The 288,358-nt window shown below is 37.0% G+C and overlaps 1 non-coding gene across 1 annotated transcript; it reads left to right on the forward strand.

The window, feature by feature from the left end:
- Window positions 1-195,698: 195,698 nt before the first annotated feature.
- On the forward strand, window positions 195,699-195,805 carry LOC141709620 (small nucleolar RNA R71). The gene has a single exon (XR_012570185.1). It is a non-coding gene; the product is annotated as a small nucleolar RNA R71 (small nucleolar RNA).
- The last annotated feature ends 92,553 nt before the right edge of the window (window positions 195,806-288,358 follow it).

Here is a 288,358-nt window from a genome sequence, read left to right on the forward strand (position 1 = left end):
GCTACAAGGAGATGTTGAGAAAGTGTCCATATCATGGTATGTCTGACTGGATGGTGATCACTGGTTTTTATAATGGTTTGGGGGCCCAATCTCGGCCAATGCTCGATGCAGCAGCTGGAGGCGCCTTGTGGGCCAAAAGCTATACTGAGGCTTATAATTTTATTGAAACTATGGCTGCAAATGAGCATCAAAACCCAACTCAAAGGATGATGCCTGGGAAGGTAGCAGGTATTCTGGAAGTTGATGCAGCTACAGCTATTGCAGCGCAGCTCTAAGCGCTGTCTTTGAAGGTCGATTCTTTAGCCACCTATGGAGTCAATCAGATAGCTATGGTCTGTGAGCTTTGTGCAGGTTCTCATGCTACAGAGCGGTGTTCTCTTGTTAATGAATCTGTTCAGTATGTGAACAATTATCAGCGACCGCGGCAGCCTGTACCAGCAACTTATCATCCTAACAACAGAAATCATCCCAATTTTAGCTGGAAAAATACTCAAAATGCTATTCAGCAACCATATCAGTAAGGCGTAAGTAAACAATTTAATCCACCTGGATTCCAGCAACCACATCATTATGCTCAAAGGAAATCATATCCTCAACAAGGAGGTGCTGCTCCACCTTCTAGTGCTGATTTCGAGGAACTCAAGCTATTGTGCAAAAGTCAGGCTGTTTCTATCAAGATCTTGGAAAATCAAATCGGTCAAATAGCCAATGCAGTGCTCAATCGTCAACCTGGCACACTTCCCTGTGATACTAAAGTGCCAGGAAGGAAGGAAGCTAAAGAGTAAGTCAAAGCTATTACCTTAAGGTCTGAAAAAGTTGCTGATGCTGAAAAACAAAAGACGGAGAAGCTGAAGTTGTTGATGGAGAAGAGAAGCAAAAGGAGAAAGCGGCGGAACCAAGGAAGACTACTGTTGAACACACTTTGCCTGAGGGTAATACATGGGAGAAACAACTCTATCCTCCACCACCTTTCCCTAAGAGATTGCAACAACAAAAGTTGGATAAGCAGTTCGATAAGTTTCTGGAGGTGTTCAAGAAACTTCACATCAACATACCTTTCGCCGAGGCTCTGGAACAAATGCCTAGTTATGCGAAATTCATGAAGAGTATTCTTTCAAGGAAGGTGAAACTGGATGACCTTGAGACCGTTGCTCTAACGGAAGAGTGCAGTGCTGTGCTGTAACAAAAATTACCTCCAAAGCTTAAAGATCCAGGTAGCTTCACCATTCCTTGTACCATTGGCAAGTTGTCTTTTGACAAATGCCTGTGCGATTTAGGAGCAAGCATCAATCTGATGCCATTTTCTATCTTCAAAAAGTTGAATTTTCCTGTTCCAAAGCCCACCTACATGTCTCTACAATTGGCTGATCATTCTAATACATATCCACGAGGCATAGTGGAGGACGTGTTAGTAAAGGTGGATAAGCTCTTCTTCCCTGCAGACTTTGTCATTTTGGATTTCAAGGAAGATAAGAAGATCCCCATAATCTTGGGAAGCCCTTTCTTGGCTATAGGCCGCACCTTGATAGATGTGTAGAAAGGTGAACTTACTATTAGGGTGCAGGATTAGGATGTGACATTCAATGTATTCAAGGTGATGAAATTCCCTACAGAAGACAGGGAGTGCTTAAAAGTGGATTTGATTGATTCTGCGGTAACTTCAGAACTTGATCATATGCTAATGTCTGATGTATTAGAGAAAGCCTTAGTGGGGGAGTTTGATAGTGATGATGAGGATGGCAATGAGCAACTACAATATCTAAATGCTTCTCCTTGGAGGCGAAAGCTAGACATGCCATTTGAATCTCTTGGTACTGCTGATCTCAAGAATGTTGAAGGAAAGCTCAAACCATCTATTGAGGAATCACCTACTTTGGAGCTTAAACCATTTCCTAAACACTTGAGGTGTGCCATTTTAGGTGATGCATCTACTTTTCCTGTTATTATTGCATCTGACCTTTCAGGTAGTGAGGAGGACAAGCTCTTGAGGATCTTGAGAGAATTCAAATCGACAATCGGATGGACTATAGCAGATATCAAAGGGATCAGCCCTTCGTACTGCATGCATAAAATTCTACTAGAGGAAGGTAGTAAGCCAACTTTTGAGCAACATCGACGACTTAATCCTATCATGAAAGAAGTTGTGAAGAAAGAAATTCTGAAGTGGCTAGATGCAGGAATCATATATCCTATTTTTGACAGTTCTTGGGTGAGCCCGTGCAATGTGTACCTAAGAAAGGAGGTATAACTGTGGTAGCAAATGAGAAGAACGAGCTCATCCCCACTCGAACAATCACAAGATGGAGGGTATGCATGGATTACAGAAAGTTGAACAAGGCCACGAGAAAGGATCACTTCCCTCTTCCATTTATTGATCAGATGCTTGACAGGTTGGCCGGTCATGAGTATTATTGTCTTCTGGATGGCTATTCGGGGTATAATCAGATTTGCATTGCACCAGAGGATCAAGAAAAGACTACCTTTACTTGTCCATTTGGTACATTTACTTTTCACAGAGTTTTGTTTGGCTTATGTGGCGCACCTGCCACTTTTCAGAGATGTATAATGGCTATATTCTCTGATATGATTGGAAATAATGTCGAAGTGTACATGGACGACTTCTCCGTCTTTGGACATTCATTTGATGAATGTTTGAATAATCTTCGTACGATGCTCAAAAGGTGTGTGAAAACTAATTTGGTGCTCAATTGGGAAAAATGTCACTTTATGGTGCGTGAAGGCATTATTCTCGGGCATAAAGTCTCTAGCAAGGGTCTTGAGGTGGACAAAGCCAAGGTGGGAGTCATTGAAAATCTCCCACCACCTATTTCTATGAAAGGAATCCATAGTTTTCTTGGTCATGCGGGTTTTTATCGGTGTTTTATTAAGGACTTCTTGAAGATATCTAAGCCGTTGTGCAACTTGCTCGAGAAGGATGTGCCTTTCAAATTTGATGATGAATGTTTGGCGGCATTCGAGACTCTCAAGAAGAGTTTGATAACTGCACCAGTTATTACGGCACCTGATTGGACAGAGCCTTTTGAGATGATGTGTGATGCGAGTGATTATGCGGTGGGAGCAGTTCTTGGGCAGCGCAAGAATAATCTTTTTCATGTGGTCTACTATGCCAGTAAGACTCTAAATGGAGCTCAAATGAACTACACCACTACTGAGAAGGAGCTCTTGGCTATAGTCTTTGGTTTCGAATTTTTTTGATCTTATCTGTTTGGGACAAAGGTGACAATATTCACTGATCATGCTACCATTCACTATTTGGTCTCAAAGAAGGATTCGTAGCCTAGACTTATTCATTGGGTGCTCTTGCTACAGGAATTTGAGTTAGAGATCAAGGATCGAAAATGTACTGAGAATCAAGTAGCTAACCATCTCTCTAGATTGGAGAATCCCATTCTACTTCACATGATAAGACATTGATCAACGAATCTTTTTTGGATGAGCAGTTGTTCGCAGTTTAGGAGGAAGAGCCATGGTTCGCAGATATTGTGAACTATCTTGTCAGCAAGATAATGCCTCCTAATATGAATGCAGCTCAAAAGAAGAAATTTCTGCATGAGGTGAAGTGGTACATGTGGGATGAACCTTATTTGTTTAGACAAGGAGCTTACCAGATCATCAGGAGATGTATCCCATTTTGTGAGACGGAGGGGATATTACGAGACTGCCATTCCATAGTTTATGGTGGACATTATGGTGGTAAAAAGAAAGCAGCTCGTATTCTGCAAGCAGGTTTTTTCTGGCCTACTTTGTTTAAGGATGCACATCAGTTCGTATTAAGGTGTGATCGTTGCCAACGAGTGGGGAATCTTACGAGGAAGGATGAGATGTCGTTAAATGTGATGCTTGAAGTCGAGGTCTTTGATGTTTGGGGAATCGATTTCATGGGACCATTTGTCTCATCCTGTAACAATCAGTACATCTTGCTGGCAGTCGATTATGTCTCAAAATGGGTAGAAGTCAAGGCTCTACCGACGAATGATGCAAAGGTAGTGTTGAATTTTCTTCATAAGCAGATTTTCACAAGGTTTGGAACACCACGAGTAATCATAAGCGATGAGGGGTCACATTTCTGCAACCGTAAGTTCACTTCTATGATGCAGCGCTACAATGTGAATCATCGTGTTGCTACTGCCTATCATCCGCAAATGAATGGTCAAGCTGAAGTGTCTAATAGAGAGATCAAGCGTATTCTAGAGAAAGTTGTTTGTCCGTCAAGGAAGGATTGGTCTTTAAAGCTCGATGAAGCTGTGTGGGCTTATAGAACAGCATACAAGACTCCACTTGGGATGTCCCCATTTCAACTTGTTTATGGTAAGGGATGTCATTTACCTGCGGAGCTTGAGCATAAGGCTTATTGGGCGTTGAAGAAGTTGAACCTTGATCTAGATGCAGCTGGGAAGAAGCGAATGCTACAGTTAAATGAACCTGATGAATTTCGACTCTGAGCGTACGAGAACAACAAAATGTACAAGGAAAAAGTGAAAAGGTGGCACGACAGGAAGCTATATCCTAAGTCATTTGTGTCGGGTCAGCAAGTTCTTTTATCCAACTCTCGACTCCGACTTTTTCCTAAAAAGTTGAAATCAAGATGGTCTGGACCTTTTATTGTCAAAACTGTGTTTCCACATGGAGCGGTGGAGATTTTTGAGAATGATCCGGGCCAAGCATTTAAGGTTAATGGTCAGCGATTGAAGCATTACTATAGGGACACGACAAACCGGGAAGTGGTTAGTGCCATTTTATTGCCAACTTGAGCAAGGTACCGTACGTCAAGCTAATGATGTAAAAGAAGCGCTTCTTGGGAGGCAACCCAAGATTTATTATTATAGGAACCCTTAGAAGTCAGTAACCTATTCAAAAATACAAAAAAATCAGAAAATTGGGCAAGAATTTTTTGTTTCCCAGACACCCTCTGGGCGCCCCGCTTAGCTCTGCTAGGCGACCGCTCAGGATGCTGGGCGCCCGCGCAGCTTTGCTGAGCGGCCGCTCAGCCCCCGACTGTCTGAATTTTTTTTAGCCTTATAAAAATCCAAAAAAATCAGCAAAATAAAAAAATAAAAACACAAACCCACGAATTCTTTTTCCATTAACCCATGTTTTCTCCCTCAAACCCCACTCCTAATCAATTTCTAACCCTAATCCCTACCCTATATATACATACAACTCCTCCATATACTCTCCCATATACTTTCAACCTTAAAACTCTCTCCCATTTTTAAAAACACAACTCTTAAACACTTTTTCTCAGTTTCAATGGCACCCAAGAGATCACGAACTATTGACAGCAGCAGCACCGTTCCTACTGCTGATTCTTCGAGGGGAACTGCCGCGAGACCTTGTTTGTTTGATAGGGCTGCTGAGGAGGAGTACACTAGGCTTCTGGCGAAGCCGATTCTGAAGGAGAGGGGATTCTTACCATCGGGGAGAGATGGTGAGTTGTTGCCGATGATTGCTGAAAATGGGTGGATTTCTTTTTGTGAGTCGCCGGAGGCGGTTCCGATGAGCGTGGTTCGCGAGTTTTATGCGAACGCAAAGGCTGAAAAGAATGGGTTTACTGTTGTTCGTGGGCTTACTATAGATTATCATCCTAAGGCGATTCGCCGTGTGATTGGGCAGCGACAGCGGAAGCCCACGGAGGAGAATTGGAATAAAAAGCCCTCTGAGGAGTTTGATTTGGATTTAATTTGTGCTACTCTCTATCAGACGGGCACGGTTTGGAAGTTCAAGACTGGAACTAACGAGTATCGTTCTTTTCCGGTGATTGCGATGAATAAGTATGACTGTGCATGGAATGCCTTTATTTGTGCTAATATTCTGACTACTTCACATGCACATGAGGTTACAGTTGAGCGAGCAAGGTTGTTATGGGGTATTTTGAATGAGGAGTATTATGTGGACCTAGGTGAGTTCATCTACCAAGGGATTCTGAAGTTTTTGAGGGGAGCGAAGCACATTAACATCCCTTATGCATCTACTGTCACGAAGCTATGCCGAGTAGTGAGAGTTCATTGGCCTTCTCACGAGCAGTTGCAGATGTCGGCCGCTCCTATTGATTCAGCGGCTCTGAATGCGATGCAGGAGTGGACGGGTGGAGAGCCCGATGAGCATGGGTTGGGTTATCGTCTTCCAGGAGGACGTCAAGCAGCTGGTGCTACCATGGCTAGGCCGGGTCGTGATGAGGTAGGCTCTTCTAGAGCTTAGGAGGGTGCTGGGATGGCTGATGCCCAGTATAGGAGGCTGTCGAGGAGGATGGATGCGATGTATGAGTCGTAGAGTAGGTTCGCTCAAGAGCTCACCCTTGCACTTGGGACTGCTTTCAGAGGCCTTGGAGCTGATATTCAGTGGCCCGTTTTTGGTGAGGACTCTGCTTATCCGCCTCCTGATACTCCACCCTCTGAGGGTGATGATGATGATTTCTCCGAGTAGGTATACCCTGTGTTCCTTTCTACTACCTTCACTGGGGACAGTGAAGATTTTAAGTTTGGGGGTGGTAGTTAAGGAATATTTTTGTGTGTGTGTCATGTAGTTGCATATTCATGATAGTTTAGTTCATATAGTTGCATATTTTTGCCATATAGTTTATTTTATTTTATTTTATAGCTTTATTTGTCATGTCATTTAGCTCATGCATATACCATGATCCCTTTTGCGTTGCTTTACCAATTGATTTGTGATATGGATGCAAGTGTAGTGATAGCGTTGATGTTGAATCTTGTAGGATGATATGCATACTAGAAACACTTGTAATTTCACTAAGTCTTAGAGTATGCTTAAGGACTAGATTGTTATCATGGTTTGATGGTTTTTGAGGTTAATCTATTGATTATGCTTAGAATTTATAATAGGTTCTTAATAATAAAAGGCATGAAAAGAAAAAAAAAATTGGAGTAAAAATTGGAATTCATTGCTAATTGTGGCTAGGCATCAAATGGCTAGTAGCCGGCTCGTATTTTTATGCGAGTAGTCTAGGGTTGAGCAAGATGGAGCGAAACGCACTTGCTCAAAAATTTGGAAAAAAGAGAAAAAGAAGAAAAAAAAAGAAAAAAAAAGAGAAAAAAAAGAATAAATAGTTAATGCATAATTGATCACGAGTGGGCTCTTTGGTATTCGAGTTATTAAGTTCTTAGGGGACTTTGTGCCTAGTGACCTAAGGCTTTTATAGTCTGGGATCTGCTAACCTAACGCTCGCTAAATGGATGCCATTGTATAAGTCTTTTATGGACCTCACTCATTGCACGGTCAAATAAGCATTTGTTGTTATGTTGAATAAAGGCATGATTCCGTAATAAGCTCCAGTAATCTTGAAGTGTTATAAGTCATTTTGTGCCTAGAATTTATTCTTCGTATAATCATGTGATTGCCTTGAGGATAGTCGAGTTATGATAATTGATCTAGTTTCGAAGCATATCTGTTAAGCACCCGCACACACCACGTTTCTGGTTGTATGTTAGTTTACATGATTTGATTGATCTTTATTCGCATAATTGCATTTGTGGAGGTGTTATGAGCTGGTTGGTTTAGTCGTTGTAAGGGGGATCGTAGCATTTCATATAGATTGCATTCATGCATGTTTTTGTTTTGTTTTTGAGTCTGTGACGCTTGAGGACAAACATCAATTTAAGTTTGGGGGTGTGATAAGTGGAATTTTATACCACTTAGAACGTCTTATAATGGCTTGAATTGATGTCTTGAAATCAAGTATTCTGTGTATTTGATGCGTTTTTCTAGTGTTTGTGCATTTCAGGGTATTACTTGTGTTTGAGGAGAGATTTCATCAGGAATAAGCCTAAGTATGTGCTTGGCATTGAAAGTGGGAAGTTAGGAGCAGAATCCAACAGAAAACGAGAGCAAATTAATAATTTTTCCAGTGAGGTGCTGGGCGCCCACTCAGCCTGGCTGGGCGGCCGCTCAGGAAGCTGGGCGCCCGCTCAGGTTTGCTGGGCGGCCGCTCAGGGTCATGAATTAAAATTCTGATTTTTAGACTCCTGGTTCTGTTGGACTTCCGACTTCTGAATAGCTAGGACTTGAGGGGCTTCTATATAAGTAGTTTTCAGAGACATTTCACGTGTGTTAAATCATGGTATCAATCAAGGAGCAAGGAGAGAAGGAAGAAGACCGTTTTATCACATCGCAACGAAGAAGATGAAGCATAGTTTTCTTGTGATTCTTTTATTCGTTGTATCAGTGGATGCTAGTTTTCTTTACTTTGAACCTTATTACCCTTGTGACGTACTCTGGTTTTAATAAGTATTTTTATTAGTTATTCTTGTGTGTTATTATCATGTTTTCATATGAACCTATGGTGACGATGAGTTCAATCATGTGCTAATCGTGATCATGGGGTAATAACGGATTTACTATGGAATTCTTTATTTAGTTGTTTAATACCTTAGTGTGTGATGATTGTATGATATCTAGTATTGGTTGTGTTTATTCGTCTTATATGCGTCGCGAACATATATGATAGGGTGTTAATCTCTTTGTGAAGTGACAGTGGATCTTGAGGTTTAGAACTTGCCATGCTAGCATAGGTTCATGTATGTGTATGCATGATTAGTAGGTAACTCTAACCGTTTTACTTGTCCTGTGTAATCATAAGGATTAACTTGTGCTTAAATCGTTATGTTGTCAAATTCTGTAGATATATAGGGTCTCAACATAATTGATGCCTATTCAACTTCTATCTTAATTGTGGATGTTTGGTAGAATGGTATTAGTACAACAAAAGTTGGCTTTTATCAGTTTCATGCTGTTTGATTAATATCATCACTGTTACATGCTAAGGGTAATAACAATAAGTATTGAAGGAAGTAGTAATGAAGTTATGATCTCATGTGTGTTTAATATTGTTAATTTAAGAGTCAATTAAGTGTCTAATTCTCGTAGTTAATTATAGTTAATAATTAGTTAATCAATTTTACGTGTTATTGTCTTGACATTGAGAAGTAATCATACATTGGTGAGTGAGTGTTAATTGAACATAATTAGTCCGAGTCTCTGTGGGAACGAACTAGAAATTATTCTATATTACTTGTGAACGTGTATACTTGCGTGAATTATTAGCGCGCGTTTTGTGCCTAACATCTCTCACTGATATCTTTAGTATATTTCAAAAGCTACTAAATGCTCTAAAGCTGCATGAAAGAGTCTACCAAACCAAAGACTCTAATCTCAAAATTTTGAGATCCCTACCAGAAGAATGGAAACCAATGATAGTCTCCTTGAGAAACTCACAAGAATACAAGGAGTTTACACTAGAGAGACTGTATGGCATTCTAAAGACTATGAGCTTGAAATAGAGCAAGATGAAAGAATGGAGAAAGGGAGAAAGAAAGGAGGGTCCATTGCACTGGTTGCTGAGTTAGAGAAAGAGAAAGAAGTGAAGATAGAAGCTATTGAGTCTACTTCAAAGGTCTGTAAAAACAAGGGCAAGGGGCTGGTAGCAGAAAGTGAAGATTCTTTGAGCCAAGATGATATGGAGGATATTGATGAACATCTTGCATTTCTTTCCAGAAGATTTTCCAAGCTCAAGTTCAAGAAGAACTTTGAAGCAGCTAAGCCAAATAGAAACATGGTGGATAAATCAAAATTCAAATGTTTCAAATGTGGCTTAGTAGGGCACTTTGTCAGTGAGTGTAGAAAGTCATATTCCAGCAAAAAGAAGTTTGAGCCTATGGATAATAAACAGAAATACTTTGAGTTGCTCAAACAAAAGGAAAAGGCTTTCATTACACAAGAAAATGACTGGGCAGCAGATGGTCTGGATGAGGATGAGGATGTTAGCTATGTCAATCTAGCCCTAATGGCCAAGTCTGATGAAATAGAGACAAGTTCTTCAAGTAATCAGGTAATCACCACTAACCTTGCACATTTATCTAAAGCTGAGTGTAATGATGTAATAAATGACGTGTCTACAAAATTATATCATTTGCGTGTTACACTTAAGTCTCTTACTAAGGAAAATGCTAAAATAAAAAAAATTGTTTTTAAGTGAGAGGAATAATGTGCTAGAGTCTCAGTTCATTGAATTTGAAAAATTAAGAATTGAGTGTAAAATTGCTAAGGATGAATTAACTGAGTCCTTGAAGAAAGAAGAGATCTTGAAGAAGCAGCTTGAACGAGAACAGGAGGTGATTAAGGCATGGAAAACATCAAGAGATGTTCATGCTCAAATCACCAAAGTTCAAGGTATTGAGTCCTTTTGTGATGCAGCCTGGAAGAAGAATAAGGAGAAGCTGGAATCCAATTTAGTTGAAGGATTTCTAACAGATGTAGACTCGAGGGATGATGAGGGTCATCCGTCGGATAACAAAAAGGGTTATCTGTCGAGTGATATAAATCCTCATCTGTCGACTGTGAGCAAACCTGTGGGTAAAGCCAAACTTACCAAGTTAAATGAGAAATATGGATCAGTTTCCAAGAATTTTGTTCCAGGAGAATCCAGTCAAGTGAAGAAGGAGAAAAAGGCTAATGTTGGTCATATGAGTGTCAAGCAATTGAGTGACAGACTGGAAAAGATTGAGGTTAAAATAGAGGCTAAAAAGAAAAATAATAGAAATGGTAAAGTAGGAATTAACAAGCATAACAACTACACACCTGATAAATATACCCCTAGAGAAATCTGTGTCAAGTGTGGTAGTGTAAACCATTTGTCTGTTAATTGCAAAACTACCATGCCTACTTCCATATATGTGCCACCTTATTTTCCCAACATAAATGACATGCCTTCTATGCCTATGAATGCTATGTCTACACAGAATATGAATGCACAGTTTGCTAATATGCCATTTGCACCTAATCCTTATTATGCTGTATTTAGTATGCCACAAATGCCATTTAGCATGCCTTACTGGAATAACATATTTACTAGTAGTGTGCCATTTTCTGTTAATCAAAATATACATGATAATTCTGCTGTAATGAATGGTTTCAAAGGTCCAACTCAAATGAGTAAGGATGAATCTGATATCCCCAAGTCAAATGAGATCAAACCTAAGAAACAAAAAAAGAAAGCTAACAAGGCAGGACCCAAGGAAACTTGGGTACCAAAATCAACTTCATTTGATTTTGATGTGTGCATGGAAACAGAAAGAATCTATGGTACTTGGATAGTGGTTGTTCAAGACACATGACTAGTGATTCTACCCTACTCACAGAGTTCAAGGAGAGAGCTGGCCCAAGTATTACTTTTGGAGATAACAGCAAGGGTTATACTGTGGGATATGGCTTGATTTCAAAAGACAATGTCATCATTGAGGAGATTGCCTTAGTGGATGGTCTCAAGCACAATTTGTTGAGTATCATCCAACTATGTGATAAAGGCAATTCAGTAAACTTCAACTCTGAAGCCTGTGTTGTGACAAATAATAGGAGCAACAAAGTGGTTCTCACTGGAGTGAGAAAAGGAAATATGTACCTAGCTGACTTCAACAAAGCAAGTCAGGATAAAAGTTGGTTATGGCACAAGAAGCTATCCCATTTAAACTTCAAGACCATGAATGAACTTCTAAAGAAAGAACTGGTTAGAGGTATTCCTCAAGTAGAGTTTTCTAAGGATGGATTGTGTGATGCCTGCCAAAAAGGAAAGCAGTTTAAAACATCATTCAGAATGAAGCTTGATTTAACAATTAAAGAACCTTTGCAACTGCTACACATGGATTTGTTTGGACCAGTCAATGTGTTGTCCATTTGAAGGAAAAGATTTTGGCTAGTAATTGTAGATGATTTCTCAAAGTTCTCTTGGACATATTTCCTAAAGTCTAAAGATGAGGCTAGTGAAATCATCATCAATCACATAAGGCAAGTCAATAATCATCCTGATTTCAAAGTTAGAAGAATCAGGAGTGACAATGGAACTGAGTTCAAGAATTATGTCATGAGAGCATTTTGTGAAGAAAATGGGATTTTGCATGAGTTTTCAGCAGCAAGAACTCCACAACAAAATGGAGTAGTAGAAAGGAAGAACATATCACTTATTGAAGCTGCAAGGATAATGTTTGAAGAGTCTAAGTTACCAACATATTTCTGGGCTGAAGCTGTAAATACTGCATGCTACACTCAGAATATTTCTCTGGTTAATCAAGCAAAATGCATGACTCCCTATCAATTGTTCAAGAACAAGAAGCCAACTCTAAATTTTCTTCATGTCTTTGGCTGCAAATGTTATATCTTGAGAAATCAAAATGATCAGAATGGGAAGTTTGATGCTAAAACAGATGAAGGAATTTTTGTTGGATATGCTATTGGTAAAGCATATAGAGTCTACAATCTAAAAACCAAGATTATTGTGGAATCAATACATGTTGTGTTTGATGATAAAAATATTGAACGACTGTAAGATGAAGATTACCATGAGAGCCTCAAATTTGACAATGTGGAGATGGTTAGTGATGACAGTGATGATGAAAGTGATCAAGAAACAGTATCGAATGATAATGCAGAAAAATCCACTACCAATGAAGCAAAAAATTCAACATCTATCGAGTTGCATAATGCTTCATCCGTCGGGAGATAATCTGCTTTATCCGTCGGCAGGCAATTAGCTTCATCCATCGGTACTCAAAATCCAACATCCGTCGGGTCATGAAAAGAAGCTGGAGGTCAGAATAGATCACTTACAGAACGTTCCCCTTTCTCAAATCAAAGATCCATTAACTCAGGGGGAGTTTCTAATAATCTAAACTCAATCACACATCAAAGAAACAATGAGGCCTCTTCATCTAGAACTAATCTACCTCTACAAAGGAAATGGACAAATGATCGTCCCTTTGAGCTCATCATTGGTGATGTATCTTCTAGAGTTTAAACAAGGAGAGCAACTCAAGAAGAATGTCTATACAACAGCTTTCTTTCTAAGGAAAAACCAAATAAGGTAGAAGAAGCTTTGTTAGATCCTGGTTAGATTTTGGCTATGCAGGAGGAGCTAAACCAATCTGAGAGAAAGAAGGTATGGAAGCTGGTGCCCAAGCCTAAAGGAAAGAATCCAATAGACACCAAATGGGTATTCATAAACAAGATGGATGAAAATGGCATAGTAGTCAGGAACAAAGCTAGATTGGTTGCTAAGGGCTATTGTCAACAAGAAGGAATAGATTTTAATGAAATAGTTGCTCCTGTTGCAAGACTTGAAGCCATCAGAATCTTCTTAGCCTATGCAGCCCATGCCAATTTCAAAGTCTATCAAATGGATGTCAAAAGTGCCTTTCTGAATGGAGATTTGGAGGAGGAAGTTTATGTCAGTCAGCCTCTTGGTTTTGAAGATCCAAATTTTCCAGAATATGTTTACTATCTTTTGAAAGCACTTTATGGACTAAAGCAAGCACCTAGAGCCTGGTATGACACTTTGTCAAAGTTTCTTTTAGGGAATCACTTCACTAGAGGTACTGTAGAAAAAACTCTTTTCCTTAGAAATGTTAATGGCTCTAGTATACTTGTTCAAATTTATGTAGATGACATTATTTTTGGCTCTACAGATGAAAAACTTTGCAAAAAGTTTGCCAAATTGATGCAAAGTAAGTATGAAATGAGTATGATGGGAGAACTAACTTACTTTCTTGGTTTGCAAGTTAAGCAAGTTAGTGATGTAATATTCATTAGTCAAACTAAATATATTTATGATCTTTTAAAGAAGTTTGATCTAATGGATTGCGCATCTGCAAAAACTCCTATGGCCACTGCAACTAAGATTGAATTAAACACTACTGAAAAGTCTATGGATATTTCAAGTTATAGGGGCATGGTTGGCTCACTTCTGTACTTAACAACTAGTAGGCCATATATAATATTTGCTACATGTTTGCGTGCTAGATTTCAGGCTGATCCTAGAGAATCTCACTTAGTAGCTATTAAAAGAATTTTCAGATATCTCAAGGGAACACCAAAACTTGGCATTTGGTACCCTAGAGATTCTGGTTTTGACCTAACTGGTTATTCAGATGCAGATTATGCAGGTTGTAGAATTGATAGAAAAAGTACAACGGGAACCTGTCAATTTCTAGGAAACAAGCTTTTGTCCTGGTCCAGTAAAAAGCAAAATTCAGTTTCTACTTCTACAGCTGAAGCTGAATAGATTGATGCTGGCAGTTGCTGTGCACAGATTTTGTGGATGAAAAACCAATTGCTAGACTATGGTTTGCAAGTTGAAAGGATTACCATTTTCTGTGATAACACAAGTGCAATTGCCATCACCGAAAATCCAGTACTGTATTCAAGGAAAAAGCACATAGACATCAAGTACCACTTCATAAGGGAACATGTAATGAATGGTACTGTGGAACTAAATTTTGTTCCAAGTGAAAAGCAGCTTGCAGATATATTTACCAAGCCACTGGATGAATCCACCTTTTCAAGGTTGGTAAGTGAGTTAGGTATGCTAAATTACTTTTGAATTTTTATAGATTATTTTCAAGTTGTAATGCAGCCAGAAATTTAATTGATTTTTCAGTCATGGATGAAATTTTGGCTAAGTCAAAATTTACATCTCGACGGATGATCACTATCCATCGAGTTTGATCATTCGTCGGTATACTATTTGTTAATAAAATCAATTACTTTTCTGGAATATTTTATGACTCGACGGATAACTGATTTATCCTCATCCATCGAATTGTCTTATTCTTACCCGTTGATTTTCTGAACATTATCCATCGAGTATACTTATAGTTTGTAAGCATAACACGACGGATAATTGATGGAATTTTTACAGTTTATTTTTAAACGGCTATTTTGTGTTAATAGTGATATTGTTAAAGCATGTTTCAAAATTCCTGATAATACTGTAACTTCACCACACACAGACACTGAATGGTAACATGCTTAACTCCATGGGCTATGCACTCTCTACTTCTAAGTAAAGTGAAATTAGGAGGTTGGGTCTTAGGAAGGAATGGAGTTATCTATGTGATGTAGTTACTAAGGTATTCTCTGGTAAAATTAGTAATTTTGATTCCGTCAATATCTCTATGCTTAACATGCTTTACATGCTATTTACTGATAAGTTTTTTAATGTTAGTGATCTTGTTTTGTTTGAGTTGGGTTTAAGTTAGGGGAGTTAAATAAAAGGGGTAAAATGTTTATTATGCTAGATTTTTAATGATGATTGCTAACCACCTCTCTGAGGATATTGTGCTTGAGAACCCAACCAACAAATTAGATTGTTGGGTTCAAGAGAGAAGGATTATTGCAGATTTGAACAGGGAAAACCATCACAAAGAGGTGCCACTCTTCTATTTTCCTGTTATGGAGGCACCTCAGGTAAGTGAGGTAAGTTCAGCTGTCCCCACTCTTCCAGCCTCACAAATTTCTTTGCCTTATAGTGTAGCTCTGGAAACTGTATCAATGACCTAACAATTGCCTACCCAAGCTACCAAACCATCAAAAATTTCTAAATCCAAGTCAAAGAAAGCCCCCTCTGGTATCTCTCAAAAGATGCCAGTTGCAAAATCCACCAAACCAAAAGAGGGGAGTGTGAAGGTGGGTAAGAAAGGTGAGGGAAAGGGTGAACATCAAAGAAATCCTAAGGATAAGGTTGGAGAGGTGAGTGTTTCCCAGCCTAGCCACACTGCAGTTTCCCAACAAACTGCAGTGCTTAATAAGGACATTAGCTCATTGCTAGTTGCATCCTCCCAAAAGGATGTGACTATTGAACAATGCTCTCAGCCAAGAGCACAGGCCAAAAGGGTAAGGGACATAAGCTCACCACAAACCTATACTAGAAAAAAGAAACCAAAAACCCTTGAGGATGCACAGGGTTCACACACTGTGTAAACTGGTGTTGAAGACACAGTCACTACACATTTTCAAAGTCAGTTTGATGTGGCTCCAATAGATGTGGAGTCACAACCAAAATCTTTAGTTATAGAAGCACCTCAAACACCAAATTCTCCCACAAATGCTCTGGATGTGGATATGATCAACACATCAATTCATGATTCCCCTTCTTTAACTCTATTGGGGAAGCCAAAATCTCGTGCAAGTGAGCATCATCTTTTGGATGATTTGTTGGCTCACATGCCAATTCTTTCAGGGACTGTTGAGACATCTGTGCCAAAACTCTCATCAATCTGCACAGAGTCCACAATAGTCTCCACTACAAACTCATTGATTTCTACTCTCTCGATGGATATTGTTCATCCGTCGAGTAGTGATTATATCCCGATGGATAAGCTTAACAGCAGTTATCCGTCGGATAGTCAAATTGTTAACCCGACGGATATCCCTTATCTGTCGAATTGCTCTGCACAGCTTCAAATTTCATCAATTATCACAAGTGCATAAGACTTAGTGGTAGTACAATCACTCCTAGGATTGAGGGAAGGGAGTGAACTGAGTGAGAATCTGGGTTGCTCCCAGGAAAAAGGAGAGGAAAAGAGTGAAACTATGCAGTCCATTTCTTCAGGACTGGCAAAAAAAAGTGTGAGGAGTCCCACCTTAGATGGTGAAGGTGAGGGTGTGAGGATGGGGATCCAAGGTGAGACCTTGATGCAACAAAAGAGAGATAATGAGAGAAATGCAGGTACATGAGATATAAGGGTGGATATCATTGTAAGTGAGTTAATGAATGTCCAGGATGCAGATAGGGAGGGACTATCTCAGCAACCTCAAGCTGTTATAGATTCTACCTTCCTTGATGCTGAGAAATTTACTCACCCTGTTTCAGCACATCAACTTCTCGCTGAACAGGGCAATGACTATGTAGAAAGGATGCTCAACTTGGTGCACACCACACAGTCAATGCTAAGAGCTAAGGATGCCATCACAGCTTGTCCCTCTACAGCTGGTGATGTTGATTATGAGACTGGTGGTTCAGAAGATTTCTTTGAAGGTGAGGATGCAGAAAGTGGAGAAGAGCTATTGAACTTAAGGGGAGAAGCTGGCCCTAGTTCAAGGTGAAGCATGCCATCATGGGCCTTCTCCAAGAAATATGATGAACATCACTTCAAATCTACTCTCATCCAGCTAATCAGTCAAACACAGTATGCACTTCAATCATCCACAAATGCTAGCACTAAGAAGCTTCTGCAAGCACATCTTGCTTCTCTCCAACTACATCAAATTCAAGGCTATCAACAAACTCTCAATGTCTCCACTCTCAAACGGGAAATTGGTAAACTCAAGAAAGACTTTTCTGAGAGATTGGAAGCTAGACTTCCAGGGACAACAATTACAGACATCAAGAGACAGCTCAAGAAAAATTCAGATCTCGCCACCAAAGTTGATGCCTTGGATAAAAGAATGTTTGCTATGGAAGCATCTCTTACAACAATTCATCTACACCAAGCTCAACAAACAGACTTGCTTCAGAAACTGGTGGCTGCACAAACCTCCTACTCTACTCAGCTTGATGATAACAAAAAGGGGGAGAAAGAGAGTTCTAGGAGTAAGGGGGAGCAAAAAGTGCTCAATATTCAAATTAGCAAAGTAATTGTGCCTACAATTACTATCTCAAAGCCACCAGCTAAGGATAATATTGATCTGATAAAGGAAGCAGCAGCTACTTTGAAAGCAGCTGAAAAGGAGCAGTTGAATCCAATCAACTGGGAGAAAATTGATGAGGATATTCAAAAGAAGTTTGGGCTAGCAAAGAAGCCAGAAAAGTCATCCATTCATCACTCTCAAGTCAGGCAAATCTCTGTGAATGAAATGAGCATGAACTATCTTGAAAGATGACAACCATCCTGCATCAAATCTCCAATGGCTGAAGTACTTTTGAAGTCAAGGGTGAACTATCCAAAATTATCACTAAAGAACCCTTTGGATACAGTGTATGAGACACCAAAGCCTGATGAGAAGAAACTGTTGTCAAGATCCATTGCCTTCTACAAGGATCCAGCTAATTCACCTTTGAAAAGGAGAATTGCTAAAGTTTTCAAGAATGGTAAAGAAATTTGTATGGTGGCTGAACATCCTCAATTTGCTGAAGCACGGAGAGAAGAAAAGGCAAGATTGAAGTAAGAAAAGAAGCAAGCTGCTCTAGATGCTAAAAAGGTTAAACAAAAGAAAGAGCAAGCTGCTATCTTGGCCAAGCTACAAGCTGTAAAACCAACACAACAAATTCCTGCTCAGCCATCTGAAATCACTGAATCTCAAGATCCAAAGAAGCAAGTTGAACTACAATAGAAGAAATCTCACAGATACAAGGAATTGGCCAAAAGAACCAAAAGGAAATTGAACTTTATTGGTAAGGAATTGGAGGATCAGTTTCCCAAGGAATCCATTCCAACTACAACTCAAGCATCAAAACTCTCAGTGGTATTTGAAGACATTAAGGTGGTGCATCCTTATAGGAACATTCATGGTGAACCTATTGTTCCTAAGGATGAACCAATAGACTGGGAAAGTCTACTAATTCCTGACTTCAATTTGCCAATCCTTAACAAGCCAAAGAGAACAAAATCAAGAGCTAATCAAGAAAGTGAAGTTGTCACCTCTCAAATCCAAATCTCTAACCAAAGCTCAATCCAAAGTCAACAAGGGAGATTACATGTACTTATGTGACATCAAGGAATTCTCTGATCTAAACCTCTATCTAGATGAACTGGAAGAAGTTAGAGGTATTGATGCCTACAGGAATGTAACACCCCCAGATCCGGGGTCGGGGATCCGGGTCGTCACGGTCTTTCTTTCCACAATATCACTTCACTTAATTAATAATAATAAGCTTATGCTGTGACCCCACACTAACACACACCACAACCCGTTATAGTCTCAGAGATGAAATTTAAATAAGTACAAGTCTTTGAATCCACAATTTAAAAGTTATTACAACCCAAAATGATTACTTGATAAATTTACAGTTAATTGCCATTATCTGCCACAAGTTATAATTATACATAATTTGATTCTCAAAAATCAAATGCCTGATCTACCAATAGATCTACCTCTGCAGCTATAGCAGCCACAACATCATCGGGAAGACGCGGGACGCTTCCCACGCGCTTGCGCTGGGTCTGCTGGAGTCTGGCCATCTTTCCTAACTGTTGTTGTGTGATGAAGAAATTAAGCAAGAGTGAGCCTTACAGCTCGCAAGATAATATATAGTGATAACAATAATATAAGTATCTAAATGGATACTTACTAGAATCTTTTATCATGAGTAAGATAATTACTTACTAGATATAAGTAAAAACAAGGGATGCAGTTACCAAATACTTCACTATACTTATATCATTTATAAAGCTACTTGAACTACCACTGTTCAAAGTATAATGAGCTTTCAACAGTTCATCACATAGATGAGACTACCAGACAAGATTTGAATAGATTAAATCTTTGAAATATTATTAAAGGAAATGAAGTTATGATATACTTCATTTAGTTCTGATATATATATATATATCCACATATACATCTTCTTTATACATTTCCTGAAAACCTCTATCATGTAAAGTATGAACAGAATTGCAATATCCAATAAATTTGGAAAGGAAAAGAATTTGGCATAAACCAGATATCTTGCTGATCAGGCAAAGATACCCATAAGTAACCTTTTCTACTAGTATATGGACGAATTCCCCACTGGTCATCACCCTGGTCGCAATAGGACCTTATGCTGGACTGCCACTCAGCCACTTATGCATTTGATGGACTCCCACTGAGCCACTTACACTATCATGGACGCCCACTGAGCCCATATTGCTTATGCCGACTCAATAGATGGACTTACTTCCCGAACATTGGGTAAGTAATCAATTCATTTACCAAAACTGCAACCTTGTTGCGAATATAAAATACACCATAGAGCCGGATCCCTCAGGTTTTGAGCGAGTATTTAAATCCCCTTAAAAAGGAAGATCTTAAATATAAAAATAAGTTTTGGGATCCGCTCTAACTTTTAAAAATCATTTTGAAGACTCGAAAACACTTTATAGAGTGTTTGGAGTAAAGCTGATTTAATGAAGTAAATCAGTCCCCAGAATATTTAGAAAATGACTGAATATTATTATTTAAATAATATTCCCATAAAGAATAATCTTTATAAAAATAATTGAAGTAGAAGTATTAAAACTTATACTTGAAACGAGTATTAAATAACCAAAGATATACTTATATTAAAGTACTATCTTTATTTGAATAATCGAAAATAAGTTTGATAATTGACACGTTATTCTTTAATAAAATAAAGAATATACCTCAGCAAATAATCGGAGTCATAGATCCTCAAATGAATATTCAAATAATATTCATTAAATAATATAAACTGAGTCATAAGCCCTCGAATGAATATTCAAATAATATTCAATAAATAATATAAAAGAGTCATAAGCCCTCGAATGAATATTCAAATAATATTCAGATAAATAAATAAAAGGGTCATAAGCCCTCGAATGAATATTCAAATAATATTCAGATAAATAAATAAAAGGAGTCATAAGTCCCCGAATGAATATTCAAAATAATATTCAATAAATAATATAAAAGAGTCATAAGCCCTCAAATGAATATTCAAATAATATTCAGATAAATAAATAAAAGGAGTCATAAGTCCCCGAATGAATATTCAAAATAATATTCATTAATAAATAAAAGGAGTCATAAGTCCTCGAATGAATATTCAAAATAATATTCATTTAATATAAAGGAGTCATACGCCTTCGAATAATATTCGAAATAATATTCAATAATAAAATAAAGTTAAAGTTATCGAATAAACCTTATTCGATTAATAGTTTTGAAAACTATGACCATATATATATATAAGTATATATATATATATTTATATCCATATATACAAAATCTACTCGGGATCCTCGACTCCCGGTTTTAGAAAATATTTTCACCTTTGGGTCCCTGTACTAAGGGTATAGGCAAATTACCGCTATCCTCTAGCATAGGTATTATCAACTGAATCAACACATATATATGGAAAGAATGCGAAACAAGCATGCATATATATATACCATAGCAGCATGCTTCAATATATTGCATCATTTGCTAATTAACCAACATGCATCTATCGCAAGATAATGCAAATACATATATTCATCACAACAACAGTTATAACGGGTAGAAAACTTGCCTGAGCGACTTGGGGTGATAAAAGGTTCGGGACGAGTCTGGTAACCTATAAACAATAAGTAAGTTGGAATTAAACCAAAGTCACTTGTAAATCTATACTTTAACTAACTTAGACTCTAACGCTTGTTTTGCGCTTATTGATTCTCTTAAGTCACTCGAGTACCCTCGGCTCCACCATTTTTAATAAATTAACCATTACGAGTTTTAAAGCGATTCCTTCGCGAGTGTCTTACCAACTGCCTAACACTCTTACCATAATTGTTTCATACATTAATTAACCCTTTTTGGTCTTTAACCTATGTTTCAAAGTAAGGCGAGGGGAAATGATTCGTTCGCAAAACGCCGTTACTTGAAACGGTCGTTTCTCCTAAACCGTACATCGGAATCAAACGAACTACATATCAAAACGAAGTTCGTAACATGAACTATCTAAACATGGCAATGGTCATAATCTAGCAAGGAGTTCTCAGGTCCAAATGTTATGAACAAGAGCAGTCTAAAGTAAATCGGACATTACGACGGCTATGTTTACGCGATTACCAATGTTTAAACTACTCCAATTAACCACCAACCAACTCATAACCATCAATACAACAAAACTTCACCGAAACCATACCACATCAGTCCATAATCTCCAAGGTTTTCAACTCAAACAACCACAATCAAGACCTATGAACTATAATCAAGCTTCAATTACCAAATACTTCCAAATCAAACCAAACTACTAATAATCACAATCCATACTTCTCATTTCACAAAACCAACCATTAAACTTACTAACAAATAAAGTAAAGGCTAGGGTTTGAAGTTTATACCTTCCTTGGGAGGTGTTAAGTTGCTAGGAAGCCTTAGGGAGCCTCCTACAAACTTGATCTTTCCAAAGAAATCAAGAACACAAAGTTAGGCTTTGAAGTTTCTAAAAGTCCGATTTAAAGAACTGTAAAACTGAGGGTCTTACCATGATTATTTGGACGAGACTTGTGAACAAGAGTTGTAGGTCATCTCAATACCTTTCCAATGAGCTATAGAACACAATATTTGAGTGAGAAATGAAGGAGATACACCAGTTTTAGTGTGCTGGTTCTGTTTTGGCCGAGAGCATGAAGAACAATGCCTTGGTTTCTTTTTGATTTTGATGAAAAATGATTTGCTTGGCTTGGTTGGTTTGATTTTTGTGTTTGTTTTAGTAAATTACCTAGTTGCCCTTGATTTTGTGTGGTTAAAAAGCCACCACATCTCCTTCCTTCCCTTGTCATGCTTGTGTCATCCTCATGATGTCATCATCCCCTCCTTGTCCTCTTCTCATTGGTTGGGTGACATCATCCTCTCTAATCCCTTTGATTAACTTCCTAATTGTTTGCCTAATGACTGCTGATCTGTTATACTGTTCGCTTAACTTTCGTTTTCGTTTATCGTTTGAGGGATCATACTCGGGATCTTATTACTTAGGTTCCCTTAACCTTTCTCAATACATTATATTCCTTTTTATGATCCTCTATTATAATCCTTTAATTTAAATCCTTTTATCCTGTTACCTTATACTCAATTCTTTCCGTATCTATTGGATTTCCGGGAAAAATCAAAGTGTTCGGATTTGGATTCTGACGATCTTTACATACACTTATATCCCATATAAAGTACTAATAAAATCTCAGAATATCCATATCAAAACCCCTATATAGTGTGGCATGAAAAGTTTTCTCATTCAGCAAAAACACTATTCATAAGGGTTTCAAAATTTCCCAAAAATTGGGGTTATTACAGTCTCCCCTCCTTAAAAGGATTCCGTCCCGGAATCAGATAGAAAATGAATTGGGATACTTTCTTAGCATTACACTTTCTAACTCTCAAATAAATTTTCCCACATTGTGGTTCTTCCATCAAACTCTGAATAGTTTGATAACCCTTCTCCTAGCACTTGTTCCCTTTTCACTCTACAACCCTTCCTGGTTGCTCCATATAGGTTACGTCGGGTTGCATATCTATGCGCTCATATGCCCCTATTTATCTGGCATCTGAATTACACTTCCTTAACACTGATACGTGAGACACGTTATGACCTGCTACATGTTCGGGGTTAGGGCTAGCTCCTATGCTATCCTCCCAATACGTCTTAATATATCCAAGGGTCCAACAATTCGTGGACTTAGCTTTCATTTCTTTCCGAACCTCATCCTTCCTTTCCAAGGAAATACCTATAACAACACTAGGTCCCCTATTTCATACTCTTTTTCCTTTCGTGTCAAATCAACATACTTATCATGTCCATCTTGGGCTACTACCAGCCGTCCTCTGATTAGATCTATCATATCCTTGGTCCTTTGGACTACTGCGGGTCCGAGCATCTTGCGCTCTATAAATTCATCCTAACATAAGGGAGATCGACATTGTCTTCCCTCAAGGATCTCATAAGGTGATACCTCAATACTGACATATGATCTATTGTCGTAAGAAAACTCAACCCGTGTTAAGTGATCATTCCAATTTCTTTCAAGTCTATTGCACAGACTCTCATTATAGCTTTTAGCATTAGAGCTTTTGCTTCTCACTACCCATCCTTTTTCCCAGTTCGTAGTCGCTACTATCTTCCGTTCCTAATATTATACTAGTTATACTTTTGCTCGTTAGCGTTCTATAACCTTTTAATAACCACGTCAACCTTAGTATCACGAATGTGTTTCCATTCCGAATACTACCACAACTTTATTACTCCTTTTTCAGCTGTTTCTATTTCCCAAAGTTTGATCAATCATATAGAAGTAAAGGAATTTGTTGAGAGATCACTATGATCATGAACACTTGTTATCTCGCATAGTTAGTACAGAAGGTGGCCAGCCTTTAGTACTTGACAAACAATTAAACAATAGTTGGTATCCTACTAGGCTTCTATCACACAGATAGACAGTCATTCGGCAATACCTCCCCTTCTGGAAGGGTTGTTCTTCTCAACTTACATGAAATGAAAAGAAGAGAAAAGAACGAACTGAAGAGAATTGTATATATAAAAAAAATATACTGCCACAAAATATCTGGCTTGGAACCTACCTCTGAACTATAGAGGTTTGTCATAGGAGAACAAAACATATATGTATTTATATCAACATCAAGTATTATAGCATCCTATTTCACATGCCTAAATATTTTTGCTATTCAGTCCATCATTCTATGGACCCATGCTCTTCCTCGAGCTTATACACAATCACCTTTGAAACTCCCTCGACATCGAAAATCGAATCTGGGATCTCATTCTATACATCATCGTTACTAGAATTCTATGCTTGCACCGCAACCTTCCTCGTATAATAATACGACTCTCTATTGATAAGAAAGAATAATAATTCACTAGGTAGATACTCTACTTAATTAGTCTATCAATGATAACTTATACACTACCACGACCCGATTAGTGGTACTCAATCTCAACACCCATTCCAATACAACTCTCACGGTTGTAATCAGCTCATTACTCGCAGAATCATTGCTGCCTTACTATGGTCCACCACTGACCTACTGTAGTCATTCATTTTCCATGAAGTCTTAATAGCTAACCATACGGAGTCCATACATCTCGTATCTAATTCTCCTAAGGAGTTAACATAACCACCAATCACAATTCATGAAGAACACTCCAAACTCTGACGTACTTTCATGACATGAAGTAGATAAAATTGCAGAAGAGTTTCAATCAAAGCAACGATAGCAGGTTAATACCATTCTTAATCATATGCCTTAAATAGAAGACTTAACTCAAAGGTTCGTCTAGTCCTTTTTGAAACATGGTCCTGGCTTATCTCAAGATAGGACCTCCTAAGATAGTTAGCCCGCTCATGGCGATTACACGAATTAAACCTTTACCAACTACTATTACGGTTGGGTATTGCACAGTCATCAGAAGGAATGTCAATCTTCCAAACCATAATACAACCTTCACAGTTTTAACCATCCTCACTGTATTATTTTGGCACAAGCGCCTATAATTATCCTCTTACCTTTAAAGTGTCGGCCACCTCTTTGGCCTTTCCTGATAGTAAAATTTCCTTACAGTCAATTTCATTTTAACCACTTTCATAAATTTTCTACCCTATTTCCGATCACTGCTTGAGTGAAGATATTTTCCTTAAAATCTGATAAGTAAAAAAAAAATCACCATTTTTCCATAAGTTATTGCCTCAGTCTTTAGAGGTTAATCACTGTCATGACTGACTCTCAATCATAATTAGAACATCTTTTATCTTAAGTCCTAATTGCCCTGAATAATTTCGACCATTACTGGTTCGATCCATACTTTCTCGTGGTTTAACAAGTGCCCCACTTGGCAACACTATAATTACGTCATATTTCCTTTATCCACATTTCTATTCTTGAGAATTTTGAATATTACCTTTCTCCTTGTAAAACCTCTAAGGTTATCCTTGAATCGTTCCTCCTGTATTCCCTAGATACAGGGCATATCAAAATACCATATACTAATACTAGAATCATTGTCTATATACTTTTGAAAAAAAAATTCTCCACTATCCCTATCAAATAGGGCATATCAAAAGGTTGTTATTACCTTAATCCTTTCCAATTCATACTGTCAAATTTCATACTATCCCTATTAAGGGTGAAATGTCAACCTTTATGCATTCCCCTAGGATTCATTTTAAGTTACCGATGTTCTATCCTTAATTCCACCTTTGAAAAGGTACATGCATCCATCCATGGATAAACCAAGTCATATATCCTTGATAAATTATCTTCTTCATCATTCCCACCTCGATAGTCTATACCTAACTTCATAATAGCATCCTTATTCAAATTGAGGTCAATCCATATGGCCTCCAAAAGATAACAATGGTCATCCGCTTTTCTTTCCTAATTTGGTAATGATAACATGGATGTTCTGGAAGATATTGGTCATGTTCAACGTGAACTTCTTCTTAATAATTCCTTATTTACTTTTGTTGTTTATCTCAACAGTCACCTCAATGTTGGGATACCTCTCATACCTGGCGTCTCCCTTTCTGAGTATCGAGCCACCGGTCTTACATTTCACATTATTGAAGGTCACTTCCTTCATCCAATTTTCCTACTTTCTTACTTTCTTGTCTCCTTAGTCTATCCGCGTCTTATTATTTATCCTTCAAACTATCTAAAGGTTTCCTTGAATCCTCCCAACTTAAAGGGGATAAAATGTACATAACTCGTATGCCTTCAACCATCAACTTTAACTCATGGTGAATCACCCTCATCCTGACGATTACATACTTTTCTATGTCTATTGCTACGAGTCTTTAGGGTTTCCTCATACCCAACTCCCTTATCATACCTCAAACTCTATTGCCTTTATATTCCTTTCCACTTCAGTTTCTTTTTATTTTCCTTTCTCTTATCATTATTTCATGAACTAACACAACATAAGTATTGATTCCAAACATCCCGTCATTCTGGATTCGTGTCCTCAGAACGAATCTTGATAACTTTTACAACTTAGATTCATAATTCATCATACTCATCCACTTTTGTTCTAGCTCCAAAGCTTTTACACTATCTCCTTATCTTTGGGAATTACTTTCCCGAAAACAATTGACTGAACTTAAATCAGTTTATTCTAACCTCTGGCTCCGTGCCTTTCTTGGTCTTTCACCAGCGGGTGGTCTCTCTCTTAGGAGGGTAAGTGACAAAAACAGTCTTTTGTGGTTCGTTAATTATTCAGAATCTCAAATGATTCCTCTATTTCCTTTAGCCAGGCTCTTGCCTCGACTAGGTCAACCTGTTCCTTGGAACTATGAGAGCTTAGAGACTTAAAGGTCCTGAAAGAATTTCCTATCGCATTGTTTCCTCAAGGTGGTGGTTGGGGATAATAGTCTAAGTTCTGTCTAGACAGGTCCATGAATTGCCGTATAGGAGTACCGTCTCGGGTCTCCTTTCCTTACTCGACTTTCTGTTTCCTTAGTATGAAATGTTTCATCCTACTCCCCATAATTGGGGTCATCTTTTAATTTAAAATCCTCATTTTCCACTCCATTATGTCATGGGTTCCTTCTATCTTGATTGCGACCTCCCTGACTATCACGTTCAGGGTTTGCTCTAAATCTTATTCCTCAAACTATGGCTCCCATCTAAGTTCTCATCCTTACGCTCTTGAACTTTCGGAACCCAAATTCTATAGGAATACCTCATTATTCCCTTATCATCTTTCCCTGGCACCGTATGCTCTTTTTCAATAATTCGGTCTCTATTGCAATCTCAAACAGCTTTTCGGTACCGGCTCCGGTTACCTTCACTACTATTTCCAAAATCTCTTATAAACTCTCCCAAAGACATTATCATCTTGAGTCTCTCCTTTTTACTAAGGGCATCAGCCACCACATTGGCTTTCCCCGAATGATAAAGAATCTCCCAATCATTATTCTTGATTAGCTCTAACTGCCTCCTCTGGCATATGTTGAGCTCTTTCTACGTGAAAATGTACTAGAGCACTTATGGCTTAGGTAATTCTCGCACTTCTCTCCATACAAGTAGTGCCTCCAATCTTTAGGGTAAAACTATTGCCACGAGCCTAAGCTCATGGGCGGGGATATCGAATTTCATATTACCTTAATTGTCTTGACATGTACGCGATTACCTTACCGTGCTGCATAAGCACGCACCCTAAGCCCTTGTGCGAAGCGTCACTACACTTCACAAAATCTCCTTTTCCATCCGGCAATGCCAGCATAGGGGCCATCACCAACCTCTGCTTCAGTTCTTGAAAGCTGTTCTCACATTTCTCTGTCCATTCGAACTTCTCAGTCTTACGAGTAAGCCGCGTTAAAGGGGTTACTATCTTTACAAACTTGAACGAACCTCCGGTAGTGACCGGCCAATCCTACCTCTGGTAGTCGACCTAACCATGGTCATCAATTCATCAGTGGTCCTTTATCCAATCTTGTCAGGATCCTCCATGGGATCCTCCTCAACAACTATCCCTTCTAGGATAACATCCTCAACCGCTACATCCTCAATATCAACATCATCCGGTCCTGCATTAGGACACTCTATCGGATCCACAATCCGATCTCCAATTAGTAATAAAACATCATCGCGCTGTTGCTCCTCAACCTCAGGGTTCGGAGTCCCGCTACCATATACGATAACGGACTACGCTCCTATCATGATATTTATAAGGGTTCCCATAAGGGTTTTAACTGTCAGTACTACGTTAGGTAGCCCGACTATGAACTTGGCAAGAGTTCTTATTATCTTTGTGAACTTATTATCTTAACGTCACATCATCTCTGAGGTTTATAACGCTTAGCTCTGATACCACTTCTGTAACACCCCCAGATACGGGGTCGGGGATCCGGGTCGTCACGGTCTTTCTTTCCACAATATCACTTCACGTAATTAATAATAATAACCTTATGCTGTGACCCCACACTAACACACACCACAACCCGTTATAGTCTCAGAGATGAAATTTAAATAAGTACAAGTCTTTGAATCCACAATTTAAAAGTTATTACAACCCAAAATGATTACTTGATAAATTTACAGTTAATTGCCATTATCTGCCACAAGTTATAATTATACATAATTTGATTCTCAAAAATAGAATGCCTGATCTACCAATAGATCTACCTCTGCAGCTATAGCAGCCACAACATCATCGGGAAGACGCGGGACGCTTCCCACGCGCTTGCGCTGGGTCTGCTGGAGTATGGCCATCTTTCCTAACTGTTGTTGTGTGATGAAGAAATAAAGCAAGAGTGAGCCTTACAGCTCGCAAGATAATATATAGTGATAACAATAATATAAGTATCTAAATGGATACTTACTAGAATCTTTTATCATGAGTAAGATAATTACTTACTAGATATAAGTAAAAACAAGGGATGAAGTTACCAAATACTTCACTATACTTATATCATTTAATGAAGTAAATCAGTCCCCAGAATATTTAGAAAATGACTGAATATTATTATTTAAATAATATTCCCATAAAGAATAATCTTTATAAAAATAATTGAAGTAGAAGTATTAAAACTTATACTTGAAACGAGTATTAAATAACCAAAGATATACTTATATGAAAGTACTATCTTTATTTGAATAATCGAAAATAAGTTTGATTATTGACACCTTATTCTTTAATAAAATAAAGAATATACCTCAGCAAATAATCGGAGTCATAGATCCTCAAATGAATATTCAAATAATATTCATTAAATAATATAAACTGAGTCATAAGCCCTCGAATGAATATTCAAATAATATTCAATAAATAATATAAAAGAGTCATAAGCCCTCGAATGAATATTCAAATAATATTCAGATAAATAAATAAAAGGGTCATAAGCCCTCGAATGAATATTCAAATAATATTCAGATAAATAAATAAAAGGAGTCATAAGTCCCCGAATGAATATTCAAAATAATATTCAATAAATAATATAAAAGAGTCATAAGCCCTCGAATGAATATTCAAATAATATTCAGATAAATAAATAAAAGGAGTCATAAGTCCCCGAATGAATATTCAAAATAGTATTCATTAATAAAATAAAAGGAGTCATAAGTCCTCAAATGAATATTCCAAATAATATTCATTTAATATAAAGGAGTCATACGCCTTCGAATAATATTCGAAATAATATTCAATAATAAAATAAAGTTAAAGTTATCGAATAAACCTTATTCGATTAATAGTTTTGAAAACTATGACCATATATATATATATATAAGTATATATATATATTTATATCCATATATACAAAATCTACTTGGGATCCTCGACTCCCGATTTTAGAAAATATTTTCACCTTTGGGTCCCTGTACTAAGGGTATATGCAAATTACCGCTATCCTCTAGCATAGGTATTATCAACTGAATCAACAGATATATATGGAAAGAATGCGAAACAGGCATGCATATATATATATATACCATAGCAGCATGCTTCAATATATTGCATCATTTGCTAATTAACCAACATGCATCTATCGCAAGATAATGCAAATACATAAATTCATCACAACAACAGTTATAACGGGTAGAAAACTTGCCTGAGCGACTTGGGGTGATAAAAGGCTCGGGACGAGTCTGGTAACCTATAAACAATAAGTAAGTTGGAATTAAACCAAAGTCATTTGTAAATCTATACTTTAACTAACTTAGACTCTAACGCTTGTTTTGCGCTTATTGATTCTCTTAAGTCACTCGAGTACCCTCGGCTCCACCATTTTTAATAAATTAACCATTACGAGTTTTAAAGCGATTCCTTCGCGAGTGTCTTACCAACTGCCTAACACTCTTACCATAATTGTTTCATATATTAATTAACCCTTTTTGGTCTTTAAACTATGTTTCAAAGTAAGGCGAGGGGAAATGATTCGTTCGCGAAACGCCGTTACTTGAAACGGTCGTTTCTCCTAAACCGTACATCGGAATCAAACGAACTACATATCAAAACGAAGCTCGTAACATGAACTATCTAAACATGGCAATGGTCATAATCTAGCAGGGAGTTCTCGGGTCCAAATGTTATGAACAAAAGCAGTCTAAAGTAAATCGGACATTACGACGGCTATGTTTACGCGATTACCAATGTTTAAACTACTCCAATTAACCACCAACCAACTCATAACCATCAATACAACAAAACTTCACCGAAACCATACCACATCAGTCCATAATCTCCAAGGTTTTCAACTCAAACAACCACAATCAAGACCTATGAACTATAATCAAGCTTCAATTACCAAAATACTTCCAAATCAAACCAAACTACTAATAATCACAATCCATGCTTCTCATTTCACAAAACCAACCATTAAACTTACTAACAAATAAAGTAAAGGCTAGGGTTTGAAGTTTATACCTTCCTTGGGAGGTGTTAAGTTGCTAGGAAGCCTTAGGGAGCCTCCTACAAGCTTGATCTTTCCAAAGAAATCAAGAACACAAAGTTAGGCTTTGAAGTTTCTAAAAGTCCGATTTAAAGAACTGTAAAAATGAGGGTCTTACCATGATTATTTGGACAAGACTTGAGAACAAGAGTTGTAGGTCATCTCAATACCTTTCCAATGAGCTATAGAACACAATATTTGAGTGAGAAATGAAGGAGATACAGCAGTTTTAGTGTGCTGGTTCTGTTTTGGCCGAGAGCATGAAGAACAATGCCTTGGTTTCTTTTTGATTTTGATGAAAAATGATTTGCTTGGCTTGGTTGGTTTGATTTTTGTGTTTGTTTTAGTAAATTACCTAGTTGCCCTTGATTTTGTGTGGTTAAAAAGCCACCACATCTCCTTCCTTCCCTTGTCATGCTTGTGTCATCCTCATGATGTCATCATCCCCTCCTTGTCCTCTTCTCATTGGTTGGGTGACATCATCCTCTCTAATCCCTTTGATTAACTTCCTAATTGTTTGCCTAATGACTGCTGATCTGTTATACTGTTCGCTTAACTTTCGTTTTCGTTTATCGTTTGAGGGATCATACTCGGGATCTTATTACTTAGGTTCCCTTAACCTTTCTCAATACATTATATTCCTTTTTATGATCCTCTATTATAATCCTTTAATTTAAATCCTTTTATCCTGTTACCTTATACTCAATTCTTTCCGTATCTATTGGATTTCCGGGAAAAATCAAAGTGTTCGGATTTGGATTCTGACGATCTTTACATACACTTATATCCCATATAAAGTACTAATAAAATCTCAGAATATCCATATCAGAACCCCTATATAGTGTGGCATGAAAAGTTTTCTCATTCAACAAAAACACTATTCATAAGGGTTTCAAAATTTCCCAAAAATTGGGGTTATTACAAGGAATCTACCTGAAAGGTTAGTTTTCAAGTACAAGGGAGGAAATAAGATTCAATGGCCACTTCACAGGATCCTTCAAAAAGCCAATTTGTGCTGATAAAGGTTTATTCATCATTCAAGAAGAACTTTGGATTCAATGTAACTGCAAGAAAACTTGTTCTAAAGAAGATTGAAGAATTGAGGAGTATTAGAGCTAAAGATGCACTCCCAAAGACTCTAACTATTCCTTACACAGGGAGTAGAGTGCATCTAAGGCCCTACTGGCTGATGAAGTTCATGGATGATAAAGGAGTTAGAAGATTTTTCAGATTAGAAGACCAATTGAGCATCTCTAGCAATGCGACTCTTTTGGAAATGCAAGAAAAGCTAAATCTCTCAGAATCTGATGAACTGGAATTCCACAGACTTCTCCAAAATCAGATAGAAGAAAACAACAGAAATCTTGGAAAGAGATCCAGATCTTCAAGGAATTAGATTAATCTGCTCAAGCTAGAGGAGCACCTTGAAAATGACTGTGAGCTAATCTTTGTGCATTTTGTTAATTGAAGCACTTTACAGTTTTATCTACTTACTTTTGAAGTTGTATTTTTAGGGTGTTTTGGTATCATCAAGTTTCTTTTAATTTATGGCTACAATTCTAGTAGACATAAATTGGGGGATATTGTTGTGAATATGTTGTGAACTTGATGATTTCATTAACAAAACACCTTAGTAGATTTTACTTAGTGAAAAATGTAGCACTCGACGGATAAGGAATATAGTCCCGACGGATGACTCAATATAGTCCCGACGGATGATGATTAATTATCCATCGAGTGAGTAGCTTGTGTAATAATGAGTCTGTAACACATTTCTGCATACACCTTGTTTAGATTCTGTAGTAGCACTCAAGTCATGTTGTCTTTAATTAGATATACAGAATAGGTTGATTAACTGTACATAGATGATTTCTTGTAATTCTGCATAAATGAAATGAAGTTAAGTGCTAGATAGTTACCCGACGGATAAACAATAATGCCACTCGACAGATGATCAACAAGGCAACCCGACGGCTGATCATGTACCCGACGGATAAACAATTCAAACATCTGTTGATAGTGACAACACAGTCACATGTGTCGAATGTATGTAAAAGGAATGTGGAAGCCTATCAGCTGGGTTTTAGAGAACAAAGAAGCATTGCCATTTCCATGCTATTATGAAGATATTCAAAGATGCAGGAATATAGTAATGAAGAAGCATAGAATTAGACTTGATAAGTTTTATTTTATTATCTTGTCTTATTACTTTGTAATCTTGGTGATATATAAACCAAGAGGTAGCAAATAGAACAACAAGAACACTAAGCAAGTAAATTCTAAGAGAAACATTTGTAAGCTGTATTATTAGCATTTCTCTATAAACTTAGTTGTTCATATTTGTAAGCAGCTGTGAGCTAATCTTGCTACACAGAATTCTCTTGATATAATATATATCTCTGGTGGATACATTCAAATCCACCAGAAAGTTTTTAAAGACTTGTATTTTTAATTACTTGTGTTTTGATTTTACTAACTTCTCACTCCGCACTTTGCAAATCAAACACTTATATATTATTAAGATAGAACATTTTATATTTGTTTTTGAAAAAGGTTCAAGAATTCCATTCAACCCCCCTTCTGTAATTCTTGTTGCATTGTTAGGGACTAACAAGTCTCGCAACATCTATCACTAACTTGAATTTCGAATATCTCAAATAAAATTCGAAATTAATAAAAAAATTATATAATATTCTAGAATATGCCCGTGCCTCACACGGGCTAATCATAATTGATCACGCGACATTAACCCTAATCAAATTTGTTAAACAAAGGTTCTGAAAAACAAATTGGACTTAGTCATGTACAACAAAGATGATCATAATTAATACTGTAATATAAAAATATTAACTTTAAATTAAAATGAATGACTTTGATAAAAATTTTAGTTAAATAAATCTATTTTTTAGTTGTAAAATTGAAGTAGCATTGTAAGAGCTATTTTAACACCCAAAATCAATTTCCGATGTTAAATTATAGTAATGGTATGGCCATTTTAGATTTAATACTGGACTTACTCTAACCAAAATATTGGAATGATTAAAATTTACGTATTATATTCTTTTAATGATTTTTGTTCCTTTTACCCCTATGTGACCGATCCGTAATAATTTTACGTGTAGTGGAAGATTACAAATAAGTGAATTGATTAAGTTTTTTATAAAAAATTATTTATTATATATTGAATTACAAAATGTAAAAAATTGTGCATGTTGTGAATAATATGATGGAGAAATATGAAAATGTCATTTTTGGGATTAAGAAATCTTGTAAGAATTATATTGTTGTAAGAAGCCAAAACACGAAGGTGGCGGGAGGTTTCCAATCTGAATCTGGTAGTCAGAAAAGTTTTGGTTTTGTAATGGCACCACGATTTTAAATACAAGGGCCTATTCATGTGTGGCCTTTTCCCGTGTATCATAATATTCTCACCGTCCCAACTATCCGTGTACAAATGATTAATGAATGAAGTGAGTGTAGCAGGAGATAATAGTGGATGTAGATGAATTTTATATTATTAAACTTTTACTATTTTGAGTAAGTGTTGAAATGTGCAGATTGAATGAGACATCTCAAAAAGAATAGTGTATAGAAATCAATGAGACAGAGAGAGTAGCACGTAAACAACATGCAATTTTCTTTTATATTATTATAAAAGATTTATGCTTTCTCATTGATGAAGTCCTTATTTGGTGGTGTCGCTATCACTATCACGTGCGATTTATGTTTTTCAGGACAAATAAAATTCAGCTAATTTTAGACTCGAGATCAAGACTTAATTCAATTTTCGAAAAAAAATCGCAATTTAATCTGGGTTGTCATATATGGTATGAGGCCGACTCTTGAAAAAAATCATAATTTTCCCAATCAACACTTAACTCAATTTTCGGAAAAAAATCATAATTTGATAGAGATTTGAAGATAGAGACACGAAGTTGGCCATTATTGTACCGACAATAACTAGAGAAGCACAATATGTGTTGTATGAACAATTAGTTTGTACCGAGTTAAATGATGTTTCGGTCACTCAATCGACTACAAGTTTGCAAGTGGGTCATCAAACTGTAGACCTTTCAGTAAAACTATCGTACTCTTAAACATTTTTGTTTAGGTCACTGCGTTACATTCCGTTAAAAATATATTGGAAAGCTGATTAAGAATGTGTGAGTTGGTTTATATAAATCTACCGACTACCGTAACATGTATAGTCACCTGAAACGGCATTTTGGTCACTCAACTGAATATAAACTTACAAATGGGTCATTAAACTAAATTTTTTTTTATTCAGGTCATTGGCCATTATCCATTAAAAACTAAAAAATATGAGACTAAAGCTGTCATACAACAGCATCAATAGCTCTCGTGCAACACCTTTCTTCTCTCCTAATTTTTTTTGAACATATAAACAAATACACACACGTTAACATCAATGGTTTTGCTTAGAAAAAAATTAATCCTTGTTAATCTCTTATCATTTTATACATCTTTAGGCCATTTTAAAAGTTCCATTAAATTTTAATCAGAAATATGATGGACTTTTCCAAAATTGTCTAAAGATATACTCCATCAGTCCCTTACAATTGTTTACATTTCTGAGAAATTATATGACACACATTTTAAGGTGCATACAAAATATAGTTATATAACTTACTTTTACAATTTTTTTTTCTGAAAAAAGTTGAATGTTTTAATTTTTATTCAGAAAAACAATTTTTTTACAGGACTATACTTTATATGCACCTTAAAATGCGTGTTGGATACTCTCTCAAAAATGTAAATAATCGAAAGGGAAGGAGTGAGTATAAAATGACAAGAAATTAATGAGGATGGTTTTTTTATGAGTGAAATCATATATGAGTGTATTATAAAAGAGCGTGAAAGATTGTCGTAGAGAGCTTTTGTTCCGATTTCTTTCCAGCTTTTAACATGTATAACAGTCAGTGATCTAAATATAAATATCTAGGTTTGATGACTCAATTTCAAGCTTCTAGCTAGTTGAGTGATCAAAATGGTATTTCAGCTGACTTTACATGTCATGGTGAATTTATTTAAGCCAACTCACCAAACTTATTCAGCTCTTCGTTAAGTATTTAATGGAATATAAACTTATTCAGCTCTTCGTCAAGTATTTAACGGAATGTAATGACTAGTGTCTAGAATGAAAATTTTAAAGAGTACAATGATCTGACTTAAAGCTATTTTAGTTTGATGAACCACATGTACTTTCTAGTCAGTTGAGTAATTAAAAAGTTATTAAACCTATGTTCAGGCTTGATGATGATGTTAGTAGTTTAAGTGAGAGAGTTTGTAACTCTCAGTCACATATTGAGTATATTTGGGAGTTTAGTTCAATTTATAAGCCAAAGCATTAACAAATCATGATAATTTTGGGGCCTTTGATGGGGTTGTGGACCATTCAAGTTAGCTGGATTTGGACTAGATGGTTTCGACTAATTTTGGACTCGTAATAGGGACTTGACTGGTTTCGAAAAAAAATTGAGGTTTGACACTGACTGCCACAGTTACAATGACTGGTGGTACCTTACTTGACTTGTAATCCTGAATTTCTTGCTCCTTGTTCATAAAACAGCGTGCCAACATGTTATCATTAAATGAAATTTCAAATTACTATAAATTATCATCTTTGCATATAAAACATGAGTAAAGTTCTATGAACTGCACCTTTTTATTAGAGTACTCGGAGTCCATCTATGTTATGAAAATAAAATATCTTGTAAAACGTGTTATCTTGCAAAACATGTTTAACAAATATCATTAATTCAATAAAGTCATGCAAATCTAATATATTTACAAGTCAGTATGTATGTTCTGCAACATGAACTTTTATGTTATGCAAAATTAGTATATTTTGTAGAATAATATATTTTGCAATACTTTACTTGTAAAATATATGCAATCTACAAGATTTTTAATAAAACAGTGATGTTTGTAGAACATCATTAAAAAACTATGTTTTGCAATATTTTTAGCTATATTTGCAGAACATATATGGACTCCAAGGACTCCAATAAAATAGTGAACTCCATAGAACTTAACTCTATAAAATATATTGCATTTACACATATTTTCTCAATTTTTTAAATATTTGAGATTAGATATTGTGAATATCTAGATACGAGGAAAAGTATAAAACATCCACACATTTCATATTACATGCCACTGAAGTCTCAATATATAGATTAACATGTGACCACCACGTTATGTACCCATAATGAAATCGTATGCTGAAATGTAATGTTCTCAAAAGAGCTGTAAATTGTAATGTCTTGTTGTGTTCCACAATACATATTACCTAATTTACTTTTTATTATTATAATTATTAGATGAAGGTGATAGATCTTCTCTTTCGAAAATAGAAATTTTGCTAGCGTATCTCTTACATATTTTGGACCATCTAAAGTCATCTTATCAATTGTATTATTAACCTCATTAGATGTTATAACTTGTTGTGTTTGTATTTCAACTTGTTATTTTCAGATTTCAGTTTTTTCATAAGATTTCAAAAATTAATTTTTTATGCCAACGAGAAATGTTGTCTTATTTAGTGATTCTCCTTCTACATAGCGTGTGTCATAAGATCTGTACTATCCTATTACAAAAATATTAGTAGTACATCATAACTCCTTTTCTTCCCCCAGGCGCTTCTTCTTTTCCTATCCAGAGTCGGCTTCCATTTGTACAAAAATGTGGATATGAAGGGTTAAGTTATTGGTTGGGTTCCTAAAAAACAGAACCGAAGGGGGTTAACGTCCCCGCGGCACCTCTGACGTGAGGATGAGAAAAGGGTTTTGTGAAGAAAAATGGTTGATTAGGAATTATTTGAATATATGTGATGTGTGTATATATGTGGAAGAAAGTAGAAGAAGTAACCCCTAAAACCCCTTTCTTGGGGCCTTTGATAGGCTCCCCAGTCACCTTTTCATCTTAGTCGTTGGTGATTCTTGGAAGGTGACACTTGGACGTTCTTGATGCGGAGTTGGGCCCAGCTGTCCCCTGGTTGTTGGGATAGCCTGAGGTCTTGACATATGGATTCATGAGATGTTGCCATGCTATTTTGGGCATTATGAGACCGTTACTATCCTGAGCGGGTGCCACATGTCTGGGGACCACTCCAGTTGGGCATGGGGTATTCTTCTATTGGGCTTTTATGGTACTTTTTGGGCTTAAATTATATTATGGCATATCATTTTCCTCCCATTCCCTTACGCGGTTTTCCAGGATAGAGGAGTAGTGTTGTAGTTTAAACAATTTTTTTTGTATTTTTCTTTGATTTGTTACCCCTAACTTAGGGGTGTTATTGGTTATACGGCTCCAAAGTTATTTTTTTGGTAGGCTCCTTGATTTGTGTGATGTAAGAAAATTTTTGTATCTTTCTTTGATTTGTTGCCCCCAACTCCGGAGTGTTATTGATTACGAGGTCTCAGAGTTGTGTTTGGGTAGGCTCTTCGTTTTGTGTGAGGTAAGAATTTTTTTTTATTTTCTTTGATTTATCCCCTAACTCCAGTGTGTTGTTGGTTGCAAGGTCGCGGAGTTTTTTTTGGGTAGGCTCTTTGATTGGTGTGATGTAATTTTTTTTGCATTTTCTTTGATTTGTAGCCCCTTACTCTGGGGTGTTTTTGGTTACAAGGCCCCAGAGTTGTGTTTGGGTAGGCACTTTGATTTGTGTGATGTAAGAATATTTTTTTATTTTTCTTTGATTTGTTGCCCCTAACTCCGGGTTGTTGTTGTTTATAAGGTCCCGGAGTTGGGTTTGGCTAGGCTCTTTGATTTGTGTGATGTAATTTTTTTATATATTTTTCTTTGATTTGTTGCCCCTAACTCCAGGCTGTTGTTGGTTACAAAGTCTCACAGTTGTGTTTAGGTAGGCTCTTTGATTTGTGTGATGTAAGAAAAAAATTGTTTTTTTCTTTGATTTATTGCCCCTAACTCCGGGGTGTTGTTGGTTACAAAGTCCTAGAGTTGTATTTGGGTAGCCTCTTTGATTTGTTTGATGTGAGAAAATGTTTGTAATTTTCTTTAATTTGTTTCCCCTAACGTTGGGGTGTTGTTGATTATAAGGTCCCGGAGTTGTGTTTGGGTAGGCTCTTTGACTTTGTGATGTAAGAAATTTTTTGTATTTTTCTTTGATTTGTTGCCCCTAACTCCAGGGTGTTGTTGGTTATAAGTTCCCGAAGTTGTGTTTGGGTAGACTATTTGATTTAAGTGATGTAAGAAAAAATTTGTATTTTTCTTTAATTTGTCCCAGAGTTTTATTTGGGTAGGCTCTTTGATTTGTGTGATATAAGAATTTTTTTTATTTTTCTTTGATTTGTTTCCCCTAACTCCTGGGTGTTGTTGGTTACAAGGTCCCGGAGTTGGGTTTGGCTAGGCTCTTTGATTTGTGTGATGTAAGAAATTTTTTATATTTTTCTTTGATTTGTTGCCCGTAACTCCGGGGTGTTGTTGGTTACAAGGTCCCAGAGTTGTGTTTGGGTAGGCTCTTTGATTTGTGTGATGTAAGAATTGTTTTTGTTTGATTTGTTGCCCCTAACTCCGAGGTATTGCTGGTTACAAGGTCCCAGAGTTGTGTTTGGGTAGGCTCTTTGATTTGTGTGATGTGAGAATTTTTTTGTATTTTTCTTTGATTTGTTGCCCCTAACTCTAGAGTGTTGTTGATTACAAGGTCCGAGAGTTGTGTTTGGTAGGCTCTTTGATTTTGTGATGTAAGAATTTTTTTATATTTTTCTTTGATTTATTGCCCTAACTCCAGGGTGTTGTTGGTTACAAGTTCCCGGAGTTGTGTATGGGTAGGCTCTTTGATTTGAGTTATGTAAGAAAAAAATTATATTTTTCTTTGATATATCCCGGAGTTGTGTTTAGGTAGGCTCTTTGATTTGTGTGATGTAAGAAATTTTTTGTATTTTTCTTTGATTTTTTGCCCCTAACTCCGGGGTGTTGTTGGTTACAAGGTCCCGTAGTTGTATTTAGGTAGGCTCTTTGATTTGAGAGGATAAGCTGGAGATGTCCTCGACGTGACTGGATTGTGCAGCTTTTGGCACTTTTTTTGGGATGTCAGGTGACGGTTGAATTTCCGTGTAGTACTTTTATGTTTATATATAATACATGGGAGTTACAGTTTTTCCCACTTTTTGTTCTCCTCAAAAGACATGCCACTTAAATAATTATAGCACATAATTATTTGTTTAACAACAGGCGTAATAACTGCAGCGGTTATTTAACAAAGGGCCATGATGTTGCCACGTGTTCCACTTGATTGGCCACGATTGCACGTTATTTGGCTTCTTTTAACCCCTCTGTTTCTTCTATTAATATCCCTTCTTATATTTCTTTCTTTTCTTTACGCAAAGTTAAACTTTCACCGAACACTCTCCAGTTTCTTCAAGAGCCCTTTGAAGCTTTTCCTCTTCAATTTTCTTCGTGAAGCCATATTCCATCTCCTGCTACTCTGTAAGTTCTTGATCTCTTCTTTGCTTTTCATTTATATACTTGCTTTTGATTTGTAGAACTTCGTTGCTCAGTTTCGCGGATGCATGTAAATCATTATAGTCGAAGTGTAGCTTTTAATGTATTATTCTTGTTTTTGATTTTTTATATGAAACTGGGCTTGTTTGCTAGTTTTTGTATTCGTGTTTTTTAATTTTTGGGGGTTTGTGGAAGTCTGGGTTTTTGCTTGTTGTTCATCATGTTTTTGTTAGAATATATGTGTATGTATAGGTTGTATGGGCTATATTGGTTGCTTTGATTATGTTGTTGGTGTTTCTGATTGTATGTTTGGCTTTTGTTTTGTGTCTATATCCAAATTATGACATAAACTCCGGGGAGGTGTATGTTTTGTAGAAGGATTAAACAACTTGCTAACCTTAATCGTCACCCCAAACATCCCGAGTGTATAGGTTTGCTAGAACTTTCCTCTAGTGATTCTTCAGTTGAACTTGATATAATACCTCCCCATGCCCTGAGATCTGTAGTCACTGGTCCCCAATCTATTTGTTGCACCCCATACAGACTTTAGCGCGAAGAGACGGGTCTTGGGTAGATATTAACCGGTATTTTGTTTAGTCTTGAGAGAATTCTCCTCATTTGGACTACTATTTTCGAGATATTTCTAGCATTTATCAATCCTTGGTTAGGAAGTGTTATGACCAGGCCCGACTGATCTCTTTTCTTTAATGCCACGGGTACGGGATATTCTTGTTCCCCGGTTCATCCTGATTTCTGTAGGAATTCTGACAGACAGGTAGATGATATTTTAAAAGCTGTTTTTCATTTTTGGGATGAGTTAGAGTGTAGGGGGCCCAACATAATGAGCGTGTCTCCCATAGACCAGAGGGGGGTACGTTGGGATTTCCTTGGAGCATCTTCATAGTGTAAGGCCCAATTTTCATCAGTTCAGCAAGTCGCTTTGTCGGGATGTGTATGACATCCCCTTCACTCAACTGGCCCTGCATTTCGTGAAGTGGATTTCATGGTTTGTAGATTATTGTCATGTGAATGAGTATTTACCTACCTTCAAACTCTTTCACCATACGTTTAAGATCAATAAATCCACTAGCTTCCCTCTTTATGAGTTTACTTTCAATATAAACGAGTGTGGGTTCCCTGCTGATGCTAAGACGTCCCCGGTCTTTATACTAAACTCTCTCCGGGATGGCAACAAGAATTTATTTTTTGTCCAGGGAGACCTAGAGTTTATGCCATTGTAAAAGGATGCACTTAAAATGGACAGGTTCCCTACCCAGCGGCTTGGGGGTGATGCTCTTGCGAAGATGTATGACATCTGTGGGGCCCTCGGTCAGCAGTGGACCCGGGATAATTTTTGTGTAACACCACTTTGTACAATACAGGTTGTAAGTTTTACTATCTTGAATAGATTTTTTGTTTGCTTATTTGTATATTTTTTTTCTTTACATTGGCCGAACTATTTTTTGATGTGTCCCACTGTGCAGGTATTCCCGTGTTGAATCCATTTCATCAAAAAACATGGAACCAATTTAAGGATCTGGCTGGGAGGTTCAAGAAAATCGGGGGAACACAACAATTGGATTCGGGGAAGGGTAGGAGGAGGACATTCACCGGGACCGACTCCAATCTCAGGGATACGGGTTTGTCTGGTACTGTGGTGCATCAAGTTCCTCAGCGTGTTAGTCCTCCTATTGTTGTTGTTGATGTTGTGGATGGAGATGCTGGTGGTGAAGAAGTAGGTGGGCTGAATGCCCGGAAGAGGAAGGCTGCTGACGATGGAAGGAGTGGGTCCGGAACTCCGTTAAGGAAAATTCCAGTTGTTGATTCCGTGGAGGAGGAAAGTAGGATCCTTCTGGAGACGGATGCCTTGAAGAATCTGTTGGCTAAGCTCACTATTGATGATCATCGACCATAAATATTTGACAACTATGCTGCTACGGAAGACTTTGAATAGTATTTCAAAGATGATCTGGAAACCTTCATCGATGGGTTGGTTCCGGATGTTACAATGGTATGTAGTGAAATATTTGCTGCCTTTGATAAATTTGTACCTGTGTTTATTTTATGCTATTTTGTTTCAGGCTAAATCTAGGATCTCGGGGTGTACAACTATCTTGAGTAACTACAAAGAGATATGTGATGCCACGAAGGATACTATTAAAGATCTGAAGAAGGTGCGTATTGAACATAAGGCCCTGAAGGATGCCAAGGAGAAGGAGGCTGCAGATCATAAGAAGGCTTATGTGAATGTGGTGAAAGCCCGAGACGAGGCTATTCGGGAGCTAGGTGTTCTCCGTGAGCAGAATGTCAACTTGAAGAAGGAGCTTGAGTCGCTGTCCCAAGAAAAAATTATTCTCAACCATGGTACACCTGCCTATTATGAGGAGCTTAATAGCAAGATCTTTGACAATATGACCATGTGTTGGCAAATAGCCTTTGCATATATGACTGAGAACCTGGGAGGTGACATGGACAAGTTCGTTGAGTTGTACTTGGCGGAAGAGCTGCGCCTTGAGAATGCTAAGGCCGCCAAAACAGGAATTCTTATGCCTCCCGGTTCCGGGGAACAACAGCCTACTTCTCATGATCAACCTAATCCTCCTAAGCATGAACGTGAAAAGACTCCTCCTCCTCCCCTAGAACCCGAATCAGAATTAATAGTGAATGGCTTTGTGCCTTGTAATTTTATTTTCAGTACCTTATCATTTCTGAACTGAACCTATTGGCTTGTATTGTTTTACTTGTTTCGTGACTTATCTCGGGGTTGGTTTGCCCCGAACATTTGCTTAGTACTTTGTTTTCATTCCATATTTTGTGTTGCATATTTTTTTTTGGTTAAAACTTTAACTGGAACCTGGGTTGGGGTATAGACTTTGAATTGAGAAATTTTTTTAAGTAGACATGGGTTGTGCTTAATTGAGCCTGGGTTGGGTTATAAATTTGAAATTCGGAAAATTTTCCAAGTACATATGGAGTGTGTTTGATTGACCCCGGGTTGGGGTTAAAAAGTTTTAAATTGAGAAAAGTTTCTAAGTACACATGGGTTCTGTTTATTTGACCCCGGGTTGAGGTAAAAAAATTGTAAATTGAGAAAATTTTCTAAGTGCACTTGGGCTGTGCTTAATTGACCCTAGGTTGGGGTTTATAAATTTGAAATTAAAAAAATTTCTAAGCATGTAGTGTGTTTAATTGACACCGGTTTGGGGGTTAAAAATTTTAAATTGAGAAAATTTTCTAAGTACACATGGGCTGTGCTTAATTGACCCCGGGTTGGGGTTAGAAATTTGAAATTGGGAAAATTTTCTAAGTACACATGGGATGTGCTTAATTGTCCCCGGGTTCGGGTTAAAAAAATTTAAATTGATAAACTTTTCTAAGTATGCATGGGCTATGCTAATTGACCCCGGGTTAGGGTTATAAATTTGAAATTGAGAAAATTTTCTAAGTACACATGGGCTGTGCTTAATTGACCCCTGGTTGGGGTTATAAATATGAAATTGGAAAAATTTTCTAAGTATACATGGAGTGTTTTTAATTGACCCCAGGTTGGGGTTAAAAATTTTAAATTGAGAAACTTTTATAAGTACATATGGGCTGTGCTTAATCAAGCATAAAGAAATAGACGCATATGAGGTCAAAATAGAGCATTTCACTACAATGAATTTTAATAGTAGCTACATTCTGGAGCGTAATTTTAAAATAGGAACAAAGTACATCTTTGAAGTTTTTATTTGCTGAGGAGATTGCTTCGGGATGTAGCTTCCCTGCTTACTGGTAGTATTTCCTTAGTTGAGCCCCGTTCCAAGTGTTTGGGACCTCTAATACATGGAAACTAACTCCTACAAGGAAGGATCTAGAAGCCCTTGCCTTATAGGAGTCCTAATTACCATCTAAGTTGGAGACTTGTCCACCAAGTCTCCCAATACCAGTCTAACCCTAGACTCACCTCTATATAAAGGGCTCTACCCCTCAATCAAGAACTACATTTTTGGCTTGATTTTATACAACACAGAGATACTTAGGCATCTTGCGAGGACAACCAGTCCCCACCGTGAGAACATATATTAAAGCTCGAAGATCACAAATCCTAGCATTAAATACTAACGAACCCTAGTTTTATTCCATAATACTTGGCACCGTCTGTGAGAAGATAACAACAACCATGCTACTTACACGGAGTAGAAACAACAGTGGAACTGACGATCCCGTCCTATCACAAACAATCTCGTCAATAGTGGAGATACCCCCACACTGAACCTATGCCTCCACCCAAGGAGAAACCCCTGTGGGGGCATCTGAGGCTTAACCTCAAGGGATGAATCCCCCGATCCAAGATCCGCCACTAGCGACGAATCCCTTGGCTCCTCAAAGGACGAATCCCCAATTTGAGCAACTACAGGAAACAATAAACCCTCAACCCATTGGGTATGAGTACTCAACAATTGTGATTCCAGGGACTACCAAACCCCTTACGGGATCCCTCTATATCCCGAGGTTAGAGGAAGTGGACACTCTAATCGAAGTGAATGACAAGGGTGGATGCCCCAATAAGTTCGTGGCTTAGATCCCGTCCCTAATAATTGAGAGTTCTCTTGACCCTACTCCGCTAAAGACTCCGACTCGTCGAATGATAAAGTCACTCCAAGGAGGAGACGTGCTGGTACAGAGCCGATGCCTAGTGGTTATCAACAACACAGGAGCACTCAAGGGATGATTTCCTAAGATGTACTAGATAGGATCAGGGCTCATAAAGCTAAGATCCAAAGGCTGAAGCGTGATATGGAGATGCACTAGACGCCAAGGGCCCAACAGATAGCAAGACAAAGAGATTTTCCTTCTATCATAGACCTGGAAGGTCCAATACTAAGATGGGGGGCTCCAACCCCAAGGGCTTATCCAAGTGATCTGATGCCTCTAGAAGATCCTGATGATCCAACCCACCATTCACCGAAGAGATAATGGATGCCCACTTCTCAAGAAAGTTTAAGATGCCAACCATTAAAGTATATGATGGAACTGGTGACCTAGCTAATCATGTCAGGATGTTCTCTAACACCCTGTTACTACAACCCATGAATGATGCTATCAAGTGTCAGGGCCTTTTCTAAAACCCTGTCGAGTATGACTCAAAGAAGGTATAGCCGCCTACCCCCAACTCGATTGGTTCTTTCAAAGATTTGAGCCAAGCTTTCATCAATCAATTCATTAGTGGCAGAGTACATGAGAAGAGTTCTTCAAGATGTCCCTGGCCAAACGCCCTCTTGAAAGCATGAAGCAGCTCCAGGATAGAGCCGAAAAGTATATCAAGCTAGAGGAAAGTATGAAGAATACAATGGTGAATAATGAGCCCGAAGGCAACAAGAAGCGAAAGATGGATCAGGAGTATGACTCCATGGACATGTATCCTCGAACTGGAAAAAGCTCTGACTCCTATTCTAAGAAGAATCAACCACCAAGTGAATATGCAAGGTTGAATGCTTTAAGGAGCCAAATCCTAATGGAAATTGAGAAGGATAAAGAGTTTAGATGGTCGAAGCCACTAATGGGAGACCCAAAAAAAAGAGACAAGGGTCGATAATATAGGTTTCATAAAGATATTGATCATGATACTGATGACTGTAGGAAACTTAAGGATGAGATTGAGTATTTGATCCGAAGAGGAAATTTCGAATGCTTTACCAAGGGTGAAGAGGCCGGAGGTCAAAAAAGAGATAATGATCGAAGAAATGATGATCGAAGGAGTATCGAAAGGGATCGTAATCCACAGCCCCGAGGGCCAGTAATCAACATGATCTCAGGAGGCCCGACAATGACTGGGGCTACGAGGAACTCTCGAAAAGCTTATGCAAGAGAAGTAATGAGTATATTCGGAGAGACGCCTAAGTGTTCTATGTCAGTAATGATGCTTGAGTTCGGGGATCCCGACCTTGAAGGTTTGAAATTTCCTCAGGATGACCCTCTAGTTATCACTCCGATAATTAGAAATTATCCTATTATGAGGGTCCTAGTGAAAAATGGAGCTTCCGTGGATATTCTATTCCATGACACATTCCTAAGAATGAGGTACAATGACTCCCAGTTAAATCTGTCTGACGCACCCATCTACGGGTTTAACCAAGTGGAATGCCAAGTCGAAGGAGTAATACAACTTTTCGTGATTATTAGGGAAGAGCCTTGAGAGGCCACATAGATGTTAAACTTTCAGGTTGTTAAGGAAGCCTCTACTTACAATGTTATCATGGGAAGAACATGGATCCATGCGTTCAAGGCTGTGCCTTCAACCTACCACATGGTATAAAGTTCCCGACTATGAACGGTGTCGGTAAGGCAAAAGGAGATCAGAAAATGGCCCACAGTTGCTATATTGTAGCACTTAGGCCCGATGGAACTGGGGGCAGGTTCTCCCCATAAAAGATATGGATGTCCCTGAGAATGAAGAACTTCGGGGGAAGCCAGCAGAGGACTTAGTCCCAATTCCTCCAGACTTCTTAGAATCAGAGAAGGTCGCATACATTGGAGCATCTTTGAACAAGCCCCTGAAGGGCCAATTTATAACTTTCTTACAAGAATACAGTGACATGTTTGTTTGGACGACATATGCCTGGGATTGACACCAACCTTATAACTCATAAGTTGAATGTCGATCCAACTCGAAAGGTCGTGAAGCAGAAGAAGAGAACGTATGCCCCTGACAGGCTGGAAGCCATTAAATAGGAGGTCGAAAAGCTCCTAAAAGCTAGATTCATAGAGGAAGTACAATTCCCTAAGTAGTTGGACAACCCTGTAATGATCAAGAAGGCCAATGGGAAGTGGAGAATGTGCATCGACTTCACTGACTTGAATGATGCATGTCTTAAAGACTGCTACCCCCTACCAAGGATTGATACCCTGATCGATACCACTGCTGGACACGAGATGCTTAGTTTCATGGATGGCTTTAGCGGTTATAATCAGATCAAAATGCACAAAGATGACACCCCCAGGGTATCTTTCATAACTAACTTTGGTGTCTTTTGAAATCTTGTTATGGATTTTGTTCTTAAGAATGCCTGAGCTACCTACTAGAGATTGGTAAATAAGATATTTGCCCATCAAATTGGAAGGACCATTTAGATCTATATTGATGTCATGTTAGTCAAAAGCCTAGCCAAGGACGATCATATCAATCACCTCAAAGAGGCATTCAAAGTGTCGAGGCACCACAGGATGATGTTAAACCCCGCCAAGTGTGCTTTTGGTGTTGGTTCTGGAAATTTTTTGGGTCATATAGTCACGAAAAGGGGAATCAAGGCCAACCCCGACAAGATCAAATCCATCCTAGACATGGAGCCACCACACTCTATCAAGGATGTTTAGAAGCTAACCGGAAGAATCGCAGATCTAGGGAGGTTCATCTTCAAGTCTGGAGACAAATGCCTGCCCTTTTTCAAAACCCTTAAGAAGGTGAAGAATTTTGAGTGGACATCTGAGAGCCAAGAGGCCTTCGAACAGCTGAAGAAGTACATGACTAGGGCCCCGTTGTTGGTCAAACCTAGTTCATAGGACATCCTTTACTTATACCTCGTTGTCTCTGAACAAGCCGTGAGTGCAGTCCTGATAAAGGAAGAACAGAAACTCCAAAAGCCTATCTACTATGTGAGCAAGGTACTCCACGGATCAGAGTCGAACTATTCCACCACTGAGAAGTTTGCACTTGCCCCCATCACAGTCTCGAGGAAGTTAAGACCATACTTCCAGGCCCACAAGATCGAAATCCTGACGGACCAACCTTTGAGGAACATTCTTCACAGCCCGAAGGTACGTGCCCGACTCATAAAATGGGAAATTGAGTTGAGTGAATTTAACATTAAATACAAGCCTCAAACAGCCATTAAGGCTCAAGCCTTAGCAGACTTCATAGTCGAATGCATTATTGATGATCAAAAAGTTGGGGGGCAAGAGACAGGAATCCTAAAAGGAGAAGAGAATGATGAAGATGAAGGTGTGACTCTAAAAGAGTATTGGGTTCTCCTTTGAAGGAGTAGCTTATGTTGATAAGTATGTAGCACATGTTGTATACTATGATAGCTGGGGGATTTGGTAGTTTTACTAGTTTCTAAGTCACGTTGACTACTAGCAAGATATACAAAATAGGTGGGTTAAGTGTAAATATAAAATGTCTAGTAATTTTGTATAAGTGAAAGAGTATCAACTGCTAAGGAAACATCTTCAACTGCTAAACTACAAGCTTTAACGGATGACTCCACAAGCTTCAATGGATAACTCAATATGCCTTCAACAGATAAGCCAGTCAAGAGGCCTTTAACGGATATTAGATAAAGCTATCAACGGATTTTATCAAGAAAGTTTCAACGGATGACACTAATATAGTATCAACGCATAACATCTATGAAGCCTCAACGGATAATTAACAAGATAGCAGTTGATAGTGACTTGACAGAAGCTAACAGAGTCATATGAGTTGATAGTGCACAAAAGGAATGTGGTAGCTTGATTGCAAGTTTTAGAAGAAAATAAAGCATTTCCATTTCCATGCAAGACAAGCTCGTTCAAAGATGTTGTATCTTACTTGGATTGCATTGGACAGAGAAATGAAGAAGCATGTACCTAGACCTAACTGATAGGAATATTATTCTTGTCTTATTGCACATGTAAACTTGGTGAATATATAAACCAAGTGTAGCAAGTATTTTACAATAAGTAGAACAACAAGTAGAAAAAGCACGCTATATCTTTAAAAACACTATCAAGTTCTAAGGTATAAGATATACTTGTAAGCAGCTGTGTGCAATTTACATCACGAAGATTCTTCAAATATACATCTCTGGTGGAAAGACAAGTCCACCAGAAAGTTTTTAAACTTGTGTTTATTTACTTTGTGTTAGTAGAATACTTTAAAAGCTTTATCTGCATTCATGCATATTCACAAACACAGTTGTATATTTCAGAAAGAGTTTTTTAGAAAATCAAAAAGTAACCAGAATTCCATTGAACCCTCATTCTGTAATTTTATTGTTACATTGTTGGGAAATAACAATTGGTATCAGAGCAAGATCTTAACATACAAAAAGTTTAAAGATCAATGGAATCAAACAACATGAGCAGGAAGGATGTTGGAGTGAAGATTCCAATTCTGGACAAAGATAACTATCATCATTGGAAAGTGAAGATGCACCTTCATCTACTCTTTCAAGATATTGTTCAATGGTATTGATCAAGACATGTTTGAAAATGTCATAAATTTCAAAACTGCTTAGGATGTTTGGGATATAGTTCAAGTACTATGTGAGGGAACTGAGCAAGTCAGAGAAAATAAAATACAACTTCTCATACAATAATATGAGCACTTCTATATTGAAGATGGTGAGTCCCTGAATGATACTTTCAGTAGATTTCAGAAGCTGTTAAATGGACTAAAGTTGTATGGGAGAGTCTAAACAAAGGATTCCAACCTAAAATTCCTAAGGTCTTTACCAAAGGAATGGAAGCCAATGATAGTCTCTCTCAGAAATTCACAAGAGTACAAGGATTTTACTCTTGAGAGATTGTATGGAATTTTAAAGATCTATGAGCTTGAAATGGAACAAGATGAGATGATAGAGAAAAGGAAGAAAGAAAGGTGGATCTGTGGCATTGGTAGCTGAGCAAGAAAAAGTGATAAAAATGAAGGTTGAAGTTGTTAAAACTGCACCAAACATTAATATTTTGTGAAGGCAGGTCTGAGATGAGCAAGGGAAATGGGTTGATGGTTGAAGATGAAAATTGTCTAAGCCATGATGACATGGATAAATTTGATGAGCATCTAGCCTTTCTGTCTAGAATATTTGCAAAGCTCAAATTCAAGAAAAATTATGGAGCTGTGAGGCCCAACAAAAACCTGGTTGACAAAACCCAATTCAAATGTTTCAAGTGTGGGCTGAGTGATCATTTTGCAAATGAGTGTAGAAAGCCAAATTCAAAGAAAAGGTTTGAGCCTGTAGACTATAAAAAGAAATATTTTGAGTTGTTCAAACAGAAAGAGAAGGCTTTCAAAAATTAAGAAAATGACCGAGCAACTGATGGAGATGATGTAGATGAAGACATAAACTATATCAACCTTGCCCTCATGGCCAAGTAAGATGAAATAGAGGTTAGCTCATCTAGAAATCGGGTAATCACTACTAATCTTTCAAATATTTCTAAAGATTAATGCAATGATGTTATTAATGATATGTCTACCGAATTGTATCATATGCATGGCACACTTAAATCACTCACAAAAGAGAACACTAGGATTAAAGAGAATAATTTATTTTTGAGTGATAGAAATGCTGCATTAGAAACTCAATTTATTAAGTTTGAGAAATTTAAAATTCAGTGTAAAATTGCTAAAGATGAGTTAACAGAGTCTTTGAAGAAAGAAGAAATTCTGAGAAAACAGCTTGAACTAGAACAAGAAGTCACTAAAGCCTGGAAATCTTCTAGGGATTTTAGTGCACAAATTGCTAAAGTTCAAGGGATTGAATCATTTTGTGAAGAATCCTGGAAGAAAGACAAGAAAATTCTGAACCCAGATTTAGTTGATGGTCTGTCAACGGATGTTGAATCGACGGATGATGAAGCTCATTCGTTGAAAGATGAGGCTCATCTGTTGAAGGAAGAAAAGACCATCATTCAAGGAAAGCTAGAAAAGATAAATGAGAAATATGGTGCGGTAACAAAGAATTTTATCTTAGGAGGATCAAGCAAAACCAAAAATGCATGTAAAGTGAATGTAGGGCATCTGTCAATTAAGCAATTGAATGACATGTTAGAAAAGATTGAGGTTAAAAAATAGTGTAAAAGGAAAACTAATAGGAATGGGAAAATAGGGATTAACAAACACAACAACTACACTCTTGATAAGTATGCACCTAGAAAGACATGTGTAAAGTGTTGTACTACTAATCATCTGTCTACTAATTGCAAGTCTATTGAGAATGTACCCATATCTGTACCTCCTTCTTTGCCTAACATGCCTATGTCACTTATCCATGACATACTTGTTATGCCTCCACAAAATTCACATGCACATTTTTCTAACATGTCATTTGCACATAATACTTACCATGTTGCATTTAATATGCCACAAATGCCATATAACATGCCTTTCTGGAATAACACATACTAGCCTATAACCCGTGTGATGCACGGATTGCTTTTAACAGTCGAATAATTTTTTAATATATTTTATCTTAATGTTATTAATATATTAATATAGAGTTTCAATAGTTGAAAGATAAATTGAAGAACATAATAAGTTATAATAATATATATTTTATGATAATTTGAGACATGACTGAAAATAAATAATATAATATATAATAAGTTGTTCACGGGACTCGAACCTTGAACTTAAAAATAAAGAATATAAAAGTTTAAATATAATATGTTGTTGATGGGATTCAAACCCTGAACCTATGAGAGCAGTTTAAATATTAATATAATATTATTTTATTATTACATCCAACGGTTTCCATCTATCTGTCTTTAGATCTGACAGTTGTTATTTACCATACCGAATAACCGACCAACTATCAAATAGAGGGTGTTATGCTTATAATAGTATTAGGGCCGAGCAAAAAACTGAATTAAAATTGAAACCGAAATCGGGATAAACCGAAGAAAACTGATCCTAATAAAACAGATCTGAAACCGAAACCGGAAGATAAAAAATCGAACCAGTTTAAATGGCTGGATTTCGGTTATACGTCTCAACCGAACCGATAAAACCGAACCGAACCAATTGTTCAAATAATAATTAAATGATAAATATTGTATATATGTGTATATTAAATAATCAATATAAAATATAAAATTTAATAAATATATTCAATTTTGAAGAACACGTAAACTGTCACTTTTAAATATAAATAGAAATTGGGCCTTGAAGTTCGTTTACAAATGGACCAAACAGAGTCATTGAAGTCCAATAAATAAAGAGAGATGATCATGTTGTACAAGACATACCTGTATAATAACAAGACTAAGTCACATTGATAACCCTAAGATTTAGTTGTTTGGTAATCAATTTTATATTCTGTTATGTATTTCTTGAGCCTATAAAATAGATAGAATATTAGACTAGAGTATTTTTCTGTGAACATATTCAAGCTAAGGAATAAAATCTAAAAGAAGATCAAGCCATGATCATGCCTCAGAGAAAAGTGTAGAAGCTTGGAGTTGAATAAAACTGTTCCATAAAAATGTTCCAAGTCAAGATATCGACAAGTCACAGATCAAGCAATATCGAGAAGTCATTCGAGAAGTCCAGAATGACTTATCGAGAAGTCTAAAATGACTTATAGAGAAGTCTCACATATATCGATAAGTCAAATAAAGATGTAGAGAACTGGGGATATCGACAAGCCATTTTTGCATATGGAGAACTCATAGATATCGACAAGTCAAATGAAGATGTGAAGAATTGGAGATATCGACAAGTCAATTTCTCATTAGAGATCTAAGAGATATCGATATGTCAAAATGTGTATGTAGATATCTCAGTGATATCGACAAGTCATTTCTATATGTAGAGATCTCAGACATATCGACAAGTCATTTCACCTGCAAAGATCAAGAGACACCCGACAAGTCAAATATAACTATGGAGAACTCATAGATCTCGATAAGTCAATATACTTATCGAGATGTCACTTCTCTATAGAACAAACTGGAGATCTCGATATGCCTTTCAAATACAGAATGTAGACAAATTTAAGGTTCAAGATTATCAGTCAACAAACAATCTATTCACTAGACTGAAAAGTCTACAAAGTAGCTGGGAGAATACAAGATAAAGGGCCAAGATTAACTGGACAAAGGATGGTTACAGACCTGCAAGATTCTGCACAGATTGCTAAGCTAGAAATGGAAATGAAAAAGGTTGCTTTAGAAAGTAGTTTAGTACATTTTAGTTCAAGTCTTGTAAACTCGTGCTGCTAGTGTATAAAACATGCACTGGTACTTAGTTTCGGAGTAACAAACATATTCATATTTTCATGTATTCTCTCAAGAAAGAAGCTGAGTTCTTATATTATTAAGAACACATAATTTGTAGCAAGACAAACTTAATTAAAACAAATTAAGTGAGTTTGAAATACTGTGCTTATTAATTTATTTTTCTAACACAATATATCTGCAAATATAAACTGCTTTGTTCACACAATATCCAAAGAAGTTCAAAGTTCAAAATGCTAAAAATCCAAGAAACACATTCACCCCCTCTCTGTGTTGCATTCAATATCTAACAAGTGGTAGCAGAGCAAAATCTGAAAGTATACAGATAATGATCTTGTAAGTATGAATGCACAAAAGATAAGCAATATCAAGATACCATCCTTTGATAAAATCAACTATACACTTTGGAAGAAAAAGATGATGATGTTCATTAGGATGGCCAACCCAATATACATCCAGATTCTCAAGAATGACCCTTTTATTCCTGTGGAAAAGATTGATGAATCTACTTATGGAGACATGGTCATTCCAGCTCACTTTTCCCCTAAAGACCCCTCAAAATACACTGAACCTGAAAAAGAGAAAGTCTCTCTGGATAGTGGCCTGCAACTGTTAGTCCCTAACAATGCAACAAGAATTACAGAATGGGGGTTGAATGTAATTCTAGTAAACTTTTTATAAATTACAAAATGTTCTAACTCAAACTATATATATAACTGTTTTGATTTGCAAGGTGCGGAATCCCAAGTTAAATAAATCAAAAACACAAAGTAATTAAAAAACACAAGTCTTTAAAAACTTTCTGGTGGATTTGAAAGTATCCACCATATATATATATATATATATATCAATTTAAGAACTCTGTGAAGAACAATTGTCTCACATCTGCTTTACAAGTGAACAAACAAACTACAGAGAAATTCTTAACAGTTACAGCTTTTTCTATTTCTCTTCTAAAAGTGTTTGCTTAGTTATTTATTCTACTAGCTATACTTGGTTTATATACCACCAAGTTTACATGGTAATAAGATAGGATAATAAAACAAAACTATCAAGTCAAACTCCATGCTGATTCACTACTTTATTCCAGCACCTTTGAAAATCTTCTTAACTTGCATGGAAATGGTAATAATTCTTTGTTCTTCATTTCCTGTTAAATAGGCTGCCACATTTCTTTTGCAAACACCCAACGCATGTGACTGTGTTGTCACTGTCAACAGACATTTGAATTGATGATCCGTCGGGTACATGCATGTCATCCGTCGGGTAGCTTTGTTGATCATCCGTCGGGTAGCTTTGTTGATCATCCGTCGGGTAGCTATTTGACACTTGACTTCATTTCCCTTATGCAGAATTACAAGACATCTTATATTTATAATTAGTCAACCTATTCTGCATATCTAATGAGAGTCAACATGACTCGTATACTACTACAGAATCTATACAAAGTTGTTTGCAGAAATGAGTTACAATACTTACTATTACATAAGCTACTCACTCGATGGATGTCAAATCATCATCCCTCAGGACTATATTTGAGTCATCCATCGGGACTATATTTGATTATCCGTCGAGTGCTACATTTTTCACTAAGTTTAATCTACTAAGGTGTTTTGTTAATGTAATCATCAAGTTCACAACCTTTTACCAATCTCCCCCAATTTATGCCTACTAGAATTGTAGCCATAAATTAAGAGAAACTTGATGATAACAAAACACCCTAAAAATAAAGATTTTAAAGGTAGTAAATAAAACAAAAAGGTGCTGCAAAATTTACAGAAGAATTTATAAGACAAAGTGTACAAAGATTTACTCACAGTCATTTTCAAGGTGCTTCTCTAGTCTGAACAGATTGATCTATTTTCTTGAAGGTCTGGATTTCTTTCCAAGCTTCCTGTTGTTTTTTTCTATCTGATTTTGGAGCTGTATGTGGAATTCAAGTTCATTAGCTTCTGACAGATCTAGCATTTCTTGCATTTCCTGTAGAGTCTCATTGCTAGAGATGCTCAGCTGGTCCTCTAGTCTGAAGAATCTTCTAACTCCCTTATTATCCAAGAATTCCATCAACTAGTAGGGCCTTAGATGCACTCTACTTCCTGTGTAAGGAATAGTTAAAGTCTTTGGGAGTGCATCTTTGTCTCTAATACTCCTCAGTTCTTCAATCTTCTTTAGAACTAGTCTTTTAGCTGTCACATTAAATCCAAAGTTCTTCTTGAAATATGAATAGAATTTTATCAGTATAGATTGGCTCTCTTCAAGAATCCTGTGAAGTGGCCATGTCATCTCTTTTCCTCCCTTGTACTTGAATATTAGCCTTTCAGGTAGATTCCTGTAAGCATCAATCCCTTTAACTTCTTCTAGTTCATTTAGATAGAGGTTTAGATCAAAGAATTCCTTGATGTCACGGATGTACATGATATATCCCTTGTTGACCTTGGTTTGATCTTTGGTTAGGGACTTGGATCTGAGAGTTGAGGGCTTCACTTTCTTGACTGCTCTGGTCTTTGTTTTCTTTGGCTTCATAAAATGAGGCAGATTGAGAACAGAAATTGGTAGACTATCCCAGTCTATTGGCTCATCCTTTGGAATGATAGGTTCATCATGGAAATTATTGGATAGATCTATCTTGAATTCTTCATGTGCCACAGAGGGCATGGATGTTTGAGTTGTTGTAGAAGTAGACTCTTTGGGAATGTAGTCTTCCATCTCCTCATCACTGAAATCCAATTTTCTCTTGATTATTTGCTTGTACCTTGGTTTCTTTGTCCGTGGGGGTTCATCTTGCACTACTTGATCTTGAGATTCAGCAATTACAGATGGTTGTGCAGAAATTTGTTGTGTGGGTTTCACAGCTTGCGACTTGGCCAAGAAAGCAGCTTGCTCCTTCTTTTGTTTGAGATTTTTAGCATCTAGGGCAGCTTTCTTCTTTTCTTGCTTCAATCTTGCCTTTTTCCCTTTTTGCTTCAACAAATTGAGGGTGTCCAACCACCATACAAATTTCCTTACCATTTCTAAAAATTTTGGCAATTCTCCTTTTTAGAGCTGAATTTGCAGGATCTTTGTAGAATGCTATAGACCTGGCCAATAGCTTCTTTTCATTAGGCTTTGGTGTCTCATACACTGTGTCCAAAGGGTTCTTGAGTGAAGACTTTGGGCAGTTCACCTTTGGCTTCATGATTAGATCTGCCTTTGGGGATTTGATGCAGGATGCCTAGCCTCTCTCCAGATAGTTCATGCTCATATCATTCACAGAAATTTGCCTGACTTGAGAGTGATGAATGGCTGATTTTTTTGGCTTCTTTGCTAGACCAAATTTCTTTTGAATATCCTCATCAATTTTCTCCCAGTTAATTGGACTAAACTGTTTCTTCTTAGCTGCTCTCAAAATGGCTGCTGCTTCATTTATCAGATCAATGTTATCCTTAGCTGGTGGCTTTATGAAAGCAAATGTTGGCACAATTGCGTTACTCACTTGAATGTTAATCACTTTTTGCTCCCCCTACCTTCTAGAACTCTCTTTCTCCCCCTTTTTGTTATCAGCAAGTTGAGTAGAGGAGGAGGTCAATGCAGCCACCAGCTTCTGAAGCAAGTCTGTTTATTGAGCTTGGTGTAGGTGGATTGTTGTAAGAGAAGCTTCCATAACAACCATTATTTTGTCCAAGGAATCCACCTTGGTTGCAAGATCAGAGTTTTTCCTGAGCTGTCTTTTGATGTCTATCATTGTTGTCTCTGGAAGTCTAGTTTCCAACTTGTCAGAGATGTCTTTCTTAAGTTGATCAACTTTATTTTTGATGAGGGAGACATTTTGATTTTGTTGGTAGCCTGAGATTTGCTGTAGTTGGAGAGAAGCAAGATGTGCTTGCAGAAGCTTCTTAGTACTAGCATTTGTGGATGATTGAAGTGTAGACTTTGTTTGGCTAATAAGTTGGATGAGTGTGGTTTTGAAATGGTGATCATCACATTTCTTGGAGAAGGCCCATGATGGCATGCTTGATCTGGAACTAGGGCCTACTTCTCCCCTATGTCCAATGGCTCTTCTTCACTATCTCCACCCCCACCTCCAAAGAATTCTTCTGAACCACCAGTCTCATAATCAACATCACCATCTATTGAGGGAAAAGCTGTGCCGACATCCTTAGCTCTTTGTATGGACTGTGTGGAGTACACCAAATTGAGCATTCTTTCTGCATTGTCATTGCCCTGTCCAGCTAGAAGTTGATAGGCTGGAACATGGTGAGTAAATGTCTCAGCATCCAAGGAGGTAGAATCTATAACAGCTTGAGTTTGCTGAGATAGTCCCTCTCTGTGTGCATCCTGGACATTCATTAACTCACTTACAATGACATCCACACTTATATCTCCACTACCTACATTTCTCTCATTTTCTCTTTTTTTTTGCATCAAGGTCTCACCTTGGTTCCCCACCCTCACACCCTCACCTTCACCATCTAAGGTGGGAATTCTCACACTCACTTTTGCCAGTCCTGAAGAAATGGACTGCATTGGATCACTCTTTTCCTCTCCTTTTTCCTGGGAGCAACCCAGACTCTCATTTAAGTCACTACCTTCCCTCAACCCTAATAGTGATTGCATAATTACTAAGTCATCTGCACTTATAACTATAGTTGAACTTTGGAGTTGTGTAGAGACACCCGACGGATGAGAAATATCCATCGAGTTAGTAATTTGACTATCCGACGGATGACTGTTGTTAGGCACATCCGTTAAGATACAATCACTACTCGACAGATGAACAATATCCATTGAGTGAGTAGAAATAAATGAGTTTGGAGTGGAGACTATTGTAGACTCTGTGTAGATTGATAAAAATTTTGGCACAGATATGTCAACAGTCTCAGAAAGAAATGGCAAGTGAGCCAACAAATCATCTAGAAGATGATGCTCACTTGCATGGATTTTTGGCTTCTCCAACATAGTTAAAGATGGAGAATATGATTGTGATGTTTGAATCATGTTAACATCCAAAGAGTGTGTGGGAGAATTTGGTGTTTGAGGTGTTCCAATTTGTACAGATTTTGGTTGTGACTCCATATTTGTTGGAGCCACATCAATTTGACTTTGAGATGGTGCAGTGACTGGGTCTTTGGGTCCAGTTTGCACTGTGTGTGTACCCTGTGCATCCCCAAGGGTTTTAGTTTTCTTCTTTCATGTGTAAGTTTGTGGTGAACTTGTGTCCCTACCCCTTTTGTTCTGTGCTCCTAGTTGAGAGCTTGTTTCAATAGTTACATCCTTTTGGGAGGATGAAACCATAATTGAGCTTTTGTCCATATTAACAACCACAGTTTGTTGAGAAACTGTGGTGTGGCTTGGTTTGGGTACACTATGCTCACCATCCTTATTCTTAGGGCTTCTTTAATTTTCACCGTGTCCCTCACCTGTCTTTCCAACCTTCAAACTCCCCTCTTTGTGTTTAGTGGATTTTACAACTGGCATATTTTAAGAGACACCAGAGGGGGCTTTCTTTGTCTTTATTTTTGAAACTTTGGTTTTGGTAGCTTGGGTAGGCATCTGTCTGGTCATTGACACAGATGCCACTGCTACACTAGAAGGTAAAGAAATGTTTGAGGTTGGAAGAGTAGAGACAGTTGAAATTACCTCACTTACCTGAGGTGCCTCTATTACTGGAAAGTAAAAGAGTGGCACCTCTTTGTGGTGATCTGCTCTATTGAGATCTACAATAATTCTTCTTTCTTGAACCCGACAATTTAACTTGTTGGTTGGGTTCTCAATCACAATGTCCTCAAAGAGGTGGTTAGCAAACATCATGAAAAATCTAGCATAATAAACACTCTTACCCCTCTTATTAAGCTCCCCTAACTTAAACCCCAACTCAAACAAGCCTAGATCACTAAAATTGAAGTATTTATCAATTACTAGCATGTAAAGCATGTTGAGCATGGAGATATTATCAGAACTTATCCTTTTACCGGCAGCAGAACTTATTCTTTTCCCAGTATCAGAACTTGTCCTGTGACTAGCTTGTCTTGACGTAAACCTTCTACCTTGACTATGACCGCTACCCATTCCAGAATATCCTTGATCATCATTTCCATCATCCTTTCCTTGCAGTGTCTTGTTAGTGTTGCATTTGGACTTAATTACCTTCTCCCACTTTTTGGCATCAGCAGGTAGTAAAAGAGAGATAAGTAATTCCACTGAGGATTGGATTTCAGTAAGTTGCGATTGCTGAGAAGCTTGATTTGTCAGAATGTCATCAATATGAGCTTGTTGTTTCTCTTGAGTTTGCTCAATATAAGCAATCCTGTCAATGGTAGGTTGAAAGAACTTTTTCTTATCAATTTTCTAAACTTGTTCTTGTTTGATAAAGTTCTCCTGAATCTTGTGTAGCTCTGCATGAGTAGTTGAATGAAGACCTTGTAGATGTTTAATACTCAATGCAGTGACTCTAAGCTGGGTTTTTAAATCATCAGAATTTAACATTTCATCAGCTTTAGTCAAGTGCTCAGCAAGATGTATTGCAGTTGGAACACATGAAACTGAGTTCCATTCCTTAGTCCACTCCTGACCTGCAGGAGTTTCACTCCAAGGTACTGGTGCATCCCCGATAACAAACTCCTTTACCAGTTCAGACTTAGGAAGAGTCTGTTGAGGAGTATGTCCTGAAGGACCTGCTTCATCAGCATCTACAGTTGGAGCAGCTTCACCAGTATCTCCAGCATTTGCAGCATCAGAACTTAAAGAATCAGTATCTTCTGATAAGACAACAGTGTGAGTAGCAATGGAGGCTTCAGCATCCTCTAATTGCTGATCTGATACTAAGTTCTGATCAACAGCCATATCCTGATGCTCACCTAAAGTCTGATCATCAGCATCTTGATGCAGAGAAGGTGTTGTTGATAACTCTGGAGTTTGAACAACATCAGTAACAGGTGTTGTGGAAGGATTATTTGCTGTTGGAGCTTCTAAGAGAAATACTTCAGACACAACCAAGTGTTGAACATCAATATCAGCACTTGTGCCTGGATCAACAAGAGACACAGATGGTGAGTTAGCCTTGTCAGATATAGCTTCCTGAGATGGAGTTGATGGAGAAGAAGTGACTGGAGCAAATTCCTTGTCTTGTGAGATCAGAGATTCCTGATCCCCTTCCTTAGCTGCTTCCTCTTCATCATCTGAAACTGGCCTTTGTGCCCTCTGTTTCTTGTACTTCCTTGTTGATTTGGATTCCTTGGGAGTTTCAGGAACTATCATTCGTCTAAGCCTCTTGAGAAGCCTAGAACCCCCAATTTCAGAATCCTTCTGAGAAACCTCTTTCTCAGCTTCAGTAACAGCAGGTTCTTTAGCAGGAACCTGTTCCTCAGAATCAGATTCATCTCTCAATACAATCCTCCTTCTCTTTTGAGATGTTTGAGGAGCATTCTTTGTCCTCTTTGGCTTGGAATATGAAGGCTTCACAGTAGGTGCTGAAGATGAAGGTTGAGCAGTCTGTGAAGTTGAGAGATAGGATTTGAGATATGTTCTGAGGGTAGGTTGAGTAGAATGAGAGGTAGGTACTGAGGTTGATGGATTTTAGGTGTTTAGAGTTGGTTGGACATCAGAGTAAACAGATCTATAAGTATCAGGATCAGCATTTACCAGGATCTGTTTTACAGACTTAGGAATCTATAATGGTCTAACCACTTTTTTCTTAGTATCAGCATTTATCAGGTCATTAAAGTATCGTTTTGCAACCTTAAATGGTAGGGTTTGAGTGCTGACTAAATGAGGTTCATCAGTACAATAAGTGTAAATAAGTTGACAGAATCTAGCAAAATAAATAACATCTCGATCCTCTGTCATCCTATTCCCAATAAAACCAATTAAAGCAGTTGCAAAATCAAAATGAGTTTGATGAATAAGAGCATACCCTATGTGTTGACTCAGAATTGGGATAGCATCAAAATTTGAACATTTGCTCCCAAAAGCTTTGGTGATGCAATCAAAGAAGAAACTCCATTCTCTTCTGATATTAGCCCGTTTCAACTGTCCAAGTTTCGTCAGACTCTTTTCATATCCCAATTCAGCCATTAACTCCCGAAGGGCTGAGTCCTCTGGAATTGAGAAAGTACAATCTTCTGGAAGATGTAAAGCCCTGCGTACTATACCAGGAGTGACTACAAATAATGAATCACCCACTTGGAAGATAATACTGGGAGTTCCACGTTGACCACCATTATCAAAAATTCCAGTCCTCCAAAACCTCAGAACTTGTTGACTTGAAAAGAATTCAGGCTGTGTTAATGCATACCCAACCTCACTATGTGCAAGAAGATCTTGCACAAAGTGCAATTCAGATGGAGCTTCAGTGTGATCAAGAACTGCAGCATAGTTGTTGGGGACAAACTTAGCTCCATCAATGATTAAATCCCAGTTGCCTAGTTTCAAGGAAAAACCGTTCCATTTATCAAGAGAAACAGTTTTAATTCAAAATTTAAACTGTTAGCACTGATTGAATTATTTTTCACTGCATCATTGATATTCTGAAAATACATCACATGAAAATGACCAAGATAAATTAGATAAGTAAGTGCTGAAAATGAATCAGAACTTAATATAAAACAAAATTTATATGGTCAGCAGAATATCAATCAGGATTTATCAACACAAGATAAAATAACTCAGAGACAAAATCTTGAAGTAAAAACAACTTTCATTAATATATCAAGACAATACATTTATGAAATGGAAATTACATCAAAACTTATACAAGATTTTCCCTAAGCTTCTAATCCTAACATCAACAGCCTTAGTCCTAGCTAAAAAGCCTGACACTGATGATGAAGAAAAACAGGAAGAAGACGAGATTAAGTCATCTTCTTCTTCCTACTCTCGACAAAAAAAATGGCGAGTCGGATGATTCGCTCTTGCTGGCGGAAACGATGAAGATGAAGTTCTCTTCGAACGGCCACCAGATCACGTTTGATAACCTCTGGAAATTGAATCCAGAGATTGTGAGGAATGTTGGTGATTGGGTATGGAGTTGGAATTCCATTCAAAAAGACATGAACAGTCTCATCACCATAATTGTAGAACCAGCCAAATTCAGCCATTTGTGATGATAAGTGAAAAACGAGAGTGAGTTTGTGATAAAAGTGTGATGGGAAGGCTGATGTGAAATGGTTGCTTATATAGGCAAGAGAATGCCAGGAGACGTAAAGAAATTGAATGCTGACAGGTAGAATTAATTCTACCTTGTCTCCCTAGACTTTGAAAAAGAATAACATTCATTGGAAAGAGGAATCATGGTTTAAAACACACAAGAAACAAGAAACAGTGGACTGTTCAAGGACGAATACCATTAATCCTAATCATAGTGACTATTAATCTTCCACTTCAACATATTCTAGTTCGATCTGAGACTGTTATCAAATTTTATTCACAGATAAGCCAAGTAAAGGATTAGACTGAGAAATCAGAACTTAGACCTATACCAGAACTTAACAGTCATCAGAACATAATTTCTTAACTCGAAAAAGGAATGCCCATCTTAGTAAATCCTCATACAAGTTCTGAGTTATAGACTTCAGAACTTAATCATCAGAACGTGTAACTAGAACTTGTCCTCAGAATTTGTGCAATAATGACACAATGACTGTTTATCTAAAATAACATAGACCACCACAGAAATTTTCATCATTCAGATGGAGTGATTAGTGTGTGCATTAAGCTAAATAACAGACAAAGAGTAAAGTCTGATTCACTTCAGTACATCTTAGAAATAAGGCATAACTAAAATTTTGCTAAAGAACTGTCACTGTCCTGAAACCTACTGATGAATGAGTTCATGCTTGAGTCCACCTCAATTGTTTTGTGCTAATTTTATGCATCTTTTGAAATTCTATTTTATAGTGGCTTCTCAGTGTAAGTGAGTCACGACTGTGTATCAGAATTTATGCTATTATCAGAGTATTTCTCCAGTAATCATAGAGTGTGAAAAGTCACCAAGAAAATATTTTGCTTTTCTAATGCATATTTACTTAATACCAGCAATGCACTTGGGTCGTCCATTCCACATTTTTACTCTAGATCTCAAAGGAGTACCTGATTTTATTCTTTGATCTTTTTGCTTTTTCTTTTGATAAGTGAGGTTTATCAGCACTTAGTACATTCAGCAGTTTTACTAGTATCAGAACTTAACATATGAGTAGCATTATTCTAATTTGTGACTTAGTAATAAGATATACAAAGTAAACTTAACTAAGCTCAATTATCAGAATTTGCTAGTGTCATAAGATTTCCACCGAAATAATTACTTCTTACATGGAATCATTTGTTTATTAAAGACTATTAGGTCAGTTATCTAGCACAGTTATCCTGATAGGATTGAATAGGTACTAGAACAAACATATCACTTATCAGAGTTTAGAAACATATATCAGACAACAGTCAGTACTTAAAGACATTTATCAATAAAGCACAGAATACACAATGAGATTAATTCTGTAAATACTGAGCATAAAGTCTGATAACATAGAACAAGACTAAGCAGGTTTAGAGAAAGAACCTGAAACCATTCCAAGTTCATTTACCAATCTTGTAAAAGTAGCTTCACACAGTGGTTTTGTGAAGATATCTGCTAGTTGTTGATCTGTGGGAACAAAATGCAATTCCACTGTACCTTCATCCACATGTTCCCTGATGAAGTGGTACCTGATGCTGATGTGCTTTGTCATAGAGTGTTGAACTGGATTACCTGTCACAACAATAGTACTTTGATTATCACAGTAAATAGGGATTTTGAAATATGTTAATCCATAATCCAGTAACTGATTCTTCATCCAAAGAATCTGTGCACAACAGCTTCCTGCAGCAATATACTCTGCTTCTGCAGTTGATGTGGAAATTGACTTTTATTTCTTGCTGTACCAAGAAACCAATCTGCGTCCAAGAAATTGGCAGCTTCCACTTGTGCTTTTCCTGTCAATTTTGCAACCTGCAAAATCTGCATCTGAGTAACCTATTAGTTTAAAATCTGATTCTCTAGGATACCATAATCCCAGAGCAGCTGTTCCTTTAAGATACTTAAAGATTCTTTTTATAGCTGTTAAGTGAGGTTCTCTTGGATCTGCTTGAAATCTTGTACAAAGACAGGTAGCATACATGATATCAGGTCTACTAGCAGTTAGATAGAGTAGAGAGCCAATCATACCTCTGTAGTCAGTAATATCTACTGATTTACCGGTATCCTTATCCAGTTTTGTCGCAGTGGCCATTGGAGTGGATGCACTTGAACAATCTTGCATTCCAAATTTCTTCAGCAAGTTTCTGGTGTACTTGGTTTGACAAATAAAAGTGCCTTCCTCATTCTGCTTGACTTGAAGGCCCAGAAAATAGCTAAGTTCCCCCATCATACTCATCTGATATCTTGACTGCATTAGCTTGGCAAACTTTTTGCTAAGTTTGTCATTTGTAGATCCAAAAATGATATCATCAACATAAATCTGGAGCAGAAGTAAGTCCTTTCCATGGTTGAGGTAGAACAGTGTTTTGTCTATTGTCCCTCTGTTGAATCCACTTTCTAGAAGAAACTGAGCTAAAGTCTCATACCATGCTCTAGGAGCTTGCTTAACTCCATAAAGTGCTTTATCAAGCCTGTAGAGATAATCTGGATGTTTGGTATCTACAAAACCTGGAGGTTGTTCAACATATACCTCCTCCTCCAATTCTCCATTGAGAAAAGCACTTTTCACATCCATTTGAAATACAGTAAACTTTTTGTGAGCAGCATAAGCCAAGAATATCCTTATGGCTTCTAACCTAGCAACTGGTGCAAATGTTTCATCATAATCAATTTCCTCCTGTTGAGAATATCCTTTTGCAACCAGCCTTGCCTTATTTCTTGTAATTATGCCATCATTGTCAGTTTTGTTTCTGAATACCCACTTTGTACCAACAACAGATCTATTCTTTGGTCTTGGCACTAGGGTCCAGACTTTGTTTCTTTCAAATTCGTTCAACTCTTCCTGCATTGCTTGCACCCAATCAGCATCTTGAAGAGCTTCTTCCACTTTCTTTGGCTCAGTCTAAGAGAGAAAAGAATTGTAGAGACATTCATTTGAAGTACCTGTTCTAGTTCTGACACCTGCATCAGGATTTCCAATTATCAAATCAGGTGTATGTGATTTTGTCCACTTCCTTGCAGATGGAAGGTTTTCTCTAGAACTGGATGCTCCCCCATGATCCATGCTATCTTCATTTTCTGATGCTCCCCCTGAAACTGTGCTCTCTGAGTTGGATTCTTCAGTATTTAGATTTTCAGCACTATCAGAACTTGGCTTATCAGAACTTGACGAATCAGAACTTGAAGAGCCAGATGTATGTTCTGATATTTCTTGAGCTGTGGTAGGATCTTGAGTATGCTCCCCCTGCATAGGTGCATCTTCTCTTGGCGTAGCCACCACAGTTTCAATAACATCAGAGTTTATTCCATCAGAGTTTACAGTATCAGGACTTAGACTGTCAGGAGTTTCAGTATCAGAATTTGAGTCTTCATTTTCAAATCTCAGCTGATCATGGTCAATGAAATCTTCAAGACCTTTTTGTCATCAAAAGAGACATTGATAGATTCCATGACCACTTTTGTTCTCAAATTATAGACTCTGAAGGCTTTTGTGGAAAGTGGATATCCAACAAAGATTCCTTCATCAGCTTTTAGATCAAACTTTGATAGCTGTTCAGGATGAGTCTTGAGAACAAAACACTTGCATCCAAATACATGAAAATATTTCAGATTTGGCTTCTTTTTCTTCACCATCTCATATGGTGTTTTTCCATGCTTGTTAATAAGTGTTGCATTTTGAGTAAAACAAGCAGTCTGCACAGCTTCAGCCCAGAAATAGGTTGGAAGCTTTGCTTCTTCAAGCATTGTACGTGCAGCTTCAACGAGAGTTCTATTCTTCCTTTCAACAACTCCATTTTGCTTTGGAGTTCCAGGAGCAGAAAATTCATGCTTTATTCCATGGCTTTTGCAGAACTCTTCCATTATCAAATTCTTGAACTCAGTGCCATTATCACTCCTTAAAATTTTCACAGAATCTTTGACCATTTTATCTAGCTGTTTGACATGATCAATCAAGATAGATGCAGTTTCACTTTTTGTGTGCAAGAAATACACCCAAGTGTATCTGGTGAACTCATCCACTATGACCAACGCATACTTCTTCTTTGCAATAGACATGACATTTACTGGACCAAATAGATCAACATGTAGTAGATGATAAGGCTCAAGAATTGATGATTCAGTCTTGCTCTTGAATGAAGATTTTCTTTGTTTGGCCTTCTGACAGGAATCACAAAGACCATCAGGAGCAAATACTGACTTTGGCAGTCCTCTCACAAGATGTTTCTTGACCAGTTCATTTATATTGTTGAAATTTAAATGAGAGAGTTTCTTATGCCAATTCCAGCTTTCTTCAATTGATGCTCTACTCATCAAACAGATTGCAGAACCATCAGTACTTGTTGAAAGCTTAGCTTCATAAATGTTACCACGCCTGTATCCTTTCAGAACAACTTTGCCTTTAGATTTACTCACAATTTCACAGTGTTCTTCAAAGAAATCAACATGATAACCTCTGTCACAGATTTGACTTATACTCAGTAGGTTGTGTTTAAGTCCTGAGACTAGAGCTACTTGTTTAATTATGACATTTCCAAGATTGATATTGCCATATCCCAATGTTTTTTCAATGTTGCCATCTCCATAAGAAACACTTGGGCCAGCTTTCTCCACAAAGTCTGATAACAGGGCCTTATTTCCAGTCATATGTCCTGAACATCCACTGTCCAGAACTAGAATATTTTTCCTGTTGCCCTGCAATCACAAAGACCACTAATTATTAGTTTTAAGGACCCAGACTTGCTTGGATCCTTTGGCCTTATTAAGTTTGTTAACATTTGCAGCGCATTTAGCATCAGAGTTTATGTTAACATTTTTCTTATCAGAACTTACACTATCAGACTTTGAATTAGAATTTACACTAGAAGGAACAATGGAAACTTTCTTCAAAGAAGGTTTTATTTGATAATAATCATAGTACAAACTATGATATTCCTTACAAGTATAAATGGAATGCCATAAACTACCACAATGAAAACAAGGATTTTGTGGTTTGTATCTAACAGACTGACTCTTAACTCCTGATTTTGAAGGTAAGGAGTTAATATTCTTATTCTTCCTGCAAAAAGAAGCCAGATGGTTAGAACTTCCACAGTTATGACATGTTTTCCTAGGAGCATCAGGAACAGGTTTATAATCATTGCTTTTATTCACACCTTCCTTTCCATTCCTATTTTTCCTAGGTGATTTTACCTTGTTTGCATTCTTGACATCTTTCAGCTTATGCTTAAGCTGCTTCTTTGTCATTAAGCCTATGTTCACTTCAGCTGTCTTTTCCTGTTTTAGTTTGTCAGAAGTTGATTCCTTTGTAACTTCTGATTTTTCATTTTCAGACTTTACAGTTACAAACTTAACAGGTTTTAACTTTGGCTTTTGCTTATCAACAAACTTAATTTCTTCAGTTCCTTTATCTTTCTTATCTTCTCCATAACCTAAACCCTCTTTCCAGTTTCCACTACTTAGCAAATTTTGAGTTATTTTGCCAGAGTTAGTCCAAGTCCTGATAATCTTTCTTTCCTTTTCTAACTCAGTTTTTAGAGATTCATTTAATTTTAGCACTTCATTCCTAACATAAAAAGCATCATCTCTATCCTTCTGAGTTTGATGGAAAATGACTAACTCTTTTTCTAAGAAATCATTTCTTTTCTTAAATGCAAGATTTTCAGAAGTTAATCTTTCACATGTTAAAGTTTGATCTCTATAGCTAACAAACATGGTTTTAAGATATCTTCTCAACTCATTAATATCATCAGTATGAAAAGCATAAGTAGTCTGAGGTACCTTTGTTTCAGCAGCTTCAGAACTGCTCTCAGTACTTTCTTTATCAGCATTTGCCATCAATGCATAGTTTTCCTCACTTTCAGAGTCTGAGGTGTCTGTCCAGCTTTTATGCTTTGTGACAAGAGCCTTGCCTTTGCCACCCTTTACCTTCTTGCAGTAAGGAGATATGTGGCATTTCTCACCACAGTTATAGCATTTAACATTGGTGTAATCTCCTATGTCAGACTTTCCTCCTCTGCCTTCAGATCTTCTGAAATTCTTCTTATTAGAACTTATGCCTTTCCTGGAAAACTTCTTTCCCTTCCTGAACTTCCTGTATGCAATCTTTGTGATTCCTTTCACCATAAGAGCAAACAACTTCATCATCTCCTCATCAGCATCAGCCTCAGGCAAGCTTTCAGAATCTGAGTCATCATCATTCTCAGAATTTGATGACTCAGTATCAGACTTTATGAAAAGAGCTTTACCCTTGTCTTTCTTTGAGGAAGCTGCTTTGGGGAATTTTTCTTCAGCCTTAAGAGCAACTGTCCTTGACTTTCCTCCTTTCCTCTTGCTTCTTTGTTCCATCTCCAGCTCATGAGTCTTGAGCATTCCATAGATTTCGTCAAGAGTTGTTTCATCAAGATTGTAGTTGTCTCTTATTGTCGTTGCCTTCAAATCCCAGCATTCAGGAAGAGCTAACAGGAACTTAAGGTTTGAATCTTCAATATCATACTCTTTATCAACCAATGACAAATCATTCAAAAGTTTGACAAATCTATCATATAAATCATTCAATGACTCATTAGTCTTTGAGTCAAAGTGTTCATACTCTTGAGTGAGTATTGTCTTCCTGTTCTTCTTAATTGTGTCAGTTCCCTGACACCTTGTTTCCAGAGCATCCCATATCTCCTTAGCAGTCTTGCAGTTGATTACCCTGTTTGACATTACATTATCAATGGCACTATGCAGTAAGTGTCGTACCTTAGCATCCTTAGCAATTGATGGTATGTCTTCAGTAGTATAATCACTCTTCTCCTTTGGTACGGTCTTTGCTGCTTCACCTGCAACTGCAATAGCGAGTTTGGTTGGTTTGTGAGGGCCTTCCTTGATTCTATCAAGGTATTCTGGATCTGTTGCTTCCAGGAACATGGTCATCCTTACCTTCCATATGGGATATTCAGATGGTCTCAGTATGGGAACTCTGATGGTCTCATACCGACTCTAAATTTGTGTCTTTGGTGGTTCCTCAGTTTTGGTAGGCTTAGTTGGAGTTTCTGTGTCCGACATGATTGTGTTTGGATCTTTAACTGTATGTATGTTAACAGATAGGCTCTGATACCAATTGTTAGGTCACACACACACTGTAGAGGGGGTGAATATAGTGTATAGTACACTCAAATCGAACTTTAAGAACTTAAGTAACAGAAAACAAACTTTATTGAAACAATAAACTCTGTTACAGTATGGAACTGTTACCTCTCAGTGATGAACAAATATCACGAGAGCTGCTAGGGTTACAATGAATAATCTTCTCTAATAATGATAACACTTATAGTGTAAATCCTATATCTGTGTTTATATACTACACAGTTACAAGATAATCGCTAATTGATATGGAATATAATTCTGCTTCCTAAAATATATCAATCAGATATCTTTTCTTCCAAGTATTCCATTCTTCACGGAATTCCTTCTTCATGCATATCTCTTCTTATGTTTATCTTGATCTTCTTTCCTTTAATCAGCTACTGTCCTTATCTGATCGTCCTTCAGCACTTAAGTTCTGATATCTATCTTCTGATGATTATCTCCTGATAACATAAGTACTGATATCCTTAAGTCCTGACTTCCAGTATAAGTACTGATCAACAGTTAAGTACTGATTTATCCTGTTCAAATAAGATCTGAAAGCTAAACATAAAACATATTAGCCATGACATTATCAAATATATCTAACAATAACCCATGGAGTTTAACATGTTAACAATATCAGTGTTTGTGTGTGGAGTACTGACAGTATTATCAGGAATCCTAATGCATGCTTTAACAATGTCGCTATTAACACAAAATTACTTACCTTTAACAGTGAAAGTGATGGTCTTGTCAGTTGAGTTATACACTGCAGTTGTCCATATCTCGTCCACAACCTCAGAGTAGATAGTGGGAGACTCTAGCATGGCATAGTTGAGCTTACAGCCTTGCACAAAATCCATCATTTTGTGGTAGTCTCCAAAGTGTTGAATCCCCTTATTCACTAGAGCTGTGAAAATGTTCTTCTCATAGATAAAGCCAGTTTGAGACATGATTTTGACGACCGGTGCCGTTGTTAGAGATTAAAAAGTACAGAGAGAGAGGGTAATTGCTTTTGAGAAAGAAAGAAGTTAGGGCAGATGAATTGAGAATGATAAAAGAAATGAATAAAAATGAAATTGCTTTTATACTATCTCAGAAAATATCTGTCAAAAATAATAAAGTAAAATAAAGTACCCAATAAAAATTGCCCAAAATAGCCATTTAAAAAATAAACTGTAAAAATTATGTCACTTATCCGTCGTGTTATTCTTACAAACTGTAAGTATACTCGATGGATAATGTTCAGAGAATTAACCGCTAGGATTGAGATAATTTGACGAATAAGGATAAGTCAGTTATCGGCCGAGTTATAAAATATTCCAGAAAAATAATTGATTTTATTAACAAATTGTATTCCGACGGATGATCGAACGCGATGGATATTGATCATCCGCCGGGATGTAAATTTTGACTTAGCCAAAATTCCATCCAAGACTGAAAAATCAATTAAATTTCTGCCTGTATTACAACTTACAAAATATCTGAAAAGATTCAAGAATAATTAAGCATACCTAACTCACTTACCAACCTTGAGAAGGTGGATTCATCCATTGGCTTGGTAAATATGTCTGCAAGCAGTTTTTCACTTGGAACAAAATGCAGTTCCACAGTACCATTCATCACATGTTCCCTTATGAAGTGGTACTTGATGTCTATGTGCTTTGTTCTTGAATACTGTACTAGATTTACAGTGATGGCAATTAGACTTGTGTTATCACAGAAAATAGGAATCCTATCCACTTGTAGAACATAGTCCAATAATTGGTTTTTCATCCATAGAATTTGTGCATAGCAACTACCAGCAACAAAATATTTAGCTTCAGTTGTAGAAGTAGAAACTGAATTTTGCTTTTTATTAAACCAGGACACAAGCTTGTTTCCCAGAAACTGACAGGTTCCTGTTGTACTTTTTCTGTCTATTTTACAACCTGCATAATCTGCATCTGAATAACCAGTTAGATCAAAACCAGAATCTCTAGGGTACCAAATGCCAAGTTTTGGTGTTCCCATGAGATATCTGAAAATTCTCTTAATAGCTACTAAATGAGATTCTATAAGATCAGCCTGAAATCTAGCACAAAGACAAGTAGCAAACATTATATCTGACCTACTAGCTGTTAAGTACAAAAGTGAACCAACCATGCCCCTATAACTTGAAATATCCACAGACTTTTCAGTAGTCTTTAATTCAAGCTTAGTTGCAGTGGCCATGGGAGTTTTTGCAGATGTGCAATCCATTAGATCAAACTTCTTTAAAATATCATGAATGTATTTAGTTTGACTAATGAATATTCCATCACTAACTTGCTTAAATTGTAAACCAAGAAAGTAAGTTTGTTATCCCATCATGCTCATTTCATACTTATTTTGCATCAATTTGGCAAACTTTTTACAAAGTTTTTCATCTGTAGAGTCAAATATAATATCATCCACATAGATTTGAACAAGTATACCATAGCCATTAACATTTCTAAAGAATAAAGTTTTATCCACAGTACCTCTTGTGAAGTGATTTTCCAAAAGGAACTTTAATAAAGTGTCATACCAGGCTCTAGGTGCTTGCTTCAGTCCATAGAGTGCTTTTAAAAGATAGTAGACATGATTTGGGAAATTTGGGTCTTCAAAACCAGGAGGTTGACCGACATAGACTTCCTCCTCCAAATCTCCATTTAGAAAAGCACTCCTGACATCCATTTGATAGACCTTGAAATTGGCATGGGCTGCATGGGCTAAGAAGATTCTGATGGCTTCAATTCTTACAACAGGAGCAAAGGTTTCATCAAAATCTATTCCTTCTTGTTGACAATTGCCCTTAGCAACCAATCTAGCTTTGTTCCTGACTACTATGCCATTTTCATCCATCTTATTTCTGAATATACAGTTGGTGTCTATTGGATTCTTTCCTTTAGGCTTGGGTACCAGCTTCCATACTTTATTCCTTTTAAATTGGTTTATCTCCTCCTGCATAGCTGAAATCCAATCAGGATCCAACAGAGATTCTTCTACCTTCTTTGGTTCTTCCTTAGATAAGAAGCTGCTATATAGACATTCTTCTTGAGTTGCTTTCCTTGTCTGAACTCTAGAACATGCATCACCAATAATTAGCTCATAGGGGTGATCTCTTGTCCATTTTCTCTGTTGTGGTAGATTTGCTCTAGATGAAGAGGCCTCATTGTTGTCTTGATATGTGACTGAGTTTTGATTATGAGAAACTCCCCCTGAGTTAGTGAGTCTTTGATTTGAGAGAGGGGAGCTTTCTGTGAGTGATCTACCTTGACTTTCAGCTTCTCTCAATGACCCGACGGATGAAACACTTTGAGTTCCGACGGATGAGGCTGACTGTCTCCCGATGGATGATGCAGATTGTCTCCCGACGGATGAAGCATTTTGTAACTCGATGGATGATGAGTTATTAGCTTCATTAGTTGTAGATTTTTCTGCACTATCCTTAGTTATAATTTCTTGATCACTTTCATCATCACTATCATCACTAACCATCTCCACATTGTCAAATTTGAGGCACTCATGGAAATCTCCATCTTGCAGTCCTTCAATCTTTTTATCATCAAACAAAACATGTATTGATTCCACAACAATGTTGGTTCTTAGATTATAGACTCTATATGCATTTCCCACAACATATCCAACAAAAAATCCTTCATCTGCTTTAGCATCAAACTTCGCATGTTGATCAGTTTGATTCTTCAAGGTATAATCTTTGCAGCCAAAGTCATGAAGAAAATTTAGAGTTGGTTTCCTGTTCTTGAACAATTGGTAGGGAGTCATGCATTTTGCTTGATTCACCAAAGAGATATTTTGAGTGTAGCAGTGTTCATAGCTTCAGCCCAAAAGTATGTTGGTAACTTTGATTCTTCAAGCATTGTCCTTGCATCTTCAATAAGAGATATGTTCTTTCTTTCTACCACTCACTTTGTTGTGGAGTCCTTGCTGCAGAAAATTCATGCATAATCATAGTTTCTGCACAAAATGATCTCATCACAGAATTCTTGAACTCAGTTCCATTGTCACTCCTGATTCTTCTTACTTTAAAATCAGGATGATTGTTGACTTGCCTTATATGATTGATGATGATTTCACTAGCTTCATCTTTAGACTTTAGGAAATATGTCCAAGAGAACTTTGAGAAATCATCCACAATTACTAGGCAAAATCTTTTCCTTGAGATGGATAACACATTGACTGGTCCAAACAAATCCATGTGTAGCAATTATAAAGGTTCTTCAATTGTTGAATCAAGTTTCTTTCTGAATGATTCTTTGATTTACTTTCCCTTTTGGCAAGCATCACACAGTCCATCTTTTGTAAACTTCACTTGAGGAATTCCTCTAACCAGTTCTTTCTTGAGAAGCTCATTCATGGTCTTGAAGTTTAGATGGGACAACTTCTTGTGCCATAGCCAACTTTCATCTTGACTTGCTTTGCTGAGAAGGCAAGTGACAAATTTTGCATTTGATGAGTTGAAGTCAGCTAGATACACATTTCCTTTTCTCACTCCAGTAAGAACCACTTTGTTGCTCCTTTTGTTTGTCACAACACAGGCTTCTGAATTGAAGGTTACTGAATTGCCCTTGTCACAAAGCTGGCTGATACTCAGCAAATTATGCTTGAGACCATCCACTAGGGCAACCTCCTCAATGATGACATTGTCTTTAGAATTCAAGCCATATCATACAGTATAACCCTTGTTGTCATCTCCAAAAGTAATACTTGGGTCAGCTCTTTCCTTGAACTCTGTGAGCAGGGTAGAATCTCCAGTCATGTGTCTTAAACAACCACTATCCAAGTACCACAGATTCTTTCTGTTTCCCTGATTACTTGAAGAACTTGTCTCTGTTTCATCAGACTTGGCCATTAGGGCTAGATTGACATAGATGATATCTTCATCCTCATCCAGACCATCTGCTTCCCAGTCATTTTCTTGTGTAATAAAAGCCATTTCCTTTTGTTTGAGTAACTCAAAATACTTCTATTTATAATCCACAGGCTCAAACTTCTTCTTGCTGGAATATGACTTTCTACACTCACTGGCAAAGTGCCTTGCCAAGCCACATTTGAAACACTTGAATTTTGATTTATCCACCATGTTTCTATTTGGCTTAGCTGCTCCAAAGTTCTTCTTGAACTTGAGCTTGGAAAATCTTCTGGAAAGAAATGCAAGATGTTCATCAATATCATCCATATCATCTTGGCTTAAAGAATCTTCATTTTCTGCTACCATCCCCTTGCTCTTATTTTCACAGACCTTTGAAGTAGACTCAACAACTTCTATCTTCATCTCCTTCTCTTTCTCTGACTCAGCAACCAGTACAATGGACCCTCCTTTCTTCCTCCCTTTCTTCATTCTTTCATCTTGCTCTATTTCAAGCTCATAAGTCTTTACAATGCCATACAGTCTCTCTAGTGTAAACTCCTTATATTCTTGTAAATTTCTCAAGGAGACTGTCATTGGTTTCCATTCTTTTGGAAGGGATCTCAGGAATTTGAGGTTAGAATCTTTGGTTTGGTAGACTCTTCCATGCAGCTTCAGAGGATATAGTAGCTTTTGAAATCTACTAAAGATATCAGTGAGAGTTTCACCTTCTTCATAGTGGAAATGCTTATATTGCTGAATTATGAACTGTATTTTGTTTTCTCTTACTTCTTTAGTTCCATCACAGATTATTTGAATGGTAACCCAAACTTCTTTGGCTGTCTTGCAGTTCATGATGTTATCAAACATGTCACCATCAACTCCATTGAACAGAATATTCATGGCCTTCTTGTCTTTCCTGACTTGTTCAATATCAGGATCTGACCATTCATGCCTTGGCTTGGGAACTGATGGCTCATTTCTAGTTGCAGCTCTCATTGGTACATGAGGACCTCTCTCAATCAACATAGGCCTCATCTTGAGGAAGTAAACGAAGATGCATCTTTACCTTCCACTGATGGTAATTATCTTTATCCAGAAAAGGAATCTTGACTCCAACATCCTTCTTGTTCATCTTGCTGTTTGTTGTGATCTTTAAACTCTTTGTGCTTCAAGAGCTTGCTCTGATACCAATTGTTAGTCCCTAACAATGCAACAAGAATTACAGAAGGGGGTTGATTGTAATTCTAGTAAACTTTTTATGAATTACAAAATGTTCTAACTCAAACTATATATATAAGTGTTTTGATTTGCAAGGTGCGGAATCATAAGTTAAATAAATCAAAAACACAAAGTAATTAAAAAACACAAGTCTTTAAAAACTTTCTGGTGGATTTGAAAGTATCCACCAGATATATATATATATACATATATATCAATGTAAGAACTCTGTGAAGAACAATTATCTCACAGCTGCTTTACAAGTGAACAAACAAACTATAGAGAAATTTTTAACAGTTACAGCTTTTTCTATTTCTATTCTAAAAGTGTTTGCTTAGTTATTTGTTCTACTAGATACACTTGGTTTATATACCACCAAGTTTACATGGTAATAAGACAGGATAATAAAACAAAATTATCAAGTCAAACTCCATGCTGATTCACTACTCTATTCCAGCACCTTTGAAAATCTTCTTAACTTGCATGGAAATGGTAATGCTTATTTGTTCTTTATTTCCTGTTAAACAGGCTGCCACATTCCTTTTGCAAACACCCAACACATGTGACAGTGTTGTCACTGTCAACAGACATTTGAATTGATGATCCGTCGGGTACATGCTTGTCATCCGTCGGGTAGCTTTGTTGATCATCCGTCGGGTAGCTATTTGACACTTGACTTCATTTCACTTATGCAGAATTACCAGACATCTTATATTTATAATTAATCAACCTATTCTGCATATCTAATGAGAGTCAACATGATTCATATGCTACTACAGAATCTATACAAAGTTGTTTATAGAAATGAGTTATAATACTTATTATTATATAAGCTACTCACTCGATGGATGTCAAATCATCATCCGTCGGGACTATATTTGAGTCATCCGTCGAGACTATATTTGATTATCCGTCGAGTGCTACATTTTTCACTAAGTTAAATATACTAAGGTGTTTTGTTAATGTAATCATCAAGTTCACAACATATTCCCAACAACAACTAATTCTGATAGAGACACTTGATAATGTCATGAAAAGCAATATTGTCAACTGTGACACAGCCAAATAGATCTGGGAGAAGATTGAAATCTTGTGTGAGGGTACAGAGGAAGTAAGGTCTAATCAAAGGAGAATATTGGTGTCTCAATATGAGGGTTTCATGGCAAAGCCTAAAGAAGGAATTACTGAAGTTTTTAAAAGGTTCAACAAACTGATAATTGACTTGCAACTTCATGATAAATATTATGAAGCCGAAGAGGTTAACCTAAAGTTTTTTCTAGATCTTCCTGACCACCTTGAATATTAAATATCAGCTATTAGAGAAGGAAGAGACTTGGGCAGAATGACACTGGAAGTCTTATATGGAGTCTTAAAGACATATGAACTTGAGATATTGCAAATAAAGTCATTAAAGGTAAAATAAGTACATGTAGTGGATGGATCCAGTGCCTTGGTGGTCAATCACGGTGAAGCAAGTGAAGATGAACAAGATGCTCAAGCTCCAGCCATTCAAGTTGTGGAGAAAAAGAACAAACGACCTTAGAAACAAGTTGTTTTGGAGCTAGAGAAAGATGAATTCTACACCCTTGATGAGCTAGATGAGTTGGATCAATCTATGGTTTACCTAGCTAGAAAATTTTCTAACATAAGGGTCAAAAGCCAAGGTTTTTCAAGAATAAGGGACAATCCTCAAATGGAAACAATTGGAAACCAAAAACTCAGTATAACTCAGCTAGCAAAGGTGGCTACAAGACTGGATCTGTTGAAAAATCAAAGATAAGGTGCTTCAACTGTGATGAGTTGGGTCACTTAGTGACCCAAAGAAGCTGAAGAAAGTGAAGAAGGATAAAGCCTATCTGAAATTAGAAGCAAAGTGTAAAGCTCTCTTGAAGAAAGAATAGGGAAATGCTTACATAGCTGAAGGCAAGAGTTGGGATGATACCAATGAAGAAGATGAGAATGAAGAGTTTGGAAATTATGCACTTATGGCTCTTGAGCAAGGAGGATCATCCTCATCAAAATAAGAGGTACCAACTCTAACTAACATTGATTTAAATACAAGACAATATAAAGAAAATGTTGAAAAGAGGAGTGTATAGATGTTTCATATCCATACAAGCATGGTGGCAGCTACTCGGGATGTTAATAGACTGTTAAAAACAAATCAGAAGCTTGAGATTGAGAAACAAGAATTGGAACTGCAGATTGTTGAGCTTGAAACTGTCAAACAAAAAAATGAATATTTGAAAAACAAGCTCAAGTGTGCAAGTGAAATTGAAGTTGTGTTGAGGTAAAAGTTGGAGAAGAATGAGGTGAAACTGAAGTCTTTCAGAAATGCATCTCAGTTGGTTGGACAGTACCATGAGAAAAACAAAACATGTGCTAATATAGCTATTGGTTTGGACTATGATTCCTTGAACAAAAATAAGAAAAATGAAGGTGACAAAGGTAAAGCAATTATAAATCAAGATGTCCCAATTATGCTGAGAAAAATTGATGCACCTTTGTTCAAGGTATGTGAAGTCAATTTTAGTGAAGTTGAGTTGGTCATCAAGCAAGAACTTGCAGATGAAGACAATGAGAAGAAAAATGAAGACACCACTCATAGTGCTGAAATTAAGAAGAAGCCCATGGTCAACCAAGTTTCTAAGACACCAATCAAAGAAATCAAGACTAACAATGCAGGAAAGAAAAAGAAGAACAAAAATGGGAAAATTGGAGTAAACAAGAGCAATAACTTTGCATTCACAGATGCTCCCAGGAAACAATGTCAGAAGTGTGGCTCAACCAATCACCTAATTCACCTTTGTAAAAAGACTATTAGTGAGCAAAAAGTGGGAGCATGCATATACAATGAATCAAAGACTAAAAATCCCTATTTCTTCTATGATAAATTTGATTGCATTCCTTGAAATATGAAAGTAATGACAAGCTGTCATAAATTGAGCGTAGATCTCAAGGAAGTTAAAATTGGATCTACAACTAAGAAGGAAAATGCACATTAGTCAGTAAACACTGTTCTTTATGAGTCATAAAATTCTACTTTCACAAATTCTGTTAAAATGAAGTAAGTACCCAACACCGCTTGGGTAGCTAAACACATTTAATCCTCATTGTGTGCAGGGAAAAATAAAGAGAGTCATATGGATCATTGAAAGTGGATGCTACAGACATATGACAGGTGATATGGCCCTGCTATCACAATTTGAGGAGATGGCTGGCCCATTGGTGACTATTGGAAACAACAACAAAGGATTCACGATGGGATATGGCAAGTTAGTTTCTGGAAATGTTGTCATTGAAGATGTAGCACTAGTAGCTGGTCTTGAGATAAATATCTTGAGTGTTAGTCAATTCACAGATAGAGGATTCAAGGTTTCATTTGACAAAGGAGACTGCTCAATTATCAGCAAAAAGACTGGTGAAGTTGCTTTAAAAGGAGCAAGAAAAGGAAGCCTATTTATTGCAGATTTATACTCAGCAAATAAGGATGGCATATGTTGCTTCTACACCAAGGCATATGTTGACCAAAGAAAGCTAGGGCAAAAAAAACTCCCTCAACTGAATTATAAAGCAATTAATACATTTGTGAAAAATGAATTAGTGAAAGACATGCTAAACTTAGAATTTGCTCAAGATGAAGTTTGTGAGGCTTGTAAAAAAGAAAAAATGAAAAGTTCTAGTCACAAAAGCAAAGCTGTAAATTCCATAAGTGCACCTCTGTAACTTATTCACATTGACTTGTTTGGACCAACTAATGTCTTATTTATTTTTTAAAAGAAATATGCACTTGTGATGGTGGATGACTACTCAAGGTACACATGGGTAGAGTTTATGCATTCAAAGGATGATACTCCACACATCATTATTGAACACATCAAGAAAATTAAGAAGCAGGCTGAAGATCAAAATTATGTAAAGAGATTGAGGAGTGATAATGGCACATAATTCAGAAATGCAACTTTAACTGAATTCTGCAAAGATGACCTCAGCAAAATGGGGTAGTTGAAAGAAGAATAAAACTCTAGTTGAGGCTGCTAGAACAATGCTGCCAGATGTCAATTTGCCAACAAGTTTTTGGGAATAAGCAGTCAACATTGCATGCTACACTCAAAATAGATATCTCATCAACAAAAATCTTGGCAAGTCACCCTACTCAATTTTATCAAAAAGGAAGCCTATTGTGAAGCATCTGCATGTATTTGGAAGCAAGTGTTTTGTTCTAAAAGACAACTCTGAATATGTGGGAAAATTTGACTCTAAAGTTTTTGAAGCAATTTTTCTTAGATATTCATTGGAAAGAACTGCCTACAAAGTTTATGTGCTTGAACAAAAGAAAATTATGGAAAGCACATATGTGACTTTTAATGATGACAAGTGTCCAGGCTTGGAATGTCGTGATGAGAATAAAGCTGAAGCCCTTAAGTTTGAAAATCTCAACATTGATAGTGATTCTGAAGATGGAGCAGAGATCAACACAAGCATCAGAATGAATGAAGAGTTAGCTGAGCAAGTGAATCATGAGAATTGAAACTCATCTCATACACCTGAATTTGATAGCACAAACTCAGCAGGATAAAGAGGACAAAGTTATGCAAGTCATGCCAATGGTGAAGAAAAAGCAGAAAATTCAAGTCAACAAAATCACACTAGAAAATGGGATATGAGTCACACAAGAGATGCAATTATTGGTGATCCAAATAATAGAGTAAGGACTAGAAGTACAACTATAAATGAATGTCTACATGCATGCTTTATGTCACAAATTGAACCCAAAAAAACTGAGAAAGCTCTCCTTGATCCTGACTGGATATCTGCTATGCAAGAAGAGCTAAATCAATTTGAAAGACACAAGGTTTAAAAATTGGTTCCTGCACCAAAGAACAGAATCATAATTGGAACAAATTGGTGTACATGAACAAAATGGATAAAAATGGAATTGTAACAAGAAACAAAGCAAGGTTAGTTGTAAAAGGCTACTCATAGGAAGAAGGAATTGATTATGATGAAATTTTTGCTCCAGTTGCAAGACTTGAATCAATAAGGATCTTTTTTGCATTTGCTGCATGCTCAAATTTCAAGGGTCTCAAATGGATGTAAATAGTGCATTCCTTAATGGTGAGTTGAAAGAAGAAGTTTATATGCAATAACCACCTGGTTTTGAAGATCCTGAATTTCTAGATTTTGTTTATCAACTTCTAAAGGCTCTCTATGGACTAAAGCAAGCACCTAGAGCTTGGTATGATGCATTGTCAGAATTTCTACTAAAATATGGATTCACTGGAGGAACAATTGACAAGGCTCTATTCTACAAGTAGCATGGTGGTGATATGATCCTAGTTCAAATCTATATGGATGATATCATATTTGGTTCTACTAATGAAAAATTATGTCAAAGATTCTCAAGACTCATGCAGAGTGAATATGAAATGAGCATGATGGGAAAATTAAGTTACTTTCTTGGACTCTAAGTCAGTAAAAGAAGTGATGGAATCTTTATCAGCTAAACCAAGTATGTTAAGATTTATTGAATAAATTTGGAATGGTTGATTGTTCACCTGCATCAATACCTAGGTATAACGACTCGTATATTTTTTATATTGTTTAAATGTGTAATTATTAAATAATTATATAAATAAAATATGTGTATGGGTTCAGTCAGCTGGATATTATATTTGTTAATATTTTAATTAATTATGTGTGATTGTGGTGTTCGTGTATTAATTGTGTAATTCGTTGTGAAGCCGTGTTGTGTTACTTTTGTATTTAAAGGTGATTTTATTCAGGATTTATTTCCATAAATACTAGAGTTGTCTCAAAAATCATTTTTATCGCTTCATAATTTTATTAATTATTTTTAGGAATTTTTTTAAAATTGAGAAATCAATATTTCATCAATTATTTAGCCATATATGATTTTCTGATTTCAATTATTTGTTAAATCCGTATTTAATTCCGGGATTCTTTAAAAATTACGAAATTTATATTTTATTAAGTTTGAAATATTCCGAGAATTTTAAAATTCTTTTCAGAATTTTTGGAATTAATTTTACCCGCGCGTCGATTCGTTAAATTGGTAATGACGGGTATAAATTGCGTTTTAGGAATTGGTTTAAAATTTCGAAATTTATTTTTTAGTAACTTTGGGATATTTACAACATTTTAAAAGTTAATTTGGTAGCTTTATGGTCAGTTTTTAACCGTAAGTTCATTCGTATTTTAATTTGGTAGCTTTATGGTAAGTTTTTAAAATTTTATCGCCGTCGGCGATGAGCCTCGGCGAGCCGACGGTGGACGGTGATGACGTTGTTCTGAGTCCTACAATTTAAAATACGAATTGCGAATAAAACTGTGAAATGCGATTAAAATTATAAAACAGGACTGATAATTAATAATTGTATTTAAATGGTATTGGTGAATTTGTGAATTGTTGTTGTTGACTGAAGTTGGCGGTTGGAATTTGGATTGGGTTGGGTTGTTGTTGTGGTCAATTTGGCGTCGGGATGTTCGACGGGTTAGCCGATAATCAAAGGAGGTGCTGCCCGATTTCCAAAAAAAAAAATTAAATTACGGGAATATGAGGCCGTACCCAATGACTATCGGAACGTTGATCAGTTATATTAATGTACCTTATACAAAATCTGATTATGTGTTGTGATGAAATACTTTACGAAAATCGATAGCCCTAGTTTCATAAAAGGATAAATATACCTATTTTCTGAAAATGAACACCGAACCGACTTTCGAAGACGTGAACCCTAATTGATACGTGTATATATGAAGTATGTTACGAGTCGGGTTTTGTCAACGTTCGGGTAGATTGTTAGTAAAGATATGTCAAGCATAATCGAAGGTCTAAGTTAGGGTGTTTCGACTTTGTAGGTGCTAGTCGGAAAGCCCAAGAGTTGGAGTTGGATAGCCTAGTGGACAGTCGACGAGCTCAGTAAGGTTCCAATCGAAGGACCTGAGTGTTGAAGTCGAATCCAGGGTAATCTAGTGGTCAGACGTTAAAGCCTGAGCGTTCGTGTCGGCTCAAGGTCAATCAATAATATTTATAAAGCTCTGCAAGGCAAGTACCCCTGACCATATCTTTATGGTTAACATATATGAATATAATGTTGTTTTATTCTCGTAGTGGAACAGAACGATTTAAGTTACGTATCCCCTAGGTTCAAATTGTTTTGTTAACTTGTGTTTTGGGGGAAAATTAACTTCTGAAAATGCCTATCTCTAAGTTCTGAATAAAATGAAAATGTTTTGGGAAAATGTGTTGTGTTATAATTGTTTTGACAAGAGATAGGTAAGTGATTTGGAAAACTGGATAAAAATGATCAGATAATTGGATGAGTGTGCGCAGAAGGCCCGTAACGGCCTGGAAGTTAGCGTAAGAGGCGAAGTGGTTGCGCACCCTGTTATAACCACCAGCCCAGCGTGACAGAGACTTAGCTAGTCTCTGAGTTCCGGAACAAGTTTCATAGGATAGCCTGATCAGCTGTCTCACCAGGGATCATCCAATACTTTTCTATGGGACAAGTTTTATAGGTCCTGTGATGGGACAAGTTTTATAGGTCCTGTGATGAGACAAGTTTTATAGGTCCTGTGATGGGACAAGTTTTATAGGTCCTGTGATGGGATAAGTTTTATGGTTCCCGTAACGGAACAAATGATTTTGGGTCCCCGTAACGGGACAAATGGTTTTATGGGTCCTGTGATGGGACGGAAGATTTGAAAATGAAAGAAGCATGCTAAAATTGAAATTGATATTTATGCACGGCACACAACTAATGATTTGGTTTTTACAGAGCATGCTAGTTTTGATATCGAGTTCACACATGTTTTACTTGTTTTCTAGCAAGTTATGATTTCTATTTCTATAATTGTTTATCATAAACTGTCTTTGATTATTACTCATATAGTGGTACTGCTGAGCAATTGATTGCTCACCCTTGCAAAATGTTTTATATATGTATTGCAGATACCTAGGAGATTCTTCAGTGGTAGTCGGGGCAGAGTTCCAGTTCCTTCCGTGTCAGGCTCCTCTGAGGTAGTTGTGTTGGACCCAAGCGGGTCTGTAGAGTTGCTGAATAAAGATAGTATTGTTTGAATTGTCCTTACTAAATTGGTTTTGTGATGGTTGTAACCTAAGTCATACTTAAACCTGGAAAAGGTCTTGGTAAAGGGGTCGAAATTATGTATAAGTAATAATTTGGGTTATATTGTTTATTAGTATTGTTGTTAGTGACGTCAACTCCTGACCCCGGGGTTGAGGCCGTCACACTAGGTCTACAGCTACAAAGTTGGATGAAGATAAGTAAGGAAAAAGTATAGATATTTCAGGTTATAGAGGAATGATTTGATCTTTGCTGTATTTGACTGCTAGTAGACCAGACATTATGTTTGCAACATGTTCGTGTGCAAGATTTCAAGCCAATCCAAAGGAATCACATTTGATGGGTGTGAAGAGAATTTTCGGATACTTAAAGAGAACACCAAACTTGGGATTGTGGTATCCTAAGGGAACCGGATTTGAAGCTGTTGGATACACAGAGACAGATTTTGTTGGATGCAGGGTTGACAGGAAGAGCACTAGTGGAAGCTGTCAATTTCTTGGTCAAAAACTTGTATCTTGGTATAGTAAGAAAGAACAATCTGTGTCAACTTCCACAGCTGAGTCTGAATGCATAGCTGCTGGAAGTTGTTGTGCTCAAGTGCTTTGGATTAGAAATCAACTAATGGATTATGGCCTAGTGTTACACAAAATTCCAATTATGTGTGACAATACTAGTGCTATTTCGATTGTTGCTAATCCAATTAATCATTTTAGAATAAAGCACATTGATTTAAGGTACCATTTTATTAGAGGTCATGCTGTAAATGGTACTATTAAGCTCATTTTTGTACCAACTGAAAAATAATTAGCTGACATTTTCACTAAACCTTTGGATGAAGCAACTTTCACTAGACTTGTTGGTGAAATTGGAATGTTAAATTCTTCATCCTAAAGGCAAGAACTCAGCTAATATGTTGCAGCAGATTAATTTCTAATAAATCAAAATTTATTTGATTTAATTAGAATTAACTGGAATATGAATGATGAATATTTCAGAATCATCTGCATTTTATTTTTAAAAATTCAAAATTCAGCTCGGAATTTTTCAAATTCTAAGATAACCTGTCTAAATGTTAATTTATATTTTAATATGTGAACTTAATATAAGACATAACCAAAAAGAATAAAAGTATATAGAGAACTGATTTCTCGATAAGTCTAATTGACTTCTCGAAAAGTCATTTTGAGACTTCTCGATAGAGTTCTCTATAAGTCTTTTTTCAGACTTCTCGACAAACCTCATTATGACTTCTAGATAAGTCTTGTAGAGATCTCAACATATGTTGATTCATTGCGTTCTCTACAAGTATACATTTTAGACTTCTCGATAACTTTAGACCTGAAATAATTTAATTTAATAAATTATTCTAGTAAAATACTTTTCTATAAAATCATTCTAATTTTATTTTGATTTATTCAAATAAAAATTGGAAAGTTCAATCCATTCAGGACAAACTGGGTATTTATTTGACATATTGATAAGTCACTATCTAGTTCTCGATAAGAGTCAGGAAACTGACATATCGATATGTATCTATTCTCTCACGTGACTTCTCGATAAGCAAATTCCAAAATTTTATTCCTACTTCTCGATAAGTCATTTACCTTTTTTTATAAATACCCAGACATCTCGACATAACCCCTCTTTAAGCTTTCGAGATCTCAAGTGACCTAGCTTTTGCAAATCTTAACCGTTCTCTCTCATTTTAAACTCTTTATCTTTCAAATCTCTTACCCACTATAATTAAAACAATATCAATGGCAGCTAACAATGCTAGATCTATAATCCCCAAGGATGGCACCAACTACTTGGCCTTTACCGACACTAATCAAGCTCCTGACAACTTTAAATGTTTTGTCAAGTTTCTAGATGAATCCTACCTTGCAGGAGCTTTGACTGTGTTATGGATTAAAAACTAATATATATAATTGCTGTATTTAATACTAAGGAATGTGAGCTTCAAAGCTCGATTTTGATTGCTCTTGTGTTTCGTGACTCAATCTGTCTTAACAAGATGCCTACGTACCTTGCTGATTGCCAAGGATCAAGTCAAAAAATGTAGTTCAGATCTGTGGGGTGAGGCCCCTTATATAGATGTTGGGAGTCCTTGAATTGGACTTGGTATAGGAGACTTGGTGGGCAAGTCTCATAATTAGAATGGACTTTGGAGTCCTAGATAGTAGGAAACTGATTCCTTATCCTTTTAGGTCCCCTTGAGGCCAATCTACAAGGATTTATATCCCCACTAGGACTTATCTTAATAGCTGTTTTTCTCCCTTATTTATTAATTACGAAATTAATAAATAATCAGGGTTTTTGGGCTTTTTTTGTCCCATCAGGCCTGATCTGGTCCATCAGGCATGATCAACATGTTAAACTTTCTGGTCTGAATGTCATACATCTTCTTATTGGACCTTGCAACCCAAACTGTAATAACTAATTATGTAATCGGGATTTATTTATCCCTATCATTTGCCGCCCAACTTTTGAGAAACCGTATAAGATTTCGCGAAAGTTAAGTTCACTTATTCCCTTACTGGGTATCGTTTTGCGTAAAGTGTGGAGCGACCTACACGTTTACAACGATTTACTTTTATTCCCTTTATTCAGGAATTATCTTAATTTCCAGGAATTTTTCCCTTGACTCCGGGATTTTTTCTTAATTTTCTGGATTTTTCCCTTAATTTCTGGAATTTATCCTTATTTTTCTGGGATTTTTCAGATTTTCAGCCCTTTTTCGACCAGGATCCTAGTCGAAATTTCGACCTGGATCCTAGTCGAAATATGGGTCAGCCTTGCAATCCTGGTCGAAGGAGTTCGACTAGGATCCACGACCTGGAATTCGACCAGGATCCTAGTCGAACTTTCAACCTGGATCTACGTCAAAAACTTACCCTTTTTTCAATTCCTGGTCTTGAACTTTTCGACTAGGATTTCGACCAGGATTTTAGTCGATGTTTCAACCTGAATCCTGTTCAAAAATTCTCTGTTTCTCATGCTTCCTGGTCGAAGGATTTCGACTGGGATTCACGACCTGGTTTTCGACCAGGATCCTAGTCGATTTTCGACCTGGGTTTTAGTCTAGGTTTTAAACCCCATTCTTGAAAAATGCTTGGTTCATTTCGACCTCATTCCTGGTCGAAGCTTCGACCTCAATCCAGTCCTGTTATTCCCGTTGCTTTCGTGTGTCTGGTCGAAAAATTTCGGGCAGGATTCACGACCTGGAATTCGACCTGAATCCTGGTCTTTTTTACCCGTTATTTTTGGGTGCCTGCTCGAAAGATTTCGGGCAGGATTCTTGACCTGGAGTTCGACCTGAATTCTGGACTTTTTACCCGTTATTTTCCGGTGCCTGCTCGAAAGATTTCGGGCAGGATTCATGACCTGGAGTTCGACCTGAATTCTGGTCTTCCACTAGCTAACTTCATTGGGCCTTACAACTTTTAGGGCTACAATTTAGGTTATTGCATTTTCCAAATCCTAATTGGATTTGGGCCTAGCCTTCTTTATTGGGCCTTATTTTACTGGGCCTCTTTATTGGGCCTTTAATCTTTTTGGGCCTCTTTATTGGGCCTTAAATCTTATTGGGCCTCTTTATTAGGCCTTAAATCTTACTGGGCCTCTTTATTGATTTGGAATTCTCTAGAATTCCTTGGAATATTCTGGAATATTCTTTTTCTGGGCTTTTTTTCTTTGGGCCTCTATCCTTAATAGGCTTTTGTCCCTTCAATTTCCCTTTTCCTCTTATATAAAGGAGTGAGGAGAGGCTACTACTGCTCACTTTCTCATTTCTAAGTTTTTCTTCCTTCTCCTCCTGCTAAGATTCTCAGAGCAATAACAGCAAGTCGGAGCTCAAAGCCTTTTTTAGGAGCGCTTCTTCAGGTAAAATCCCTCTATTTACTTCTTGTGTCTATTTTTCCATTGTGTGCCCTTTTAAGATAACCTGTCTATGTGCCTTTTTTCAGATGGCTGACAAGAAAATGACTCGCTTGGCCAAGATGAACGTGGCTAGAAAGTCCAATGAATTTCCTATTCGATCGAGGTACACTTCCTTAATTGACATGATCAACACTCGAGGGGACGAGTACCCGTCTGATGCGCATCTGGACGCGCACGACCATATTAGTGCTTTGCGGGATCCCAAGGAGCTGGAAAAGTTGAGCAGCTGCTTCAAAATCAAGGAACCTTTCAAGCTGGTTCTTGCAGGTCCGGCCGATAGGGCCTGCCAGTGGAAGAAGGACGCATTATGCGTCTATAGGGATACTCTAAGGGCAGGTATCAGACTCCCTTTTCATCCGTTCATTCCTCTTTTACTGGCTGATGTGGGCATCAGCCCTTGCCAACTCCCCCCTAATTCTTGGAGGCTTATTCTGTGCTATCTGTCACAATGTGCCAAGCACAATGTCCCCACTTCCGTTGCCATTTTCAGAAAGATTTTCCAGTTCAAAAACAGCCCTGATAAAAGTCCGGGTTGGGTTTCTCTAAACCAGCGCCCTACTATTCCCCACATTGTGAACGGGAAGTCCATCCCTGACAACAACTTGGGGTGGAAGAAAGATTTTTTGTTCATCATTTGGGAGGGCGGAGATTGGGGCACCCTATTTCGATCGTCCTTTGGGCTTGCCGTCGATGGGAGCCCAAATGATATAACTTTGTCTGAGGAGGAGGCTAGAGCTTTCAACCTCCTTACGCAAGATAATGGGACTTCCCATTCTTGGGACCTTATCCGGGAGACCGTTCTGGTAGAACGAGGCCTCTCTCCCGTCCCTAAGAAAAGTAAGTTTCCTTCCCTATATCTTTTTTTTATTTCCTTCATTTTCTATTCCGCTAATTCTTCAACTTACTTATCTCACTTGTTGCAGTGGCTGAGAAGATTGAGGAGGCTACCAAGCCTAAAGACCTGGAGACAACCAGGATGAAGCAGGCTGGAAAGGTCTTTAAAGACCCGCGCCTTGGTGATCGCTTCCCTGAGTTCCTCCTCCAAGCAATGGAACCAGGCGAGGAAGGCCCCAACCAAGTTTTGCGTACCAAGCAGAGGCCAGGGGCCTATTTTCAACCTGCTTGGGGGATCCGGGGCAAGGATTCAATCGTTGGCAGCACGGCGCTTGCCAAGGAATGGTCTAAGCATTCCATCTCCCCGGTGGACTATCAAGACTTTGTCCTTCAACAGGACTTAGAGGGGAACGAGCTTTTCGGAGCCCAGGCTTTAGCGACGGTACGTCCTTTTCCTATGCCCTTCATACTTGCCTTTTTACGTTTCTTTTCTCATACTTTTGCTGCTTCTCTTGCAGGCTAACGCCCACTTCCAAGGGGTGATTCACCAAGCCAAGGCTTGGAAGGTTGGCCTGGAGGATGCTAACAAGAAGTTGGAGGAGGCCAACCAGAGAATAGAGGCCCTTGAAGCTCAACTTGCCTCTTCCACTTCTGACCTGGAAACGGCCCGGCTGAAAATGTTATCCTGAAGGCTCAGAAGGATAAAGCCTTTGACGGCTGGATGGACACTCAGGAGTTCAAGGACTTGATGGTGGAGCACGATGCCCTCCTACACCCAGTTAGCTATAAAGAAGGCTGGGATGCTGCTGTGGAGACCATCCAAGATGAATTTCCAGAAGTCCTCGAGCAGTCCTCCTTTCCTTGCCCTGTGCGAGTTTCAGAGCTTGGGGGCGTTACTGACAAGCTCGCTGATCTGATCAAAGACGGCCCTTCAGGGAGCCAAGGCCACAAGAGGAAAGAACTCGGGTCCAGCTCTGGGGAGGAGGAGACTTCTTCCGAAGAAGATTCTGAGCCTGTTGTGAAGAAGGTCAGGGTGGAAGAGCCTCCAAGGGCTGCACCTCAGAATCTAGTGTCTCCCGCATCATCCAAAACATCCGAAGGCAGTTTTGATGGAACCTCTATGGGGACTTCTGAGGGGACGACTGGGACGTCCGAGGAGACTTCGGATAGTGGTTCCGAAGAATCCCAGCCTTCCGAGGCCTAAGTTTTTTTTATGTATATCTTCTTTTTAGACAATATGTGAACTTTGTTAATGTTAGAACTTGTTACCCTTCGGGGTTATCTCATATGCTGCTTTCCTTACTTGCCTCTTTCTACTTTATCTTTCCAATACTTAATATGCATTTGAACTTTAAACATCCTTAGGTTGAAATAATTTCAAACTCTTTAATATGAAGTCTGGTTTTCCAAAACCTTACATAGAATGGGTTCGACCCTAATCAATAATAACTAGACAATGTAAATTCTACTGGAATATAAAATCCTACGCAAGCAAAGCTTCAAGGTGCTTTTAAACCTACTTGTCATAATGACAAGTGAGAATCGTACTTCGACTATCTTACATATAGTAAACCTTCAGGTTTTGTGCATTCCAGGTTCTCGGGACTTCAAAACCATCCATAGTCTCCAGCTTGTAGGTTCCTCTACCCTGAACGCTCTTGACTCTGTACGGCCCTTCCCAATTTGGGGCAAATTTCCCTTTCTGTCCTACACCAGAAGCTTCCACTTTCCTTAACACTAAATCTCCTTGCTTGAAGAATCTTTCTTTAACCCTTAGGTTGTAATAAAATGAAGCTTTTTTCTGGTATTCCACTATCTTTGCATGTGCCTCATCTCGTACTTCATCGATTAGATCCAGGGCTAACCTCTGCCCTTCTTCATTTTCTTCTGTATTGAAAGCCTGAATCCTTGGAGAGGAATGTGATATCTCCACGGGAACTACTGCTTCTGCCCCATATGCCAACATGAAGGGAGTTGCTCCTGTCGTGACTCTATAGGTAGTCCTATAGGCCCATAATATGGGAAGTATCTCATCCACCCAATTATTTCTTGACTTCTCGATCCTCTTTTTTAGTCCATCCAGGATTATTCGATTTGCTACTTCCGCTTGCCCATTAGCTTGTGGGTGAGCCACAGAGGTGAACAGTAACCCAATTTCATTTTCTTCACAATACTTCTTGAATTCCTCATTGTTGAATTGTGTTCCATTGTCAGTGACGAGGATACGGGGAATTCCATATCGGCACATAATGTTTTCCCACAGGAATTGTGCAACCTGCTTAGTTGTGATCTTGGCCAAGGGTTTGGCTTCAATCCATTTGGTGAAATAATCAATGGCTACAATCAGAAACTTTCTTTGTGCCGTGGCCATAGGGAAAGGCCCTAGAATATCCATCCCCCACATAACAAAGGGAATGGGCGAGTTGATAGAGGTCAGCATCTTGGGGGGTTGTCTAACAACTGGTGCATGCTTCTGACAGTGATCACACTTCTTCACATATTCTTTGGCATCAGCCATCATTTCTGGCCAATAGAAGCCTAAACGGGTTATCTTATGAGCCAAGGCCCTGCCCCCCAAGTGTTGTCCACAAATACCTTCATGCACTTCTTCAAGAGCCAAGCGTGCCTCATCGGGCCTGAGACACCTCAAGTAGGGAACCACGAAAGATCTTTTGTACAAAATCCCATCGATCAAAGAGTACCTTAGTGCCCGAACAACTAACTTACGTGCTTCGGTTGCATCGCTTGGCAACCAACCGGTTTGAATGTGAGCCTTAATAGGATCAATCCATGACGACTCCAGGCCTATAGGAGCCACAAGCTTAACATCTATGCTTCTTGTCTTCAAAACACGGAAGTACACACTTCCTGAACTTTCTTCTATCTCAGATGAAACAAACTTTGATAACGCATCTGCCTTAGCATTTTCTTCCCTTGGAATGTGCTCAACATGGAATTCATTAAATTGGGTCATCACAGCCCTTACTAGGCGGACATACTTAGCCATCGTATCATCCGTTGCCTCAAATTCTCCCTTTACCTGGGATATTATCAGCTTCGAATCCCCACGAACCTTTAAGTCTTTGACTCTAAGTGTTCCCGCTAGGCCAAAGCCAGCTATTAGGGCTTCATATTCTGCCTCATTGTTTGTGGTTAGGAAGTATAGCTTCATAGCATACTCAATTAAGAACCCATCAGGGCTTTGCAAAACCAATCCTGCTCCACTGGAGTTTGTTTTTGACGCTCCATCAAAATAGAGAACCCAATATTCTTTCTCCTTGTCGTCCTTCTCTTTGTCCCCATTATCGACTCTCTTATCTTGTGGAGTGGTATCTCCTTGCCCCCCGACTTCTTGGTTGGGTATGGTACACTCCACCACGAAGTCAGCTAGCGCCTGACCTTTTATTGTCGTTCGCGGCTTATACTTGAGATCGAACTCTCCCAGCTCTATTGCCCACTTAATCAATCTCCCACTTGCCTTGGGACTGTGAATGATATTTCTCAGTGGCTGATTTGTTAGCACCTCAATCTGATGAGCCTGAAAGTAAGGACGCAGCTTTCTCGAAGCCATTACCAATGCTAGAGCAAATTTCTCAATAGTTGAATAATTCAATTCAGCACCATGCAAAATTTTGCTGATATAGTATACGGGTTTCTGGACTTTCAGTTCCTCCTTAACCAACACTGCGCTCAAGGCACTCTCTGAAACAGCCAAGTACAAGAATAAAACTTCACTCAAAATTGGCTTGGCCAATAACGGGGCCTGCGCCATATATTGCTTCAATTCTTCGAGAGCCTTCTGGTTTTTTTCGCTCCATACAAAGTCCTTAATATTTTTTAATGACTTAAAGAATGATAGGCACTTGTCTCCTGACTTGGAGATGAATCGTCCCAGCGCAGCAACCCTTCTTGTGAGCTTCTGAACATCCTTAACAGTTTTTGGTGGTTCCATGTCCAGGATTGCCTTTATTTTATCGGGGTTAGCCTCAATTCCTCTCTTTGAGACCATCAATCCCAAGAATTTTCCAGATCCTACTCCGAAAGCACACTTCGTAGGATTCAACATCATCTTGTGGTACCTCAGGACCTCAAAAGCTTCCCTCAAATGGGTTATATGATCAGTCTTTACTAGACTCTTGACTAACATGTCATCAACATAGACTTCCATAGTCTTACCAATATGATCCTTAAAAATTTTATTTACCAACCTTTGATAGGTGGCTCCTGCATTCTTAAGACCGAATGCCATAACAAGATAACAATAAACACCAAAGTCAGTGATAAATGATACCTTTGGAATGTCATCCTTGTGCATCTTAATCTCATTATATCCGTTAAATCCATCCATGAAACTCAGCATCTCATGCCCAGCAGTGGCATCAATCAAAGTAACAATCCTTGGAAATGGAAAACAGTCTTTAGGGCATGTATCATTCAGGTCAGTGAAGTCTATACACATCCTCCATTTCCCATTAGCCTTCTTCACCATTACAGGGTTTTCTAACCATTCCGGAAATTGAATCTCCTCAATGAAACCAATGGAACCATTACAGGCTCTAAGAGCTTTTCTACTTCCTATCTTATAGCCTCTTGTCTTTCGGGGGCAAAATTTCTTTTCTTTTGTTTCACTGTCTTCCTGCTTGGATCCACGTTTAACTTATGAGTAATCAGCTCCGGGTCTATGCCTGGCATATCAGCTACTGACCATGCAAACACATCACTATTTTCTTGCAAAAATTTCACCAACTTCCCTCTAAGGGGCTCCTCTAATGTGGCTCCAATGAAAGTCATCCTCTCAGGATTCTCGGGGTCTAAAGGAATCGAAACCAAGTCTTCTGCTAGTTTTCCTCTCTTCTTATCATTTTCTCGGACATCCATATCTTCAATAGGAAGAACCTGCCCCCCGACTCCATCTGCCCTCAAAGAGGCCACATAACAGCTTCTTGCCATTTTTTGATCTCCTCTTTCTTCTCCAATCCCATCTCGAGTCGGAAATTTCATAACTGAATGATAAGAGGAAGGAACTGCCTTGAAGGCATGTATCCCTGTTCTTCCCATGATAGTGTTGTAGGTCGAACTAGCCTTCACCACCACAAAGTCCAACATCTGAGTTGCTTGCCTTGGTTTCTGTCCTATGGTTGTGGGTAACTTGATTATTCCTTCTACGGGGCATTCCACTCCTGCGAATCCATATATCGGCATGTCGGTTGGGGTCAATTGGGAGTCATTATACCCCATCCTTAAAAAGGTATCTTGGAGCAAAATGTCCACTGAAGCTCCATTATCCACAAGGACCCTTCTCACCGGGTTGTTCCCTATTATCGGGGTTATGACCAACGGGTCGTCATGGGGAAACTTTACACCCTCCAGATCAGAATCATCAAAAGACATTGTTACTCCTGTCCTAGCCCTCTTCGGGGCTTCCCCAACAATATGCATAACTTCTCGAGCATACGCTTTCCTGGAGTTCTTGGATAACCCTGCAGCAGTTGGTCCTCCAAAAATTGTGTTGATCACAGGCCCTTGTGGACGTTGTCCTCAGAAAATTGAATTTATCACTGGTCCCCTAGGTTGGGGATTTCGCCCCTGATCTTCTTGATCTCTCCTTTGGTCATCGAAGTTCCTTCTCACGTTGTTATTTCTATCCCCTCCTTCTCCAGTATACTTGTTCAATCTTCCTTTTCAAATCAGAAACTCAATTTCGTCTTTCAATTGCCTACACTCATCGGTGTCATGGCTAACATCTTTGTGAAATCTGCAATACTTGCTCTTATCTAGCTTGGCGGGATCAGCCTTCAAGGGCTTAGGCCAACGAATATCTCTATCTTTCTCGATCTCCATCAAAATCTGGCTTCTAGGAGCATTCAGCTTAGCATATTCAGTGAATTTTTGCCCAGGTCCTCCCTTCTTGGGGGTTGAATCAGAATTTTGTTCGGTTCTAGGATACTTGTCCTTAGCAATATACTCCAATTCAGTTTTCTGCTTCTTGCCTCCAGTGGGCTCATTACTTACTACGGTCTTCCTCATGCTCTCTTCAACCTTGATATACTTCCCTGCCCTCTCCTGGAGCTGCAACATGTTTTCAGGGGGACGTTTGGCCAAGGACATCTTGAAAAACTCATCCCTAGTTCCTTGTTGCAGTGCTATCATGGCTACCTTATCATCAAGATCTGGGACTTTTAAAGCCTCCTTTGTGAAACGATTCAGGTAATCTCTCAAGGATTCCTTTGCTCCCTGTACAATACTCATAAGAGATGCTGAACTTTTCTCATGGACTCTCCCACTGATGAACTGCTTAATAAAAGTCTGACTTAACTCTCTGAACGACCCAATGGAGTTTGGGGGCAAGCGACTATACCACCTTTGAGCCATACCCGATAGGGTTTGAGGGAAAGCCCGACACTTAATAGCGTCATTCACGGGTTATAGCAGCAGTGCATTAGAGAATGTCCTAACATGATTAGCGGGATCTCCCGTGCCATCATAGGATTTGATAGTTGGCATCTTAAACTTCCTTGAGATATGGGCATTCATTATCTCTTCAGTGAAGGGCGGAGTAGGATCATCATGATCTCCAAGGGGAAGGAGATTGCTTGGATCAGTTCTTGGGACAACAGCCCTTCTCCGTATCGGACCATCCAGGTCTATAACAAGAGGAGGAATTCTCCACCTAGGAGATATCTGGGGTCTGGTGGCCTGATGAGCTTCCAAGTCGCGCCTCAGCCTTTAGATCTCAGCCTCATGAGCCCTGATCCTTTCCTGCACTTCTTGGGGATTCGCCCCTTGGGTACTTTGAGGGCGTTGTCTTCCATCGGCCATCGGCTTTTTGCCAGGACGCCTCCTTCTTGGGGCCACTTCATCATCCGAAGATTCAGAGTCTCTCTCAGTGTAAGGACCAGAAAATTCCCGATCCTCGGGGATAGGAGCCAAACCTCGTATATAGGGGGGCGATTGCCCTCGTGCTTCACTTCGCCCAGCATGTCCACTTCCTCCAATCTCAGGGTAAAGGGGCATCCCATAAGGGGGGTTAGTAGTAACAACAGTTGAATATTCATACCCGACAGGTCTAGAATTCACAGGTACATGTACTTATTGAACTTGAGGATTCGTACCTTGAATAGTCGGGGGAGTCGTCCCTTGTGGCTGAGATTGAGTTGCCCCTATCTGGGCTTCCGCTTGAGTAGATGCATAAGTTGAGTGGGGAGGAATCTCCACGGTTGACGAAATCACCTGGGTTGTCCCTGATGGTGTTCCTTCCTCCAGAGCTCTAATTGTTCTCCGTGTTTTCACCATGGTTGTTGCTGTTGATTCCCACGAACGGTGCCAAATGTTATGGATTAAAAACTAATATATATAATTGCTGTATTTAATACTAAGGAATGTGAGCTTCAAGGCTCGATTTTGACTGCTCTTGTGTTTCGTGACTCAATCTGTCTTAACAAGATGCCTACGTACCTTGCTGATTGCCAAGGATCAAGTCAAAAATGTAGTTCTGATTTGTGGGGTGAGGCCCCTTATATAGATGTTGGGAGTCCTTGAATTGGACTTGGTATAGGAGACTTGGTGGGCAAGTCTCATAATTAGAATGGACTTTGGAGTCCTAGATAGTAGGAAACTGATTCCTTATCCTTTTAGGTCCCTTTGAGACCAATCTACAAGGATTTATATCCCCACTAGAACTTATCTTAATAGCTGTTTTTCTCCCTTATTTATTAATTACGAAATTAATAAATAATCAGGGTTTCTGGGCCTTCTTTGTCTCATCAGGCCTGATCTAGTCCATCAGGCCTGATCAACATGTTAACCTTTCTGGTCTGAATGTCATACACTTCTTATTGGGCCTTCCAGCCCAAACTGTAATAACTAATTATGTAATCAAGATTTATTTATCCCTATCAGACTGCCAATCATATTCTCTACTTGGATATGCTTAATAACTTTTGGAACTCATCTGTAATGGATACAGTTGTGCATGAAAACCAGGAAGCTTCTTTGGTGGTTAGGTTCTCAATTCAAGGGAAGCAGGTGGAGTTTGGTGCAAGTGATGTCAACAATACACTAGGTATTCCTACACAAGGCTTACTGGATGCACCAACAACACATGAGTTAGCTGAGTTCATGGACTTCATAAACTACAGTGAAAAGATTGACCTGGCCAGACTGAACAAGAAACATCTAAGGAGGGAGTAGTCATTTCTTTTTGACTTCATTGTGAGGTCATTCACATATAGGAAGACAGGATATGATAATATATCCAGTGTATTATAGAAGCTAGTGTTCTTCGCATACAACAAGCCACTCAATGTTGGAGAATTGATAGTGGAAGAACTTAGCACCATACTCACTATGCCATTGGTAAGTAGAGGTAAGGAAATCTTCTTTCCTAGATTTATTATGTCTACTTTAATTCATTAAGTAACAGACATACATATGCTTGAAGGTATTGACAGAACCAAATTAGGCAATTGTAAATAACTGTCCAAAATATTATTTGGTTCACTAATTACAAAAAATAAGGTGGAGGTATCACTAAATATTACTGACTTCACGTTCGAAAGATTTAGGACCTACCCCAACCTTATGCCTGACATGAGGTCCAGTGCAGTAACTAATACAATTATGGCTCCTATGCTTGTGGAAGTACAAACACAAGAACACCAACAGGAGCCTTCCAATATTGAGACCCCTTCTTCTTTACCATTAGAAGCTACAAAACCAACCACTTCATCCTGTCAACGGGGTGGAGTGAGTAAAAATAAGAGAAAAAGGCACCTTTAACTGTTGTGAATGAGAGTGGTGATGACCAAATCTAACTAGAGTCTAAGCTGGTCAAGAAACCAAAGAAGGTAAAGAAAGCTGAGTTGACCACTCAATTAGCTACCTCTGCATCTTCCCAACAAGATGTAGTTGTAATAAAGGGAATTAAATAGACTCTAGAGGCATCCTCTCAACAGGGTGTCTCTATTGAAGAACGCACTCTCCCTAGTGCACAATATAAATAGTCTGCACCCCAACTTGAGCATACTCAAGTTTATAAAAGAAAAAATAAGGATGGAACACACATTGAGAGCACATCATTTGAAGCTTCCTCATCTATTCAAGGGGAGCTGCCAACACTCAATGCTCAAATCTCTAATCTCATATTTCAAATTTATTCTACTTATAATGAAACACTTGAATCTACTTCTCAAGTGTTGCCAACATCAAGTGACACAGTTCAAGAAACTTTGATCACCACCTAGGAACCATACTTAGTTGGTGAGAGGCTACATGCTGGGGTAGACCTTGATGACACCAACAAAAACACAGGAGTTTCATCAGTTTTTACTGAAGACCCTGTGATGGTACCAAATGCACCATTATGTGCAAATTAATCTTCATAGATTGAAAGTTTTAAGGGTAGTACTCCTCAGGGAGAGCTATCTAAATCCTCTCCAATTCAATTAGAGGTTCCTCAGGAAGGGACAACTCCCCTCAAAACCCTAGTTGAAATTGCATTGTCAATAAAAACTGGGAGTCAAATTGCCAATGATCCAACTGGTGGGGAGGCAAATATAGCACATTCAAGTGTCAGTTCTTTACAAGAAGAATAAGGGTTTGAGGCCATGGTACATGACAGTAACCTAGTCAAATCCCCTCCAATTCAAATGGAGGTTCCCACAATTGGTGAACAACATACTGTGAAAACCACAGTTCAAACTGTGAGTTCAACTGTGACTCCAGTAACAGGGTTACCTTCTACTACCATACCCTCCACCTCAAACCAAACAGACATTTCATCCACATCAAACACTACATTCCAACCTTCACACCTACTTCTCAATGGCTGCAAGATGCTCAAGCCCAACCAACAACTATAGATGATCATTTGGTTGAGCAGCTTGCAGGCTTAGCCAACATTTCCCAACAACTCCTTAAAAAAATATGTCAAACCAAGAATATGAAGCTATACTACTTTCATACAAGGAGGATGTTGAGGATCAACAAGAAAAGATTGCAGATGAAGTAGATGGTAATGTGGATGTATGGCTCTTAAAACACTTCACAACAACCATGGAGGAGGCCTTAGCAAAGTTCTGGGAGGAGTATGTCACAATTCTAAGTAGTAATGCTAAGGTTCTCACTCCTTAGAAGGTGTATGATATTGTGACAGAGGTGTACAAAGCTCAACTAAAGGCCTTTCACCATGTTGGAAGAGCCATGGAAAGCACCCTGGTCAAGCATTAAAAAGAAGTAAAAAAGTTGGTAAATGACATGATTGATGAACTGATGCCAACCTTTCAGAAAATTAAGTCCAAGTTCAACAAATTCAAATACAGACTCCAAGCTCTCTCTTTCACTCCTCTAGAAGAAAATATGTCCAAGATAAGGGAATCTTTCAGAGCTCTACATGAAGTGATCCAGAATCAAATTACTCAACACAATGACACCAAGGTCAAAGTGGATCAACTTTACAAGGCTAGATTTGAACCTTCAGCCTTGGTCATAGAGGAGGTGAAGAATGTTGTCCATAATTTTGTTGGTCCTTTGGCAGTATCAAGCTCAGCTCAACCCTTTTCTGCATCAACACCCCTACAAATCAAAAGTCTACAAGATCAAATCTCATCCCTCCAATCTTTAAATGCTTCTCTGACAGCTCAAGTTTCCTAACTAACAACCTTGGTGCAGAGTCAACAACAGGACATAAAGACCCTAGTAGACTCTCACAGACATCTTCAAATACAAAATTCTATCTCTTTTGGTGCAATTATGGGTGCTCTGAACATTCCTCTCCCTGCCCTTCCAGAAGCTGTTAGGCCAAAAATTCCCACTCCTCTACTCCTGCCTGCTACCAAGACTAAGAGGGAGATAGAAGCTAGAATTCAACAATCAAAAGAAGCTGGAAAATCAACATCACACTATGGCCAATGCTCTACACAAGTTTAAATTTCTCAAGATGTTAGTAAAGACAGACTCCAAAAAGCTGCAGAAGGAACCTGTCAAGACAAGGAGTTTAATGAGCTACTAACTATACTAAGAGTCTCTATTCACAATAACTACATCACCTATAAAAGAGCTTTGGTCAACAACATCAACTTTCTGCGAGTGGTGATTGTAAAGGATGGAAAATTCTTGGAGAAAAGAATACTGGCCAATGTCAATGATTGTGGTTTAGACATGTGTCTAAGGTGTCTCTTTCAAATGTTCAATCTAAGAGAGCATCTGAGCTGGATGTCATCATTGATAGAGTAAATCTAGTTATTCCATAGGACACTCAATTGCTTGATAAACTCAAAAAGGCTCATATAACTTCTTTTCCTGAAACCTATCTTCATCCAAGCAAGGGGATGGCCTACATCTGTCCTTAAACCAGAAAGTGCAAATACTTCTCAATCCCCAAAAACTGTGTTAGGGGTAATATCAGACTAATCATGACATTGGAAACTGATCTAAAAACAAAGAAGAAAAAGATAAAGGAAGATGAGGAAGTGATAAGGATTTTGGGAAGATATTTGTAGAATGCTGAAATCATGTTGTCAAATAATCAATTCAACACCAAAGATGACTTGGATGATCATGAGTAGAAGAATGATGAGCAAAAACCTTCTGGCTCAAATCCAAGTCAATCTACCAATGCAACTAGGAATACGGTAGATGAGAAGAAGGATGGGAAGAAGAAGGATGATAGAAAGAAGGGAGATGAAAGAAGGAGGAAGAAAAAGGGAGGAGAAGAAGGTACCAAGAAAAATGTCCAACAAATCCAAATCTCACAAACTCAAACCTCCAAACCTAGCCAAACACCATCTCAACCAATCCTACCTCAAAAGCCAAAATTCTTGTATAAACAACCTGAAAACACCTTATTCAAAATACCAATCAAATCCAACCATGTCACACTAAAAAAATCACAAACCTACCTTCATTCAAGCCTCCAATTAAAACTTACTTCAAGACTGTGGGAAAAAAACCAAGGAAAATGCAAGCTGATGCTGGTGTCATAGATGACTTTCTATCTCTAAACATAAGCATAATCGATGATGATCAATTTTAACAATTATCTGAAGAAATTGTCAAAGTCTGTGTTATCTCTTTAGCAGAAGTCAGGATCTACTATTTAGATGGCTCCTTCATTCTGCTTAACAGGGAGGTAATGGAAACATTTTTAATCACAGAATTGAAGAGGGTAATTAGCTTAAATAAGGACAAGAATACAAGCACAAAGATGTGGAAGGATGTGTTATCTGAGAGGTTGAGAGAAAGAAATGAAAGACATGAAAGATTACAAGCTGAAAAGGAAGAAAGGGATAGGAAGTATGCCAAGGAGATAGAGATGTTTGAAAAGAGGTCAAATGAACTCAAGGCAAGGGGTTGAGTAGAATATCAAAAGATGGACATTTCCTGAACATTCAAGATGATAGATTTTCAAGATTCAGAGTTATTTATCTCAATGGTTACTCATTGGATGAATGACTCAAGCTGGTAGAAGCCTTAAAAGGGACAAAAATAATTGAAGAACTTCAAGTACTAGTATATCTCAAGGACCTCGTTAAGAAAGAACCAGGCTATGAGAAATTCACTTGATGGCTGTAATTGTTGAACTTATGTAACCATCAAATGTATAAAAGTTAGTATTTGTCAATTTGTCAGTTTTTATGTAATTAATTTTAGCTTGGGGTTAGTCTTGTTATCAGACATGAATTTGTGATAAGCAGTCTTCTCACAAATTGGGGGAGATTGTTGTGCAAGAAATGCATGTATAATAACAAGACTAAGTCACATTGACAACCCTAAGATTTAGTTGTTTGATAATCAATTTTGTATTCTATATTGTATTTCTAAAGACTGTAAAAAGGATAGAAGATTAGACTGGAGTATTTTTCTGTGAATAGATTTAAGCTAAGGAATAAACTCTGGAAGAAGATCAAGCCATGATCATTCCTTAGAGAAAAATGTAGAAGCTTGGAGTTGAATAAAACTGTTCTATGAAAAATGTTCTAAGTCAAGATATTGACAAGTGACAAATCAAGCAATATCGAGAAACCATTTGAGAAGTCCAGAATGACTTATCGAGAAGTCCCAAATGACTTATAGAGAAGTCTCAGAGATATCGATAAGTCAAATGAAGATGTAGAGAACTGGAGATATCAACAAGTTATTTCTGCATATAGAGAACTCAGAGATATCGACAAGTCAAATGAAGATGTGAAGAATTTGATATATCGACAAGTCAATTTCTCATTAGAGATCTCAGAGATATCGACAAGTCAAAATATGTATGTAGAGATCTCAGAGATATCGACAAGTCATTTCTACATGTAGAGATCTCAGACATATCAGCAACTCATTTCACATGCAAAGATCAAGAGACCTCCACAAGTCAAATATACCTATAGAGAACTCAGAGATCTCGATAAGTCATTATACCTATCGAGATTTCACTTCTCTATAGAATAAATTGGAGATCTCGATATGCTTCTCAAATACATAATGCAGCCAAGTTTAAGATTCAAGATTATCAGTCAACAAATGATCTATTCACTAGATTGAAAAGTCTACAAAGTAGTTGGGAGAATACAAGATCAAGGATCAAGATTAACTGGACAAAGGATGGTCATATACCAGCAAGATTCTGCACAGATTTGCTAAGGTAGAAATGGAAATAGAAAAAGGTTGCTTTAGAAAGTAGTTTAGTACATTTTAGTGCAAGTCTTGTAAACCCGTGCTGCTAGTGTATAAAGCATGCACTGGTCCTTAGTTTCGGAGTAACAAATAAATTCATATTTTCTTGTATTCTCTCAAGGAAGAAGCTGAGTTCTTATATTGTTAAGAATATAGAATTTGTAGTGAAACAAACTTAATTAATACAAAATAAGTGAATTTTGAAATACTGTGCTTGTTGATTTATTTCTCTAACATAATATCTATGCAAATATAAACTGCTTTGTTTAGACAATATCCAAACAAGTTTAAAAGGGCTAAAAATCCAAAGACACACATTCACCCCCCCTGTGTTGTACTCAATATCTAACAGATCAGGTATAGGTAAACTATTCAGGGTATGCTGTACTACCCACTTACACAGAGTAACACAACATTAAAAACTTGTTATTTGTGTTAAACTCCACTCTTGTATTAATTATTATTTACTGATCGTGTGTATCAATTTGTCTCGTTTATATATTATTTTTAATTTTTATATTTATCGGTTCTATAACTGAAATCGAGCCGATTATAATCGAACCAGGGTTTTTTAAACTGAAATCGAATCTGAACCGGCGGTTATGGTTATTGATTTTAGAAACCCAAAATATATGGTTGCGGTTCCAGTTTTATCCGGAAACTGAGTCGAACCGGCCAATGCTCTACCCTAAATAGTATAGTATAGAAAATTGTTAGAAATAAAGAATATAAAAGTTTAAATATATTACGTTATTGACGAGATTCGAACCTTGAACCTATGAGAGCAGTTTAAATATTAATATAATATTATTTTATTATTATATTCAATGATTCCCATCTATCTGTCTTTAGATCTAACGGTTGTTATTTACCGTACCAAACAACTTTACCGAACAATCGACCAACTACCAAATAGAGGGTGTTCTGCTTATATTAATAAAACCTATTATTTGTGTTAAACTCCACTCTTGTATTAATTATTATTTACGGAGCGTGTGTATCAATTGCCTCATTTATATATTAGTTTTAATTTTTATATTTATCGGCTTTATAACCGAAACAAAGCCGATTATAACCGAACCGAGGTTTTTTAAACCGAAACCAAAACCAGATCCAAACCGGCGGTTATGGTTGTTGAATTTAGAAACCAAAAATATATGGCTACGGTTCCAGTTTTATCTAGAAACCGAGCTGAACCGGCCCATGCTCTACCCTAAATAGTTTAGTATAGAAAATTGTAAAAAATAAAGAATATAAAGGTTTAAATATAATATGCTATTGACGAGATTCGAACCCTAAACCTATGAGAGAATTTTAAATACTAATATATTATTATTTTATTATTATATACAACAATGCCCATATATCTGTCTTTAGATCTGACGTTTATTATTTACCGTACCAAATAACTGTACCGAACAACCGATCAACTACCAAATAGAGGGTGTTCTGCTTATAATAATATAATATAGATGCACAAACTATGCCATATCATGATAATCATAATGTGCTTGATGAATCTCAAACTAATCATGGATTTCAAAGGCCTACTCCCAAGATAAAGGTTGATCTTGAATCACATAAGTCTAGTGGTGGAAAGTCTAAGAAACTTAAGAAGAAAGCTAACAAGGAAGGACCCAAGGAAACTTGGGTACCAAATTCAACTTGATTTGGTTTTGATGTGTGCAGGAAAAAAGAATCTATGGTATTTGGACAGTTGATGCTCAAGGCACATGACTAAGGATTATACCCTGCTTATAGAATTTAAGAAAAGAGTTGGCCCTAGCATTACCTTTGGAGATGACAACAAATGATATACTATGAGATATGGATTGATTTCAAAAGGGAATGTCATAAACTATCCAAGCATGGTAATGGTCGATTCATGGCAGTGAGTGTTCGGGTGCAAACGTTATCCACAAAACAGTTAAGTAAAATCGGGCATTACGACAGCTACAAACTCATGATTTCCAAATTTAAACAACACCGATTCATTATCAATCTAAGCAATCCAACCAAACCAATTAACCATTCATTCACCAATAACATACCATAACCTAATCAACCAATTTCTAAATCAAAATATTCAAGATCCACCACTTTAACATTAAACATAATCATAAGATCAATACATGCTACTAAATCCAAACTACTCCTCCAAAACACATCATTTAGCATATCATTCATTCCTAATCTAAAATCACACAAGTACATAACTTAAATCAAAGGGTGGAAGCTTTATTATACCTTCTTGGAGCTTGTTAACATAATAAAAGAGCTTGTAATTCCTAGGAGAACCTTGATCTAAGCTTAAACAACCTTGAACTTCCAAAAGAAATCAAGAAATCAAAGTTAGTTAAAGTTACTATTCATCACTATTCATCATCATCTTTGATGAATTGTTTAAGCTACCTAGGAATGAAATTTGGAGTTTAAACTTCTAGGATAACTAAGTTATAATACCAAGAAGCTATAGGAATTACCTTGAGAATTATGAATGAGCCAAGCTTGAGCTTTGAAATCCCATTTCTCCATTTTCATGTAAAAATAGAAGTGAACAATGGTGATGAAGTTTGCTTGGTTTATTTTGATATTTGCGATGCATGGGTTGGTTAAATCTTAACCTTGGGTAACCAAGTGGTTAAAATACTTAGATGAGAATGAATCTTGCAAAAATATCTTATTAACTCGCTTACATCTTCATGCTTACTTCATTCCCTTGCCACTTTTCATTATCTTATGGTTTGATGATGTCACCTTGTATCTAATTCCTTGATTCTTGTATAAGCTTGATTCTTGGTCGCTTATTTATTTTACGGTTCGCTTAACTCTCGTTCTCGTTGTTCGTTTGAGGGATCATATTCAGCATCTTATTAATTGGGCTTCCCTAATCCTTTATTAATATCTTATATTCCTTTAATTATCCTTTGTTATAATCCTTGAATTTAACTCCTTTTAATCATGTTGCCTTATACTCAATTCTTTCAGTATCTGGTAGAATTTTGGGAAAAAGTCAAAGTGTCCGAATTCGAATTCTGACGACCTTTATATACACTCATATACCTTATAGAGTACTAATAAGATCTCAGAATATCAATAAAAGAACTCCTACATAGCATGCTCTGACAATTTTCCTTAATCTGCACAATCAGCAAAAAGTTGCTATTCATCTGGTTTCAAAAATTCCAAAAACTAGGGTTATTATAGTCTCCCTTCCTTAAAAGGATTTCATCCCATAATCAGATAGAAAGAAGTTGGGGATACTTTCTAGCATTGCACTTTCTAACTCTATAGTCAATTTTCCCCATTGTGGTTCAACCATAAAATTCTTACTAGTTTGATAACCCTGTTCCTAAGCACTTGCTCCTTTTAATCCATAACCCTTCTTGATTGCTCCATATAGGTTAATTCTGGTTGCATGTCTATACGCTCGTATGCCCCTATTTGTCTGGCATCCGGATTACACTTCCTTAACATTGATACGTGGAACATGTTATAAACTTGTTGTAGGTTCGGGGGTAGGGCTAGCTCATATGCTAACTTCCCAATACGTTTTAATATCTCCAAGGGTTCAATAAATCGTGGGTTAGGTTTTCCTTTCTTTCCGAAACTCATCGATCCTTTCCAAGGGGATACCTTTAACAGTACTAGGTTCCCTAGTTCATATTCCTTGCCCCTTTCGGGCCAAACTATCATACTTCTTAAGTCAATTTTGGACCGCTACCAGCCGTCTTTTGATTAAATCCACTATACCCTTGGTTCTTTGGACCATTTCGGGCCCAATCATCTTGCTCTCTCCAACTTCATCCCAATACAAGGGAGATCGGCATTTTCTTCCCTAAAGGGTCTAATAAGGCGTCATCTTGATACTGAAACAAGATCTATTATTGTAAGAAAAATCGATCCGTGTTATGATCATTCTGAATTCCTTTCAAGTCTATCACACAGATTCTCTTCATAGCTTCTAGCGCTATTGCTTTTACTTCTCAATATCCACTCTTTTCCAGTTCGTAATCGTTACTAGATTTCGTTCATAATAACACTCGGGCTATACTATTACTCGCGAGCATTCTATAACCTTTTAATAATTTCGTCGACCTTAATACTAGGAACACGTTTTGATTTCGGAGACAAACGTACTTATAGTACTTCTTTTCTAGTTGCTTCTATCTTTGAAAACTTGATCCATCGTATAGAAGTAAAAGAATTTATTGAGAGATCACTATAATCATGAACACTTGTTACATTGCATAGTTAGTATAGAAGGTGTCCAACCTTTAGTACTTGACAAGCAATTAAACAACATGTGGTATCGTACCAGGCTTCTATCACATAGATAGATAGTCATTCGGCAATACCTCCCCTTCTGGAAGGATTGTTCTTCTCAGTTTACATGAAATGAAAAGGAGAGAAAAGAACAATTTTAACAAAAAATATGGTAAAAAAATATCTATTTTGGAATCTACCTCTGAACTATAGAGGTTAATCAGAGGAGAACGAAACATATATGTATATATATCAACATCAAGTATTATAGCATCATATTTCACATGCCTAAATATTTTTGCTATTCCGTTCATCATTCTATGGACCCATGCTCTTCCTCGAACTTATAAACAATCACCTTTGAAACTCCCTCGACATCGAAAATCGAATCTGGGATTTTATTCTGCACATCATCGTTACTAGAATTCTACGCTTGCACCACAACATTCCTCGTATAGTATTACGACTATCTATCAATAAGAATGAATAAATATTAAATAGGTAGATAATCAACATAATTAGTCTATCAATGATAACTTGTACATCACCACGACCCGATTAGTGGTACTTAATCTTAACATCCATTACAATACAACTCTCATGATTGTTATCGTCCCATTATTCAAAAAATCGTTGATGCATTACTATAGTCCACCGCGGACCTACGGTAGTCATTCATTTTCCTTGGAATCTTAATAGCTAACCATAAAGAGTCCATACCTGTCATATCAAATTCTTCTAAGGACGTAACATAATCACCATTCGTGATTCATGAAGAACACTGCTGAACTTGACGTACATATGACATGAAGCAAATAAAATTGCAGAGGAGTTTCAATCAAAGCAATGATGACAACTTAATACCATTATTAATCATATGTCTTTATTAGGAGACATGAAGCTCAAAGTTTCATTTAGTCCTTTCGTAACATGGTCCTGGCTTATCTCAAGATAGGACCTTCTAAGATAGGTAGACCGCTCATGGCGATAACATGAATTAAATCTTTACCAAACTACTATTACGGTTGAATATCGTATAATCATCAGAAGGAATGTCAATCTTTCACACCATATAAAATCTTCACGGCTTTAACCATCATTATTGTATTCCTCTAGCACGAGTTCCTATAATTGCTCTCTTACACTTAGAGTGTCGGCCACCTCATTGGCCTTTCCTGATAGTAATAGTTCCTTAAGAACGATCTTCAACTAAAATTTTCTTTTACCTCATTTCCAATCATTGCTTGTGTGAAAATGCAACTCTTAAGTCCTGGTGAGTAAAAAACAATATCACCATTTTTCCATAAGTTATTACCTTAGTCTTTAAATCTGAACATCATCACGACTGACTTTCGATCCTACTTAGGACATCTTTTATCTTGGGTCCTTCTTGTTTTCACCAATCTTGACCTTCATTGGGTCGATCTATACTTTCTTATGGTTCAACACGTGCCCCACCTGGCATTATTATAATTATATCATATTTCCTTTATCAAAATTTCTATTTTGAGAACTTTGTATATTACCTTTCTCCTTGTAAAACCTCTAAGGTTATCCCTAGATCCTTTATCCTGTACTCCTTAGGTACAGGGCATATCAAGATACCATTTACTAATACTAGAACCATTGTCTATATAGTTCTGAAAACTTTCTCCACTGATCTTTATGTCCCTATTAAGGGTAAAATGCCAACCTTTATGCATTTCCACCATGGTTCATCTCAAGTTATCGAGGTTCTATCCTCAATTCCACCTTTAAAGAGGCACTTGCATCCTTTCATGGATAAATCAAGTCATATATCCTTGATAAGGGTATCTTATTCAATTATTCCCACCTCGATAGTCTATACCTAATTTCACAATAGCATCCTTATTTAAACTGAGGTCAATCCATATGGCCTCCAAAAGATAACAATGGTTATCCGCTTTTCTTGCCTGATTTGGTAATGATAACAAGGATGTTCCGGAAGACATTGGTCATGTTCAATGTGAACTTCTTCTTACTAAATTCTCATTTACCTTTGTTGTTTATCTCAATAGTCACCTTAATATTGGGATATCTTCTATACTTGGTGTCTCCCTTTTGGGTATCAAATCATCGGTGTTACATACACTTCATATTTTTGAAGGTTACTTCTTTCATCTAATCCATCCGTGTTCCCTTATTAATCCATCGACCTATCTCGGAGTTTCATCGAATACTCCCAACTTAATGGGGATTAGTTATATGTATCGCTTATGCCTTCAAACTTCGACTTTATCTCATGATCAGTCACCATCGTCCTGATGATGACACACTTCTCTATCTTTACTGCTAGCGTTTTCTCGGGTTTCACATACCTAACTCCCTTATCACTTCTCAACTCTATTTGTTGGTGAGACTGTGTAGCTGTATGAACAGTTACGTGATAAATCAACACGAGAATAACACTAGAACATGACAGGTTAATAATAATACGTCTACACAAGAAATCAGAAGAAATAAAGACAAGATAAATACAAAGAATCAAAAGATTAGAAGAAAGCTTGAAGTCTATTTACATGTCACTAAAAGAAGTTCATTAATATGTTCATGCCTCAGTGAAAAATAAAGGTTAAAGACTTTCAGGGTTTCAGAAATGATGAAGATTCAGTGTATAAGTGCTACCAGAATATTTCAGTGTATTGGCATTGATTGAAGATAGACAGTGTTTGAAGTATAGGAATCTGAAGAATTGAAGACATGGTATAGACAGAGGTTCACGAAGACAACTGCAGTCTTGAAGTTATACTCACTGACAGGATTTCATTTATATGTTCAGTCGGTGAAGAACAGTGAATGAAGTATTCAAGATTGTAGTAGCAATGAAGATGTTATCTAAAGTACCATAAAGGATTCCAGTGAAAGTACATTTGCTTATTGATAGTCAGTGTCCGAAGCGATAAAGTTGTTACAAGCTTAACAATATAAACAAGCCCATAATACGAAGACCTGAATCGGAGTTAGTCGTCTGTGAACTAGACCAGTTGCACTAGGCATCAACAACTCATGAAAGGAATGTGGGTATTATTTTTAGAAGAATTGTTAAGTTGAGGAATGTACTTGGATTGAACGTTTATCTGTTAAAGTACGAGAAGAGGTGCGCAGGGTATACAGCTAAACAGTTAGAGGGATTGGCCCAAGTTCAAAGTTTAATTGTTAAATTAAATAAATTTATTTAATGGCCTTTAATATAACTTATTTAATAAACTTAAAATGATCTATTCTATAAACTTTAAAGAAGTTTATTTTATAAATCTAAATTAGTTTATTTATATAAGTTATATTTAAGTATATTTTATAAATTAATTTAGTTACAATTTAAACTTAAATAAAAAGAAAAAGAAAAAAAAGGAAAAAGAAAAGAAAAGAAAAAGAAAACAAAACAAAAATAAAAACAAAAAAAAAGATGAAAGGGGGGGGCAACCAAATGGTCGCAGGTTAACCAAGGAAAAGAAACCAGGTGACTTAATTTTGAGGTTGCAGGTCGGTTTACTACTATTATTCGCAGGTTAACATCCTCCTCCTGTGGTCGCAGCTTACAAGGCCGCATGTTATATTTTGTTGAATAAAAACTAGGTACAATTTGTACTCTTTCCCTCCTTGGTCGCACGTTATAAATGAATACCCTTTATTCGCCACATACTCCTCAGCCACAAGTTTGTTGAACATTCAATTAAATATTGTGGTTCAGTTTTAGCCACATATTTTGAATTGATATATAGACTACACTAAGTAGCAGATGCAATTCACTTGTGTTGTTCATCTTCTTCCCCAAAACGAGAGCTGATGAAAAACAAGCAGCAAAGAAAATATAGAGAAGCTCAAGAAAATTGTATATCCATTTAACTTCTCACCTGGGTAACGTTATAATGTTGGGTTTAACTCTTGTATATTATTAGGGAAATTATAAACATTACCCGGTAATTAAATCCTTAGACAAACAAAAGCTGAATCATTGTATAGGATTTAATTTATTGATCTTTGTAGAAGCTAGGAACTTTATTGTTTTTAGATTGTACCCAATTAATTTATTTACCGGAATGTAGCAACACCCTCGCGGATTTATATACGAGTATATATTTCCGAATATCTTGTGTTCCTCATTTTATTGTTCCAAACACTATTAACCTCAAGAACACGGAACCACTAACTGAACACTAAATTTTATATCCGCAAAAGATTCAAAAGAATTTTTTAATTTAGTGAGTATCGTATTCAACCCCCCCTTCTACGATACTTCGGGACCTAACACTATTTCCTTTATATCCCTTTATATTCCTTCCCCTTTCAATTTTTTATTTTCGTTTCTATTACAACCATTTCATGAACCAACACAACATAAGCATTGATTTCAAACATCCCGTCATTCTGGATTCGTGTCCTTTAGACGAACCTTGACGACTTTCACAACCTAGATTCATGATTCATCATACTTGTCCGCCTCTGGTCTGGTTCTAAAACTTCTACACTATATCTCTATCTTCCTTAGCCTTCCACCAGCAGGTGGCCTCTCTTTTAGGAAGGTAAGTGGCAAAAATAGTCTTTTGAACTTTGTCAATAATTTGGGATCTAAAAATTATTCCTCTATTTCCTTTAGCCAGTTTCTTGCCTTGGCTGGGTCAGCTGTTCCATGGAACTCTGAGAGCTTAAGTGACTAAAAGGTCCTGTAGGAATTTCTCACCGTATTGATTCCTCTGGGTGGTGGTTGAGGATAATAGTCTAAGTTCTGTTTAGACATGTCCATGAATTTCCCCATAGGAGTACTATCCCGGGTCTCCTTTCCTTACTCGACATCTATTTTCTTAGTATGAAATGTTCCATCATTCTCCCCATAATCGGGGTCATCCTATATATTTTAAATCCTCATTTTCCACTTCATAAGGTTCTGGGTCCCTTATATCTTGATTGTGACCTCCCTGATTATCAAACTCATGGTTCGCCCTAATCTTATTCCTTTTGGTGGTATAATGCTTGGAAAAATTTGGAGGAACTCTTTATATTGGTTTTACTTACTTTGCGTAAGTCTTTCTCTCGTACAGTCCTTACATGGTCGAAAAATATGAATTCTCCCAGTTCCTATATACTTCACGACACTCTGAAGTGTCAATAATGCAATTAAAAATATGAATAAAATTGCGATCTTATTATAAAAGAACTGATCTGAACTAAAAGGAACATATATATACATAACCATTGGTTCGAGAGTACAACAGCTAAATGCTTGAAAGAAAATTACATCATCTAATCTGATCTATTCCAAAAGTACTACTGCAGATTATCAACTAGTCAATCTAGACTAATCATTCATATTTAGGCTAATCCTCCAAAAGTGGTGCTACATGAAAATCCTTATATGACCCCTTTAACTCTACACACTACTCTGGATCAAGGAATGCGGGCACGAATGACATCCCTAAGATGCTCCATCAAACAGGTGATGAGGTCGAGGATAGTCGTAAGTAGATCTGGATCAATCTGACCCTCAAGATGGCCTCTAGCTGTAATTTGGGTGGTAGTCTCAATCATGTCCATGCTATAAGCTAATCATGCCGGAACTACCCCTCCCTCACTCCTCGTTCAGTAAGTCGATCCAACAGGTCACTTCTAACATTATGGGCCTCCGTCAGGCCACCCAAAGTCATATGATAATCAGCGATAAGAGAAGCCTGAACGGTTGCATCTAGCAGTCCATGGGGTGTAGGTGGTGCATACCCAAGAGATCCAACTGGATAACCAAGTACAATATCAGGTGACAATCGTGCAGGAGATAAAAGAGGCATCTCCCCAGTAGGTGCTGGCCTCCGTACAGGGGAGGGAACAGGAACTGGTGGAACCTCATGGATGTCTACAGGAACCTCTTGGAGATGGTCTGATACTAGTATAACTGATGCCATAGAAGGCCCCACTCCATCTGCCTCCACTATCCGTTGTGCCCTTGGTAACTCTCCATCCTCTAGTGCTGCCCTCACGGCCATTCTAGCTCCGGTAGTCGCCCTGACTACGGTCATCAATTCCTCAGCAGTCCTTTCTTTATTCTCATCAAGATCCTCCACAGGATCCTCCTCAGCAACAATCCCTTCTGGGACAACATCCTCAACTGCTACATCCTCAATATGAATATCATCCAGTCTCTCGTTAGGGTACTCCATCGGATCCACGATATGATCTCCAATATTTAATAAAATAACATTGTGTTGTTGCTCCTCAACCTCAGGGTTTGGTGCCCCGCTACCCTATACAATAACGAACTATGTTACTATCATGATATTTATAAGGATTCTCGTAAGGGTTTTAACTGTCCGTATTACATTAGGTAGTCCGACTATGAACTTGGCAAGAGTTCTTATTATCTTAGTGAACTTATCATTTTAACGACACATCATCTCTGAGGTTTGTAACACTTGCCTCTGATTCCATTTCTGTAACACCCCCAAATCCGGGGTCGGGGATCCGGGTTGTCACGAGTTCCATTTCCCTTAATAACACTTAATCTTAATAAACAACCAACTACTGCATACTGTGACCCCATAATATACACATACACCACAAGTTATAGTCTCAGAGATGAATACCAAAAATAACACAAGTCATTTTATTCTACAATTATAAGCCATTATACCTCAAAAGGGTTTCTGAATAAATTTACATAAGTCTGGTACATTAAAACTTAAAAACCTAGCCTATTGGTAGTTTCTACCTCAGCTACAGCGACATCAATGCCTACAGGAAACTGCGGAACATTTCCTATCCGCTCGCGAATTGGGAGCTTGGTCATGTTCATCTTGTCTAGTATTTGTTGCGTGATGAAAGAATAAAGCAAGGGTGAGCAAGAAGCTCACCAAAATAACATGTATAATAATTAATAATATATGAGCATTTTCATAGTACTCATGAAAGTCTTGGTCAAGCAGAATTGAACCAAGTTTGATATCTTAATGCGACGAAGTCGTAAAATATTCAGTATATATATAGACTTTTCAAAATCTTTGAAATCCTCTGACATGTATAATATACACAGAGTTCCAGTTTATAACTGTATAAAAATATCGTTACAAGGTGATCTCATATATCAAACCTTGTCTCAACATTTTTCTGAAAATATTTGTCATGCATAAGATAATCCTTAACTAAATATAAGTTGAAAAGATAAAGTCACAAGATACTCCCATATACTTATATTTTTTCCAAATACTACTTGAACTACCACCATTCAAGGTATAATAAATGTCAAAAGTTCATCACATAGATGAGACTACAAGATAAGACTTGAATATAATCAATTTTTGAAATATCATATAAAAGAAAGGAAGTTACGAGATACTTCATAAATTCCCAATATATATATATATATACCTATTTTATATATCTCATACACTCCTTGAAAACCTCTGTTATGAAAAGTATAAATAGAGCTGTAATATCCAATGAATTTGGAAAGAAGAAAACTTTGGCATAAACCAGATATCTTGCTGATCAGGCAAAGATATCAATTAAGTAACATTTTCTACTAGTAAATGGATGAATCCCCCACCGGTCATCACCCTGGCTACATTAGGACCTTGTGCTGGACCGCCACCCGGCCTCTTACGCGTTGATGGACTGCCACCCAGCCACATACACCTTGATAGACTGTACCCCGACCTGTCGCTTATGCCGACTCATTTAGATGGACTTACTTCCCGAATGTTGGGCAAGTAATCAAATGCTCTTTTATTAAATCAAGAACTTTGTTGTGAATACACCACGGAGCCGGATCCCTCATATTTTTAAGAGAGTATTTAAATCCCCTTCGAAAGGAAGATCTAAAATTTGAAAACAGGTTTTGGGATCTTCTCTAGCCTTTAAAATCATTTTGAAGACTCGAAAATATTTTTAAAAGCGTTTGGAATAAGGATGGTATAATAAATCAATTCCAAGATAATCAAATAATATCTGAATATTATGCTATAAATAATATTCCAATAACGAATACCTTTTATCAAAGCAAATGAAGTAAAAGTTTTGAAAATAACTTTATGAAAATATTTAAGGTAAGAATGATTGACGATATCAATAATTTCTCGAATACTTGGCGAATAATGAAACATTATTCTTTAAGAAAATAAAGAATATTATTTAGTAAAATAAATGGAGTCATAAGTCCTCGAATGAATATTCAAACTAATATTCACTTATAATTTAAAACTATCGAACAAACATTATTCGATTAATAGTTTTGAAAACTATATATATATATACTCGGGAACATCGCCTCCCGGTTTAGAAATATGTTAAACTTTAGGTCCCCTATACTAAGGATATACGCAAATAATGTTTATCTCTAGCATAGGTATTATGCAGTTTATAAAAATTGAATCAATAATGAGATATCAAGATTACGGAACATGCATGTATATATATCATATCAACATGCTCCAATATATCGCAAGATTAGCTAATAACAATCATGCACTTATCACAAGATAATGCATATACATATATACATCACAACAACAGTTATACGGGTAGAAAACTTTCCTGAGTGTACCTGGGTAGACTTAAGTTTAGAGTGGGTCCAGTAACCTATGAACAACAACATAAGCCAGAATTAAACCACGGTCGCTTAAGAAACTAGACTTTATCCACTTAGACCCTAACGATCGCTTTTGCGCTTAACGATATACATTACTTGCTCGAGTACCCTCGGATCCACCATTTTTATAAAACTAACCATTAAACATTTTAAGGTGAATCTTTCGCGAGTACATTACCAACTGTCTAATCCACTTTACATAATTCTTTCATGATCCGATTAGTCCTTTAAGGGACTTAAACATGGTCTCAAAGTTACGCGAGGGGTAAGGGTTCGTTCACGAAACACCGTTACTTAAAACGGTCGTTTCTCCTAAACCATAAATCAGATCTAAGAGAACCACATATCAAAACGAAGCTTGAATCATAAACTATCTAAGAATTGTAATGGTCAGTTCATGGTAGTGAGTGTTTGGGTGCAAAAGTTATGCACAAAACAGTTAAGTAAAATCGGGCATTACGACGGCTACAAACTCATGATTTTCAAATTTAAACAACATCGATTCATCATCAATCCAATCAATCCAACCAAACCAATCAACCATTCATTCATCAATAACATACCATAACCTAATCCAACAATTTCTAAGTCAAAATATTAAGATCTACCACTTTAACATTAAACATAATCATAAGATCAATACATGCTACTAAATCCAAACTACTCCTCCAAAACATATCATTTAGCACATTATTCATTCCTAATCTAACATCACACAAGTATATAACTTAAATAAAAGGGTGGAAGCTTTGTTATGCCTTCCTGGAGCTTGTTAACACAATACAAGAACTTGGAATGCCTAGGAGAACCTTGATCTAATCTTAAACATCCTTGAACTTCCAAAAGAAATCAAGAAATTAAAGTTAGTTCTTACTATTCATCACTATTTATCATAATCTTTGATGAATTGTTTAAGCTACTTAGGAATGAAATTTGGAGCTTAAACTTCTAGGATAACTAATTTATAATACCAAGAAGCCATGGAAATTACCTTGAGAATTATGAATGAGCCAAGCTTGAGTTTTGAAATCCTATTTCTCCATTTTCATGAAAAATTCGAAGTAAACAATGGTGGGGAGAGAAGATGAAGTTCGCTTGGTTTATTTTGATATTTGTGATGAATGGGTTGGTTAAATCTTAACCTTGGTTAACCAAGTGATTAAAATACTTGGTTGAGAATGAATCTTGCAAAAATATCTTCTTAACTCGCTTACATTATCATTCTTACTTCATTCCCTTGCCACTTGTCATTATCTTGTAGTTTGATGATGTCACCTTGTTTCTAATTCCTTGCTTCTTGTATAAGCTTGATTCTTGGTCGCTTATTTATTTTACAGTTCGCTTAACTCTCGTTCTCGTTGTTCGTTTGAGGGACAATATCCGGGATCTTATTACTTGGGCTTCCCTAAGCCTTTCTTAATATCATATATTTTTTTAATGATCATCTGTTATAATTCTTGAATTTAACTCCTTTTAATTATGTTGCCTTATACTCAATTCTTTCGGTATCTGGTGGATTTTTGGGAAAAAATCAAAGTGTCCGAATTTAAATTCTGACGACCTTTACAAACACTCGTATACCTTATAGAGTACTAATAAGATATTAGGATATCAATAAAAGAACTCCTACATAGCGTGGTCTGACAATTTTCCTTAATCAACACAATCAACAAAAAGTTACTATTCATCAGGGTCTCAAAACTTCCAAGAATTGGGGTTATTACATCATTTTTAGCACCAATGCTAGATTCTTAGAGCAAGACTATATAATGAATCACAAACCCATGAGTAGTATCATTTTAGAGGAACTAGTGGGAGGGACGAAGACACGCGCTAAAATTACACGCAAGTATACGCGTTCGCAAGTACTATAGAATTCTTTCTAGTTCGTTCCCATATAGACTGGTTTAGTTTAACTTCAATCTATGCACTTATGCAACAATGATATGGCTATCGTTCAATGCGAAGACAAATAGTAAATTGGCTTTGATTAAACTGAGAGATTATACTAAATAGCATTAACTATAAGAATTGAGGTTGAATCACTTGTATGAGACAAACATGGGATTATAACTTCATTACTACTTCATTCAAAGTCATTGTTCTTAACCTTAGCATGCAATGGTGATGACAACTAATCAGATAACACGAAATTAGTAAATGCCAACTTTCATTGTACGAATACCCTACTATCTGTAACACCCCCAAATCCGGGGTCAGGGATCCAGGTTGTCACGAGTTCCATTTCTCTTAATAACACTTAATCTTAATAAACAACCAACTACTACGTATTGTGACCCCACAATATACACACACCACAAGTTATAGTCTCAGAGATGAATACCAAAAATAACACAAGTCATTTTATTCCACAATTATAAGTCATTACACCTCAAAAAGGTTTCTGAATAAATTTACATATTCTTTGCCATTATTACGATTCATAAATATACATACGTCTGGTACATCAACAGTTGAAAACCTAGCATATTGGTAGTTACTACCTCGACTACAGGGGCATCAACGCCTACAGGAAACTGCGGAACGTTTCCTATCCGCTCGCGAATTGGGAGCTTGGTCCTGTTCATCTTGTATATCTGATGTTGTGTGATGAAAGAAGAAAGCAAGGGTGAGCAACAAGCCCACCGAAATAATATGTATAATTATTACCAATATATGAGCATTCTCATAGTACTCATGAAAGTCTTGGTCAAGAAGAAATGAACCAAGTTTGATATCTTACTGCGACGAAGTCGCAAAATATTCAGTATATATATACATATATACTTCTCAAAATCTTTGAAATCTTCTGACATGCATAATGTACACAGAGTTCCAGTTTATAACTGTATAAAATATCTTTGCAAGGTGATCTCATATATCTAACCTTGTCTCAACGTTTTTCTGAAAATCTTTGTCGTGCACAAGATAATCATTAACTAGATATAAGTTGAAAAGATGAAGTTATAAGATACTCCAATATACTTATATCTTTTCCGAATACTACTTGAACTACCACCGTTCAAGGTATAAATAGTTCATCCCATTGATGAAGCTACAAGATAAACTTGTATAGAATCAATCTTTGAAATATCATCAAAATGAAATGAAGTTACGAGATACTTCATTTGATGAAAACATCATTTTGAAAACTCGACCCTGCCAACACTCAACAATCTCCCATCCGTAGCCTTTCTATCAAAGTGCTTTGGGTAGTGTTGCAGAAATTTCCAACTGGATGATGAACTCATTACGGGAGTTTGCCGCGCCAGAAAGACCACTTACGATGATCAGTCGCAGTAGTGCAACCCCACCATTTTCTATATGTAGAGGAGAATAGTCGGATTTACTTGTTAACCGAACAATGGACTCCTAAGGAATGGACCGTTTTAGCGGAACTTCCGGGCCATTTGGGCCAATATAATAAGGCTGGGCCGACGCCACTTGACCACTTACGCCACTCCTAGTTCAGATGAAATCCATGACTCTGAAACGTAAAGCTCGTCCCCCTTTCCCCAAGTAGAAACTTGTTGATACGGCTCCACCAAGAAGTCGTATCTAGTTGGAAAGGAAAACTCACCGATATTTCCCAGGAGATGCCTGTTAATGGATTAACTTATTCCGAGAATTTTACTTCCCGAGTGTTGGGTAACTAATCAAAAACTCTTTTATCAAAACAGCAACCTTGTTGCGAATATAAAAATACATCACGGAGCCGGATCCCTTAGATTTTTGAGCGAGTATTTAAATCCCCTTCGAAAGGAAGATCTTAAATTTGAAAATGAGTTTTGGGATCCGCTCTAACCTTTCAAAAATAGTTTTGATAAAGTTTGAAAATAATCTCTGGAAATATTTAAATTAAGAATGATTTGATAGTACAATTATTTTCCGAATACTTGGCAAATATCGAAACATTATTATTTAATAAAATAAAGAATATTATTTAATAAATTAAGCGGAGTCATAAGTCCTCGAATGAATATTCAAAATAATATTCATTAAATAAAATAAGCGGAGTCATAAGTCCTCGAATGAATATTCAAAATAATATTCATCTATGATATAAAACTATCGAATAAACAATATTCGATTAATAGTTTTGGAAACTATTTATATATATATATAATATACTCCGGAACATCGCCTCCCGGTTTAGAAAAATATTCAACTCTGGGTCCCCTATACTAAGGGTATACGCAAGTACTGCTTATCTCTAGCATAGGTATTATGCAGTTTATAAACAATTAAATCGATAACAAGATATCAAGATTACAAAACAGGCATGCATATATATATATATATGTCAACATGCTCCAATATATCGCAAGACTTTGCTAATAATAATCATGCACTTATCACAAGATAATGCATATATATAAATCACAACAACAGTTATACGGGTCGAAAACTTGCCTGAGCGTTCCGGGATAGACTTAAGCTTAGAGTGGGTCCGGTAACCTATGAACAACATCATAATCTGGAATTAGACCACGGTCGCTTAAGAAACTAGTCAAAACTCACTCATACCCTAACGGTCGCTTACGGTCGCTTATACGCTTAACGATTTGTATTAATCGCTCGCGTACCCTCGGCTCCACCAATTTTAATAAATTAACCGTTACGAATTTTAAGGCGACTCTTTCGCGAGTACTTTACCAACTGCCTAATCCACCTTACATAATTGTTTCGTGTTTCGATTAATCATTTACGAGTCTCAATTATGGTCTCAAAGTTACTCGAGGTTTCGGGGTTCCCTCGCGAAACACCATTACTTAAAATGGTCATTTCTCCTAAACCGTAAATCGGATCTAAGCGAACAACATATCAAAACGAAGCTTGAATCACAAAATTTCTAAGCACGGTAATGGTCAGTTCATGGAAGTGAGTGTTCGGGAGCAAAAGTCATGCACAAAACTGTCTAAGAAAAATTGGGCATTACGACGACAATAACTTAGCGATTCCCAAATTTTACCAAATCAATTCAATACCAAACCACCACCAATCAACACCATTCCACCATCATTCAACCAAAATACAAGATCATTCAACCACCATGTAAGTCATATGTCATAGACCTATTTGTATATTCGAGGATTCAACTCAACTCAAATAAGAATGTAATAAGTAAATAGTGGATCGACCGTCAGAGAGATCTCGCAAAGTAATATCTGTCAAAGGATTCAGAGACAAGGTTCATCTACAGACTTGAGGAATTAATTCACTGGAAGAAGTTCAAGAAATTGATCATGCCTCAGTGATATAAGTCAAGATCGTGGATTTAATCAAGTGACAGAGATCTCGTCAGGGTATCAATAAATTACAAGGATTTAATCTGAAGAAAATCAAAGTGTCAAAGTCAAGACATGAAGAAATGTCACGGAAGTTAGTCACTCATGAACCAGACAGTACATCGAGTGTCAACGTTGAAGTGATGGAATTGATTCATAATTTTCAGTGATTTTCAGAAGATTTGCAGAAGAATGGTTGCTGCTCAAGACTAGAATTAATTCTCTATTAATTAATTAAGTCATCTAATTTAATTAAGAAAATAAATTATATCTGCGAAGAATAATTTATTTATTAATTGAATTAATTGATTAATTAATTCTGAATTAATTCTAGGAATTTTAGGAATTTTCAGAAGCTTAATTGGATTAAATTCAAGCATTAAATCAGCAAGACAATTGAAAATGAACTAGCATGACAATCAGGATTGTCATACCGATTGTCATGCTAGGCCATATTCAATTATCACACCGAAAGTTACTCTAGGAGGATGATTGTCTTGCTAGTTCATTCTGATTGTCTTGCTAGTTCATTCAGATTGTCTTGCTAGTTCATTCAATTGTCTCACCGAAAGTCTTGCCAGCTATAGGATTGTCATGCCAAGTCAATTCTATTCTTTTGTTGATTTAAAAAGAAGCAGAGAAGCAGCAACTTAATTATCATCCAACACACAAGTCAAGAACAAAAGAGCAGCCGCCTTGAAATATAAAATCATCTTCTCTGCAGAAATTCAAGATCAATTTCTAGTTTGTTAATGTTAAATCCAAACCACTAGAATTATTTATCTTGTTCTTGTGTAACAATCTAGCGGATCAAAATCCCTAGAACTTAATCTCAAATTGCGTTTAGCATTTGAATCTTTTTTATTACAAAAATAGAAAAAGTTCATGTCGAATTTATTCTAGATTTGTGATAATTAATTTGAGATTAATTCCTTGTAATCGATACAGTTGTTGTAACACCTTTCAAGTTTAATAATATTTTTATTTAACTTGAATTTTGTTTCACATTTTTTATTCCGCATTTAATTCGATTATTCGGTACTGTTTGTATTCAACCCCCCCTTCTACAAACACATTGGGACCCAACAATTGGTATCAGAGCCTTCTGATTAACGAACAAATCAAGATCCTAGACTTTTGTGATTTTTCAACTCCTTGAATTTTTATTTATTCAAAAATTCATAATGACTTCACATAAAGTTGGAACCGTTAAAATTCCACAATTTGATAAAGAGAATTATATCATGTGGAAGAAGAAGATGCTATTATTTTTACAAGTTGCAAATCCCAAATATTCAAACTTGTTAAAGAAGGGTATAAAAACTCCGATGGTTATTGAACCGGAGGTAATAATAGATGGTGTGGTGACTACTGAAGCTAGAACCTATCCAAAAGAGCCTGAAGATTTTACTCCTGCTGAGAAGGAAGAAGCCTCCTTGGATGCCAGCCTTCAATTAATATTAATTGATTCCCTTGATCCCTTGATGAACAGACATGTGATGAACTGTAAAAATTCCAAACACATGTGGGAAACTATTGAGGTAATTAATGAAGGCACAGAGGAAGTTAGGGAGAACAAGTTGGAAATCCTAACCTCTGAATATGAACATTTCAAATCAAATCCAGGAGAAGGAATTACTGAAGTGTTTGAGAGGTACAATGCGTTGATCAACAACCTGAACATCAATGGAAAGTATTATTCAATTAGGGAGGTCAACAAAAAGTTCCTTTTAACACTGCCAGCTCATCTTGAACATAGAATCACTGCCATTAGAGAAGCTAGAGATCTGAGTGAGATTTCTTTGGACAGGCTCTATGGAGTGTTAAAAACTTATGAGTTGGAGCAGATTCAACAGAAGGAAGTCTACGGGAAGGATAGAATGGTCAGCACATCTAATGCACTTGTAGCTGAAGGTCAACAACAACAACAATCTCAACAGTTAGAAAGAATGGTACAGTTTTCCAAGGGTGAGGAAAATGAGTTAGTAGCAGAATATGATCCTCCTACTACAAATCAATCAAGTGATGATTTTTATTCCTTGGAAGAGCTGGAGCAATTGGAAGATGAATCAATGGCCCAAATTGTCAAGAGATTCTCCCATGTCAGATTCAGGAGGAATCCCAAGCTTAAGTACAAGTCCAACTACAACAAATTCCAGAAAGGTGGATCTTCATCCTCTAACACCAGCAGTGGTGGGTACAAAACAGGGATGGTTGATCGAAGCACCATTAGATGCTATAACTGCAATGAGTTGGGACACTTTGCCACAGAATGTAGGAAGCCAAAGCAAGTAAGAAAGAACTCTGAAAGGGCTTATCTGGCAAAGGGAAGAAGCTGGGATGATACTGACAGTGAAGATGAAGATGAAGGAAATCTTGCTCTTATGGCTATTGATGGAAAAGCTTCATCGTCAAGAATAGAGGTAAAACTTTCTGATGCTGAAATGGTTTATCATCTAAGAGGTAACTTAGATTGTGCACGTCGTGATAATGAACTGTTAAGTTTACAGATCACAGACCTTGAGAAAGAGGTCAATGAATTAAGACTTGTGCACATTAATCAAGACAAATTAAAAGAACAGGTATCTTTTCTAGAGAATAGAGTTGACTGTTATAGAAAACTCGAAACTATTCTCAAAGACAAGATCACCGGTCTTGAGACTAAGGTTAGAGCCTACTTCAATTCTTGTTCGAAGGCTAAAGAGTTCTACAGTAAGCAAGCTGTTAATCAAACATCTGGAATAGGTTATGATTACAATGCTGCTATTGGAGAATTAGGCATAAACTCCCCTCCTCATGTATGTGCTAAAGGGAGAGAAGTACCACATGTGCTTAAGGGTGTTGATGAACCCCTCTATAAAGCATCAATTGCTGAACCATTTGATGCGACCTCTTCTGTTATTCAAGAAGAAATACGTGCTGAGGATCATGCTAATGAGAAGATTGTTTCCAAGTCAAGTGAGTCAAAAGTTCCAGTCAAAGTTGTGAAAGCAACTGAGACTAACTCAGACACACATGAGTTGGATAACAATAATGCCATGTCTACCATGCATAAATTGCCTGCTGTTAATCACTCTCATAAAGCATGTGGTGTTGCTAATTGTATGTCTTGTGCTTTTAATATGATGTATGCTTATTTTAATGGTAAGCATGTGTCTAATGATACGACTACTCCTCGTCAGCATGTGAATAACAAGAAGCATGATAGGTCTAAGACTGCTAGTCCTTCTAAGGCTAGAAAGGAGACATTTGTGCCTAAGCTTAAACAGAAATTTGTTAACGCTGTTTACAAGGTCAAATGTTCAGTCATTGAGAAAGTTGAGGCAATTAAAATTAAAAATGTTGTTTTGCCTGACAAAGGACAGTTCTACAAGTATGCCGGGCCCAACCAAGTTTGGGTTCCGAAGAAGGTCTAATCCATTTGAAGTGCAGGGCAGTATACAGGTGTAACCGGTAGTGTGGATTCTTGACAAGTGGATCATCAAGACATATGACCGGAGATAGAGCCCTGCTATCAAATGTGGTTGAGAAAGCTGGCCCCATGGTTACCTTTGGAGATAACAGCAAAGGTTTATCTGAGGGATATGGCTGTTTGCAAGCTGGGAATGTTATCATTGTAATTTTGTATATTGTGCTAGGTTATTATCAGGAAGCAGTATCTAACATATAGCACTAGTGACGAGACTTGAGAATATTACGACATATCAGACACCTGCTGCACATTACACTTGGAATTGTACTCTAGTAAGATGTGTACAAGTGTACTCCTGGTTGGTAAGTCAAAAGAGGAAGTCAATGCACCACAGTTCATGGACTTTGCAGCTGCAGATCTATTGGACTATGCAATTTCTTCTTCACAATCTCACTTCAGGTTGGTATGTACTAGTACACTGCTCAAGCAATCATCAAGGACATGGTATGGCACTCTAACAGAAGTTATAATTTTATATGAATAAATAGAGTCGTCATATTAATAACTATCTTATCACTAAGCACAATCATATTGTTTTATATGTGCAGTGGTATATTGATTATGCAACATAACAATTAGTATCTAAAGTACTTGACAAGTATCGGTCAATGATATCTTGTTAACATTATGTTGCAGATATTTGTAAGCTTTTGATATGAATGAGAATTACTTAGACTTTACCCTAAGTGATCAATGTTTTATCAAAAACTCATTCATATTGAAAAACAAAATCAAACTTCTTTCTACATTAGTGATTTCTTATGTCATGTAAAATCTTTTGAAATCACTATTGTAAATCATTTTCTCTCTATTACCATATGTTCTATGATACAGGTTCAGTCTCCAATGACTTTCTTTCATTGACAGTCATGAGGTTGAAAACCCACAACGTCTATCCCAGACTGTAAAGACAAACACAAAAACAGAACCAACCAACACTCTCTTACCACTAAATGTAGTATGAATGAGCGTGAGGGAGATAGTGCCTAGTGCACCACATAAGGAAGGTTCTGTAGTCAACCCAGTAGCTCTGTCTCATACATAGATGAGTAGTATTTAAACCGAGACAACTGCTAGCCCCCATACATCTTCTCAAAAAGATGTAATGGCTGAAAAGGCACAAAAACAGTTACTAGATTCATTCTCTCAACAGGGTGAGTCTATTGAATTTTGCCTGTCGGCCAAGGTATCCGATGTAGTGTCACCACTTCAAACATAATCAATTCTTGATGCACAAGGAGAGGTTACACACACAAAGGATGAGTTGACGGAAACAAGAGTTTCGACCATTTTAAGGTCAGATTCGATTGTTCAAGGTTCGTTAGTGGACCAATTGCCTTTACAGGTGTTAGGAGAGGATACTGATCCAAAAGCCATATGTCAGTGGTCAGTGTCTACCTCCCCAGGCTTAAATCCCCTGGATTCATCTGCGGATAGTGGATCTGACATAGGTGCAGATCGGCAACTTGTTGACAATGATTCAGATATTACCTGATAAGTCACAAGGAAATGTCTTCACAGACATTAGAAGGGAACTTTGATCTTTATGCTAAATTCGTTGGATCATTGTTTACCTTCCCAGAATTCAAATCTGGAATCCTAAAAGGGAAACTAGCAACTTGTAGATTATGACTCAGATTTATCTGACGAGTTTAACAAGGATGGGGATTTGTGAACTCCCATTGCACCACCTGTGACCTCCTTAAGGATGGCTAAGGTGATTTTCCTTGCAGGTATAGCTGGATTATGGAGTGGAGAGAAGAGTGAAACATATGTGAGGTACACTAAAACACAATCACACACTCACAGTGAGGAAGAAAGAGAAACACTTGTTATTTCTTTTCCAACCAAGTGAAATATGAGAACTCCTTCAGACGACGGCATACATTCCTTCTTTAAGGGGGAGATAAAAGCTTAAGAAATAGTTTGGAGGATTCCTCAACTAAGGGGGAGAAATAGCAAGGAGGAAGAAAAAGATCCTAAAAAGTACACTACACCACACCATTGTTGTTTGTAACTACGGATCCTATTGTACGGGAGAGGTGGTAAACACAAGGTGATTTCCTAGTAAGGGAAGAAGCTGTTAGGGGAGTACCATTGGTTTTTATCTGCGGATCCTATTGTACGGGAGAGGTGGTAAAACGAAGGTGATCTTCTTTAATCAGTTGATTCTCATAGGGGGAGAAGCAAGAGATATGGGCTTCTCAACAGGAAATGTGGTTGTACAAATGAAGATGGAACTACTTGAAGATATGTTCAGTCTAGAGGAACATCTACTTGGAATCTGGAAAATGTTAAATCTCATCCAGAACTTTTCTGCTATTTACTTTGCATGTATGTTTATATCTTTTTCTTATTTGTTAGTTGAGTTATCCTCTAGGTATTTGTGTGTTATTGTCTAACAAACAAATAGGGGGAGATTGTAAGTCATATGTCATAGACCTATTTGTATATTCGAGGATTCAACTCAACTCAAATAAGAATGTAATAAGTAAATAGTGGATCGACCGTCAGAGAGATCTCGCAAAGTAATATCTGTCAAAGGATTCAGAGACAAGGTTCATCTACAGACTTGAGGAATTAATTCACTGGAAGAAGTTCAAGAAATTGATCATGCCTCAGTGATATAAGTCAAGATCGTGGATTTAATCAAGTGACAGAGATCTCGTCAGGGTATCAATAAATTACAAGGATTTAATCTGAAGAAAATCAAAGTGTCAAAGTCAAGACATGAAGAAACGTCACGGAAGTTAGTCACTCATGAACCAGACAGTACATCGAGTGTCAACGTTGAAGTGATGGAATTGATTCATAATTTTCAGTGATTTTCAGAAGATTTGCAGAAGAATGGTTGCTGCTCAAGACTAGAATTAATTCTCTATTAATTAATTAAGTCATCTAATTTAATTAAGAAAATAAATTATATCTGCAAAGAATAATTTATTTATTAATTGAATTAATTGATTAATTAATTCTGAATTAATTCTAGGAATTTTAGGAATTTTCAGAAGCTTAATTGGATTAAATTCAAGCATTAAATCAGCAAGACAATTGAAAATGAACTAGCATGACAATCAGGATTGTCATACCGATTGTCATGCTAGGCCATATTCAATTGTCACACCGAAAGTTACTCTAGGAGGATGATTGTCTTGCTAGTTCATTCTGATTGTCTTGCTAGTTCATTCAGATTGTCTTGCTAGTTCATTCAATTGTCTCACCGAAAGTCTTGCCAGCTATAGGATTGTCATGCCAAGTCAATTCTATTCTTTTGTTGATTTAAAAAGAAGCAGAGAAGCAGCAACTTAATTATCATCCAACACACAAGTCAAGAACAAAAGAGCAGCCGCCTTGAAATATAAAATCATCTTCTCTGCAGAAATTCAAGATCAATTTCTAGTTTGTTAATGTTAAATCCAAACCACTAGAATTATTTATCTTGTTCTTGTGTAACAATCTAGCGGATCAAAATCCCTAGAACTTAATCTCAAATTGCGTTTAGCATTTGAATCTTTTTTATTACAAAAATAGAAAAAGTTCATGTCGAATTTATTCTAGATTTGTGATAATTAATTTGAGATTAATTCCTTGTAATCGATACAGTTGTTGTAACACCTTTCAAGTTTAATAATATTTTTATTTAACTTGAATTTTGTTTCACATTTTTTATTCCGCATTTAATTCGATTATTCGGTACTGTTTGTATTCAACCCCCCCTTCTACAAACACATTGGGACCCAACACACCAACATTTTATCATAACCTAATCCTCCAATTTATAGGTTAAACATTCAAGATTCATAACTTTAATCATTAAGCAATAACTTGACTAACCAATGGCAATAACCAAGCATAAACTCATCCAAATCGTATCACTAATTATACCAATTCTTATCATACTCACATAACTATCATAATATTCTTAAAAACATATTAAACCCACTGATTTATAAGGGTTCAAGGGCTTTATACCTTCCTTGGAGAGTGGGGATTCACTTACAAGCTTCAAGGGGTGCTTATATGGCCTTAGGAAGCTTGGATCTTCAATGGAACCTAAGAAAACCAAAACACAACTAACTTGGTTACTATTCACCCTCCACTAAAATGATTTGTTTGAGATTGAAAACCTTTGATTCAAGCACTCAAACTACTTGCTCTTCTTAGTTATGAAATATAGGATCCAAAGAAACAAACCTTATAATTTTCCATGGAGTATAGCTTGAGTTTTGAATTTCCAAATCCCCATTTCCATGAAAACTCGAAGTGAAGAAGGTAAAATGGGTGGGGGGAGAAGCTTGCTTTATTTTATTGATCTTTGTGCATAAAAATGCTTGGTTGATATCAATCCTTGGCTAAATATCTTGCAAATTGCTTGCATCATCTTGCCTACCTCATCAACTTGCCACTTGTCCAATCCTCATGGTGTGATGATGTCACCTTCTCTTTTAACCACATGTTTTAGCTTCTCTTGGAAGCTTCCTTCCAATTCTACTTGTATGTGCTTGTCCCTTGGTCGTTTATTTTTTTTACGGTTCGCTTAACTCTCGTTCTCGTTAATCGTTTGAGGGATCATATCCGGGATCTTATTACTTGGGCTTCCCTAAACCTTTCTTAATATTTTATATTCCTTAAATGATCTTCTCTTATAATCCTTGAATTGAAATCTTTTTCATCATCTTACCTTATACTTTATTATGTCGGTATCTGGTGGATTTTCGGGAAAAATCAAAGTGTCCGAATTAGGATTCTGATGATCTTTACATACACTCATTTACTTTATAGAATACTAATATGATCTTAGAATTTCCATAAGAGTACTCCTATATAGCGTGGTCTGATAATTTCTCTTAATCAGCATAGTCAGCAAAAGTTACTATTCATCAGTGTTTCAAAAATTTCCAAAAAATGGGGTTATTACAGTCTCCCCTCCTTAAAAGGATTCCATCCCGGAATCAGATAGAAAATGGTTGGGGATACTTTTCTAGCATTGCACTTTCTAACTCTCAAGTAAATTTTTCCCATATTGTGGTTTTACTATAAAAATCTGACTAGTTTGATAACCTTGTTCGTAAGCACTTGCTCCTTTCAATCCATAACCCTTACATGTTGCTCCATATAGGTCAAGTCTAGTTGCATGTCTATGCGCTCATATTCCCCTATATGTCTGACATTCGGATTATACTTCCTTAATATTGATACGCAGAACACATTATAAACTTGCTACAGGTTCGAGGGTAGGGCTAGCTCATATGCTAACTTCCCAATACGTCTTAATACCTCCAAGGGTCCAATAAATCGTGGACTTAGCTTTCCTTTCTTTCCGAACCTCATTAATCCTTTCCACGGAGATACCTTTAACAACACTAGGTCCCCTATTTCATACTCTGTCCTTTCGAGTCAAATCATCATACTTCTTCTATCCATCCTGGGGTTGCTACCATCCGTCATCTGATTAGATCCACTATGTCTTTGGTCCTTTGGACCACTTCGGGTCCGAGCATCTTGCGCTCTCCAACTTCTTTCCGATACAAGGGAGATCGGCATTGTCTTCCCTTAAGGATCTCGATACTGGTATATCATCTATCATTGTAAGAAAACTCGATATATGCTAAGTGATCATTCCAAATTCTTTCAAGTCTATCGCACAGACTCTCATTATATCATCTAGCTCTATAGCTTTTGCTTCTCAATACTCCTTCTTTTCTTGTTCGTAAGCGTTACTATCTTCCGTACATAAAACTATTCTGGCTATACTTTTACTCGCTAGCGTTCTATAACCTTTTAATAATTGCGTCAGCCTTAGTATCACGAACGCGTTAGAATCAGAATACCATCGTACTGATACTACTTCATTTCTAGCTGCTTCTATCTTCGAAAGCTTGATACATCATATAGAAGTAAAAGAATTTATTGAGAGACCACTATGATCATGAACACTTGTTACATCGCATAGTTAGTACAGAAGGTGGCCAACCTTTAGTACTTGACAAGCAATTAAACAATAAGTGGTATCCGGCTAGGATTCTATCACATAGATAGGTAGTCATTTGGCAATACCTTCCCTTCTGGAAGGGTTGTTCTTCTCAGCTTATATGAAATGAAAAGGAGAGAAAAGAACGAATTGAAGAGAATTGTATATATATAAAATATACTGTCACAAAATATCTGGCTTGGAATCTACCTCTGAACTATAGAGGTTTTTCATAGGAGAACAAAACATATACATATATATATCAACATCAAGTATTATAGCATCGTATTTCACATGCCTAAATATTTTTGCTATTCCGTCTATCATTCTATGGACCCATGCTCTTGCTCGAGCTTATACACAATCACCTTTGAAACTCCCTCGACATCAAAAATCAAATCTGGGATTTCATTCTAGACATTATCGTTACTAGAATTCTATGCTTGCACTGCAACCTTCCTCGTATAGTAATACAGTTCTCTATTCATAAAAAGGAATTAATATTCAATAGGTAGATAATCGACTTAATTAGTCTATCAATGATAACTTATACATCACCACAACCCAATTAGTGGTACTCGATCTCAACATCCATTCCAATACAACTCTCACGGTTGTAATTAATCGACTCATTACTCGTAGAATCATTCCTGCACTACTATGGTCCACCGTTGACCTACTGTAGTCCTTCGTTTTCCATGAAGTCTTAAAAGCTAACCATATGGAGTCCATACATATTGTATCGAATCCTTCTAAGGAGGTAACATAATCACCATTCATGATTCATGAAGAACACTCCTGATCCTGACGTACATACATGACATGAAGCAGATAAAATTACAGAAGAGTTTCAATCAAAGCAACGATAGCAGGTTAATACCATTCTTAATCATATGCCTTCAATAAAAGACTTAACTCAAAGGTTTGTTTAGTCCTTTTTGAAACATGGTCCTGGATTATTCTCAAGATAGGACCTTCTAAGATAGATATCCCGCTCATGGCGATTAACAAGAATTAAATCTTTACCAATCTACTATTACGGTTGAGTATCGCACAATCATCATAAGGAATGTCAATGTTTCACACCATAATACAACCTTCACGGCTTTAACCATCATCACCGTATTCCTCTGGCACGAGCGCCTATAATTGTTCTCTTTCACTTAGAGTGTCAGCCACCTTAGGGCCTTACCTAATAGTAATAGTTCCTTATAATCAATGCCTTTTGAACGATCTTCAACTAAATTTTCTACCTCATTTCCAATCACTGCTTGTACGAAAATGCTCTTCCTTAAGCTTTGGTGAGAAAAAATATCACCATTTTTCCATAAGTTATTGCCTCGGTCTTTAGAGGTTAACATTGTCACGACCGACTCTCGATCATACTTAAGACGCCTCTTATCTTGGGTCTTTCTTGTTTTCTCCAAACTCGACCTTCATTGGATCGATCTATACTTTCTTATGGTCCAACACGTGCCCACCTAGCATTATTATAATTAGGTCATATTTTCTTTATCAAAATTTCTATTCTTCAGAACTTTGAAAATTACCTTTCTCCTTGTAAAACCTCTAAGGTTATCCTTGAATCGTTCCTCCTGTATTCCCTAGATACATGGCATATCAAAATACCATTTACTAATACCAGAATCATTGTCTATATAGTTCTGAAAACTTTCTCCACTGACCTTTAAAGGTTGTTGTTGCCTTAGTCCTTCATTCCGTACTACCCAAACTCATTATATCCCTATTAAGGGTGAAATGCCAAACTTTATGCATTCCCCCCATGGTTCATCTCAAAGATATTAAGGTTCTATCCTTAATTCCACTTTAAAAAGGTATTTGCATCCTTCCATGGATAAATCAAGTCATATATCCTTGATAAGGGTATCTTATTCAATCATTCCCACCTTGATAGTCTATACCTAATTTCACAATAACATCCACATTCAAACTGAGGTCAATCCATAAGGCCTCGAAAAGATAACAACGATTATCCGCTTTTCTTTCCTGATTTAGTAATGATAACATGGATGTTCTGGAAGATATTGGTCGTGTTCAACGTGAACTTCTTCTTACTAGATTCTCATTTACTTTTATTGTTTATCTCAACAGTCATCTCAATGTTGGGATATCTTCTATACTTGGTGTCTCCCTTTTGGGCATCAAGTCACATGTGTTACATACACTTCACATTTTTTAGGGTTACTTCCCTTATCCAATTTCTTAATTTCTTGCTTTCATGTCTCCTCAGTCCATCCGTGTTCCCTTATTAATCCATCGATCTATCTCAGAGTTTCATCAAATACTCCCAACTTAAAGGGGATTAACATATATGTATACTTATGTCTTCAAACTTCGACTTTACCTCATGGTCAATCACCATCTCCCTGATGATTACCCATTTCTCTTATCTTTATTGCTAGGGTTCCTTAGGATTTCCGCATTCCTAACTCCCTTATCATTCCTCAACTTTATTTTCTTTATATCCCTTACCTTTTTCAGTCTTCTTATTTTCATTACTATTACAATTCTTTCATGGACCAACGTAGCATAATTCTTGATTTCAAACATCCTGTCACTCTAGATTCGTGTCCTTTAAACGAACCTTGACGAATTTCACAACCTAGATTCATAATTCATTATATTCTTCCACCTTTGGTCTGGCTCTAACTTTTATATGCTATCTCTCTATCTTCCTTATCCTTTCACTAGCGGGTGGCCTCTCTCTTAGGAAGGTAAGTGGCAAAAACAGCCTTTTGCACTTCGTCAATCATTTAGAATCTCAAATAATATGTATAATAATTAACAATATATGAGCATTCTCATAGTACTCTTGAAAGTCTTGGTCAAGAAGAAATGAACCAAGTTTGATATCTTACTGCGACGAAGTCGCAAAATATTCAGTATATATATACATATATACTTCTCAAAATCTTTGAAATCTTCTGACATGCATAATGTACACAGAGTTCCAGTTTATAAATGTATAAAATATCTGTTAGGAATATGTGTATTAGTTTGATGATAAGTTAAGCAAAACACTTAAGTAGAAATCTAGTGTTTGTAGCCTCAACGGATAAGACCATCTTGGCTATCTGTTGAAGGAGTAGCTTTACTTAGCAATAAGTTTAGTATTGTAGCACATTTCACTCTCTGGTTTCAAGCTGTAATTCTTAGACGTTATTAGGAAATGATCAGTCATGTTGACTACTAATGGATGTACAAATAGGAGGGCTAAGTGTAAATATTTCATGCCTTGTAATTTTGTATAAGTGAAGAAGTGTCAACGGATATTGAAGACCTTCAACGAATAAGAAACAAAGCTTCAACGGATGTCTCTAATGCTTCAACGGATAATATCCATCAACGGATAAGTGCTTCAATGGATAAAGACTTCAACTGATAATGCATCAACGGATAAAGCTTCAACGGATAAAGCCTCAACGGATAAGGCATTAATGGATGAAGCTTCAACGGATGCTTAGTTCATTAGCAGTTGATAGTGACAATTCACAAGCTGACAGAGGCACATGGGTTGACAGAGACACACTGGAATGTGGAAGCCTCTAGGAGGAATCAAAAAAATGCAGCATTTCCATTCTGATGCAAACAAGGAAGTATTCAAAGATTTACAGATTATCCTAGATTGCATTGGATAGAGAAATGAAGAAGAAACATGTGACGAATCTTTTCAATTGTATTTTCCAGTTTGTCTTCACTTGTAAACTTGGTGATATATAAACCAAGTAGCAGCTAGTAATTAGATATGAATTTTCCTTGAGCTGTTTAGAAATATCAAAAGAGAAAATCATCTAGTTTGTACTAGAAAGCAGCTGTGATTTAATTCTTTGAATCACAGATTTTCTGAAATAACACATCTCTGGTGGAACAACAAATCCACCAGAAAAGTTTTTAAGTTCTTTGTGTTCATTACATTTGTGTTTGAATATATATCTGTCTGCATCAGCTTCAAGCAATTCACACACATTTGATCACTCAAACACTCAGCCTTAGAAACTGCTCAAAACTTGAAAAAGTTTTGAGATTTACATTCAACCCCCCTTCTGTAAATCTCATTGTTAGTCCACTGGGAATAACAATTGGTATCAGAGCAAGCTCTTAACACACAAAGAGTTTAAAGATCTATTCTGCTAACATCATGAGTGCACAGAAGAATCCTCCTGCTAACATCATGAGTAGGAAGGATATTGGTGTAAAGATCCCAAACCTGGAAAAAGATAATTATCATCACTGGAAAGTGAAGATGCATTTACATCTTCTTTCTCAAGATGAAAGCTACATCAACTGTATTGAAAATGGTCCTCACATCCCTCACAAAGTAGCCACAGCTGCTTCTGCAACAGTTGCTGTTGGACAGACCATTCCCAAGCCAAAAGCAGAATGGACTATTGAAGACATGGAAGAAATCCGCAAGGATAAGAGAGCCATGAACATTTTGTTTAATGGCTTAGATCAAGATATGTTTGACAATGTCATCAATAGCCAAACTGCAAAGGAAGTTTGGGATACTGTACAAATCATCTGTGAAGGTACTGAGCAGGTCAGAGAGAACAAGATGCAGCTTCTTATTCAACAGTATGAATATTTTCACTTTGAAGAAGGTGAATCATTAAATGATACCTTCAACAGGTTTCAGAAACTGTTGAATGGATTGAAGCTGTATGGTAGAGTGTACCAAGTCAAGGATTCCAACTTAAAATTTCTTAGGTCTCTGCCAAAGGAGTGGAAGCCCATGACTGTCTCTTTGAGAAATTCTCAAGATTATAAGAACTTCATACTTGAAAGATTATATGGAATTCTGAAGACTTATGAACTTGAAATGGAGCAGGATGAGCTGTTGGAAAAGGGAAAGAGAAAAGGAGGAACAGTTGCTCTTGTAGCTGACAGTGAGAAGATGGAAGCCAAGAATGAGGAGAAGATAATGCCATGTCTGAAAATTGGCACAAGCAAATCAGAATCAAGCAAGGGTAAAGAGCAAGTTGCTGAGGATAAAGACAATTCCAGTCAGGATGAATCTGATGATATTGAAGAACATTTGGCCTTTCTGTCCAGGAGGTTTGTAAAAATGAAGTTCAGGAAAAACATAAAGTTCACTAAGCCAAACAAAAACATGGTGGACAAATCAAAGTTCAAATGTTACAACTGTGGCATTAGTGGACACTTTGCAAGTGAGTGTAGGAAGCCAAATTCTGAGAAAAAGAAATTTGAGCAAGTTGATTACAAAAAGAAGTATTTTAATTTGCTCAAACAAAAGGAAAGAGCTTTTCTCACTCAAGATGATTAGGTAGCAGATGGGGTAAATGAAGATGATGATGTGGAATATGTTAACCTAGCCCTGATGGCTAATTCTGATGAAAATGAAACCAGTTCATCAAGCAACCAGGTAATTACTACTGATCTCTCTCAGCTTTCTAAACATGAATGCAATGAAGCCATAAATGATATGACCAATGAATTATATCATTTGCGTGTGTCCCTTAAATCACTAGCAAAAGAAAACACTAGGATCAAGGAGAATAATGTGTTTTTAAGTGATAGGAATGCTATGTTAGAGGATCAGGTAATTGAGCTTGAAAAGATAAAACTTAAATGCTTGACTGTTGAGAGTGAACTAGCAGAAGCTGTTAAGAAAGTAGAAATTCTTTCTACACAGTTAGAAAGTGAGCAAGAGGTAATCAAGGCCTGGAAAACATCTAGGGATGTTAGTGTTCAGATTGCAAAGGTTCAGGGAATTGAATCATTCTGTGAGGATGCCTGGAAGAAAAACAAAAAGGAGTTAGAATTAATTGATGGATTGTCAACGGATGTGGAATCAACGGATGATGAAAGTTATCCATTGAAGGAAGAAAAGGAGCATCCGTTGAAGGCTCATCAATTAAAACATGCAAGTTCTTTTAAAAATAATCTCAGTAAAAAGAATGATTCAACTCTCAAGAACTTTGTCAAAGAAGGAGCTAGCACATCCAGAGATGTCAGTAAGATGAATATAGGACACATGACTTTAGATCAGCTAAAAGATAGGCTTAAGTTGGTTGAGGATAAGAAGGAGACTAAAAGAAAATCTAAAAGAAATGGGAAGGTAGGGATTAATAAACATAACAATTACACACCTGATAGGTATGCTCCTAGAAAAAGCTGTGTGCATTGTAAAAGTGTTAATCACCTATCTGATAATTGCAAGTCTGTTAAAAATGCTCCCATACCTTCAAATCCCTCCATGCCTAACATGTCTATGTCACCTCTACATGCTATGCATGTTATGTCTCACCAGAATCCCCATGCACATTTTGCAAACATGCCATATATTAACAATCCTTATCTTACTGCATTTAGTATGCCTCAAATGCCATACAATATGCTTATGTGGAATAACATGTTTGCACAACCTATGCCTTATCAAATTCAATCAAATGTGTTAAATGATTCTGTGACTAACCCTACACTTCAACCAACCACATCTAAGACCAAGGTTGACCCAAAGTTACCTAAGTCAAAAGATGCAGGAGGAATGAAGTCTAGGAAAAAGACTAACAAGGCTGGACCCAAGGAAACTTGGGTACCAAGATCGACTTGATTGATTTTGTTGTGTGCAGGGACAAAGAAGGAATCTATGGTACTTGGACAGTGGTTGTTCAAGACACATGACAGGAGATTTCACCCTGCTCACAGAGTTTAAGGAGAGAGCTGACCCTAGCATAACCTTTGGAGATGACAACAAAGGATTCACTATAGGATATGGCTTGATTTCAAAAGAAAATGTCATCATTGATGAAGTTGCATTGGTTGATGGTCTCAAACACAATTTATTGAGCATCAGTCAACTATGTGACAGAGGGAATACTGTTTCCTTCAATTCTGAAGCCTGTATTGTCACAAGTAAAAAGGACAATAAAGTGGTTCTAACTGGAGTTAGAAAAGGGAATGTGTACTTAGCTGATTTCAACTCTACAGATGCAGAATCCATAACTTGTCTTCTCAGCAAAGCAAGTCCAGTTGAAAGTTGGCTATGGCACAAGAAGCTGTCCCATTTGAATTTCAAGACAATGAATGATCTAGTCAAAAAGGACTTAGTTAGAGGAATGCCTCTAGTGGAATTCACAAGGGATGGACTGTGTGATGCTTGTCAGAAAGGAAAGCAAAAGAAAGTATCATTCAGTAAGAAGCTTGAATCTGCAATTGATGAACCACTACAACTTCTACACATGGATCTTTTTGGACCAGTCAATGTATTGTCAATTTCAAGGAAAAGATACTGCCTAGTGATTGTAGATGATTTCTCAAAGTTTTCATGGGTTTATTTTCTTGGATCAAAGGATGAAGCTAGTGAAATCATCATCAATCATATCAAACAAGTCAACAATCATCCTGATTTCAAAGTAAGGAATATTAGGAGTGACAATGGAACTGAGTTCAAGAATTCAACCATGAAGTTGTTCTGTGAAGAAAGTGGGATCATGCATGAGTTCTCATGTAATAACCCCAAAATTTTCAACTTTTTGTAACTCTTGTGAATAGTATTTTAGCTGAATGAGAAAACTTTTCACGCCACACTATGTAGGGGTTCTGTTATGGATATTCTGGGATATTATTAGTACTCTATGAAGTATATAAGTGTATGTAAAGATCGTCAGAATCCAATTCCGAACACTTTGGTTTTTCCCGGAAATCCACAAGATACGGAGAGAATTGAGTATAAGGTAACAGGATAAAAAGGATTTAAATTAAAGGATTATAATAGAGGATCATAAAAAGGAATATAATGTATTGAGAAAGGTTAAGGGAACCTAAGTAATAAGATCCCGGGTATGATCCTTCAAACGATAAACGAGAACGAAAGTTAAGCAAACCGTATAACAGATCAGCGGTCATTAGGCAAACGATTAGGAAATTAATCAAAGGGATTAGTGGGAATGATGTCATCCAACCAATAGAAAGAGGACAAGGAAGGGAGGATGACATCATGAGGATGACATAAGCATGACATGGGAAGGAAGGAGGTGTGGTAGCTTTGTAACCACACAATTTCAAGGGCAAGAAGGTAATTGACTAAATCAAATACAAAACAAGTCAACCAAGCCAAGTAAAAATCATTTCCATCAAAAATCAAAAGCAACCAAGGCTTGTTCTTGAGAGCTCTCGGCTTTTTAGCATTTTTAAAGGCAAAGAATTTCAAAATCAAAGATCCAAGCTTCCTAAATTGGTAAGATAATTCCCTAATCATCTTCATGCTTAGTTAGGACTATATCATGAGTTTAAGCCATTAATTCTTTCTCAATCTTCTTCATTTAATCAAAGAAGAAGACAATGAATAGTGTTTTCAAGTTTTTAACTTGAACTTTTTCTTGTTTTTCTTGAAGATCCAAGCATTCTTAAGATTTCTCAAAGCTTCTTAAGGCTTCCTAGCTCCACCCACCACTTCAAGGAAGGTATACCATCTCCAAACCCTAGATTCCTATATATTATAAGATGATTTTGATTAGTGGGTTGATATTGTAGCTTGTTGTTATGATTTAGAGTTTGGGATTTGGAATGGTAGTGAAATGGAATGGTAAATGTTGTGGTTTTGATTAAAAGAACTTAATTATGATTAAAGTTAAGTTTAGGCATAAGTATGATGATTAAATTGAATTGGTTGGGGTTGTTATGATGTGATGAGGATGGATGTTGGTTGTATGTTGGATTTGAGGTTGGTTTGTGGTTGGTTTTGAATGGTTAAAAATTGGGAAATCGCGTAAACATAGCCGTCGTAACGTCCGATTTTCTTTGGACTATTTTTGTGCATAGCATTAGGACCCGAGAACCCCCTGCTAGATTATTACTACTTCCATGTTTAGATAGCTCATGTTACGAGCTTCGTTTTGATATGTAGTTCATTCGATTCCGATGCACGGTTTAGGAGAAACGACCGTTTCAAGTAACGGCGTTTCGCGAACGAAACTTTTTCCCTCGCCTTACTTTGAAATGTAGGTTAAAGACCAAAAAGGGTTAATTAATGTATGAAACATTTATGGTAAGTGTGTTAGGCAGTTGGTAAGACATTCGTGAAGGAATCGCTTTAAAACTCGTAAAGGTTAAATTATTAAAAATGGTGGAGCCGAGGGTACCCGAGTGACTTAAGCGAATCCGTGAGCGCAAAACAAGCGTTAGAGTCTAAGTTAGTTAAAGTATAGATTTACAAGTGATTTTGGTTTAATTCCAACTTACTTGTTGTTTATAGGTTACCAGACTCGTTCCGAGCCTTTCTCACCCCCAAGTCGCTCAGGCAAGTATTCTATCCGTTATACTGTTGTTGTGATGTATACACTTGTATATGCATTATCTTGCGATAGATGCATGTTGGTTATTTAGCAAATTCTTGTGATATATTGTAGCATGTGATATGGTATATATGCATGCCTGTTTCATATTCTTGAAATATATATCTGTTGGTTCAGTTGATAATACCTATGCTAGAGGAGAGCGGTATCTTGCATATACCCTTAGTATAGGGACCCAAAGGTGAAAATATTTTCTAAAACCGGGAGTCGAGGATCCCGAGTAGATTTTGTATATATATGGATATGGATATATATATATATATATATTTATATATATATATGGTCATAGTTTTCAAAACTATTAATCGAATAAGGTTTATTCGATAACTTTAAACTTTATTTATTATTGAATATTATTTCGAATATTATTCGAAGGCGTATGACTCCTTTCATTTATTTATCTGAATATTATTTGAATATTCATTCGAGGGCTTATGACTCTTTTATATTATTTATTGAATATTATTTGAATATTCATTTGAGGATCTATGACTCCGATTATTTGCTGAAATATATTCTTTATTTTATTAAAGAATAAGGTGTTAATAATCAAACTTATTTTCGATTATTCAAATAAAGATAATACTTTCATATAAGTATATCTTTGGTTATTTAATACTCGTTTCAAGTATAAATTTTAATACTTCTACTTCAATTATTTTTATAAAGACTATTCTTTATGGGAATATTATTTAAATAATAATATTCGGTCATTTTCTAAATATTCTGGGGACTGATTTACTTCATTAAATCAGCTTTACTCCAAACACTCTTTAAAGTGTTTTCGAGTCTTCAAAATGATTTTTAAAAGTCAGAGTGGATCCCAAAACTCTTTTTTTTTTTATATTTAAGATCTTCCTTTTTAGGGGATTTAAATACTCGCTCAAAACCTGGGGAATCCGGCTCTGTGGTGTATTTTATATTCGCAACGAGGTTGCAGTTTTGGTAAATGAATTGATTACTTGCCCAACGTTCGGGAAGTAAGCCCATCTAATTGAGTCGGCATAAGCGACAGGCCGAGGTACGGTCTATTATTATGTAAGTGGCTGGGTGGCAGTCCATCAACGCGTGAGGGGCCGGGTAACGGTCTAGCGCGAGGTCCTAATGCGGCCAGGGTGATGACCGGTGAGGAATTCATCCATCTACAGTAGAAAAGGTTACTTATTGGTATCTTTGCCTGATCAGCAAGATATCTGGTTTATGCCAAAATTCTTTTCCTTTCCAAAATTCATTGGATGTTTCAAACTCTGTTCATACTTTACATAACAGAGGTTCCAGGAAATGTTTACAGAGATATATATATATATATGTGGATATATATATATATCGGGACTAAATAAAGTATCTCATAACTTTTTCATTCAATAATATTTCAAAGATTGAATCTATTCAAGTCTTAACTTGTGGTCTCATCTATGGGATGTTTTTCTTAAAACTTATAATACTTTGAACGGTGGTAGTTCAAGTAGCTTTATAAATGATATAAGTGTGGTGAAGTATTGGTAACTTCATTCCTTGTTTTTACTTATATCTAGTAAGTAATTATCTTGCATATGATAGAGATTCTATTAAGTATCCACTTAGATACTTATACTATTGTTATCACTATGTATATTATCTTGCGAGCTGTAAGGCTCACTCTTGCTTTATTTCTTCATCACACAACAACAGTTAGGAGAGATGGCCAGACTCCAGCAGACCCAGCGCAAGCGCGTGGGAAGCGCCCCGCGTCTTCCCGATGATGTTGTAGCTGCTATAGCTGCAGAGGTAGATCCATTGTAGTTCAGACCATCTACTTTTGAGAATCAAATTATGTATAATTATAACTTGTGGCAGATAATGGCAATTAACTGTAAATTATCAAGTAATCATTTTGGGTTGTAATAACTTTAAATTGTGGATTCAAAGACTTGTACTTATTTCAATTTCATCTCTGAGACTATAACGGGTTGTGGTGTGTGTTAGTATGGAGTCACAGCATGAGGTTATTTATTATTAATTAAGTGAAGTGATATTGTGGAAAGAAAGACCGTGACAACCCGGATCCCCGACCCCGGATCTGGGGGTGTTACAGAAATGGTATCAGAGCTAAGCGTTATAAACCTCAGAGATGATGCGTCGATATAATAACAAACTCACAAAGATAATAAGAACTCTTGCCAAGTTCATGGTCGGACTACTTAAAGTAGTGCTGACAGTTAAAACCCTTACGGGAACCCTTATAAGTATCATGATAGTAACTTAGCTCGTTTAATGTGTAGGCGCCTGAGATAGAGGACCCTGAGATGTTCGAGCGTGAGCATGATGAGGCATTGCTAGATGTTGAGGATCAGGAGGAGCCTGAGATGGAGGAGGATGAGGAGGACCCCTCAGAGGAGCCTGAGACGGAGGTCATTGCTGTTTCAGATGAGGAGGACCCCTCAGAGGAGTCAGAGACAGAGGTTATTGCTATTCCAAATGAGGAGGACCCGGATGAGGTCCCAGTAGCTGAGGAGCGTGTTGGATCTATGGTAGTGTATGCTGGTATCCCTTTACCCACACTTTCGGTGGTCAGAGCCCCTATCCCTCCACCACTATCTTGGATTCCTGATGATGACAGCTCAGAGACCCATACTTCCGAGCCTAGGCAGACCGAGGAGGCACCCTCAGCGGCTCCGGATTCACCACCTCTTGACCCTGCCCACAGGCAGTCTTCGTTAGCTCATGGATATGTTCAGGATGTATTGAGGACCCGAGTGGCTGTTGCCGAGGGCCGACTAGATGAGGCCAGGAGGGAGTTGGATGCAGAGAGGGCGGGTAGGCGTACCCGAGCTTATGAGACCAGGGCTTCTATACCCCGATCCTTGAGGAGGGAGCTTACGGGGATAGAGCTCACGTCCCGAGCGAGACTCAGATCTCTCCAGGGGGACAGGCATGGTAGGATCTCCAGGCGGCAGGCCGACTATATCTTCCGTCGTGCGATGGAAAGGGTTTGGGAGCTGACCCGCTCCGGTGTGTGATTCAGGATTGATGATGGAATAGTCTAGTTGTCTAGTTAGCCGAGGCCTTAGTAAGAGCCAATTTTCCGGGATAGTTGACTTGTATATAGCATCCCTTTTTCTGACTAGACAGATAGACTCTTGTGTATCACTTTTGGGACAGATGACTGTAGCACTGTTGTACTTTTGACCAGATCAAACTATGTATTCTCGCATTATGTATATATTTGTTTCCTTTCAGTTCAGTTCCATAGTGACGGGATCACTGTTTTTATCATTATTTTTACTGTACTTCGTATTAGAACTTTCTTAAAATAATAGAATTGCGATATACGTTCTCCCCATTATAAGAGCTGTGCAAGGCACAATGTTGTATATGATTGTGACCTAACGTTGAATTTTCCCAATAATTGTTTTTATTATTATCAGAATCATGCCGCCAAGAAAGATTGGAACTAGGGCGAACCCTGGATCTGAGGACCAGGGAAGCCATAATCAGGACAATAGAAACCAAGAACACAGTGAAGAGGAAGATGAGGATTATGTGGAACAGGATGACTCCCTGTATGAAGAGGAAGAGGAAACATATGATGTTGAGGGATTTGAGATAGAGGCTGAAGAGGGAGAAACCGAGGTTGAGCAACCAGTACCAAACCCAGGCATGGATCCCATGAGCCAGTTCATGCAACTCCTAAGGCAGAATTTGGAACGTCAACCCAACCCACCCCCTCAAGGAAGTAACAATGCAGTGGCAAACTCTTTCAGGGCTTTTAAGTCCCTTAAGCCCCCTGAGTTCCACGGATCAGCCGACCCAGTTGAGGCAAGAGCATGGTTAAAGGAAATGGAGAAATCTTTTGAGATTTTGAGTACCGAGGAGGCACAGAAGACTGTATTTGCTACCTACCTTCTGAAAGGAGAAGCTAACTACTGGTGGGAGGCCAAGAAAAACATGGAGACAGATGCTATTATAACCTGGGAGAGATTTAGTCAGTTGTTTCTGGGAAAGTATTTCCCGAGGTTTATGGAAAACCAGATGGAGCTCAAGTTCTTGGAGCTAAAGCAGAATAACTTGTCTGTAGCAGAGTACGAAGTGAAATTTACTGAGTTATCAAGGTTTGTGCCGGAGTTTGTGAGCACCGAGGAAAAGAAAGCTAGGAGGTTTCAGCAGGGACTGAAACCATGGATTCAGAATAGGGTGGCAATCCTTGAGCTTACGGACTATGCCACTCTGGTGCAAAAGGCAACGATTGTAGAAGTTGGAAGTGAACAGATGCAGAAGGAAAGAGAGAAGAAAGGAATAAAGAGGAAAAGTATGAGCATGGGTGGAGGTTCCGCAGGAAGGAGCTTCCCAACTAGATTTAATCGAGGAGCAGTGTCCCTACCAGGAAGGAACACTGGGTTTAAGCGGCCAATGAGTGTGAGCCAGGGCGGCCAGAAGTCAAGGATGTCCTATTCCAACCAGTCTCGACCCCCATTGCCAGCCTGTAACATATGTGGAAGGAATCACACTGGGGAGTGTAAAGAAAGGCCAGTAACCTGTTTTAAGTGTGGTCGGGAGGGCCACTATTCAAATAAGTGCCCATCATCAACCCCTGCCGTCGTTCCAACCACCAATTGTCATCTGTGTGGACGCCCAGGTCATTGGAAGAGGGAATGCCCAATGAACAAACCAGCAGCTTCGGGAGCAAGCAGGGCTGCTTCTAATAAGCCACCTACTGCAAGGACTTTCAACATGACAGTCCAGGATGCTATGAAAGATTCAGATGTGATAGCAGGTACCCTTTCTCTAAATTCAGTCAGTGCAAATGTTTTATTTGATTCGGGAGCAACTAAATCTTTTATATCAAGGGACTTTGCGCGTAAGTTAAGACTTAAGGCTAAACTCTTGATAGAACCCTTACAAGTAGAAATAGCCAATCGTGAAATTATTCCTGTTAACCAAATTCACCCCGCCTGTGAGATAGGCATAGGGGAGCAATCTTTCAGTGTTGATCTGATTCCTTTTAAATTAGGGGAGTTTGATGTGATTTTGGGAATGGACTGGCTATCTAGCAACGATGCTCAGATAGACTGTAAAGGGAAGAAAGTTAAGTTAAATATCCCCGGGAAGAAAGAAGTTATATTTAGAGAAAAGAGGCAGACGCAGAAATTTTTGACTATGGCCCAGGCCAAAAGGATGCTACGAAAAGGAAGTGAGGCTTACCTAGCCTATGTGGTGGACACGCAGAAGGAGGTGCCCAACTTACAAGATATTCCAGTAGTCAATGAATTTGAAGATGTATTCCCCCAAGACCTTCCGGGATTACCACCCGATAGAGTGATTGAATTTGCTATTGAGTTGGCCCCAGGGACGGCGCCAGTTTCAAAAGCACCTTACCGGTTAGCCCCGTTAGAAATGAAGGAATTAGCTATCCAATTGCAGGAACTCTTGGATAAGGGTATGATAAGACCCAGTGTGTCTCCGTGGGGAGCACCAGTTTTATTTGTTAAGAAGAAAGATGGGAGCATGAGGTTGTGCATAGACTATCGAGAGTTGAACAAGCTAACCATAAAGAACAGGTACCCATTGCCTAGAATAGACGATCTGTTCGACCAGCTAAAGGATGTTGTTTATTTTTCCAAGATCGACCTGAGAACTGGATATCACCAACTAAAGATTAAACCCGAAGATATTTCCAAGACAGCGTTCCGTACCAGGTATGGGCATTATGAGTTCTTGGTAATGTCCTTTGGATTAACCAACGCCCCAGCGGCTTTCATGGATTTAATGAATAGAGTATTTAAGAAGTACTTGGACAAGTGTGTGATAGTTTTTATCGATGATATTTTGATCTACTCAAGGACTGAGGCAGAACATGCAGAGCATTTGAGGATAGCTCTAGGAATACTCAGAGAGGAACAGTTATATGCCAAATTCTCGAAGTGTGAATTCCGGCGGAATGAAGTACAGTTTTTAGGACATGTGATCAATAAAGAAGGAGTATTGGTCGACCCCTCCAAGATAGAGGCGGTCTCAAATTGGGAAAGGCCAACCACACCCACAGAGGTAAGGAGTTTCATAGGATTGGCCGGCTACTATCGAAGATTTGTACAGGACTTTGCGAAGATCGCAGCCCCTTTGACACGACTTACTCGTAAGACAGAGAAGTTTGAATGGACGGAGAAATGCGAGAACAGTTTTCAAAAATTAAAGAAAAGGTTGATAATGGCTCCGGTATTGGCATTGCCGGACGGAAAAGGAGATTTTGTGATATATAGTGACGCGTCGCACAAAGGATTAGGATGTGTGCTTATGCAGCACGGTAGAGTTATTGCGTATGCGTCGAGACAACTGAAGGAATACGAGGTTAGATATCCTACTCATGACCTTGAGCTCGCGGCAATAGTATTTGCTTTAAAAATTTGGAGGCACTACTTGTATGGAGAGAAGTGCGAGATTTTCACAGACCATAAGAGCCTCAAGTACATATTTACGCAGAAAGAGCTCAACTTGCGCCAGAGGAGATGGTTAGAACTAATCAAGGACTATGATTGTGAGATTCTCTATCATCCAGGGAAAGCCAATGTGGTGGCTGATGCCCTTAGTAGAAAGGAAAGACTCAGAATGATAACGACTTCGGAAGAATTAATGAGAGATTTTGAGAGAATGGAAATAGAAGTAAAGGTAACCGGAACCGGAACTGAAAAGCTTTTTGAGATCTCAATGCAGCCAGAGTTATTGGAAAAGATCAGATTGTGCTAGGAGAAAATAATGAATGAAGGCAGAGAGTCAATGACTGGAGAGGAGATCCATACTGAGAAAGATGATAAAGGGATAATGAGGTACTCCTACCGAATTTGGGTTCCGAATGTTCAAGAACTTAAAGATGAGATTTTGGATGAAAGCCATAGTTCAAGGTATTCCATTCACCCAGGAAGTACCAAGATGTATAGGGATTTGAAGGAATATTACTGGTGGCCCAACATGAAGAGGGACGTAGCAGAATGGGTAAACAAGTGTTTGACTTGCCAAAGAGTAAAGGCAGAGCACCAGAGACCCAGTGGACTTTTGCGACCCCTGGAGATTCCCGAATGGAAATGGGAACAGATAGCGATGGATTTTGTTGTAGGCTTGCCAAGGACGATAGCCAATCACGACGCCATTTGGGTAATTATAGACCGACTGACAAAGTCAGCTCATTTCATTCCTATCAATGAGAGATACATAGTCGATAGACTGGTGGACATTTACCTTAAGGAAATAGTGACGCGACATGGAGTCCCAGCGTCCATTGTCTCAGACCGAGACCCCAGGTTCAACTCCAGATTTTGGAGGAGCTTTCAGGAATGTGCGGGGACCAAGTTAAATATGAGTACCGCGTACCATCCCCAAACGGATGGACAGAGTGAAAGGACCATCCAGACACTAGAGGATATGTTGAGAGTCTGTGCAATAGACCTTAAAGGAAGTTGGGATGATCACTTGCCGTTGATCGAGTTTTCTTATAACAATAGCTTTCATGCTAGCATCGGAATGCCGCCTTATGAGGCCCTGTACGGAAGAAGGTGTCGATCTCCCTTATACTGGGATGAAGTAGGAGAGCGGAAGATGCTCGGACCCGAAGTGGTCCAAAGGACCAAAGATATAGTGGATCTTATCAGAGGGCGACTTGTAGCAGCCCAAGACAGACAAAAGAAATATGCAGACCTAGCCCGAAAGGACAAGGAATATGAAGTAGGGGACTTAGTACTGCTGAAGGTATCCCCTTGGAAGGGATTAATGAGGTTCGGAAAGAAAGGAAAACTAAGCCCAAGATACATTGGACCTTTTGAGATATTAAGACGGATTGGAAAGTTAGCTTACGAGCTAGCCCTACCCCCTAATTTGCAACAAGTTCATAATGTGTTCCATGTGTCAATGCTAAGGAGGTATCATCGGGATGCCAGGCACATAGTGGAGTACGAGCAGGTGGATATGCAGCCAGATCTAACTTACGTGGAGAAGCCAGTAAGGATTATGGATAAGAAGGAGCAGGTGCTTCGGAACAAAGTGATCAAGCTAGTCAGAGTACTATGGCAGAATCATAATGTGGAAGAATCAACTTGGGAACTAGAGAGCACAATGCTAGAAAAGTACCCCCATTTGTTTTCTGTTTGATTCCGGGACGGAATCCTTTTAAGGAGGGGAGACTGTAATAACCCCAAAATTTTCAACTTTTTGTAACCCTTGTGAATAGTGTTTTAGCTGAATGAGAAAACTTTTCACGCCACACTATGTAGGGGTTCTGTTATGGATATTCTGGGATATTATTAGTACTCTATGAAGTATATAAGTGTATGTAAAGATCGTCAGAATCCAATTCCGAACACTTTGGTTTTTCCCGGAAATCCACAAGATACGGAGAGAATTGAGTATAAGGTAACAGGATAAAAAGGATTTAAATTAAAGGATTATAATAGAGGATCATAAAAAGGAATATAATGTATTGAGAAAGGTTAAGGGAACCTAAGTAATAAGATCCCGGGTATGATCCTTCAAACGATAAACGAGAACGAAAGTTAAGCAAACCGTATAACAGATCAGCGGTCATTAGGCAAACGATTAGGAAATTAATCAAAGGGATTAGTGGGAATGATGTCATCCAACCAATAGAAAGAGGACAAGGAAGGGAGGATGACATCATGAGGATGACATAAGCATGACATGGGAAGGAAGGAGGTGTGGTAGCTTTGTAACCACACAATTTCAAGGGCAAGAAGGTAATTGACTAAATCAAATACAAAACAAGTCAACCAAGCCAAGTAAAAATCATTTCCATCAAAAATCAAAAGCAACCAAGGCTTGTTCTTGAGAGCTCTCGGCTTTTTAGCATTTTTAAAGGCAAAGAATTTCAAAATCAAAGATCCAAGCTTCCTAAATTGGTAAGATAATTCCCTAATCATCTTCATGCTTAGTTAGGACTATATCATGAGTTTAAGCCATTAATTCTTTCTCAATCTTCTTCATTTAATCAAAGAAGAAGACAATGAATAGTGTTTTCAAGTTTTTAACTTGAACTTTTTCTTGTTTTTCTTGAAGATCCAAGCATTCTTAAGATTTCTCAAAGCTTCTTAAGGCTTCCTAGCTCCACCCACCACTTCAAGGAAGGTATAACATCTCCAAACCCTAGATTCCTATATATTATAAGATGATTTTGATTAGTGGGTTGATATTGTAGCTTGTTGTTATGATTTAGAGTTTGGGATTTGGAATGGTAGTGAAATGGAATGGTAAATGTTGTGGTTTTGATTAAAAGAACTTAATTATGATTAAAGTTAAGTTTAGGCATAAGTATGATGATTAAATTGAATTGGTTGGGGTTGTTATGATGTGATGAGGATGGATGTTGGTTGTATGTTGGATTTGAGGTTGGTTTGTGGTTGGTTTTGAATGGTTAAAAATTGGGAAATCGCGTAAACATAGCCGTCGTAACGTCCGATTTTCTTTGGACTGTTTTTGTGCATAGCATTAGGACCCGAGAACCCCCTGCTAGATTATGACCACTGCCATGTTTAGATAGCTCATGTTACGAGCTTCGTTTTGATATGTAGTTCGTTCGATTCCGATGCACGGTTTAGGAGAAACGACCGTTTCAAGTAACGGCGTTTCGCGAACGAAACTTTTTCCCTCGCCTTACTTTGAAATGTAGGTTAAAGACCAAAAAGGGTTAATTAATGTATGAAACATTTATGGTAAGTGTGTTAGGCAGTTGGTAAGACATTCGCGAAGGAATCGCTTTAAAACTCGTAAAGGTTAAATTATTAAAAATGGTGGAGCCGAGGGTACCCGAGTGACTTAAGCGAATCGGTGAGCGCAAAACAAGCGTTAGAGTCTAAGTTAGTTAAAGTATAGATTTACAAGTGATTTTGGTTTAATTCCAACTTACTTGTTGTTTATAGGTTACCAGACTCGTCCCGAGCCTTTCTCACCCCCAAGTCGCTCAGGCAAGTATTCTATCCGTTATACTGTTGTTGTGATGTATACACTTGTATATGCATTATCTTGCGATAGATGCATGTTGGTTATTTAGCAAATTCTTGCGATATATTGTAGCATGTGATATGGTATATATGCATGCCTATTTCATATTCTTGAAATATATATCTGTTGGTTCAGTTGATAATACCTATGCTAGAGGATAGCGGTATCTTGCATATACCCTTAGTATAGGGACCCAAAGGTGAAAATATTTTCTAAAACCGGGAGTCGAGGATCCCGAGTAGATTTTGTATATATATGGATATGGATATATATATATATATATATATATATATTTATATATATATATGGTCATAGTTTTCAAAACTATTAATCGAATAAGGTTTATTCGATAACTTTAAACTTTATTTATTATTGAATATTATTTCGAATATTATTCGAAGGCGTATGACTCCTTTCATTTATTTATCTGAATATTATTTGAATATTCATTCGAGGGCTTATGACTCTTTTATATTATTTATTGAATATTATTTGAATATTCATTTGAGGATCTATGACTCCGATTATTTGCTGAAATATATTCTTTATTTTATTAAAGAATAAGGTGTTAATAATCAAACTTATTTTCGATTATTCAAATAAAGATAATACTTTCATATAAGTATATCTTTGGTTATTTAATACTCGTTTCAAGTATAAATTTTAATACTTCTACTTCAATTATTTTTATAAAGACTATTCTTTATGGGAATATTATTTAAATAATAATATTCGGTCATTTTCTAAATATTCTGGGGACTGATTTACTTCATTAAATCAGCTTTACTCCAAACACTCTTTAAAGTGTTTTCGAGTCTTCAAAATGATTTTTAAAAGTCAGAGTGGATCCCAAAACTCTTTTTTTTTATATATTTAAGATCTTCCTTTTTAGGGGATTTAAATACTCGCTCAAAACCTGGGGAATCCGGCTCTGTGGTGTATTTTATATTCGCAACGAGGTTGCAGTTTTGGTAAATGAATTGATTACTTGCCCAACGTTCGGGAAGTAAGCCCATCTAATTGAGTCGGCATAAGCGACAGGCCGGGGTACGGTCTATTATTGTGTAAGTGGCTGGGTGGCAGTCCATCAACGCGTGAGGGGCCGGGTAACGGTCTAGCGCGAGGTCCTAATGCGGCCAGGGTGATGACCGGTGAGGAATTCATCCATCTACAGTAGAAAAGGTTACTTATTGGTATCTTTGCCTGATCAGCAAGATATCTGGTTTATGCCAAAATTCTTTTCCTTTCCAAAATTCATTGGATGTTTCAAACTCTGTTCATACTTTACATAACAGAGGTTCCAGGAAATGTTTACAGAGATATATATATATGTGGATATATATATATCGGGACTAAATAAAGTATCTCATAACTTTTTCATTCAATAATATTTGAAAGATTGAATCTATTCAAGTCTTAACTTGTGGTCTCATCTATGGGATGTTTTTCTTAAAACTTATAATACTTTGAACGGTGGTAGTTCAAGTAGCTTTATAAATGATATAAGTGTGGTGAAGTATTGGTAACTTCATTCCTTGTTTTTACTTATATCTAGTAAGTAATTATCTTGCATATGATAGAGATTCTATTAAGTATCCACTTAGATACTTATACTATTGTTATCACTATGTATATTATCTTGCGAGCTGTAAGGCTCACTCTTGCTTTATTTCTTCATCACACAACAACAGTTAGGAGAGATGGCCAGACTCCAGCAGACCCAGCGCAAGCGCGTGGGAAGCGCCCCGCGTCTTCCCGATGATGTTGTAGCTGCTATAGCTACAGAGGTAGATCCATTGTAGTTCAGACCATCTACTTTTGAGAATCAAATTATGTATAATTATAACTTGTGGCAGATAATGGCAATTAACTGTAAATTATCAAGTAATCATTTTGGGTTGTAATAACTTTAAATTGTGGATTCAAAGACTTGTACTTATTTCAATTTCATCTCTGAGACTATAACGGGTTGTGGTGTGTGTTAGTATGGGGTCACAGCATGAGGTTATTTATTATTAATTAAGTGAAGTGATATTGTGGAAAGAAAGACCGTGACAACCCGGATCCCCGACCCCGGATCTGGGGGTGTTACATCTCAGCTCCAAGGACTCCACAACAAAATGGTGTGGTGGAAAGGAAGAACAGATCACTAATTGAAGCTGCAAGGACAATGCTTGAAGAGTCAAAACTCCCAACTTATTTTTGGGCTGAGGCTGTTAACTGTGCATGTTACACTCAGAATATTTCTCTAATCAATCAGGCAAAATGCATGACTCCCTATCAATTATTCAAGAGAAGAAAACCAACTTTAAACTTTCTACATGTCTTTGGTTGCAAATGCTACATCTTAAGGAATCAATCTGATCACAAAGGGAAGTTTGATGCAAAGGCTGATGAAGGAATATTTGTTGGTTATTCTGCTGGAAAATCATATAGGGTCTACAATCTAAGAACCAACATTGTCATGGAATCTGTACATGTTGTGTTTGATGATAAAAAGATTGATGGACTAAGAGATGAGGGACATCATGAATGATTCAAATTTGACAACATTGAGATATACTGTGATGATAGTGAAGATGAGAATGATGAAGAAGGCATCTTAAGAAGAATTCAGAATCTGCCTTTGGATAATGCACAGAATGCTGCATCCGTTGAAAGTCATAATTCAGCTTCCGTTGAAAGAAGCGATGCAGCATCCGTTGAAAGACAAAGTGCATCATCCGTTGAAGTTCATAATGAAGCATCCGTTGATCACAGTCTGTCAACGGATAATCAATTCACTTCATCAGTTGATAGAGCTCCCAATTCCTTTCAAAGGATCAGCAACTCAGGGGGAGTTTCAACAAATCAACATTCTATCTCACATCATGACAATACTGAGGCAACCTCATCTAGGGCTAATCTACCACCTCAAAGGAAATGGACCAAGAATCACCCTTTTGAACTGATCATTGGTGATGCTACATCAAAAGTACAAACTAGAAGGGCTACTCAAGATGAATGTCTGTATAGTAGCTTTCTATCACAGGAGGAACCTAAGAGAGTGGAAGAAGCTCTATTGGATCCAGATTGGATTTTAGCAATGCAAGAGGAGCTAAACCAATTTGAGAGGAACAAAGTTTGGAAGCTGGTACCCAAGCCAAAGAACAAGAGTTCTATTTACACAAAATGGGTATTCAGAAACAAGATGGATGAAAATGGCATTGTCATAAGGAATAAAGCCAGATTGGTTGCTAAAGGCTATTCTCAACAAGAGGGAATAGATTTTGATGAAACATTTGCTCCAGTTGCCAGACTTGAAGCCATCAGAATCTTTCTAGCCTATGCAGCTAATGCCAATTTCAAAGTCTATCAAATGGATGTCAAGAGTGCATTTCTAAATGAGGAATTGGAGGAAGAAGTTTATGTAAGACAACCTCCAGGTTTTGAAGATCCAAATTTTCCAAACTATGTGTATTATCTGTTGAAAGCACTCTATGGACTAAAGCAAGCACCTAGAGCCTGGTATGAGACTTTGTCAAAGTTCCTTCTAGATAATCACTTCACAAGAGGTACTGTTGACAAAACTCTCTTCTTTAGAAATGTTAATGGCTCTAAGATACTTGTACAAATTTATGTAGATTATATTATATTTGGATCTACAGATGATAAGCTTTGTAAAAAGTTTGCTAAATTAATGCAAAGTAAATATGAAATGAGCATGATGGGAGAGCTAACTTACTTTCTTGGTTTACAAGTTAAACAAGTTAGTGGTGGAATTTTCATTAGTCAAACTAAATATATTTATGATCTTTTAAAGAAGTTTGACTTAATGGATTGTTCACCTGCAAAAACTCCCATGGCCACTGCCACTAAGCTTGAATTAAACAAGGCTGAAAAGTCTGTGGATATTACAAGTTATAGAGGCATGGTTGGCTCACTTTTATATTTAACTGCTAGTAGACCTGATATAATGTTTTCTACATGTCTCTGTGCTAGATTTTAAGCTGACCCTAAAGAATCTCACTTAGTGGCTATTAAAAGAATTTTCAGATATCTCAAGGGGACTTCAAATCTAGGAATCTGGTACCCTAGAGAGTCTGGTTTTGATCTAATTAGCTACTCAGATGCAGATTATGCAGGTTGCAAAATAGACAGGAAAAGCACAACAGGCACCTGTCAATTTCTAGGGAACAAGCTTGTATCATGGTTCAGCAAGAAGCAGAATTCTGTTTCCACATCAACAGCTGAAGCTGAGTACATTGCTGCTGGTAGTTGCTGTGCACAGATACTATGGATGAGGAATCAACTATTTGACTATGGTCTGACTGTTAACAAAATTCCAATATTCTGTGACAACACAAGTGCCATTGCCATTACTGAAAATCCAGTGCAGCACTCAAGAACCAAGCACATTGATATCAAGTACCACTTCATTAGGGAACATGTGATGAAAGGTACAGTGGAACTTCATTTTGTTCCAAGTGAAAAGCAGATTGCAGACATATTTACCAAGCCACTTGATGAATCAACATTCACAAGATTAGTAAGTGAGTTAGGTATGCTTAATTATTCATAATTTATGTCATCTATATAATCTGCCTTGAAGCCTGAAATGAAATTTGCTGCAAGAACAAAGTTGGCTTTAATTAAGACTTATCCTATCAACGGATATTCTCTATCCGTTGAAAGCCAAAATTGTTCTATCAACGGATGTTCATTATCCGTTGAAATACAAATACATTTCTGGTAATTTTATCCTTCAACGGATAAAATGGTGTTGTTCATCAACGGATAACTATTTCCCTTATCCGTTGAAGTGTCACGTCAGTTACTATAAGTGAGTCACAGCCGTTGATTCTTTTACTCAACCGTTGATACAGATATACAGTGTTGTATGTAATTGTATTTAAGGTAGTTTTCAGAATTTCTACAGTTTTATTTGTTCTTGAACGGATGTAACTTACTTAAAATTATCATTCAATCATTTTATTTACGTTTTAATTCAAGAGAGTATAAAAGCCCAATTGAACTCTTATTCTCACTTTACGCTTTCTTGCAATTCTTATTCTCTTTCTCTCTAAATTCTCAAGTTTTTCTCTGCAACCTCTACTCACAACAATGGCACCAGTAGTCAAAATTATGTCTCAAATAGGATTTGTTTATGAAAAGAATAATTTCATAGCCTTGGTTGAAAAGAATGAAGCCCATTCTGATTATCACAAGATGATGGACTTCATCAAAAATTGCAAACTAAGCTATGCAATGCTGGAAGCCCCAACCATCTACTATGAGGTGATTGAGGAGATTTGGACAACTGCAGAGTTCAACTCCACAGATATGACTATTGCCTTCTCTCTCAAAGGTAAGGACTATTGCATTAATTGTGATGATATACAATCTTGCTTTAAGTTGCCTGAGAATAATGCCATGACACCACACACTGATAAAGATGTCTCTGCTATGCTAGATTCCATAGGCTATGCTTTTGATTCTGCTAGTTTAGGTAGTATTAGAAGGAAAGGCCTTAGGAAAGAATGGAGTTTTCTTGGAGATGCCTTTATTAAGGTTTTCTCTGGGAAGATTAGCAATTTTGATGCTATCACTTCATCTCTTGTTAATATGCTCTATATGCTAGTTTCTGATAGGTACTTTAATTTTAGCAACTGTGTTATGCTAGAATTAGGTTCCAGATTAGGTAACAAAGCTAATAGACCACATAACATCTACTATGCTAGATTCTTTATGTTATTGGCTAACCATGTTGCTGAAGGTTTGGTTATATCTAATGAGAATAATAAACTCAAATGCTGGGCACAAGAGAAAAGGGTCCTTGCAGACCTTTTGAGAATGAACCTCAACAGCCAGGTGCCATTGGTATACTTGCCAATCATGAATGCACCACAGGTAAGTGAGGTAAATACTTCTATAACTCCTACTATTTCCAACCCCAATGTTTCTTTGCCTTCTAGTGTGGCTATGGAACCTGTGTCTTTGTCCAAATAGGCTCCTACCAAAGCCACCAAATCTAAAGTTTCCAAAGTCAAGTCAAAGAAACCTACCTCTGTTGTTTCTCAAAAGAAAACAGTTGTAACAACTACCATAAACCCTGAAGGGAGTGAACAGGGTGTGAGTGGTGAGGGGAGGGGTGAACATCAAAAAGCCCCCCAGGATAACGTGGGAGAGGTGAGTGGTACCCAAACCAGCCAAGCCACAGTCTCTCAAAAGACTGTGGTGGTTCAAAAGGAGTCCAGCATATCCCTAGTTGCATCCTCCCAAAAGGATGTAACTATTGAAAATAGTCCCCAACCAGGGACACAGAACAAAAGAGGGAGGGACACTGAAGCCACACATTCACCATTTAAAGCCTTTTCAAGGAAGAAGAAGGCCAAAACCCTAGTTTCCATACAAGGGACACACACAACACAGATACATCCACCAGTATCTGTGCCTTCTCAAATTCAGCTTGATGTGATTCCAGCAAATGTGGAATCACAACCCCATTCTCTCAATATAGAAACACACCATTCATTAAACTCTCCAACACCCTCTCTGGATGTGGATATGATATTCACATCAATTCCTGATTCTCCCTCATTAAAACTCAGGGAGGAGCCCCACTCAAAACCTGATGATCATCATCTTTTAGATGATTTGTTGGATCATCAGCCAATTCTTTCAGATGTAGTTGAAGAATCCGTGTTACCTCACTTAAAATCAATCCACACAGATTCAACAATTATGTCACTTTCTATATCTACATCTTTTCCTTCCTCAACAGATATCTCTCATCCGTTGACAAGTGGTTGTTCTTCAACGGATAAGCTTAACAGCAGTTATCCGTTGATACCATCAGTTTCTACTTCAACGGATACTCCCTATCCGTTGATGGTCTCTACACACTTAACAGAAACAATTCCAACTGTAGAGGACATGGCAAATGTACAATCACTTTTAGGTTTGAGGGAAGGGAGTGATCTTTTGAGTGAGAGACTAGGTTGCTCCCAGGCAAAAGGAGAGGTTGAGAGTCACCAAATGCATGTTATTTCTTCCAGCATGGCAAAAGTGAGTGAGAGGAGTGCCACCTTAGAAGGTGAAGGTGAGGGTGTGAGGGTGTGTGTGAGCCAGGGGGAGCCCCTGATGCAAGAACAGAGAGAAATTGAGAGAAAGGCAGGTACATAAGCTATAAGGGTGGATCCAGCCATTGCTAGTGAGTTAATGAAAGTGGATGATGCAGACAAGGGAAGACAATTTCAGCAACATTACAAAGCTGTCATTGATAACATTTCCTTGGATGCTGACACTTTTACTCACCCTGTTTCAGCCTATCAATTATTGGCTGCACAGGGCAATGTGGAGGCAGAACATACACTACACATTGTACACACTTCAGAATCTCTTCTCAGAGACAAAGCTGCTGTCAATAGGCTGCCTTCTCAAGCTGGTGAGCCATCTGAAGAATTTGGAGTAAATTCTAATGATGATGACTCTAATTCTTTGAATGAGAGCATGAACTTAGGGGGAGTAGCAGGCCCAAGTTCTGTTCCTGATCTTCCTGAATGGGCATGGGCAAAACCATCAACACCAGGAGAGTTTGGTGTCACTTTGGTCAGACAAGTCATGACAATTCAGAAGGCCCTTCAGGAGACTCAAGATGCTGGTACCAAGGCAATTCTTCAAGCTCATCTGGAATCTCTGCATCTCTTGCAGTTGCAGCATTACCAGCAAAATCTAAGTGTGGATGAGCTCAAGCAGGACATTGCTGATCTGAAATCCTACAATGCTGAGAAATTGGATTCAGTTATACCCTATGGTACTATGCAAGATTTGTTGGGGAGACTGAAGAAAGCATCTGATGCTGACAAGAGGCTGGCCAGATTGGAAGATAGGGTTCACATCATTGAAAACTCTATGGTCACCATCCTTCAGAATCAACAAACTCAATCAAATCTACTCATGCAGCTGGCACAAGCACAAGGCTTGACCCCTACCCTTGATGATAACAAAAAGGGGGAGAATAAAGGGGAAGGGGAAGGAGAGCCATCTACAACAGTTCAGATTTCTCAAGTGCTAGTTCCTGTCATCACAACTTCTCCAACTATTCAAGTCAAAGGAAAGCTAGATGGAATTGATCTAATCCAGATAGCAGCAGCTGAATTGCAAGTCAAAGAGCAAAGGAAGAAGATTGATGAAAAGATGCAACTAATATTTGGTTCTATAACTTCTCAATCACAATCTGTGAAGTATAGCACAAAAGTGGAATCAATTATTATGGAACTCAAGCCAGTAGGGAGGCATAAGGATGGAGAAACTTCTTCCAAAGATCTGCAACCTATGGTTCTCAAGCCCAACAACAGATCAAATAAGGACTCTATAAAGAATCCTCTAAAAGAGGTGGATTTTCCTCTTCCAAAAGCTGATGAGGACAAGCTTTTAGGTAGAAGTATTGCATATCTCAAAGAGACCATGGATGAGGCTGTAAGGAGAAACATGGCTATTATCTTCAGAGAGGGAAAGAGCATATGTGTGATGCAAGGACATCCCAAATTCTCAATAGCCAAGAGGGAAGAAACCAAAAGGTTGAAGGAAGAAGCCAAACAGCTAAAGGCTGACAAAAGAGCACAAGCAAAGCTTGAAAAATAGCTAAAGTCAAGTCAGGCTGAAGAACAGAAATAAAATTGAAGACAAAGGTGAAGATGAAGCTATGGGGGACATGGTTGGTACTGAGATGGAGGAAAGAAGTAAGGAAGAATGGCAGAAAGGGAAAAGAAAGAAGGTCAATGCAAAGAGAAAGAAGGTAGATAAGACTGAAGAAACCCAATCAATATCCAAACCACTACCCTCTATTCCTGAACCTATTCTACCAGACCTCTTCATGAACATTCATGGTGAAACAATCATTCCCAAGGAGGAACCAATTGATTGGGACACCATCAAATTGCCCACCTTCCTAACCTCTTCTCCACCATCAAAGAAGCAGAAAAGAAGAATCAAATCAACACCCTCTAAAGCCTCAATCAAATTCACACAGAAGCCTAAGCCTAAACCTCAAACCTCTAAAGATGATTATGTTAACATCTGTGACATAAAAGAATTTTCAGACATTGAACTCTATCTGGATGAGCTGGAGGAAGTAAGGGGAATAGCTGCCTACAGACAGCTACCAGAAAGACTAGTGTTCGAATACAAAGGAGCTGGGGAAAGAACATGGCCTCTTCACAGAATTCTGAATGAAGGCTACTCTACCTTGATTAGAGTCTACTCAGCCATACAAAAGGATTCTGGCTTTACCAGGACTGCCAAGACTGAGATTCTCAACAAGATTGCCAACATAAGGAAAACTTGGAGGGAGCCCAATGCTTTGCCTAGAACTTTACTCATTCAAGAAAGAGGAATTACAATTCACAAATCACCTCATTGGTTGATGGAGTTCAGAGACAACAAAGGAGTCAGAAGATTTTTCAGAATTGAAGATCAGCTAAAGATTGCCAGTAATGAAACTCTCAAGGATATGCAATCTAAGTTAGATATCAATGAAGAAGATGAAGCTGAATTCTACAGACAACTTCAACTTCAAATAGAGGAGAATGACAGGAGGCTAGGAAAGAAAACCAGGGATCAAAGGAAAAGAAAGTAATTTGCTCAGGCTAAAGGAGCACCCTTGGAAACAATGTAATTCTTCAATTCCATCTCAGCATATACATTTTTGTAGCACTTTTGAATTTCTGCTTTATTACAGTTTATATATTTGTAAAGTGTTTTGTTATCATCAAGCTAAACCCAAATTTCTGCCTACAGTTCTAGTAGACATAAATAGGGGGAGATTGTTAGGAATATGTGTATTAGTTTGATGATAAGTTAAGCAAAACACTTAAGTAGAAATCTAGTGTTTGTAGCCTCAACGCATAAGACCATCTTGGCTATCCGTTGAAGGAGTAGCTTTACTTAGTAATAAGTTTAGTATTGTAGCACATTTCACTCTCTGGTTTCAAGCTGTAATTCTTAGACGTTATTAGGAAATGATCAGTCATGTTGACTACTAATGGATGTACAAATAGGAGGGCTAAGTGTAAATATTTCATGCCTTGTAATTTTGTATAAGTGAAGAAGTGTCAACGGATATTGAAGACCTTCAACGGATAAGAAACAAAGCTTCAACGGATGTCTCTAATGCTTCAACGGATAATATCCATCAACGGATAAGTGCTTCAATGGATAAAGACTTTAACTGATAATGCATCAACGGATAAAGCTTCAACGGATAAAGCCTCAACGGATAAGGCATCAACGGATGAAAGCTTCAATGGATGCTTAGTTCATTAGCAGTTGATAGTGACAATTCACAAGCTGACAGAGGCACATGGGTTGACAGAGACACACTGGAATGTGGAAGCCTCTAGGAGGAATCAAGAAAATGCAGCATTTCCATTCTGATGCAAACAAGGAAGTATTCAAAGATTTACAGATTATCCTAGATTGCATTGGATAGAGAAATAAAGAAGAAACATGTGAAGAATCTTTTCAATTGTATTTTCCAGTTTGTCTTTACTTGTAAACTTGGTGATATATAAACCAAGTAGCAGCTAGTAATTAGATATTAATTTTCCTTGAGCTGTTTAGAAATATCAAAAGAGAAAATCATCTAGTTTGTACTAGGAAGCAGCTGTGATTTAATTCTTTGAATCACAGATTTTCTGAAATAACACATCTCTGGTGGAACAACAAATCCACCAGAAAAGTTTTTAAGTTCTTTGTGCTCATTACATTTGTGTTTGAATATATATCTGTCTGCATCAGCTTCAAGCAATTCACACACATTTGATCACTCAAACACTTAGCCTTAGAAACTGCTCAAAACTTGAAAAAGTTTTGAGATTTACATTCAACCCCCCTTCTGTAAATCTCATTGTTAGTCCACTGGGAATAACAATATCATTGCAAGGTGATCTCATATATCTAACCTTGTCTCAATGTTTTTCTGAAAATCTTTGTCGTGCACAAGATAATCATTAACTAGATATAAGTTGAAAAGATGAAGTTACAAGATACTCCAATATACTTATATCTTTTCTGAATACTACTTGAACTACCATTGTTCAAGGTATAAATAGTTCATCCCATAGATGAAGCTACAAGACAAACTTGTATAGAATCAATCTTTGAAATATCATCAAAATGAAATGAAGTTACGAGATACTTCATTTGATGAAAACATCATTTTGAAAACTCGACCCTGCCAACACTTAATAATCGTCCAGCCGTAGCCTTTCTATCAAAGTGCTCTGGGTAGTGTTGCAGAAATATCCAAATGGATGATGAACTCATTACGGGAGTTTGCCGCGCCAGGAAGACCACTTACGATGATCAGTCGCAGTAGTGCAACCCCACCATTTTCTACATGTAGAGGAGAACAGTCGGATTTACTTGTCAACCGAACACTAGACTCCTAAGGAATGGACCGTCTTAGCGGAACTTCCGGGCCATTTGGGCCAATATAATAAGGCTGGGTCGGCGCCACTCGACCACTTACGCCACTCCTAGTTCAGATGAAATCCATAACTCTGAAACGTAAAGCTCGTCCCTCTTTCCCCAAGTAGAAACTTGTTGATACGGCTCCACCCAGAAGTCGTATCTAGTTGGAAAGGAAAACTCACCGATATTTCCCAGGCGATGCCTGTTAATGGATTAACTTATTCCAAGAATTTTACTTCCCGAGTGTTGGGTAAGTAATCAAAAACTCTTTTATCAAAACAGCAACCTTGTTGCGAATATAAAAATACATCACGGAGCCGGATCCCTTAGATTTTTGAGAGAGTATTTAAATCCCCTTCGAAAGGAAGATCTTAAATTTGAAAACGAGTTTTGAGATCCGCTCTAACCTTCCAAAAATAGTTTTGATAAAGTTTGAAAATAATCTCTGGAAATATTTAAAGTAAGAATGATTTGATAGTACAATTATTTTCCGAATACTTGGCAAATATTGAAACATTATTATTTTATAAAATAAATGATATTATTTAATAAAATAAGTGGAGTCATAAGTCCTCGAATTAATATTCAAAATAATATTCATCTATGATATAAAACTATCGAATAAACATTATTCGATTAATAGTTTTGGAAACTATTTATATATATATATATAATATACTCCGGAACATCGCCTCCCAGTTTAGAAAAATGTTCAACTCTGGGTCCCCTATACTAAGGGTATACGCAAGTACTACTTATCTCTAGCATAGGTATTATGCAGTTTATAAACAATTAAATCGATAACAAGATATCAAGATTACGAAACAGGCATGCATATATATATATCATATCAACATTCTCCAATATATCGCAAGACTTTGCTAATAATAATCATGCATTTATCACAAGATAATGCATATATATACATCACAACAACAGTTAAATGGGTAGAAAACTTGCCTGAGCGTTCCGGGATAGACTTAAGCTTATAGTGGGTCCGGTAACCTATGAACAATAACATAATCCGGAATTAGACCATGGTCTCTTAAGAAACTAGTCAAAACTCACTCATACCCTAACGGTCACTTATACGCTTAACGATTTGCGTTAATCCCTCGCGTACCCTCGGCTCCACCAATTTTAATAAATTAACCGTTACGAATTTTAAGGCGACTCTTTCTCGAGTACTTTACCAACTTCCTAATCCACCTTACATAATTGTTTCGTGTTTCGATTAATCATTTACAGGTTTCAATTATGGTCTCAAAGTTACTCGAGGTTTCGGGGTTCGCTCGCGAAACGCCATTACTTAAAATGGTCGTTTCTCCTAAACCGTAAATCGGATCTAAGCGAACAACATATCAAAACGAAGCTTGAATCATAAACTTTCCAAGCATGGTAATGGTCAGTTCATGGCTGTGAGTGTTCTGGAGAAAAGTCATGCACAAAACTGTCTAAGGAAAATTGGGCATTATGACGGCTATAACTTAGCGATTCCCAAATTTTACCAAATCAATTCAATACCAAACCACCACCTATCAACACCATTCCACCATCATTCAACCAAAATACAAGATCATTCAACCATCGACATTTTATCATAACCTAATCCACCAATTTCTAGGTTAAACATTCAAGATTCATAACTTTAATCATTAAGCAATAACTTGACTAACTAATGGCAATAACCAAGCATAAACTCATCCTAATCATATCACTAATCATACCAATTCTTAGCATACTCCAACAACTATCATAATATTCTTAAAAACATATTAAATCCGCTGATTTATAAGGGTTCAAGGACTTTATACCTTCCTTGGAGAGTGGGGATTCACTTATAAGCTTCAAGGGGTGCTTATATGGCCTTAGGAAGCTTGGATCTTCAATGGAACCTAAAAAAACCAAAACACAACTAACTTGGTTACTATTCACCCTCCACTAAAATGATTTGTTTAAGATTGAAAACCTTTGATTCAAGCACTCAAACTACTTGCTCTTCTTATTTATGAAATATAGGATCCAAAGAAACAAACCTTATAATTTTCCATGGAGTATAACTTGAGTTTTGAATTTCCAAATCCCCATTTCCATGAAAACTCGAAGTGAAGAAGATAAAATGGGTGGGGGGAGAAGCTTGTTTTATTTTATTGATCTTTGTGCATAAAAATGCTTGGTTGATATCAATCCTTGGCTAAATATCTTGCAAATTGCTTGCATCATCTTGCCTACCTCATCAACTTGCAACTTGTCCAATCCTCATGGTGTGATAATATCACCTTCTCTTTTAACCACATATTTTAGCTTCTCTTGGAAGCTTCCTTCCAATTCTACTTGTATGTGCTTGTCTCTTGGTCGTTTATTTGTTTTACGGTTCGCTTAACTCTCGTTCTCGTTAATCGTTTGAGGGATCATATCCGGGATCTTATTACTTGGGCTTCCCTAAACCTTTCTTAATATTTTATATTCCTTAAATGATCCTCTCTTACAATCCTTGAATTGAAATCTTTTTCATCATCTTACCTTATACTTAATTATGTCGGTATCTGGTGGATTTTCGGGAAAAATCAAAGTGTCCGAATTAGGATTATGACGATCTTTACATACACTCATTTACTTTATGAAATACTAATATGATCTTAGAATTTCCATAACAGTACTCCTATATAGCGTGGTCTGATAATTTCTCTTAATCAGCATAGTCAGCAAAAGTTACTATTCATCAGTGTTTCAAAAATTTCCAAAAAGAATGGGGTTATTACACTATCCACAAAAGAGATAGAAGCTGAATAGACACCAATTATGTTGAGACCCTATATGTCTATAGAATTTGACAACATAAAGGTTTAATGAACAAGTTATCTATCGTGATTACATAGGGCAAGTAAGATGGTTAAAATTACCTACAAATCATGCATAATAAATACATGAACCTATGCTAGCATGGCAAGTTCTAAACCTCTAAATTCATTGTCACTTCAATAGAGATTAACACACTATCTTATAAGTTCGCCGACACTCATAAGATGAATAAGCACAACAAATACTAGGATATCATACAATCACCACACATTAAGGTATCGAAATAAATTAACTATTAAAATTCATAAGTAAATTCGTTAGAACCCCACGATATTGATTAGTTCATAACCGAACTCATCATCACCGTTGGTTCCGGTGAAAGCATGGCCGCCCTGGGATCCGGCGCGGCCGCTCTGTGTCTGGCGCGGCCGCTCCCAAGTGTAGCGCGGCCGCGCTGAACTTTTGAAAAATTTGGATTTTTCTTCTTCACTTGTCTTCTCTTGCTGGTTTCTTCGCGCACTCAACCAAGCCTCCATCCTAACACTCTTCCAAGCATTAATCATGTAATTTACAGACCTTCTTCCGATTATGCCCTGAAATGCAAAACACTACGAAAACTTATCAAATACACAAACAACTTGAGTACAAAACACCAATTCGAGCCTTTATAAAGCATTCTAATTGGATATAAATGCCACTTAACACACCCCCAAACTTGAATCGATGTTTGTCCTCAAGCATGGAAAGACTCAAAGAACAAGAAATAAAAATGCATGAATGCAATGATCCCCTCAAAATAACTAAACCAACCAATGAGCAACATCTCAGCAAATGCAATTATTCGCACAAAGTTCAATCAAATCCCACAAATCAACTCACAAACCAGAAACGTGTGTGTGTGCAATTGCTTAAAAAATATACTCTTGCAACTAGATCAATAATCATAACTCACTACTCATTAAGGCACTCACAAGGTTATAAACTGAATAAACGATAAACTCAAAATGACTGACAACACTTCAATTTTATCAGAGTTAGACAAGGATTCATGCTTTTATTTATAACACATAACAAACACAAATATGCTTATTTGACCGTGCAATGAGTGAGGTCCACAAAAGACTTATGCAATAATACCCATGTAGCGAGCGTTAGGTTAGCGGATCCCAGACTATAAAAGCCCTAGGTCACTAGGCACAAAGTCCCCTAGAACTTAATAACTCGAGTATTAAAGAGCTCACTCGTGATCAATTATGCATAACACATATTTTTTCTTTTTTTTCTTTTCTATTTTTTTCTTTCTTTTCTTTCAACAATTTCTGAATGAGTGTGTTTCGCTCCATCTCGCTCAACCCTAGACTACTCATATAAATATGAGCTGGCTACTAGCCATTTGACACCTAGCCACAACTAAAAATGATATCCAATATTTTTTTCTAATTTTTAAATATCCATGTTATTTCGCCACTAAGAAAATATCCTAAATTCTAAACATAATCAAGTGATTAAACCTCGACAAACAAACAAACCATGAACATGATCTAGCACTCAAGTAACCTATAAGACTTAGTAAAAATTTTCTTGTTCCTAGCATGCAAATCAATTCGTTAGGACTTAACATTCCTCTATACAACATCACTACACTTGAATCAATATCACAAAATAATCGGAACAGTAACCTCAAGGACCATGATAAAATGCACATGCATCTATATGCAACATACTAACATGCAAAATAAAAAAATAATAAAAAAACTGCATGACAAATATGCAACTATATGAACTAAACTATCATGAATATGCATCTATATGGACTCACAAATATATATTCCTTAACTACCACCCCAAACTTAAAATTTTCACTGACCTCAGTGAAGGTAATAGTAAAGAATAAATGCATCTCAGAAGAAGAATCCTCATCACCCTCTGCGGGTGGAGTGTTAGGAGGCGGGTACACAACATCCTCACCAAAAATTGGCCACTGAATGTCAACTCCTATTTCCCTGTAAGTTGTTCCCAACGCAAGGGTGAGATCATGTACAAACCTACTATGTGACTCGTACATCGCATCCATCCGCCTCGAAAGTCACCTATACTGCCCTGAACCCAAACCAGCACTATCATCAGCCTCTCGCTGCTACTTCTGCTGCGAAGAACTAGGCTCCCCAACCTAATGCCGCCACGGTACTCTGTGTGCCTGCGAAGAACCACCAGAATATGTCTGATCGGCTGGCTCGCCACTCGGAAAGGTGTAACCCGGTCCCTTCTCATCCGCCTTCCCACCGTACCACTCCTGCCTGCTCAAAATCGTCGAACTATCAATGGGGGCGCTCGACATCTGAAGCTTCTCATACGGAGGCTAATGAACTTCCACCGCCACACATAGCTTCGTCACAATCGAGGCATATGGGATAGAACCCATAGTGCTGCCTCACAAAAACTCAGAATACCCTGATGAATCACCGAGCCAAGATCCACATAATCGCCATGTAATATCCCCCACAACAACTTCGCCCTATCGACCATCACATCATGTACATGAGATGAAGGCATGATGTTCGCACAGATGAAAGCGTTCCATGCACGAGCAAATCGGTTCATGCAAAAAGCGGGGAAGTTAGCATACTCGTTCGACCCCCTCTTAAACTTCCATTGCGTATCCGGAACACACAATATGGCCAATATCAAATCCAACTAAAAATCATCCTCTGTCTTCGTAACCCAATCCTCCTGTTGTGGCTGCCTCACCGGTTGGTTGATAACCCTGGAAATAGCCTCAGCTATATAATCCATCGTTAACCCCCTCACCACAGAATAACCATTCCTTTTTGCCTCCGCATTCACGTAAAACTCGCGAACAATACTCATTGGCACTGCCTGAGGTGGCTCATGAAAAGAAACCCAACCCATCTCTAAAATCATCTCAAGCAACTTACCATCCTTACCTGACGGTAGAAAACCCCTCTCCTTTGCTATCGGCTTCGAAAACAACCTCGTATACTTCATTTTCACCTCCGGAGTCACAAACCTAGGTCTCGTTCCCTCAACACTCGATGAATCGGCAGTAGTGGGACTAGTGTTGTTGCTAACATAAGTGCGGGCTCTTTTGGATGCCATTGAGATTGATTAAGTGAGAATAATAGAGTGTATTGAGAGATTTAGGTTTAAGAATATGAATATTCTGGAGATGGATGTATGGAATTGTATGTATATATAGAGAATAGGAATAATAGGTGGGTTGTGATTGTGGGTTAGTGGGGGTAATGGGGAGTGTTAGAAATTGATTAGGGGAAGGAATTAGGTTAGTGGAATAGTAAAATTCGGATGATGTAGTGTTTGTGTTTTGATTTTTCCAATTTTGTAAAAAAATTTCGGGTAGAGAGAGTCAGCACGGCCGCCCCGCCTGGTAGCGCGGGCATGCAATGTTACTGCTATTCCAGCGCGGGTCGCGGCGCCGTGCTTCTGTCAAAAATCCCCTATTTTTTTCCGCTTTTCTGATTTTTTGTGTTTTCTTCTTGTTTTTTTCTTCCTTATATCTTCTACTAATATACAACAAGCTTCGGTTGCCTCCCAAGAAGCACTTGGTTTACGTCGCTAGCTTGATGTAGAATTCCGAGATCAAGTGGACAATAAAACGGCACTAACCACCTCACGATTTATTGTATTTCCATAGTAATGCTTCAAAAGCCGTTCATTCACCTTGAATTCTTGGCATGGATCATTCTCAAAAATCTCCACCGCTCCATATGAAAACACAGTTTTGATAACAAACGGCCCTGACCATCTCGACTTTAATTTCCCAGGAAAAAGACGGAGACGAGAGCTGAACAAAAGAACTTGTTGCCCCGACACAAATGATTTGAGCACTAGACCCCTATCGTGCCACCTCTTGACTTTCTCCTTATACATTTTGTTGTTCTCATATGCTTGAAGTCGAAACTCATCGAGTTCATTTAATTGAAGCTTCCTTTTCTTACCAGCTGCATCCATATCAAGGTTCAATTTCTTCAAAGCCTAATATGCCTTTTGCTCTAACTCCACAGGCAAATGACATCCTTTACCATAAACTAATTGAAACAGAGACATGCCTAGTGGAGTCATGAATGTTGTTCGATATGCCCAAACAGCTTCATCCAACTTCAAAGGCCAATCCTTCTTCGATGGACATACAACTTTCTCCAGAATTTGCTTGATCTCTCTATTGGATACCTCAGCTTGACCATTAGTCTGAGGATGGTAGGCTATAGCAATGTGATGATTCACATTATATCTTTGCATCATAACAGTGAACTTGCGATTGCAGAAATACGATCCCTCATCACTGATTATGACTCTTGGAGTCCCAAATCTTGTGAATATCTGCTTTTGAAGAAAATTAAGCCCTACCTTCACATCATTCATCGACAAAGCTTTAACTTCCACCCATTTTGAGATATAATCAACCGCCAACAAGATATACTAATTATTGCAAGATGAGACAAATGACCCCATGAAGTCAATTCCCCAAACATCTAAGACCTCAACCTCGAGAAGCACATTAAGAGGCATCTCATCCCTCTTGGACATATTACCAACACGCTGGCAGCGATCACACGTCAAAATGTATTGATGCGCATCCTTAAACAATGTAGGACAGAAGAATCCTGCTTGAAGGATATGAGCTGCTATCTTTTCTCCACCATAGTGGCCTCCATAAATAGTTGAATGATAGTCTCACAAGATACCCTCCGTCTCCCTGTACGGAATACATTTCCTAATGATTTGGTCAGCTCCTTACCAAAACAAAATGGCTCATCCCACATATCGTGAAGAAACTTCTTCCTTTGAGCAGAATACAAGTATGAAGGCATAATGTTGCTCACAAGATAGTTCATAATATCTGCGAACCACGGTTCCTCTTCTTGCACCCCAAATAATTGCTCATCGGGAAAAGACTCATTTATCAATGTTTTATCCTTTGAAGTCGTACTTGGATCTTCTAAACGAGAGAGATGATCAGCAACTTGGTTCTCAGTACCTTTTATGTCCTTGATCTCTAACTCAAACTCCTGAAGTAAAAGAACCCATCGAATCAGTCTAGGCTTCGAGTCCTTCTTCGAGACGAGATAGCGAATCACGGCATGATCAGTGAAAACTGTCATCTTCGTCCCAAGCAAATAAGATCGAAACTTCTCAAAACCGTAGACAATGGCTAAGAGTTCCTTCTCAGTCGTAATATAGTTCAGTTGAGCACCACTGATGGTATTACTAGCATAGTAGACCACATGAAATATATTGTTCTTCCTTTGCCAAAGAACTGCTCCAACTGCATAGTGTAACGACCGAGGAATTACGCTTGTATTATATTATGATAATGCTAAATTATGTGTATTATTATGTGATTAAATGTGTTAAGTTGTTAAACCCTAACTGCTATATGTTTTGTGTTGGTTGTTTTGATCCAAACGTGTTTTGGATATTTATTGAGCGTTTTATCGTCAGTTATATATATTATATTAAAACCTGTACAGCTCAAAACTATGTTTTAAAAGACCATATTTCAAACAAAATCATTGGCTCTATTTTATTAAAAATGCCCTATACCATATCGCTATTCTGAACCCCTAGACGTTTTACAAATTGACCTTTTTCGCGAAAAACGACTTTTCCGGACCCCTTCGGGTACCAAAAACCCCACAAAAATTATATTTTTATTTTTATATGATCATGAAATTATCATATATCATTTTTCTTTGTATTTTTGTAATTTTCACAATTTTTAGGAATTTTTAGTATTTATTTTGTATTTATTGGATATTTAAAAATTCAATATTAATACCCAAAAATTATAAAAATTGGGGCCAAATATTTTTATTAGGAGTGTAATTAGACCCTTAATTTTACTTAGGGGTATTATTTTCATAAATATAAATACCTGAATTATTATTAATTAAATCAGTTAATTATACTTAAAAATTAGAAAATAAAAAGAAAATCAGAAAAGGGAATTAGGGTTAGGGTTTTGTGAAGAACAGCAGCAGAATCAATCACGAATTTGAGGGTGATTCCGGAGTCCAAATCGTTCATGTAAGTAGTTGTTATGGATAAAAAACCAAGGTATTACTTGCTGTATTTAATACTAAGATTCGGGAGCTCAAGGCCTTTAATGGCTGCTCTCGTGTTTCGTGACTTAATCTGCCTTTACGAGATGCCTACGTATCTCTGTGAATTAGAGAATCAAGCCAAAAAACGTAGTTCTGATTGGTGGGGGTGAGACCCCTTATATAAATGTTGGGAGTCCTTGAATTGGACTTGGTATAGGAGACTTGGTGGGCAAGTCTCATAATTAGAATGGACTTTGGAGTCCTAGATAGTAGGAAACTGATTCCTTATCCTTCTAGGTCCCCTTGAGGCTAATCTCCAAGGATTTATATCCTTATCGGGACTCTTTTCAACATCTGATTTGTCCCTTATTAATTAATTACGAAATTAATTAATAATCAGGGCTTTTGGGCCTTTTTTATTCCATCAGGCCTGATCTGGTCCATCAGGCTTAACCTTTCTGGTCTGAGTATCATATATCTTTTTATTGGGCCTGGCAGCCCACAGTTTGTACAATTAATGCAGTATTTAATTATATAAACATAATTTATTTATCCCTATCATTTGCCCCCCAACTTTTGGGAAACATTGATTAGGTTTCGCAGAAGTTAAGTCTATTGGTTCCCTTACAGGGTCTCGTTTTTCCGTAAAGTGTGGAGCGACCTACACATTTACAACGAATTTTTCCTTTTATTCAGGAATTATCTTAATTTCCAGGAATTTTTCCCTTATTTCCGGGATTTTTCCCTTATTTTCTGGAATTTTTCCCTAATTTTCTGGGATTTTCCCTAATTTTCTGGAATTTTTCCCTAATTTTCTGGAATTTTCCCTAATTTTCTGGAATTTTCTGGGATTTTTCCTTATTTTCTGGAATTTTTCCTAATTTTCTGGAATTTTCTGGGATTTTTCCTTATTTTCTGGAATTTTCCCTAATTTTTCCTTATTTTCTGGAATTTTCAAATTTCCAGCCCTTTTTTCGACCAGGATCCAGGTCGAAATTTCGACCAGGATCCTCGTCGAAAAATGGGGCCAGCCTTGTCATCCTGGTCGAAGGAATTCGACTAGGATCCACGACCTGGAATTCGACCAGGATCCTAGTCGAAATTTTGACCTGGATCTAGGACCTGGAATTCGACCAGGATCCTAGTCGAAAATTCGAACTGGATCGAGGTCGAAAATTCAACCCCCTTTTTTTTTTATTTTATGAGCCTATCGACTAGGATTTCGACTAGGATTCTAGTCGATATTTCGACCTGAATCCTGTTCGAAAATTCTTTGGTTTTCTTGCTTCCTGGTCGAAGGATTTCGACTAGGATCCACGACCTGGAATTCGACCAGGATCCTAGTCGAACTTCGACCTGGGTTTTTAATCCCTATTTTTTGAAAGATGCTTGGTTTTATTCGACCTCATTCCTGGTCGAAACTTCGACCTCAATTCAGTTCCTTTATTCCAGCTATTTTCGGGTGTCTGCTCGAAAGATTTCGGGCAGGATTCACGACCTGGAATTCGACCTGGATTCTGGTCTTTTTTGCCCGCTATTTTCGGGTGTCTGCTCGAAAGATTTCGGGCAGGATTCACGACCTGGATTTCGACCTGGATTCTGGTCTTTTTTACCCGCTATTTTCGGGTGTCTGCTCGAAAGATTTCGGGCAGGATTCACGACCTGGATTTCGACCTGGATTCTGGTCTTCCACTAGCCTTCTTTATTTAGCTTTAATTTAGGGTATTGTATTTTCCAAATCCTAATTGGATTTGGGCCTAGCCTTTTTGTTGGGCCTTATTTAAATTTTTCTGAGCCTCTATTATTGGGCTTTTCCAAATCTTATTGGGCCTCTTCTATTGATCTGGGCTTAATACACCCTGTTAAGAATGCTCTAGAATTCCTTGGAATATTCTGGAATATTCTTTTTTCTGGGCTTTTTCTTATGGGCTTTTGTCCTCAATGGGCTTTTCGTCCCTTCAACTTCCTTTTCCTCTTATATAAAGGAATGAGGAAAGGCTATTACTCCTCACTTTCTCATTTCTTTGTTTTCTTCTTCATCTTCCTGCTAAGATTCTCAGAGGAATAACAGCAAGTCGGAGCTCAAAGCCTTTTTTCAGGAGTGCTTCTTCAGGTAAGATTCCTCCCTTTGCTTTTCATTATTTTTCCATTGTGTGCCATTTTAAGATAGCCTATTTACGTGCCTCATACTTTTTTTCAGATGGCTGACAAAAGAATGACTCGTTTGGCCAAGATGAACGTGGCTAGAAAGTCCAATGATTTTCCTATTCGATCGAGGTATACTTCCTTAATCGACATGATCAACACTCGAGGGGACGAGTATCCGTCTGATGCGCATCTGGACGCGCACGATCATATCAGTGCTTTACGGGATCCCAAGGAGCTGGAAAAGTTGAGCAGCTGCTTCAAAATCAAGGAGCCTTTTAAGCTGGTTCTTGCGGGTCCGGCCGACAGGGCCTGTCAGTGGAAGAAGGACGCGCTATGCGTCTATAGGGATACTCTGAGGGCAGGTATTAGACTCCCTTTTCATCCATTCATTACTTTGCTACTGGCTGATGTGGGCATCAGCCCTTGCCAACTTCCCCCTAATTCCTGGAGGTTGATTCTGTGTTATCTGTCCCAATGCGCCAAGCACAACGTCCCCACATCTGTTGCTGTCTTCAGGAAGATTTTCCAATTTAAAAACAGCCCAGATAAAAGTCCGGGTTGGGTTTCTATCAACCAGCGCCCCACTATCCCCCATATCGTAAATGGGAAGTCCATCCCTGACAACAACTTGGGGTGGAAGAAAGATTTTTTGTTTGTTATTTGGGAAGGTGGAGATTGGGGCTCCCTGTTTCGATCATCCTTTGGGCTGGCCGTGGACGGGAGCCCGAATGACATAACTTTGTCTGAGGAGGAAGCTAGAGGTTTCAACCTCCTTACGCAAGACAACGGCACTTCCCATTGTTGGGACCTTATCCGGGAGACCGTCCTGGTAGAACGCGGCCTTTCGCCCGTTAATAAGAAAAGTAAGTTCCCTTTCTTATCTCCTTTATTTCCTGCACTTTTATTTCATTGATTTTCAACCGACTTTGTTTCTCGCAGTGGCTGAGAAGATTGAGGAGGCTACCAAGCCGAAGGACCTGGAGACAACCAGGATGAAGAGGGCCGGGAAGATCTTTAAGGACCCTCGACTGGGTGACCGCTTCCCGGAGTTCCTTCTTCAGGCGACGGAGCCAGATGAGGAAGGCCCCAGCCAAGTTCTGCGCACCAAGCAGAGGCCAGGTGCCTACTTTCAACCTGCTTGGGGGATCCGGGGCAAGGACTCAATTGTGGGCAGCACGGCCCTGTCCAAGGAATGGTCTAAGCATTCCATTTCCCCGGTGGATTATCAAGATTTTGTCCTCCAACAGGACTTGGAGGGGAATGAGCTGTTTGGAGCCCAAGCTCTGGCGACGGTATGTACTTTACTTATGCTTTTTACAATTCTCTTTTCTTTCTTTTCTAAACCTTTGCTGTTTTCTCCTGCAGGCTAACGCCCATTTTCAAGGGGCTATTCACCAAGCCAAGGCTTGGAAGGTTGGCCTGGAAGATGCCAACAAGAAGTTGGAGGAGGCCAATCAAAAAATTGAGGCCCTTGAAGCTCAATTGGCCTCTTCCACTTCTGACCTGGAGACGGCCCGGGCTGAGAACGTCATCTTGAAGGCGCAGAAGGAAAAAGCCTTTGATGGCTGGATGGACACTCAAGAATTCAAAGACTTGATGGTGGAGCATGACGCCCTTCTTCATCCTGTTAGCTATAAGGAAGGCTGGGACGCTGCTGTGGAGGCCATCCAGGATGAGTTTCCCGAGGTCCTTGAGCAGTTGCCCTTTCCTTGCCCAGTACGGGTTCCAGAGCTTGGAGGTGTTACTGAAAAGCTTGCTGGTATGATCAAGGATGGAGAGGAGGAAGATTCCCCCGAGGAGGAATTCGAGCCTGTTGCTAAGAAGGCCAGGGTGGAAGAATCTCCCAAAGCAGCGCCTCAACAGCCATCATCTTCTGCCGAGGGAACTTCTACAGGGACTTCGGAGGGGACGACCGAGACGTCCGAAGAAACGACTGAAACTTCCGAAGAGACTTCGGATAGTGGTTCTGAGGAATCTCATCCTTCCAAGGCCTAGCTTTTTGTATATCTTCTTTTTGAACTTTATTTGTATCAGAACTTGTTACCCTTCGGGGTTATGTTTTATACGTTGCTTTTCTTGCCTTTTTCTGTTTTATCTTTACCATCTTAATATGCATTTGAACCTTAAACATCCTTAGATAGAAATAATTTCAAACTCTTTAATATGAAGTCTGGTTTTCCAAAACCTTACATAGCATGGGTTCGACCCTAATCAACAATAACTAGACAATGTAAATTCTACTGGAATATAAAATCCTATGCAAGCAAAGCTTCAAGGTGCTTTTAAACCTACTTGTCAATGACAAGTGAGAATCATACTTCTCCAATCTTACACATAGTAAACCTTCAGGTTTTGTGCGTGCCAGGTCCTCGGGACTTCAAAACCTTCCATAGTTTCCAGCTTGTAGGTTCCTCTACCCTGAACGCTCTTGACTCTGTACGGCCCTTCCCAATTTGGGGCAAGCTTTCCTTTCTGTCCAACACCAGAAGCCTCTATTTTTCTCAAGACTAGATCTCCTTGTTTAAAAAATCTCTCTTTAACCCTTAGGTTGTAATAGAATGAAGCCTTTTTCTGATATTCTACTATCTTTGCATGTGCCTCATCTCGCACTTCATCAATTAAATCCAGGGCTAACCTCTGCCCTTCCTCATTTTCTACAGCATTGAAAGTCTGAATCCTTGGAGAGGAATGCGATATCTCCACGGGAACTACTGCTTCTGCCCCATATGCCAACATGAAAGGAGTTGCTCCTGTCGTGACTCTACAGGTGGTCCTATAGGCCCATAATATTGGAAGTATCTCATCCACCCAATTATTTCTTGACTTCTCGATCCTCTTTTTTAGTCCATCCAGGATTATCCGATTTGCTACCTCTGCTTGCCCATTGGCTTGCGGGTGAGCCACAGAGGTGAATCGTAACTCAATTTCATTTTCTTCACAATACTTCTTGAATTCCTCATTGTTGAATTGTGTTCCATTGTCAGTGACGAGGATACGGGGAATTCCATATCGGCACATAATGTTTTCCCACAGGAATTGTGCAACCTGCTTAGTTGTGATTTGGGCCAAGGGTTTGGCTTCGATCCACTTGGTGAAATAATCAATGGCTACAATCAGAAATTTCCTTTGTGCCGTGGCCATAGGAAAAGGTCCTAGAATATCCATTCCCCACATGGCAAAGGGAATAGGCGAGTTGATAGAGGTCAGCATCTCGGGGGGTTGTCTAACAACTGGTGCATGCTTCTGACAGCGATCACACTTCTTCACATATTCTTTGGCATCAGCCATCATTTCTGGCCAATAGAAGCCTAAACGAGTTATCTTATGAGCCAAGGCCCTGCCCCCCAAGTGTTGCCCACAAATACCTCCATGCACTTCTTCAAGAGCTAAGCGTGCCTCATCGGGCCTGAGACACCTCAGGTAAGGAACCACGAAAGATCTTTTATATAGAATCCCCTCTATCAAAGAGTACCTTAGTGCTCGAACAGTTAACTTCCGTGCCTCAATTGCATCGCTTGGCAACCAACCGGTTTGAATGTGAGCCTTGATGGGATCAATCCATGACGTCCCCAAGCCTACGGGAGCCACAAGCTTAACATCTATGCTTCGTGTTTTCAAAACACGGAAGTACACACTTCCTGAACTTTCTTCAATCTCAGATGAAGCAAACTTTGATAGCGCATCTGCTTTAGCATTTTCTTCCCTTGGAATGTGTTCAACATGGCATTCATTAAATTGGGTCATCACAGCCCTTACTAGGCGAACATACTTAGCCATCGTATCATCCCTTGCCTCAAATTCTCCCTTTACCTGGGATATGATCAGCTTCGAGTCTCCACGGACCTTTAAGTTTTTGACTCTAAGTGTCCCAGCTAGACCAAGGCCAGCAATCAGGGCTTCATACTCTGCCTCATTGTTTGTGGTTGGGAAGTCTAGCTTCATGGCATACTCAATTAAGAATCCATCAGGGCTTTGCAAAACCAACCCTGCTCCACTGGAATTTGTTTTTGATGCTCCATCAAAATAGAGAACCCAATATTCTTTCTCCTTGTCCCCATTGTCGACTCCCTTGTCTTGAGGTATGGTATCTTCCTGCCCCCCGACTTCTTGGTTGGGTATGGTACATTCCACCAGGAAGTCAGCTAGTGCCTGGGCTTTTATGGCCGTACGTGGCTTATACTTGAGATCGAACTCTCCCAACTCTATTGCCCACTTAATCAGTCTCCCACTTGCCTTGGGACTGTGAATGATATTTCTCAGTGGCTGATTTGTTAGCACTTCAATTTGGTGAGCTTGAAAATAAGGACGCAGCTTTCTTGAAGCCATTACCAAGGCTAAAGCGAATTTCTCAATGGCTGAATAATTCAACTCAGCACCATGCAAAATTTTGCTGACATAGTATACGGGTTTCTGGACTTTCAGTTCCTCCTTAACCAACACGGCGCTCAAGGCGCTCTCTGAAACAGCCAAGTACAAAAATAAAACTTCATTCAGAACTGGCTTGGCCAACAACGGGGCCTGGCCCATATACTTCTTTAACTCTTCAAATGCCTTCTGATTTTCCTCATTCCATACAAAGTCTTTGATGTTCTTTAGTGACTTGAAAAATGACAAGCACTTGTCTCCTGACTTGGAGATGAATCGTCCTAACGCAGCAACCCTTCCTGTGAGCTTCTGAACATCCTTGACAGTTTTGGGGGGTTCCATGTCCAGGATCGCCTTTATTTTATCGGGATTTGCCTCAATTCCCCTCTTCGAGACCATCAATCCCAAGAACTTTCCAGATCCTACGCCGAAAGCACACTTCGTCGGATTCAACATCATCTTGTGGTACCTCAGGACCTCAAAAGCTTCCCTTAAATGGGCTATATGATCAGTCTTTACTAGACTCTTGACTAACATGTCATCAACATAGACTTCCATAGTCTTACCAATAAGATCCTTAAAAATTCTATTCACCAACCTTTGATAGGTGGCTCCTGCATTCTTGAGACCAAACGCCATAACAAGATAACAATAAACACCAAAGTCAGTGATAAATGATACCTTTGGAATGTCATTCTTATGCATTTTGATCTGGTTGTATCCGCTAAACCCATCCATGAAACTCAGCATCTCATGTCCAGCGGTGGCATCAATCAAAGTATCAATTCTGGGCAGCGGAAAACAGTCTTTGGGGCATGCATCATTCAGATCGGTGAAGTCTATACACATCCTCCACTTTCCATTAGCCTTCTTCACCATTACAGGGTTTGCTAACCACTCCGGAAATTGAATCTCCTCAATGAAACCAGCCTCTAAGAGCTTTTCCACTTCCTGCTTTATAGCCTCTTGTCTTTCCGGGGCAAAATTTCTTTTCTTTTGTTTCACTGTCTTCCGGCTTGGATCCACGTTTAACTTGTGAGTAATTAACTCCGGGTCTATGCCTGGCATATCAGCTGCTGACCATGCAAACACATCACTATTTTCTTGTAAAAATTTCACTAACTTCCCTCTAAGGGGCTCCTCTAATGTGGCTCCAATGAAAGTCATCCTCTCAGGATTCTTGGGATCTAAAGGAACCGAAACCAATTCTTCTGCTGGCCTTCCTCTATTCTCATCATTTTCTCGAACATCCATATCTTCAATAGGAAGAACCTGCCCCCCGACTCCATCTGCCCTCAAAGAGGCCACATAACAGCTTCTAGCCATTTTTTGATCTCCTCTCTCTTCTCCAATCCCGTTTCGGGTGGGAAACTTCATGACTGAATGGTAGGAAGAGGGGACTGCCTTGAAGGCATGTATCCCTGTCCTCCCCATGATAGCATTATAAGTTGAACTAGCCTTTACCACCACGAAATCCAGCATCTGAGTCGCTTGCCTTGGCTCCGTACCTATGGTGGTTGGCAATTTAATTATCCCTTCCACAGGACATTCCACTCCAGCAAATCCATATATCGGCATGTCGGTTGGTGTCAACTGGGAGTCGTTATACCCCATCCTTAGAAAGGTGTCGTGAAGCAAGATATCCACAGAAGCACCATTATCCACAAGGACCCTCTTAACCGGGCTATTTCCTATTATCGGCGTTATGACCAGCGGGTCGTCATGAGGAAACTTCACACCCTCTAGGTCGGAATCATCAAAAGCCAATGTTACTTCTGTCCTGGCCCTCTTCGGGGCTTCTCCGACAATATGCATAACCTCTCTAGTATATGCCTTTCTGGAATTTTTGGACAATCCAGCAGCAGTTGGACCTCCAAAGATCGTGTTTATCACAGGCCCTCGAGGTCTCGGCCCTCCATAAATGGTGTTTATAACTGGTCCTCTAGGTTGGGGATTCCGCCCCTGATCATCTTGGTCCCTCCTACGATCTTCAAAGTTCTTCCTTCCATTATTATTTCTGTCCCCTCCATCTCCAGTATACTTGTTCAATCTTCCTTTTCGAATCAAAAACTCAATTTCATCTTTCAACTGCCTACACTCATCGGTGTCATGGCCAACATCTTTGTGAAACCTGCAATACTTGCCCTTATCTAGCTTGGCGGGATCAGCCTTCAAGGGCTTAGGCCAGCGAATATCTCTATCTTTCTCAATCTCCATCAAAATCTGACTTCTGGGAGCATTCAGCTTAGCGTATTCAGTGAACTTTTGCCCAGGTCCTCCCTTCTTGGGGGTTGAATCAGGGTTTTGTTCGGTTCTAGGATATTTGTCCTTAGCGATATACTCCAAATCAGTTTTTCGTTTCTTGCCTCCAGTGGGCTCATTACTTACTACGGTCTTCCTCATACTTTCTTCAACCTTGATATACTTCCCTGCCCTCTCTTGGAGCTGCAACATGCTCTCAGGGGGTCGTTTGGCCAAAGACATCTTAAAAAACTCATCCCTAGTTCCTTGTTGTAGTGCTATCATGGCTACCTTATCATCAAGGTCTGGGACTTTTAAAGCCTCCTTTGTAAAACGATTCAGGTAATCTCTTAAGGATTCCTTAGCTCCCTGCACAAGACTCATAAGAGATGCTGAACTTTTCTCATGGACTCTTCCACTGATGAATTGCTTAATAAAAGCCTGACTTAATTCTCTGAATGATCCAATAGAATTCGGGGGTAGGCGACTGTACCATCTTTGAGCCATACCCGACAGGGTTTGAGGAAAGGCCCGACATTTTATAGCATCATTCACGGGTTGCAGCAGCAGTGCATTAGAGAATGTCCTAACATGATTAGCGGGGTCTCCCGTGCCATCATAGGCTTTGATAGTGGGCATCTTGAATTTCCTTGAGATATGGGCATTCATTATCTCTTCTGTGAAGGGTGGAGTTGGATCATCAGGATCTCCAAGGGGAAGGAGATTGCTTGGATCAGTTCTTGGGACAGCAGCCCTTCTTCTTACCGGACCATCCAGGTCTATGATAGGAGGAGGATTTCTCCCCCTAGGTGGTATGTGGGTTCTGGTGGCTTGGTGAGCCTCCAAGTCACGCCTCAGCCTTTGGATTTCAGCCTCATGAGCCCTGATCTTTTCCTGCACTTCTTGGGGATTCGCCCCTGGGGTGCTTTGGGGGCGTTGCCTTCCATCGGCCATTGGCTCTTTTCCAGGACGCCTCCTCCTCGGGGCCACTTCATCATCCGAAGATTCGGAGTCTCTCTCAGTGTATGGACCAGAAAATTCCCGATCCTCAGGGATAGGATCCAAACCTCGTATATAGGGGGGCGACCGCCCTCGTGCTTCACTTCGCCCAGCATATCCGCTTCCTCCAACCTCAGGGTGAAGGGGCATCCCATAAGGGGGGTTAGTAGTAACAACAGTTGAATATTCATACCCGACGGGTCGAGAATTCACAGGTATATGTACTTGTTGAACTTGAGGATTCGTACCTTGAATAGTCGGGGGAGTTGTCCCTTGTGGCTGAGGTTGAGTTGCCCCTGTCTGGGCTTCCCCCTGAGTAGATGCATAAGTTGAATGGGGAGGAACCTCCACGGTTGATGAAATCACCTGGGTTGTCCCTGATGGTGTTCCCTCCTCTAGAGTGCTGGTTGCTCTCCGTGTTCTCGCCATGGTTGTTGTTCCGTGTATTCCCACAGACGGCGCCAAATGTTATGGATAAAAAACCAAGGTATTACTTGCTGTATTTAATACTAAGATTCGGGAGCTCAAGGCCTTTAATGGCTGCTCTCGTGTTTCGTGACTTAATCTGCCTTTACGAGATGCCTACGTATCTCTGTGAATTAGAGAATCAAGCCAAAAAACGTAGTTCTGATTGGTGGGGGTGAGACCCCTTATATAAATGTTGGGAGTCCTTGAATTGGACTTGGTATAGGAGACTTGGTGGGCAAGTCTCATAATTAGAATGGACTTTGGAGTCCTAGATAGTAGGAAACTGATTCCTTATCCTTCTAGGTCCCCTTGAGGCTAATCTCCAAGGATTTATATCCTTATCGGGACTCTTTTCAACATCTGATTTGTCCCTTATTAATTAATTACGAAATTAATTAATAATCAGGGCTTTTGGGCCTTTTTTATTCCATCAGGCCTGATCTGGTCCATCAGGCTTAACCTTTCTGGTCTGAGTATCATATATCTTTTTATTGGGCCTGGCAGCCCACAGTTTGTACAATTAATGCAGTATTTAATTATACAAACATAATTTATTTATCCCTATCAGTAGTCAAATTGAAGCTGGTGATTCGTAGTTTATGATTATGTAACCGTTTTTGTTGTTTGATTTCTTGATTTTTGATTTGTTATTTCGGGTTTAATTCTTGAATTCGGGTTTGACTTTCTGGTAGTTGTTTGATGATTTCGTTGCCACGAGCGTTTAGATTGTCGATTTTGGAGTCGATTGACACCGGGTTTGAGTCTGTTTGTGTTGTTTTTGGTATCGCCGGAGAACCGCCGTCGATGGCGGCTATTCTTGTGGTTGCGGCGTCGGGACGTCGAAACGAAGAAGGAGGTGGACGAGGGGAGAAGCTGGGCTTGATTATCGAACAAAAACGCAGCCGAACGAGCCTGGAATCGTGTTGGTTGCCCTTCGTTTGGTTCGCCGAAAATTTCCGCCGGTGTCGGATTCTGGGTGCAGGGCGGTGTTCTTCCCGACCCGATTGGGTTGCGGATGACCCGGTTTGCAACCCGGAAACGACCCGGGTTTGATCCTAAAAGTCCAACCCCTGTTCCTGTTTTTGTGTTTCTGATTAAATTATTTATTTATTTATATTTTAGTAATTAAAAATCAGTTTTTAATAATTCTAAAAATTAATTAAAAATTAGTTTTTAATTCTGAAAAATAGTATTAATAATTTCTGAATTATTTTATTAAATTATAAATTCGAATTTATTTATTTAATTATTTATTTAATCATTTATCTATTTATGTATTAATTATCTAATTAATTAATAATTGGGTAATTAATCAATAATTAGGTAATTAATTAATAAATAAAGATTAGAAATAATTAAGTAATATGATTAACAATCTAATAATTAGTTAATAATGCGAATAATGATTCGATAATTAGAATTATTATTCGAGCGTTAGTTATTACAATAATATTGTGGTAATTATTCGTATCGTATAACTAGTTATCGGTAATTATCTGTTTAGCGAATCGTACGAGTAGCAATAATAATAGAATAGTTCGATAATTATGTGGGAATTGCGAGTAGCTCATACGAGTGATTACTCGTTAAGGTGGTTTATAATTCGAGTAATTCGTAGTTATTCGATAAATAGCGTATCGGTTAATTAAATCGATTGATTATTTGTAAATAATCGATCTGATCGAAGAAGTAATAATAATTTGTAATAAATAATAATAATTCCTAATAATTAGGGATTAATTATTTTAAAATATAATAATTATTAATTAATTATTTAAAAATATAATTAAGGATTGTTTAATTATAATTAATTATTTATAATTAATTATTAATTAATTAAATCTTGTTTAATTCATAATAATTCAACCGTTAGTCCGATTTGAGCGAAACGAAGACCCCTAGACTCTGAAAAATGAGACGAATCCAATAAAAATAGTTGTAAATTATAATTTCTTCCGAAAAGAGAGTGGTTTGGTGATAATTGATAGCTCGTAGGTCCTAGTAGGGGTATAATTGAGCCGAATAAATCCTGAAAAATTATAATAAAATCATATAAGACTAGTAATGCAGATATGAGTCTAGAATTAATTCTAAAAATAATTATAAGTCTAGAAATTGATTATGTGCTTTATGTGCTACGTGCTTTACGTGATTATGTGAATAGATGTGTTATATAAATGTATATGTATATATGCGAGTCAGATAGAAACGCATGGGTAGACCGATAAGGTTGCGTGTTATCAATTCAAGATACACGTATATAGTAAGTTATCTAAACGCCTATCTTTCCATAATTTGTTCAGTGTTAGCAAGGCCGAGCAAGCTAGGGTTGGAAGGCGGTGAGTTAAACCAGGTTAAGTACGCGCAAGGCATGTTTTTCCCCTATTCTAAATTCAGAATAGTGATTTATATTTCTTTTCTATCGTATCAATTCTCTTTGATAATCATTGTTCATATACACTGTTATCCAATTATTATTGCTTGTTTCCAATTTCATTTCAATTCTTGATTCACCCAATTTATTGAATTCCCTGTTCATATTTCAATTCCTTTACCCTTGTTACATATACTTTGGTATATCCTGGTGTTGGGATATATCAATAGCATTCCGATTATTCCGGATGCTAAGCATTGGACTGGATGGTTACTATACGGACTGGGTTTTACCCAGACCATTATTTAATAGGCCATAGTTGCCTGAGTACTCCTTATGTTGGTTGGGTCTATGCAGTTGGGTATAGATCCGCACTATATTCTGACTGATCAGCAGGTTATAGTGCATATGTTGGTTCTTGTTTCCAGTCTTGTTCATTTGGTACTCGCCAGCATTGGAAAATTACTATCCTATACAGATGCAGATGGTTGTTCCAACCAGCAGCTTATTGGTTCACTCATTTCTCTTTCTTTATACTATATATATATATTGTTGCAGGCTTGTTGAGCAATTTTGGCTCATCCCTTTTTATTGTTATTCCTATTGTTTTACAGTTAAAGTAGAGAATGAAACCCATCAGGACCCGCATAGTCAAGAAGCGAGTCAAGCAGCAGGCACCTCTTATACCAAGAGTGTTCCTTCCTATTCCCGAAGAGAGCTTTGAATTGCCAGATCAGGTGTAGCAGAATAAGTAGTAATGTTGGGTTGAATAAAAGTCTTGTGTAGTTTGAATAAAAGTTGTGTAGTGAGATTGTAGATAGAATAAAGTTTTGTAACAAAGAGAGTTCTTGAGACAGGTTTTATTTAGTTGGGTTTGTAATAAAGTGTAGTATGTGGTTCTTGTTTTCAACTCAGACCTTAAAAGATCTTGAGTAGTGAGAGTTCGGGGTAATTATTATATTTATATTCCACTTGTGCAGGTTTAGTTGGTTATTGTTGTTAATAATGCCTCAAATCTATACCCCGGATTTGGAGGGTGTTATAGTTGGCATCAGAGCTTAGGTTTGACCTTTGAAAACAAGAACGTTAGGGCTAAGATAAGATAGGAAAATGAGATAGGATAGAAGTAAGAGTGTTATGATTGTTTGTTTATGTGATTAGAAGTTATGAGTTTTAGGAATTATGATTTGATTGTTTTTATGTTATTATTTTTATGTATATTAGATGGCTTCTTTATCATCGTCAACGGAGAGGACCGAGACAGATCTAGTGGATGCACCGGTATTAGCCCCAGTGTCAGAGCAGATCTTACCTCCATTGCCACTACCTCCACCATTGCCACCTGACCCAGCACCAGAGATACCACTTCCCCCAGAGGTACCAGGTTTTGCAGATTATTTTCCATATTTTGAGCCAGAGATACCAGATTTTCCACCTTTAGAGTTTCCGATGTTCGATATTCCTGACATGGTTGATCTTCCGCAGTGGGAGGATTTAGAGCCTCATATTCCTATGCCACCAGTCGAGATTCCAGAGATGCCACAGATGGAGCCAGAGGCAGAGCCGCCAGTGTATGCACCTATGGAGCAACCTGTCTTATTCCCTACCCCATTAGCCATTTATGCACCTGTTCCGGGAGTTAATCAATTTCCTCAGCCAGAGTTTATGGATGATATCATGGTAGATGGACCATTACCGTCTCGAGATTCCAGCACTGATCTTCGTGAGCATCATACAGTGACTTACCAGCGCTTTCAGGAGGAGAGGGAGGAGAGGATTAGATGGCAGAACCAGTGTAGAGAGATCCTTGGATTGTATGAGACGCAGGCAGATGGTCCTGTCAGAGCATTACGACCAGATTATATACTGAGAGAGAGACTACATCAGATCCACCGGATTAGTTCTCAGCAGCTTACTAATTTGAGACAGCAGGATCTTAGTGTGGAGACAGCATATTGCAGAGCATTAGGACTTACCGAGGAAGTGCTAGAGGCATTGCAGGAGGAGTTGTGCCACGTGCCACCAGGATTTTGAGACTAGCAGATCGATGAGTGTGGTATTATGTATATTGTGTAGATAGAGGCAGCATAGTATTGTATGACTAGTTTGTATGAGTATAGTTACTGACTTTGACTGATAGTAGTAGCAGTATGACTATTATATCATAGGTTTTTGTATCAAGCACTGACACCTGCAGCTGGTGTTCTACCTATATATATATATGAGATGATCTTTTAGACGTTTTCTTTATTTTATTTCCAGTTATTTAAGCATTTACATTTATTTCAGTACCATTACATATTTACAAATGTTGTTTTATTTACGATCATGTTGTACCCTTATGTTTAAAAAAAAATACATCATACTATTTTATTTATTCAGTTATTTAATAAGCTGTTTTATTTTCCCAAATCGACTGTTTTAATATATGTTTAATATACTGTTAATAAAAGAAGACCCATTGTTTATTTACCAGAAAGATGGCACCTAAAAGAAAAGCACAACCCGACTCATCAAATGGAAACACCGAGGGCCAAAACAATAATAACCAGATGGATCAGATGTTTAATCTCATACAACAGCAGATGTTGATGATGTAACAACAAATGCAGCAGCAACAACAGCAGTTCCAGCAACAGATGTTACAGCAAGCCGCTCATCCAGGACATCAAGTACCACCAGCAGCACCCACGGTCACTTTCAAGCAATTTCAGTCAGTGAAGCCTCCGTAATTTATGGGTTCCACGGATCCTACAAAAGCGAGAGCTTGGCTGAAAGAGATGGAAAAGTCTTTTTCGTTGGTAAAGGTTGAGGAAGAACAGAAGACGGATTTTGCTAGCTACTTTCTGAAAGGTGAAGCTAATTACTGGTGGGAATCGAAGAAAGCTTTGGAAGAAGAAGGTGTGGTGACCTGGGATAGATTCACTGATCTTTTCTTGGAGAAATATTTTCCTCGTTTTATGAAGAACCAGATGGAGATCAAATTCCTGGAGCTGAAGCAAGACAACTTATCGGTTGCGGATTATGAGATCAAGTTCACTGAATTGGCAAGATTTGTTCCAGAACAAGTAGATACGGATGAGAAGCGGGCCAAGAGATTCCAGCAAGGACTGAAACCATGGATTCGTAGTAGGGTAGCTGTGTTTGAACTGACAACTTATACGGCTGTTGTTCAGAAGGCTATGATTATTGAAGGTGAAAGTGAAGCAGCTCAAAAAGAGAAAGGACCAGGAAATTTTCAGAATCGTTTCATCAAAAGGCCGGGATTTTAAGCTCGAGGAAAAGTAAATTTTAGGAGGCCGGAACAAAATAACCAGAGGATGGGTAATCGAATTCCTGCCTCAACTCAGCAAAGGCTTATTCGACCGCCTATACCTGATTGCAAAACGTGTGGTAAAAAGCATACGGGGATTTGCAACAAGCCAAATGTCACGTGTTTTAAGTGCAAGCAAAGGGGACACTATTCTGGAGAATGTCCAATGGGAAAAGCAGAAGTTACTTGTTTTCAATATGGGAGAAAAGGACATATCGCCAGAGACTGCAGAGGAATTGTAATGGCCGCTAGTATTCCAAGAGTTTTAGCACTACCTCCACCTCCACTACCACAACAAAATCAGCCCAGAGCAAGGACTTTCAATATGTCAATGAAGGAAGCGGTACAGAGTCCGAATGTGGTTCCAGGTACACTCCCTGCAAATTCCGTAAATTATTTAGTATTGATTGATTCAGGAGCTACTAGATCTTTTATTTCTGAAGATTTTATCTCTAAGATAGATTGTGAGATCCAGTGGTTAGATGAAGTGTTAGTCATAAAATTAGCAAATGATGATCAGGTTGCAGTAGATAGAGTATGCCCGAGTTGTGATATTGAGATAGGGAGATGTCATTTTTCAGTTGATTTGATACCTTTTAGGTTAGGGGAGTTTGATGTTATTCTAGGAATGGATTGGCTATCTAGTAATAAGCTTAGATTGATTGTGCGAATAAGAGAGTGAAATTGCAAACTGAAGAAAATGAAATGGTAATATTTAAAGGTGAGAAACAAAAGCAGAAATTTCTATCAATAATGCAGACGAGAAGATTGTTACGCCAAGGATGTCAAGCTTACTTAGCCTATATACGGGATGCTGATAAGGGAAATCCGAAGATTGAAGATATTCCTGTAGTTTGTGAGTTTCTTGATGTTTTTCCAGACGAACTACCAGGACTTCCACCAGATCGAGAAATCGAGTTCACTATTGACTTGACGCCAGGGACTGAACCAATTTCGAAAGCTCCATATCGAATGGCACCTGTTGAAATAAGGGAATTAGCAAAGCAGTTGCAAGAACTTCTCGACAAAGGAATCATAAGGCCAAGTGTATCCCCATGGGGCGCGCCAGTATTGTTCGTGAAAAAGAAGGATGGTAGTATGCGACTGTGTATTGATTATCGTGAGCTGAACAAGTTAACTATCAAGAATAAATATCCTTTACCTCGCATCGATGATTTATTTGATCAACTAAAAGGAGCAGCATGGTTTTCGAAAATCGACTTACGATCAGGCTATCATCAGTTAAAGATCAAGGCCGAAGATATTCCTAAGACAGCGTTCAGAACGAGGTACGGACATTACGAATTTCTTGTGATGGCTTTTGGATTGACAAATGCACCTGCAGCATTTATGGATTTGATGAATCGAGTATTCAAGAAGTATCTGGATAAGTTTATCATTGTATTTATTGATGACATCTTGATCTACTCAAAGACAGAAGAAGAACATGCAGCGCATTTAAGAACGACATTGGAGATATTACGAAAGGAGCAGCTTTACGCAAAATTTTCAAAATGTGAATTTTGGTTGAAAGAAGTGCAGTTTCTAGGGCATATCACCAGTAGAGAAGGCATTCAAGTTGATCCAGCAAAGATTAAAGCTGTGTTGAATTGGGAAAGACCAAGGACGCCGACAGAGGTTCGAAGTTTCCTAGGATTGGCAGGATATTATCGAAGATTTGTCAAAGATTTTGCAAAGATAGCAACACCGTTGACCAAGTTAACTCGACAAAGTGAAAAGTTTGAATGGAATAGTAAGTGTGAAGAAAGTTTTCAAGAGTTGAAGAATCGGTTGGTGACTGCACCAGTATTAGTACTGCCAGACGAGCAAGGAAATTTTGTTATTTACAGTGACGCTTCGTATCGCGGGCTAGGATGTGTGTTGATGCAACATGGTAACGTCATTGCATATGCTTCGAGACAACTTAAACCTCATGAACAGAAATATCCTACGCATGATCTGGAATTGGCAGCAATTTTATTTGCATTGAAGTTTTGGAGACATTATCTGTACGGTGAAAAATGCGAAATCTATACGGATCATAAAAGTCTGAAGTATATCTTCACGCAAAAGGAACTGAACATGCGACAATGTCGATGGCTGGAATTGATTAAAGATTATGATGTTACAATCAGTTATCATCCAGGAAAAGCAAATGTTGTAGCGGATGCATTGAGTAGAAAAGAAAGATTGAATCGGTTAACTTCATGTGATGAATTGGTTAAAGAATTCGACAAATTGGAAATCGAGATTCGTATTCCCCATGAATCTGCAGGAACTATCTACGCTATGACTTTTCAACCAGGGTTGCTAGAAAAGATTCGCCATCGTCAAGATAAAGTGATGAGTCAAGATGACAACTTAACGGGAGAGGAGATTACAACTCAGAAAGATAATGAAGGAATTTTACGTTTTGCGTCAAGAATCTGGATCCCTAACGTGGCAGAATTAAAAGAAGAGATTATGCGAGATGCGCACAATTTGAAGTATTCTATTCATCCAGGAAGCACGAAAATGTATCGCGATTTGAAGGAAAACTTTTGGTGGCCGAATATGAAGAAGGAGATAGCAGAATGGGTGAGTAAATGCTACACGTGCCAGCGAGTTAAAGCAGAACATCAACGTCCGAGTGGGTTATTGCAACCATTAGACATTCCAGAATGGAAATGGGAACATCTAGCGATGGATTTCATAGTGGGACTTCCAAGGACGAAAGCAAATCACGATGCAATTTGGGTTATTGTTGATCGATTGACGAAATCAGCACATTTTCTTCCAATTAACGAGAGGTTTTCATTGGACAAGTTAGTGCACTTATATCTTAAAGAAATTGTGATGCGTCATGGAGTACCAGTATCGATTGTATCGGATCGAGATCCTCGTTTCAATTCAAGATTTTGGAGACAATTCCAAGAATGTCTAGGAACGAAGTTGAATATGAGTACAGCCTATGATCCGCAAACTGACGGTCAAAGTGAAAGGACAATTCAAACGATTGAAGACATGCTACGAGTTTGTGCGATCGATTTTGAAGGTAGTTGGGATGAACATTTACCCCTAGTGGAATTTTCTTATAATAACAGCTATCACGCTAGTATTGGAATGCCACCGTATGAAGCATTATATGGGAGGAAATGCAGATCACCAGTGCATTGGGATGAAGTTGGAGAACGCAAGATTTTGGGTCCAGAATTAATTCGGCAGACAAAAGAAAAGATTGAACTTATTCGAAAACGAATTGAGGCAGCGAAAAACAGGCAAAGCAGATATGCAGACCAAACAAGGAAGGATATAGACTATCAGGAAGGAGAACACGTATTGCTCAAAATATCACCATGGAAAGGATTGACCAGATTTGGCAATAAAGGGAAATTGAAGCCACGATATGTTGGGCCATTCGAAATTTTGAAGAAAATTGGGAAGGTTGCGTACGAGTTAGCTCTACCACCCTATATGCAGCACATTCACAACGTATTTCATGTATCTATGCTTAAGAAGTACAATCCTGATACAAGGCATGTAATAGAATATGAACCAGTAGAACTTCAGGCAGATTTGTCGTATATAGAGCAGCTGATAAGGATTTTAGATCGGCAAGAGAGGGTATTAAGAAATAAGTCCGTGTCATTAGTAAGAGTCTTGTGGAGAAACCCAGTGGTTGAAGAATCAACCTGGGAGCTTGAGAGTGAAATGTTAGAAAGGTATCCTCAGTTATTTGTATAGTGTGATTCTGAGGATGAAATCTTGTTAAGGGGGGGGGAGAATGCAATGACCGAGGAATTACGCTTGTATTATATTATGATAATGCTAAATTATGTGTATTATTATGTGATTAAATGTGTTAAGTTGTTAAACCCTAACTGCTATGTGTTATGTGTTGGTTGTTTTGATCCAAACATGTTTTGGATATTTATTGAGCATTTTATCGTCAGTTATATATATTATATTAAAACCTGTACAGCTCAAAACTATGTTTTAAAAGCCCATATTTCAAACAAAATCATTGACTCTATTTTATTAAAAATGCAATGTACCATATAGCTATTCTGAACTCCTAGACGTTTTACAAATTGACCTTTTTCGCGAAAAATGACTTTTCCGGACCCCTGCGGGTACCAAAAACCCCACAAAAATTTTATTTTTATTTTTATATGATCATGAAATTATCATATATCATTTTTCTTTGTATTTTTGTAATTTTCACAATTTTTGGGAATTTTTAGTATTTATTTTGTATTTATTGGATATTTAAAAATTCAATATTAATACCCAAAAATTATAAAAATTGGGGCCAAATATTTTTATTAGGAGTGTAATTAGACCCTTAATTTTACTTAGGGGTATTATTTTCACAAATATAAATACCTGAATTATTAATTAAATCAGTTAATTATACTTAAAAATCAGAAAATAAAAAGAAAATCAGAAAAGGGAATTAGGGTTAGGGTTTTGTGAAGAACAGTAGCAGAATCAATCGCGAATTTGAGGGTGATTCCGGAGTCCAAATCGTTCATGTAAGTAGTCAAATTGAAGCTGGTGATTCGTAGTTTTTGATTATGTAACCATTTTTGTTGTTTGATTTTTGATTTGTTATTTCGGGTTTAATTCTTGAATTCGGGTTTGACTTTCTGGTAGTTGTTTGATGATTTCGTTGCCACGAGCGTTTAGATCGTCGATTATGGAGTCGATTGACACCGGGTTTGAGTCTGTTAGTGTTGTTTTTGGTATCGCCGGAGAACCGCCGTCGATGGCGGCTGTTCTTGTGGTTACGGCGTCGGAACGTCGAAACGAAGAAGGAGGTGGACGAGGGGAGAAGCTGGGCTTGATTATCGAACAAAAACGCAGCCGAACGAGCCTGGAATCGTGTTGGTTGCCCTTCGTTTGGTTCGCCGGAAATTTCCGCCGGTGTCGGATTCTGGGTGCAGAACGGTGTTCTTCCCGACCCGATTGGGTTGGGGACGACCCGGTTTGCAACCCGGAAACGACCCGGGTTTGATCCTAAAAGTCCAACCCCTGTTCCTGTTTTTGTGTTTCTGATTAAATTATTTATTTATTTATATTTTAGTAATTAAAAATCAGTTTTTAATAATTCTAAAAATTAATTAAAAATTAGTTTTTAATTCTGAAAAATAGTATTAATAATTTTTGAATTATTTTATTAAATTATAAATTCAAATTTATTTATTTAATTAATTATTTAATCATTTATCTATTTATGTATTAATTATCTAATTAATTAATAATTGGGTAATTAATCAATAATTAGGTAATTAATTAATAAATAAAGATTAGAAATAATTAAGTAATATGATTAATAATCTAATAATTAGTTAATAATGCGAATAATGATTCGATAATTAGAATTATTATTCGAGCGTTAGTTATTCGAATAATATTGTGGTAATTATTCGTATCGTATAACTAGTTATCGGTAATTATCTGTTGAGCGAATCGTACGAGTAGCAATAATAATAGAATAGTTCGATAATTATGTGGGAATTGAGAGTAGCTCGTAGTTATTCGATAAATAGCGTATCGGTTAATTAAATCGATTGATTATTTGTAAATAATCGATCTGATCGAAGAAGTAATAATAATTTGTAATAAATAATAATAATTCCTAATAATTAGGGATTAATTATTATAAAATATAATAATTATTAATTAATTATTTAAAAATATAATTAAGGATTGTTTAATTATAATTAATTATTTATAATTAATTATTAATTAATTAAATCTTATTTAATTCATAATAATTCAACCGTTAGTCCGATTTGAGCGAAACGAAGACCCCTAGACTCAGAAAAATGAGACGAATCCGATAAAAATAGTTGTAAGTTATAATTTCTTCCGAAAAGAGAGTTGTTTGGTGATAATTGATAGCTCGTAGGTCCTAGTAGGGGTATAATTGAGCCGAATAAATCCTGAAAAATTATAATAAAATCATATAAGACTAGTAATGCAGATAAGAGTCCAGAATTGATTCTAAAAATAATTATAAGTCTAGAAATTGATTATGTGTTTTATGTGCTACGTGCTTTACGTGATTATGTATAGATGTGCTATATAAATGTATGTGTATATATGCGAGTCAGATAGAAACACATGGGTAGACCGATAAGGTTGCGTGTTATCAATTCAAGATACACGTATATAGTAAGTTATCTAAACGCCTATCTTTCCATGATCTGTTCAGTGTTAGCAAGGCCGAGCAAGCTAGGGTTAGAAGGCGGTGAGTTAAACCAGGTTAAGTACGCGCAAGGCAAGTTTTTCCCCTATTCTAAATTCAGAATAGTGATTTATATTTATTTTCTATCGTATCAATTCTCTTTGATAATCATTGTTCATATACACTGTTATCCAATTATTATTGCTTGTTTTCAATTTCATTTCAATTCTTGATTCACCCAATTTATTGAATTCCCTGTTCATATTTCAATTCCTTTACCCTTGTTACATATACTCTGGTATATCCTGGTGTTGGGATATATCAATAGCATTCCGATTGTTCCGGATGCTAAGCCTTGGACTGGATGGTTACTATACGGACTGAGTTTTACCCAGACCATTATTTAATAGGCCATAGTTGCCTGAGTACTCCTTATGTTGGTTGGGTCTATGCAGTTGGGTATAGATCCGTACTATATTCTGACTGATCAGCAGGTTATAGTGCATATATTGGTTCTTGTTTCCAGTCTTGTTCATTTGGTACTCGCCAGCATTGGCAAATTACTATCCTATACAGATTCAGATGGTTGTTCCAACCAGCAGCTTATTGGTTCACTCATTTCTCTTTCGTTATACTATATATATATTGTTGCAGGCTTGTTGAGCAATTTTGGCTCATCCCTTTTTATTGTTATTCCTATTGTTTTACAGTTAAAGTAGAGAATGAAACCCATCAGGACCCGCATAGTCAAGAAGCGAGTCAAGCAGCAGGCACCTCTTATACCAAGAGTGTTCCTTCCTATTCCCGAAGAGAGCTTTGAATTGCCAGATCAGGTGTAGCAGAATAAGTAGTAATGTTGGGTTGAATAAAAGTCTTGTGTAGTTTGAATAAAAGTTGTGTAGTGAGATTGTAGATAGAATAAAGTTTTGTAACAAAGAGAGTTCTTGAGACAGGTTTTATTTAGTTGGGTTTGTAATAAAGTGTAGTATGTGGTTCTTGTTTTCAATTCAGACCTTAAAAGATCCTGAGTAGTGATAGTTCAGGGTAATTATTATATTTATATTCCGCTTGTGCAGGTTTAGTTGGTTATTGTTGTTAATAATGCCCCAAATCTATACCCCGGATTTGGAGGGTGTTATACATAGTCACTTGCATCGTACATCATTTCAAAAGGCTCATCCCAATCAGGTGTAGTTATGATAGGTGTCGTAATCAAACTCCTCTTTAAGCTCTCAAAAGCAGCTAGACACTCATCATCAAACTTGAAAGGGACATCTTTCTCTAGAAGATTGCACAATGGTTTAGAGATTTTAGAGAAGTCCTTGATGAACCGCCGATGAAAACCCGCATGACCAAGAAAATTGCGAATCCCCTTAACAGAAATTGGTGGATAAAGGTTTTCAATTACCCCAACCTTGGCTTTGTCCACCTCAAGACCTTTACTAGAGACCTTGTGCCCAATAATGATGCCCTGCTACACCATAAAGTGACATTTCTTCCAGTTGAGAACCAGATTGGTCTCAACACACCTTTTAAGAACTGCGCCAAGGTTTTGCAAGCACTTATCGAAAGAATCTCCGAACACAGAAAAATCATCCATGAACACCTCCACATTTTGAAATGTGGCAGGTGCCCCATACAGCCCAAAAGAAACTCTTATGAAGGCAAAAGTACCAAATGGACAAGTGAAGGTAGTCTTTTCCTGGTCTTCTGGAGCAATGCAAATCTGATTATAACATGAATAGCCATCCAGAAGATAATTATACTCATGCCCAGCCAACCTGTCAAGCATCTGATCAATAAATGGAAGAGGGAAGTGATCCTTCCTCGTGGCCTTGTTCAGATTCCTGTAATCCATGCAAATTCTCCACCCTGTGACTGTTCGAGTAGGAATGAGCTCATTCTTCTCATTAGCAGCCACTGTGATTCCTCCTTTCTTCGGCACACACTGAACTGGGCTCACCCAAGAACTGTAAAAAATAGGATAGATGATCCCTGTATCTAGCCACTTGAGAATTTAGTTCTTCACGACCTCTTTCATGATTGGATTTAGCCTTCTTTGTTGCTCAACAGTCGGCTTACTTCCTTCCACTAGCAGAATTTTATGCATACAATAAGAAGGGCTAATTCACTTGATATCTGCTATAGTCCATCCATTTGCCGATTTGAACTCTCTTAGAATTCTCAAGAGCTTTTCCTCATCACTACCTGAAAGGTCAGATGCAATAATAATAGGAAAAGTAGATGTATCACCTAAAAAAGCATACCTCAAATGTTCAGCCAAAGGTTTAAACTCGAGTGTAGGAGCTTCCTCAATAGAAGGCTTGAGACGAACCTCAGCATTTTTGAGTTCCGACATTCCAAGAGATTCAAAAGACATATCTAGCCTTCTCTTCCAAGGAGAAGCATTCAAATACTGCAATGGCTCATCACCTTTATCATTTTCACTATCTGAATTCCCCATCAAGGCCTTCCCTAAGGCATCCGACCTTAGCCTTTGATCAAGTTTTGAAGTAACCACAGAATCCACCAATTCCACTTTTAAACACTCCTCATTATCAGTAGGGAATTTCATGGCATTGAATACATTAAAAGTCACGTCTTGATACAGTACTCGCATAGTGAGCTCACCCTTCTGCACATCAATCAAGGTTCGGCCAGTAGCCAAGAATGGTCTTCCCAAGATTATGGGAATCTTTTTATCCTCCTCGAAATTAAGAATTACAAAGTCAGCAGGAAAGATGAGTTTTTCCACCTTGACCAAGACATCCTCCACAATGCCTCATGGATATGTAATAGAACGATCAGCCAATTGCAAAGACATATAAGTAAGCTTTAGATCAGGTAAGTCCAACTTCTTGAAGACAGAAAAAGGCATCAGATTGATGCTAGCTCCCAAATCACATAAACATTTGTCGAACGACAAGTTTCCGATGGTGCAAGGAATAGTGAAGCTCCCATGATCTTTAAGCTTCGGAGGCAACTTCTGTTTCAGCACGACACTGCATTCCTCTGTAAGAGCAATGGTCTCTAAGTCATCGAGCTTCACTTTTCGAGAGAGAATACCTTTCATAAACTTCGCATAGCTAGGCATCTGTTCAAGAGCTTCAACGAAAGGTATGTTGATATGAAGTTTCTTGAACACCTCCAGAAACTTAGCAAACTACTTATACAACTTTTGCTTCTATAGCCTCTTAGGAAAATGAGGTGGAGGATAAACCTGTTTCTCCCCTGTATTACCCTCAGGAGGAGTGTGTTCCACAGTTTTCTTTCTTGTTTCCACTTCTGCTTCCTTCTGCACATCTTCTTTAGCCACAACTTCATCTTCTGGAACTTGAGATTTTTCGGGGTGTGTAACCTTCCCAGACCTCAATGTAATTGCCTTAACCTGCTCTTTTGCTTCCTTCTTGCCTGGAACTTCTATGTCACTAGGGAGTGTACCAGGTTGTCGATTCAACAAGGCATTGGCAATCTGTCCAATTTGATTATCCAAGGTCTTAATAGAAACCACTTGGCTCTTGCACATGAGCCTCAATTCCTCCAATTCGGATTTTTCATTAGATTATTGAAGTTGGAGTTGTTGTCTTGGTGCATATTGCGGTTTCTGAAAACCAGGAGGATTGAATTGCTTTGCTGCATACTGCTGATAAGGCTGTTGCACCGCATTTTGAGTATTGCTCCAGCTGAAGTTAGGATGATTGCGGTTGTTGGGATGATATGTGGCTGGAACTAGTTGGTGCGACCTCTGAAAGTTGCTCATAAACTGATCTGATTCACTAGAAATAGCACACTGCTCCGTCTCATGCGCACCAGCACAAAGCTCACAAACACTTGTGATCTTATTAACTCCATACTTAGCCGAATAATCCTCCTTCATCGTTAAATCCTTAAGTTGAGCAGCTATAGCAGTATCTGCATCCACCTCCAGAATTCCTGCGACCATGCCTTGAGGTAGTCTCTGAGAAGGGTTCTGGTATTCATTAGCAGCCATCAGTTCAATCAACTCATAAGCTTTATCATAGCTCTTAGCCCACAAGGCTCCACCTGATGCTGCATCAACCATGGGTCTAGACTGTGCTCCCAAGCCATTATAAAAGTAGTTAATAATCATCCAGTCAGGCATCCCATGATGAGGACACTTTCTAAGCATCGTCTTATAATGATCCCAAGCTTCACATAAAGACTCTCCCGACTGCTACGCAAATTGAGTAAGAGCATTTCTGATTACAGCTATCTTTGCCATAGGGAAGAATTTAGTAAGAAACTTTTGAGCAAGATCTTCCCAAGTAGTAATAGAGCCTAATGGTAGAGAATGTAACCAACATTTAGCTTTATCCCTCAGAGAGAATGGAAAAAGCCTCAACTTAACAACATCTTCAAAAACATTGTTGAATTTGAAAGTGTCACAGATCTTGATGAAATCTCTAATATGCATGTCGGGATCTTCCGTTGGAGAACCCCTAAACTGAACTGAGTTTTGCACCATCTGAATCATGCTAGCCTTGATTTCAAAATGTTAGCCGCGATGGCTGGTCTGAAAATGCTAGACTGAATATCATTGATCTTCGGCTGAGAGTAATCCATAAAAGCCTTCGGATTCGCTGCTAGTTCTCCCATTGCAATAGCAACTTCTTTTTCAACTTTCTCCTCAACAAAGATTTCTCCTTCAAATACTTCAACTTCTTCTTTTGCTTTATCCAGTGTTCTCTTGTGAGATCGAGAACGCTTTAGCATAAACGCTCCCTATAGTACCTGAAATACCAACAAGCAAACAAGTAAGTAGAATATCTGAGTCAGTGAACTTTAACGACCACTGATATCAAGCACGTAAACTAAAAATTCACATTGAGTCCCCGAGAGCGGTGCTAAAAACTTGTTAGGACGAAGACACGCGCTAAAATTACACGCAAGTATACACGTTCGCAAGTAATATAGAATTCTTTCTAGTTCATTCCCACATAGACTGATTTAGTTTAACTTCAATCTATGCACTTATGCAACAATGATATGTCTATCGTTCAATCCTAAGACAAATAACAAATTGGTTTTGATTAAACTAAGAGATTATACTAAATAGCATTAACTACGAGAATTGAGGTTGAATCACTTATATGAGACAAACATGGGATTCTAACGTCATTACTGCTTCATTCAAAATCATTGTTCTTAACCTTAGCAAGCAATGGTGATGAAAACTAATCAGATAACACGAAACTAGTAAATACCAACTTTCGTTGTACGAATACCCTACTACCAGACATCCACAAAAGAGATAGAAGATGAATATACACAAATTATGTTAAGACCTATATGTCTATAGAATTTGACAACATAAAGGTTTAATGAACAAGTTATCTATATGATTACATAGGGCAAGTAAGATGGTTAAAATTACCTACAAATCATGCATAATAAATACATGAACCTATGCTAGCATGGCAAGTTCTAAACCTCTAAATTCACCGTCGCTTCAATAGAGATTAACATATTATCTTATAAGTTCTTCTTCTCCTTCGTTGAATTGTGCTCCTATGTCTTCTCTTTGCCTTCTTCTTAGTCTCCGTTATGAAAAACATCTTTAAAGAGTTTTTATATAGCAGCCCAAACCGTCCAAAAGCCCAACAAATCTATCTTCTATTAGAATCAGGATTTCTGGAAAATGTCCTGGCGCGGCCGCCCTGGGATCCGGCACGGCCGCTCTGTGTCTGGCGCGGCCGCTCCCAAATGTAGCGCGACCGCACTGAGCTTCTGAAAAATTTGGATTTTTCTTCTTCACTTGTCTTCTCTTGTTGGTTCTTTGCGCACTCAACCAAGGCTCCATCCTAACACTCTTCCAAGCATCAATCAAGCAATTTACAGACCTTCTTCTAATTATGCCCTGAAATGCAAAACACTGCGAAAAATGCATCAAATACACAAACAACTTGAGTACAAAATACCAATTCAAGCCTTTACGAAGCGTTCTAAGTGGATATAAATGCCAGTTAATAGTATGCAACACTACAGTCTCTCAAAAGACTGTAGTGATATAAAAGGAAATTAGCACATCTCTGGTTGCATCCTCCCAAAAGGATGTGACTGTTTAAACAAGCTTCCAACCAGGAGCACAAAACAAAAGGGATAGGGACACTAAAGACTTAGCTCAAACTTATATCACAAGGAAGAAATATAAAACCATGGGGGAGTCACATGGTGCACACATAGTGTAAACCCAAGTCCCAGATTTGGTATCTGCACCATCTCAAGTTAGGTTCATGTGGCTCTAGTAAATGTGGAGTCACAGCCCCACTCTTTAACAATTGAAACACATCAAACACACAACTCTCCAACTACATCTCTGGATGTGGACATGATTTCCACATCAATTCTTTATTCTCCATCTCTTAAACTTATGGAGGTGCCCCAAATTCAAACAAGTGATCATCATCCAATTGATGATTCGTTGGATCACTTACTAATTCTTTCTCAAACTGTTGAGAGGTTTGTGCACCAAACTTTAAAATCAATCTCCACAGACTCCACCATAGTTTCAACTTCTATTCCTCTTGTTTATTCTTCTTCAACGGATATCCATCATCCGTTGATAAGTGATTGTCCTTCAACGGATATGCTTCACAGCAGTTATCCATTGATAGTCATAACTAAACCTTCAAATGTTATTTCACAGCAGTTTATAGTCACTACACAAACACTTGACATCTCAAAAGCTACTACAAGTGCAGATGACTTGGTAGTTGTTCAATAAGTTCTAGTAGTGAGGGAAGGGAGTGAATTGAGTGAGAGGCTGGGTTGATCCCAGGAAAAAGGAGAGGCTGAGAGTTCAATAATGCACATTATTTCTTCCAGTGTGGCAAAAGTGAGTGAGAGGAGTTCCACCTTAGTAGGTGAAGGTGAGGGTGTGAGGACTTTGAGCGGAGGGGAACCCCTAATGCAAGAATATAGAGAAAATAAGAAAAAAGCAGGTACAAGAAAAATAAGGGTGGCAGCCATTGTAAGTGAGTCAATGGATGTCATTGATGCCAAAAAGGAAAGTCTACCATCAGCAACATTATAGAGCTGTTATAGATTCTATTTCCTTGGATGTTGAGACATTTACTCATCCTGTTACAGCCTATCAAACATTGGCTGTTCAAGGCAACGAGGAGGTAGAAAGAACATTGAATTTAGTACAGACCACTGAATCAATACAAATGGCCAAAAATGCAATCTCTACTATGCCTCCTGTAGTTGATGATTTTGAGTATGAAGCTGAAGATACCGATAAAGAGTTTGGTGAAGATGTTATTATGAACATAGGGGGAGATGAAGGCCTTAGTTCTACAACTAATACTCCTGATTGGATGCTCAGCAAGGAGTGTGACTCTCATCATCTCAACTCCATTCTTTGCAAGCTCATCTCACAGACTCAAACATCTCTAGCAGCTACTTCCAATGCTAGTACAAGGTCACTTCTGCAAGCCCATCTAAAGTCCCTCCAACTTTATAAAATTCAACACCTCAAATAGGCTCTAGATGTGGATGATCTAAAACTATCAATTGATGATGTCAAGAAGGACTTGTACACAAACATGGATGAGATTAGAGAAATACACAAAATCTCAGGAAAGAAAATGATCTATCAAGAAAAGTTGAGGCCTTGAATAAAAGAATGATCAGTGTTGAAGATTCTATGGCCAAGATACTTTAAGGTCAAGAAACCCAAACTTAGTTGCTCCAACAACTAGTGGTTGCACAATCTTCAACCTCTACACTTCAACTTAAAGATATCAAAAAGGGGGATAAGGATGTGCATTTCATGTCATAAAGGTAATAGTTTCTTCTATTACTTTGCCAAAGCCCTCAGTAAAGGGGGAGTTGGGCAGCATAAACCTCATAAACCTAGCTGCAGCTGAGTTAAATCTTAAAGAAAAGAAATAAAAGATAGATGAAAGGATAGCTCAAGTATTTGGCTCAACTACAAATCCCTCAAAATCTATGAAACATTTTAAAGATTTGAAGCCTCTTACTGTAGATGAATTGAAGCCGGCGAAAGGTGCAAAGGGAGATACATCGATCTCAAATGAACTCAAGCCCATTGTGGTGCTCAAGCCTAAACCTTTAACTTCTAGGTTTACAAGAAAACAACCAATGGAGCTAGATTATTCACCTCACAGGCCTGATGAGCAGAAACTCATGGGAAAGTCAATTACTAGCTACAAGATAACTAAGGATGCAGCTTTGAGAAAGAGAACAACAAGAATCTACTGACATGGTGAAATGATCTATATAATGAGCGGGCATCCAAAGTTTTTAGAATCAAAGAAAGAAGAAGCTTTGAGGTTAAATTCACAGTCAAAGAAAAATGAAAAAGCAGGCTGCTAAGGAAGCTCAAAAGGAGATTGAGAAGCCTACGACTCAAACTGAAAAGAAAGTGGCTGAAGAAAAGGAATAGAATCCTGAGTGGAAAATAGGACAAAGAGTAAAGGTGAGAGAAAAGAGGCCAAGAAAAATTTCAAAGAGGAGTAATCCATCTCAATCTATTTCTTCAACTCAACCAATTGTGTCCATTATGGAAACAACTGAAATCAAGGTAAATCCTGAGTTAAATTTTCATGGTAAACCAATAGTTCCAAATGATGAACCTATTGATTGGGAGACCTTACCAATTACTGATCTAAATATACCTTTTACAACCATAATGGGAACTCCAAGAAGGAAGAGCAAGCCAACCCTACCTCCAACCAAAGCCATCTCAAAACCACAAAAGCCTACTGTCAACAAAGATGATGACTCTACATCTGTGACATCAAAAAAATTTCTGATATTAAGCTTTATCTAGATGAACTAGAAGAAGTGAGAGTAATTGATACTACTTTCAAACTTCCTAAGAGATTGGTGTTCAGATACAAGGGTGGTCATGAGATAATATGGCCATTCTACAAGATTTTTGAGGAAAACTACAAAGTATTAGTCAAGGTATTTTCTGTACTAAAGAAAGACTTTGGATTCACAAAGGTTTCTAAGTCAGAGATACTCAAGAAGATAAGTCAAATCAGACAAAGCTGGAGAGATCCTAGTGCACTACCAAGGGTTTTTACTATTCCAAATACTGGAGATAGAGTGTACATGAAACCTTAATGGATCATGGAATTTAGATATGAGAAGTATGTCAGAAGATTTTTCAGAATTAAATATAAGCTTAAAATATCAAGTAATGGAACTCTTAAGGAAATGCAGGAGATGCCGAAAATCAATGAAGAAAATGAAGCTGAATTTTACAGACAACTCCAACTCCAAATTTACGAAAATAATGAAAAGTTGGGGAGAAAAACAAGGGAATCAAAGAAAAGAAAATGATTTGATCAGACTAGAGGAGCACCTTGATAATGGCATGTAAACTTCTTTTAACCTTCTTTTTGAATTTCAATTATAATGCAGCACTTAACAAATTATCTACTTTTCAATGTATTATCTGTAAAGGGTCTTTTGTTATCATCAAGTCAACCTGAATTTATGCCTATAATTCCATTAGACATAAATTGGGGGAGATTGTTAGGAATATGTTGTAGTATTGATAATAATTCACCAAAACACCTTAACTAGATTTATTAAGTGTCAATTAGTAGCCTTCAACGGATAACCACAGTTATCTGTCCGTTGAAGGAGTAGCTTATGTTAATAAGTATGTAGCATATTCTGTACACTATGATATCTGGGGGTTTGATAGTTTTAGTAGTTTCTAAGCCATGTTGACTACTACAAAGATATACAAAATAGGTGGGTTAAGTATAAATATAAAATGCTTTGTAATTTTGTATAAGTGAATAAGTATCAACTGCTAAGGAAACATCTTCAACTGCTAAACTGCAAACTTCAATGGATGACTCTACAAGTTTCAACGGATAACTCAATATGCCTTCAATGGATAAACCATTCAAGCCTTCAAGGGATATCAGATAAAGCTGTTAATGAATGCTATCAAGAAAGTTTCAACAAATGACACTAATATTGTGTCAACGGATAACATCTATAAAGCTTCAACGGATAATCAACAAGATAGTAGTTGATAGTGACTTGTCAGAAGCCGACAGATTCACATGAGTTGATAGTGCACAAAAGGAATGTGGCATTCTGATTGCAGGTTTTAAAAGAAAATGAAGCATTTCCATTTCTATGCAAAACAAACTCGTTCAAAGATGTTGTATCTTACTTGGATTGTATTGGACATAAAAATGAAGAAGCATGTGCTTGGACCTAGCTGATAGGAATATTATTCTTATCTTATTGCACATGTAAACTTGGTGAATATATTAACCAAGTGTAGCAAGTATATTTAAACAAGTAGAACAACAAGTAGAACAAACAAGCTGTATCTTTAGAAGCACTCTCAAGTTCTAAGTTGTAAGATATACTTGTAAGCAACTGTATGCAATTTACATCACAGAGATTTCTTCAACATATCTTTGGTGAAAAGACAAATCCACCAGAAAGTTTTTAAATATTGTGTTTATTTACTTTGTGTTAGTTGAATACTTCAAAAGTTTTATCTACATTCTTGCTTATTCAAAAATACAGTTATATATTTTATAAAGAGTTTTCATAAAACCAAAAAGAAACCAGAATTCCAGTCAACCCCCTTCTGTAATTCTGTTGTTGCATTTTTGGGAAATAACATATTTGAAGTTGGACTTCCCAACTACGAACAACGAAGAAGAATACGAAGCTTTGATAGCCGGCTTAGGCTTGGCTAGAGCTGCGAGGGCCAAAAACCTTAAAATATATGGAGATTCGAGACTCGTGGTTGCTCAAGTCAATGGAGAGTTTGATGTCAAGGATGATGCAATGGCCAAGTACCTGAGAGTCGTATAGGGAATACTGACTCAGTTTGATGAATGGTACGCTAAATATGTTCCGAGAGAGGAGAACACTACGGCCGAAGCCCTATTTAAGTTTGCCTCATCTGAAATTGAGAACTACCAGAGAAGTATCCACTTCCAGGTCCTGAAGACCCCTACTACACATGTCATAAATTTGATAGCACCAATTGGTGTAGCGAGTTGTTAGATAGATCTAATCAAAATTACCTTGAGACTGGACGGCTCCCCGATGATGCTCATGAGGCACGCAAGTTATCGGTGAGAGCATTGAGATATTCGTTGATTGAAGGTCTTCTGTACACAAGTTCTTTTGTTATTCCGTACTTAAAGTGCTTGAGACCTCTCGAAGTAGAGGAGCCGCTTAAGGAAGCCCATGAGGGGATTTATGGAGAACACTTGGGGGGAGGGCCCTCGCTCACAAGATAACTCGATTGGGGTTCTACTGGCCAATGATGTTAGCTGATGCAAAGGCTTATATAAAGAAATACAACAAATGCCAGAGGCATGCTCCAATAGTATGATAGCCCCCAGAGAGGCTTACATCCATCAACACACCCATCTCTTTTGCAATATGGGGAATGGATATACTTGGTCCATTTCATGTGGCATCGAGATAGAGGAAGTTCATTGTGGTAGTTATAGACTACTTCATAAAGTGGATTGAGGCTAACGCACTAGCCAAGATAACCACCAAGAAAATTACCCAATTCTTCTGGAAAAATGTTATATGCCAGTTTGGTATCCCACGCATCTTTAACACGAATAATGGGTGATAATTTAATAATATAGAGTTCAAGGAATATTATGACGATAACAGTATAGAGCTTCGCTTCACCTAGGTTACACACCCACATGCAAATGGGCAGGCGAAAGTTGCTAATCGAATCATCCTTGATGGACTTAAGAAAAGGATTGAACGCTCGATAAACACTTGTGTGGACGGGCTGCTGCCTATACTATGGGCATATTGTACCACCTGTAAAGTGAAGACTGAAGCTACCCCATTCATGTTGGCTTATGGATCCGAAGTTATAGTATCTCTAGAAATCACCATGGATTGCCTAGGGTCGAAGCCTATGAACCAGGAACTAATAAAAAAAGAATGAGGCTCGCTTTCGATCTCATTGACGAGGTCAGATATGAGGCCAACGCCCGTAATGTAGAGCATCAATGAAGAGACTCCCTCTATTACAATAGAAGGGTTAAGAAAAGGTTCTTTCAGCAAGGAGACCTAGTCTTAAGAAAGATTGAGGCATCAGAAGTCAGGGAGAGAAGAAAACTAGCCCCTAACTGGCAAGGACCTTACAAGGTTAGGAAGACATTAGGATGAGGATTGTACAAGTTAGAGACTTTGAACGGTGATGAAGTACACCGCACTTGGCACGCTTCAAATATGAAGGTTTATTATATTTAGGACGTTCATAATATGTTCCTAGTACTTAGTAGTAGATATATAAATAGGGTCGACGAAACCATCTTATGTAAGGGTTGAACCCATTTTTTAAAGATATTATCTATTTATGCAAGTTTGTTTCTATCATCTTATCTATCAATTCATTTAAGTACGAGCATCTAAAGAATGCAAGTTCCGAAGGACCAAATGCCAAAAATAAAAGACTAGTATGAAACCAAACCAAACGATGCATAGATATGATCCCGAAGAGTCGCAAATTAGTACCAAGGGATAGTTAGGTTATAGAAAATAAAAGTTAAAATAAACAAAGTTCTGAATAAAAAGCCATAGGTGGAATCTAAAGCCATGTAAGGCTATCACGATCAATCATCTGAAGAATCCTCCTTCTCTTCGTTCCATTCTCCCTGAGCGACCTCGTCCTCGTCCTCCCCTTCTTCACCATCTTCATCTGAGCCAACCTCGGAGGAAGAGCTACTACTTCGTGGAATTAGCTCCCGGATATTCTTTTAGTCCCTAAAAATACAACAAGAATTACAGAAGGGGGGGTTGAATGTAATTCTGGCTACTTTTTGAGATTAATGAAAAATGGTTCCAACTTAATAATATATAAGTGTTTGATTTGTAAAGTGCAGAATGAAGAGTTAGTTAAATCAAAACACAAGTCTTTAAAAACTTTCTGATGGATTTGAATGTATCCACCAGATATATATATATATATATATATATATATATATATATATATATATATATATATCAGGAGAACCCTGTGAAGCTTGAATAGCTCACAACTGCTTACAAATATGAACAACTAAACTTACAAAGAAATACTACATGATACAGCTTATAATTATTTCTCTGAGAATAAATTTGCTTAGTCTTGTTATATTCTACTTGCTCCTCTTGGTTTATATATCACCAAGATTTCATAGTAATAAGACAAGATAATAAAATAAAACGTATCAAGTCTAATACCATGCTGCTTCACTACTCTATTCCAGCATCTTTGAATATCTTCATAAAAGCATGGAAATGGTAATGTTTCTTTGTTCTCAAAAACCCAACTGAATAGGCTGCCACATTCCTTTTGTAAACACTTGATGCATGTGATTGTGTTGTCACTGTCAACAGATGTTTGAATTGATCATCCGTCGGGTACATGATTATCATCCGTCGGGTTGCCTTGTTGATCGTCCGTCGGGTAGCTTTGTTGATCATCCGTCGGGTAGCTATTTGACACTTGACTTCATTTTATTTATGCAGAATTACAAGACATCTTATATTTACAATTAATCAACCTATTCTGCATATCTAATTACAGTCAACATGACTTATATGCTACTATAAAATATATACAAAGGTGTTTACAGAAATGTGCTACATGACTTATTGTTACATAAGTTACTCCTTCGATGTATGTCAAATCATCATCCGTCGGGACTATATTGACTCATCCCTCGGGACTATATTTGATCATCCGTCGAGTGCTACATTTTTCACTAAGTTGAATCTACTAAGGTGTTTTGTTAATGTAATCATCAAGTTCACAACATATTCCCAACAATCTCCCCCAATTTATGTCTACTAGAATTGTAGCCATAAATTAAGAGAAACTTGATGATTCTAAAAATACAGATTTAAAAAGTAGTAGATAAAACTAAAAGGTGCTGCAAGATTTATTGAAAAATTTACAAGATAAAGTGTACAAAGATTTGCTCACAATCATTTTCAAGGTGCTCCTCTAGTCTGAGCAGATTGATCTATTTCCTTGATTGTCTGGATTTCTTCCCAAGCTTCCTGTTATTTTCTTCTATCTGATTTTGGGCTGTCTGTGGAATTCAAGTTCATCAGATTCTGAAAGATCTAGCATTCCTTGCATTTCCAAAAGAGTCTCATTGCTAGAGATGCTCAACTGGTCTTCTAATCTGAAGAATCTTCTAACTCCCTTATCATCCATGAATTCCATCAGCCAGTAGGGCCTTAGATGCACTCTGCTCCATGTGTAAGAAATAGTTAAAGTCTTTAGGAGTACATCTTTGGCTCTAATACTCCTCAGTTCTTCAATCTTCTTTAGAACTAATCTTCTAGCTATCACATTGAATCCAAAGTTCTTTTTGAAGGATGAATAAACTTTTATCAGTACAGATTGGCTCTCTTGAAGAATCCTATGAAGTGGCCATGGTATCTCTTTTCCTCCCTTGTACTTGAATACTAACCTTTCAGGTAGATTCCAGTAAGCATCAATTCCTCTAACTTCTTCCAGTTCATCTAGATAGAGGTTTAGATCAGAGAATTCCTTGATGTCACAGATGTACATGATATCTCCCTTGTTGACCTTGGTTTGAGCTTTGGTTAGGGACTTGGATCTGAGAGTTGAGGGCTTCCCTTTCTTGATTGCTCTGGTCTTTGTCTTCTTTGGCTTCTTGAAATGAGGTAGACTGAGTTCGGGAATTGGTAGACTATCCCAGTCTATTGGCTCATCCTTTGGAATGATAGGTTCACCATGGAAATTCTTGTATGGATCTATCTTGAATTCTTCATGTGCCATAGAGGGCATGGATGTTTGAGTTGTTGTAGAAGTAGACTTTTTGGGAAACTGATCTTCCAATCCTTCTTCATCAAAGTTCACTTTTCTCTAGGAGTGAAGTTTGTATCTAAACCTTCTTTTCTGCTGTGATTCTTCTTGCATTTTCAGATCCTTAGATCCCGTGGTTTCAGATGGTTGTTTAGGAATTTGTTGTGTGGGTTTCACAGCTTGCAACTTGGCCAAGATAACAGCTTGCTCCTTCTTTTGTTTGAGCTTTTTAGCATCTAGAGCAGCTTGCTTCTTTTCTTATTTCAATCTTGCCTTTTCTTCCCTTTTTACTTCAGCAAATTGAGGGTGTCCAGCCACCACACAAATTTCCTTACCATTTCTGAAAACCTTGGCAATTCTCCTTTTCAGTGCTGAATCAGCTGGATCCTTGTAGATCTTGATAATAGTTTCTTCTCATCAGGCTTTGGTGTCTCATACACTGTGTCCAAAGGATTCTTTAGTGAAGATTTTGGGTAGTTCACCTTTGGCTTCATGATTAGATCTGCCTTTAGAGATTTGATGCAGGATGTCTGGCCTCTTTCCAGATAGTTCATACTCATATCATTCACAGAAATTTGCCTGACTTGAGAGTGATGAATGGCTTACTTTTCTGGCTTCTTTGCTAGACCAAATTTCTTTTGAATATCCTCATCAATTTTCTCCCAGTTTATTGGACTAAACTGCTTCTTTTCAGCTGCTCTCAAAGTGGCTGTTGTTTTATTTATCAGATCAATGCTATCTTTAGCTGATGGCTTTGTGAAAGCAATTGTTAGCACAATTGCTTTATTTATTTGAATGTTAAGCACTTTTTGCTCCCCCTCACTCCTAGAACTCTCTTTCTCCCCCTTTTTGTTATCATCAAGCTGAGTAGAGGAGGAGGTCTGTGCAGCCACCAGTTTTTGAAGCAAGTCTGTTTGTTGAGCTTGGTGTAGATGGATTACTATAAGAGAAGCTTCCATAGCAATCATTCTTTTGTCCAAGGAATCCACCTTGGTTGCAAGATCAGAGTTTTTCCTAAGCTGTCTTTTAATGTCTATCATTGTTGTCTCTGGAAGTCTAGCTTCCAACTTGTCAGACATGTCTTTCTTGAGTTGCTCAACTTCATTTTTGATGAGGGAGATATTTTGACTTTGTTGGTAGCCTGATATTTGCTGTAGTTGGAGAGATGCAAGATGTGCTTGTAGAAGCTTCTTGGTGCTAGCATTTGTGGTTGATTGAAGTGCAGACTGTGTTTGGCTGATAAGTTGGATGAGAGTGGTCTTGAAATAGTGTTCATCACACTGCTTTGAAAATGCCCAAGATGGCATACCTGATCTTGAACTAGGGCCTACTTCTCCCCTATATCCAATGGCTCTTCTCCACTATGTCCACCTTCACCTCCAAATAATTCTTCTGAACCACCAGTCTCATAATCAACATCATCAGCTGTTGAAGGCAAAGCTGTGATGGCATCCTTAGCTCTTTGCATGGACTGTGTGGTATGCACCAAGTTTAGCATCCTTTCTGCATTGTCATTGCCATGTCCAGCTAGAAGTTGATATACTGGAACAGGGTGAGTAAATGCCTCAGCATCCAAGGAGGTGGAATCTACAACAGCTTGATTTTGCCGAAATAGTTCCTCCCAGTTAGCATCCTGGACATTCATTAACTCACTTGCAATGACACCCACCCTTATATCTCCTATACCTGCATTTCTCTCATTATCTCTCTTTTCTTGCATCAAGGTCTCATCATGGCTCCCTACCCTCACACCCTCATCTTCACCATCTAATGTGGAACTCCTCACACTCACTTTTGCCATTCCTGAAGAAATGGACTGCATTGGATCACTCTTATTCTCTCCTTTTTCCTGGGAGCAACCCAAACTCTTACTCATGTTACTACCTTCCCTCAATCCTAATAGTGATTGCACAATTACTAAGTCATCTACACTTGTGACTATAGTTAACTTTGGAGTTGTGCAGAGACACCCGACAGATGAGAAATATCCATCGGTTTAGTAATTTGACTATCTGACGGATGACTTCTGTTAGGCACATCTGTCGGGATACAATCACTACTCGACGGATGAACAATATCCATCGAGTGAGTAGAAATGAATGAGTTTGGAGTGGAAACTATTGTGGACTCTGTGCAGATTGATGAAAATTTTGGCACAGATGTCTCAACAGCCTCCGAAAGAAATGGCAAGTGAGCCAACAAATCATCTAGAAGATGATGCTCACTTGTATGGATTTTTGGCTTCTCCAACAGAGTTAAAGATGGAGAATATGGTTGTGATGTTTGAATTATGTTAACATCCAAAGAGTGTGTGGGAGAATTTAGTGTTTGAGGTATTTCAATTTGTACAGATTTTGGCTGTGACTCCATATTTGTTGGAGCCACATCAATTTGACTTTGAGATGGTGCAGTGACTGGGTCTTTAGCTCCAGTTTGCACTGTGTGTGTACGCTGTGCATCCCCAAGGGTTTTAGATTTCTTCTTTCTTGTATAGGTTTATGGTGAACTTGTGTCCCTTCCCCTTTTGTTCTGTGCTCCTGGTTGAGAGCTTGTTTCAATAGTTACATCCTTTTGGGAGGATGAAACTAGAATTGAGCTTTTATCCTTATTAACAACCACAGTTTGTTGGGAAACTGTGGTGTGACTTGGTTTGGGTACACTATGCTCACCATCCTTATCCTTAGGGCTTCTTTGATTTTCACCCTATCCCTCACCTGTCTTTCCCACCTTCACACTCCCCTCTTTGTGTTTAGTGGATTTTACAACTGGCATCTTTTGAGAGACACACCAGAGGGGGATTTCTTTGTCTTTGTTTTTGAAACTTTGGTTTTGGTAGATTGGGTAGGTATCTATCTGGTCATTGACACAGATGTCACTGCTACACTAGAAGGAAAAGAAATGGTTGAGGTTGGAAGAGTAGAGACAGTTGAAATTACCTCACTTACCTGAGGTGTCTCCATTACTGGAAAGTAGGAGAGTGGCACCTCTTTGTGGTGATCTGCTCTATTAAGATCTGCAATAATTCTTCTTTCCTGAACCTAACAATCTAACTTGGTGGTTGGGTTCTCAAGCACAATATCCTCAGAGAGGTGGTTAGCAAGCATCATGAAAAATCTAGCATAATAAACATTCTTACCCCTCTTATTAAGCTCCCCTAACTTAAACCCCAACTCAAATAAGACTAGATCACTAAAATTGAAGTATTTATCAGTTACTAGCATGTAGAACATATTCAATATGGAGATATTAACATAATCAAAATTGCTAATTTTACTAGAAAATACTTTAGTAACTACATCACACAGATAACTCCATTCTTTCTTAAGACCCAATCTCCTAATTTCACTTAATTTAGAGATGGTGAGTGCATAACCCATGGAGATTAACATGTTAACAATATTTTTAGGTCACACACACTGTAGAAGGGGGTTGAATACAGTATTTATCACAATCAAATCGAATATAAGAACACAAGTAACAGAAAACAGATTTTATTCAACATAATAAATTATGTTCCAATATGGAACTGTCCTCTCTCAGTGATGAACAACTTATCACGAGAGCTGCTAGGGTTACAATAAATAATAACTTCGATTATGATAACTACACAGTTACAAGATACTCTCTAATTCATATTGAATATGATTCTGTATCCTAAAATATATCAATTAGATATCTTCTTTTCCATGTCTTCTATTTTCCATAGAAATCTTCTCCATGCATATCTCTTCTTTATTTAGTCTTGATCTTCTTTCCTTTCAATCAGCCTTTCCATAACTATTCGTCCTCCCGTACTTAAGTTCTGATATCCATCTTCTGATAATTATCTCCTGATAATTTAAGTACTGATATTCTTAAGTTCTGACTTCCAGTAAGTGCTGATTTCAGTAAGTACTGATATTTCCTGTTTGTTAAGATCTGAAAACTAAACATGAAACACATTAGATATGACATCTCAAATATATCTAATAATCTCCCCCAACTTGTAAATTAGCATAATATACACGTTCAATATATATTTGATGATGTCAAAAACATTAAGTACAAATGCACATGAGAATTTGACTAAGGAACTACAACTTACAGTACTTGTAGCTTGTACCATCTTTAAAGTCTGATATCAACTTTAGCCTGTATGTTCTTTAAAATTTAGCAGTTACAGTCCCTGACTTGGCTTCATTATGTTATCTCTTTAATATCATGAGTTGTCCTGAGATAATTCTTCAAAAAACATCTCTCAGAATATGAAAGTTCATTCAACATCCTCATTTTGGCTTCTTTTAGCTCAGCTGTATCTTCACTTATCTGAAAGATAATAGCTCTGAGATCATTGATCTTTGCCTTTCTTATATCCTCATTAAGTCTGATATAATAGGCTTTGTCTGATTCTATGTTGAATTTAACAGCCCTATAACCCAGAAAGGTAGTAACAATCTTTACGGTGTTAGGCTTCATTTCAACAATTTTTCCATCTTGAGCTCTATACTTAGGATAGTATGAGCTGTCAGACTTTATCCTGTAAAGTTTCTTCTGTCTCTCAATATTAGACCTTAAGAATTTGGCAGCATCATCTGTAGACTTGTTCTTTACTTGAAGCAAATATAGCACATGTTCCAATTCTTCATAGTACTTCAAGTTAATAGTATCCTGCCTAATCTGGAATACCCTCCCATCTGTCATGAAATATAACATAACCTGTTCTTTCAGTGCAAAGTGGTAAACCATCTGTACAGACTCCAATTGATCCAATCTTTCAGGAGTTGTTCCTATTCCTGGTTCAGACAGAGATGTAGGATCTAGAGTTGTTTTGCTTACTCTTCTTTCATCAGCATTTCCCAAACCAGTTTTATCTCTTGCCTCCTTTCCTAGAAGCAATCTACTCTGAAAACCTCTTGATGTACTCTTCAGAGTTTGAGCAGATTATTTAGCTTGGGTGAATCCTGGTAGAGTAGTTGAAGGTTTAACATGAGCAATGTCAGAGGTTATTCCCTTATCTCCTGATGTCAAGCTAACTTGAGCTGTGTCAGAGGTTGCTTGCTTCCTTGTAGCATCTGAATTTACTAACTCCTGACTTTGAACAACTTGAGCTCTGTCAGAGGTTGTTTGAGAATCTTTCTTTTTCTTCAAAATCATATCAGTATCTTCATCAGCATCTATTTGTTCATCCATAGTTGGCATGTAAACCCTTACAGGTTCATCAACTTTACCTTTTCCCTTAAACTTTGGATCATACTCCACTTGTGATTTGGCTTTAGATGCCTCATCACTTGTTCTTTCTTTAATCACAATGCCTTTAGCCTGTGGAGGTTTCTTTGCTGTTACAGAAGCTTTAGACTTAGATTGTGACTTATCAATTGCAGCTTTCAGTCTAGCTTCTTCTTCTTCCAGCATTTCAAGATCCATCCCTGGATTTTCTTTAAGAAACAGCTTCTTTGAGATCTCTTCATCAAGATCTTCAGGATTGACTATAACTTGTTTACCTGAGCTTGATTTCTTGTCAGCATCAGAACTTAGCCTTTGACTTGTAATTCTGTCTTTCTATAATGAAGAGCCTTTGCTTTTTCTTTGACCTCCACCATTTTCAGAGTTTCCCTTCTTCATTTTCATCATCTTTTTCTTTCTGTGATTTAGTAGACTTGCATTTGGACTTAATTATTTTCTCCCCCTTTTTGGCATCATCAGGAAGAAGCACGAGATAAGCAATTCCACAGAATTTTGAAGTTCATTAAGCTGAACTTGTTGAGCAGCTTGATTTTGTAAAAGATCAGAAATTTGAGCTTGCTGCTTGTCTTGAGACTTTTCAATATTTGCTAAACAGTCAAAGTTAGGCTTGAAAAACTTCTGCTTCTCTACTTTGATCTTCTCCGCATCCTCTTGTAATTTATTTTGAATTTTGTCCAGCTGGTCATGAGTTGCTAAGTGTTGACCTTGAAGGTGCCTTGTACTCAGTGCTGTAACTCTAAGATGTGTCTTGAAATCATCATTGGCAAACATCTCACCAGCTTTTGTCAGATGTTCAGAAAGAAGAGCTGCATTAGGGATAAATTCAACATTATTCTAGTCTTTAATCCACTCTTGCCCTCTTTGAGTCTCACTCCAAGGAACTGGAGGAGCCCTTTCTACAAACTTCTCGATAAAAGCAACCTTAGAAGCTGGTGGTAGAGGAGCATGTCCAGATGGACCAGCTGCATCAGCATCTACATTAACATCAGCTTCATCAGAGTTTGTAGCAGGTAGTGCAACAGAAGTGGCAGAATCTTCACTATCATCATCTGCTGATAAAATGACTGTATGAGAAGCAATTGGAGATCCATCTCCATGATCATCAGAATTTAGCACTGGAGTGGCTGGAGGAGTGTGCTGAGAAAGTTGTGTAGTTGGTGGAGCTTCCAGATGCAAAACCTGAGGCACTTCCAAGTTATGGATGTCAATTTCATCACTTGGCCCCTAGTTATCAGCATGTACTGGAGATACTGGAGGTGTGGGAATAAGAGTTGTTTCTGGCTCATGAAGTGGAGAGTGATGAGTTGCATGAAGGTCTGGATCAGCACTTGGAGAATTGTGAGCTTCAACAGGGTCTTGTGAGATCAGAGATTCTTGACCCCCTTCCTTAGCTGCTGCTTCCATTCTTTTAGTAGAATCTGCAGGCCTTTTTGCTAATATTTTAAATCTTTTTGCTTTTGAAGAGACTGTAGGAGCTGCATCATCAGAATTAATTATTCTAGGCCTTTTCAGGGACCTAAAACTCCCAGTCTCTGTATCTTTCTGAGAAGAGACTTTCTCAGCTGCAGGAACAACAGGTTCTGTAGGTTGAACCTGTGCCTCATCATTAGATTCATCTCTCAAGATGATCCTCCTTCTTTTATGCTGTGAAACTTTCTTAGATCTTGATGTTTTTGCTCTAGCAGAAGAAGGCTGCACTGTAGTATGTGCTGATGGATAATGAGCATTTCTGATGTTTGTGTTTGAGGAGGGATAGCAGTAGGTTCTGATGGTTGTGGTTGAGGTTGTGGTTGTGGTACATCAGGATAAATTACAGAGTATTTGGCAACATCAGCATTTACCAGGGCTTGTTTGACAACTAGGGAATTCTAAGATGTCTCAAAATTGCCTTTTTGTTATCAGCATTTAGTAAATCAGTAAAAGCCCTTTTGGCTAGCTTAAAGGATTCTAACAGGTCATTGGCTAAGATAGGCTCATCTTTTGTACAGTGACTATAAATTAATTGACAGAATCTAGAAAATTAGACAATATTCCTATCCTCTTTCATTCTGTCACCAATAAAGCATAGCACAGTTCTAGCAAAATCAAAATGAGACTGATGGAGAAGAGCATACCCAATTGTTAAGACAATATTGGAATGGCATCAAAATTTGTACATTTGTTACCAAATGCCTTTGTGATGTAGTCAAAGAAAAAGCTCCATTCTCGGCACATGTGTGCACGTTTGAGTTGACCCATGGTTGAGTCAAAGCGTATCCGATTTCACTATTAGCTAAGAAGTCCTGAACAAAGTGAAGTTCTGAGGGAGCTTCTTGCGTGGTAAGAATGGCAGCATAGTTATTAGGAACAAACTTTGCTCCATTGAAGATAATATCTTTAGGTGCCATTGAGAAATTAGTGAAAAATTTGAGTGTCTGAAAGGTGTTCGAGAAAATGACTGTGTGATAAATCGTCAGAAAATAGTGAGCGTATAAGAGTAAAAAGAGAGAGATAGAGTATAAAAGTGAATAAAAGATTTTACAATTTTTTCTCTCTTTTACTTATACATGGTAAAAGATAACCGTTGAGACGAATATGAAAGGTCTTTGGACACCTGTCAGGCATGCAGCAGTAAAAAATAATTAATGGGCACGGGTATTCAGTAATCATTACTTATCACATGCATTTTTTCAAGGAGAAAAACCGTCCCACTAACCAAGTAATCCCATTAATCAAGTAATCCCATTTAAACAATTATTCTGATAAAATAATCCCATTTAAGAATAACAAAAAATAAACCAAGCAAATAAACACTACCACGTGAGCAGCACAACTTGATTATTATAAGAATGTAAAGGGTCATCAGAATATGAAACGACTCAGAGGAAAAATCTTGCAATAAAGTAAAATTTCATTAATATATCAAACGAATACATTTCATGTTAGGTCCGGTAGGTTAATACAGAGGGGGGGTGAATGTATTATCGTTCATTTTTATCAACTAATTACAGCGGATACGAGATAATAAAAACTAAAGCAAAAACACAAAAGCTTCGGGGGTAAATCTTATGTTATTAAGATAAACCTCGAATGGGTGCTTACAACTTTGATAAACAAATCAAAGTAACAAAAGCAATTCACACTACAAATGATATAATATCGAATGTGTGAAAAGCTATCACTCTAATAAGCAAGTGTTCCTATTACAATCAGCTATCAAATCCAAGGAATAACGCTTATGAGTGTGACGGATGTAAGTCTTTAATTCTGTAAAAATGTCAGCAGAGTTTCTCCTTGTAATTGATGATATTCAAGTGAATCTCCAAAAATGCAAGTGAAAGCTCTACTATTTTTGATGATAGTTTATTCTGAAACGTCCCATCAGATCTGATTGATATAGGGGCAGGTAGATGGAGAGACGTGGCAAGCTGTGAGCAAATTATTTAATCAATCAGGGTGCAGTGGTCAAATTGTACAAGTCGAAATCAAGCCAAGAGGATATAAATTGCATCAAGATAACTTCCAAGTACCTACTAGTCGACTTTTGAAGATTAAAATTGACTAGTAGAATCTAGAAGTTGATTTCTCCTTGAATTGAAATGCCAGAAGTCGATTTTCATTGCCAAGGGAGTTTTTGACTTAGCTTCTTCAAGCCACACTACACTAGTCGATTTCTAGGCCATAAAATCGACTAGTAGGCCTCCAATTTCGATTAGTAGCTTGCTAGGATTTGTAAAATTCGATTTAACTTCTAGTAGTCGATTTATATTATTTCTTTGCCTTAAAAACTTTTCCATCCTTAGACAAATCTTCCTCCTTGCTATGCACTTCCATTTGGTTGACTTGCAACTCATGGAAGTTGACCTGCAATCACTTTAAACTTGAACTCTTTTACTTCTTTAAACATGATTTCTACAAAACCTTAGTTATACCACTTCATGTCTTCCAGTCTTCTGAGCTTCGTCTTCAATATTCAAATAGTTTTCTTGAATATGAATCTCACTTGACAGTCTTTCAAATGATAGTACTTAGTTTCCCTTCACGGATCACTGACGCCTAGTGCAATGGTCTGGTTCACAGATGACTAGTTCCGCTCTCTGGCCTTCATACTATAGACTATACAATTCATTGTCAAGTCTTCTACCATATCAAATCAGCTTCACTGAAACCCTTATGACCTTCACACCAATCCAGATTGCTACTTCGAATATCTTCAACCTTATTCATTCGATGAATGAATATATTAATGAACTTCCTTCGAACTTCTGTTGACGACTTCTTCACTGTAGCTTTCCAAATCATTGTGTATATGTCAAGTCTTCTATCTTCGTACTGGTTTCAATGGATATAGGAGTTATCATCCTCTGCATTGTTGTCATAGATGAATCTATCTTTAATCTTCAACTCCTTCTATATCCAACAATCTCCCCCTATTTGGCTGTTAAACATGACAGTCAAATTTATACTAGAGAAGTATCAATTTGGAGGATAACTCAACTAACCATAACCAAAAAAATCTTCAATCAGCTTTCAACATTGATGTCCTGGACTTGGAAATAATACTATCTTATATCTTCTACACTCATACTCATTCATCTCCAGCAGAGAACAACATATATTCTCCCTTTAGTAGAAATACAAAAGATACGTCATCAAAATCTCCATATTTCTCCCCCTTAGATAATCAACATGAGTAGGTAGGAGAAATATCTTAGGTGACCTATCCAGTCTTCTTCTAAGTTGAAGAAGGCTGCCCCCCCCCTAGTTGAATAAGGATATCCACCAGTTTTTGTTCCACATTTCTCCCCATTTGTCCAATACTGGGAATTTTTTTTTGTGTTATGCCATATTTATTCTCCCCCTTAGTTGAGTAATCCTTCAAATGTAGACTACATAAATTAAATCTCCCACCAAGTACAATTCAGAGAGAAAAGGAGTTCCAGGATTCTCAACTCGAGAAAAGAACTACCCTTATATCACCAAAAATTTCCTTCTAGCTTCCTTATATCTCTCAAGAAACAGAATTCCATAACCAGAACCAGAAGAGAACCTCATACAGAAAAAGTCCTCAACCCCAGATCATCACAACATTCTTGAGAATATTACAAACAAAACCAAGCTAGAAGAAGAACAGGTGCTACAAATTTCCTCACAGTGCAAGTGTGTGATTTCTGTTTAGTGTCCTCACAGTGTGTTTCACTCCACTCTACACTCAAGTGTTTGAACTCATCCTCACAAGTGTTTCACTCCACTCAAAGCTCCAGAAGTCCAACAATGAATGTACATGCAAGAAAATCTTTTTCACAGAAAAGTTGTCTTCCATCTTCAAGGATGAAAACTCTCAGTCAAGAGATTCAGAAATATTCCTTCTGAGAGGGGAAATTAGGATTCTATAAAGTGGCAGAATTCCTGATATCCCTCAACTTCTATGAAGAATCATACCTTATAAACTCGTCAGTTGATATCTGAGTCCTCATTTAGAAGTTTCTATTTTGACTTAGTCAAAATCATATCCAGATTTGAATTCGGGGAAGATAACCAGTGATCAATGATATGCCATTAGGGATCAATGATTTATTTTTATATTACTTAGACATGAATCAGAGATAATGGTCTTAGGATAAACCAGAGTACCAGAATCTCATCAGAGTTAGAATGCATATGGATCTCAGATTTAATCAAAATTAAATCTCAAGTTCTATCAGTGACCTTGAGATGGTTTGATAAACTTGCTCCGTCAAAACCTTCCTTGTGTGTGAAACTCACACGTGCATTGAAATATTTGAGGTAAGGTAGTGACTCTCATTCAGATGCCCTGACTGACAGGCGAATTTTCAATAGAAATACAACCTGTTGAGAGAATGCTTCTAGTAACAGTTTCAGTGCCTTTTTCAGCTTTACATTCTTTTGAGAGAATATAAATGGGTTTACAGTTGTCTCAGGATTTAAATACTCCACTACTTTGTGAGAGACAGAGCTGTAGGGTTGACCTTTCCTTCCTTATGTGGTGCTGCTTGGCATTATCTCCCTCACTCAACTCAATTCCAGTTATCAAAGTTCAGAATGTAACTGATCATGTGGTTTTCATGTATCAGAGCAAAAGCTTTGGATAAATTTCGTTTAAGGAGTGTTTGGTTCTATGACTTTGGTCAGAACCTATTGGTTTGATAGGATCATAGTCAGCTTCCTAAGCCACTGGGGGCAGTTATAAGTTTCAGAATACTAGGACCGGGCCTTAGGAATAATCCACAAAGTTTCAGAATTCTTAAGGATCAAGGAATGATACCTTAGAAGTAACCACAGAGAACACAAGACAGGATCTACTACCGGAGATCATTCAGTGTGTGATTGTGTGGTGTTTCAACTTGAAGTACATTCTGAAAGATTGGTCATACCTGAACTTTACCTTAGCTGCTTTCTGTGCTTGGATATTCAGCGCAAGACTTAAATAGCAACATAGTTAGTAGCAATGGTAAATAGCATCATGTATTGATTTAGAACTGAGTAAGTAGAATAATTCTTTCTAGAGAATGTATCAGAGCCACATGGATGAAACATGTGATAAAGATGGAAGAAATACTCTACTCATTTTAGTTCTAAACCAATATAAAGGGTTATCTTAGCATATCTCAGTCATATTTTTCAAGTATTTTGTCAAGTATGTACACAGGCATAAATATTTTATGTATCAGAGCAAGAGCGTGCATACATACAGGACAAATAGACATTATGATTTAAGACAATTAAACACAATTCATGCTAGGAATAAATTTATCTGAGATAGAGTGTTAGGTCCAATACAGAAAAGGGGTGCTAACCTATCTCAAGTACATACAAAGCTCCAGATAAACTAACTCAATTACCACATAACATGTAACATATAAGATCATGGTAATCAATTAGCATCAAAATCTCAAATCTAATTATCACTAAGCATACAAGCATACAAAACATGTGATAATCAATTTGCTTCAATCCATGGATAATGAATATAGGTAAATAAACTTTACAAGGCCTCAAAGCATCATCATAGGATTTGTAAAATTTATCCCAATCAAATTACATAATATGTTAACTTCCATTTTTAAGTGGACAAGTTTAACATGCCAAGTTCACTAACCAACTTGCTAAAAGTAGCTTCATCAAGTGGCTTAGTGAAAATGTCTGCAATTTGATCAGCTGTGGGAACAAAAATTAGTTCCACAATACCATTCACTATGTGCTCTCTTATAAAATGATACCTTATATCAATATGTTTGGTCCTCGAGTGCTGAACATGATTGTTTGAGATTGCTATGGCACTTGTGTTGTCGCAGTAGATAGGAAGATGATTCAACTCAAGTCCATAGTCTCGGAGTTGGCTTCTCATCATAGAATTTGAGAACAGCAACTTCCAGCAGCACTATACTCAGCCTCAGCAGTAGATGTAGAAAATGAATGCTGCTTCTTGCTAAACCAAGAAACCAATTTTCTTCCAAGAAACTGACAGCTTCCTGAAGTACTCTTCCGATCAATCTTACAACCAGCATAGTCAGAATCCGTATAGCCAATGAGATCAAAGCCCGTGTCTTTAGGATACCAGATACCCATATTTGGTGTACCCTTCAAATACCTAAAGATCCTCTTGACAGCTATCAGATGTTACTCTTTCAGATCAGCTTGGAACTTCGCACACAAGCATGTTGCAAACATTATATCTGGACGACTTACAGTCAAGTAGAGAAGGGATCCAATCATGCCTCTATAGTGAGTGATGTCCACCTTGTTACAAGACTCATTTTGATCAAGTTTTGTGGCAGTTGCCATAGGAGTCTTGGCAGGTGTTGAATCTTCCATATGATATTTCTTCAGAAGATCCCTGATGTACTTCGTTTGACAAATGAAGATACCATCTGGCTTCTGGCTTACTGGAAGTTCGAGGAAGAAATTCAACTCACCCATCATGCTCATCTCATACCTACTCTGCATAAGCTTAGCAAACCTTGCACAAAGTGTAACACCCCCAGATCCGGGGTCGGGAATCCGGGTTGTCACGGTCTTTCTTTCCACAATATCACTTTACTTAATTAATAATAAATACCCTCATGCTGTGACCCCACACTAACACACACCACAACTCGTTATAGTCTCAGAGATGAAATTGAAATAAGTACAAGTCTTTGAATCCACAATTTAAAATTATTACAACCCAAAATAATTACTTGATAATTTACAGTTAATTGCCATTATCTGCCACAAGTTATAATTATACATAATTGGATTCTCAAAAGTAGATGGTCTAAACTACAATGGATCTACCTCTGCAGCTATAGCAGCTACAATATCAGCGGGAAGACGCGGGACGCTTCCCACGCGCTTGCGCTGGGTCTGCTGGAGTCTGGCCATCTCTCCTAACTGTTGTTGTGTGATGAAGAAATAAAGCAAGAGTGAGCCTTACAGCTCGCAAGATAATATGTATAGTGGTAACAATAATATAAGTATCTACATGGATACTTACTAGCATCTCTATCATATGCAAGATAATTACTTGCTAGATATAAGTAAAAACAAGGAATGAAGCTACCAATACTTCACCACACTTATATCATATAAAGTTACTTGAACTGCCACCGCTCAAAGTATTATAAGTTTTAAGAAAAACATCCCATAGATGAGACCACAAGTTAAGACTTGAATAGATTCAATCTTTGAAATATTATTGAAAAAAAATTATGAGATACTTTATTTAGTCCCGATATATATATATCCACATATATATATATCCCGAAAACATTTCCTGGAACCTCTGTTATGTGAAGTATGAACAGAGTTCGAAACATCCAATGAATTTTGGAAAGGAAAAGAATTTTCTGGCATAAACCCGATATCTCGCTGATCAGGCAAAGATACCAATAAGTAACCTTTTCTACTAGTAGATGGACGAATTCCCCACTGGTCATCACCCTGGTCATAATTAAGACCTATGCTGGACTGCCACTCAGCCACCTATGCATTTGATGGACTCCCACTGAGCCACTTACACAATAATAGACCGTACCTCGGCCTGTCGCTTATGCCGACTCAATGAGAGGGGCTTACTTCCCGAACTTTGGGCAAGTAATCAATTCATTTACCAAATCTGCAACCTTGTTGCGAATATAAAATACACCACAGAGCCGGATTTCCCAGGTTTTGAGCGGGTATTTAAATCCCCTTTAAAAAGGAAGATCTTAAATATAAAAATGAGTTTTGGGATCCGCTCTGACTTTTAAAAACCATTTTGAAGACTCGAAAACACTTTAAAGAGTGTTTGGAGTAAGGCTGATTTAATGAAGTAAATCAGTCCCCAGAATATTAGAAAATATCTGAATATTATTAATTAAATAATATTCCCATGAAGAATAGTCTTTATAAAAATAATTGAAGTAGAAGTATTAAAATTTATACTTGAAACGAGTATTAAATAACCAAAGATATACTTATATGAAAGTATTATCTTTATTTGAATAATCGAAAATAAGTTTGATTATTAATACCTTATTCTTTAATAAAATAAAGAATATATTTCAGCAAATAATCGGAGTCATAGATCCTCAAATGAATATTCAATTAATATTCAATAAATAAAATAAACTGAGTCATAATACCTCGAATGAATATTATAAATAATATTCATTAAATAAAATAAAGGAGTCATAAGTCCTCCGATGAATATTCAAATCATATTGAAATAATAAAATAAACTGAGTCATAACCCTCGAATGAATATTCAAAATAATATTCAAATAAATAAATAAAAGGAGTCATACGCCTTCGAATAATATTCGAAATAATATTCAATAATAAAATAAAGTTAAAGTTATCGAATAAACCTTATTCGATTAATAGTTTGGAAAAACTATAACCATATATATATATAAATATATATATATATATATATATATATATATATCCATATCCATATAAACTCTACTCGGGATCCTCGACTCCCGGTTTTAGAAAATATTTTCACCTTTGGGTCCCTATACTAAGGGTGTATGCAAGATACCGCTATCCTCTAGCATAGGTATTATCAACTGAACCAACAGATATATATTTCAAGAATATGAAACAGGCATGCATATATACCATATCACATGCTACAATATATCGCAAAATTTGCTAAATAACCAATAGGCATCTATCGCAAGATAATGCATATACAAGTGTATTCATCACAACAACAGTATAACGGATAGAATACTTGCCTGAGCGACTTGGGTGTGAGAAAGGCTCGGGACGAGTCTGATAACCTATAAACAACAAGTAAGTTGGAATTAAACCAAAATCACTTGTAAACCTATACTTTAACTAACTTAGACTCTAACGCTTGTTTTGCGCTCACTGGTTTGCTTAAGTCACTCGGGTACCCTCGGCTCCGCCATTTTTAATAATTTAACCTTTACGAGTTTTAAAGCGATTCCTTCGCGAATGACTTACCAACTGCCTAACACACTTACCATAAATGTTTCACACATTAATTAACCCTTTTTGGTCTTTAACCTATGTTTCAAAGTAAGGCGAGGGAAAAAGTTTCATTCGCGAAACGCCGTTACTTGAAACGGTCGTTTCTCCTAAACCGTGCATCGGAATCGAACGAACTACATATCAAAACGAAGCTCGTAACATGAGCTATCTAAACATGGCAGTGGTCATAATCTAGCAGGGGGTTCTCGGGTCCTAGTGCTATGCACAAAAACAGTCCAAAGAAAATCGGACATTACGACGGCTATGTTTACGCGATTTCCAAATTTTAACCCATTCACAAACAACCCAAATCAACCTCAAATCCAACATACAACCATCCTCCATCCTTATCACATCATAACAACCCCAACCAATTCAATTTAACCATTCATACTTATGCTTAAACTTTACTTTAATCATTCTTAAGTTTCTTTAAATCAAAACCACAAAATTACCATTTCATTTCACTACCATTCCAAATCTCAAACTCTAATCATAACAACAACTACAATAACATCCTACTCATCAAAATCACCTTATAATATATATATGAACCTAGGGTTTGAAAATGGTATACCTTCCTTGAAGTGGTGGGTTGAGCTAGGAAGCCTTAAGAAGCTTGGAGAAGCCTTGGGAAAGCTTGGATCTTTAAGAAAAACAAGAAAAAGTTCAAGTTAAAAACTTGAAAACACTATTCATTGTCTTCTTCATTGATTAAATGGAGAAGCTAGAGAAAGAATTAATGGCTTAAACTCATGATATAGCCATAACTAAGCATAAAGATGGTTAGGGAATTTTCTTACCAATTAAGGATGCTTGGATCTTGATTTTGGAAATTTTTTTCTTTGAAAAAGTGAAAAGCCGAGAGCTAGGTGATGAACAAATGCCTTGGCTGATTTTTTTGATTCTTGATGAAATGATTTGCTAGCTTGGTTGGCTTGGTTTTGTATTTGATTTAGCAAATTACTACCTTGCCCTAGAATTTGTGTGGTTCTTAATCAACCACACCTCCCTTCTTCCCATGTCATGCTTACCTCATCCTCATGATGTCATCCTTCCTTCCTTGTCTTCTTTCTATTGGTTGGATGACATCACTCTCATTAATCCCTTTGATTAGCTTCCTAATCGTTTGCCTAATGACCGCTGATCTGTTATACGGTTCGCTTAACTTTCGTTCTCGTTTATCGTTTGAAGGATCATACCCGGGATCTTATTACTTAGGTTCCCTTAACCTTTCTCAATACATTATATTCCTTTTTATGATCCTCTATTATAATCCTTTAATTTAAATCCTTTTTATCCTGTTACCTTATACTCAATTCTCTCCGTATCTTGTGGATTTCCGGGAAAAACCAAAGTGTTCGGAATTGGATTCTGACGATCTTTACATACACTTATATACTTCATAGAGTACTAATAATATCCCAGAATATCCATAACAGAACCCCTACATAGTGTGGCATGAAAAGTTTTCTCATTCAGCTAAAACACTATTCACAAGGGTTACAAAAAGTTGAAAAATTTTGGGGTTATTACATTATGCCTTCTCTTTGGTGCCATTATTCTGGTAAGAAACAAGCAACATATATAACAACCTGTCAAGCATTGTGTCAAATATGTAGCAATTCTTTAGCATATCAAAATTCTCAAGCATTATCACTTCTCAAAATATCATAAACTTGCTACCATATTAACACAAGCAACATGATTATCACATAATCCTGCTTATTATCTTGAGAATAACAACACAAAGAAAATTTATGAAAAATTATCCAAACCTTTTAAACCCTCGCTCAAAATCTCAAATAAACCAACAAACAATGGATAGGGTTGCAACACAACCTTCCAACCTCTCTTCCAACACTTCTTACCATTCTCAAAACCAACAAAATAGCAGAGCAATAACACAAAGGCCTAAGGCTAAATGCAAAATAGGGAACCTAAACAACTTAACTATAACCCAGCCTAAGAGTTAAACTACACGCGCCTATCTTATGTGATCTTCCTATGACTCATCTATGACAATCCTAAGCCTGTTTCAGTGACCATAACCTGTAGCTCTAATACCAACCTGTGACGGCCTCCAAACCCGGGGTCTAGATCTGGGGGTCACTGGCCACTAAACCATAATAAAATAATCACAGCGGAATAATATAATAAATATGACCCCTTGCATGCACTGGATCGATCACAGGTTATAGTATGGAACAGGCACTAATACAAACCAACTGTTATTACAAACCATAAGTCTAATTAGTTTTATAGATTATTCCAATTTTTATTACAAACCTCAAGACTATTCAAGCGTCCCAAAATAGCCTACCTGGAAAACACACAAAACTATCTATAAGCAATTGACTTCTGATCAAACCTGGAAATCAAGCTTGCTCTGGCTTAGCTGAAAGATTTGATTAATAAATAAGTATAAGCGAAGAGATGCTCAGCAAGTGATATGAAGTTTGTAAGTGAACAACAATAACAATATCTGAGTAAAAGTTAAAGCTGATATAAACTTTAAAGTTTAAGCGACATTTTAATCAAACAAAATTATGCACTATGTTGTTCCTGATGATCAGTCATGAATCAGCACCGATATCCCGCAGCCATACCATAAATATAGGTATCGATATCCCGCAGCCATATCGTACCTATTGGATATCCATAAAAAACATATACTCGCCTAGCAAGATATTACACTTTCGTATAATAGCTCATGTTGGACCGGTGCCTCGGCCTCTTACGCTAACCAATAACCAATTTACAAAATCAATTTTGATTAAAGGAGTCGGATCAATGACATCCTTATCTATTCAACTCCCCATGTCACATGGTCCGGAGTTATCTCAACAAGTGATGGCGAAATAAGCAGAACAATTAGTTATTCGCTAATCTCAATTCAAAGTTTCACTGTATAGAGTATATCTGGATAGTATAGTTATTCACTATCTATCGAATCAAAAGATTGGTTCTAGCAGAATGATTGCTAAAATAAGAGAATTTCAATAAATATAGGAGTATTGATATTCAATGCGCTATAAGAGTATTTGTAAACAATTCTTATATTTTGAATATGTAAAATAATAAGCTATTCTGAACTTAGAATAGGGGAAAATACTTGCATGGTATGCTCAATAACTTTCACAAAAATCCTGGCTTATAAATGCGGTCTACTAACTCCGTCTAGTACTTGACTACACTCCTTGCTACTTGATTCTATAAATAAAAGGGCTATCTTAACTGACAGAACCAAACTCAATCGACGTAACTATACGTCTTGACATCTACCCGATCGTTTATAACTAAGCATGACATTTTAAAACTGTAAATAGGTAGCATACATATCACATAGCACGTAATCCTGGTATTCGTATAACACATAATCATATATTTCATGTAACACCTAAGTCAGATCGTTAAAAGATATGTCTCAGTGCGTTCAGAATTAAAATCAGGTCAATATTAGCATTTACCAATCAAATATCCACTCAAACTGATACACAAATCAAATTTCATTGCAATACAAAAGAAATTAGGACTTAAAAGTATTTTTATTGGAAGCGTAACATTTTTCTGGGTTTATACGCGTTCGTTTTGTACTGAACGGACGAACGGTTTATTTATTATAATTTTTAAATAGAAATAAATCAATTAATAATAATATTAATTTATATTTAAATACCAAAATATATTTTTTAAAAGTTTAAAAATAATTTTAGGAATTATTTGAATTAATTATAAATAATTTATATTTATTTAACTATTTATAAATGAAATTAATTGATTAAATGATTTTAATCAATTAATTAAGTTCATAAATAATTTACTAAAATAAATTATAAATAATTAAATCAAATTGAATTTTAAAGACAATAAAAGAAAATAAATTTTGGAAATTAAAATAAGTAAGTAAATAGTTTTCAGAATTTACGATAATAAATAAATGATTTTCAAAATTAATAAAATGATTTTAAGAAAAGTAAAATTGAAAAAGAAAAGAAAAAAGAAAGAAAAAGAAAATAAATAAAACAAACTTCTGCAGAAACATTTTTGTAAACAGGAAGAGGTCTGAAAAGGATCTGAGGGTGTGGTGGTTGAGGAAGACGACCGGAAACCGGTCGAAGGTCGACCGAAATCTGGGTTCGTCCCCAGAAACCGGCGACTTCGCCATTTTCTGGCGACGTCCGGTCAGCCACCAAATCTGCTCGGCTTTTATCCGTTTTAACGCCAAAAACTTCCCCTCATCTCCTACTACACAGCCATCACCTTTACACCCTTCACCAATCACCGGAACTGATTCCCCGGCCAAAATTTGAGCCAACTCCGGTGAACTAACCGGAAAATCCCGAATTCACATGCTTCTTAACCAAACTCAGTGATTCCGTCTTAAATTAAAGCTTATATCAATGAAAATCTATTTACAGCAACCATAAGTACCCAGATTCAACACAAATCGCAAAACATTGATTCAAAAATTCCAGAAAACAAAACTCGGTTTTAACAAAATCCTAATCACAATTAACGAATTGATATACCAAATCGATCCTTAGGACCCCAGGAACATTAATCAATACTCAAAAACACCAAACAATCAATCTATAAGCAAAACCGAATTTAAATAACAAAAAAATGAAAAAAACAAAATCACAGAAGGATTAAACTCAGTTGATGATGTTTGTATCAATAGCTAGAGCTTGAAGAGTGCTTCAAATCGACTATTCGAGCGTCACAAACGGATCCCGGAATCACCTTCAACTTTTGATTTTAATTCCTACCCTCAAGAACACCCCCACTTGTTCTTGATTTTCTTTTATTATATTTTTTTTCTGAATTTTTATAAAAATAAAATAAATCAAATAATCTGATCAGCTATTTATACTATTGCAGAAATTGATACCCTAAAATAAATTAAGGGTGTTTTTTTATCCCCTCAATTACAATAATTAACCCCCAAATTAATAATTACGGGGAATAATTTTAAAAATGATAAAATATAAAATTAATGTCAAAATTCCCCAAAAAATTGCTTTCTTGACAAGTTCATTCATGGTCTTGAAGTTTAGATGGGACAGCTTCTTGTGCCAAAGCCAACTTTCATCTTGACTTGCTTTACTGAGAAGACAAGTGACTGATTCTGCATTTGATGAGTTAAAATCAGCTAAGTACACATTTCCTTTTCTCACTCCAGTAAGAACCACTTTGTTGCTCTTTTTCTTTGTCACAACACAGGCTTCTGAATTGAAGGTTACTGAGTTGCCCTTATCACAAAGCTGGCTAATACTTAACAAATTATGCTTGAGACCATCCACTAGGGCAACCTCTTCAATGATGACATTATTTTTTGAAATCAAGCAATATCCCACAGTATAACCCTTGTTGTCATCTCCAAAAGTAATACTTGGGCCAGCTCTTTCCTTGAACTCAGTGATTAGGGTAGAATCTCTAGTCATGTGCCTTGAGCAACCCCTATCCAGATTCCAAAGATTATTTCTATTTCCTTGCACACATCAAAATCAAATCAAGTTGATTTCGGTACCCAAGTTTCCTTGGATCCTACCTTGTTAGCTTTCTTCTTTGGTTTCTTAGGTTTGATCTCATTTGACTTGGAATTTCTGATTCATCCTTAGTCATCTGAGTTGGACCTTTGAAACCAGTCATTAAAACAGAATTATCATGCACATTTTGATTAACAAGAAAAGGCATGCTATTTTCAAACATGTTATTCCAGTAAGGCATGCTAAATGGAATTTGAGGCATACTAAATGCAGCATAATAAGGATTAGGTGCAAATGGCATATTAGCAAATTGTGCATTCATATTCTGAGCAGACATAGCATTCATAGGCATGGTAGGCATTGCAGTCATGTTGGGAAAAGATGAGGGTGTAGACATAGAAGTAGGCATGGCAAGTTTGCAATTAACAGACAAATGATTAACACTACCACACTTAACACAGATTTTTCTTGGAGCATATTTATCAGGTGTGTAGTTGTTATATTTGTTAATTCCTACTTTCCCATTTCTATTATTTTTCCTTTTGGCTTCTGTTTTAACCTCAATCTTTTCTAATCTGTCATTCAATTGCTTGATGGACAGATGACCAACATTAACTTTCTTTTCCTTCCTAACTTGACTTGATTCTCCTGGAATAAAGTTTTTAGAAATTGATCCATATTTCTCATTTAACTTAGCTAGCTTAGCTTTGCTAACTGGTTTACTCACAGCCGACGGATGTGGCTCCTTGTTCAATTGATGCTCTACTTAACAGACATATTGTAGAACCATCAGTACTTTTTGAAAGCTTGGCTTCATAAATGTTACCATGCCTGTATCCTTTCAGAATAACTTTGCCTGTAGATTTGCTTACAACTTCACAGTGTTCTTCAAAGAAATCCACATGATAACCTCTGTCACAAATTTGACTAACACTCAGCAGATTGTGTTTAAGTCCTAAGACCAGAGCTACTTTTTCAATGATGACATTCCCAAGATTTGATATTGCCATATCAAAAAGATTGATATAATCTTTTTGATTATCCGACAGATGATTTTCATCATCCGTCGAGTCCACATCTGTAAGCAATCCTTCAACCAAATTGGACTCAAGCTTCTCTTACTCTTCTTCCAGGATGCATCACAAAAGGACTCAATTTATCCTATCATGTAGCTGGATAGACTCTGGCAGTGACAATAAGAATGAAATCTTGTATCCCGTGCTAGGAAGCATTACTCCCAAAAAGGGTTTTCAAAAATTGGGTGATCAAAAGATCAACTTAATCCTACAACTAAAATAGTAACAAAAAGAGTCAATATTCGCCCGGGGGGAGGACTCATGTAAACTTATTGAGAATGGACATCTCTGGATGATTTCCATGCCTTAATCACTTCATGTTCTCGTTCAAGCTGCTTCTTTAAAATCTCTTTTTTCTTCAAGGACTCAGTTAATTCGTCCTTATCAATCTTACACTCAATTCTCAATTTCTCAAATTCAATAAACTAAGACTCTAGCACATTATTCCTCTCACTTAAAAACAAGTTGTTTTCTTTAATTTTAGCATTTTCCTTAGTGAGGGACTTAAATGTAACAAGCAGGTGATATAATTCTATGGACATGTCATTTATTGCATCATTACACTCAGCTTTAGATAAATGTTCTAGGTTAGTGGTGATTACCTAATTGCTTGAAGAACTTGTTTCTGTTTCATCAGATTTGGCCATTAGGGCTAGATTGACATAACTTGTTTCTTCATCTTCATCCAATCCATCTATAGCCCAATCATTCTCCTGTGTGATGAAAGCCCTTTCCTTTTGTTTGAGCAACTCAAAGTGCTTCTGTTTATAGTCAACAAGATCAAACTTCTTCTTGTTAGAATCATACTTTCTACACTCACTGGCAAAATGCCCTGCCAAGCTATATTTAAAACATTTGAATTTGGATTTATCCACCATATTTCTATTTGGCTTGGCTACTCCAAAATTCTTTTTGAATTTGAGCTTGGAAAATCTTCTGGATAGGAATTCTAGATGTTCATCAATATCATCCATGTCATCTTGGCTCAAGTGATCTTCATTTTCAGCTACCAGCCCTTTACCCTTGCTTTCACAGACCTTTGATGTAGGCTCAACAGCTTCTACCTTCATCTCTTTCTCCTTTTCTAACTCAGCAACTAGTGCTATGGACCCCTCCTTTCTTCCTTCCTCTCTCCATCTTCTCATCTTGATCTATTTCAAGCTCATAAGTTTTTAGGATGCCATACAGTCTCTCCAAGGTGAACTCCTTGTAATTCTGAGAATTTCTCAATGAGACTGTCATTGGCTTCCACTCTTTTGGAAGAGATCTAAGGAACTTGAGGTTAGAGTCTTTTGTTTGATAGGCACTTCCATGCAACTTCAGAGCTTTTAATAGCTTTTAAAATCTACTAAAAATATCAGTGAGAGACTCACTTTCTTCACAGTGGAAATGCTCATATTGCTGAATCAGTAGCTGCATCTTGTTCTCCCTTACTTGCTCAGTAACATCACAAATAATCTGGATTATGTCCCAAACCTCTTTGGCTGTTTTACAGTTAATGATGTTTTCAAACATATCACCATCAACTCCATTGAACAATATGTTCATGGCCTTCTTATCTTTCCTGACTTGCTCAATATCAGGGTCTGACCATTCATGCCTAGGTTTGGGAACAGATGGTTCATTGCTAGTTGTATCTCTCATTGGTACATAAGGACCTCTCTCTATGCAATCCACATAAGCCTCATCTTGAGAAAGAAGATGGAGGTACATCTTCACCTTCCAATGGTGATAATTATCTTTGTCCAGAAATGGAATTTTGAATGCCACATCCTTCTTATTCATCTTGTTGTTTGTTGTGATCTTTATACTCTTTGTACTTCAAGAGCTTGCTTTGATACCAATTGTTATTCCCTAACAGTACAACAAGAATTACAGAAGTGGGGTTGAATGTAATTCTGGCTAGTTTTTTATATTTTAAAATAGTTCTAACTTGATAAATATGACAGTGTTTGATTAGCAGTTGTGCGGAATAAAAGATGATAGAAATCAAAACACTAAGTAATAAAACAAAAGATTTTAGAACTTTCTGGTGGATTTGAAAGTATCCACCAGATATATATATATATAAATATTTCAAATGAGAACCCTATGAAGCTTAAATAGCTCACAGCTTCTTACAAGTTTGAACAACTAAAATACAGAGAAATGCTTACAGGATATAGCTTGATATGTTTCTCTGAAAATGTATCTGCTTAGTTGATTATTCTACTCATCTTTTCAATTATTCTTTCCGGATAATAAAAACTCTATCACTATGTTTACATGATAATAAGACAAGATAATAAAACAAAGCATATCTAGTATAACTTCATGCTGCTTTATTACTCTATTCCAGCATCTTTGAATATCTTCACAATTGCATGGAAATGGTAATGCTTCTTTGTTCTCAAATTCCTGCTAACTGGATGCCATATTCCTTTTGCAAACATCCGACGCATGTGGTTGTGTTGTCACTGTCAACAACTATTTGAATTTGATCATCCGTCAGGTCTATGCTCGTCATCCGTCGGGAAGCTTTGTTGATCATCCGTCGGGAGTCTTGTAGATTATCCGTCGGGTGTCTATTTGTCACTTGACTCCATTTCACTTATACATAATTACAAGACATATCATATTTACAATTAATCAACCTATTCTGCATATCAATCTAGTAGTCAACATGACTTACAAATCCCTAAGCAATCTACTTGACTTATACATGTTGTTTGCACAAAATGTGCTATAGTTCTTATTATTACATAAGCTACTCACTCGATGGATGTTAATCTGTCATCCGTCGGGACTGTAAAGTTTATCCTTCGGGACTATATTAGATTATCCGTCGAGTGCTACAAAATTCACTAAGTTAAATCTACTAAGGTGATTTGTTTAACTTATCATTAAGTTCACAACATATTCCTAACATGTTCTTGAAAATCAAACTCAAATCTGAAGGCATTATCGAACTCGGAATGGAGCGTGCCATATACCAAATAGAAGGTCTCGAAAAGCTCGTTCTGAATCAACCATCCATTTCAGTGCAGAAATAAAGGTTTTGATCTTATTTATTTAATTTAATTTTGAATTATTTATTGATTAAAAGAGGAATTTTTGATGTTGATGTTGTTTATATGATTTGATGATTGTATCGTGTAGATAATTTTGTCCTGGTCATTTTTGTATATTATATGATGAATTTGGAGTTCAATAATATGTAGAAAAGTTGGTTTGATTTTCGAGTTTGAATGTTCTTGGTATTTTTGAATAAACTCGTCGGAAAGTTCATGTTTTGGCCGGATTTTTTTGATCCGTTAAACCTAGGTACACATAAGTTACATCAATAGGTAGATCGTGTTATGAGGATTCTGTTGGTGGTGGTCGTTTTAACAGGGGAGCCCCATATCGCCTTGACCGGAGTTTGGTCGGCGACGGTGGATAAGGTCCGGCCGGATTTTCCGGCGAATCCATCGTCTTCTTGAATGTTTTAACACTGGATCTGAACTTAGGACGAACAGACGAGTTGATCTGCACCTTTTGGTGCAGATCTGGGTAGTCTGGAGTTGCCGCCGGCGAGCTCAGTGGTGGAGGCCATGGCTGCCGGTGGCGGAAGGTGAAGGTGGTGGTGAAACTTCAGTTTCATCACCCAACTTTCGTATAAATTGCATTTCAGTCCTTTTTATTTAAACTTATTTTAAAAATCAGGAAAATGTTTATTTAATTATTTTAAATTCAGAAAATTGTTTTTTAATTATTTATTTACTTGAAAGTAAATGTGATTTATTTTATTTAATAATTTTAATTAGTTTTTAATTATTTTAATTAATCGATTAATTGAATATTAATTGATTAATTAATTTAATTGATTATTAATTGATTTAATAATTATATTTAATTATTTATTTTAAATTATTTTTAAGGCTCGATAATTATTATTAAATTATTTTAAAGTCAGATCCGGGTATTCGAACGCTGTTATTTAATTGTAAAATGATTCGAAGACCCATTTCAATTCTGAAAAATATTCAAAAATTTGTATTAAATACCTGGAAGATCATTTTAACCCCGAATCTTCCTTGAAAAAATATTTTGATCGAATATCTTGCGTGTTGTGTGCTACGTGATATCTAATTAATGTGTTATATGCCTATGTGGTTATCATTGGATGGTTTTTGCTGTAACTTTCAATCCGTAAATCGGACTTGGGTAAAATGAAGGGTAGATAAAAGCTTATGACATCTTTGTGGCGATTAGAATAATATGAGACTGAATATTGATAGATACTTGTGATGCCTAGCTGAGTAAGCGAGGCATAGAAAAGAAAGCTGGTGATAAATAAATAGAACTGAAGTGTATAAAAGGAAACCAATTGGTCGATGAATAGAAGCAAGGCATAGAAAAAGAAGGAAATTGATTGATGAGTAGAACTGTTAGATGAGTAGAATTGAGGTTGGAAATCATCTATGATAAGGCAAGTATCTTTGAACTTTCTTGTAGTATAATTGCAAGTTCTTCTGAACTTTCTTCAAGATATATTGCAAATATTTCCATACTTTCTCATAACATGTTGCTAGTATTCATAATAAGTCCTATTTTATATTGCAAGCGCTTTAAACTATTCAACCTTGAACCCTGATCATATCATTGAACTTGTGCTATAAGCAATATTTCTTGTAAACCACCAAGGGTTGATTTTCCAGATAATAAACCATACAAATACAATACTACTCCACAAATACATACACACCATAAACCAAGTATTGCAACAGAATTTCTTGAGCATACAGAAACTTATATACCCTCGAATACCCTATGACATCAAAGATCTATACCCTGTATTATCATTGAACCATTATTTATCAGATACTTGATTCTTCATCAGGCTTAAAGCCGTTCTTCATATTTACACCTTAATATACCCTGGTTATATCAATGAAATGTTTATGCTTTGAGATAAATGTTTTATCAATGTTAATTATGATTCTGTTTTATTGAATTACAATGGATATCATATTGAATCATTTTAGAATTGGATGATTTTATAAATGTGGACCAGATTTGTGGTTAGACTAGATTTGTGGTCATATTAGACCAAGGCGTGCCTTGGATCCAGTATAGAGAGCATAGCTGTGTGCCTTACTCGGGGTTAGTGCATGACTGATCAACAGCCTAACCTTGGATTTTAAAATGAAAAGTGAATATCCAATTCTAATTCTTACTTATCTAGAGACTTGATTCTTCTGAATCATTTAAATTGATCATTGTTTAACATTAGTTATTGCTATTATGACTTGTTGAGCTAGTTAGCTCACTCTTGCAAATCTTTTTATGTATCTTACAGTTGAAAAGGAAATTGTTGGAAACGAGGATTCCCAGTCCAGTGTGCGAGCTAGGATTCCAGGTTAAGTTGGATTAAGCTAGCGGGAGCTTTATATTGTAGATGAGTTATGCAAGATTGTAAAAATGATATCATTATCAGTTGTAAGTTGAACTAGTTGGGATTTGGTACGATGTAATAAAAGTTAAGGTTGTGGCTTATTTTCATACTGTAACCTATTACGATCCGTGGTTGTGTAAAGAAGGGTCAATGCATATAATATTTTATATACAGATTTATATATTGTGTGTGTGTGTGTGTTATGAACCCCAAACTTCTGACCCGGGTTTGGAGGGCGTCACAACTATTGTAACAATAAAAGACCCAAATTTACACAAAATAAGTGATACAATAGCTTGACCAAGATTGCATAAATGGGGCCCATGACTAATGTGGTATATTCATTTTATATATTATTATTATTATTATTATTATTATTATTAAATCTTATTCTTAATGGCCTAGCTTTCGATTTCATTGCAATTTTATATATTGATAAGAAAAGCAAGTAAAATTGCTTGAACATAACTAAGAACAACCCAACAAGTAAAATTACATATTCAGATGTTTTATATAAGTTTTCTATGATTTAGAAAAATAAGAATAAAAAGAAAAGCCTTGTTACGTCTATATTTATTTGCTGCATTTGACTTCCTTTCCACCTATACAAATATTTTCCATCCAAGTTTTTTTTATGTTACTTCTGTACTCAAGCCAAGCAGCAGCATCCTGCACAATAGGTTTTCGCAATAAGAACTACACAAAGCCATTGACTGGAGATGCTTATCGAACATAAGCAGTGAAAATAATTGGGATTATCCACTGTTACTAACTTTTATATGTATCCATAAATTATATAAGGAAGTCATATTTATGTATGATCACGTATAACCATTGACAGAGAGGAAGAAGGATACAACAACGATCACTAAAGGTGCAGATATCAATTAACTATGCATATTAGTCTTTGTTGGAATTTTGCCACCTTAATAATATTACTAGTACATTTGGATGTACCATTCTTTTTTGGAATTGAACTTTTGTATTCATATTAGTCTATGTTATTATACTAATATCAATATGAATACAGAACAGGATAACCACTCTACTTCCCCTACCAAACCACATATTTGTTAAAAAATAAAATGAACAATCAGAACCGATTTTATGAGAAGAGATTATATACCATGAGAAATATGGCAGCCCAAACTTGTTGATTCTCACGCTTTCAGAACAAATATAGTTCACCAATTGCTGTTAAAATATTCATCACGTTCTTCAGGATAATCACCATTGCAATATATATGTATTTCAAACTGAAAACATTAAACAAAAAACACTAGGATACATCAATTAAACAAAATTGGATATATATAGAAGAATTAAGATTTACAACATAAAAGACGGAATTTTAGATTTCATACTTAAGTGATGACTCTTTGTTTAAGAGAATCTATTTGTAGTCAAGACTGAATTTAGTTCTATTTCACAATTTAGTAAGCTTTAGTACATACCTGTACATGCCTGATACAAGCATAGCCACAAATATGACATTGATCGGAAGTCACACCCTTATCAGTTTCCAATTCCGCTTCTCTAGTGTGACTGCTCCAAACAAACTCAAAAGAGCAACTAGTATACAACTAATGAGGTTTTGCAGAAAATGGTAACAAATTAACCATTGGTTTATAATTTAACCAAACAAAAAATCATCACTTTTCGATACCTGATACAACATCAATGATATGCCTGCATCAAAGGCATAACTTGATAGAACAATTTTATTGAGCAATATCATGTTGCAAGATGAAATGTAGTATGTTGTTCCTGACAAAAGAGGTCCAAAGCTTCTTCCAGATCCATGCTCTCTCTTGCTTTCAACATTTATTGCAGCAGTGCTTCTAGTTCTACTCGATTTGCTCTAGAAGACCTGTTCAAAAAGAGGACCATTTAATAAATCTCTAAATTAAAATATACATAGGACATTTTTTTTCATCTCAACAGTATAAAAGAAGCTAAATTAGTGAACAATGGTATCTTATAGTCGAGCAGTACACACTTCACAATGTGTCACGAGCCAAACTTTCATTTTCTAAAGTTTGGATCATACAAGTATCGGACTCTCAACTCTGCTCTGCTCATACAAGTATATATTATAATACATAATTAAGATCTTTTTAAAGTACTACTTACTCTATCGTAGTTGATGTAACTACAAACAGCTGTCTCCGTTGCCAAATAGCCCTTGTAGCACATGGAATTGCAACATCTCCCAAGTACCTATATTGAGGGCGCAAGGAAGATATGCCAATGTATTGCTGATAGGCAAAGGCACAATACTCAACAGTTTGGTCCCATGCTATCCATTATGGTTAAGAAAGAAGACCACCGACAGGTTGAAGGTTTTCCCAACTGCAAATTTAAAACCGATTCTTAAAAAACCCCGACATGAATTTCATTACACATCCATATCTACTAAATGCAATTTTAATAATTTTGAGCAAACTGGGTTGGGACTTGGAAAATAATACAGGAACCAATTATCAGTGTAAATAAGATAACATATAAAACTGTGTTAACATGGATCATACAATAGTAACCAAAGATTTACAAGGAAGCTCTTTTGGTGCTCGAAACCCATGCAAGTTAAATCAATTTAACTAAGAGGAAGTTCAGGTATTTAGCGACTTAGTTGGGTTCCTCTATAATCAGACAAAAAGAGAATTTTTTTAAGAAAATATAAGAAGACCCAAGAGTTCATAATTGCTCAACAGTTGATGTTACAAAACTTCTAAATGGATAAATATTAGATTGCTTAAGGCAAGAGACATATGATAACAAAATTATTTTCAATATATAGCACTTAAAAGTTATATAGTGCTATCCAGTTTTATTTTATTAGTATTTTCTACAAAATTTTATTTTCCTAAACTATTTTGATAGTTATTTTCCACATAATTTCAGGGACAATCTGTGCTATACTAAACTGATAATGGTATATACATAACATAAGTTACCTATTTATAGACTTCTAACCTAATTCAACTTTCTTTCAAGCTTAATTTGCTAGTTAAATGCAATTATTAAGCCAAGGAATTGTTATGGTTGGAGGTACTCTGCATTGTCAATTGCGGTTCTGAATAAACATAATCAAGACGCCCTTCTATCATTTCTCACAGTCGTCATATTCTGGATACATGCACTGTAATTCAACACTCTCTCGCATAAACATAATCAAGACTCTCCCGTATAAATATAATCAAGATGCCCTTCTATGATTTCTCACAGTCGTCATATTTCCACAAGCTTGGTACAATATATTCTCTCTGTCTCTCTCTTCTCTATCTCCCTGTCCCTCACTCTCTCTCTCTCTCTCACACACACACACAAATCAAAATCCTCTCCATCATTCCCCAAAAGTCATCAAATTTCTTTATATACAATTTCAGAACACACACAAATATAAAATCTAGATACACTTAATCATTCACCACAAATAACACATTTTTATAAGTTCAATAAAACTATCTCCCTCTCTCAGAAAACACATATACATTCAATCCAATTAACAATTGGTTCAAACACTTACGAGTGCTGAATTAGCATCAGAATCATCATTTTTGCAGCTGCGAGTCGGAGAAGTGCTACAAAAATATAGAGTAGCAAAGAGAAGATAATATATGTGAAATTTAAGCACATAAAATAAATATTAGAGCTTATTGAAGTAAATAACCTCGATTTAAGGTTTCCGAAGGATCGCGGCTGAGATACAGGGACGTTGGCGGCTAAGATGAAGACAACATCATCAAACTGGCAAGGATCAGAGAGTGTGTGTAATTTGGAGAGAGAGAGAGAAAGAGATAGAGAGAGAGGGGGCTGAGAGTGAGGGTTTAAAAGAGAATGTTGAGATTGTAAGAGATTTGTCGAAATCTGTGTTTCCATTTGGGGGAAAATACCACCCAAATATTTCACTTAATAAAATCATACATATTTTTTATTTTAGTTTTTAATTTTAGTTTTTTTATTATTTAATTGTTATTGATTAAATAGGAAAATAAAAAAGTCTTCAAATTTATGTGTAAGAAATTCTAGATTTAAATCATATTATATGTTACCTTGATCATTCACTAGTAAATCGAAACATAATTTAATACTAATTTATGATTATATTTCTATATTAATAGTTTTAAAATTTTTAAAAAGGATCTAATGTAACACCAGTTGTTGGTGTTACATGATGTGCAACACCGTAAATTCTCCGCAACACTAGCTTTATAGCTATTGTAAAACTGTAAGAGAGGTGTTACAATAGGCCAAAAATCTTTTACCTAATGTAACACTCCTTGTAACACTTGCATTACAGTAGCCCACTTATGGCGTAGTGTATCCTCATCAAGATTCAAGGTATTGCTGAATCATTTTCGCTCAAAAATATCGAAAGGGTTTTAAATACAGATGAGGAACCAATTCTGGGATTCCTTAACTAAATATTCTGATTCAACAATTATGATTTTAAATGTTCTGCACTATTACAGATGCTGATTTTTATATCAAAAGACTATATATATATATATATGTTATACTGAACTTGCTTTCATACTTGCCTATTTTTAAATTTAACCTTCCAGTGAGGAATAATTTGAGCTGTTTAGCTGCGTAATTTGAGAAAGCGAAGGATGAAGCTTTTTGGAAGATGATTTGTTCAGGGTTTATGGAACTAGTGTAAGTTCTATTATGTAAAGCTTTTTTTATATATATTATAGTTGAGTTATTATATAATTGGGCCTAGTATACTTCCTTTCGAAGTTATACTAGCGGGTTAGTCTTGAGATTTGAATTATTGAAAAGATTTTTAAAAGAAAGAAAAATATATTTATGGAATTTGGATATCTTGTTTCTAGAACTAAAACCTGAAAAGATCTTGGTGTAGTTTGGGTCACAAATGCTATATTTCAACTGCTGGCATTTATTTATTTATTTAATATTTTATTTTGGATTAAGGTTTCATCGTGACGACCAAATCCTCTGACCCCGGATTTGGGGGCGTTATAGGTTGGTATCGGAGCTGAGGTTATAGTAACCTAGAAACGAGAGTGTGTAGGAGTGTGTATAGATATATAAGGATGCCTGAGCTCATAAAGTATTCGTGTTGGACTATTGGATACAGTACCAATGAGTAAGTTAAGGTAGGCATGCTAGATTGAGTTGGTTGTGCTGAGCTGGATAGAAGTCCTGGCATCTGCGAACGGTTATTGTGGAATTTTCCAAGGCCACTATGAGTCGACGGTGACATAGATTATCAACAAATTAAAGATATAGAGAAGAAGATTTTGGAAATAGATGACGAGTCATTTGAAGAATCGATAAAAAAGATAAGTATTAAGACCTTGGCAATACCTTCTCTATCTATAACTTCATTTGACATCTCTCAAAAAGAGATATATGTTAGAGGATATATTCCCTAACACTTATTTTCAAATCACGTATATGTTCTAAATGTGCCAGAGGCTGTCATAATGCCTATTTTTAGAATTTGATAGCTCTGTCAAGTTATGATATTGGACTTCCACTTTTCTTATATAATGGATAATTTTATTGATAATATGACACCACATGACCATTTTATGTCAGAATCTTATTTTCTGGATTTCGTTTTTTTCTCCAAATATATCAGCTTTGAAACATTTTCAGTTTCGATCCAAGGATTGCATTAACAAGTCAGTTATTAGAAACCGTTGATTTTTCATTTAATTTTGATTTCTTTTCATTTTCTTTTACTCTAACTGAGATGAACAACCTTATTTATAAGGGACGCCAGGACTATCTGTCTGTGTGATAGAAGTTAGATGAGATGCCATCACTGGTGTGTTGTGCATTATAGAAACGCTAATTATCTTCACTTGTAAGTGTCTAAACTAAGGCACACAACATAAGTTCTTTTGATCATATTAATCTCTCAGCTATTCTTCATTTAAACAATACATTCTCAAAAATTCAGATTTCTGGTAACCGCGATGGTGGGACACCCGTTATGATATGAAATTCTCTTCTCTTTAAAATTACATGATTTTATCATCTGAAATATTCAAAGGTATGCCAATCAAGTTTTGCTGAGTTATCTTGGTCAAGTCGAAGTAAGGCTATGTGATGGGATTACCAATAGCATAGTGGATTGTAATGCGATTAAAATATCAGTGGCGTATAACGCAGTCAGTCTATTTCTCTATTCTCTCTCTATTTATCTCTATCTTCTTTTATTTTTCTTTCTTTTATCCTTCTCTATCTTTTTCTCTCTCTATCAATAAAGTGATCCTATTGAGAAGTTGGTCAAATTATAAGAGGAAGAATCAATAGTGCGGACTGAAGTTCCCGAGATAATTATATCATACAAGAAATCCAAGTTTTCATTTGAGATTTTCCAGAAAGGTTGCTTATGCAAGATTGGAAATTTGGTAAGAAGACCCTTAGTGTTTTCTTCTGCTGATTCCGAGGACGGAATCCTTACAAGGGGGTAGATTGTAATATCCCGTATTTCAGAGGTTATTATTATTGTTGTTTGAATGATTTTATGTGATTGTTCAATTTAGAGGGAATAAAATTATGGATATTTTATTCATGTTTGATGAGTTCATGTCATTAAATGGCTTAATATGCTAATTGATGGTTGGTATCAATTTTGTTAGTATTATAAAAGTATTTAAATATTTTTACTATTTCAAAATTTTATCTGAAAGTCAATCGTTTTATCGATATTGGTAAACTGAGTATGTTTTCCAGTTTTGAGGATTGAGTAGTTATTTTACTCGCCCAATATTTTATCTGTGTCAGAAATATTATTTGGTATTTTAACAGTGTTCACCTGGGCATAGGGTGAGGTTTAAAAATATTTAAAAATAGTATTTTATGGCTATTCAGTTACGTATTAAATGAATTATTATGTGTTTAATATTATTTAAAAATGGGTATTTCCATTATTTAACATGCAGTGGATTTATGTGTGGTCCCGTGAGGACCAGATTATTTTCGGAAACTTGTTACGTGTTTAAAATGTATTTGTATGAAATTATACGCAATCTGGATGCGTGTCAAAGTGCGTTTTTATCGTGGTACATTTTTTACCTTTTTGTGTACATTTGCATACATTATATATATTTTCGGGATTTTCTATTAATTTAGGAAATATTTTTGTTTTTCAAAAATCAACGGGCCGGGACCCCACCAGGTGGTCAAAGGCCACAAAAATCATATTTTTCATATAAAATCATACATAATTCAAATATCCATTATTTTTGCATTTTTGAATTATTCATAATTTTAGGGAATTTTGGCATAAATTTTATATTTATTTGATTTACAAATTATTCTCCATAATTATTATTGTTGGGCCTAATTTTTTAATTAAGGGATAAAAATACCATTAATTGATTTTGGGATATTTGTTTTTCAGATAATATAAATAGCTAAAAAATTTATTTTATTATTCATTTTTATCAAAAAAAAATCAGAAAATAAGAAAATAGAAAATATGTTTTTGGGGGTAAAAATTTGTTCTTCATCTTTATCCTTTGATTCCAAGAGCTAAAAGTTATGGTTTTTGATGTTCTTTATACCAAAACAAAGATTGATTCGCGACCTTTATGTTGATAACAACATCGCGATCTGAGGTTAAGTATTGTACAATTTTGATTTTTCAAATTATGAACTCAAACTGGGTTTCTGATTTTTTATGGTCGTTTGATGTTTAAACGTATTCAAACATGTTTGTATGATTAACAAGATCATTTTGAGACATATATCTGTGAGTTTCATTCAGTACTAAGGTTAATCGGATATTTCTGATTGGTTCACCGGTTTTTGGATGCGTATTGACCAGATTTTGTGTTCCGGTAATCGATAGATGTTTTGATTGATGAATTTTTGTTGCTGGGACTGAGTCGAGTCGGTTGGATGTTGAAATCGATCGAAAAAGACCAGTTATGGTCGTGTTTTCGATTTGCCGGACTTCGCGAAAGCTCAATGGAGTTTCGTCGGAATATGGGAATTTCCTAGAAACCTGTGAACTTTCGGTAGGGTTCTTCATGAATCCGGCCACGTTCTTGGAAGCCCGCTGTTTGATCTGTTTTCTTCCAAATCTGAAACAGGAAATTTGTTTCTGAATATACCTTTTTAAAAATTATTCAATATTCATTTTCAATTTTCAAAAATTATTTCTTTTATTTCTAAAATTATTTTAGCTAACTATTTTAATTAACTAAATTCTTTTCAATTTCACAAATTATTCTCTTTTATTATTTTCAGGAATAAAAAATTTGATTTAATTTTTTATAATTTATTTTAAGCAATTATTTATTAATTAATTGATTCATTCATTTGATCTATTAATTTTATTTATAAATTGTTAAATAAAATATAATTATTTATGGTTAATCCAAATAAATCCTAAAAATATTTTGAGCTTTTAAAAATATATTTAAGTATTTAAAAATTAATTATTATTATTATTTGATTTATTTTTGTTTATTCATAATAAATAAATCATTCTTCCGATTAATACAAAACGAACGCGTCTAGACTCAGAAAAATATTTCGCTTCCAATAAAAATACTTTCGAGACCCAATTTTTTTTGTTTCAAAAGGTCGCTTGTTTTGCGAGTCGTTCTGAGTCAATTATTAAGCGATAGATCATTATTTTGACCCGATTTCAGTTTTTAACATACCGAGTCAAATATTTTGACGAACAGAGTCATGTGTTATATGAATTATATGATATGTGAGTTATGTTTTTATGTGCTATGTGAATTACGTGTGTATGTGAGTCAAAATTCTTGTATTTGACTATGTTCTTTATGTGTGGGCTATCGTATGGGTAGACGATAGGGTTTTGACGCGTAATTCGTCGAGTATTTATCGTTTAGACGATTAAAGTTGTATCTTTTAATTCTGGATGCGGATCATTCGAGTTGATCGGGACCAGACATTGGAAAGAATGAAATAGAATGGTATTGTATATCAGGCTTCTAGAAATCACAGGAGTAGCATATTGGTGAATTTTTGGAATGAAAGATGGTGATGACATGAGATGTCAGAATGAGGGATTGTATTATTACGAGTGTGACTAACTGCTAAAAACTAAAGGCAAGTTTTCTACGCTATTCTAATTCCAGAATAGTTCAATATTTTACATATCTAACTGCTTATGATTATGCAAATATTGTTTCTCTATTCTCAGTTCAGATTAGATAAATATTTTATATATCGCTGAGTTAAATGTTTATCATGCAAGTACTCTCTGTTATTCTAAGTTCAGAATAGTTAATTGTTTTTACTTATCCAAATACTGGATTTATAAATGTTTTATACCTTGTAAAAAATGATTTTTTTGTGACTACTCATGCCTAAGTGAATGGGGGAAATAAAATTATTTAGGATGTCGATTGATTCAGCTCCTTTTCATAAATTAGTTTTAAGATTGGATGGTTACTAGTTATGTAAGAGGCTGTGGTGGAGGTCCAGTGTGAGCCATGTATTATACTTGATTATAATACCTCGCTAGGCCAATGTGTGCCTTGGGTGCCCCTTTGTTTAGTTGGCTATGCTTCGGCATACCGGTGTTGCTCCACAGTTGATCACCGGTGGTAACACACCTTCGTTCGAGGATTCCTGTCTAAATTGCTTTATTGTTTTTGATAATCCTATAATAAATGATTTATCAAATGATGTTCATTTGGATAAAAGGTGAAATTTAGTATCTGATTGATGTCGATACTTAATTTGCGGTTAATATCAAAAGTGGTATTGATATATATGATTGATGTTGACTTCAATACTTTAGTACTGGTATGTTGTGAGCATCTAAGTTAGTATCGATATCTAATTTGGTGTGACATAAAAATAAGTATTGATATCATTATTGGGGTTTTGAGTAAAATGGGGATTTAAGTCTATGATTCAGCCCATAATCACTGTTTCATATTGTTGTTTACGATATTTTCATAAACATTGTTTTACGAGTTTATCCTCGTCAAGATTCAAGGTATTGTTGAATCATTTTTACTGAAAAATATCGAAAGGGTTTTGAATACAGATAAGGAACCAGTTCTGGGATTCCTTAACTAAATTTTCTAATTCAGCAATTATGATTTTAAATGGTCTACTCTATTGTAGATGTCGGTTTTTATATCAAAAGACCATATATATGTTATACTGAACTTGCTGAACATTTCTTTCGCTCATTCCTATTTTTGAATTTTACCTTCCACTGAGGAATAACTTGCGCTGTTTAGCTGCATAATTCGAGAAAGTGAAGGATGGAGCTTTTGGGAAGATGATTGGTTCAGGGTTTGGGGAACTAGTGTAAATTATGTTATGTAAAGCTTTTTGTATATATATAATAGTTGAATTATTATATAATTGGGCCTAGTATACTTCCTTTCGAAGTTATACTAGCGGGTTAGTCTTGAGATTTGAATTATTGAAAAGAGTTTTAAAAGAAAGGAAAATTTTATTTATGGAATTTGGATACCTTATTTCTAGAACTGTAACCCGAAAAGATCTTGGTGTTGTTTGGGGTCACGGATGCTATATTTCAACTGCTGGCATTTATTTATTTATTTATTTAACTTTTTTTTGGATTAAGGTTTCATCGTGACGACCAAATCCTCTGACCCTGGATTTGTGGGCGTTACACCATGTATATATATTTTAATAAGATTATATATATATATTGATATATAATAATATCTTATGAGAATATTTTTATAATAGCCTTTATAAATCTCACTGAGTAAAAATATTTACTCTAATAGTTTTATTTTCACGGTTAATCTAAGTTATTTAGGATCTCATTAAATCTGATCAATAAATCTTTTTATTGACATATCTGAATTTACGAGCCTTAATAATTTCATCGAGAAATTATCTTTTTCGTGAGATGGCTTAAACTGTCTCAGACGATAGATAATATAATTTCTTTTATTGTCTATCTATTTCATTGATTCCAACATTCCTAAATCCAGACGGAGTTTAGTGAATCTTTCAGAATTCAATGGTTTCGTGAATATATCAGCGAGATTAAACTCATTATCTATATGAGTCATTTTTATATCACCTTTATTAACATGATCATGTAAGAAGTAATGTCTCACATCTATATGTTTAGATCTTGAATGTAATACAACATTTTTGCTAAGATCAATAGCACTCATATTATCACATAAGATTGAGATCACATCAAACTTTATATTATAGTCAGCTAGTGTTTGCTTCATCCAAAATATTTGAGCACAACACTTTGCAGCTGCTATATATTCAGCTTCTGTTGTTAAGATGGATACGGAATTTTGTTTCTTTGAAAACCAAGAAATTATGCATCTGCCGAGAAACTGACAAGTACCACTAGTACTTTTTCTGTCGACTAAATGTCCGGCATAGTCTCAATCAGAAAAATATACCAAGTCAAATGGAATTCCTTTTGGATACCAAAGACCAATATCAGTGGTTCCTTTAAGTTATCTCAATATCCTTTTTACCGCGGATAAGTGAGATTCTTTTGGTGCTACTTGAAATCTAGCACACTTACAAAAAATATATTGAATATCGGGATGACTTGCAGTGATATTGAGCAAGCTACCAATAATTCCCCGATATTTTTTTGTGTCTATAGGAATTCCTTTTAGATCTTCCTTTAATTTATCGGTTGTAGACATAGAAGTAGAGATGGGTTTGGCATTATCCATTTCAAATTTTTTAACATCTCTTTACAATATTTTGATTGAGAGATATAGATGCCTTCATCAGATTGCCTTATTTGCAATCCTAAAAAGAAGTTTAATTCTCCCATCATACTCATCTCGAATTCTTTACTCATATTATCATAAAATTCTTTACATAGTGCATCATTTGTCGAACAAAATATGATGTCATCTACGTATATTTGTACGAGCAATATATCATCTTTTTCTTGCCTCGCAAACAAGGTTTTATCGGCCGTTCCCAAAGGAACTTTCTCAACCTTTCATACCAAGCTCTTGGAGCTTGTTTCAAGCCATATGAAGCTTTATATAATTTATAGACATGATCTAGATGAGTTGCATCTTCAAAACCGGGAGGTTGTTTTACATATACTTCTTCTTCTAATATCCTGTTTAAGAATGCAGATTTCACATCCATTTGGTATACTTTGCTATTTTTATGACATGTATAAGCCAATAGCATTCAAATTTATTCAGTTCTTGCTACCGGTGCATATGTTTCATCAAAGTCTATACCTTCCATTTGGATATATCCTTGTGCGACTAATCTCACTTTATTTTGAACTATCATTCCATTTTCATCTAATTTATTTCGAAATACCCATTTTGTACCAATTATAGAGGTATCACGAGGCTTTGGGACAAGTTCCCAAACTTTACTATGAGAAAATTGGAGTAATTCCTCTTGCATAGCAGAGATCCAATCCTCGTCTAATAAAGCCTCTTTCACGGTCTTAGGTTCTATTTGAGATTGAAAACTAAGATGATTCACATCGTTTTGAACTTGTGACCGCGTTTGAACTCCCTTCCTTAAGTCTCCAAGAATATTATCTAGTTGATGAATTTTTATTGTAGGAATTGCTTTGGGTAGTTCATCTTCCTTTTCATCTATTTCTAATAGATTTTTATGAACGAGAGTCCTGATATCCATATTTTCGAATTATCGAATAATATTTTCAATATCATCTTGTTCGATATTTTCTTGGTCAACAAGGTCTTTATATTTCGTGGGTGGTTTACTTTCATCAAATGCCACATTCATTGATTCTTCCAGCACAAGTGACTTTAGATTAAACACTCGATAAGCTTTACTATTATTCGAGTATCCAAGAAGTATACCTTTTTCCGATTTTGGATCAAATTTTGTAAGGTATTCTTTTGAATTTAATATGAAGCATTTGCTTCCAAATACTCGAAAGTAGCTTAACTTCGGAGTTTTGCCAAAATAGAGCTCGTAAGGAGTCGTTTGCTTTATAGGTCGTAGCAAAATCCAATTGAGAATATGGCAAGCCGTTGACATAGCTTCGGCCCAAAAATATTTAGGTCGACGATATTCATTTAGCATTGTGCTAGCCAATTCTTGGAGTGTTCTATTTTTTCATTAAACTACTACGTTTGATTGTGGAGTTTATGGAGCGGAAAAATTATGTGTGATGCCATGTTTATCACAGAAGTTGGTAAAACTAGAATTCTCGAATTCTTTGCCATAATCAGTCCTTATATAGACTATGGTTTTATTTTGTTAATTTTGAATCCTTTTACATAAAGAAGAGAAGGATTCGAAAGTGTCAATTTTAGCTTTAAGAAATTCCGTCCATGTAAATCGTGAATAATCATCTACAATTACCAACATATATGAGCAACCTCCAAGACTTTGTATAGTAACCGGACCAATAAGATCCATATGTAATAGCTCGAGCGGTCTTGAGGTAGATACTATCAATTTTTCTTTGTGAGAGGCTCGAATTTCTATACCAATTTCGCAAGTTCACAAGTATGATCTTTAGGATAATTTAACTTTGGTATACCTCATATATGGTCTTTAGTTGATATTTTCTTTATCAACTTCATGTTGGCATGTCCTAATCTTCGATGCCATACCCATGGATCATCATTTATAGTGATTAGGCATATGCTCACTTGCTTGCTCATGTCACATGTATATATATTTTTATTTCGAGGGAAAGTAAGGACCAACTTTCCGAATTTATCTAGAATTGAACAATGAGTAGTGTAGAAAATTACCTTGTATTCATTGTCGCATAGTTAACTAATAGAGAGAAGATTGTACTTTAATCCGGTGACTAGTTGCACGTTGGAAATTTTAACTTTATCATTATCGATATCTCCGATGCTAACAATGTTTCCTTTGCTATTATCTCCAAATGTTATGTTACCCGCGGTGACCTTTTTAATGTTGTTCAAGAGTGACTTATTTCCGATCATATGTCTTGAACACCCACTATCAAGGTACCATAGGTCTTGTTTTGGGGTAAGACAAACCTACAAAACCGATTAATAAAATTTATAGGTACCCCTTTGTCTTGAGGGTCCTGGGGTTAGTACATCATACATAACATTTGATTTTTCATGAAAGAATCTAGGCATGGTATACTTATCATTAGGCACATAAATATTTCTAGATGCATAATGCCTAGTTTGAGGTTGATAATACCTAGAGTTATCATGAAATCTGGGTGGATCATGATAAACAGTATGTCTATTATTAGCATGGTAATTAGCATACATATTCTTATTAAGAGGTTGTTATCTTCTAAATGCATTACCATTGACATGATATTTATGTTTCTATTTTGAAACATGGGAGGTTTATGAGACCTTTGTTTCCTTTGATCTTTATATTCCCTATTCTTGTAAGGCATTCGTTTATCATCTTTCTTGTATGATTCCTTGCGAATACAAACATGCTTCCCCTTAATTTCACCATTCTTGAATTTGCAATATTGAACGGTGTGTCCAATCTTGTTGCAATATGAACATTTATATGATGGTGATTCGGGTGAAGTCTTTATTGGTGATACAAATCTTCGAGTAGTCCTTTTAGGAGGAGAGTTCTTATCATATCCCAAACCTTCATGATTATATGAGGTTTTTGTATGCACCATTTGATCCAACATCTTATTGCCTTTTGTAAATCTTTGAATAACAATTTCAAGATTTTCATTATTTTTTAAGGCATCAATCTTGTTGTTAAGGAATCTTTCTTGATCCTTAACTTGAGCTATGAGCTTATGATTTTCTTCTTTTAACCTTTGAGCTAAGCTCATTGGTTTCTAATAGCTCTTTTTATTTATCAAGATTATCTTTAGAATATGTTTGAACATTTGATTCATTTTGAATCTTTAAGTTCAATAGATCGACATGAAGTTTACCTATTTTATCATTCAATTGAATCTTTTCATGTTAGATATATTTGAGATGTCATGTCTAATCTGTTGTGTTCAGTTTCAGAACTTAATATCAGGACTTACTAGAAATCAGAAATTACTGAAGTCAGAACTTATATCAGAACTTAAGGCCGTCAGGATTTATATCAGGACTTAAGTACGGATACTTCAGATAAGGAAAACAGTTGATTTACAGGAAAGGATCGTGACTAAAACAATAGAAGATATGCATGGAGAGTTAGAAGACTAGAAGACTTGTAGAAGATAATATATGATTGATATATTTTAGGAGACAGAATTATATTCCATATCAATTAGAAGATATCTTGTAACTGTGTACTATATAAACACAGCTTAGGGTTTACACTATATGTGTTATCATTATCGAGAAGATTATACATTGTTACCTAGCAGCTCTTAGTGATATTGTTCATCACTGAGAGAGAACAACTGTTCTATTGTAACAGAGTTTATTGAATATATTTTATTACTATTACATACTTGTGTTGAAAATCGATTTGATTGTATAAACATTATATTCAACCTCATTCTATAGTGTTGTGTGACCTAATAAGTGGTATCTGAGCCTTTCTATTGACACACATATAGTAAGATCCAAACAAACAATCATGTCTGAAGAAACACAAACTCCAACTAAGCCCACCAAAACTCAAGATACTCAAAACACTCAAACCCACAGTCGATATAAGACTATTAGGGTTTCCATACTGAGACCATCTGAGTATCCTATATGGAAAGTGAAGATGGCTATGTTTCTGGAAGCTACAGATCCAGAATACCTTGATAGAATTAATGAAGGGCCCTATAAGTCTACCAAGATTTCTGTTGCAGTTGCTGATCAATCATCAAAGATGATACCAAAGGAGAAATATGATTACACAGCTGAAGACATCTCATATATTTCCAAGGATGCAAAGGTAAGGCATCTACTGCATAGTGCAATTGACAATGTCATGTCAAACAGGGTAATTGGATGCAAGACTATAAAGTAGATATGGGATGCTTTGGAGACAAGATTCCAGGGAACTGAGTTAATCAAGAAGAACAAGAAGACTATACTCACACAAGAGTATGAGCACTTTGACTCAAAAGCTGATGAGTCATTAACTGATTTATATGACAGGTTTTCCAAACTCTTGAATGATCAGTCACTGGTGGACAAGGAATATGATCTTGAAGATTCAAATCTAAAATTCCTTTTAGCTCTTCCTGAAAATTGGGATTTAAAGTCTACTACCATAAGAGATAACTATGACCTTACTGAAACTACTCTTGATGAAATTTATGGTATGCTCAAGACTCATGAACTTGAGATGGATCAAAGGAGCAAAAGGCATGGAAGAAAGTCAAAGACAGTTGCTCTTAAAGCTGAGGAGTAATCTCCTAAAGTGAGTGTCTCAAAGAGGGGCAAAGGAAAGGCTCTTATCATACAGTCAGATTCAGAGTCATCATATTCCGACGATGATGATTCAGAATCTGAAAATTTATCTGAAATGGATGTTGATGCAGAGATGATGCAACTGTGTGCTCTGATGGTGAATGGTATCACAAAGATAGCCTACAAGGAATTCATAAAGGGCAAGAAGTTTTCTAGGAAATGTGGAAGTTCTGAAAAGAAAGGGTTCAGAAAGTCTGATGGCAAAGGAGGAAAGTCTGACATAGGAGACAACTCAAATGTCAAGTGCTACAATTATGGTGAAAGAGGCCACATCTCTCCTGACTGTAAGAAAGGAAAAAGTGATAAAGGCCAGACACTTATCACAAAGAAGAAAAATCGGGCGGACACTTCAGATTCTGAAGATGAGGTGAACTATGCCTTGATGGAAAATGCTGATGGCAGTACTGATGCTGCTGAATTAAAGGGCACCAGGAAAAATATCCTAGTTCCGGATAGTGGATGTTCAGGATATATGGCTGGAAATAAAGCCCTGTAATCTGACTTTATGGAGAAAGCTGGCCCAGGAGTTTCGTATGGAGATGGCAACATGGGAAAAACTCTGGGATATGGCAATATCAATCTTGGGAATGTCATCATTGGATCAATAGCTCTTGTCTCAGGACTTAAATATAATCTGCTAAGTGTGAGTTAAATCTGTGACAGAGGTTATCATATGGATTTCTTTGAAGAACACTGTGAAGTTGTAAGTCATTCTATAGGCAAAATGGTTCTGAAAGGTTATAGACATGGTAACATATATGAAGCCAGACTTTCAACAAACTCTGATGGTTCTGCAATTTGTCTGTTAAGTAGAGCATCAATTGAAAAAGCTGGAATTGGCACAAGAGACACTCTCATTTAAATTTTAACAACATAAATGAGCTAGTAAAGAAAGATCTTGTGAGAGGACTGCCAAAATCAGTATTTGCTCCTGATGGCCTTTGTGATTCATGTCAAAAGGCAAAATAAAGAAAATCTTCATTCAAAAGCAAAACTGGATCCTCAATTCTTGAGCCTTATCACTTACTGCATGTTGATCTATTTGGTCAGGTCAATGTAATAAAAAAGAATAGGAAGACTATACTCACTCAAGAGTATGAGCACTTTGACTCAAAAGTTGATGAGTCATTAACTGATTTATATGAAAGGTTTGCCAAACTCTTGAATGATCTGTCACTGGTGGACAGGGAATATGATCTTGAAGATTCAAATCTAAAATTCCTTTTAGCTCTTCCTGAAAATTGGGATTTGAAGTCAACTACCATAAGAGACAACTATGACCTTACTGAAACTACTCTTGATGAAATTTATGGTATGCTCAAGACTCATGAACTTGAGATGGATCAAAGGAGCAAGAGGCATGGAAGAAAGTCAAGGACAGTTGCTCTTAAAGCTAAAGAGGAATCTCCTAAAGTTGTTATCTCAAAGAGGGGCAAAGGAAAGGCTCTCACCATAAAGTCTGATTCAGAATCATCAAATTGTGATGATGATGATTCAGAAACTGAAAGTTTACCTAAAGTGGATGTTATGGAGAGATGATGCTATTTTGTGCTCTTATGGTGAAGGGTATCGCAAAGATAGCCTACGGGAAATTCAGAAAGGGCAAGAAGTTTTCCAGAAAAGGTGGAAGTTCTGAAAAGAAAGGATTCAGAAAGTTTGAAGGCAAAGGAGGAAAGTCTGACATAGGAGACAACTCAAATGTCAAATGCTACAATTGTGATGAAAGAGGCCACATATCTCCTAACTGCAAGAAAGGAAAAAGTGATAAAGGCAAGGTATTTGTCACAAAGAAGAAAAGCTGGACAGACACTTCAGATTCTGAAGATGAGGTGAACTATGCCTCGATGGCAAATGCTGATGGCAGTCCTGAAACTGCTGAATTGAAGGTACCTCAAACAACTTTTTCTTTTATACTGATAATATTACTGAGTTGAGATTATATCTTAAAACCATGTTCATTAGTTTTAGAGATCAGACTTTAACAAATGAAAGATTAACATCTGAAAGTCTTGCTCTTAGAAACAGAAATGACTATTTAGAAAAGGAGTTAGTTATGTTCCATCAAACTCAGAAAGAAAGAGATGATGCTTTGTATGTTAGAGATGAAGTGCTAAAACTGAATAAATCTCTTAAATCTGAATTAGAAAAGGAAAGATAAATCATCAAAACTTGGACTAACTCTGGCAGAACAACTTAGAATATACTATGTAGTGGAAACTGGAAATAGGGCTTAGGTTATGAAGATGATAAAGTAGAAAAGGAAAATGTGTCATTTAAACCAAACTTTACCAAAAAAGCTGAAAAGCCTAAAGTTAATCCTGTTAAGTTTGTAGCAAAAACTGTAATGTCTGATTCTGAAAAGATGAAAGATTCTAGAAGTGAAGTCAAAGAAAAGTCAACTTCTGACAAATTAAAATGGGATAAACCAACTTCACTAAACATAGGTTTAATGACTAAGAAGCAGCTTAAGCATAAGCTAAAAGAGATTAGAAATATGAACAAGGTAAAGGAAGCTAGGAAAAATAGGAATGGAAAGGAAGGTGTGAATAAAAGCAATAATTATATGCCCGTTCCTAATGCTCCTAGAATGAAATGCTATAACTGTTGAAACTCTAACCATCTTGCTTCTTTTTGCAGGAAAAATATAGATATAAACTCTTTGCCTCCTAGATCAAGAGTTAAGAGTCAGTCTGTTAGGTTTAAACCATAAAATCATTGTTTTCATTGTGGTAGTTTATGGCATTCCATTTATACTTGTAAGGAATATCATAGTTTATACTATGATTATTATCAAATAAAACCTTTTTTAAAGAAAGTTAGTGTAATTCCTTCTAGTGTAAAGTCTGATGCAAAGTCTGATATAAAGTCTGATAAACAGCATGTTAGCATAAACTCTGAAACTAAATCCGCTGTAAATGCTAACAAACTTAAAAAGGCCAAAGGATCCAAGCAAGTCCGGGTCCTTAAAACTAACCAATAGTGGTCTTTGTGATTGCAGGGCAACAGGAAAAACATCCTAGTTCTGGACAGTGGATGTTTAGGACATATGACTGGAAATAAAGCTCTGCTATCAGACTTTATGGAAAAAGCTGGCCCAGGAGTTTCTTATGGAGATGGAAATATGGGAAAAACTTTGGGATATGGCAATATCAATCTTGGGAATGTCATCATTGAAACAGTAGCTCTTGTCTCAGGACTTAAACAGAATCTACTAAGTGTGAGTCAAATCTGTGACAGAGGTTATCATGTGGATTTCTTTGAAGAACACTATGAAGTTGTAAGTAATTCTACAGGAAAAGTGGTTTTGAAAGGTTACAGACATGGTAACAAATATGAAGCCATACTTTCAACAAACTCTGATGGTTCTGCAATCTGTCTATTAAGTAGAGCATCAATTGAAGAAAGCTGGAATTGGCACAAGAGACTCTCTTATTTAAATTTCAACAACATAAATGAGCTAGTAAAGAAAGATCTTGTGAGAGGACTGCCAAAATCAGTATTTTCTCCTGATGGCCTTTGTGATTCATGTCAAAAGGCAAAACAGAGAAAATCTTCATTCAAGAGCAAAACTGAATCCTCAATTCTTGAGCCTTATCACTTACTGCATGTTGATCTATTTGGTCCAGTCAATGTCATGTCCACTACAAAGAAGAAATATGCTATGGTTATAGTGGATGAGTTCACAAGATACACTTGGGTGAATTTCTTGCACAAGAAGAATGAAATTGCATCTACTCTAACTGATCATGTCAAACAGCTGGATAAATTAGTCAAAAATTCTGTTAAAATAATAAGAAGTTATAATGGCACTGAGTTCAATAATTCAATCTTGGAAGAGTTCTGCAAAGAGCATGGAATAAAGAAGGAATTTTCTGCACCTGGAACCCCACAGCAAAATGGAGTTGTAGAAAGAAATAACATGACTCTCATTAAAGTTGCACGAACTATGCTTGATGAAGCAAAGCTACCAACCTACTTTTAGGCTGAAGCTGTGCAAACTGCTTGTTTTACATAGAATGCTACACTCATAAACAAGCATGGAAAAATACCATATGAGATGGTGAAGAAGAAGAAGCCAAATCTGAAATACTTTCATGTATTTGGATGTAAATGTTTTGTTCTTAAGACTCATCCTGAACAGCTGTCAAAATTTGATCTAAAAGATGATGAAGGAATTTTTGTTGGATATCCACTTTCCACAAAAGCCTTCAGAGTCTACAATTTAAGAACTTATTCATGGAATCTATCAATGTATCTTTTGATGATAAAAAGATTACTGGACTTGAAGATTTCAATGATCACGATCAGCTGAGATTTGAAAATGAAGATTTAATTCTGATTCTGTAAATTCTTATGACTTAAATCCTGATCCTGTAAGTTCTGACGAGTTAAGTTCTGATGTCATTGAAACCGTGGTAATTACTCCAAACGAAAATGCACCTGTTCAGGGGGAGCAAGCTAATGATCCTACCACAACTCAAAACTCTCAAGAAACATCAGAACCTGTCACTGGCTCTTCAAGTTTTGATTCATCAAGTTCTGATGAGCCAAATTCTGATAATTCTGGAAACTCTGATTCTTCAATTCCTGAAGGATCCAACTCCAATTCTGAAATTTCAGAGAGCATAACTTCAGGGGGAGCATCAGAAAATGCTGATGGGGACAACATGGATCATGGGGGACGATCCAGTTCTAGAGAACAACTTCCATTTGCAAGGAAGTGGACTAAAGCACATACACCTGACTTAATAATTGGAGATCCTGAAGCAAGTGTCAGAACTAGAACAACAACATCAAATGAATGTCTTTATCATTTCTTTCTATCTCAAGCTGAACCAAAGAAAGTGGAAGAAGCTCTTCAAGATGCTGATTGGGTGCAAGTAATGCAGGAAGAGTTAAATGAATTTGAAAGAAATAAAGTCTGGACCCTAGTGCCAAGACCAAAGAATAGATAAATTGTTGGCAAAAAATGGGTGTTCAGAAACAAAACTGATAGTGATGGCATAATTACAAGGAACAAAGCAAGGATGGTTGCTAAAGGTTACTCTCAACATGAGGGTATTGACTATGATGAAACATTTGCTCCAGTTGCTAGATTGGAAGCCATAAGAATCTTTTTGTCTTATGCTGCTCACAAGAAGTTTAAAGTCTTTCAAATGGATGTGAAAAGTGCTTTTCTCAATGGAGAATTGGAAGAAGAGGTATATTTTGAACAACCTCCAGGATTTGTAAATCCAAATTTTCCTAATCATGTCTACAGACTTGACAAAGCACTTTATAGCCTTAAGCAAGCTCCAAGAGCATGGTATGAGACTTTAGCTCAATTCCTTCTGGAAAGTGGATTTACCAGAGGCACAATTGATAAAACACTATTCTACCTCAACCATGGAAAGGACTTACTTTTGGTACAGATATATGTTGATGATATCATCTTTGGTTCTACAAATGCCAAACTCTATGAAAGGTTTGCAAAGCTAATGCAGTCAAGATATCAAATGAGTATGATGGGAGAACTTAGCTATTTTTGGGGACTTCAAGTCAAGCAAAATGAAGAAGGTACTTTCATAAATAAATCCAAGTACACCAGAAATTTACTCTAGAAATTTGGAATGCAAGACAGTTCAACTGCATCCACTCCCATGGCCACTGCAACCAAATTAGATAAAAATACTGGAGCACCATTATATATTACTAAATACAGAGGTATGATTGGCTCTTTACTCTATTTAACTGCAAGTAGACCTGATATCATGTATATATGCTACCTGTCTTTATGCAAGATTTCTGGCAGATCCAAGAGAACCTCATCTAATAGCTGTGAAAAGAATTTTTAACTACTTCAAGGGTACAGCTGATTTAGGATTGTGGTATCCTAGAGAATCACATTTTAAGCTAATAGGTTACTCAGATGCCGATTTCGCAGGATGCAAAATAGACAGGAAAAGCACTAGTGGAAGCTACCAATTTCTTGGAGGCAGATTAGTTTCTTGGTTTAGCAAGAAACAGAAATTAATTTCCACATCAACTGCAGAAGCATAATATATTGCCGCAGGAAGCTGTTGTGCACAAATTCTCTGGATGAAGAATCAGTTACTGCACTATGGGTTAGAATTTTCTAAAATACCCATTTACTGTGATAATCAAAGTGATATTGCTATGACAGGTAATCTAGTTCAACACTCAATGACAAAGCACATCAGCATTATGTACCATTTCATAAGGGAACATGTGATGGAAGGTACAGTGGAATTGCATTTTGTTCCAACAGATTAACAACTAGCAAATATCTTCACAAAACCACTATGTGAAGCTACTTTTACAAGACTGGTAAATGAACTTGGAATGATTTCAGGTTCTTTCTCAAAATCTGCTTAGTTTTTATTCTCATGCATCAGACTATATGATCAGTGTTTACAGATTGTCTTATCTCCATGTGATCTGTGCTTAAACATTAATATATTAAATACTAATTGTTATCTGATGTGATTCTATATACTCTGATAGTGTTTTGAATGTTCTGTGACTATTCACTCCAATGAGGATTAATTGTTAGATGCTGACTTACTAGTCATTAAAAAACTATTATCCCATGTTTGAATTAGTTCTTTATGTGGAAATTCATTAACACAAGCAAATTCTGATTTTGAGCTTAGTCAAATTTACTTTGTGTATCTTATTACTAAGTCACAAACTAGATTCTTGCTTCTTATCTGTCAAATTCTGATGTCAGTAAATCTTAAGGATGAACTACATGCTTGATAAGCCTCGCTTATCTGAAGAAAAGAAAATTGAAGTCAGGTACTCCAATGAGATCAAGAGTAAATATGTGAAAGGGAAGACCCAAGTGCATTGCTGGTATTAAGTTATATGCATTAGAAAAGCAAATAAATTTTTCTTGGTGACTTTTCACATTTTCTGATTACTGGAGAAATACTATGATAATAGCATAAATTCTGATAGCAGTTGCGACTCACTTACACTGAGAAGCCACTGTAAAAAGAATGTTAAAAGATGCATAAAATGAGCACAAACAGTTGAGGTGGACTCTTGCATAAATTTATTCTAGAGTAGACTTTAAAATTGAAGACAGATTTTAAGCACTTTTCTTAGTTATGCCTTATTTCTAAGATATACTGAAGTTTATCAAACTCTAATCTTTATCTGATCATTTGAAAATACACACACTCTCACTCCATATGAATGATGAAAATTATTGTGGTGATTATGTTGTTTCAGATAAACAGTTAAGTATTATTTGCATAAATTCTGAGAACAAGTTCTGATGAAAGTTCTGATGATTAAACTCTAAAGAAACCGGTCAGTGTGACGGCCTCAACCCCGGGGTCAGGAGTTGACGTCACCAACAACAATAATAATAAATATAATATAATCCAATTCATTAATTATACATAACCACGACCCCTTTACCAAGACCTTTTTCAGGTTTAAGTATGATTTAGGTTATAACTATTAAAAAATCGACTTACAACAAACCATCCTGAAGCAACTAACTTAATACAGCAACTCAATAGACCATCTTTGGTCTAACACAACTACCCCAGAGGAGCCTGACACGGAAGAAACTGGAACCCTGCCCTGACTATCACGGAAGAATCTCCTAGGAATCTGCAATACATATATAAAACATTCTGCAAGGGTGAGCAATCAATTGCTCAGCAGTACCATTATATGAATAACAAGTAAAATAATTTAAAGTAAAGCAGTTATAGGAACATAATTCAGAACTTGCCAGAAACATGTAAAACAGGTATAAACTGGATATCAAAACTAGCATGCTCTGTAAAATAATATCATCTGTAGTGTTCTGTGTCAAAAATACCAGAGTTCAATTTTAGCATGCTATTTTCATTTTCAAATCTTCCGTTCCATTACAGGAACCATAAAACCATTTGTCCCGTTACAGGGACCCAAAATCATTTGTTCCATTACTGTAACCTCAATCACTTGTTCCGTTACTGGAACCACAAAATCATCTATTCCATTACGGGAACCACTATATCACAATCAGATATGTATTGTATGTTATCAAGGGACGGCTGATCAGACCTCCACACAAATTATCTAGGATAGTTGGCCGGACTATCACACAAAATGTCTAGGAAAACTGATCGGGCTTTCACACAAAATCACCGGATCCGCGGAGACTAGTTAGGTCTCTGATTAACTATGTTGGACTAATCAGTTATGTAATGCGCGCAACCGAATTAGCCACTTACGCAATGTTATCCAATATCTGATTCGTTTTATCCAGTTTCAAGATCACTTTTACCTATCTCTTGTTAAAATCAATTCTGTCACAGCACACTATTCAAAACCTCTTTTCCATTTTTAATCATACTTTAGAGAAAGGTATTTTTAGAAGTTACTTTTCCCCAAAAACACATATTTAACAATATTTTCAAACACAGGTGATACATAACTTAAAACGTTTCTGTTCCTATTCAAAAATAAAACAACATTTCATTTATATATACTGAACCATAAAATAATGGTCAGGGGTACTTGCCTTGCAGAGCTTTACAACTAATACCGATTGACCTTGGACTGACTTGGACACTCGGCTTTACCGCCTTACTGACAGACTATCCTGGATCCGACTTCCACACTCAGGTCCTTCGTTTGGAACCTCGCTGCGCTTGTCGACTGAACACTAGGTTATCTTTAGTTTAATACCAATTCCCGAGTTCTTCGACTAGAACCTACAGAGTCGAAATACCCTACGTTAGACGTTTAGGTATGCTTCACATATCCTCAATAACACATCTACCCTTCGATATCAAATCCCGACTCGTACTTATATACATTATTACAATACACGCATCAATTTAGGGTTCACGCTCTCAAAAATTGGTTCGGTGTTCGTTTCTAGAAAATACGTATACTAGTTATTTCACGAAATTAGGGTTATTGGTTTTGGAAAAAAATTTTACCACTATATACAATCAAGTTCCGTATAAGATATATGTATATACTTATTTATACTCGCTCGATGTTCCGATAATTACAGGGTATGTCATGCATTTTCGAATTTAATTTCCAAAAATTCGGGCAGCACCTCCTCTGTTTATCGGTCTACCCGTCGAACAACTCGACGTCAAATCAACAACACAACCACCACAATCCAATTTACAAGTCCCAACCACCAATTCGAAACAACAACAATAATTGTAAGTCACAAATTCCTAAACGCCCATTCCATTAAAGTTATTAATTATTATCCGTATTTTATAATTATTTATTTTAAAATATTAGGACTCAGAACCGTGTCATCACAGTCCACCGTCGACTCACCGAAGTTCCCCGTCGATGGCAGCAAAATTCGGAGGTGCCCGATTATTTCGGGTTTCCGTCATGAATTCTACCGATTAATCTAATAATCGTTTCCCACATGAATAATTTCTTTCATGAAATCATTCAATTATTCCTGCCAAAAAATTCAAAATTCCCCATTAGAATTCCAACAGTAACTGAACGACAGAACACAAACCTCACCACCATAACCCACGCGCTTCACGCGCACAACATGCACTAACACACGCACACACACACGCGGTTGCGCACACACACACATAACATCGCGTACACAGTCACCAACATATATAAACACAAGGTATGCACATGCATTCAACAAGACACAACTGAAGCCAATAATCGGAAAAGAAACAAACGAGGCCGGAAGTTACCAAGGCGGCGGCGAAGTTGCCGGAAAACAGGCAGAACCCGAAGGAGAAGGAACAGGAACAAGAAGAGCGGGAAGGAGGAAAAAGGGGAAAGTAGAACAAAGGGAAATAATAGAGGATTTAAGAGAGTGTAAGAGAGAGTGGGAGATCGAGATTAAAGAATCGAGAGATAGGAAGTAACAGGGGTTGGGGGGTGAAGAACAGGGATGAAGTTTTTTGTTTTTTTGTTTATTTATTTATTTATTTATTCTCCAATGTGCAGTTGACACATTTCTGATAATGGTGGAAAACTCGATACGTGTAAATAAATATGGACACATATTAAGAAAATGCACTACAGCCCTCTTTCTATTTCGTAATTTATCGAGCCAAGCCGCACATAAAATAAATTCAGAAAATTATGAAAATAGTTTTAAACTTTCCTAAAAATCCTGAAGTTAATAAAATAAAATTTTCATAATTTTAAAAGCATTTTTGAAATGCAACTCGTACCCGCTTTTAATAATTAAAAGAATCAACGCGCGGGTGAAATTAATCCCAAAAATTTCAAAAATAAATTTTAAAATTCTCGGAATATTCCAAACTTAATTAAATATGAGTTTCATAATTTTTGAAGAATTCTGGAATTAAATACGGATTTTACAAATAAATGCAATCAGAATATCATACAGGGCTAAATAATTGATGAAATATTAATTTCTAAATTTTATAAAACCCAAAAATAATTATTGTAATTATAAAGCCATAAAAACAATTTTTGAGACATCCAAATATTTATGGAAAATAAGACTGCAATAAAATCACTTTTTAAAAGCGACACGAAATCATACAACCTAGTAATTAACCACACAATTCAATCCCATACACTAATAATCACATATACAAAATAACAAAGCAATAACCCGCTGACAGAACCCATATACATACTTTATTTATTTAACTACTCAATAATTACATATTTAAATAATAAAAAATATACGCGTCATTATAGTCTTCCCCCCTTAAAAAAATTTTGTCCTCAGAATCTGACTTAACTAAACAAGCAAGGATATTTGTCAAGCATATCTGACTCTAACTTCCAGGTAAACTCTTCGACTCAAGGATTTATTCAAAATATACTCATTATGGATATAAACTCATTCCTAAGGACTCACTTTTAATGATCCAGAACTAGGGTCGATCATTCCACGCAGAATAAATTTGGATAAGAGCCCATTGGCTCCTAATCAATGACTTGGTTCAAATTAAATACATATCACCTTAATATTGATACGCATAACACATTATATATATACTGTAATTGTGGTGGTAAGACTAACTCATGAGTAACTTTTACTTATATTTCTCCATATCTCGAATGGTTCCGTATTTTTAGGACTCTACTTGTCCCTTTTATTCGAATTCAACCAATCTCTTTCAAGGTGAATCTTTTGTTAATACCAACAATCCTATTTCCATATTCACACTCTTTTAATGCAAGTCCGCTTTCTTTCTTTCTAATCTTCATAGGTTAATCCTTAAGCATTCTACCCAGACTTTCTCATTCTTTAAATAGTTGAGGATGTTATTAATAAATACAATTTTCTTATCCAAGTATTCACCATACACCATGTTCTTTAAATTCTTAGAGATGACTCATACACCTGTTACTCCACATGATATCACCAAACTTGCAACGCTCATAACTCGTTCATATCGCAATCTTTGACATGTTCTCAGGCTGGATCTTGAGTAAATTCCCGAGAAGTTACACATTTCTTAAACTAAGTTACATAAGTAATCAATTCCTGATAGAATTTATTTATTCTTATTTGTCATTTTGTTAAACTCCCGATAATCAGTACACAATTTCGTAATTCCATCCCTTTTTTTTCCAACAACATCACTGGTGCACCCCAAGGGACTATATCTGCTATACTCATTTCCCTTTCCAATAACCTTTACAATTATCAAACTACTCACTTCATTCCACTGGCCTCCAGAGACTCCAGGACATTTATTTATTACTCAAACTTCCTCCAGATTAAGTATTTTCTTGTTCGTTTCTTTACACATGGTGGATCTACCTTATATCCTTAGCTTATTACTCTTTTTCTCGCATGCTTGGAAGAACTTCTTATATTGCCTCTACACTTAGAAACTTGCCTTACTATTGACTTTTGCACACTTTATAATTCATTTCTTCCAAAAAAACCATTCATTGCCTTACTACAGGACACCCCACCCGATCCTAAGATCACATCGAACTCTTCTAGCTCGAAGGGTATCAAATCAGGTACGTCTACATCCAAATTCTAAATGCTCAATCTCTTGGTCCTTTTAAAAGTTCTGCCTCTAGTTGTGCTGGATGTTGGCCCTTGGGATGTAGTATCTTGAGTAACCGTTCTACAACTCCTTGCAATATGCCCAACTTTTCCACAATTATAACATGTAACTCCTAGATTTTCTAGATTACATTCCGATGCATAATGACCCTTATGTCCACACCTAAAACATTGCACATTCTTTTTGCACGAACCACTATGTCTCCTGTCACAGGACTTACAATCCACTGCTGACTTGACTGACTGAGCTAGAGTGGAAGCAATTGAAGTAGCACCAGACCTAGCCTGAAATAAACTCTGTCTCCGAAATCCCTTACTCCTGTTTCGGCCAAACCGATTCTCAAATTCCTGACTGGATTCTCCTTGGTCTGCCTTGTCCATAACACCTTCTGACTTCCTTTTCTTATCACTTTCTTCCTTAACAGCCAAATTCTGGTCACTTTCTACTACCAGGGCGACCTGAACCATAGAGGAGTATGTCTCGAGTTGCAATGCCACAACTCCTCTGTGAATCTCCGGCTTCAACCCTTGCTAAAACCTTCTTGCTTTCTGAATCTCCGTACTTACATACTCAGGAACTAATCGGGCCAATTTTATAAACTTGGCCTCATACTCCAGCACACTTCTTTCAGCTTGCTTTAACTCTAGGAATTTAATCTCCATTTGATTTCGCACACAGTCAGGGAAATACTTTTCCAAAAACAACTCGGTAAACCTAGCCCACGAAATAGGGCCTTCTCCTTCTAACGCTCGAGTGGATTCCCACCAGTAATTCGCTTCATTCTTTAAGAAGTAGCTTGCATAATCAGTCTTAAGATTATCACTTACTTGCGTGAGGGTAAATGCCTTTTCCATTTCCTTCAGCCAATTTCTGGCAACAACAGGATCAACTTCGCCCTTGAACTCTGGGGGCTTAACATACTGAAAGGACTTAAAACTAGTGGTTTGGTTTAGCTCTCCTTGTTGATGTTGTTGCTGCTGAATCTGTTGGATTAACTGTAACTGTTCTTCCTGTTGCTGGCGCAACAAGTCTAGAATTTCATTTATAACTGGAACCTCCGCCAAACTACTACTATTTTCTTTAGACTGGGTAGCATTCTTGGGTGGCATTTTCCTGAAATATAACAAAGAATTTATTCAAAAACATAATGAGAATATTTAACAAAATGTCATCGTTCAAACGGTGCACTTGTGTCAGGAAAATGCTGCCCAATTAAAGCACCCATGTCCCTACTCTTAGGATCCATTTATAAAAGATATCTAGATTAGCAACACTAGAAACAATAACAACGGTAACAGTAGCAGAATCAACAACATGGCAGAAAACTGGAATATAAAGGTAATAAATATTATAACATGCCCTCTCAATATAACAACAACTGAGCAACCTTTCAGCACCATTGAAATACAACACTAACAAATTCCATATACCGCAAATCTAGATGGGTTATACTAGGCACCACCCAAAAAGGTAAATTGGCAAGTCAAGTTAAACTTAAAAATCATAGACTTGGCTAATGTACTAGTCCAAGTTTCAATCAACCATCCTTCCCAAGGCGACTTCTTATCTCTTACAATTGACCCATCTTCCACGGAGTCAACTTTTCTAAAGCTGCAACCTTCAATATCGAATCATGAATCCTCTCTACTATTTTCATTTCAGAAGTAGCAACCCGATGAAAACTTTTATTCTTCCAGATAGTCAACTCTTGTTTACTTTCAATAACTAGGTATGTCTAATTACAAAAGAGACTAACATTTCACTGCCTCGGGACTTCGAATGAAATTTCAAAGTCAAGGAATCAAGGGATTCGAATAAAAAGGAACAGTAAAGAAGATGTAGGTATGACTGAGAGCAATCATACAAGTATATAAGGTGGCAAGTCTTAGCACCACATAGCTCACAACACATACTTCGGTGGCATCCCACCAACCCCTTTGTCACACAGATAAATGGTCATCTCATATGCATTGCTTGCCCCAATCAACTGATAGCATCTCCGAGAAAAGAAACAATGTTTAAAAAGGAAATTCACAAATAGGAAGGGGAGAATCTGAGTTGTAATGAGATCAACAGAACCCTAAGTGGCTTATTTCGCGTTCAAAACTTTCTCACAGGGAAAGTAGGCAACTTATAGGATAAGAAAAAATAACTCTGGAAACAAAATACGTATCAAGAAAGAAATAGAAGGGTTCAAAGATACAACCTCCCATCCTGATCCACATTCACTATAAGACTTGGCCGTCATAGCAGTCACTGACTATTATCATACTATCCGGACTCACCAAGGTCACACAATCGGTCCAATCATTCTTTGTCATAGAAAATGTGATATTTAGAAATAACGTTGGCGTCTCTTCAGCTGACACATCAAGGGTCTGTTCAAAAGCTAAATTCTCTCATTCAGACTTGAATTCTTGAGAGGGAAACTAGAAATCTCTATTGAACATTACTAATAATACACATATGAAGGAAACGTATTCTAGGTTAGGGCAGTTCCATCCAATCCTCAATAGACGTCAGGGTTACATTTCCGAAACCCTTGACTAAACTCATAGACTCGCTCCTCTGATTGAGTTGCTGACTCCCATCTACATGTGAACTTTCTTGCACTCTTTTAACTCTACACTTAACCTAAATCAGGGACTCAAACCTGTAGCTCTGATACCAACTGTGACGGCCTCAACCCCGGGGTCAGGAGTTGACGTCACCAACAACAATAATAATAAACATAATATAATCTAAATCATTAATTATACATAACCACGACCCCTTTACCAAGACCTTTTCCAGGTTTAAGTATGATTTAGGTTACAACTATTACAAAACCGACTTACAACGAACCATCCTGACACAACTAACTTAATACAGCAACTCAATAGACCATCTTTGGTTCAAAACAACTACCTCAGAGGAGCCTGACACGGAAGAATCTGGAACCCTGCCCTGACTATCGCGGAAGAATCTCCTAGGAATCTGCAATACATATATAAAACATTCTACAATGGTGAACAATCAATTGCTCAGCAGTACCACTATATGAATAACAAGTAAAACAATTTAAAGTAAAGCAGTTATAGGAACAAAATTCAGAACTTGCCAGAAACATGTAAAACATGTATAAACTGGATATCAAAACTAGCATGCTCTGTAAAACAATATCATTTATAGTGTGCTGTGTCAAAAATACCAGAGTTCAATTTTAGCTTGCTATTTTCATTTTCAAACCTTCTGTTCCATTACAGGAACCATAAAACCATTTGTCCCGTTATAGGGACCCAAAACCATTTGTTCCATTACTGGAACCTCAATCACTTGTTCCGTAACTGGAACCACAAAATCATCTGTTCCATTACGGGAACCACTAAATCACAATCAGATATGTATTGGATGTTATCTAGGGACAGATGATCAGGCCTCCACATAAATTATCTAGGATAGTTGGCCGGGCTATCACACAAAATGTCTAGGAAAGCTGATCGGGCTTTCACACAATATCACCGGATCCGTAGAGACTAGCTAAGTCTCTGATTAACTATGTTGGACTAATCAGTTATGTAATGCGCGCAACCGAATTAGCCACTTACGCAACGTTATCCAATATCTGATTCATTTTATCCAGTTTCAAAATTACTTTTACCTATCTCTTTTTAAAATCAATTATGTCACAACACACTATTCAAAACCTCTTTTCCATTTTTAATCACACTTTAGAGATAGGTATTTTCAGAAGTAACTTTTCCCCAAAAACACATATTTAACAACATTTTCAAACACAGGGGATACGTAACTTAAAACGTTTCTGTTCTTGTTCAAAAATAAAACAACATTTCATTCATATATACTGAACCATAAAAGAATGGTCAGGGGTACTTACCTTGCAGAGCTTTACAACTAATACCAATTGACCTTGGACTGACTTGGACACTCAGCTTTACCGCCTTACTGACAAACTATCCTGGATCCGACTTCCATGCTCAGGTCCTTCATTCGGAACCTCGCTGCGCCTTTTGACTGATCACTGGGTTATCTTTAGTTCAATACCAATTCCAGAGTTCTTCGACTAGAACATAGAGAGTCAAAATACCCTACGTTAGACGTTTAGGTATGCTTGAAATATCCTCAATAACACATCTACCCTTCGAAATCAAATCCCGACTCGTACTTATATACATTATTATAATACACGCATCAGTTTAGGGTTCACGCTCTCGAAAATTGGTTCGGTGTTCATTTCCAGAAACTATGTATACTTGTTATTTTACGAAATAAGGGTTATTTGTTTTGGAAAAACAATTTACCACTACATACAATCAAGTTCCGCACAAAATATATGTATATAATTATTTATACTCGCTCGACGTTCCGATAATTACAGGGTATGTCGCACATTTTTGAATTTAATTTCCAAAAATTCGGGCAGCACCTCCTCTGTTTATCGGTCTACCCGTTGAACAACTCGACGTCAAATCAACAAAACAACCACCACAATCCAATTTACAAGTCCCAACCACCAATTTGAAACAAAAACAATAATTGTAAGTCACAAGTTCCTAAACGCCCATTCCATTACAGTTATTAATTATTATCTGTATTTTATAATTATTTATTTTAAAATATTAGGACTCAGAACCGTGTCATCACAGTCCACCGTTGACTCACCGAAGTTCACCATCAACGGTGGCAAAATTCGGTGGTGCCCGGTTATTTCGGGTTTCCATCACGAATTCTACCGATTTATCTAATAATCGTTTCCCGCATGAATAATTTATTTCATAAAATCAAACAATTATTCCTGCCAAAAAATTCAAAATTCCCCATTATAATTCCAACAGTAACTGAACCACGGAACACAAACCTCACCACCATAACCCACGCGCTTCACGCGCACAATACACACTAAGACATGCACACACGCACACGCGGTTGCACACACACACACAAAATCGTGTACACAGTTGTAACACCCCCAAATCCGGGGTCGGGGATCCGGGTTGTCATGAGTTCCAATTCCCTTAACAACTCTTAATCTTAATAAACAACCAACCACTGCGTACTGTGACCCCACAATATACACACACACACCACAAGTTATAGTCTCAGAGATGAATACAAAAAATAACACCAGTCATTTTCTTCCACAATTATAAGTCATTATACCTAAAAATGGTTTCCGAATAAATTTACATTTTCTTTGCCATTATTACAATTCAAAATATACATAATTCTGGTACATCAAAAGTTGAAAGCCTAGCCTATTGGTAGTTCCTACCTCAGCCACAACAGCATCAACGCCTACAGGAAACTGCGGAACGTTTCCTATCCGCTCACGAATTGGGAGCTTGGTCCTGTTCATCTTGTCTATCTGTTGTGTGATGAAAGAAGAAAGCAAAGGTGAGCAACAAGCTCACCGAAATAATATGTATAATGATTAACAATATATGAACATTCTCATAGTACTCATGAAAGTCTTGGTCAAGTAAAAAATGAACCAAGTTTGATATCTTATCGTGACCAAGTCGCAAAATATTCAGTATATAAGTATATATACTTTTCAAAATCTTGGAAGTCCTCTTCCATGCATAATATACACAGAGTTCCAGTTTATAACTGTATAAAAATATCGTTGCAAGGTGATCTCATATATCTAACCTTGTCTCAACATTTTTGTGAAAATCTTTGTCATGCATAAGATAATCATTAACCAGATTTAAGTTGAAAAGATGAAGTTACAAGATACTCCAATATACTTATATCTTTTCCGAATACTACTTGAACTACCACAGTTCAAGGTATAATCAGTTTCAAAAGTTCATCAAATAGACGAGACTACAAGAAAAGACTTGGATAGATTCAATCTTTGAAATATCATTATAAATAATGAAGTTATGAGATACTTCATTAAGTCCCGATATATATATACACCTATATATATACATTTCATACACTCCTTGAAAACCTCTCTTATGAAAATTATAAACAGAGTTGCAATACCCAATGAATTTGGAAAGGAGAAAACTTTGGCATAAACCTGATATCTTGCTGATCAGGCAAAGATACCAATAAGTAACCTTTTCTACTAGTAGATGGACGAATTCCCCACTGGTCATCATCCTGGCAGCATTAAGACCTATTCTGGACTTCCACTCAGCCACTTACGCATTGATGGACTCCCACTGAGCCACTTACACTTTCATGGACGCCCACTGAGCCCATGTTGCTTATGCCGACTCAAATAGATGGACTTACTTCCCGAACGTTGGGTAAGTAATCAATTCATTTATCAAAACAGCAACCTCGTTGCGAATATAAGTATACCACAGAGCCGGATCCTTTAGATTTTGAGCGAGTATTCAAGTCCCCTTCGAAAGGAAGATCTTAAATTTGAAAACGAGTTTTGGGATCCACTCTAACTTTTAAAAATCATTTTGAAGATTCGAAAACATTTTTAAGAATGTTTGGAGTAATGCTAATTTAATAAACTAAATCAGTCCCGATATGTTGGAGAATATCTGAATATTATTATTTAAATAATATTCTCATAAAGGATAATCTTTATAAAAATAAATGAAGTAAAAGTTTTAAAAACTCATCCTTGAAATGAATAATAATTAATCAAAGATATACTTATACGAAAGTACAATCTTTATTTTAATAATCGAAAATAAGTTTGAAATATCGAACCATTATTCTTTAATAAAATAAAGAATATTATTTAATAAAATAAGCGGAGTCATAAGTCCTCGAATGAATATTCAAAATAATATCCATTAAATAAAATAAAGCGTAGTCATAAGTCCTCGAATGAATATCCAAGATAAAATTCATTAAATAAAATAAAGTTATCAAATAAACCTTATTCGATTAATAGTTTTGAAAACTATATCCATATATATATAAATATAAATATATATATATATATATATATATATATATTTTATACTCGGGAACATCGACTCCCGGTTTTAGAAAAATGTTCACCTTTGGGTCCCCTATACTAAGGGTATACGCAACTACTGCTTATCTCTAGCATAGGTATTATGCAACTTATAAGCAATTGAATCAACAATTAGATATCAAGATTACGAAACAGACATGCATATAAAGCATTTCAGCATGCTCCAATATATCGCAAGATTTGCTAATAACAATCATGCACTTATCACAAGATAATACATATACATATATACATCACAACAACAGTATAACGGGTAGAAAACTTGCCTGAGTGTTCCCGGATAGACTTAAGCTTAGAGTGGGTTTGATAACCTATGAACAACAACATAAGTTGGAATTAACCCATGGTCACTTAAGAAACTAGACTTTAACCATTTGAACCCCAATGTTCGCTTATGGTCACTTCTACGCTTAACGAATCACATAAGTCGTTCGAGTACCCTTGGCTCCACCATTCTTAATAAATTAACCATTAAAATTCATAAGGCGGTTCTTTCGCGAGTACTGTATCAACTGCCTAATCCACTTTACATAATTGTTTCATACTCCAATTAGTCATTTAAGGGCCTTAACCAAGGTTTCAAAGTAAGGTGAGGGGTAATGGTTCGTTCGCGAAACGTCGTTACTTAAAACGGTCATTTCTCCTAAACCGTACATCGGATTCAAGCGAACCACATATCAAAACGAAGCTCGTAACATGAAATATCTAAAGATGGCAAAGGTTAGAATCTTTCAGTGAGTTCACGGGTCCCAAAGTTAAGAACAGAACAGTTAAGGAAAATCGGGCATTATGACGTTTATGTTTACGCGATTTCCAATTTAATTAACACTCTAAATTATCATCAATTCACTCACAACCACCAATACAACAATATTCAACCATCATACTACAAACTCAGTCCCCAACTCCAAGTTTTACCAATTTATCCAACCAATCAAAGACCCAATATTCAAAACCAATACAAATCCACCAAAACTACTTATAATCGAAGATCAAGCCTTAATAATAACAATGCTTCAATAAAACTTAATGAAATCATAAAATCAAAGCTAGGGTTTGAAGTTGATACCTTCCTTGGTAGGTGTTAAGTTGCTAGGAAGCCTTAGGGAGCCTTAATCTAACCTCCTACAAGCTTGATCTTTCCAAAGAAATCAATAACACAAAGTTAGGTTTTGAAGTTTCTAAAAGTCTGATTTAAAGAACTGTAAAAATGAGGGTCTTACCATGCTTATTTGGATGAGACTTGTGAACAAGAGTTGTCGGCCATCTCAATACCTTTCCAACGAGCTATAGAACACAACATTTGAGTGAGTATTAAAGGTGATATGGTAGTTTGAAGTTGCTGCTCTGGTTTTGGCCGAGAGCTTTTATTCTTGGAAAGCAAAAGTCAACTTCTAATTTGTGTTTTGTGAATTGTTTTGCCTTGGCTTGGTTGCTACCTTATGTTTGTTAATTAAATTGTTACCATGGTAAAAATTATGTGGCTCACAATCAACCAACCAATCCTTTCCACTTTGTCATGCTCATGTCATCTTGTTACACTTGTCTTCCTCTTGTTGGTGTGATGACATCCTCGTCCATTAACCTCTTTGATTAACCCCTAATTACTTGGCTAATGACCGCTGATCTGTTATATGGTTCGCTTAACTTTCGTTTATTGTTTGAGGGATCATACCCGGGATCTTATTACTTGGGTTCCCCCAAACCTTTCTCAATATTTTATATTCCTTTTATGATCCTCTCTTATAATCCTTTAATTAAATCCTTTTAATCATGTTACCTTATACTCAATTCTTTCAGTATCTGGTGGATTTTCGGGAAAAATCAAAGTGTTCGAATTTGGATTCTAACGATCTTTAGATACACTTATTTACTTTATGGAATACTAATACGATCTTAGAATTTCCATAACAGTACTCCTATATAGCGTGGTCTGATAATTTTTCTTAATCAGCATCATCAGCAAAAGTTACTATTCATCCGTGTTTCAAAAATTCCAAAAATTGGGGTTATTACAGTCTCCCCTCCTTAAAAGGATTCCGTCCCGGAATCGGATAGAAAATGAATAGGGATGCTCTCTTAGCATTGCACTTTCTAAATCTCAAGTAAATTTTCCTACATTGTGGTTCTACCATCAAACTCTGACTAGTTTGATAACCCTTCTCCTAAGCACTTGTTCCTTTTCAATCTATAACCCTTCCTGGTTGCTCCATATAGGTTACGTCTGGTTGCATGTCTATGCGCTCATATGCCCCTATTTGTCTGGCATCCGAATTACACTTCCTTAACATTGATACGTGGAACACGTTATGAACTTGCTACATGTTCGGGGGTAGGGCTAGCTCATATGCTAATTTCCCAATACGTCTTAATATATCCAAGGGTCCAACAATTCATGGGATTAGCTTTCCTTTCTTTCCGAACCTCATCCATCCTTTCCAAGGGAATACCTATAATAGCACTAGGTCCCCTACTTCCTATTCTTTGTCCTTTCGTGTCAAATGAACATACTTTTTATGTCCATCTTGGGCTACTACCAGCCGTCTTCTGATTAGATCTATTATATCCCTGGTCCTTTGGACTACTGCGGGTCCGAGCATCTTGCGCTCTACAACTTCATCCTAACATAAGGGAGATCGACATTGTCTTCCCTCAAGGATCTCATAAGGCGACATCTCGATAAGGACATATGATCTATTGCCGTAAGAAAACTCAATCCGCGTTAAGTGATCATTCCAAATTCTTTCAAGTCTATTGCACAGACTCTCATCATAGCTTCTAGCATTATAGCTTTTACTTCTCAATACTCCTTCTTTTCTTGTTCGTAAGCGTTACTATCTTCCGTACAGAATACTATTCTAGATATACCTTTACTCGCTAGAGTTTTATAACCTTTTAATAAATGCGTCAACCTTAGTATCACGAACGCGTTAGAATCAGAATACCACCATACTTGGTACCACTTCATCTCTAGCTGCCTCTATCTTCGAAAGCTTGGTCCTTTATATAGAAGTAAAAGAATTTATTGAGAGATCACTATGATCATGAACACTTGTTACATTGCATAGTTACTATAGAAGGTGGCCAACCTTTAGTACTTGACAAGCAATTAAATAATAGATGGTATCCTACTAGGCTTCTATCACACAGATAGATAGTCATTCGGCAATACCCCCTTCTGGAAGGGTTGTTCTCCTCAGCTTATATGAAATGAAAAGGAGAGAAAAGAACGAACTGAAGAGAATTGTATATATATAAAATATACTGCCACAAAATATCTGGCTTGGAATCTACCTCTAAACTATAGAGGTTTGTCATAGGAGAAAAAAACATATACGTATATATATCAACATCAAGTATTATAGCATCGTATTTCACGTGTCTGAATATTTACTATTCCGTCCATCATTCTATGGAACCATGCTCTTGCTTGAGCTTATAAACAATCACCTTTGAAACTCCCTCGACATCGAAAATCGAATCTGGGATTTCATTCTAGACCTCCTCGTTACTAGAATTTTATGCTTGCACCGCAACCTTCCTCGTATAGTAATACGACTCTCTATTGATAATAAGGAATAAGTATTCAATAGGGAGATAATCGACTTAATTAGCCTATCAATGATAACTTATACACCACCACGACCCGATTAGTGGTACTTAATCTCAACATTCATTACCATACAACTCTCGCGATTATAATCGGCTCATTATTCAAAGAATCGTTGATGCATTACTATAGTCCACCACGGACCTACGGTAGTCATTCGCTTTCCATGAAGTTTTAATAGCTAACCATACAGAGTCCATTCATATCATATCGAATCCTTCTAAGGAGGTAACATAATCATCATTCATGATTCGTGAAGAACACTCCTGATCCTGACGTACATACATGACATGAAGAAAATAAAATTGCAGAAGAGTTTCAATGAAAGCAATGATAGCAGACTAATACCATTATTAACCATATGTCTTTATTAGGAAACATGAAGCTCAAAGGTTCATTTAGTCATCCCGTAACATGGTCCTGGCTTATCTCAAGATAGTACCTTCTAAGATAGATATCCTGCTCACGGCGTTTACATGAATTAAATCTTTACCAATCTACTATTATGGTTGAGTATCGTACAATCATCAGAAGGAATGCCAATCTTTCACACCATAATACAACCTTCACAGCTTTAACCATCATCACTGTATTCCTCTGGCATGAGCGCCTATAATTGCTCTCTTACACTTAGAGTGTCGGCCACCTCATTGGCCTTTCCTATTAGGAATATTTCCTTACAATCAATGTCTTTTGAACGATCTCCAACTAAATTTTCTACCTCATTTCCAATCACTGCTTGTGTGAAAATGCTCTTCCTTAAGCTTTGGTGAGAAAGAAAAAAATATCACCATTTTTCCATAAGTTATTGCCTCGGTCTTTAGAGGCTAACATTGTCACGACTGACTCTCGATCATACTTAGGACGTCTCTTATATTGGGTCCTTCTTGTTTTCACCAATCTCAACCTTTATTGGGTCAATCTATACTTTCTTATGGTTCAACACGTGCCCTACCTGGCATTATTATAATTACGTCATATTTCCTTCATCAAAATTTTCTATTCTTGAGAACTTTGAATATTACCTTTCTCCTTGCAAAACCTCTAAAGTTATCCTTAAATCCTTCCTCCTGTATTCCCTAGATACAGGGCATATCAAAATATCATTTACTAATACTAGAACCATTGTCTATACACTTCTGAAAAATTTTCTCCACTGATCCTTAAAGGTTGGTGTTACCTTAATCCTTTCCAATTCATACTGTCAAAACTCATATTATCCCTATTAAGGGTGAAATGTCGACCTTCATGCATTCCCCTATGGTTCCTCTCAAGTTATCGAGGTTTTATCCTTAATTCCACCTTTAAAAAGGTACCCGCATTCTTCCACGGGTAAATCAAGTCATATATCCATGATAAGGGTATCTTATTCAATCATTCCCACCTCGATAGTCTATACCTAATTTCACAATAACATTCTTATTCAAATTGAGGTCAATCCATATGGCCTCCAAAAGATAACAATGGTTATCTACTTTTCTTTCCTGACTTGGTAATGATCACATGGATGTTCTGGAAGATATTAGTCGTGTTCAACGTGAACTTCTTCTTAATAAATCCTTATTTACTTTTGTTGTTTATCTCAACAGTCATCTCAATGTTGGAATACCTTTTGATACCTAGAGTCTCCCTTTTGGGCATCAAGCCACAGGTGTTACATACACTTCATATTTTTGAAGGTCATTTCCTTCATCCCATTTTCCTAAATTATTGTTATCCTGTCTCCTCAGTCCATCCGTGTTTCCTTATTAATCCATCGATCTATCTCAAAGTTTCATTGAATACCCTCAACTTCATGGGGATTAACTATATGTATCGCTTACGCCTTCAAACCTTGAATTTATCTCATGATCAGTCATCATCGCGCTGGTGATGACACACTTCTCTATATTTATTGCAAGGGTTTCTTAGGGTTTCCCATACCTAACTCCCTTATCAGTTCTCTACTCTATTTCCTTTATATCCCTTTATACTCATTCCCTTTTCAGTCTTTTATTTTCGTTTCTATTACAACTATTTCATGAACCAACACCGAATAAGCATTGATTTTAAACATCCCGTCATTCTGGATTCGTGTCCTTCAGACGAACCTTAACGACTTTCACAACCTAGATTCATGATTCATCATACTTGTCCGCCTTTGTTCTGGCTTTAAAGCTTTTACACTATCTCTATAACCTTGGGAAGGACTTTCCCGAAAACAATTGACTAAACTTTAATCATTTTATTATAACCTCTGGCCCCGTGTCTTTCTTCGCCTTTCACCAGCGGGTGGCCTCTCTCTTAGGAAGGTAAGTGACAAAAACAGTCTTTTGCGCTTCATCAATCATTTAGAATATAAAATCATTCCTCTATTTCCTTTAGCCAGGCTCTTGCCTCGGCTAGGTCAGCTTGTTCCTTGGAACTCTGAGAGCTTAGCGACTTAAAGGTCCTGAAAGAATTTCTCACCGCATTGTTTCCTCAGGGTGGTGGTTGGGGATAATAGTCTAAGTTCTGTCTAGAAAGGTCCATAAATTGTCGTATAGGAATACCGTCTCAGGTCTTCTTTCCTTACTCGAGTTCTATTTCCTTAGTCTGAACGTTCACTCTTCCTCCCCATAATCGGGGTCATCCTACATGTTTTAAATCCTCATTTTCCAGTTCATTATGTTATGGGTTCCTTCTATCTTGATGGCGACCTCCCTGACTATCACGTTCAGGGTTTGCTCTAAATCTTATTCCTCAAACTAGCTTTCTTCTAAGATCTCATCTTTAAGCCCTTGAACATTTGGAACCCAAATTCTGTAGGAATACCTCATTATTCCCTTATCATCTTTCTCAGTATTAATCTCTTATCTATTTGTTGGCTTTCTGCCTTCATTCATCACTTTTTCTGGCACAATATGTTCTTTTCCAATAATTCGGGCTGTATTGCAATCTCAAACAGCTTTTCGGTACTGGCTCCAGTTACCTTCACTTCTATTTCCATTTTCTCAAAATCTCTTATAAACTCTCCCAAAGACATTATCATCTTGAGTCTCTCCTTTTTACTAAGGGCATCAACCACCACATTGGCTTTCCCCAAATGATAAAGAATCTCCCAATCATAATTCTTGATTAGCTCTAACCGCCTCCTCTGACATATGTTGAGTTCTTTCTACGTAAAAATGTACTAGAGCTCCTATGGTTTGTGTAAATCTTGCACTTCTCTCCATACAAGTAGTTCCTCCAATCTTTAGGGAAAAAACATTGCCACGAGCCCAAGCTCATGGGTGGGGATATCAAATTTTATATTCCCTTAATTATCTTGACGCGTACGCGATTACCTTGTTGTGCTGTATAAGAAGCACCCTAATTCCTTATGCGAACCGTCACTACACATCACAAAATCTCCTTTTCCATCCGGCAACGCCATCATAGGGGCCATCACCAATCTTTGCTTCAGTTCTTGAAAGTTGTTCTCATATTTCTCTGTCCATTCGAACTTCTCAGTCTTACGAGTAAGCGCGTTAAAGGGGCTACTATCTTTACGAACTTGAACGAACCTCCGGTAGTAACCGGCCAATCCTACCTCTGGTAGTTTCCCTAACCATGGTTATCAATTCCTCAGCGGTCCTTTATTCATTCTTTTCAGGATCCCCCACAGGATCCTCCTCAGCAACAATCCCTTCTAGGACAACATCCTCAACCGCTATATCCTCAATATGAACATCATCCGGTCCTGCGTTAGGAAGCTCTATCAGATCCACAATCTGATCTCCAATAAGTAATAAAACATCATCGCGTTGTTGCTCCACAACCTCAGGGTTCGGAGTCTCGCTACCATATACGATAACGAACTACGCTTCTATCACGATATTTATAAGGGTTCCCATAAGGGTTTTAACTGTCAATACTACGTTAGGTAGTCCGACTATGAACTTGGCAAGAGTCCTTATTATCTTAGTGAACTTATTATTTTAACGTCACATCATCTCTGAGGTTTATAACGCTTGGCTCCGATACCATTTCTGTAACACCCCCAAATCCGGGGTCGGGGATCCGGGTTGTCACGAGTTCCAATTCCCTTAACAACTCTTAATCTTAATAAATAACCAACCACTGCGTACTGTGACCCCACAATATACACACACACACCACAAGTTATAGTCTCAGAGATGAATACCAAAAATAACACCAGTCATTTTATTCCACAATTATAAGTCATTATACCTCAAAAGGGTTTCTGAATAAATTTACATTTTCTTTGCCATTATTACAATTCATAATATACATAAGTCTGGTACATCAAAAGTTGAAAGCCTAGCCTATTGGTAGTTCCTACCTCATCCACAACGGCATCAACGCCTACAGGAAACTGCGGAACGTTTCCTATCCGCTCACGAATTGGGAGCTTGGTCATGTTCATCTTGTCTATCTGTTGTTGTGTGATGAAAGAAGAAAGCAAGGGTGAGCAACAAGCTCACCGAAATAATATGTATAATGATTAACAATATATGAACATTCTCATAGTACTCATGAAAGTCTTGGTCAAGTAAAAAATGAACCAAGTTTGATATCTTATCGTGACCAAGTCGCAAAATATTCAGTATATATGTATATATACTTTTCAAAATCTTGGAAGTCCTCTTCCATACATAATATACATAGAGTTCCAGTTTATAACTGTATAAAGATATCGTTGCAAGGTGATCTCATATATCTAACATTGTCTCAACGTTTTCGTGAAAATCTTTGTCATGCATAAGATAATCATTAACCAGATATAAGTTGAAAAAATGAAGTTACAAGATACTCCAATATACTTATATCTTTTCCGAATACTAATTGAACTACCAACGTTCAAGGTATAATCAGTTTCAAAAGTTCATCACATAGATGAGACTACAAGAAAAGACTTGGATAGATTCAATCTTTGAAATATCATTATAAATAATGAATTTACGAGATACTTCATTAAGTCCCGATATATATATACACCTATATATATACATTTCATACACTCCATGAAAACCTCTGTTATGAAAATTATAAACAGAGTTGCAATATCCAATAAATTTGGAAAGGAGAAAACTTTGGCATAAACCTGATATCTTGTTGATCAGGCACAGATACCAATAAGTAACCTTTTCTACTAGTAGATGGACGAATTCCCCATTAGTCATCACCCTGGCAGCATTAGGACCTATGCTGGACTGCCACTCAGCCACTTACGCATTGATGGACTCTCACTGAGCCACTTACACTTTCATGGATGCCCATTGAGCCAATGTTGCTTATGCCGACTCAAATAGATGGACTTACTTCCTGAACGTTGGGTAAGTGATCAATTCATTTATCAAAACAGCAACCTCGTTGCGAATATAAATATACCATAGAGCCGGATCCTTTAGATTTTGATCGAGTATTCAAGTCCCCTTTAAAAGGAAGTTCTTAAATTTGAAAACGAGTTTTGGGATCCGCTCTAACTTTTAAAAATCATTTTGAAGACTCGAAAACATTTTTAAGAATGTTTGGAGTAATGCTGATTTAATAAAATAAATCAGTCCCGATATGTTGGAGAATATCTTAATATTATTATTTAAATAATATTCCCATAAAGGATAATCTTTATAAAAATAAATGAAGTAAAAGTTTTAAAAGCTCATCCTTAAAATGAATAATAATTAATCAAAGATATACTTATACGAAAGTACTATCTTTATTTGAATAATCGAAAATAAGTTTGAAATATCGAACCATTATTCTTTAATATAATAAAGAATATTATTTAATAAAATAAGCGGAGTCATAAGTCCTCGAATGAATATTCAAAATAATATCCATTAAATAAAATAAAGCGTAGTCATAAGTCCTCGAATGAATATCCAAGATAAAATTCATTAAATAAAATAAAGTTATCGAATAAACCTTATTCAATTAATAGTTTTGAAAACTATATCCATATATATATATATAAATATAAATATATATATATTATACTCGGGAACATCGACTCCCGGTTTTAGAAAAATGTTCACCTTTGGGTCCCCTATACTAAGGGTATACGCAACTACTACTTATCTCTAGCATAGATATTATGCAACTTATAAGCAATTGAATCAACAATTAGATATCAAGATTACGAAACAGACATGCATATATACCATATCAGCATGCTTCAATATATCGCAAGATTTGCTAATAGCAATCATGCACTTATCACAAGATAATGCATATACATATATACATCACAACAACAATATAACGGGTAGAAAACTTGCCTGAGTGTTCCCGGATAGACTTAAGCTTAGAGTGGGTCCGATAACCTATGAACAACAACATAAGTCGGAATTAACCCACGGTCGCTTAAGAAACTAGACTTTAACCAATTGAACCCTAATGTTCGCTTATGGTCACTTCTACGCTTAACGAATCACATAAGTCATTCAAGTACCCTTGGCTCCACCATTTTTAATAAATTAACCATTAAGAATTTTAAGGCGGTTCTTTCGCGAGTACTCTACCAACTGCCTAATCCACTTTACATAATTGTTTCATACTCCAATTAGTCATTTAAGGGCCTTAACCAAGGTTTCAAAGTAAGGCGAGGGGTAATGGTTCGTTCGCGAAATGTCGTTACTTAAAAGGTTGTTTCTCCTAAACCGTACATCGGATTCAAGCGAACCACATATCAAAACGAAGCTCGTAACATGAACTATCTAAAAATGGCAAATGTTAGAATCTTTAAGTGAGTTCACGGGTCCTAAAATTAAGAACAGAACAGTTAAGGAAAATCGGGCATTATGACGTTTATGTTTACGCGATTTCCAATTTAAATAACAATCTAAATTATCATCAATTCACTCACAACCACCAATACAACAATATTCAACCATCATACTACAAACTCAGTCCCCAACTCCAAGTTTTACCAATTTATCCAACCAATCAAAGACCCAATATTCAAAACCAATACAAATCCACCAAAACTACTTATAATCAAAGATCAAGCCTTAATACTAACAATTCTTCGATAAAACTTAATGAAATCATAAAATCAAAGCTAGGGTTTGAAGTTGATACCTTCCTTGGTAGGTGTTAAGTTGCTAGGAAGCCTTAGGGAGCCTTAATCTAACCTCCTACAAGCTTGATCTTTCCAAAGAAATCAAGAACACAAAGTTAGGTTTTGAAGTTTCTAAAAGTCCGATTTAAAGAACTGTAAAAATGAGGGTCATACCATGCTTATTTGGACGAGACTTGTGAACAAGAGTTGTAGGCCATCTCAATACCTTTCCAATGAGCTATAGAACACAACATTTGAGTGATATTGAAGGAGATATGGTAGTTTTAATTTGCTGCTCTGGTTTTGGCCGAGAGCTTTTGTTCTTGGAAAGCAAAAGTCAACTTCTAATTTGTGTTTTGTGATTTGTTTTGCCTTGGCTTGGTTGCTACCTTTTGTTTTTTAATTAAATTGTTACCATGGTAAAAATTATGTGGCTCACAATCAACCAACCAATCATTCCCACTTTGTCATGCTCATGTCATCTGCTTATGTCATCTTGTTAAACTTGTCTTCCTCTTGTTGGTGTGATGACATCATCGTCCATTAACCTCTTTGATTAACCCCTAATTTCTTGGCTAATGACCGCTGATCTGTTATATGGTTCGCTTAACTTTCGTTTATTGTTTGAGGGATCATACCCGGGATCTTATTACTTCGGTTCCCCCAAACCTTTCTCAATATTTTATATTCCTTTGATGATCCTCTCTTATAATCCTTGAATTAAATCCTTTTAATCATGTTACCTTATACTCAATTCTTTCGGTATCTGGTGGATTTTCGGGAAAAATCAAAGTATTCGAATTTGGATTCTGACGATCTTTACATACACTTATTTACTTTATGGAATACTAATACGATCTTAGAATTTCCATAACAGTACTCCTATATAGCGTGGTCTGATAATTTTCCTTAATCAGCATCATCAGTAAAAGTTACTATTCATCCGTGTTTCAAACATTCCAAAAATTGGGGTTATTACAACAGTCACCTACATATATACACACAAGGTATACACATGCATTCAATAAGACACAACTGAAGCCAACAATCAGAAAAGAAAAAAAACGAGGCTGGAAGTTACCAAGGCGGCGGCGGAGTCGCCGGAAAACAGGCAGAACCCGAAGGAGAAGGAACAGGAACAAGAAGAACGGGAAGGAGGAAGAAGGGGAAAGTAGAACAAAGGGAAATAATAAAGGATTTAAGAGAGTGTAAGAGAGAGTGAGAGATCGAGATGAGAGAATCGAGAGATAGGAAGTAATAGGGGTCGGGGGGTGAAGAACAGGGATGAAGTTTTTTTTTGTTTATTTATTTATTTAATTTTCTCCAATCTGCAGTTTACACATCTCTGATAGTGGTGGAAAACTCGACACGTGTATATAAATATGGACCTGTATTAAGAAAATGCACTACGGCCCTCTTTCTATTTCGTTATTTCACAATTTATCGAGCCAAGACGCACATAAAATAAATTCAGAAAATTATCTAAATAGTTTTAAAATTTCCAAAAAATCCCAAAGTTAATAAAATAAAATTTTCATAATTTTAAAAGCATTTTTGAAATGCAACTAGTAAACACTTTTAATTATTAAACGAATCAACGCGCGGGTGAAATTAATCCCAAAAATTTCCAAAATAATTTTCAAATTCTCGGAATATTCCAAACTTAATTAAATATGAGTTTTATAATTTTTGAAGAATTCTGGAATTAAATACGGATTTTACAAATAAATGCAATCAGAATATCATATAGGGCTAAATAATCGATGAAATATAAATTTCTAAATTTTATAAAACCCAAAAATAATTATTGTAATTATAAAGCCATAAAAACAATTTTTGAGACATCCAAATATTTATGGAAAATAAGACTGCAATAAAATCACTTTTAAAAGTGACACGAAATCATACAACCTAATAATTAACCACGCAATTTAATCTCATACACTAATAATCACATATACATAATAAAAAAGCAATAACCCGCTGACAAATCCCATATACATACTTTATTTATTTAACTACTCAATAATTACACATTTAAATAATAAAAAATATATGGGTCGTTATAGTCAGTATTTGTGTGAAGAATCACAGAAACAGACATTCACGTTTTGAGTACAGAAGCCATGTTCTGATGACCGTTAAATTCTGATAATATTCAAGTTCTTATGCAAATCCTGATGGAAACTCTGATGCTTATGTGGCATTATTTATTTACTTGACTTATTTATGGTATTTACTGTAAAAATCATATTTATCAAAAAGTAATTAGGTGAGATAAAACAGTGATGATCATTTGGTTAGTGGGAAACGTGTTTGCCTTGACAACTGCATGTGCACAATTATTACTTATTATTTCTCGTGCCTTTAACTATTATTTTGACTATTTACTGCGTGACATATGTCTAATGTCGGTTCTGCTTCAATTATAACTGTTGTCAAATAGAGAGTATATATATAGGAGTTAAAAGATTTTACAATCTTTTACCTACTTTTCTAATTCTCTAATCTCTCTTATTTTCTCTCTCTCTAATATTCTCTTAAGCTATTTTCTAACAGGCATTTTATCAAACACCTTCTATACACACATTTTCTCACTTGATTTTTCACAGAAATGGCACCAAAGGACATCATTTTTAATGGAGCCAAGTTCGTCCCCAACAACTATCTGACCATACTTAGCAAGGACGAAGCTCCATCAGATCTTCACTTCTTACAAGACTCTCGTAGTGAGATTAGGTATGCTTTGACCCAACCAGAATCACTTTCAGGAAATTAAGTACTGGAGTTTTGGAGGAGTGGTGTTTATGATGATGGTGGAAAAGATGGCTTCCCAAACATCATATTTACAACATGGGAAGATGAACACTTGGTTACATTGTCAACTGTTCGACAAGTTCACAAGTTGGGGAACCAGCTCTTCAACAGATGATGAAAAACCTTGGTTATGAAAAATATTTGTCCAAGCTGGGACAATTGAAGAGGCCCCACATCAGGAGGGAGTGGAGTTTCTTTTTCGACTACATCACCCAGGCCCTTGCCAACAAGTGCTCCAACTTTGATGTTATACCAATCTTGAGTCAGCAAATTGGGTATGCTCTAATTCATCAAACTCATTTTGATTTTGCTAGTGTTGTTCTAGGTTTCATAGGTGATAGGACGACAGAAGATAGAAACACAGTTTATTTTGCTCGATTCTGTCAGCTTATATACAGTTTTTGTTGTTCTGATGCACCTCAAAATTTTAGTGAGATAATTGAACCCTTTAAACTTGTTAAAAGGGCTTTCACTGACTTATTATCTACTAATAATAAGAAGACTGTACTAAGACCCCTCCAAATTCCTCAATCAGTCAAACAAGTCTTAGTAAACTCTGATCCAAACACCTATATTGCCATATATCCTGATGTACAACCATCCCAACCTCCATCAGCACCTACACAACCTACCACTTCTCAACCTCAACCACAGCCTACCATCAGAACATATTTCCAACCAGCACAATCCTCACAACCACAACCATCAACACCTACAATTAGAACCTCATCCTCTAGGCCTAAAAGGACTATTTCTGTGCCTAAATCTCCACCAAGGAGAAGGAGGAGGATCATTCTAAGGGATGAATCTGATGAAGATGAACATGTACAGGTTCCCACATCAGAACCTGTAAAGCTAGAAGATGAAAATGTAATTTTCTAGAAGGAGGTAGAAGCTGAAGGGTCTGAAATTCAAAAAAGGAAAAGATCTGCAAATTATGATGCAGATCATGTTTCTCCACCATCCAGGAGATCAAAGAAACAGAGAGCAGGAAGGCATTTGGCACAACCTCACTCTGAGGATACTCAAGAAGCTGAGGAAGGGGATCAGGAATCTCTAATCTCATCTGAACCAATTGTCATTGAAGCCCTTCCTCAAGCTAAAGACACTGTTCCAGACACAGTGATCACACCTCCTGTCTCTCCTATTAAGAAACAATAGTTGAAGATTCAGGATTAAGTCCTGAAATTGACATCCACAGGCTGAACATTCCAACTGTGCTCTATCTGGAAGCTCCAACTGCAGCTCAACCATCTACTATTACTTCTCCAATCTTACAGGCTGAGTTACCATCTACACCAATTCTGGATCTCGAACCTGAAGATCAGAATTTAGATGAACTTGTTCCAGAATCTCCTTCAGTTACACACACTCTTGTGTTATCAGAGGATGAGGAGATGTTATCAAGTTTTGGAGACAGTGCTCTAGTCAATGCTCCCATTCTTGGAAAGGAGTCATTGATTCAAAAGTTTGTTGAAAAAGATGCTCCTGTTCCTTGAGAAGAAACTCACAAAGGAGTTGAGTGGACCAAGATGTGGAATGAATCTGATTTCATTCCAAGCTCTAAAGTTCTGACAGAGCATATTACAAAAGCTGATGAGTTGTTGATAAACTCTGATTTCAAGCATCAACTCAAAGTCACAGCTCTAAGTACTAAAACCCTTCAAGGTCAACACTCCATTACTCATGAAAAAGTTGACAAACTTCTGGAAAGAGCTGATAAGCTGGATATGGAGATCAAGCTAGACAAAAAGAGGTTTTACAGACCTATTCATGAGAAAGTTGAAGCTATTAAGAAGGTTCAAAAAAAGCAACAGGCCTAACTTACTGAGGTCCTGCAGAAACAAGCCTCTCAACAAGCTCAACTAAATGAAATTCAATCTTCAGTAGAATTTCTTCTCTCTCTCCTACTACCAGATGATGCCAAAAAGGGGGAGAAGGTAGTTAAATCCAAATGCTCAACTAGTCAAATACTGAAGAAGAAGGATGATAAAGGTGATGACCAGTGAAACTCTGATAAGAGTAGAGGTCAGAGTCAAGGTCAAGGAAAAGGTCAAGGAAAATCTTCACCATAAAGTAATTTCTGATGTTAGCAAATTATCTACACAGAAAAAGTCAAGTTCTGATGATGTGCATGCTAAAAGTCTGATGTCAAGTTCTGATATCCTAATTCAGTCAGGATCTAAAGACTCTCAGAAGTTTTTATAAACTCTAAAACTAAAGGGAAAGCAGACTACTATCTACTACAAAGATCCTAAAATTCAGACACTTGATGAAGAAATTGCTAGAAGACTATTTCTCAAGCATAATCCTGTAATGGATTTAGAGACTTTAAAGGAGGAAGAAGCTAGATTTACAGCTGAGAAGACAAATCTTAAGTCTAAAGCTTCTGATGCAAAGAAACCTCCAAGGCCTAAGGTAAAAGGTATTGTGATCAAGGAAAGGTCAAATTCTGAGGCTTCAAAGCACAAGACAAGATCACAAGTTGATTCCAAGTTTAAGGGAAAGGAAATATTGATGAACCAACAAAGCTACATGAGATGAAGATTCCTCAAATCCTGATGAAACTTGTATGCAAACTGGTTCAAGTATTTGATGATGCCGCTGTAGTAGATGAAACTGTTCAAACTCTGAAGAGAAGGAAGATAACTGAAGAATCTAAGACAACCTCTGACACAGCTCAAGTTGTTCAGAATTAACAACAACAAGCTATAGAAGAAACATCAAATTTTAATCAAGTCATCAAGACATCAACCTCAGACAATGCTCAAGTTGATTTGAACAAACTGACAGTTACTGATAAGAGAAAACTCCCATGGAAGAATGTTAATCCATCAGATCCTAAGAAAAGCCAACTGTTATCTGATTTCATGACTGTTGGATTGAAAGCCAGAGAAGCAAGAGACAGAGCTGGATTAGGTTCTGAAGAAGCCAAAATCAAGACAGGAGTTGAAGTACTTACAAGAGATCCATTTTTATTGACTGAAAAACCTCTTGAAGAAGTTACATAGAAACACCTTGATAAGGTTATATATGTTCAAGTGGTAATGGATGCTCATGTTAGGCATAATGTCAAAGAAAATCTGATTCTGTTTCTTGAAGATGGAAGAACATATCAAATGTCAAAATCAGATGTGCTGAACAAATCTTTGAAAGAATTTCAATTCTTTCATTATCTTTTGGAGATAAAGTCTGAGATTACCAGGAGTCGGTCAAATTTCATCATAAAGACCATAAGAGATAAAGCAAGAATTTCTGGATCAAGGGTTACACAATTTGTTCCAAACATAGTTAAAGATGATGGAAATGAAATTCCAATGAAGAAAAATTCTTCTAAACTTGAAGTGATTCTGAAAGAGAAATGTATGTGCTATAATGAAGACTCTTCTCATCCAAGGGTGATCAGACTTGGTGATGGTTTGGAAAGAAATCACATCTCAGCACTTAGGACCGCAATCTACCAGATTGGAAGTCAAGATGAAGAATTGAAGCAAGTCAAAGCTACACTAGCTCAAGTCCTGAGGAATGTAGAAGAAAAGCTGATATCAAACTTTGTCAAGAATCACTTTGGATTCTGATTGACTCAGTAAATTTGGTAAAAGCTATAAGGACTGTAAGCTGTAGTTAGTTGTCTGATTAAACTCTTATTGTATTTGTACTTAAATGTTTTTAACCTCATCAAATCTAGTAACTTGTATATTTTTCATAATTTACAAGTTGGGGGAGATTGTTAGATATATTTATGATGTCATGCCTAATTTGTTGTGTTTAGTTTCAGAACTTAATATCAGGACTTACTGGAAATCAAAACTTACTGAAGTCAGAACTTATATCAGAACTTAAGGCTGTTAGCATTTATATCAGGACTTAAGTGCGGATACTTCAGATAAGGAAAGCAGTTGATTTACACGAAAGGATCGTGACTAAAACAATAGAAGATTTGCATGGAGAGTTAGAAGAATAGAAGACTTGTAGAAGATAATATCTGATTGATATATTTTAGGAGATAGAATTATATTCCATATCAATTAGAAGATAATTTGTAATTGTGTACTATATAAACACAGCTTAGGGTTTATACTATATGTGTTATCATTATCGAGAAGATTATACATTGTAACCTAGCATCTCTTAGTGATATTGTTCATCACTGAGAGAGAACAACTGTTCAATTATAATAGAGTTTATTGAATATACTTTATTACTATTACATACTTGTGTTGAAAATCAATTTGATTATATAAACACTATATTCAACCTCATTCTATAGTGTTCTGTGACCTAACATTTCACGTACCATCTCTTCGTCTTGAAGAATTAGAGATATATTCTCCGTTTCAAGATTGAGAATATTTTCTCTAAGTTTATTTACCTCAATCTTGATAAGAAGGTTTTGATCATTTAGAGATGTAATCTCATTTTTATCTTGGACTCTTAAGTCCATCATCCGAGTATACTCTTTATTTTGAGTATGATGCATTTCTTCTATTTTCATTTTCTCGGACCACAATAGTTGAAACCTTCGTTCAACATCTCTATATTTATTTTATAGTCTACTACAAGTTCAATTAAATCATGTTTATTCATATCTATAATGGATACGTTGGATTCATCTAATAATGACTTAATTAAGATGTAGTTAGATATTACCTCTTGATTTATAGTGGAGACTTCCGTTGAGGTAGTTTCATCTCCGAGAGCCATCAAGCATAGATTAACCACTTCTTCACTAGCTTCAGGAGCTTTTTCATCTTCACTCAAATCCCAACCATTTTCAACCACGAGACTTCATCCTTTTGAAAGTTTAGGACATTCTCTTTTGTAATGACCGGGTTGTTTACATTCGAAACACATCTTGTGTTTCCTTTGGAGATGCAACTTTTGGTTTTGGAGGAGTGTACACGTGTAATATCCAGGATATATCGTATAATTATTTTGCTAATAAATAATTATTATGTATGTTCAGTATTTATTATGTGAATTATTTGTTAAGTGTTAAATGTGTTTGGATGTTTAAAAATAATATTAATTCAGTATTTTAATTTTTATATGTCCAAAATAAAATATAGATAATTTTTATATCTTCCTAATTATTTTTATGTTGATTTATGATTTTATAGGAAATATATGGATTTTATAAAATCTTTTTCCGAGTATTTAAAAACCAATTTATATAATCGGGAACCAACCGACGTCATCCGTTTTTACGTTTTTATAACCCGAAACTCTTCCGAAAACTCCTTCCTAACCTAATTGCAATATTCCGAGCATTTTCCATGTTTCGACTTTTTCGATCCGGCGTACGGTTTGTCCTGCGCGAGTCCCGGCGCAACATTTTCGATACATTATTCGTTTCGGTAAATCAATAAAACTCGTATTTTCGATAAACAGGATCTTTTTATTAAACTATCACAATTATCACCTCGTAATACATGTAACCAGGCGCTGAGACCAAGACCGCAGTACAAATTGTACTGGTTTGGATAATTATCCTGA

The sequence above is a fragment of the Apium graveolens genome, chromosome 2 (assembly GCF_009905375.1).
Source record: "Apium graveolens cultivar Ventura chromosome 2, ASM990537v1, whole genome shotgun sequence".
Taxonomy (NCBI): Eukaryota; Viridiplantae; Streptophyta; class Magnoliopsida; order Apiales; family Apiaceae; genus Apium; species Apium graveolens.